The 288,358-nt window shown below is 44.5% G+C and overlaps 1 protein-coding gene across 6 annotated transcripts; it reads left to right on the plus strand.

Annotated features, from left to right (window-relative positions):
• The first annotated feature begins 7,219 nt into the window (after positions 1 to 7,219).
• phf2 (PHD finger protein 2) lies at positions 7,220 to 139,721 on the plus strand. Of its 6 annotated transcripts, none has more exons than XM_090206527.1 (22): positions 7,220 to 9,367; positions 37,736 to 37,821; positions 38,705 to 38,816; positions 55,307 to 55,467; positions 69,401 to 69,542; positions 69,789 to 69,975; positions 73,443 to 73,605; positions 76,357 to 76,444; positions 76,764 to 76,870; positions 84,517 to 84,608; positions 84,961 to 85,050; positions 87,188 to 87,544; positions 88,287 to 88,397; positions 103,257 to 103,375; positions 107,892 to 108,055; positions 109,172 to 109,239; positions 119,821 to 119,999; positions 125,489 to 125,793; positions 135,467 to 135,559; positions 138,071 to 138,180; positions 138,659 to 139,190; positions 139,452 to 139,721. In XM_090206527.1, exons 1-22 carry the CDS (start codon positions 9,270 to 9,272, stop codon positions 139,538 to 139,540), a joined length of 3,453 nt encoding a protein of 1,150 aa, XP_090062653.1. In that variant the 5' UTR covers positions 7,220 to 9,269; the 3' UTR covers positions 139,541 to 139,721. The 6 variants fall into 6 exon arrangements, with proteins under 6 accessions (XP_090062653.1, XP_090062650.1, XP_090062652.1 ...); XM_090206524.1 differs by having other exon boundaries at positions 8,332 to 9,367; positions 125,468 to 125,793; XM_090206526.1 differs by having other exon boundaries at positions 8,332 to 9,367; positions 119,824 to 119,999; positions 125,468 to 125,793.
• The last annotated feature ends 148,637 nt before the right edge of the window (positions 139,722 to 288,358 follow it).

The raw sequence follows: 288,358 nt of genomic DNA on the forward strand, positions 1-288,358 counted from the left end.
AAGAGAGGTTGTATCTCTGGACATGCTGGTTATAATGGGTGAGGTCACCGCATGTGTGGGAGGTGGGACAAAGGAGGTATCAGGGGTATGAAGAGTGGAACTAGGGCCTCCATTGTAAACTAAAACAATGCTAACTAACCTGAACAACAGTATACAAGGCATATTGATATTTGAGAGAGACATACAGCAAAGCATAAAGTAATCGCAGGTGAGACAACAACAGCTAGTCAGCTAACACAACAACAGCAGGTAAAATGGCGATGACTAGGCAGAGAGGGTCGGATTAACTACACACAGAGCCTGAGTTTGCGGCTGGGGCCGACAGATAAAACATAAAAATACAGAATGGAGTACCGTGATTAATGAACAGTCCAGCAGGCATCAGCTAAGTAGCCATGTGATCAGAGTGATGAACACTGAACAGGTGTAATGAATACTGAATAGGTGTAATGAACACTGAACAGGTGTAATGAACAGGTGTAATGAACAGGTGTAATGAACACTGAACAGGTGTAATGAACAGGTGTAGGGAACACTGAACAGGTGTAATGAACAGGTGTAATGAACATTGAACAGGTGTAATGAACAGGTGTATCGAACACTGAACAGGTGTAATGAACAGGTGTAATGAACACTGAACAGGTGTAATGAACAGGTGTAATGAACACTGAACAGGTGTAATGAACAGGTGTAATGAACACTGAACAGGTGTAATGAACAGCTGTAATGAACACTGAACAGGTGTAATGAACAGGTGTAATGAACACTGAACAGGTGTAATGAACAGGTGTAATGAACAGGTGCAGTGAACAGGTGTAATGAACATGTGTAATGAACAGCTGTAATGAACACTGAACAGGTGTAATGAACACTGAACAGGTGTAATGAACAGGTGTAATGAATAGGTGTAATGAACAGGTGTAATGAACAGGTGTAATAAACAGGTGTAATGAACATTGAACAGGTGTAATGAACAGGTGCACTGAACAGGTGTAATGAACATGTGTAATGAACAGCTGTAATGAACACTGAACAGGTGTAATGAGCAGGTGTAATGAACACTGAACAGGTGTAATGAACAGGTGTAATGAATAGGTGTAATGAACACTGAACAGGTGTAGTGAACAGGTTTAATGAATAGGTGTAATGAACAGGTGTAATGAACATTGAACAGGTGTAATGAACACTGAACAGGTGTAATGAACAGGTGTAATGAACACTGAACAGGTGTAGTGAACAGGTGTAATGAACACTGAACAGGTGTAATGAACAGGTGTAGTGAACATGTGTAATGAACAGGTGTAGTGAACACTGAACAGGTGTAATGAACAGGTGTAATGAACGCGGCAGGTGTAATGTCGCGGCTGGGGCCGACAGATAAAACATAAAAATACAGAATGGAGTACCGTGATTAATGAACAGTCCAGCAGGCATCAGCTAAGTAGCCATGTGATCAGAGTGATGAACACTGAACAGGTGTAATGAATACTGAATAGGTGTAATGAACACTGAACAGGTGTAATGAACAGGTGTAATGAACAGGTGTAATGAACACTGAACAGGTGTAATGAACAGGTGTAGGGAACACTGAACAGGTGTAATGAACAGGTGTAATGAACACTGAACAGGTGTAATGAACAGGTGTATCGAACACTGAACAGGTGTAATGAACAGGTGTAATGAACACTGAACAGGTGTAATGAACAGGTGTAATGAACACTGAACAGGTGTAATGAACAGGTGTAATGAACACTGAACAGGTGTAATGAACAGGTGTAATGAACACTGAACAGGTGTAATGAACAGCTGTAATGAACACTGAACAGGTGTAATGAACAGGTGTAATGAACACTGAACAGGTGTAATGAACAGGTGTAATGAACAGGTGCAGTGAACAGGTGTAATGAACATGTGTAATGAACAGCTGTAATGAACACTGAACAGGTGTAATGAACACTGAACAGGTGTAATGAACAGGTGTAATGAATAGGTGTAATGAACAGGTGTAATGAACAGGTGTAATAAACAGGTGTAATGAACATTGAACAGGTGTAATGAACAGGTGCACTGAACAGGTGTAATGAACATGTGTAATGAACAGCTGTAATGAACACTGAACAGGTGTAATGAGCAGGTGTAATGAACACTGAACAGGTGTAATGAACAGGTGTAATGAATAGGTGTAATGAACACTGAACAGGTGTAGTGAACAGGTTTAATGAATAGGTGTAATGAACAGGTGTAATGAACATTGAACAGGTGTAATGAACACTGAACAGGTGTAATGAACTGGTGTAATGAACACTGAACAGGTGTAGTGAACAGGTGTAATGAACACTGAACAGGTGTAATGAACAGGTGTAGTGAACATGTGTAATGAACAGGTGTAGTGAACACTGAACAGGTGTAATGAACAGGTGTAATGAACACTGAACAGGTGTAATGAACACTGAACAGGTGTAATGAACAGGTGTAATGAACACTGAACAGGTGTAATGGACAGGTGTAATGAACACTGAACAGGTGTAATGAACAGGTGTAAGTAACAGGTGTAGTGAACACTGAACAGGTGTAATGAACAGGTGTAATGAACACTGAACAGGTGTAAATAACACTGAACAGGTGTAATGAACAGGTGTAGTGAACAGGTGTAATGAACAGGTGTAATGAACACTGAACAGGTGTAATGAACAGGTGTAATGAACAGGTGTAATGAACACTGAACAGGTGTAATGAACAGGTGTAATGAACACTGAACAGGTGTAATGAACAGGTGTAATGAACACTGAACAGGTGTAATGGACAGGTGTAATGAACACTGAACAGGTGTAATGAACAGGTGTAAGGAACAGGTGTAGTGAACACTGAACAGGTGTAATGAACAGGTGTAATGAACACTGGACAGGTGTAATGAACACTGAACACGTGTAATGAACACTGAACAGGTGTAATGAACACTGAACAGGTGTAATGAACAGGTGTAATGAACACTGAACAGGTGTAATGAACAGGTGTAATGAACACTGAACAGGTGTAATGAACAGGTGTAATGAACACTGAACAGGTGTAATGAACACTGAACAGGTGTAATGAACACTGAACAGGTGTAATGAACAGGTGTAATGAACACTGAACAGGTGTAATGAACACTGAACAGGTGTAATGAACACTGAACAGGTGTAGTGAACAGGTGTAATGAACAGGTGTAATGAACACTGAACAGGTGTAATGAACAGGTGTAATGAACACTGAACAGTTGTAATGAACACTGAACAGGTGTAATGAACACTGAACAGGTGTAATGAACAGGTGTAATGAACACTGAACAGGTGTAATGAACACTGAACAGGTGTAGTGAACAGGTGTAATGAACAGGTGTAATGAACACTGAACAGGTGTAATGAACAGGTGTAATGAACAGGTGAAATGAGCAGGTGTAATGAACACTGAACAGGTGTAATGAGCACTCAACAGGTGTAATGAGCAGGTGTAATGAACACTGAACAGGTGTAATGAGCACTGAACAGGTGTAATGAACAGGTGTAATGAACAGGTGTAGTGAACAGGTGTAATGAACAGGTGTAATGAACACTGAACAGGTGTAATGGACAGGTGTAATGAACAGGTGTAGTGAACAGGTGTAATGAACAGGTGTAGTGAACACTGAACAGGTGTAGTGAACAGGTGTAATGAACAGGTGTAGTGAACACTGAACAGGTGTAGTGAACAGGTGTAGTGAACAGGTGTAATGAACAGGTGTAGTGAACAGGTGTAATGAACAGGTGTAATGAACACTGAACAGGTGTAATGAACAGGTATAATGAACAGGTGTAGTGAACAGGTGTAATGAACAGGTGTAGTGAACAGGTGTAATGAACAGGTGTAATGAGCACTGAACAGGTGTAATGAGCACTGAACAGGTGTAATGAACAGGTGTAGTGAACCGGTGTAGTGAACAGGTGTAATGAACAGGTGTAATGAACAGGTGTAATGAACAGGTGTGGTGAACAGGTGTAATGAACAGGTGTAGTGAACAGGTGTAATGAACAGGTGTAGTGAACAGGTGTAATGAACAGGTGTAGTGAACAGGTGTAATGAACACTGAACAGGTGTAATGAACAGGTGTAATGAACAGGTGTAATGAGCACTGAACAGGTGTAATGAGCACTGAACAGGTGTAATGAACAGGTGTAATGAACAGGTGTAATGAACAGGTGTAATGAACACTGAACAGGTGTAATGAACAGGTGTAGTGAACAGGTGTAATGAACAGGTGTAATGAGCACTGAACAGGTGTAATGAACAGGTGTAATGAACAGGTGTAATGAACACTGAACAGGTGTAATGAACAGGTGTAGTGAACAGGTGTAATAAACAGGTGTAATGAGCAATGAACAGGTGTAATGAACAGGTGTAATGAACAGGTGTAATGAACAGGTGTAATGAACACTGAACAGGTGTAATGAACAGGTGTAGTGAACAGGTGTAATGAACAGGTGTAATGAACAGGTGTAATGAGCAGGTGTAATGAACACTGAACAGGTGTAATGAACATTGAACAGGTGTAATGAACAGGTGTAATGAACACTGAACAGGTGTAATGAACAGGTGTAATGAACAGGTGTAATGAGCAGGTGTAATGAACACTGAACAGGTGTAATGAGCACTGAACAGGTGTAATGAACGTGTTTAAAAATGACCATAACAAGCGTTCTAATCACCTGTAAACACACTGGACAGTTGAAAAAAGCACATGTACAACAAATGTAATTTCACACTTGAAAAAAGCAAGTGAAAAATTATAATTTCAAGTGTTAATAAGACGTGTCTGGGTAAGACGATTTGAACCTCTTGGCCTTCCATACAAACGCGCATCACTCGTTCCCTTACAGCCAGTATTGATCCCTCCCAAACTTTTCTCATCGGATCGACACGAATCACGTAATTCACCTATTTTGCATTCAAAACGGCGAACTTCGCCGAAAGGTGACTAGTTTGTAACCCTGGTATTCCTATATTTCTCTGCATACTTCATCTGGAAGTGTCGAGACAAGTTGTAGTCTTTCAAGACAGCGATGCTCTCTTTGCACACAGCTTTTCATGATACCTCAATAAATAAATATTTAATGTCCACTCTGTTGTAACACCCTACATTCATTGTCTAATTAAATTTTCTTAGAAATCTTTGATATTTTTTATTTTTTGCGCAAACCTAGCTTTATGTGATCTGAGCATGATTCCGCGGGCCGTATTGAATCAGGTCGCGGGCCGGGCCGCATACGCCCCCGGGCCTGTTCTATAGCATTAAGTTATCAAATCAAATTGTATTTGTTACATGCGCAGAATACAACAGGTGTAGGTAGACTTTACCGTGAAATGCTTACTTACAAGCCGTTAACCTACAACGCAGTTCTAGAAAAAGAGTTAAGAAAATATGACAAAAAATAAATATAATACACACAAGAAAATAACAAAAACAAGGCTATATACATATGGTACCGAGTCAATGGGGGTACAGGTTAGTTGAGGTAATTTGTAAAGTGACTGTGCATAGATAATATACAGAGAGTAGCAACAGTGTAAAAACAACGCAAATAGTACAGGTGGCCATTTTATTAATTGTTCAGCGGTCTTATGGCTTGTAGGTAGAAGCTGTTAAAGGAGTCTTTTTGGACCTAGACATGGCACCCCGGTACCGCTTGCTTTGCGGTAGCAAAGAGAACAGTCTATGACGTGGGTGACTGGAGTCTTCGACAATTTATTTGAGTCTTCCTCTGACACCGCCTTCCTCTGACACCGCGCTTCCTGGATGTCAGGAAGCTTGGCCACAGCTTGGCCCCACTGGGCTGTATGCACTACCCTCTGTAGCACCTTACGTCGGATACTGAGCATTTGCCGTCGGATACCGAGCATTTGCCGTATCAGGCAGTGATGGAACCGGTCAGGATGCTCTCGATGGTGCAGCTGTTGTACTTTCTGAGGATCTGAGGACCCATGCCAAATCTTTTCAGTCTCCTGAGGGGGAAAAGGTGTTGTTGTGCACTCTTCACGACTGTCTTGGTGTGTTTGGACCATGATAGTTTGTTGGTGATATGGACACCAAGGCACTTGAAGCTCTCAACCCCCTCCACTACAGCCCCGTCAATGTTAATGGGAGCCTGTTCGGCCCTCCTTTTCCTGTTGTCCACGATCATCTCCTTTGTCTTGCTCACGTTGAGGGAGAGGTGTTGTCCTGGCACCACGTGGCCAGGTCTCTGACCTCCCTATAGGCTGTCTCATCATTGTCGGTGATCAGGCCTACCACCTTTGTGGCGTCAGCAAACTTAAAGTAAGTAAACAATATATTTTTTTAAGTCTGTGCAATGTGTGTCCCTCCCCTTTGGATAACATAAAGTTGGTTTGAGGTGCCTAGGTCATGTGATCAAAGAGCTATTGAATTGTAAGGGATTTTTATAAATGTATATAAATGTTGGAATTATTTTGAGAAAACCAAAGTGTGTGCAACACGCCTCTCTATGTGACATGCTGACCACACCGCTCACGTCGCAAAAATACATTTACACATGTTATTCAATAATTGCACCCACTCTGCTCGCGCACGTCTGCGTGGCCAGGTGTTAAAATAGAACTTGGTTCTATTTGTGATGCTCAACGTGCCGCAAGTCCTGCCTCTCCCATCTCATTGGTTTTTAGAAGCATATTCAATCACATAGGTGATTGAAAGATGAGCTGAGGTCCACACTCAGTTCATCTTTGTGGTAATACACCGTAAAGTTGGTTGCCAACTGCCATATAAAGTCCAAAGAAGAAAAAGAAGCCGGAAGGTAGCAGGAGAGATGACGAGAAACAAATTTGTTTTATTGTTTTATCTGTGGATTAATTGTTGGAGTCGTTGACCTTGTGCATTTCAGGTAAAATAACAACCCAATGTTTATATCCCAGGACAAATTAGCTTGCAATAGCAAGCTAGCTAGCTAAATTGACATACATGTTTAATGTTTTTGACCTGTCCCCAAATTAATATAATTGATTCAGAGTTTGTTTTGATATTTCAACCTACATGTCCTGATAATGTCTGGTGTGGGTGAACAAAATCAACTTGTACACGTGCGTCAGCAAGTAAGGAATAATGGACAATTGAAATGAGGTTGCTAAGTCATGTGGTTGAAGAGCTATTGAAGTTTGCATATTGTGATCATGCACTTTGTGGACAGTCCCTAAATAGTTGAGTTGACGGTCCGCCAGGCTGCCTAAATCGTTGCTGTGTGATTATGAAACTCGGTTCGGAATTGGGAAAATACTTTTTTTCCTTCATAGGGAGCCTAACCTGAGACATGTAGATCAAATTGTTCGTGAGCTATTGAAGTTTGAAGGTTTGAATATTGAAACTTTAATTTAACACGGTTTTAATTTTTAGAGTAATTGCGTACCAGCTCCTCTATAAAGGAAAGTAGCCTATCACCGTCACAGATTCACAAACGGAGGCAAAAAAAGGTTGATCAAAGCAGAATGAAGGCGGGATCTGCATTGAATAGCAATGTAGTTTCCTGATTCCGTTTTGTTCACATTTATTTGCAGCTAGTCAGTCTGTGAATCTATGCGTGACAGTAGACTGTTCCAGATTGCGCAGATTGAAAATGCGCCAGCATGAATGTGCAAGATACGCTGTTCTGAGGTCATGAAAAGTAAAAAATAATTGTTTATGTCATTCATAAAGGCACACTTTAAAATATTATCAATCACTTAAAAATATACATACCAGCCATTATCGTGGTGACCCTTCAGTGCGTGTCTGTTTGTGTGTCATTATCGGAGGAGAGGGAGCGCTAGTTATCCATAGCCAATTACGCTTTAATGTCGTTGTCGCCTTTCCACAGCCTAAATAAATCTGTACCGTTGGAAAGCCCTCTATTAAACAGTAGCCATGTAACTGTGACAACATTAAAACACATTCTAAGAATAGTCTAATTGACAAATATCTTGCTGTGCATAGATTTCCCCTAAAACATGAATATTTGAACCTGATACTGCATAAACATGTCTAGTTAGATAACCTGCTTTGAAGTAGCCTGCCTTCTCCATTTGATCCCTGGTCATTAAATGAGGGAATCATTTTAGAAGACAGAAGTATTTGGTTGTGTTGTTGTAATACTTTATATCAAGGGTGGCAACCATCCTCCAGGATAGCTACTGGGTGTGCAGGCTTTTGTTCCTGCCCTGCTCTAACCACATTGTAGCCTAAACATCAACTGCTCAACAGGACCTTGATAAGCAGAATTGGGTGTTTCAGCGCTGGATCAAAAGCCAAGCCTGCACAGCCAGCAGCTCTTCAGATGGAGGGTTGACCACATGTGACTAACAGTTCAGTTCTACTTTGTGGGGGGTGAAGTGCCTTGATTAAGGGCACAACGACAGGAGATGGTAGGTCTGCATGGGATCAGACACAGCAGCCTTCCAGTGTCAATAATGCCTAGTTTTAGGCTATAACAATAGTCATGAAAATGTGTATAAACCCTTAATTAAGAGTAAATAATCAGGAGATCTCTATAGCATAATGTCATTTGTGGATTTGGGGGAACATAGCTTAATTGACCGACTTGGAAAAAGACAGCTTCTGCTCTTCTTTAATCCGAAATCAAGAGTAGATGTGATATTAATATTTATTCATTCCTAAGTTATTAATAAATCAAACAGATTGATATGATAAAAGACACATGTAGGTTATAGGAGGATTGTAATCAGAACTGTTGGCATTTCATCTCCATCATCATGTCTCGCGGTGATACGGAAACGATCTGTATTTGATCAGGTAAAGAATCGGTAAATTGTTCGATTCCGGTTGCTCGATTTCTACCAAGCTCGAGCTTGTCGGTTTGAGAGGTCCCGGGATGCCCGCTGAAACGGTTGCTCCGTTAATGACATTCATTCATCTGATGCGAGCCATCGAGGACGAACGCTGACGTAACAGATATTACAATGCAACGAGGATACATTTTATGTTGGTTTATGAGTGGCTGGATACTACAGGCACCAGGGGGCAGGAAAACAATGATGCACTTCAGGAACATTATCGACCTCTGTGCTAAATCAGGACGATAACCAACTTAATGCAAGATCAGTGGATGATGGACTTGTGGATGTAATTTAATGTCCAGCGGAACTGGCTTGCTTCGGCTTGTGGAAGATCTTCATATTGCATTTTGTTGCAGTAGAGTTGCTGCTGCCCCGTCTCTCTCCCTCCTATCCGACGTTGTTGTCAATGATCTAACATGGCGACTGTACCAGTATATTGCATCTGCAGATTACCGTACGACGTTACCCAGTTTATGATCGAATGTGACGCATGCAAGGACTGGTTTCACGGAAGGTAATTGCTTGAATATATTGTGGATGTTTTTTTGTCCGTCCACGTTGTGTTTTGTAGGATCATTTGACCATTTGACAGTATGTTGCACATTCTTTGTCGACATCTGAATTGCCAGAAGCGCGAGGCCGCTTGAAGAAGGCGGAGTTAAAAATAGACGAGTCGGTTGTGACATTTTTGTGAATAGCACCAAAACATTTAGTGAACAATATAGTCATGTAAATATGAAGGTGTGTTTGTATGATCTCGTAGTATTTTCAGAGTGTGTTTCCAGCTCTATCTCATGTGGGTGGCTACAGTAACATTGTAGGACAGAGCAGAACAGTGGGTGTCTCGATCGGACAGTAACGAGGCTACACATTTCAATCTACATCATGTTTAGCTTGTCCCGCCGTTAAACCGGGCAGTACTATGGTTTTTTATGTCTATTGTTTTATTGTTTGTCGACGTTATAAAAGCCCTGAGAAAAGAGGAGTCGTAGCTGACAATAGCCCGCTGCCCTCCAGCCAGACACTTTGAATAACTGCCCATTGATAGACGTTGCAGTGCGGGGTTGCTGTCTACATTTTCTCTGTAAAACGATCGAAATGCTTGAAGATTTTCACACCATGTATTTGAAACCAATTCTATTTTCTCAAGTGTATCAGCGAGCCAGGTTCATCAGTTTAGCCCGCCGATAATAATGGAAGTCTGCCACGTCTTTTGCTTTATTTGAAATGTTTTTACGATGTCCTTTGTACGTTTAATTGCCCAATGCAGGACAATCATCCGTCACTGATCGATCACTTTCTTTTTCGATCACTTATTGCCAACAGGCGTTTTCAAATCAGAAGAAGATATTTACGCGCGTTAACATTAACCCTTTGGTGCAAGACTACAATGTGTCATTCAGTACTACGCTGCCTGCTACAATGTCTCATCGGCTGAACGCGGGTAACACATCTTATCTTCAATCATCCATGTCAGTTGAGCGATGCGTTATTATTCGTGTGAATATCACGAAACCTGGCCGATACGAGAAATATTCAAAGTAATTAAGGTCTAGCAGTAATCTTGGCTTTGACGTTGTGTTTATGGAGGCTGTCTGTCGTAGCCTGATGGTGGCTCATTTGAAATTGTCCCTGGGTTGACACTGCTGAATCCAGGAGCCTAATAACCCAAACGGTCTCCATTATTCCCGCTTCATTATAGGGGTTTGCCATTACACTACTTTATTACTGTATTAGAAACTATGCATCAAGCCGACATACTGTACATGGCCAGCTCCTGGTCGAACTTCTCATTACAAAATCATGGCCATTAATATGGAGTTGGTCCCCCTTTGCTGCTATAACAGCCTCCACTCTTATAGGAAGGCTTTCCACTAGATGTTGGAACATTGCTGCTATAACAGCCTCCACTCTTCTGGGAAGGCTTTAATATGGAGTTGGTCCCCCTTTGCTGCTATAACAGCCTCCACTCTTCTAGGAAGGCTTTCCACTAGATGTTGGAACATTGCTGCTATAACAGCCTCCACTCTTCTGGGAAGGCTTTAATATGGAGTTGGTCCCCCTTTGCTGCTATAACAGCCTCCACTCTTCTAGGAAGGCTTTCCACTAGATGTTGGAACATTGCTGCTATAACAACCTCCACTCTTATAGGAAGGCTTTCCACTAGATGTTGGAACATTGCTGCTATAACAGCCTCCACTCTTCTGGGAAGGCTTTAATATGGAGTTGGTCCCCCTTTGCTGCTATAACAGCCTCCACTCTTCTAGGAAGGCTTTCCACTAGATGTTGGAACATTGCTGCTATAACAACCTCCACTCTTATAGGAAGGCTTTCCACTAGATGTTGGAACATTGCTGCTATTACAGCCTTCACTCTTCTGGGAAGGTTTTCCACTAGATGTTGGAACATTGCTGCTATAACAGCCTCCACTCTTCTGGGAAGGCTTTAATATGGAGTTGGTCCCCTTTTGCTGCTATAACAGCCTCCACTCTTCTGGGAAGGCATTAATATGGAGTTGGTCCCCCCTTTGCTGCTATAACAGCCTCCACTCTTCTGGGAAGGCTTTAATATGGAGTTGGTCCCCCCTCCCCTTTGCTGCTATAACAGCCTCCACTCTTCTGGGAAGGCTTTAATATGGAGTTGGTCCCCCCATTGCTGCTAAAACAGCCTCCACTCTTCTGGGAAGGCTTTCCATTAGATGTTGGAACATTGCTGCTATAACAGCCTCCACTCTTCTGGGAAGGCTTTCCATTAGATGTTGGAACATTGCTGCTATAACAGCCTCCACTCTTCTGGGAAGGCTTTCCACTAGATGTTGGGATATTGCTGCAGGGACTTGCTTCCATTCTGCCACGAGCATTAGTGAGGTCGAGCACTGATGTTGGGTGATTAGGCCTGGCACGCAGTCGGCTTTCAAATTCATCCCAAAGGTGTTCGATGGGGTTGAGGTCAGGGCTCTGTGCAGGTCAGTCCATTTCTGTATGGACCTCGCTTTGTGCAGAGGGGCATTGTCATGCTGAAACAGGAAAGGGCCTTCCCCAAACTGTTGCCACAAAGTTGGAAGCACAGAATCGTCTAGAATGTCATTGTATGCTGTAGCGTTAAGATTTCCCTTCACTGGAACTAAGAGGCCTGAACCATGAAAAACAGCTCCAGACAATTATTCCTCCACCAAACTTTACAGTTTGCACTATGCATTCAGGCAGGTAGTGTTCTCCTGGCATCTGCCAAACCCAGATTCATTTTTCGGACTGCCAGATGGTGAAGCGTAATTCATCACTCCAGCCGATGCTTGGCATTGCGCATGGTGATCTTAGGCTTGTGTGCGGCTGCTCGGCCTTGAAAAACCAATTTCATGAAGCTCCCGACAAACAGTTATTGTGCTGACGTTGCTTCCAGAGGCAGTTCGGTAGTGAGTGCTGCAACTGAGGACAGACAATTTTTACGTGCTACGGCACTCGGCGGTCTCGTTCTGTGAGCTTGTGTGGCCTACCACTTTGTGGCTGAGCCGTTGTTGCTCCTAGTCGTTTTCACTTCACAATGACAGCACTTACAGTTGACGGGGAGGCTCTAAATCTGACGAACTGACTTGTTGGAAAGGTGGCATCATATGACGGTGCATGTTGAAAGTCCCTGAGCTCTTCCGTAAGGCCATTCTACTGCCAATGTTTGTCTATGGAGATTGCATGGCGGTGTGCTCAATTTTATACACCTGTCAGCAACGGATATCGCTGAAATAGCCAAATCCACTAATTTGAAGGGGTGTCCACATACTTTTGTATATATAGTGTACCAGCCTGGAAGGGTGCATACTTATAACTGTATATATAGTGTACCTGCCTGGTAGGATGCATACTTATAGCTGTATATATAGTGTACCTGCCTGGTAGGATGCATACTTATAGCTGTATATATAGTGTACCTACCTGTCCCTCTCCCATGCTTTCCCTATCCACAGCTGTCCCTCTCCCCTGCTGTCCCTCTCACCATGCTGTCCCTCTCCCCTGCTGGCCCTCTCCCCCTGCTGTCCCTCTCACCATGCTGTCCCTCTCCACAGCTGTCCCTCTCCCCTGCTGTCCCTCTCCCCTGCTGTCCCTCTCCCCCTGCTGTCCCTCACACCATGCTTTCCCTCTCCCCTGCTGTCCCTCTCACCATGCTGTCCCTCTCCCCTGCTGTCCCTCCCCCCCTGCTGTCCCTCACACCATGCTTTCCCTCTCCCCTGCTGTCCCTCTCACCATGCTGTCCCTCTCCCCTGCTGTCCCTCTTCCCATGCTGTCCCTATCCAGAGCTGTCCCTATCCACAGCTGTCCCTCTCCCCTGCTATCCCTTTCCCCTGCTGTCCCTCTCCCCATGCTGTCCCTCTTCCCCTGCTGTCCCTCTCCCCTGCTGTCCCTCTTCCCAAGCTGTCCCTATTCACAGCTGTCCCTCTCCCCATGTTGTCCCTCTCCCCTGCTGTCCCTATCCTCTGCTGTCCCTCTTCCCATGCTGTCCCTCTCCCCTGCTGTCCCTCTCCCCTGCTGTCCCTCTCCCCATGCTGTCCTTCTCCCTTGCTGTCCCTCTCCCTTGCTGTCCCTCTCCCCATGCTGTCCCTCTCCCCCTGCTGTCCCTCTCCCCTGCTGTCCCTATCTCCTGCTGTTCCTATCCACAGCTGTGACTCTCCCCTGCTGTCCCTCTCCCCTGCTGTCCCTCTCCCCTTCTGTCCCTATCCACAGCTGTCCCTCTCCCCTGCTGGCCCTATCCACAGCTGTCCCTCTCCCCATGCTGTCCCTCTCCCCATGCTGTCCCTCTCCCCTGCTGTCCCTATCCCATGCTGTCCCTCTCCCCTGCTGTCCCTCTTCCCAAGCTGTCCCTGTTCACAGCTGTCCCTCTTCCTCTCCCCTGCTGTTCCTCTCCCCCTGCTGTCCCTCTCCCCCTGCTGTCCCTCTCCCCTGCTGTCCCTATCAACAGCTGTCCCTCTCCCCATGCTGTCCCTCTCCCCTGCTGTCCCTCTCCCCTGCTGTCCCTATCCCATGCTGTCCCTCTCCCCTGCTGTCCCTCTTCCCAAGCTGTCCCTATTCACAGCTGTCCCTCTCTCCATGTTGTCTCTCTCCCCTGCTGTCCCTCTCCCCTGCTGTCTGTCTCCTCTGCTGTCCCTCTTCTCATGCTGTCCCTATCCACAGCTGTTCCTCTCTCCTGCTGTCCCTCTCCCCATGCTGTCCCTCTCCCCTTGCTGTCCCTCTCCCCATGCTGTCCATATCCCTTGCTGTCCCTCTCCCCTGCTGTCCCTCTCCCCCTGCTGTCCCTCTCCCCTACTGTCCCTATCCCCTGCTGTTCCTATCCACAGCTGTCCCTCTCCCCTGCTGTCCCTCTCCCCTTCTGTCCCTATCCACAGCTGTCCCTCTCCCCTGATGTCCCTATCCACAGCTGTCCCTCTCCCCATGCTGTCCCTCTCCCCTTGCTGTCCCTCTCCCTTGCTGTTCCTCTCCCTTGCTGTCCCTCTCCCCTGCTGTCCCTCTCCCCATGCTGTCCCTCTCCCCTGCTGTCCCTCTCCCATGCTGTACCTTTACCCATGCTGTCCCTCTCCCCATGCTGTCCCTATCCACATCTGTCCCTTTCCCCTGCTGTCCCTCTCCCGCTCCCTGCTGTCCCTCTCCCGCTCCCTGCTGTCCCTCTCCCCATGCTGTCCCTATCCACAGCTGTCCCTCTCCCTCTCCCCATGCTGTCCCTATCTACAGCTCTCCCTCTCCCTCTCCCCATGCTGTCCCTAACCACAGCTGTCCCTCTCCCTCTCCCCATGCTGTCCCTATCCACAGCTGTCCCTCTCCCTCTACCCATGCTGTCCCTATTCACAGCTGGGTCTCTCCCCCTGCTGTCCCTGTCCCCATGTTGTCCCTCTCCCCTGCTGTCCCTCTCCCCTGCTGTCCCTCTACCCTGCTGTCCCTCTTCCCATGCTGTCCCTATCCACAGCTGTCCCTCTCCCCTGCTGTCCCTCTCCCCTTGCTGTCCCTCTCCACCTGCTCTCCCTCTCCCCCTGCTGTCCCTCTCCCCCTGCTGTCCCTCTCCCCTGCTGTCCCTATCCCCTGCTTTCCCTATCCACATCTGTCCCTCTCCCCCTGCTGTCCCTCTCCCGTGCTGTCCCTATCCCCATGCTGTCCCCCTCCCCTGCTGTCCCTCTTCCCATGCTGTACCTCTCCCCTGCTGTCCCTATCCCCTGCTGTCCCTCTCCCCTGCTGTCCCTCTCCCCTGCTGTCCCTCTCCCCTGCTGTCCCTCTCCCCTGCTGTCCCTCTCCCCTGCTGTTCCTATCCACAGCTGTCTCTCTCCCCTGCTGTCCCTATCCACAGCTGTCCCACTCCCTTGCTGTCCCTCTCCCCTGCTGTCCCTCTCCCCTGCTGTCCCTCTTCCCTTGCTGTCCCTATTCACAGCTGTCCCTCTCCCCATGTTGTCCCTGTCCCCATGTTGTCCCTCTCCCCTGCTGTCCCTCTCCCCTGCTGTCCCTCTACCCTGCTGTCCCTCTTCCCATGCTGTCCCTATCCACAGCTGTCCCTCTCCCCTGCTGTCCCTCTCCCCTTGCTGTCCCTCTCCACCTGCTCTCCCTCTCCCCCTGCTGTCCCTCTCCCCCTGCTGTCCCTCTCCCCTGCTGTCCCTATCCCCTGCTTTCCCTATCCACATCTGTCCCTCTCCCCCTGCTGTCCCTCTCCCGTGCTGTCCCTATCCCCATGCTGTCCCCCTCCCCTGCTGTCCCTCTTCCCATGCTGTACCTCTCCCCTGCTGTCCCTATCCCCTGCTGTCCCTCTCCCCTGCTGTCCCTCTCCCCTGCTGTCCCTCTCCCCTGCTGTCCCTCTCCCCTGCTGTCCCTCTCCCCTGCTGTTCCTATCCACAGCTGTCTCTCTCCCCTGCTGTCCCTATCCACAGCTGTCCCACTCCCTTGCTGTCCCTCTCCCCTGCTGTCCCTCTCCCCTGCTGTCCCTCTTCCCTTGCTGTCCCTATTCACAGCTGTCCCTCTCCCCATGTTGTCCCTCTCCCCTGCTGTCACTCTCCCCTGCTGTCCCTCTCCCCTGCTGTCCCTCTCCCCTGCTGTCCCTCTTCCCATGCTGTCCCTCTCCCCCTGCTGTCCCTCTCCCCCTGCTGTCCCTCTCCCCTACTTTCCCTATCCCCTGCTGTTCCTATCCACAACTGTCCCTCTCCCCTGCTGTCCCTCTCCCCTGCTGTCCCTCTCCCCTTCTGTCCCTATCCACAGCTGTCCCTCTCCCCTGCTGTCCCTATCCACAGCTGTCCCTCTCCCCATGCTGTCCCTCTCCCCTGCTGTCCCTATCCCATGCTGTCTCTCTACCCTGCTGTCCCTCTCCCCATGCTGTCCCTATCCACAGCTGTCCCACTCCCTCTCCCCCTGCTGTCCCTATCCACATCTGTCCCTCTCCCCTGCTGTCCCTCTCCCCTTGTTGTCTCCCTCCCCTGCTTGCCCTCTCCCCTGTTGTCCCTCTCCCCATGCTGTCCCTCTCCCCTGCTTGCCCTCTCCCCTGTTGTCCCTGTCCCCTGCTGTCCCTCTCCCCTGCTGTCGCTATCCCCTGCTGTCCCTATCCACAGCTGTCCCTCTCCCCTGTTGTCCCTCTCCCCTGCTTTCCCTCTCCCCTGCTGTCCCTCTCCCCATGCTGTCCCTCTCCCCTGCTGTCCCTATCCCATGCTGTCCCTCTACCCTGCTGTCCCTATCCACAGCTGTCCCACTCCCTCTCCCCCTGCTGTCCCTATCCACATCTGTCCCTCTCCCCTGCTGTCCCTCTCCCCCTGCTGTCCCTCTCCCTCTCCCCTGCTGTCTCTCTCCCTCTCCCCATGCTGTCCCTATCCAGAGCTGTCCCTCTCCCTCTCCCCATGCTGTCCCTATCCACAGCTGTCCCTCTCCCCATGCTGTCCCTATCCACAGCTGTCCCTCTCCGTCTCCCCATGCTGTCCCTATCCACAGCTGTCTCTCTCTCTCTCCCCTGCTGTCCCTCTCCCCTGCTGTCCCTCTCCCCTGCTTTCCCTCTCCCCTGCTGTTCCTATCCACAGCTGTCCCTCTCCCCTGCTGTCCCTCTCCCCTGCTATCCCTCTTCCCATGCTGTCCCTATTCACAGCTGTCCCTCTCCCCCTGCTGTCCCTCTCCCCATGTTGTCCCTCTCCCCTGCTGTCCCTCTCCCCTGCTGTCCCTCTCCCCTGCTGTCCCTCTTCCCATGCTGTCCCTATTCACAGCTGTCCCTCTCCCCCTGCTGTTCCTCTCCCCATGTTGTCCCTCTCCCCTGCTGTCCCTCTCCCTTGCTGTCCCTCTCCCCTGCTGTCCCTCTTCCCATGCTGTCCCTCTCCCCCTGCTGTCCCTATCCCCCTGCTGTCCCTCTCCCCTACTGTCCCTATCCCCTGCTGTTCCTATCCACAGCTGTCCCTCTCCCCTGCTGTCCCTCTCCCCTTCTGTCCCTATCCACAGCTGTCCCTCTCCCCTGCTGTCCCTATCCACAGCTGTCCCTCTCCCCATGCTGTCCCTCTCCCCATGCTGTCCCTCTCCCTTGCTGTTCCCCTCCCTTGCTGTCCCTCTCCCCTGCTGTCCCTCTCCCCATGCTGTCCCTCTCCCCTGCTGTCGCTATCCCATGCTGTCCCTCTACCCTGCTGTCCCTCTCCCCATGCTGTCCCTATCCACAGCTGTCCCACTCCCTCTCCCCCTGCTGTCCCTATCCACATCTGTCCCTCTCCCCTGCTGTCCCTCTCCCCCTGCTGTCCCTCTCCCGCTCCCCTGCTGTCCCTCTCCCCATGCTGTCCCTATCCACAGCTGTCCCTCTCCGTCTCCCCATGCTGTCCCTATCCACAGCTGTCCCTCTCCGTCTCCCCTTGCTGTCCCTCTCCCCTGCTGTCCCTCTTCCCATGCTGTCCCTCTCCCCCTGCTGTCCCTATCCCCCTGCTGTCCCTCTCCCCTACTGTCCCTATCCCCTGCTGTTCCTATCCACAGCTGTCCCTCTCCCCTGCTGTCCCTCTCCCCTTCTGTCCCTATCCACAGCTGTCCCTCTCCCCTGCTGTCCCTATCCACAGCTGTCCCTCTCCCCATGCTGTCCCTCTCCCCATGCTGTCCCTCTCCCTTGCTGTTCCCCTCCCTTGCTGTCCCTCTCCCCTGCTGTCCCTCTCCCCATGCTGTCCCTCTCCCCTGCTGTCGCTATCCCATGCTGTCCCTCTACCCTGCTGTCCCTCTCCCCATGCTGTCCCTATCCACAGCTGTCCCACTCCCTCTCCCCCTGCTGTCCCTATCCACATCTGTCCCTCTCCCCTGCTGTCCCTCTCCCCCTGCTGTCCCTCTCCCGCTCCCCTGCTGTCCCTCTCCCCATGCTGTCCCTATCCACAGCTGTCCCTCTCCGTCTCCCCATGCTGTCCCTATCCACAGCTGTCCCTCTCCGTCTCCCCATGCTGTCCCTATCCACAGCTGTCCCTCTCCGTCTCCCCATGCTGTCCCTATCCACAGCTGTCCCTCTCCCCATGCTGTCCCTATCCACAGCTGTCCCTCTCCCCATGCTGTCCCTATCCACAGCTGTCCCTCTCCCCATGCTGTCCCTATCCACAGCTGTCCCTCTCCCCATGCTGTCCCTATCCACAGCTGTCCCTCTCCCTCTCCCCATGCTGTCCCTATCCACAGCTGTCCCTCTCCCTCTCCCCATGCTGTCCCTATCCACAGCTGTCCCTCTCCCCATGCTGTCCCTATCCACAGCTGTCCCTCTCCGTCTCCCCATGCTGTCCCTATCCACAGCTGTCCCTCTCCGTCTCCCCATGCTGTCCCTATCCACAGCTGTCTCTCTCCTTCTCCCCATGCTGTCCCTATCCACAGCTGTCCCTCTCCCCATGCTGTCCCTATCCACAGCTGTCTCTCTCCGTCTCCCCATGCTGTCCCTATCCACAGCTGTCCCTCTCCCCATGCTGTCCCTATCCACAGCTGTCCCTCTCCGTCTCCCCATGCTGTCCCTATCCACAGCTGTCCCTCTCCCCATGCTGTCCCTATCCACAGCTGTCCCTCTCCGTCTCCCCATGCTGTCCCTATCCACAGCTGTCCCTCTCCGTCTCCCCATGCTGTTCCTATCCACAGCTGTCTCTCTCTCTCTCCGCTGCTGTTAAATCTAAGTTTATTTGTCACATGCGCCGAATACAACAGATGTAGACCTTACAGTGATATGCTTACTTACAAGCCCTCAACCAACAATGCATTTCAAGAAATAGAGTTAAGAAAATATTTACTAAATAAACTGAAGTAAATGATTAAATAAAAATTAACACAATAAAATAACAATGCAGTTTGAGAAATAGAGTTATAGGGGTATATACAGGGAGTACCGGTACTGAGTCAGTGTGCTGGTGAGGGTAGTCGAGGTAGTTTGTACATCTAGATAGGGGTAAAGTGACTATGCATCGATAAGAAACAGCGAATAGCAGCAGTGTAAAAACTCTGACTCCCGAGTGGCGCAGCGGTCTAAAGTAGAGGTTGACCGATTAATCGGAATGGCCAATTAATTAGGGCCATTTTCAAGTTTTCATAACAATCGGAAAACGTTATTGTTGGACACCGATTTTCAATGACGGCCTAGGAACGGTGGGTTCTGCTTTGTTCAGGGGAAGAGAACAAAACGTTTAGTATTTCAGTGAAATACGGAACCGTTCGGTATTTTATCTAACGGTTGGTAACCCTAAGTCTAAATATTCTTGTTACATTACACAACCTTCAATGTTATGTCATAATTACGTAAAATTCAGGCAAATTAGTTCGCAAGGAGCCAGGCAGCCCAAACTGTTGCATATACCCTGACTCTGCGTGCAATGAACGCAAGAGAAGTGACACAATTTCACCTGGCTAATATTGCCTGCTAACCTGGATTTCTTTTAACTAAATATGCAGGTTTAAAAATATATACTTCTGTGTATTGATTTTAAGAAAGGCATTGATGTTCATGGTTAGGTACACATTGGCGCAATGATATGCACCGCATCGATTATATGCAACGCAGGACACGCTAGATAAACTAGTAATATCATCAACCATGTGTAGTTAACTAGTGATTATGATTGATTGTTTTTTATAAGATAAGTTTAATGCTAGCTAGCAACTTACCTTGGCTTCTTACTGCATTCGCGTAACAGGCAGTCTCCTCGTGGAGTGCAATGTAATCAGGTGGTTAGAGCGTTGGACTAGTTAACAGTAAGGTTGCAAGATTGAATCCCCGAGCTGACAAGGTGAAACTCTGTCGTTCTGCCCCTGAACAAGGCACTTAACCCACCGTTCCTAGGCCGTCATTGAAAATAAGAACGTGTTCTTAACTGACTTGCCTCGTTAAATAAAGTTGTAAAAAAAAAACACAAAAAAACATCGGTGTCCAAAAATACCGATTTCCAATTGTTATGAAAACTTGAAATCGGCCCTAATTAATCGGCCATTCAGATTTAATCGGTTGACCTCTAAACAGCACATCATATAACATTATTACACCACTACATATCTACAATACAACATGTATAATACCACCATACAACAATATTACAATGTACAGAACCAGTCAAAAGTTTGAACACACCTAGGGATTTTCTTTCTTTATTTTAGAATGCCAAGAGTGTCATGGCAAAGGGTGGCTAATTTGAACAATCTCAAATTATATAATATAATTGGATTTGTTTACAACTTGTTTGGTTACTACATGATTCCATACGTGTTATTTCATAGCGTACCTTGTGTACGTGAGTGGAGAGTGCACAGTGCTAGCGCTTGTGTGCGTATGCGTGTGTCTGTACCGTTGTGTGTCTCTTCAAAGTCCCCGCTCTTCCATAAGGTGTATTTATTGATTTTTCTACATCTGATTTGACTGTTTGCATCAGTTGCCTGATGTAGAATAGACTTCCATGTAGTCATGGTTCTATGTAGAACTGTGTGCCTCCCATAGTATGTTCTGGACGTGGGGACTGTGAAGAGACCTCTGGTGGCATGTCTTGTGGGGTATACATGGGTGTCTGATCTGTGTGTTAGTAGTTTAAACAGACCTCTGGTGGCATGTCTTGTGGGGTATGCATGGGTGTCTGATCTGTGTGTTAGTAGTTTAAACAGACCTCTGGTGGCATGTCTTGTGGGGTATGCATGGGTGTCTGAGCTGTGTGCTAGTTGTTTAAACAGACCTCTGGTGGCATGTCTTGTGGGGTATGTATGGGTGTCTGAGCTGTGGGCCAGTAGTTCAAACAGGCAGATCGGTGCATTCAACATGTCAATACATCATTCTCTTCATGGTGATGTATCCTGAATAGGTTCATAAAGGTAGAGACATTTAATATGCGCTTTTGAATGTCTGAGTACTATTCTACACACTGGCTATTATTCTAATGAGCTCCGCCCCCAAACAAGACCACATTTGATTGGTCCAGACCGGACCAAATCTATAACAATCTATAACAATCATAGATGTCTATATTTCACAAGTTTGGACATTACAGCACATCACAGTATAATATTACAGTTCTGAGCTCTACTGAACTGCACTCTACTGTACTCTACTCTTTCAATGAGACAGACTGTCCAGGTGAAAGCTGTCACTTGTTAAATCCACTTCAATCAGTGTAGATGAAGGGAAGGAGACAGGTTAAAGAAGGATTTTATAAGCCTTGAGACATTTAACCTTTATTTAACTAGGCAAGTCAGTTAAGAACAAATTCTTATTTACAATGACGGCCTAGGAACAGTGGGTTAACTGCCTGTTCAGGGGCAGAACGACAGATTTTTTACCTTGTCAGCTCGTGGATTCGATCCAGCAACTTTCCGGTTACTGGCCCAACCACAAGGCTACCTGCCGCCCCAGACGTGGATAGTGTATGTGTGCCATTCAGATTGAAGTTCCTTTGAACGGGGTATGGTGCCAGGCGAACCAGTTTGACTATGTCAAGAACTGTAACGCTGCTGGGTTACATTATCCTGTGTGTATTAAGAATGGTCCACCACCCAAAGGACATCCAGCCAACTTGACACAACTGTGGAAAGAACTGGGGTCAACATGGACCAGCATCCCTGTGGAACGCTTTCCTCACCTTGTAGAGTCCATGTCCTGACGAATTGAGGCTGTTCTGAGGGCAAAAGGGGGGGGGGGGGGGGGGTGCAACTCAATAGTAGGAAGGTGTTCCTAATGTTTTGTACACTTAGTGTATAGTGTTGGTTTTAGTTGGCAGTGGTCTTTACGTCAACATTAATGTGTTTTGATGTATTTCTGATACGTTTTAAGACTTTTTCTGGTAGATGTTTTTCAATATCCCTTTTCCATTTGTTTATCTAGAAATCAAAGCCTTTAATTATTTCTCATTTTTAGGATGGAAAATTCTAGGTTCTTAGCTTTCATTTCACACCAAATAAAACTTCACATATTGGTACTCATGGGTCCTTTTACATGCAAATGACCTTATTTAACAAAGCAGACTGTATTGGCACATGGTTATTCATACTGCAGGCCAGGGAGAGTTCTGATGGGGGTCAGGTTATTGGTTATTATTGGAATCCAACAGGAAAATCTGCAGAGTTGGTGCAATAATACGGAGACATGTAGTCTGAGTTTCAGCTGTATCCATGTAGTCTGTGTTTCAGTTGTATCCATGTAGTCTGTGTTTCAGCCGTGTCCATGTAGTCTGTTTCAGCTGTATCCATGTGGTCTGTGTTTCAGCTGTATCCATGTAGTCTGTGTTTCAGTTGTGTCCATGTAGGCTGTGTTTCAGCCGTGTCCATGTAGTCTGTGTTTCAGCTGTATCCATGTAGGCTGTATTTCAGCTGTATCCATGTAGTCTGTGTTTCAGCTGTATCCATGTAGTCTGTTTCAGTTGTATCCATGTAGTCTGTGTTTCAGTTGTGTCCATGTGGTCTGTGTTTCAGCTGTGTCCATGTAGTCTGTGTTTCAGTTGTATCAGTTGTATCCATGTAGTCTGTGTTTCAGCTGTGTCCATGTAGTCTGTGTGTCAGTTGTATCCATGTAGTCTGTTTCAGTTGTATCCATGTAGTCTGTTTCAGCTGTATCCATGTAGTCTGTTTCAGCTGTGTCCATGTAGTCTGCCATGTAGTCTGTGTTTCAGTTGTATCCATGTAGTCTGAGTTTCAGCTGTATCCATGTAGTCTGTTTCAGCTGTGTCCATGTAGTCTGCCATGTAGTCTGTGTTTCAGCCGTATCCATGTAGTCTGTGTTTCAGTTGTATCCATGTAGTCTGTTTCAGCTGTATCCATGTAGGCTGTGTTTCAGCTGTGTCCATGTGGTCTGTGTTTCAGCCGTGTCCATGTAGTCTGTGTTTCAGTTGTATCCATGTAGTCTGTGTTTCAGCTGTATCCATGTAGTCTGTGTTTCAGCTGTATCCATGTAGTCTGTGTTTCAGCTGTGTCCATGTGGTCTGTGTTTCAGCTGTATCCATGTAGTCTGTGTTTCAGCTGTATCCATGTAGTCTGTGTTTCAGTTGTGTCCATGTGGTCTGTGTTTCAGCTGTATCCATGTAGTCTGTGTTTCAGCTGTATCCATGTAGTCTGTGTTTCAGCTGTATCAGTTGTATCCATGTAGGCTGTGTTTCAGCCGTGTCCATGTAGTCTGTGTTTCAGTTGTATCCATGTAGTCTGTGTTTCAGCTGTGTCCATGTAGTCTGTGTTTCAGCTGTATCCATGTAGTCTGTGTTTCAGCTGTGTCCATGTAGTCTGTGTTTCAGTTGTGTCCATGTGGTCTGTGTTTCAGCTGTATCCATGTAGTCTGTGTTTCAGCTGTGTCCATGTGGTCTGTGTTTCAGCTGTATCCATGTAGTCTGTGTTTCAGCTGTGTCCATGTAGTCTGTGTTTCTCTCTGTTTCAGCCGTGTTAATTGTTCCAGCTAGGGTTGGGCAATATTACGATTATCCGGATATCGATAAGTTATTCAAAAAAGTTATTTTAGAATAACCTAAAAACATGAGAGCCAGGCTTGATGTTATAATAAGAGAGGTAGAAGAAACAATAGCAAGATATGATTATTGATTACTCAAATTATTATTGATTTATTACTACCACTGCACTGCTGTTCAGTGATTATTGATTACCATTAGTATTTGATCTATTTCTCATGCTACTGGTCACTGCATTTGGAAAGTATTCAGACTCCTTCACTTTTTCCTCATACAGTTTTTCCCCCCTCATCAATCTACACACAATACCCTATAATGACAAAGCAAAAACAGGTTTTCAGAAATTTGTGCAAATATATATATATATTCTTGGGTATGATGCTACAAGCTTGGCACACCTGTATTTGGGGAGTTTCTCCCATTCTTCTCTGCAGATCCTCTCAAGCTCTGTCAGGTTGGATGGGGAGCGTCGCTGCACAGCTATTTTCAGGTCTCTCCAGAGATGTTCGATCGGGTTCAAGTCTGGGCTCTGGCAGGGCCACTCAAGGACATTCAGAGACTTGTCCCGAAGCCACTTCTGCATTGTCCCGGCTGTGTGCTTAGGGTCGTTGTCCTGTTGGAAGGTGAACCTTCACTCCAGTCTGAGGTCCTTAGTGCTCTGGAGCAGGTTTTCATCAAGGATCTCTCTGTACTTTCATCCGTTCATCTTTGCCTCGATCCTGACTAGTCTCCCAGTCACTGCCGCTGAAAAACATCCCCACAGCATGATGCTGCAACACCATGCTTTACCGTAGGGATGGTGCCAGGTTTCCTCCAGACGTAATGCCTGGCATTCAGGCCAAAGAGTTCAATCTTGGTTTCATCAGACCAGAGAATCTTGTTTCTCATGGTCTGAGAGTCTTTGGGTGTCTTTTAGCAAACTACAAGCAGGCTGTTATGTGCCTTTTACTGAGGAGTAGATTCCATTTGGCCACTACCATAAAGACCTGATTGGTGGAGTGCTGCAGAGATAGTTGTCCTTCTGGAAGATTCTTCTATCTCCACAGAGGAACACTGGTGCTCTGTCAGAGTGACCATTGGGTTCTTGGTCACCTCCCTGACCAAGGCCCGTCTCATGTTTGGCTGGGCGGCCGGCTCTAGGAAGAGTCTTGGTGGTTCCAAACTTCTTCCATTTAAGAATGATGGAGGCCACTGTGTTCTTGTGAACCTTCAATGCTGGATAAATGTTTTGGTATCCTTCCCCAGATCTGTGCCTCGACAAAATCCCCTCTCTGGGTTTAAGGACAATTCCTTCGACCTCATGGCTTGGTTTTTGCTCTGACATGCACTGTCAACTGTGGAACCTTATATAGACAGGTGTGTGCCTTTCCAAATCATGGCCAATCAATTGAATTTACCACAGGTGGACTCCAATCAAGTTGTAGAAACATCTCAATGTTGATCAATGGAAACAGGAGGCATCAGAGCTCAATTTCAAGTCTCATAGCAAAGGGTCTGAACACTTATGGAAATAAGGTAGTTCTATTTTTTTTATTATTAGTACATTTGCTAACCTTTCTAAAAACCTGTTTTCACTTCGTCATTATGGGGTGTTGTGTGTAGATTGATGAGGAAACAAATAAATGTTATCCTTTTTAGAATAAGGCTGTAAAGTAACAAAATGTGGAAAAAGTAAAGGGGTCTGAATACTTTCCGAAGGCACTGTATATTCTATCATTAGTATATTACCATTGTGTTTATATACAGTGCCTTGCGGAAGTATTCGGCCCCCTTGAACTTTGCGACCTTTTGCCACATTTCAGGCTTCAAACATAAAGATATAAAACTGTATTTCTTTGTGAAGAATCAACAACAAGTGGGACACAATCATGAAGTGGAACGACATTTATTGGATATTTCAAACTTTTTTAACAAATCAAAAACTGAAAAATTGGGCGTGCAAAATTATTCAGCCCCTTTACTTTCAGTGCAGCAAACTCTCTCCAGAAGTTCAGTGAGGATCTCTGAATGATCCAATGTTGACCTAAATGACTATTGATGATAAATACAATCCACCTGTGTGTAATCAAGTCTCCGTATAAATGCACCTGCACTGTGATAGTCTCAGAGGTCCGTTAAAAGCGCAGAGAGCATCATGAAGAACAAGGAACACACCAGGCACGTCCGAGATACTGTTGTGAAGAAGTTTAAAGCCGGATTTGGATACAAAAAGATTTCCCAAGCTTTAAACATCCCAAGGAGCACTGTGCAAGCGATAATATTGAAATGGAAGGAGTATCAGACCACTGCAAATCTACCAAGACCTGGCCGTCCCTCTAAACTTTCAGCTCATACAAGGAGAAGACTGATCAGAGATGCAGCCAAGAGGCCCATGATCACTCTGGATGAACTGCAGAGATCTACAGCTGAGGTGGGAGACTCTGTCCATAGGACAACAATCAGTCGTATATTGCACAAATCTTTATGGAAGAGTGGCAAGAAGAAAGCCATTTCTTAAAGATATCCATAAAAAGTGTCGTTTAAAGTTTGCCACAAGCCAACTGGGAGACACACCAAACATGTGGAAGAAGGTGCTCTGGTCAGATGAAACCAAAATTGAACTTTTTTGCAACAATGCAAGACGTTATGTTTGGCGTAAAAGCAACACAGCTCATCACCCTGAACACACCATCCCCACTGTCAAACATGGTGGTGGCAGCATCATGGTTTGGGCCTGCTTTTCTTCATCAGGGACAGGGAAGATGGTTAAAATTGATGGGAAGATGGATTGAACCAAATACAGGACCATTCTGGAAGAAAACCTGATGGAGTCTGCAAAAGACCTGAGACTGGGACGGAGATTTGTCTTCCAACAAGACAATGATCCAAAACATAAAGCAAAATCTACAATGGAATGGTTCAAAAATAAACATATCCAGGTGTTAGAATGGCCAAGTCAAAGTCCAGACCTGAATCCAATCGAGAATCTGTGGAAAGAACTGAAAACTGCTGTTCACAAATGCTCTCCATCCAACCTCACTGAGCTCGAGCTGTTTTGCAAGGAGGAATGGGAAAAAATTTCAGTCTCTCGATGTGCAAAACTGATAGAGACATACCCCAAGCGACTTACAGCTGTAATCGCAGCAAAAGGTGGCGCTACAAAGTATTAACTTAAGGGGGCTGAATAATTTTGCCAGTCACTTTCTCCTACTCCCTCCCTACATGTACAAATACTCCAGTATCCCTGCACATTGTATATTTACCCTGTATATAGCTTCCTGTTTTATTTCTTATTTCTACTGTTTTTTCAACATTATTTTCATATTAGTTATACTTTTTAATATTGAATACTGCACTAAAGCATTTTACTGTGCTGTTGGGTAGGACTTGAAATTAAAGCATTTTACTGTGCTGTTGGGTAGGACTTGAAATTAAAGCATTTTACTGTGCTGTTGGGTAGGACTGAAATTAAAGCATTTTACTGTGCTGTTGGGTAGGACTTGAAATTAAAGCATTTTACTGTGCTGTTGGGTAGGACTTGAAATTAAAGCATTTTACTGTGCTGTTGGGTAGGACTTGAAATTAAAGCATTTTACTGTGCTGTTGGGTAGGGCTTGAAATTAAAGCATTTTACTGTGCTGTTGGGTAGTACTTGAAATTAAAGCATTTTACTGTGCTGTTGGGTAGGACTTGAAATTAAAGCATTTTACTGTGCTGTTGGGTAGGACTGGAAATTAAAGCATTTTACTGTGCTGTTGGGTAGGACTGGAAATTAAAGCATTTTACTGTGCTGTTGGGTAGGACTTGAAATTAAAGCATTTTACTGTGCTGTTGGGTAGGACTTGAAATTAAAGCATTTTACTGTGCATGTGAAAAAATTAAAACTTCACTTGAAGATAGAAACATTGAACTGAACATTACAGTTGAGCAAAGCTTCGTCTGGTATAGAAATGATGCATGTGTAACGGAATTCTTTGTCCTCCTGACGAGGAGTATGAAATGTCGGACCAATGTGCAGCGTGGTATGTGTTCATGATGTTTATTGACTGAACACTGAAAATACAAAAAACACAAAATAACAGTCCTGAAAGGTGCAGAAAACACCTGACACACCTACTCATTCCAGGGTTTTTCTTTAGTTTCACTATTTTCTACATTGTTGAATAATAGCGAAGACATCAAAACTAGGAAATAACACATATGAAATCATGTAGTAACCAAAAAAGTGACACAAATGTGATATTCTTCAAAGTAGCCACCGTTTGCCTTGATGACAGCTTTGCACACTCTTGGCATTCTCTCAACCAGCTTCATGAGGTAGTCACCTGGAATGCATTTCAATGAAAAGGTGTGTCTTGTTAAAAGTACATTTGTGGAATTTCTTTCTTTCTTAATGCGTTTGAGCCAATCAGTTGTGTTGTGACAAGTTAGTGTTGGTATACAGATGATTTGGTAATAGACCAATTCCATATTGTGGCAAGAACAGCTCAAATAAGCAAAGAGAAATGACAGCCCATCATTACTTTAAGACTTGAAGGTCAGTCAAAATGGAAATTTCAAGGACTTGAAAGTTTTTTCAAGTGCCGTCACAAAAACCATCAAACGCTATGGTGAAACTGGCTCTCATGAGGACCACCACAGGAAATGAAGACCCAGAGTTACCTCTGCTGCAGAGGATGAAGAATTACCAGCCTCAGAAATTGCAGCCCAAATAAACACTTCACAGAGTTCAAGTAACAGACCCATCTCAACATCAACTGTTAAGAGGAGACTGCGTGAATCAGGTCTTCATGGTCGATAAGCTGAGGCTGGTAACTTCATAGACTGTTCTCTCTGCTACCGCACGGCAAGCAGTACCGGAGCGCCAAGTCTAGGACCAAAAGGCCTAGAGGGGGGTAGAAGACAACTTCTACCCCCAAGCCATAAGACTGCTAAACAATTAATCAAATGGCCACCGGACTATTTACATTGCCCCCCCCCTCTTTGTTTTTACTCTGTGGCTACACGCTGTTTATTATATTTATCTACTTTACAAATAACTTTGACTAACCTATACCCCCGCACATTGACTCGGGACTGGTACCCCCTGTATATAGTCTCATTACTAACCGTTATCCCCGCACATTGACTCGGGACTGGTACCCCCTGTATATAGTCTCATTACTAACCGTTACCCCCGCACATTGACTCGGGACTGGTACCCCCGGTATATAGTCTCATTACTAACCGTTACCCCCGCACATTGACTCGGGACTGGTACCCCCTGTATATAGTCTCATTACTAACCGTTACCCCCGCACATTGACTCGGGACTGGTACCCCCCTGTATATAGTCTCATTACTAACCGCTACCCCCGCACATTGACTCGGGACTGGTACCCCCTGTATATAGTCTCATTACTAACCTATACCCCAGCACATTGACTCGGGACTGGTACCCCCTGTATATAGTCTCATTACTAACCTATACCCCCGCACATTGACTCGGGACTGGTACCCCCTGTATATAGTCTCATTACTAACCGTTACCCCCGCACATTGACTCGGGACTGGTACCCCCTGTATATAGTCTCATTACTAACCTATACCCCCGCACATTGACTCGGGACTGGTACCCCCTGTATATAGTCTCATTACTAACCGTTACCCCCGCACATTGACTCGGGACCGGTACCCCCTGTATATAGTCTCATTACTAACCGTTACCCCTGCACATTGACTCGGGACTGGTACTCCCTGTATATAGTCTCATGACTAACCTGTACCCCCGCACATTGACTCGGGAACGGTACCCCTGTATATAGCCCTATTACTAACTGGTACACCCTGCACATAGTCTCATTACTAACCTGTACCCCCGCACATTGACTCTGTACCCCCTGTATATAGCCTCAATACTAACCGGGACCCCTTGTATTTAGCCTCATTACTAACCAGTACCCTTGCACATTGACTCGGGACCGGTACTCCCTGTATATAGTCTCATTACTAACCTGTACCCCCGCAAATTGACTCGGGACCGGTACCCCCTGTATATAGTCTCATGACTAACTGGTACCCCCTGTATATAGCCTTATGACTAACCTGTACCCCCTGTATATAGCCTCATTACTAATCTGTACCCCCGCACATTGACTCGGGACCGGTACCCCCTGCATACAGTCTCATTACTAACCGGTACCCCTGCACATTGACTCGGGAACGGTACCCCTGAATATAGCCTCATTACTGACAGGTACCCCCTGTATATAGCCTCATTACTAACCGGTACCCCCTGCATATAGTCTCATTACTAACCGTTACCCCCGCACATTGACTCTGTACCAGTACCCCCTGCATATAGTCTCATTACTAACCGGTACCCAGCACATTGACTCTGTACAGGTACCCCCTGCATATAGTCTCATTACTAACCGGTACCCCCTGCAAATAGTCTCATTACTAACCGGAATCCCCTTCATATAGTCTCATTACTAATTGGAACCCCCTTCATATAGTCTCATTACTAATCGGTACCCTCACACATTGACTCGGGACTGGTACCCCCTGTATATAGTCTCATTACTAACCAGTTCCCCCTGCATATGGTCTCATTACTAACCGGTGCCCCCGCACATTGTCTCGGGACCGGTACCCTCTGTATATAGTCTCATTACGAACCAGTACCCCCTGAATATAGTCTCATTACTAACCAGTACCCCCCTGAATATAGTCTCATTACTAACCGATACCCCCTGCATATAGTCTCATTACTACACAGTACCCCCTGCATATAGTCTCATTACTAACCTGTACCCCCGCACATTGACTCTGTACCAGTACCCCCTGCATATAGTCTCATTACTAACCTGTACCCCCGCACATTGACTCTGTACCAGTACCCCCTGCATATAGTCTCATTACTAACCTGTACCCCCGCACATTGACTCTGTACCAGTACCCCATGCATATAGTCTCATTACTAACCTGTACCCCCGCACATTGACTCTGTACCAGTACCCCTGCATATAGTCTCATTACTAACCTGTACCCCCGCACATTGACTCTGTACCAGTACCCTCTGCATATAGTCTCATTACTAACCTGTACCCCCGCACATTGACTCTGTACCAGTACCCTCTGCATATAGTCTCATTACTAACCGGTACCCAGCACATTGACTCTGTACCAGTACCCCCTGCATATAGTCTCATTACTAACCGGTACCCAGCACATTGACTCTGTACCAGTACCCCCTGCATATAGTCTCATTACTACCCAGTACCCCCTGCATATAGTCTCATTACTAACCTGTACCCCCGCACATTGACTCTGTACCAGTACCCCCTGCATATAGTCTCATTACTAACCTGTACCCCCGCACATTGACTCTGTACCAGTACCCCCTGCATATAGTCTCATTACTAACCTGTACCCCCGCACATTGACTCTGTACCAGTACCCCCTGCATATAGTCTCATTACTAACCGGTACCCAGCACATTGACTCTGTACCAGTACCCCCTGCATATAGTCTCATTACTAACCGGTACCCAGCACATTGACTCTGTACCAGTACCCCCTGTATATAGCCTCCACATTGACTCTGTACCAGTACCCCCTGTATATAGCTTCCTCATTGACTCTGTACCAGTACCCCCTGTATATAGCCTCTACATTGACTCTGTACCGGTACCCCCTGTATATAGCCTCCACATTGACTCTGTACCAGTACCCCCTGTATATAGCCTCCACATAGACTCTGTACCAGTACCCCCTGCATATAGTCTCATTACTAACCGGTACCCAGCACATTGACTCTGTACCAGTACCCCCTGCATATAGTCTCATTACTAACCGGTACCCAGCACATTGACTCTGTACCAGTACCCCTGCATATAGTCTCATTACTAACCTGTACCCCCGCACATTGACTCTGTACCAGTACCCCCTGCATATAGTCTCATTACTAACCGGTACCCAGCACATTGACTCTGTACCAGTACCCCCTGCATATAGTCTCATTACTAACCTGTACCCCCGCACATTGACTCTGTACCAGTACCCCCTGCATATAGTCTCATTACTAACCGGTACCCAGCACATTGACTCTGTACCAGTACCCCCTGCATATAGTCTCATTACTAACCGGTACCCAGCACATTGACTCTGTACCAGTACCCATGCATATAGTCTCATTACTAACCGGTACCCAGCACATTGACTCTGTACCAGTACCCCTGCATATAGTCTCATTACTAACCGGTACCCAGCACATTGACTCTGTACCAGTACCCCCTGCATATAGTCTCATTACTAACCTGTACCCCCGCACATTGACTCTGTACCAGTACCCCCTGCATATAGTCTCATTACTAACCGGTACCCAGCACATTGACTCTGTACCAGTACCCCCTGCATATAGTCTCATTACTAACCGGTACCCAGCACATTGACTCTGTACCAGTACCCCTGCATATAGTCTCATTACTAACCTGTACCCCCGCACATTGACTCTGTACCAGTACCCCCTGCATATAGTCTCATTACTAACCGGTACCCAGCACATTGACTCTGTACCAGTACCCCTGCATATAGTCTCATTACTAACCTGTACCCCCGCACATTGACTCTGTACCAGTACCCCCTGCATATAGTCTCATTACTAACCGGTACCCAGCACATTGACTCTGTACCATTACCCCCTGCATATAGTCTCATTACTAACCGGTACCCAGCACATTGACTCTGTACCAGTACCCCCTGCATATAGTCTCATTACTAACCGGTACCCAGCACATTGACTCTGTACCAGTACCCCCTGCATATAGTCTCATTACTAACCGGTACCCAGCACATTGACTCTGTACCAGTACCCCCTGCATATAGTCTCATTACTAACCGGTACCCAGCACATTGACTCTGTACCAGTACCCCCTGCATATAGTCTCATTACTAACCTGTACCCAGCACATTGACTCTGTACAGGTACCCCCTGCATATAGTCTCATTACTAACCGGTACCCAGCACATTGACTCTGTACAGGTACCCCCTGCATATAGTCTCATTACTAACCTGTACCCCAGCACATTGACTCTGTACCAGTACCCCCTGCATATAGTCTCATTACTAACCGATACCCAGCACATTGACTCTGTACCAGTACCCCCTGCATATAGTCTCATTACTAACCGGTACCCAGCACATTGACTCTGTACCAGTACCCCCTGCATATAGTCTCATTACTAACCTGTACCCAGCACATTGACTCTGTACCAGTACCCCCTGCATATAGTCTCATTACTAACCGGTACCCAGCACATTGACTCTGTACAGGTACCCCCTGCATATAGTCTCATTACTAACCGGTACCCAGCACATTGACTCTGTACAGGTACCCCCTGCATATAGTCTCATTACTAACCTGTACCCCAGCACATTGACTCTGTACCAGTACCCCCTGCATATAGTCTCATTACTAACCGATACCCCCTGCATATAGTCTCATTACTAACCTGTACCCCAGCACATTGACTCTGTACCAGTACCCCCTGCATATAGTCTCATTACTAACCGGTACCCAGCACATTGACTCTGTACCAGTACCCCCTGCATATAGTCTCATTACTAACCGGTACCCAGCACATTGACTCTGTACAGGTACCCCCTGCATATAGTCTCATTACTAACCGGTACCTAGCACATTGACTCTGTACCAGTACCCCTGCATATAGTCTCATTACTAACCGGTACCCAGCACATTGACTCTGTACCAGTACCCCTGCATATAGTCTCATTACTAACCGGTACCCAGCACATTGACTCTGTACAGGTACCCCCTGCATATAGTCTCATTACTAACCGGTACCCAGCACATTGACTCTGTACAGGTACCCCCTGCATATAGTCTCATTACTAACCGGTACCCAGCACATTGACTCTGTACAGGTACCCCCTGCATATAGTCTCATTACTAACCTGTACCCCAGCACATTGACTCTGTACCAGTACCCCCTGCATATAGTCTCATTACTAACCGATACCCCCTGCATATAGTCTCATTACTAACCTGTACCCCAGCACATTGACTCTGTACCAGTACCCCCTGCATATAGTCTCATTACTAACCGGTACCCAGCACATTGACTCTGTACCAGTACCCCCTGCATATAGTCTCATTACTAACCGGTACCCAGCACATTGACTCTGTACCAGTACCCCCTGCATATAGTCTCATTACTAACCGATACCCAGCACATTGACTCTGTACCAGTACCCCCTGCATATAGTCTCATTACTAACCGGTACCCAGCACATTGACTCTGTACCAGTACCCCCTGCATATAGTCTCATTACTAACCGGTACCCAGCACATTGACTCTGTACAGGTACCCCCTGCATATAGTCTCATTACTAACCTGTACCCCCGCACATTGACTCTGTACCAGTACCCCCTGCATATAGTCTCATTACTAACCTGTACCCCCGCACATTGACTCTGTACCAGTACCCCCTGCATATAGTCTCATTACTAACCTGTACCCCCGCACATTGACTCTGTACCAGTACCCCCTGCATATAGTCTCATTACTAACCGGTACCCAGCACATTGACTCTGTACAGGTACCCCCTGCATATAGTCTCATTACTAACCTGTACCCCCGCACATTGACTCTGTACCAGTACCCCCTGCATATAGTCTCATTACTAACCGGTACCCAGCACATTGACTCTGTACAGGTACCCCCTGCATATAGTCTCATTACTAACCGGTACCCAGCACATTGACTCTGTACCAGTACCCCCTGCATATAGTCTCATTACTAACCTGTACCCCCGCACATTGACTCTGTACCAGTACCCCCTGCATATAGTCTCATTACTAACCGGTACCCAGCACATTGACTCTGTACAGGTACCCCCTGCATATAGTCTCATTACTAACCGGTACCCAGCACATTGACTCTGTACCAGTACCCCCTGCATATAGTCTCATTACTAACCGGTACCCAGCACATTGACTCTGTACCGGTACCCCCTGCATATAGTCTCATTACTAACCGGTACCCAGCACATTGACTCTGTACAGGTACCCCCTGCATATAGTCTCATTACTAACCTGTACCCCAGCACATTGACTCTGTACCAGTACCCCCTGCATATAGTCTCATTACTAACCGGTACCCAGCACATTGACTCTGTACCGGTACCCCCTGCATATAGTCTCATTACTAACCGGTACCCAGCACATTGACTCTGTACCGGTACCCCCTGCATATAGTCTCATTACTAACCGGTACCCAGCACATTGACTCTGTACCAGTACCCCCTGCATATAGTCTCATTACTAACCGGTACCCAGCACATTGACTCTGTACCAGTACCCCCTGCATATAGTCTCATTACTAACCGGTACCCAGCACATTGACTCTGTACCAGTACCCCCTGCATATAGTCTCATTACTAACCGGTACCCAGCACATTGACTCTGTACAGGTACCCCCTGCATATAGTCTCATTACTAACCTGTACCCCAGCACATTGACTCTGTACCGGTACCCCCTGCATATAGTCTCATTACTAACCGGTACCCAGCACATTGACTCTGTACCGGTACCCCCTGCATATAGTCTCATTACTAACCTGTACCCCCGCACATTGACTCTGTACCAGTACCCCCTGCATATAGTCTCATTACTAACCGGTACCCAGCACATTGACTCTGTACCGGTACCCCCTGCTTATAGTCTCATTACTAACCGGTACCCAGCACATTGACTCTGTACCGGTACCCCCTGCATATAGTCTCATTACTAACCGGTACCCAGCACATTGACTCTGTACAGGTACCCCCTGCATATAGTCTCATTACTAACCGGTACCCAGCACATTGACTCTGTACCAGTACCCCCTGCATATAGTCTCATTACTAACCGGTACCCAGCACATTGACTCTCTACCAGTACCCCCTCCATATAGTCTCATTACTAACCTGTACCCCAGCACATTGACTCTGTACCAGTACCCCCTGCATATAGTCTCATTACTAACCGGTACCCAGCACATTGACTCTGTACCAGTACCCCCTGCATATAGTCTCATTACTAACCGGTACCCAGCACATTGACTCTGTACCGGTACCCCCTGCATATAGTCTCATTACTAACCGGTACCCAGCACATTGACTCTGTACCGGTACCCCCTGCATATAGCTTCCTCATTGTTATTTACATTTGTTGTGTTACTTTTTTATTCGATTTTTTAAAAACTTTAGTTTAAAATATTTTCTTATTCTTATTTTCTTGTTGGTTAAGGGCTTGTAAGTAAGCATTTCACTGTAAGGTCTACAGATGTTGTATTCGGGGCATGTGACAAATACAATTGATTTCAATTGCTGCAAAGTAACCACTTCTAAAGGACACCAATAATGAGAAGAGACTTGCTTGTGCCAAGAAACACGATTATAGGACATTAGACCGGTGGAAAAAAATCTGTCCTTTGGTCTGATGAGTCCAAATTTGAGATTTTTGGTTCCAACCGCTGTGTCTTTGTGAGATGCAGAGTAGGTGAACGGAGGATCTCTGAATGTGTGGGTCCCACCATGAAGCATGGAGGAGGAGGTGCGATGGTGTGGGGGTGTTTTGCTGGTGACACTGTCTGTGATTTATTTAGAATTCAAGGCACACTTAACCAGCATGGCTGCCACATCATTCTGCAGCGATATGCCATCCCATCTGGTCTCCGCTTAGTGGGACTATAATTTGTTTTTCAACAGGACAGTGACCCAACACAACTCTAGACTGTGTAAGGGCTATTTGACCAAGAAGGAGAGTGATGGAGTCTGCATCAAATGGCCTGGCCTCCACAATCACCTGACCTCAACCCAATTGAGTTGATTTGGGATGAGTTGGACCGCAGAGTGAAGGAAAAGCAGCCAACAATTGCTCAGCATATGTGGAATGTCCCTCAAAACTGTTGGAAAAGCATTCCAGGTGAAGCTGGTTGAGAGAATGCCAAGAGTGAGCAAAGCTGTCATCAAGGCAACGGGTGTCTACTTTGAAGAATCTCAAATATAACATATATTATTGATTTGTTTAACACTTTTTTGATTACTACATGATTCCATATGTGTTATTTTATAGTGTTGAAGTCTTCATTATTATTCTACAATGTAGAATATGAGTAGGTGAATGAATAGGTATCCAAACCTTTGACTGGCACTGTATATCACTCCCTGCTGTTCCAGCTGTGTTAATGTATATCTCTTTGCTGTTCCAGCTGTGTTAATGTATATCTCTCTACTGTTCCAGATTGTGTTGGTGTACATCTCTCTGCTGTTCCAGCTGTGTTAATGTATATCTCTTTGCTGTTCCAGCTGTGTTAATGTATATCTCTCTACTGTTCCAGATTGTGTTGGTGTACATCTCTCTGCTGTTCCAGCTGTGTTAATGTATATCTCTCTGCTGTTCCAGCTGTGTTAATGTATATCTCTGCTCTTCCAGCTGTGTTGGTGTATATCTCTCTGCTGTTCCAGCTGCGTTGGTGTATATATCTCTGCTGTTCCAGCTGTGTTAATGTATATCTCTCTGCTGTTCCAGCTGTGTTGGTGTACATCTCTCTGCTGTTCCAGCTGTGTTGGTGTATATCTCTCTGCTGTTCCAGCTGTGTTGGTGTATATCTCTCTGCTGTTCCAGCTGTGTTAATGTATATATCTCTGCTGTTCCAGCTGTGTTGGTGTACATCTCTCTGCTGTTCCAGCTGTGTTGGTGTACATCTCTCTGCTGTTCCAGCTGTGTTGGTGTATATCTCTCTACTGTTCCTAGCTGTGTTGGTGTACATCTCTCTGCTGTTCCAGCTGTGTTGGTGTACATCTCTCTGCTGTTCCAGCTGTGTTGGTGTATATCTCTCTGCTGTTCCAGCTGTGTTAATGTATATCTCTCTGCTGCTCCAGCTGTGTTGGTGTATATCTCTCTGCTGTTCCAGCTGTGTTAATGTATATATCTCTGCTGTTCCAGCTGTGTTGGTGTATATCTCTCTGCTGTTCCAGCTGTGTTAATGTATATCTCTCTGCTGTTCCAGCTGTGTTGGTGTGGATGAAGATGAGGCTCCAGACATTGACATCTACCACTGTCCCAACTGTGAGAAAACAGACGGAAAATCCACCAGTAAGTCTGTCTGTCTGACGTACCTACTGCAGTCTTGTACATGCAGTCCTGTACCTGCTGTCCTGTACATGCAGTCTTGTACCTGCTGTCCTGTACATGCAGTCCTGTACCTGCTGTCCTGTACATGCAGTCCTGTACCTGCTGTCCTGTACCTGCTGTCCTGTACCTGCTGTCCTGTACATGCAGTCCTGTACATGCAGTCCTGTACCTGCTGTCCTGTACCTGCTGTCCTGTACACACAGTCTTGTACCTGCAGTCTTGTACATGCAGTCCTGTACCTGCTGTCCTCTACATGCAGTCTTGTACCTGCTGTCCTGTACATGCAGTCCTGTACCTGCTGTCCTGTACATGCAGTCCTGTACCTGCTGTCCTGTACCTGCTGTCCTGTACATGTAGTCTTGTTCCTGCTGTCCTGTACATGTAGTCTTGTACCTGCTGTCCTGTACCTGCAGTCCTGTACATGCAGTCCTGTACCTATTGTCCTGTACCTGCTGTCCTGTACCTGCTGTCCTGTACATGCAGTCTTGTACATGCTGTCCTGTACCTGCTGTCCTGTACCTGCTGTCCTGTACATGCAGTCCTGTACATGCAGTCCTGTACCTGCTGTCCTGTACCTGCTGTCCTGTACATGCAGTCCTGTACCTGCTGTCCTGTACATGCAGTCTTGTACATGCAGTCTTGTACCTGCTGTCCTGTACATGCAGTCCTGTACATGCAGTTGTGTACGTGCAGTCCCACAGGCTGACACTGCACAGGGCTTTATTCATTAGTGTAAACCATAGCATTCCGCTCCGTTTTCTTCTGTTTGGTGTCTAGTGAATAGGACTGCACTGCTATAAGCATGTATGATGTCTTAATCTTGTTCTTGTCTTTGTGTGTTTAGTGAAAAACAAGAAAAGGAATAAACACGACACGGGACAGAGTGGAGACATCCGAGCTGTTCAGAACGGCAGTCAGGTGTTCATCAAGGAGCTACGCAGTCGCACCTTCCCCAGGTAAACAACAACTCAAATCAAATCAATTTTATTCGTCACATGCTTTGTAAAAAGGTGTAGAGTAACAATGCAAAGTTAAAGATATATATTTTTTTACAAAAAGTTGGAATAAATGCACAGCGAAAAACAGTAAAAAAAAATATAACGGGGAGTATCAGGTAATAACATGGTTATATACGGGGAGTATCAGGTAATAACATGGTTATATACAGGGAGTATCAGGTAATAACATGGTTATATACAGGGAGTATCAGGTAATAACATGGTTATATACAGGAAGTACCAGGTAATAACATGGTTATATACGGGGAGTATCAGGTAATAACATGGTTATATACAGGGAGTATCAGGTAATAACATGGTTATATACAGGGAGGTAATAACATGGCTATATACAGGAAGTACCAGGTAATAACATGGTTATATACGGGGAGTATCAGGTAATAACATGGTTATATACAGGAAGTATCAGGTAATAACATGGTTATATACAGGGAGTATCAGGTAATAACATGGTTATATACAGGGAGTATCAGGTAATAACATGGTTATATACAGGGAGTATCAGGTAATAACATGGTTATATACAGGGAGTATCAGGTAATAACATGGTTATATACAGGAAGTATCAGGTAATAACATGGTTATATACAGGAAGTACCAGGTAATAACATGGTTATATACAGGGAGTATCAGGTAATAACATGGTTATATACGGGGAGTATCAGGTAATAACATGGTTATATACAGGAAGTATCAGGTAATAACATGGTTATATACAGGGAGTATCAGGTAATAACATGGTTATATACGGGGAGTATCAGGTAATAACATGGTTATATACAGGAAGTATCAGGTAATACCATGGTTATATACAGGGAGGTAATAACACAACTATATACAGGGAGTATCAGGTAATAACATGGTTATAATCATGGAGTACCAGGTAATACCATGGTTATATACAGGGATTATCAGGTAATACCATGGTTATATACAGGGAGTACCAGGTAATACCATGGTTATATACAGGGAGTATCAGGTAATAACATGGTTATATACAGGGAGTACCAGGTAATAACATGGTTATATACAGGGAGTCCACCTGTGGTAAATTCAATTGATTGGACATGATTTGGAAAGGCACACATCTGTCTATATAAGGTCCCACAGTTGACAGTGTATGTCAGATCAAAAACCAAGCCATGAGGTGGATGGAATTGTGCGTAGAGCTCCGAGACAGCATGGTGTCGAGGCACAGATTTCTGCAGCATTGAAGGTCCCCAAGAACACAGTGGCACAGTGAACACAGTGAAATGGAAGAAGTTTGGAACCACCAAGACTCTTCCTAGAGCTGGCCGCCCAGCCAAACATGAGACGGGCCTTGGTCAGGGAGGTGACCGAGAATCCGATGGAGCTCCAGAGTTCTCCTGTGGAGATTGAGAACCTTCCAGAAGGTTCATCTCTGTAGCACTCCACCAATCAGGCCTTTATGGTAGTGGCCAGACGAAAGCAACTCCTCAGTAAAAGGCACATGACAGCCTGCTTGGAGTTAAAGACTCTCACTGTCACGGCCGTCGAAAGAAGTAGACCAAAGCGCAGTGTGGTGAGTGTACATGTTACTTTTATTTTAAAATGTCGCCAACAAACGGAAAACAACCGTGAAGCTTACAAGGGCTATAGTGCCCCTAACAAAGTTAACTACCCACACTGAAAGGAGGGAAAAAGGCCTACCTAGTATGATTCCCATTCAGAGACAACGATAGACAGCTGTCCCTGATTGAGAACCATACCCAGCCAAAACATAGAAATAAAGAAACATAGAAAAGAAAACATAGAATGCCCACCCCATATCACACCCTGACCTAACCAAATAGAGAAATAAAACGTCTCTCTAAGGTCAGGGCGTGAGACTCAAACCATATTTGGGGAGTTTCTCCCATTCTTCTCTGCAGATCCTCTCAAGCTCTGTCAGTTTGGATGGGGAGCCTCACTGCACAGCTATTTTCAGGTCGCTCCAGATATGTTAGATCAGGTTCAGGTCCGAGCTCTGGCTGGGCCACTCAAAGACATTCAGAGACTTGTCCCGAAGCCACTTCTGCATTGTTTTGGCTGTGTGCTTAGAGTCGTTGTCCTGTTGGAAGGTGAACCTTCACCCCAGTCTGAGGTCCTGAGCACTTTGGAGCGGTTTCCATCAAGGATCTCTCAGTACTTTGCTCCGTTCATCTTTGCCTCGATTCTGACTAGTCTCCCAGTCTCTGCTGCTGAAAAACATCCCCACAGTATGATGCTGCCACCACCATGCTTCACCGTAAGGATGGTGCCAAGTTCCTCCAGACGTGACGCTTGGCATTCAGGCCAAAGAGTTAAATCTTGTTTTCATCAGACCAGAGAATCTTGTTTCTCACGGTCTGAGTCCTTCCAGACAGTACTAATACATCTCAGATAGGATTATCAGACAGTACTAATACATCCCAGACAGGATTATCAGACAGTACTAATACATCTCAGACAGGATTATCAGACAGTACTAATACATCCCAGACAGGATTATCAGACAGTACTAATACATCCCAGACAGGTTTATCAGGCAGTACTAATACAGCTCAGATAGAATTATCAGGCAATACTAATACATCTCAGACAGGATTATCAGGCAATACTAATACATCTCAGACAGGATTATCAGACAGTACTAATACAGCTCAGACAGGCAGACATATCAGATTCAACAGCCTCTGATTGGATTGGAATTGTCATAGTGACATAGTGATATTACATGTATTGCAGTGTACCAGAGTGGACACTAGATGGAGCTCTCAGACCACTATCAAGGCTCCATAGTGTTCATCCCAAATGACACCCTATTCACTATAGTGCACTACTTTTGACCAGAGCCTTGATCAAAAATAGTGTACCGTATAGGAAATAGGGTGCCATTTGTGACGTTCACACTGTCTGCCTGGTCCTGGCCTGTTCCGTAATGTCTGGAACCCTTCTGTCAGGAGAAATCTACGGCTGTGTTCCAGGCTGACTACATTGTAGACGCCTGCCAGATCTCACAGCACATATGGATAGGTGTTTAACATATCAGCTAACCACATCATATGGGTTACCAGGCTTCATCTGGGTCTGGAAAGCTGGTCCTACATGTTACATATCCAGCCATCACCATGTCTTGAGACATCTTTAAAAAGTTTAGACATTTTAGACATAAAAATACGTTTTAAGATTGATTTCTGGTTGATTTAATTAAACAAATACTATTTCTGGTTGATTTATTTGACCATGTTTGTGTTGTGGTGATTTGGTGATCACTTAATGTACTTAATGTAAGTTTTGACAAACTTCACAAAACAACAGTTTAAAACAATTCAATATCTATTTTCAGAAAAATCATCAACACTTGTGTCACTCTGTGCTAGGGGAAGGCCATAAGAACACAACTAGCTAATTTTAGTATGCAATTATTTCTCAATAGATGTGAAATAAATGTGTAGATTAAAATATATGGGCAGTTACAACATGTATAGATTGTAGAATAGATGAGCACTAACTAAATGTCCAGATACAGGAGATGGGCTGATTGGAAGCTAAATGTTCAGACTGACGATAGAAATGGGCTGATCAGGGGTACTAAATAGTGGGGTAGGCCGCTGATCAGGGGTACTAAATAGTGGGGTAGGCCGTACCGAGAGAAGGGCTGATCAGGGGTACTAAATAGTGGGGTAGGCCGCGGATCAGGGGTACTAAATAGTGGGGTAGGTCGTACCGAGAGAAGGGCTGATCAGGGGTACTAAATAGTGGGGTAGGCCGCTGATCAGGGGTACTAAATAGTGGGGTAGGCCACTGATCAGGGGTACTAAATAGTGGGATAGGCCGTACCGAGAGAAGGGCTGATCAGGGGTACTAAATAGTGAGGTAGGCTGCTGATCAGGGGTACTAAATAGTGGGGTAGGCCGTTTTTTTTATTTATTTACCTTTATTTAACCAGGTAGGCAAGTTGAGAACAAGTTCTCATTTACAATTGCGACCTGGCCAAGATAAAGCAAAGCAGTTCGACAGATACAACAACACAGAGTTACACATGGAGTAAAACAAACATACAGTCAATAATAAAGTATAAACAAGTCTATATACAATGTGAGCAAATGAGGTGAGAAGGGAGGTAAAGGCAAAAAAAGGCCTTGGTGGCAAGGTAAATACAATATAGCAAGTAAAACACTGGAATGGTAGTTTTGCAATGGAAGAATGTGCAAAGTAGAAATAAAAATAATGGGGTGCAAAGGAGCAAAATAAATAAATAAATTAAATACAGTTGGGAAAGAGGTAGTTGATAGGGCTAAATTATATGTGGGCTATGTACAGGTGCAGTAATCTGTGAGCTGCTCTGACAGTTGGTGCTTAAAGCTAGTGAGGGAGATAAGTGTTTCCAGTTTCAGAGATTTTTGTAGTTCGTTCCAGTCATTGGCAGCAGAGAACTGGAAAGAGAGACGGCCAAAGAAAGAATTGGTTTTGGGGGTGACTAGAGAGATATACCTGCTGGAGCGTGTGCTACAGGTGGGAGATGCTATGGTGACCAGCGAGCTGAGATAAGGGGGGACTTTACCTAGCAGGGTCTTGTAGATGACATGGAGCCAGTGGGTTTGGCGACGAGTATGAAGCGAGGGCCAGCCAACGAGAGCGTACAGGTCGCAATGGTGGGTAGTATATGGGGCTTTGGTGACAAAACGGATTGCACTGTGATAGACTGCATCCAGTTTGTTGAGTAGGGTATTGGAGGCTATTTTGTAAATTACATCGCCAAAGTCGAGGATTGGTAGGATGGTCAGTTTTACCAGGGTATGTTTGGCAGCATGAGTGAAGGATGCTTTGTTGCGAAATAGGAAGCCAATTCTAGATTTAACTTTGGATTGGAGATGTTTGATATGGGTCTGGAAGGAGAGTTTACAGTCTAACCAGACACCTAAGTATTTGTAGTTGTCCACGTATTCTAAGTCAGAGCCGTCCAGAGTAGTGATGTTGGACAGGCGGGTAGGTGCAGGTAGTGATCGGTTGAAGAGCATGCATTTAGTTTTACTTGTATTTAAGAGCAGTTGGAGGCCACGGAAGGAGAGTTGTATGGCATTGAAGCTTGCCTGGAGGGTTGTTAACACAGTGTCCAAAGAAGGGCCGGAAGTATACAGAATGGTGTCGTCTGCGTAGAGGTGGATCAGAGACTCACCAGCAGCAAGAGCGACCTCATTGATGTATACAGAGAAGAGAGTCGGTCCAAGAATTGAACCCTGTGGCACCCCTATAGAGACTGCCAGAGGTCCGGACAACAGACCCTCAGATTTGACACACTGAACTCTATCAGAGAAGTAGTTGGTGAACCAGGCGAGGCAATCATTTGAGAAACCAAGGCTGTTGAGTCTGCCGATGAGGATGTGGTGATTGACAGAGTCGAAAGCCTTGGCCAGATCAATGAATACGGCTGCACAGTAATGTTTCTTATCGATGGCGGTTAAGATATCGTTTAGGACCTTGAGCGTGGCTGAGGTGCACCCATGACCAGCCGTACCGAGAGAAGGGCTGATCAAGGGTACTAAATAGTGGGGTAGGTCGTACCGAGAGAAGGGCTGATCAGGGGTACTAAATAGTCGGGTAGGCCGTTGATCTGGGGTACTAAATAGTGGGGTAGGCCACTGATCAGGGGTACTAAATAGTGGGGTAGGCCGTACCAAGAGAAGGGCTGATCAGGGGTACTAAATAGTGAGGTAGGCTGCTGATCAGGGGTACTAAATAGTGGGGTAGGCCGTACCGAGAGAAGGGCTGATCAAGGGTACTAAATGGTGGGGTAGGTCGTACCGAGAGAAGGGCTTATCAGGGGTACTAAATAGTGAGGTAGGCTGCTGATCAGGGGTACTAAATAGTGGGGTAGGCCGTACCGAGAGAAGGGCTGATCAAGGGTACTAAATGGTGGGGTAGGTCGTACCGAGAGAAGGGCTGATCAGGGGTACTAAATATAGTGTAAATAGTGTATCTAGAGTATCTGTTCATGAGAAACACCTTGTTCACATGTTGTTGAAGTGCCCCTGTTGACCTGTAGATCTCCTTCCAATTCCTAATGGAGGTTGGGTGGCCCAAAAACACTTGTCGGTGATGGAAACACACAAACACACAAACCTGGGCTTCTTGGGTGAACTCGTCACACCCCCAGGATCCTGTCTGTTGAGGGAGGGGTTTGAGAGCTTTCCCCGCCAGCTAAACCTCTATCGGAAATAGAAACACAGTTTCCTGTGCAGCATTATCTAATTACACTGCTGTTCAAAATCAGAGAGTGTCACCACTGTACCACCAGTACCACTGTACCACCATTACCACTGTACCACCAGTACCACCAGTACCACTGTAACACCAGTACCACCATTACCACCAGTACCACCAGTACCACTGTACCACCATTACCACTGTACCACCAGTACCACTGTACCACCAGTACCACCACTACCACCAGTACCACTGTACCACTGTACCACCATTACCACCAGTACCACCAGTACCACTGTACCACTGTACCACCATTACCACCAGTACCACCAGTACCACTGTACCACCAGTACCACCAGTACCACCAGTACCACTGTACCACTGTACCACCATTACCACTGTACCACCAGTACCACTGTACCACTGTACCACCAGTACCACTGTACCACTGTACCACCAGTACCACCAGTACCACTGTACCACCATTACCACTGTACCACCAGTACCACCAGTACCACCAGTACCACTGTACCACAGTACCACCATTACCACCAGTACCACTGTACCACCATTACCACTGTACCACCATTACCACTGTACCACCAGTACCACTGTACCACCAGTACCACCAGTACCACCAGTACCACTGTACCACCAGTACCACCAGTACCACCAGTACCACTGTACCACCAGTACCACCAGTACCACTGTACCACCAGTACCACCAGTACCACTGTACCACCAGTACCACCAGTACCACCAGTACCACCATTACCACTGTACCACCAGTACCACTGTACCACCAGTACCACCAGTACCACCAGTACCACTGTACCACCAGTACCACCAGTACCACTGTACCACCAGTACCACCAGTACCACTGTACCACCAGTACCACCAGTACCACTGTACCACCAGTACCACTGTACCACCAGTACCACTGTACCACCATTACCACTGTACCACCAGTACCACTGTACCACCATTACCACTGTACCACCAGTACCACCAGTACCACCAGTACCACTGTACCACCAGTACCACTGTACCACCAGTACCACCAGTACCACCAGTACCACTGTACCACCATTACCACCAGTACCACCAGTACCACTGTACCACCAGTACCACCAGTACCACCAGTACCACTGTACCACCAGTACCACTGTACCACCAGTACCACCAGTACCACCAGTACCACTGTACCACCAGTACCACCAGTACCACCAGTACCACTGTACCACCAGTACCACCAGTACCACTGTACCACCAGTACCACTGTACCACCAGTACCACCATTACCACCAGTACCACTGTACCACCAGTACCACCATTACCACCAGTACCACTGTACCACCAGTACCACCAGTACCACCAGTACCACTGTACCACCAGTACCACCAGTACCACCAGTACCACCAGTACCACTGTACCACCAGTACCACCAGTACCACTGTACCACCATTACCACTGTACCACCAGTACCACCATTACCACCAGTACCACTGTACCACCAGTACCACTGTAACACCAGTACCACCAGTACCACCAGTACCACTGTACCACCAGTACCACCAGTACCACCAGTACCACTGTACCACCAGTACCACCAGTACCACCAGTACCACCATTACCACTGTACCACCAGTACCACCAGTACCACCATTACCACTGTACCACCAGTACCACCAGTACCACCAGTACCACCAGTACCACTGTACCACCAGTACCACTGTACCACCATTACCACTGTACCTCCAGTACCACCATTACCACCATTACCACTGTACCACCAGTACCACCAGTACCACCAGTACCACTGTACCACCAGTACCACTGTAACACCAGTACCACTGTAACACCAGTACCACCAGTACCACTGTACCACCAGTACCACCAGTACCACCAGTACCACTGTACCACCATTACCACCAGTACCACCAGTACCACTGTACCACCATTACCACTGTACCACTAGTACCACTGTACCACCAGTACCACCAGTACCACTGTACCACTAGTACCACTGTACCACCAGTACCACTGTACCACCATTACCACTGTACCACTAGTACCACTGTACCACCAGTACCACTGTACCACCAGTACCACCATTACCACTAGTACCACTGTACCACCAGTACCACCAGTACCACCAGTACCACTGTACCACCAGTACCACTGTAACACCAGTACCACTGTAACACCAGTACCACCAGTACCACTGTACCACCAGTACCACCAGTACCACTGTACCACCATTACCACCAGTACCACCATTACCACTGTACCACCATTACCACTGTACCACCAGTACCACCAGTACCACCAGTACCACCAGTACCACTGTACCACCATTACCACTGTACCACCATTACCACTGTACCACCAGTACCACTGTACCACTAGTACCACTGTACCACCAGTACCACCAGTACCACTGTACCACTAGTACCACTGTACCACCAGTACCACTGTACCACCAGTACCACCAGTACCACTGTACCACCAGTACCACCAGTACCACTGTACCACCAGTACCACTGTACCACTAGTACCACTGTACCACCAGTACCACCAGTACCACTGTACCACTAGTACCACTGTACCACCAGTACCACCAGTACCACTGTACCACCAGTACCACTGTACCACTAGTACCACTGTACCACCAGTACCACCAGTACCACTGTACCACCAGTACCACCAATACCACTGTACCACCAGTACCACTGTACCACTAGTACCACTGTACCACCAGTACCACCAGTACCACTGTACCACCAGTACCACTGTACCACTAGTACCACTGTACCACCAGTACCACCAGTACCACTGTACCACCAGTACCACCAATACCACTGTACCACCAGTACCACTGTACCACTAGTACCACTGTACCACCAGTACCACCAGTACCACTGTACCACTAGTACCACTGTACCACCAGTACCACCAGTACCACCAGTACCACTGTACCACCAGTACCACTGTACCACAGTACCACCATTACCACCAGTACCACTGTACCACCATTACCACTGTGCCACCATTACCACTGTACCACCAGTACCACTGTACCACCAGTACCACCAGTACCACCAGTACCACTGTACCACCAGTACCACCAGTACCACCAGTACCACTGTACCACCAGTACCACCAGTACCACTGTACCACCAGTACCACCAGTACCACTGTACCACCAGTACCACCAGTACCACCAGTACCACCATTACCACTGTACCACCAGTACCACTGTACCACCAGTACCACCAGTACCACCAGTACCACTGTACCACCAGTACCACCAGTACCACTGTACCACCAGTACCACCAGTACCACTGTACCACCAGTACCACCAGTACCACTGTACCACCAGTACCACTGTACCACTAGTACCACTGTACCACCAGTACCACTGTACCACCAGTACCACTGTACCACCAGTACCACTGTACCACCATTACCACTGTACCACCAGTACCACCAGTACCACCAGTACCACTGTACCACCAGTACCACTGTACCACCAGTACCACCAGTACCACCAGTACCACTGTACCACCATTACCACCAGTACCACCAGTACCACTGTACCACCAGTACCACCAGTACCACCAGTACCACTGTACCACCAGTACCACTGTACCACCAGTACCACCAGTACCACCAGTACCACTGTACCACCAGTACCACCAGTACCACCAGTACCACTGTACCACCAGTACCACCAGTACCACTGTACCACCAGTACCACTGTACCACCAGTACCACCATTACCACCAGTACCACTGTACCACCAGTACCACCATTACCACCAGTACCACTGTACCACCAGTACCACCAGTACCACCAGTACCACTGTACCACCAGTACCACCAGTACCACCAGTACCACCAGTACCACTGTACCACCAGTACCACCAGTACCACTGTACCACCATTACCACTGTACCACCAGTACCACCATTACCACCAGTACCACTGTACCACCAGTACCACTGTAACACCAGTACCACCAGTACCACCAGTACCACTGTACCACCAGTACCACCAGTACCACCAGTACCACTGTACCACCAGTACCACCAGTACCACCAGTACCACCATTACCACTGTACCACCAGTACCACCAGTACCACCATTACCACTGTACCACCAGTACCACCAGTACCACCAGTACCACTGTACCACCAGTACCACTGTACCACCATTACCACTGTACCTCCAGTACCACCATTACCACCATTACCACTGTACCACCAGTACCACCAGTACCACCAGTACCACTGTACCACCAGTACCACTGTAACACCAGTACCACTGTAACACCAGTACCACCAGTACCACTGTACCACCAGTACCACCAGTACCACCAGTACCACTGTACCACCATTACCACCAGTACCACCAGTACCACTGTACCACCATTACCACTGTACCACTAGTACCACTGTACCACCAGTACCACCAGTACCACTGTACCACTAGTACCACTGTACCACCAGTACCACTGTACCACCATTACCACTGTACCACTAGTACCACTGTACCACCAGTACCACTGTACCACCAGTACCACCATTACCACTAGTACCACTGTACCACCAGTACCACCAGTACCACCAGTACCACTGTACCACCAGTACCACTGTAACACCAGTACCACTGTAACACCAGTACCACCAGTACCACTGTACCACCAGTACCACCAGTACCACTGTACCACCATTACCACCAGTACCACCATTACCACTGTACCACCATTACCACTGTACCACCAGTACCACCAGTACCACCAGTACCACCAGTACCACTGTACCACCATTACCACTGTACCACCATTACCACTGTACCACCAGTACCACTGTACCACTAGTACCACTGTACCACCAGTACCACCAGTACCACTGTACCACTAGTACCACTGTACCACCAGTACCACTGTACCACCAGTACCACCAGTACCACTGTACCACCAGTACCACCAGTACCACTGTACCACCAGTACCACTGTACCACTAGTACCACTGTACCACCAGTACCACCAGTACCACTGTACCACTAGTACCACTGTACCACCAGTACCACCAGTACCACTGTACCACCAGTACCACTGTACCACTAGTACCACTGTACCACCAGTACCACCAGTACCACTGTACCACCAGTACCACCAATACCACTGTACCACCAGTACCACTGTACCACTAGTACCACTGTACCACCAGTACCACCAGTACCACTGTACCACTAGTACCACTGTACCACCAGTACCACCAGTACCACCAGTACCACTGTACCACCAGTACCACTGTACCACTGTACCACCAGTACCACCAGTACCACTGTACCACCAGTACCACTGTAACACCAGTACCACTAGTACCACCAGTACCACTGTACCACCATTACCACCAGTACCACTGTACCACACTACCACCAGTACCACTGTACCACCAGTACCACCAGTACCACTGTACCACCAGTACCACTGTACCACCAGTACCACCAGTACCATGGGACCACTGTACCACCTGTACCACCATTACCACTGTACCACCAGTAACACCAGTACCACCAGTACCACTGTACCACCAGTACCACCAGTACCACCAGTACCACTGTACCACCAGTACCACCAGTACCACCAGTACCACTGTACCACCAGTAACACCAGTACCACCAGTACCACCAGTACCACTGTACCACCAGTACCACCAGTACCACCAGTACCACCAGTACCACTGTACCACCATTACCACTGTACCACCAGTACCACTGTACCACCAGTACCACCAGTACCACTGTACCACCAGTACCACTGCACCACCATTACCACTGTACCACCAGTACCACTGTACCACCAGTACCACCAGTACCACTGTACCACCAGTACTACTGTACCACCAGTACCACCAGTACCACTGTACCACCAGTACCACTGTACCACACAGCAGCATAGCTCACCTAAGGCAGAGACTGATATTGGGTATGTTGGTGGTGAGGTAGAACCCCATGTTTATGGTTGGGTATGGCTCAGTTTTGGTGGTGAGGTAGAACCCCATCTTTATGGTTGGGTATGGCTCAGTGTTGGTGGTGAGGTAGAACCCCATCTTTATGGTTGGGTATGTCTCAATGTTGGTGGTGAGGTAGAACCCCATCTTTATGGTTGGATATGTCTCAATGTTGGTAGTGAGGTAGAACCCCATCTTTATGGATGGGTCTGGTGTGGTATACAGTTAATTACCAAGCCATTGGATGGGTCTGCTCTAGTATACAGTTAATTGCCAAGCCATTGGATGGGTCTGGTGTGGTATACAGTTCATTACCAAGCCATTGGATGGGTCTGGTGTGGTATACAGTTCATTACCAAGCCATTGGATGGGTCTGGTGTGGTATACAGTTCATTGCCAAGCCATTGGATGGGTCTACTCTAGTATACAGTTCATTACCAAAGCCATTGGATGGGTCTGCTCTAGTATACAGTTCATTACCAAGCCATTGGATGGGTCTGGTGTGGTATACAGTTCATTACCAAGCCATTGGATGGGTCTGGTGTGGTATACAGTTAATTACCAAGCCATTGGATGGGTCTGGTGTGGTATACAGTTCATTACCAAGCCATTGGATGGGTCTGGTGTGGTATACAGTTCATTATCAAGCCATTGGATGGGTCTGGTGTGGTATACAGTTCGTTACCAAGCCATTGGATGGGTCTGGTGTGGTATACAGTTCATTACCGAGCCATTGGATGGGTCTGGTGTGGTATACAGTTCATTACCAAGCCATTGGATGGGTCTACTCTAGTATACAGTTCATTACCAAGCCATTGGATGGGTCTGGTGTGGTATACAGTTCATTACCAAGCAATTGGATGGGTCTGCTCTAGTATACAGTTCATTACCAAGCCATTGGATGGGTCTGGTGTGGTATACAGTTAATTACCAAGCCATTGGATGGGTCTGGTGTGGTATACAGTTCATTACCAAGCAATTGGATGGGTCTGCTCTAGTATACAGTTCATTGCCAAGCCATTGGATGGGTCTGGTGTGGTATACAGTTATTTACCAAGCCATTGGATGGGTCTGCTCTAGTATACAGTTCATTACCAAGCCATTGGATGGGTCTGGTGTGGTATACAGTTATTTACCAAGCCATTGTATGGGTCTGGTGTCATATACAGTTCATTACCAAGCCATTGGATGGGTCTGATGTGGTATACACTTCATTACCAAGCCATTGGATGGGTCTGGTGTGGTATACAGTTCATTGCCAAGCCATTGGATGTGTCTGCTCTAGTATACAGTTCATTACCAAGCCATTGGATGGGTCTGCTCTAGTATACAGTTCATTGCCAAGCCATTGGATGGGTCTGGTGTGGTATACAGTTATTTACCAAGCCATTGGATGGGTCTGGTGTGGTATACAGTTCATTACCAAGCCATTGGATGGGTCTGGTGTGGTATACAGTTAATTACCAAGCCATTGAATGGTTCTGGTGTGGTATACAGTTCATTACCAAGCCATTGGATGGGTCTGGTGTGGTATACAGTTCATTACCAAGCCATTGGATGGGTCTGGTGTGGTATACAGTTAATTACCAAGCCATTGGATGGGTCTGGTGTGGTATACAGTTCATTACCAAGCGATTGGATGGGTCTGGTGTGGTATACAGTTCATTACCAAGCCATTGGATGGGTCTGGTGTGGTATACAGTTCATTACCAAGCCATTGGATGGGTCTGCTCTAGTATACAGTTCATTACCAAGCCATTGGATGGGTCTGGTGTGGTATACAGTTCATTGCCAAGCCATTAGATGGGTCTGGTGTGGTATACAGTTATTTACCAAGCCATTGGATGGGTCTGGTGTGGTATACAGTTAATTACCAAGCCATTGGATGGGTCTGGTGTGGTATACAGTTAATTACCAAGCCATTGGATGGGTCTGGTGTGGTATACAGTTCATTGCCAAGCCATTGGATGGGTCTGCTCTAGTATACAGTTCATTACCAAGCCATTGGATGGGTCTGGTGTGGTATACAGTTAATTACCAAGCCATTGAATGGGTCTGGTGTGGTATACAGTTCATTACCAAGCCATTTGATGGGTCTGGTGTGGTATACAGTTCATTACCAAGCCATTAGATGGGTCTGGTGTGGTATACAGTTCATTACCAAGCCATTGGATGGGTCTGGTGTGGTATACAGTTAATTACCAAGCCATTGGATGGGTCTGCTCTAGTATACAGTTCATTGCCAAGCCATTGGATGGGTCTGGTGTGGTATACAGTTCATTACCAAGCCATTGGATGGGTCTGTTCAATCAATCCCTATACCAGTCTGCTGTTCCCACATGCTTCAAGAGGGCCACCATTGTTCCTGTTCCCAAGAAAGCTAAGGTAACTGAGCTAAACGACTACTGCCCCGTAGCACTCACTTCCGTCATCATGAAGTGCTTTGAGAGACTAGTCAAGGACCATATCATCTCCACCCTACCTGACACCCTAGACCCACTCCAATTTGCTTACCGCCCAAATAGGTCCACAGACGATGCAATCTCAACCACACTGCACACTGCCCTAACCCATCTGGACAAGTGGAATACCAGTGTGAGAATGCTGTTCATTGACTACAGCTCGGCATTCAACACCATAGTACCCTCCAAGCTCGTCATCAAGCTCGAGACCCTGGGTCTCGACCCCGCCCTGTGCAACTGGGTACTGGACTGAGCCATTGGATGGGTCTGGTGTGGTATATGTGGTTATGCACGTGAGTGAGGACCCAAAAGCGGTTTAACAAAAACAGAGTCCTTTAATGTCAAAACACAGGGAAGAGATAGATTCTCTTCGGATGTATATAATGGCAAAATAGACAACCCGCAGAGAGGGCGACAAATGAATCATAAAGTCCTTCTGATATTTACAGAAGAGTCCCCCTTCTTAGCAGCAGAGGAGAATAGCTGGGTTAGAGTCCCCTTCTTAGCAGCAGAGGAGAATAGCTGGGTTAGCGGCGACAGACTGCTGGTCTCTGTGGGTAGGCGCGGGTCGTAGAGGACAGAGGTACCTGATCACACGTAGCATCAGGTGAACAGGCAGATTCCGACAGGACAGGACAAGGGTGAAGCAAACAAGACGATAGTTTGGTTCTGGCATGAGAAACTCAAACAAGAATCTGACAAAGACAGAAGCAGGAACAGAGAGAGAAATAGAGACCTAATCAGAGGGAAAAAAGGAACAGGTGGGAAAAGGGTGAACGAGGTAGTTAGAGAAGATGAGGAACAGCTGGGGGAAGGAGAGGAAGAGAAGGTAACCTAATACGACCAGCAGAGGGAGACGGAGTGAAGAGAAAGAACAGGAACAAGACATAATATGACAATACATGACAGTGACAGGAACTAATGGGGATCCATAATAAACCCCAGGAAGAGTAGCTGCTGCTGTGACAGGAACTAATGGGGATCCATAATAAACCCCAGGAAGAGTAGCTGCTGCCTTGACAGGAACTAATGGGGATCCATAATAAACCCCAGGAAGAGTAGCTGCTGCCTTGACAGGAACTAATGGGGATCCATAATACACCCCAGGAAGAGTAGCTGCTGCCTTGACAGGAACTAATGGGGATCCATAATAAACCCCAGGAAGAGTAGCTGCTGCCTTGACAGGAACTAATGGGGATCCATAATAAACCCCAGGAAGAGTAGCTGCTGATTTGACAGGAACTAATGGGGATCCATAATAAACCCCAGGAAGAGTAGCTGCTGCCTTGGCAGGAACTAATGGGGATCCATAATAAACCCCAGGAAGAGTAGCTGCTGATTTGACAGGAACTAATGGGGATCTATAATAAATACAAATACAAATAAAATGGCTTTCTAGCAATGATCAACAACCAATTTGTGAGAGCTTGAAGAATAAAAAAATAAATAATGTGCAAATATTGTACAATCCAGGTGTGGAAAGCTCTTAGAGACTTACCCAGAAAGACACCTGTAATCCCTACCAAAGGTGATTCTAACATGTATTGACTCAGGGGTGTGAATAGTATTTCTGTATTTAATTTTCAATACATTTGCAAAAACATTTAAACATGTTTTCACTTTGTCATTATGTTTAGATGGGTGAGAAAAAAAACAATTTAATACATTTTGAATTCAGGCTGTAACACAATGTGTAATAAGTCAAGGGGTATGAATACTTTCTGAAGGCACTGTAATGTAATCTATGTCTTACAGCTCTGAGGACATTGTGGTGAAGCTGAACGGCAGTCAGCTGACGATGGACTACCTGGAAGAGGTTGGTTTTAACGAGCCGATCCTGGTTCTGAAGAAGGACGGTCTGGGGATGTCCATGCCCGCTCCTACCTTCTACATCAATGATGTGGAGAACCATGTTGGTACGTATAGTCCTGTCTCTGTCTACTGCTCTAACGGCTTTAGTAATACTTGGGGATGTCCACGTTCTACATTTCCGTCGGTAATGACTGAACCTATGTCTCTAAATAACTAATTGTTTTCCTACAGTAAGTTACGTAGGACTACTTTACTGATCTCCATCAGATGCTCCTCCCCTCTCTCTCTTTTTACAAAATGCTTTTGCTGGTGCCAGCGCACAGCTTTTCATATCACTCAATCCAGTGCGAGGTGCTACGTTGTCTAAATAACTCAAGTGGCTAGTTTGCCTGTCTGTAAAGAGAAGGGCGGGCTGTACGTTGATCATGCTGCTCTGATTGGATAGAGCGATACTGTATATTTCTCCATCCATTCGCTTCATAATTTCACACGATCACTTCTCTTGGCCTGATTCAGTCTGATTATTTATATTACTTCTGCCTCCTATTAGCCTGATCATTTAGATTACTTCTGCCTCCTATTAGCCTGATCATTTAGAGTACTTCTGCCTCCTATTAGCCTGATCATTTAGAGTACTTCTGCCTCCTATTAGCCTGATCATTTAGAGTACTTCTGCCTCCTATTAGCCTGATCATTTAGATTACTTCTGCCTCCTATTAGCCTGATCATTTAGAGTACTTCTGCCCCCTATTAGCCTGATCATTTAGATTACTTCTGCCTCCTATTAGCCTGATCATTTAGATAACTTTTGCCTCCTGGTAGCCTGATCATTTAAATGACTTTTGCCTCCTGGTAGCCTGATCATTTAAATGACTTTTGCCTCCTGGTAGCCTGATCATTTAAATGACTTTTGCCTCCTGGTAGCCTGATCATTTAGATGACTTGCCTCCCGTTAGCCTGATCATTTAGATTACTTCTGCCTCCTGGTAGCCTGATCATTTAGATTACTTTTGCCTCCTGTTAGCCTGCTACTATGAAACATCAATGGGTGAGGACATTTGCCAGCAAGCTATCAATGTGCATAATATCTAACAAGCTATCAATGTGCATCATATCTAACAAGCTCTCAATGTGCATAATATCTAACAAGCTCTCAATGTGCATAATATCTAACAAGCTATCAAAGTGCATAATATCTAATAAGCTATCAATGTGCACATTTTCTGACATAGGTAGCCTAGTTGTTAGAGCGTTGGACCAGTAACCGAAAGGTTGGAAGATCAAATCCCAGAGCTGACAAGGTAGAAATCTGTCGTTCTGCCACTGAACAAGGCAGCCACTGAAAATAAGAATTTGCTCTTAACTGACTTGCCTAGTTAAATAACAGATACAAATAAATAACAAGCGGGGCAAGGGTAGGTAAAAAATATGAAATGCTAATTAAGGTGACCATCACGTTGGCAACCAAACAATCATGTCCTGCATTTTATCAATACATTTCAGTCAGACATTCCAACCTGTTTCCATCAGACATACCAACCTGTCTCAGTCAGACGTTCCGACCTGTCTCAGTCAGACGTTCCGACCTGTCTCAGTCAGACGTTCCGACCTGTCTCAGTCAGGCGTTCCGACCTGTCTCAGTCAGGCGTTCCGACCTGTCTCAGTCAGGCGTTCCGACCTGTCTCAGTCAGACAATCCGACCTGTCTCAGTCAGACATTCCGACCTGTCTCTCTCAGACATTCCGACCTGTCTCTCTCAGACATTCCGACCTGTCTCTCTCAGACATTCCGACCTGTCTCAGTCAGACATTCCAACCTGTTTCAGTCAGACATACCGACCTGTCTCCGTCAGACATTCCAACCTGTCTGTGTCAGACATTCCACCCTGTTTTAGTCAGTCATTCCAACCTGTTTCAGTCAGACCTTCCAACCTGTCTCTCACTGACATTCCAACCTGTCTGTCATGTTGAAAAGATGTATCATCAGGATGTGGTAGTTTACTGGTGATGAACACTTCTCCAATCGTTGTTGAGATCTGATATTCCATGCAGCTCTAGAGGAGACATAGGCCAATGTCATAGTCCTATCATCAACCAATCACATATCTCATGTCCTTTTGGGCTAAATTCCATCTAAACTTGGAGAGGTAGTAATTACAAAAAGCGTGCTTCTGATGAAGAGCTACACATAGCTGTTTTAGACTGATAGATATCAGCTACACATAGCAGTATTAGACTGATAGATATCAGCTACACATAGCAGTATTAGACTGTAAGATATCAGCTACACATAGCCATATTAGACTGTAAGATATCAGGTCATTTTGTCAAATGTCTTAGGCTCTCCATCCTTATTAGTTGCTCAGTCACTATATTTGTTGCTACTCAGTCCTGTTTTATGTCCCTTCCTTTTTTTACATTCCCTGTCAACCGGAAATGTTTCCTTGGCCAAATTTTCCCAGATTTTCATAAAACAGCCACACATGTAGTCTCTCATTTCTGCATCACCAACTTTGCACTCGGCAAAAGATTATTCTACCTGCACCTCAATTATGTGTTGCCATAGCCCCCATTTCTCACAATGTTCTGAAAAATCATCCTGTTGTCCCACATTAGTGTATTTTAATTGTTGTCACCCTATTTCAACAGTCAATTTACAGATATGGTTACAAATACTCGTATCGCCAGGTTGGCCACCTATGGAGGTTACTACTTTGCTGACAGGAACCAGTAGTAATATGATTTGTCCACCAGAGAGCGCTGCTGTCAGCGGTTTTGATCTCTGCTGACACACTAATGCTTGTGACTGACACATCTGCTACTTCTCCTTTATACTGAGCAGCCTAGTTAGGAACACATCTGCTACTTCTACTGCTTTATACTGAGCAGCCTAGTTAGCAACACATCTGCTACTTCTACTGCTTTATACTGAGCAGCCTAGTTAGGAACACATCTGATACTTCTCCTTTATACTGAGCAGCCTAGTTAGCAACACATCTCCTACTTCTACTGCTTTATACTGAGCAGCCTAGTTAGCAACACATCTGCTACTTCTACTGCTTTATACTGAGCAGCCTAGTTAGGAACACATCTGCTACTTCTACTGCTTTATACTGAGCAGCCTAGTTAGGAACACATCTCCTACTTCTACTGCTTTATACTGAGCAGCCTAGTTAGGAACACATATGATACTTCTCCTTTATACTGAGCAGCCTAGTTAGGAACACATCTCCTACTTCTACTGCTTTCTACTGAGCAGCCTAGTTAGGAACACATCTGCTACTTCTACTGCTTTATACTGAGCAGCCTAGTTAGCATCACATTGCTACCTCTACTGCTTTATACTGAGCAGCCTAGTTAGGAACACATCTCCTACTTCTACTGCTTTATACTGAGCAGCCTAGTTAGGAACACATCTGCTACTTCTACTGCTTTATACTGAGCAGCCTAGTTAGGAACACATCTGCTACTTCTACTGCTTTATACTGAGCAGCCCAGTTAGGAACACATCTGATACTTCTACTGCTTTATACTGAGCAGCCTAGTTAGGAACACATCTGCTACGTCTCCTTTATACTGAGCAGCCTAGTTAGCAAGACATCTGCTACTTCTCCTTTATACCGAGCAGCCTAGTTAGCAACACATCTGCTACTTCTCCTTTATACTGAGCAGCCCAGTTAGCAACACATCTGATACTTCTCCTTTCTACTGAGCAGCCTAAATAGCAACACATCTGCTACCTCTCCTTTATACTGAGCAGCCCAGTTAGCAACACATCTGATACTGCTTTATACTGAGCAGCCTAGTTAGGAACACATCTGATACTTCTCCTTTATACTGAGCAGCCTAGTTAGCATCACATTGCTTGCTACTTCTACTGCTTTATACTGAGCAGCCTAGTTAGAAACACATCTGCTACTTCTTCTTTCTACTAAGCAGCCTAGTTAGGAAGACATCTGCTACCTCTACTGCTTTATACTGAGCAATCTAGTTAGCAACACATCTGCTACTTCTCCTTAATACTGAACAGCCTAGTTAGCATCACATCTGCTACTTCTGCGTTATACTGAGCAGCCTGCTTTATACTGAGCTGCCTTGTTAGGAACACATCTGCTACTTCTCCTTTACTAGGCAACACATATGCTACCTCTACTGCTTTATACTGAGCAGCCTAGTTAGCAACACATCTGCTACTTCTACTGCTTTATACTGAGCAGCCTAGTTAGCAACACATCTGCTACTTCTACTGCTTTATACTGAGCAGCCTAGTTAGCAACACGTCTTCTACCTCTACTGCTTTATACTGAGCAGCCTATTTTTATTTATTTTTTTATTTCACCTTTATTTAACCAGGTAGGCTAGTTGAGAACAAGTTCTCATTTGCAACTGCGACCTGGCCAAGATAAGGCATAGCAGTGTGAACAGACAACACAGAGTTACACATGGAGTAAACAATTAACAAGTCAATAACACAGTAGAAAAAAGGGGAGTCTATATATACATTGTGTGCAAAAGGCATGAGAAGGTAGGCAAATGAATTACAATTATGCAGATTAACACTGGAGTGATAAATGATCAGATGGTTATGTACAGGTTGGTGTGCAAAAGAGCAGAAAAATAAAAATAAATAAATAAAAACAGTATGGGGATGAGGTAGGTGAAAATGGGTGGGCTATTTACCAATAGACTATGTACAGCTGCAGCGATCGGTTAGCTGCTCGGATAGCAGATGTTTGAAGTTGGTGAGGGAGATAAAAGTCTCCAACTTCAGTGATTTTTGCAATTCGTTCCAGTCACAAGCAGCAGAGAACTGGAACGAAAGGCGGCCAAATGAGGTGTTGGCTTTAGGGATGATCAGTGAGATACACCTGCTGGAGCGCGTGCTACGGATGGGTGTTGCCATCGTAACCAGTGAACTGAGATAAGGCGGAGCTTTACCTAGCATGGACTTGTAGATGACCTGGAGCCAGTGGGTCTGGCGACGAATATGTAGCGAGGGCCAGCCGACTAGAGCATACAAGTCGCAGTGGTGGGTGGTATAAGATGCTTTAGTGACAAAACGGATGGCACTGTGATAAACTGCATCCAGTTTGCTGAGTAGAGTGTTGGAAGCAATTTTGTAGATGACGTCGCCGAAGTCGAGGATCGGTAGGATAGTCAGTTTTACTAGGGTAAGTTTGGCGGCGTGAGTGAAGGAGGCTTTGTTGCGGAATAGAAAGCCGACTCTTGATTTGATTTTCGATTGGAGATGTTTGATATGGGTCTGGAAGGAGAGTTTAGAGTCTAGCCAGACACCTAGGTACTTATAGATGTCCACATATTCAAGGTCGGAACCATCCAGGGTGGTGATGCTGGTCAGGCGTGCGGGTGCAGGCAGCGAACGGTTGAAAAGCATGCATTTGGTTTTACTAGCGTTTAAGAGCAGTTGGAGGCCACGGAAGGAGTGCTGTATGGCATTGAAGCTCGTTTGGAGGTTAGATAGCACAGTGTCCAAGGACGGGCCGGAAGTATATAGAATGGTGTCGTCTGCGTAGAGGTGGATCAGGGAATCGCCCGCAGCATGAGAAACATCATTGATATATACAGAGAAAAGAGTCGGCCCGAGAATTGAACCCTGTGGCACCCCCATAGAGACTGCCAGAGGACCGGACAGCATGCCCTCCGATTTGACACACTGAACTCTGTCTGCAAAGTAATTGGTGAACCAGGCAAGGCAGTCATCCGAAAAACCGAGGCTACTGAGTCTGCCGATAAGAATACGGTGATTGACAGAGTCGAAAGCCTTGGCAAGGTCTATGAAGACGGCTGCACAGTACTGTCTTTTATCGATGGCGGTTATGATATCGTTTAGTACCTTGAGCGTGGCTGAGGTACACCCGTGACCGGCTCGGAAACCAGATTGCACAGCGGAGAAGGTACGGTGGGATTCAAGATGGTCAGTGACCTGTTTGTTGACTTGGCTTTCGAAGACCTTAGATAGGCAGGGCAGGATGGATATAGGTCTGTAACAGTTTGGGTCCAGGGTGTCGCCCCCTTTGAAGAGGGGGATGACTGCGGCAGCTTTCCAATCCTTGGGGATCTCAGACGATATGAAAGAGAGGTTGAACAGGCTGGTAATAGGGGTTGCGACAATGGCGGCGGATAGTTTCAGGAATAGAGGGTCCAGATTGTCCAGCCCAGCTGATTTGTACGGGTCCAGGTTTTGCAGCTCTTTCAGGACATCTGCTATCTGGATTTGGGTAAAGGAGAACCTGGAGAGGCTTGGGCGAGTAGCTGCGGGGGGGGGGGGGGCTGTTGTCCGAGGTTGGAGTAGCCAGGCGGAAGGCATGGCCAGCCGTTGAGAAATGCTTGTTGAAGTTTTCGATAATCATGGATTTATCGGTGGTGACCATGTTACCTAGTCTCAGTGCAGTGGGCAGCTGGGAGGAGGTGCTCTTGTTCTCCATGGACTTCACAGTGTCCCAGAACTTTTTGGAGTTGGAGCTACAGGATGCAAACTTCTGCCTGAAGAAGTTGGCTTTAGCTTTCCTGACTGACTGTGTGTATTGGTTCCTGACTTCCCTGAACAGTTGCATATCGCGGGGACTATTCGATGTTAGCGCAGTCCGCCACAGGATGTTTTTGTGCTGGTCGAGGGCAGTCAGGTCTGGAGTGAACCAGGGGCTATATCTGTTCTTAGTTCTGCATTTTTTGAACGGAGCATGCTTATCTAAAATGGTGAGGAAGTTACTTTTAAAGAAAGACCAGGCATCCTCAACTGACGGGATGAGGTCAATGTCCTTCCAGGATACCCGGGCCAGGTCGATTAGAAAGGCCTGCTCACAGAAGTGTTTTAGGGAGCGTTTGACAGTGATGAGGGGTGGTCGTTTGACTGCGGCTCCGTAGCGGATACAGGCAATGAGGCAGTGATCGCTGAGATCCTGGTTGTAGACAGCGGAGGTGTATTTGGAGGGCCAGTTGGTCAGGATGACGTCAATGAGGGTGCCCTTGTTTACAGAGTTAGGGTTGTACCTGGTGGGTTCCTTGATGATTTGAGTGAGATTGAGGGCATCTAGCTTAGATTGTAGGACTGCCGGGGTGTTAAGCATATCCCAGTTTAGGGCACCTAACAGAACAAACTCTGAAGCTAGATGGGGGGCGATCAATTCACAAATGGTGTCCAGGGCACAGCTGGGAGCTGAGGGGGGTCGGTAGCAGGCGGCAACAGTGAGAGACTTATTTCTGGAGAGAGTAATTTTCAAAATTAGTAGTTCGAACTGTTTGGGTATGGACCTGGAGAGTATGACATTACTTTGCAGGCTATCTCTGCAGTAGACTGCAACTCCTCCCCCTTTGGCAGTTCTATCTTGACGGAAGATGTTATAGTTGGGTATGGAAATCTCAGAATTTTTGGTGGCCTTCCTGAGCCAGGATTCAGACACGGCAAGGACATCAGGGTTAGCAGAGTGTGCTAGAGCAGTGAGTAAGACACACTTAGGGAGGAGGCTTCTGATGTTGACATGCATGAAACCAAGGCTTTTTCGATCACAGAAGTCAACAAATGAGGGTGCCTGGGGACATGCAGGGCCTGGGTTTACCTCCACATCACCCGCGGAACAGAGAAGGAGTAGTATGAGGGTGCGGCTGAAGGCTATCAAAACTGGTCGCCTAGGGCGTTGGGGACAGAGAATAAGAGGAGCAGGTTTCTGGGCATGGTAGAATATATTCAGGGCATAATGCGCAAACAGGGGTATGGTGGGGTGCGGGTACAGCGGAGGTAAGCCCAGGCACTGGGTGATGATGAGAGAGGTTGTATCTCTGGACATGCTGGTTGTAATGGGTGAGGTCACCGCATGTGTGGGGGGTGGGACAAAGGAGGTATCAGGGGTATAAAGAGTGGAACTAGGGGCTCCATTGTAAACTAAAGCAATGATAACTAACCTGCACAACAGTATACAAGGCATATTGACATTTGAGAGAGACATACAGCAAGGCATACAGTAATCACAGGTGTTGAATTGGGAGAGCTAGCTAAAACAGTAGGTGAGACAACAACAGCCAATCAGCTAGCACAACAACAGCAGGTAGAATGGCGATTGATTAGGCAGAGAGGGTCGGCTTAACTACACACAGAGCCTAAGTGCGGCTGGGGCCGACAGATAAAACATAAACAAGCAGAATGGATTACCGTGAATTAATGGACAGTCCAGCCTGCATCAGCTATGTAGCCAAGTGATCAGTGTCCAAGGGGCAGCGGTGGATGGGGCAGGGAAGCTGGACTGGCGAGTGTTATCCAGGTTAGAAAACTAACAATGACTAAATAGCTTGTAGCCAGTTAGCTGGTTAGCTTCTGAAGGTTCTTGAGTGTGTTCTAAAAATGTAAAGATAATAGCGGTTCCGTATCACATTTGGTGAGGCAGGTTACCGGAAGGTATAAACAAATTAAAAATCGAAAAGGGATAGAAAGTAAATATGGGTTCAGTGAGTGTTTGGGACGCGGCGATTCAGATGGTTAGCAGGCCTGTGCTAACAAGCTAACAGTTAGTAGACGGTGCTAAACACGGTAGCAGTTAGCGGACCGGGCTAAACAAGCTAGCAGTTAGCAGGCCGAATTTGCAAGCAAGGAGATAGCAAGGGCTAGAGAGTTAGCCTTTGGGGACGTCGCGATGGGGGGAGTCTGTTTATTCCTCTTCATGCGGTGACATCAATGGACCGGTCGTGGGTCTGGATATTGTAGCCCAGGAGCTCAAAATGTTCCGTTTGCGATGGGAATCCGGGGGTAAAAATAAAAATAAAATAATAGATAGGTCCGTTATGCTCTGGTTAGAGTCGCGTTGTTCGAACTGGCGAGAGCTTTCCGAGCTAAAGGTTAGCTGATGACCGGTTAGCTGACCGGTTAGCTGAAGACCTCTAGCAATGTTTTGCTGAAGCTGGTAGTTAGTTGGCTAGTTGGCTAGCTTCAGTTGAGGGGTTCCAGATCCGAAGTAAATATAAATACTTTAGGAAAAAAAGCTACGTTGGGTGAGGTGGGTTGCAGGAGAGTATTTAGAAGAAGTTGAGGTTCAGCAAAAAGTTTTAAAGATATGTGAAGAAAAAAAACGAAAACGAAACGAAAACAAACGATATATACAAGGAACACGACAACACGTCCTACTGCTACGCCATCTTGGATCTCGTTATGATCTCGTTATGAGCCTAGTTAGGAACACATCTGATACTTCTACTGCTTTATACTGAGCAGCCTAGTTAGGAACACATCTGCTACCTCTACTGCTTTATACTGAGCAGCCCAGTTAGCAACACATCTGCTACTTCTACTGCTTTATACTGAGCAGCCTAGTTAGCAACACATCTTCTACCTCTACTGCTTTATACTGAGCAGCCTAGTTAGCAACACGTCTTCTACCTCTACTGCTTTATACTGAGCAGCCTAGTTAGGAACACATCTGCTACTTCTACTGCTTTATACTGAGCAGCCTAGTTAGGAACACATCTGCTACCTTTACTGCTTTATACTGAGCAGCCTAGTTAGCATCACATCTGATACTTCTACTGCTTTATACTGAGCAGCCTAGATAGCAACACATCTGCTACTTCTACTGCTTTATACTGAGCAGCCTAGTTAGCATCACATTGCTACCTCTACTGCTTTATACTGAGCAGCCTAGTTAGCATCATATTGCTACCTCTAGTGCTTTATAATGAGCAGACTAGTTAGCAACACATATGCTACTTCTACTGCTTTCTACTGAGCAGCCTAGTTAGCAACACATCTTCTATCTCTACTGCTTTATACTGAGCAGCCTAGTTAGGAACACATCTGATACTTCTACTGCTTTATACTGAGCAGCCTAGTTAGCAACACATCTGCTACTTCTACTGCTTTATACTGAGCAGCCTAGTTAGCATCACATTGCTACCTCTACTGCTTTATACTGAGCAGCCTGGTTAGCAACACATCTGATACTTCTCCTTTATACTGAGCAGCCTAGTTAGGAACACATCTGCTACTTCTACTGCTTTATACTGAGCAGCCTAGTTAGGAACACATCTGCTACGTCTCCTTTATACTGAGCAGCATAGTTAGCAAGACATCTGCTACTTCTCCTTTATACCGAGCAGCCTAGTTAGCAAGACATCTGCTACTTCTCCTTTATACCGAGCAGCCTAGTTAGCAACACATCTGCTACTTCTCCTTTATACTGAGCAGCCCAGTTAGCAACACATCTGATACTGCTTTATACTGAGCAGCCTAGTTAGGAACACATCTGATACTTCTCCTTTATACTGAGCAGCCTAGTTAGCATCACATTGCTTGCTACCTCTACTGCTTTATACTGAGCAGCCTAGTTAGCAACACATCCGCTACTTCTACTGCTTTATACTGAGCAGCCTAGTTAGAAACACATCTGCTACTTCTTCTTTCTACTAAGCAGCCTAGTTAGGAAGACATCTGCTACCTCTACTGCTTTATACTGAGCAATCTAGTTAGCAACACATCTGCTACTTCTCCTTAATACTGAACAGCCTAGTTAGCATCACATCTGCTACTTCTGCGTTATACTGAGCAGCCTGCATTATACTGAGCTGCCTTGTTAGGAACACATCTGCTACTTCTCCTTTACTAGGCAACACATATGCTACCTCTACTGCTTTATACTGAGCAGCCTAGTTAGCAACACATCTGCTACTTCTACTGCTTTATACTGAGCAGCCTAGTTAGCAACACGTCTTCTACCTCTACTGCTTTATACTGAGCAGCCTAGTTAGGAACACATCTGATACTTCTACTGCTTTATACTGAGCAGCCTAGATAGCAACACATCTGCTACTTCTACTGCTTTATACTGAGCAGCCTAGTTAGCATCACATTGCTACCTCTACTGCTTTATACTGAGCAGCCTAGTTAGCATCATATTGCTACCTCTAGTGCTTTATAATGAGCAGACTAGTTAGCAACACATATGCTACTTCTACTGCTTTCTACTGAGCAGCCTAGTTAGCAACACATCTGCTACTTCTACTGCTTTATACTGAGCAGCCTAGTTAGCATCACATTGCTACCTCTACTGCTTTATAATGAGCAGCCTAGTTAGGAACACATATGCTACTTCTACTGCTTTATACTGAGCAGCCTTGTTAGCATCACATTGCTACCTCTACTGCTTTATACTGAGCAGCCTAGTTAGCAACACATCTGCTACTTCTACTGCTTTATACTGAGCAGCCTAGTTAGCAACACATCTTCTACCTCTACTGCTTTCTACTGAGCAGCCTAGTTAGCATCATATTGCTACCTCTACTGCTTTATAATGAGCAGCCTAGTTAGCATCATATTGCTACCTCTACTGCTTTATAATGAGCAGCCTAGTTAGCATCACATTGCTACCTCTACTGCTTTATACTGAGCAGCCTAGTTAGCATCATATTGCTACCTCTACTGCTTTATAATGAGCAGCCTAGTTATTAACACATATGCTACTTCTACTGCTTTCTACTGAGCAGCCTAGTTAGCAACACATCTTCTACCTCTACTGCTTTATACTGAGCAGCCTAGTTAGGAACACATCTGATACTTCTACTGCTTTATACTGAGCAGCCTAGTTAGGAACACAGCTGATACTTCTACTGCTTTATACTGAGCAGCCTAGTTAGGAACACATCTGCTACCTCTACTGCTTTATACTGAGCAGCCTAGTTAGCAACACATCTGCTACTTCTACTGCTTTATACTGAGCAGCCTAGTTAGCAACACATCTTCTACTTCTACTGCTTTATACTGAGCAGCCTAGTTAGCAACACATCTTCTACTTCTACTGCTTTATACTGAGCAGCCTAGTTAGCATCACATTGCTACCTCTACTGCTTTATACTGAGCAGCCTAGTTAGCATCACATTGCTACCTCTACTGCTTTATACTGAGCAGCCTAGTTAGCAACACATCTGCTACTTCTACTGCTTTATACTGAGCAGCCTAGTTAGCAACACATCTGATACTTCTCCTTTGTACTGAGCAACCTAGTTAGCAACACATCTGCTACTGCTCCTTTCTACTGAGCAGCCTAGTTAGCAACACATCTGCTACCTCTACTGCTTTATACAGAGCAGCCTAGTTAGGAACACATCTGCTACCTCTCCTTTATACTGAGCAGCCTAGTTAGGAACACATCTGATACTTCTCCTTTATACTGAGCAGCCTAGTTAGGAACACATCTCCTACTTATACTGCTTTATACTGAGCAGCCTAGTTAGCATCACATTGCTACTTCTACTGCTTTATACTGAGCAGCCTAGTTAGCAACACATCTTCTACTTCTACTGCTTTATACTGAGCAGCCTAGTTAGCATCACATTGCTACTTCTACTGCTTTATACTGAGCAGCCTAGTTAGCAACACATCTTCTACTTCTACTGCTTTATACTGAGCAGCCTAGTTAGCATCACATCTGCTACTTCTACTGCTTTCTACTGAGCAGCCTAAATAGTAACACATCTGTTACCTCTCCTTTATACTGAGCAGCCTAGTTAGCAACACATCTGCTACTGCTTTATACTGAGCAGCCTAGTTAGCATCACATTGCTACCTCTACTGCTTTATAATGAGCAGACTAGTTAGCAACACATATGCTACTTCTACTGCTTTCTACTGAGCAGCCTAGTTAGCAACACATATTCTACCTCTACTGCTTTATACTGAGCAGCTTAGTTAGGAACACATCTGATACTTCTACTGCTTTATACTGAGCAGCCTAGTTAGCAACACATCTGCTACTTCTACTGCTTTATACTGAGCAGCCTAGTTAGCAACACATCTGCTACTTCTACTGCTTTATACTGAGCAGCCCAGTTAGCATCACATTGCTACCTCTACTGCTTTATAATGAGCAGCCTAGTTAGGAACACATCTGCTACTTCTACTGCTTTATACTGAGCAGCCTAGTTAGCATCACATTGCTACCTCTACTGCTTTATACTGAGCAGCCTAGTTAGCAACACATCTGCTACTTCTACTGCTTCATACTGAGCAGCCTAGTTAGGAACACATCTGCTACTTCTACTGCTTTATACTGAGCAGCCTAGTTAGCATCACATTGCTACCTCTACTGCTTAATACTGAGCAGCCTAGTTAGCATCATATTGCTACCTCTACTGCTTTATACTGAGCAGCCTAGTTAGCAACACATCCGCTACTTCTACTGCTTTATACTGAGCAGCCTAGTTAGCATCACATTGCTACCTCTACTGCTTTATACTGAGCAGCCTAGTTAGCATCATATTGCTACCTCTACTGCTTTATAATGAGCAGCCTAGTTAGCAACACATCTTCTACCTCTACTGCTTTATACTGAGCAGCCTAGTTAGGAACACAGCTGATACTTCTACTGCTTTATACTGAGCAGCCTAGTTAGGAACACATCTGCTACTTCTACTGCTTTATACTGAGCAGCCTAGTTAGCAACACATCTGCTACTTCTACTGCTTTATACTGAGCAGCCTAGTTAGCAACACATCTGCTACTTCTACTGCTTTATACTGAGCAGCCTAGTTAGCAACACATCTGCTACTTCTACTGCTTTATACTGTGATGCTACCTCTACTGCTTTATACTGAGCAGCCTAGTTAGCATCACATTGCTACCTCTACTGCTTTATACTGAGCAGCCTAGTTAGCATCACATTGCTACCTCTACTGCTTTATACTGAGCAGCCTAGTTAGCATCACATTGCTACCTCTACTGCTTTATACTGAGCAGCCTAGTTAGCAACACATCTTCTACTTCTACTGCTTTATACTGAGCAGCCTAGTTAGCATCACATTGCTACCTCCACTGCTTTATACTGAGCAGCCTAGTTAGCATCACATTGCTACCTCCTCTGCTTTATACTGAGCAGCCTAGTTAGCAACACATCCGCTACTTCTACTGCTTTATACTGAGCAGCCTAGTTAGGAACACATCTCATCAACTCACTGCCATTTAAAGACCTGCTCACTATTGATTTTCTCGTGTCTTTAATGTTTAATTAAGTTGCATTTAACTGTTTGTATTAATCACTCCCAGGTCCAGAAGTGGGTGTGGATGTGATAGATGTGACCAAGCAGACTGACAGTAAGATGAAGCTCAAGGACTTTGTAGATTACTACTACAGCACCAACAGGAAGAAAGTGTTAAACATTATCAACCTGGAGTTCTCTGACAAAAGGTAGGCACACACCTAAGAGGTATACAGACACGTGTTCTCATGATACACATTGTGCAGCACAACACTTCTCCTGACTTTCTCTGATTCATAAATACTAAACAGTATTTTAATGTCATTATTATTAAACACCATTAAGATGATAATGATATTATAATGTTAATATTAACCCCTATGTATTTTATGGTATGTTTTTTTATGGTATTGTAGTGGCATGATTTGAATAGTGTTTATTTCTTTGTCTCTCAGAATGGACAGTATAGTGGAGAGCCCTCAGATTGTGCGGAGGTTGTCGTGGGTAGAGAACTACTGGCCAGACGATGCTCTCCTGGGGAAACCTAAAGTCACTAAGTACTGTCTGATCGGTGTTAAAGACAGCTACACTGACTTCCACATCGAGTGTGGAGGGGCCTCCGTATGGTACCACGTACTCAAGGTATGACACAGTTAATAACCTTATTGATGAATGAACTTTATTAAGGTACTGTAATGTCTGGGGCAACATACTCAAGGTTTTAATGTGATTTATTAGGATCCCCCCATTAGCCGAGGCCAATGGTGACAGCTAGTTTTAGTTTTAGCTGGGGTCTGACACATAATAAAAAATACATTACAGTCTAAATACGTTACAATGGACATACATTAACATGTAGTGTGCATTAACATGTAGTGTGCATTAACATGTAGTGTGCATTAACATGTAGTGTACATTAACATGTAGTGTACATTAACATGTAGTGTGCATTAACATGTAGTGTGCATTAACATGTAGTGTGCATTAACATGTAGTGTACATTAACATGTAGTGTACATTAACATGTAGTGTGCATTAACATGTAGTGTGCATTAACATGTAGTGTGCATTAACATGTAGTGTACATTAACATGTAGTGTACATTAACATGTAGTGTGCATTAACATGTAGTGTGCATTAACATGTAGTGTACATTAACATGTAGTGTACATTAACATGTAGTGTACATTAACATGTAGTGTACATTAACATGTAGTGTACATTAACATGTAGTGTACATTAACATGTAGTGTGCATTAACATGTAGTGTGCATTAACATGTAGTGTGCATTAACATGTAGTGTACATTAACATGTAGTGTACATTAACATGTAGTGTGCATTAACATGTAGTGTGCATTAACATGTAGGGTGCATTAACATGTAGTGTACATTAACATGTAGTGTACATTAACATGTAGTGTACATTAACATGTAGTGTGCATTAACATGTAGTGTACATTAACATGTAGTGTACATTAACATGTAGGGTGCATTAACATGTAGTGTACATTAACATGTAGTGTACATTAACATGTAGTGTACATTAACATGTAGTGTGCATTAACATGTAGTGTGCATTAACATGTAGTGTGCATTAACATGTAGTGTACATTAACATGTAGTGTACATTAACATGTAGTGTGCATTAACATGTAGTGTGCATTAACATGTAGTGTGCATTAACATGTAGTGTACATTAACATGTAGTGTACATTAACATGTAGTGTGCATTAACATGTAGTGTGCATTAACATGTAGTGTGCATTAACATGTAGTGTACATTAACATGTAGTGTACATTAACATGTAGTGTGCATTAACATGTAGTGTGCATTAACATGTAGGGTGCATTAACATGTAGTGTACATTAACATGTAGTGTACATTAACATGTAGTGTACATTAACATGTAGTGTACATGAACATGTAGTGTACATTAACATGTAGTGTGCATTAACATGTAGTGTACATTAACATGTAGTGTACATTAACATGTAGTGTACATTAACATGTAGTGTGCATTAACATGTAGTGTGCATTAACATGTAGTGTGCATTAACATGTAGGGTGCATTAACATGTAGTGTACATTAACATGTAGTGTACATTAACATGTAGTGTGCATTAACATGTAGTGTGCATTAACATGTAGTGTACATTAACATGTAGTGTACATTAACATGTAGTGTACATTAACATGTAGTGTACATTAACATGTAGTGTACATTAACATGTAGTGTGCATTAACATGTAGTGTACATTAACATGTAGTGTACATTAACATGTAGTGTGCATTAACATGTAGTGTACATTAACATGTAGTGTGCATTAACATGTAGTGTGCATTAACATGTAGTGTACATTAACATGTAGTGTGCATTAACATGTAGTGTGCATTAACATGTAGTGTACATTAACATGTAGTGTGCATTAACATGTAGTGTGCATTAACATGTAGTGTACATTAACATGTAGTGTGCATTAACATGTAGTGTACATTAACATGTAGTGTACATTAACATGTAGTGTACATTAACATGTAGTGTGCATTAACATGTAGTGTACATTAACATGTAGTGTGCATTAACATGTAGTGTGCATTAACATGTAGTGTGCATTAACATGTAGTGTGCATTAACATGTAGTGTACATTAACATGTAGTGTACATTAACATGTAGTGTGCATTAACATGTAGTGTACATTAACATGTAGTGTGCATTAACATGTAGGGTGCATTAACATGTAGTGTACATTAACATGTAGTGTGCATTAACATGTAGGGTGCATTAACATGTAGTGTACATTAACATGTAGTGTGCATTAACATGTAGGGTGCATTAACATGTAGTGTACATTAACATGTAGTGTGCATTAACATGTAGTGTGCATTAACATGTAGTGTACATTAACATGTAGTGTACATTAACATGTAGTGTGTGTGTGTGTGTGTGTGTGTGTATTTCTCAGTTACACATACATGTCAGTACATACACACAACATACATGTCAGTACATACACACAACATACATGTCAGTACATACACACATATGTGTCAACATGTGTGTCAGTGCTGTGAGTAAGTTGACTATGCAAATAATTTGGAATTTCCAACACATTAAATGTTCTAATAAAAACAAGAAGTGTCACAGTCAGTCTTTCTTCAACTCTTAGCCAATGAGAGACTGGTATGCATAATATTTATATTAGTCCTCTGATTACAATGAAGAGCAAGACGTGGCGCTCTGTTCTGGGCCAGCTGCAGTCTTTCTTAGCAGAACTTGACCATATGACTGGACAATAATCAAGATAAGATAAAACTAGAGCTGGACTTGCTTTGTGGAGTGTGGTGTCGAAAAAGCAGAGCATCTCTTTATTATGGAGAGACCACTCCCCATCTTTACAACCATTGAATCTATAGTGCAAAACCAAGTTTTTAGACAAACTGAATTATCAAATTTACATAATTATTCAGACCCTTCTCTCAGTGCTTAGTTGAAGCACCTTTGGCAGTGATTACAGCCTTGTGTCTTCTTGGGTATGACGCTACAAGCTTGGCACACCTGTATTTGGGGAGTTTCTCCCATTCTTCTCTGCAGATCCTCTCAAGCTCTGTCAGGTTGGATGGGGAGCGTCACTGTTTGATCGGGTTCAAGTCCGGGCTCTGGCTGGACCACAACGGACATTCAGAGACTTGTCCCGAAGCCACTCCTCCGTTGTCTTGGCTGTGTGTTTAGGGTCATTGTCCTGTCATTGTCCTGTTGGACAATGGGGTCATTGTCCTCCCTCATTCCGCGTTCAACGGGAAATGTACACCTTTTCCAATGCACTTCTCAAGGAAGAATTCTCAAAGTGTATTAGAAAACATTGCTGCGTAGCAAGAATGAAATTAGCCGTAGAATGAATAGGAACGAGTCGTGGACATGTATTCACAAAATGTCTCCGAGTTGGGGTGCTGATCTAGGATCAGTGTTGCCTTTTAGATCACAATGAATAAGATTACATGAACAGGGTCCTAGATCAGCACTGCTACTCTGAAATGCTTTGTGAATACAGGCCTGCTGTTGTAAGGAGCTCTTGTTCTGTCTTAATGTTGTTGTTGTTGTTTCCAGGGAGAGAAGATCTTCTTCCTGATCAAGCCCACGTCAGCTAACCTATCGTTGTACGAGCGCTGGAGGTCCTCAGCCAATCACACAGAGATGTTCTTCGCTGACCAGGTGGACAAGTGTTACAAGTGTACTCTGAAGCAGGGACAGACCCTATTCATACCATCAGGTTAGTGCACTCTGAAGCAGGGACAGACCCTATTCATACCATCAGGTTAGTGCACTCTGAAGCAGGGACAGACCCTATTCATACCATCAGGTTAGTGCACTCTGAAGTAGGGACAGACCCTATTCATACCATCAGGTTAGTGCACTCTGAAGCAGGGACAGACCCTATTCATACCATCAGGTTAGTGCACTCTGAAGCAGGGACAGACCCTATTCATACCATCAGGTTAGTGTACTCTGAAGCAGGGACAGACCCTATTCATACCATCAGGTTAGTGTACTCTGAAGCAGGGACAGACCCTATTCATACCATCAGGTTAGTGCACTCTGAAGCAGGGACAGACCCTATTCATATCATCAGGTTAATGCACTCTGAAGCAGGGACAGACCCTATTCATACCATCAGGCTAGTGCACTCTGAAGTAGGGACAGACCCTATTCATACCATCAGGTTAGTGCACTCTGAAGCAGGGACAGACCCTATTCATACCATCAGGTTAGTGCACTCTGAAGCAGGGACAGACCCTATTCATACCATCAGGTTAGTGTACTCTGAAGCAGGGACAGACCCTATTCATACCATCAGGTTAGTGCACTCTGAAGCAGGGACAGACCCTATTCATATCATCAGGTTAATGCACTCTGAAGCAGGGACAGACCCTATTCATACCATCAGGCTAGTGCACTCTGAAGTAGGGACAGACCCTATTCATACCATCAGGCTAGTGCACTCTGAAGTAGGGACAGACCCTATTCATACCATCAGGTTAGTGCACTCTGAAGTAGGGACAGACCCTATTCATACCATCAGGTTAGTGCACTCTGAAGTAGGGACAGACCCTATTCATACCATCAGGTTAGTGCACTCTGAAGTAGGGACAGACCCTATTCATACCATCAGGTTAGTGCACTCTGAAGTAGGGACAGACCCTATTCATACCATCAGGTTAGTGCACTCTAAAGTAGGAACAGACCCTATTCATACCATCAGGTTAGTGCACTCTGAAGTAGTGTTCATACCATCAGGTTAGTGCGCTCTGAAGTAGGGACAGACCCTATTCATACCATCAGGTTAGTGCATTCTGAAGTAGGGACAGACCCTATTCATACCATCAGGTTAGTGCACTCTGAAGTAGGGACCATCAGGTTAGTGTACTCTGAAGTAGGGACAGACCCTATTCATACCATCAGGTTAGTGTACTCTGAAGCAGGGACAAGAAATCTTCAAACCATCACATCAGAATCAGAAATCTGTTCAGGGTTAGATTTAGTTATTCTCACAAATCACACCTATTATTATGTTGTCACCACAGTCACATTGGGACTAGAATCAGAACTGTTCTGATGTTGTCACATTGGGAATAGAATCAGACCTGTTGTCACATTGGGACTAGAATCAGACCTGTTCTGATGTTGTCACATTGGGAATAGAATCAGACCTATTGTCACATTGGGACTAGAATCAGACCTGTTCTGATGTTGTCACATTGGGACTAGAATTAGACCAATTCTGATGTTGTCACATTGGGACTAGAATCAGACCTGTTCTGATGTTGTCACATTGGGACTAGAATCAGACCTGTTCTGATGTTGTCACATTGGGAATAGAATCAGACCTGTTCTGATGTTGTCACATTGGGAATAGAATCAGACCTGTTGTCACATTGGGAATAGAATCAGACCTGTTCTGATGTTGTCACATTGGGAATAGAATCAGACCTGTTGTCACATTGGGAATAGAATCAGACCTGTTCTGATGTTGTCACATTGGGAATAGAATCAGACCTGTTGTCACATTGGGGATAGAATCAGACCTGTTCTGATGTTGTCACATTGGGACTAGAATCAGACCTGTTCTGATGTTGTCACATTGGGAATAATATCAGACCTGTCCTGATGTTGTCACATTGGAAATAGAATCAGACCTGTTCTGATGTCACATTGGGACTAGAATCAGACCAATTCTGATGTTGTCACATTGGGACTAGAATCAGACCTGTTCTGATGTTGTCACATTGGGACTACAATCAGACCTATTGTCACATTGGGACTAGAATCAGACCTATTGTCACATTGGGACTAGAATCAGACCTGTTCTGATGTTGTCACATTGGGAATAAAATCAGACTTGTCACATCGGGAATAGAATCAGACCTGTTCTTATGTTGTCACATTGGGAATGAAATCAGACCTGTTGTCACATTGGGAATAGAATCAGACCTGTTGTCACATTGGGAATGAAATCAGACCTGTTGTCACATTGGGAATAGAATCAGACCTGTTCTTATGTTGTCACATTGGGAATAGAATCAGACCTGTTCTGATGTTGTCACATTGGGAATAAAATCAGACCTGTTGTCACATTGGGAATAGAATCAGACCTGTTCTTATGTTGTCACATTGGGAATAGAATCAGACCTGTTCTTATGTTGTCACATTGGGAATAGAATCAGACCTGTTCTTATGTTGTCACATTGGGAATAGAATCAGACCTGTTCTTATGTTGTCACATTGGGAATAAAATCAGACCTGTTGTCACATTGGGAATAGAATCAGACCTGTTCGGATGTTGTCACATTGGGAATAGAATCAGACCTGTTCTTATGTTGTCACATTGGGAATAAAATCAGACCTGTTGTCACATTGGGAATAGAATCAGACCTGTTCTTATGTTGTCACATTGGGAATAAAATCAGACCTGTTCTTATGTTGTCACATTGAGAATAGAAGTGTATACTGTGTCTGTTTCCAGGTTGGATCAACGCAGTTCTGACTCCAGTGGACACTCTGGCCTTTTCTGGACACTTTGTCCACAACCTGAGTGTTGAGATGCAGATGAGGTGAGCACGTCATTAGTATCAATGAGGACCTCCTGTAGCTTAGACTGTAGCTTTTAAGGTCAACTCCACTTCCTGATTTGGCCTAGTTTTTAATTAATGCTCATGAAGAAATGCTCATATTGGTCCCATGACTTGCATGGGATTTGTGCTACAAATGCTAAAATGTTAGCATGTGGAAACCGTGCCAGAGAACCTAAACCAAATCTAGGATTGCTGTCATATCTTGTCCATAGACTGCTTACAGGGTAAGGAAACCAATATGTAATTTTAGGTGAACTAACCCTTTAAAAAATAATTAAAAGTGTGTTTTCCTCCGCAGAGCATATGAGGTGGAGAGGCGTCTGAAGGTCAACTGTCTGACTCCGTTCCCCAACTTTGAGACGGCCTGCTGGTACGTGGGACGCCACCTGCTGGAGAGGTTCAAAGGTACATCACATTTTTTCTTTCTACAACTCTTAGGCTTTCAGGTTTGGTTTCAGTCTTCCTCTGCGTTCCTTTTCCTGTGCTTGTGATGCGTTTCCTGTTCCCCTCGTGGTGCTGGTCCGTTTCCTGTTCCTCTAGTGGTGTATAGCGTGTGTCCTTCCTACGGTCTGCTCAACAGATGAGGAGATGGATACTCTAATATTATTACTGTCATTAAACGTCTGCTTGGCGTCGTTCACAGATGATTATGTTCAAAAGGCCTGGCACAGTTACAATCACTAGTTCTCTGCTTTCTCTCTGTGTTTGAACTCTTCTCGGCTGGCCGGAAGACTCTGTTTACGTTTCTACGCTTTGTCTCTCTGTTGTAATATGGCCAGATTGCCTTCTACTGATCACATTGCCAACATACTGTATGGGCTCTGGTCAATAGTTGTGCACTATGTAGGGAATACAGGTATTATCTCTGTGTGTTAGTGAAATCGGGGATTTATCCCATTATTTTCTTATGGAGATGAAATGATCCCCAATTCTACACGACATTTCCGTTCTACACATTTGTATCATATCTGTTGTCTACGCAACCAGAAAGTTCAGTAATATTGCACCCCGATGAACAGACCTCAGGTAGAGCTGTGCTCCCTAACCTTTACCCCACCTACCCCATGCCTTACCCCTTCCCACCTGGCCAGGGTTCAATCTACTTTCTCTGCCTCTCTTTGCTTTGCGTTAAGCTACAGGACTGTTTGGCTAGCACAGACTGGAATATGTTCTGGGAATCATCCGATAACATTGAGGAGGGTACCACATCAATCACCGGATTCATTAATAAGTACTTAGACAACGCAGTCCCCAAAGTGACATAAACTCAGCAAAAAAAGAAACGTCCCTTTTTCAGGAGCATCTTTCAAAGAAAAATTCGTAAAAATCAAAATAACTTCACAGATCTTCATTGTAAAGGGTTTAAACATTGTTTCCCATACTTGTTCAATGTACCATAAACCATTAATGAACATGCACCTGTGGAACGGTCGTTAAGACACTAACAGCTTACAGACGGTAGGAAATTAAGGTCACAGTTATGAAAACTGTTATGAAGACACTAAAGAGGCATTTCTACTGATGCTGAAAAACACCAAAAGGAAGATGCCCAGGGTCCCTGCTCATCTGCGTGAACGTGCCTTAGGCATGCTGCAAGCGGTACCGGAGCCCCAAGTCTAGCACCAAAAGGCTCCTTAACAGCTTCTACGTCCCAAGCCATAAGACTGCTGAACAATTAATCAAATGGCCACCAGATTTTTTACATTCACCCCCTCCATTTTGTTTTTTACACTGCTGCTACTCACTGTTTATTATCTATGCATAGTCACTTCACTCCGACCTAGATGTAGTAATTACCTCTAACCTGCACCCCTGCACATTGACTCGGTACCGGTACCCCCTGTACATAGCCTCGTTATTGTTATTTTATGGTGTTACTTTTCATAATTTTTTTACTTTAGTTTATTTGGTAAATATTTTCTTAACTCTTCTTGAACTTCACTGTTGGTTAAGGGCTTGTAAGTAAACATTTCACGGTTAGGTTTATTCGGTGCATGTGACAAATACATCTTGATTTGATATGATAGAATGCCGGTACTGGGACGAGTTGCTTTACATTCTTAAAAGCCTCCTCCTGCACTGCATGTGCATGTAGAGTCACTCTTGAGCAGGTCGTTGAGGGGTTTGTTGACATTGGCTAGACCCAGTTGGTACCTGCCTAGGTAGTGAATCATACCCAGGATCCTCCTTAGATCAGACACATTTCTTGGAGGCTCCAGCTGGGTAATGGCCTGGATTTTGGCCTCATCAAGACAAATGCCATCCTCGTCAGTATAGTGTCCTAGGTAGTTAAGCCATTTCTGACGCAGTAGACATTTGTCTGGGTTGACCTTCAAACCTGCTTTCTCCAGTGTGTATAGGGTGTTCTGGAGTCTCACTTCCTGATCCGCTGGCGTGTCTGAGTAGAAGTATATCATCAAAAAATGACCACACCTTCTTGGTCCTTCAGGGGCTCTGTCATCTCGCCCCGGAAGATGTCTGGGGAACTAGTGATTCCAAATGGAAGTCTGTATAAATAGTATCTTCCAAAAGGCGTTATGAATGTGGTAAGCTTGGCACTCTCTTTGTCTAGTGGAATCTGCCAGAGGCCACTGGCTGCATCTGAAAGAGACAACACCTGGGCAGCAGCCAGCTTTGTCAGGATATCGTCTATGGTGGGTACAATGGATTTCTCCCTTTTCTCTGATTTGTTTAACCTTCTCAGGTTAGCACATACCCTCAGCTGGTCTTTGTTCTTCTTGGTTACCAGGACCATAGGAGCACACTGCTCTGTAGTCTCCCTGATCTCTGAGATCACACCACTCTGTAGGCTCCCTGATCTCTGAGATCACACCACTCTGTAGGCTCCCTGATCTCTGAGATCACACCACTCTGTAGGCTCCCTGATCTCTGAGATCACACCACTCTGTAGGCTCCCTGATCTCTATGATCACACCACTCTGTAGGCTCCCTGATCTCTGAGATCACACCACTCTGTAGGCTCCCTGATCTCTATGACCACACCACTCTGTAGGCTCCCTGATCTCTGAGATCACACTACTCTGTAGGCTCCCTGTAAAGTGACCCATACGGTTCAGTAGTATCTGTAAAGTGACCCATACAGTCCCTTAGTAGCTGTAAAGTGACCCATACGGTTCAGTAGTATCTGTAAAGTGACCCGTAGAGTTCAGTGGTATCTGTAAAGTGACCCATAGAGTTCAGTGGTATCTGTAAAGTGACCCATACAGTTCCTTAGTAGCTGTAAAGTGACCCATAGAGTGCAGTAGTATGTGTAAAGTGACCCATACAGTTCCTTAGTAGCTGTAAAGTGACCCATAGAGTTCAGTAGTATCTGTAAAGTGACCCATAGAGTCCAGTAGTATCTGTAAAGTGACCCGTAGAGTTCAGTAGTATCTGTAAAGTGACCCATAGAGTTCAGTAGTATCTGTAAAGTGACCCATAGAGTTCAGTAGTATCTGTAAAGTGACCCATAGAGTTCAGTAGTATGTGTAAAGTGACCCGTAGAGTTCAGTAGTATCTGTAAAGTGACCCATAGAGTTCAGTAGTATCTGTAAAGTGACCCATAGAGTTCAGTAGTATCTGTAAAGTGACCCATAGAGTTCAGTAGTATGTGTAAAGTGACCCATACAGTTCCTTAGTAGCTGTAAAGTGACCCATAGAGTCCAGTAGTATCTGTAAAGTGATCCATAGAGTTCCTTAGTAGCTGTAAAGTGACCCATAGAGTGCAGTAGTATGTGTAAAGTGACCCATACAGTTCCTTAGTAGCTGTAAAGTGACCCATAGAGTTCAGTAGTATCTGTAAAGTGACCCATAGAGTCCAGTAATATCTGTAAAGTGACCCGTAGAGTTCAGTAGTATCTGTAAAGTGACCCATAGAGTTCAGTAGTATCTGTAAAGTGACCCATAGAGTTCAGTAGTATCTGTAAAGTGACCCATAGAGTTCAGTAGTATGTGTAAAGTGACCCATACAGTTCCTTAGTAGCTGTAAAGTGACCCATAGAGTCCAGTAGTATCTGTAAAGTGACCCATATAGTCCAGTAGTATCTGTAAAGTTACCCATACGGTTCAGTAGTATCTGTAAAGTTACCCATACGGTTCAGTAGTATCTGTAAAGTGACCCATACAGTCCAGTAGTATCTGTAAAGTTACCCATACGGTTCAGTAGTATCTGTAAAGTGACCCATACTGTTCAGTAGTATCTGTAAAGTGACCCATACTGTTCAGTAGTATCTGTAAAGTGACCCATACGGCTCAGTAGTATCTGTAAAGTAACCCATACGGCTCAGTAGTATCTGTAAAGTGACCCATACGGCTCAGTAGTATCTGTAAAGTGACCCATACAGTCCAGTAGTGTCTGTAAAGTGACCCATACGGTTCAGTAGTACAGTGCCTTGTGAAAGTATTCGGCCCCCTTGAACTTTGCGACCTTTTGCCACATTTCAGGCTTCAAACATGAAGATATAAAACTGTATTTTTTTGTGAAGAATCAACAACAAGTGGGACACAATCATGAAGTGGAACGACATTTATTGGATATTTCAAACTTTTTTAACAAATCAAAAACTGAAAAATTGGGCGTGCAAAATTATTCAGCCCCTTTACTTTCAGTGCAGCAAACTCTCTCCAGAAGTTCAGTGAGGATCTCTGAATGATCCAATGTTGACCTAAATGACTAATGATGATAAATACAATCCACCTGTGTGTAATCAAGTCTCCGTATAAATGCACCTGCACTGTGATAGTCTCAGAGGTCCGTTAAAAGCGCAGAGAGCATCATGAAGAACAAGGAACACACCAGGCAGGTCCGAGATACTGTTGTGAAGAAGTTTAAAGCCGGATTTGGATACAAAAAGATTTCCCAAGCTTTAAACATCCCAAGGAGCACTGTGCAAGCGATAATATTGAAATGGAAGGAGTATCAGACCACTGCAAATCTACCAAGACCTGGCCGTCCCTCTAAACTTTCAGCTCATACAAGGAGAAGACTGATCAGAGATGCAGCCAAGAGGCCCATGATCACTCTGGATGAACTGCAGAGATCTACAGCTGAGGTGGGAGACTGTCCATAGGACAACAATCAGTCATATATTGCACAAATCTGGCCTTTATGGAAGAGTGGCAAGAAGAAAGACATTTCTTAAAGATATCCATAAAAGTGTCGTTTAAAGTTTGCCACAAGCCACCTGGGAGACACAGCAAACATGTGGAAGAAGGTGCTCTGGTCAGATGAAACCAAAATTGAACTTTTTGGCAACAATGCAAAACGTTATGTTTGGTGTAAAAGCAACACAGCTCATCACCCTAAACACACCATCCCCACTGTCAAACATGGTGGTGGCAGCATCATGATTTGGGCCTGCTTTTCTTCAGCAGGGACAGGGAAGGTAGTTAAAATTGATGGGAAGATGGATGGAGCCAAATACAGGACCATTCTGGAAGAAAACCTGATGGAGTCTGCAAAAGACCTGAGACTGGGACGGAGATTTGTCTTCCAACAAGACAATGATCCAAAACATAAAGCAAAATATACAATGGAATGGTTCAAAAATAAATATATCCAGGTGTTAGAATGGCCAAGTCAAAGTCCAGACCTGAATCCAATCGAGAATCTGTGGAAAGAACTGAAAACTGCTGTTCACAAATGCTCTCCATCCAACTTCACTGAGCTCGAGCTGTTTTGCAAGGAGGAATGGGAAAACATTTCAGTCTCTCGATGTGCAAAACTGATAGAGACATACCCCAAGCGACTTACAGCTGTAATCGCAGCAAAAGGTGGCGCTACAAAGTATTAACTTAAGGGGGCTGAATAATTTTGCACGCCCAATTTTTCAGTTTTTGATTTGTTAAAAAAAGTTTGAAATATCCAATAAATGTCGTTCCACTTCATGATTGTGTCCCACTTGTTGTTGATTCTTCACAAAAAAATACAGTTTTATATCTTTATGTTTGAAGCCTGAAATGTGGCAAAAGGTCGCAAAGTTCAAGGGGGCCGAAAACTTTCGCAAGGCACTGTGCTTTTCAGTGGTGGCATGTTTTTCAGTGTGCTCTAATTATTTTCCTGATATGACACTGCCCCTGTGTCAGTCTTAAAGTCTGCTGTTGTACCTTTTATTTGCAGTTTAACTGTCATCGTTTTAGTCATCAACATCTGTAACTCCCAGGAAATGGGAACTCACCCTCTCCTCCTCTCTCGTTGGGTGCTGTAACCTCTTTGACCACGCAGTAGCGACAAACGACTGTGAAATGCCCTAGCTTCCTACAGCTGCGACATTTTTTAGCATTACCACATCTGTCCTCTTTAGCATGTACCTTACCACATCTGAAGCATCCTGTTCACATTATGTCATTTTGTTTAATCCCCTTTGTTTTGTCCATTTCTGTGTCTGTTTGTCATTGTGCACCGCTCGTTTGTATGCTACTTCACTGAGCTGTCCCTTGACTTGCTCTGACTGCTTCACAAGCTCTACCGCTTTGTCGAGTGTCAAGTCAGGCGTTAGTTGACGCTTCTCTGACATCTCCCTATGACCAACCTGTCCTGGATATTTGAGTTCTTGGCAGTGTTGAAAGGCTTGTAACATCTATCTGGTTTAGGCTTCTGATGTATCCCTCTGGCGTTTCCGTGGGCTTGTGGGTGCGTTGATGAAAGCAGGCTCTTTCATGAATAGTGTTCCCTTTGGGCACTAACTAATTGTCCAGTTCACCCATAACAATCTCATAATCATTCTGATCCTCCTCCACAGAAGACCTGAATATCTTAAACTTGTTCAGCTTCTTTCCCCTGCGAATAGAGCAGTGTACAGACCTGTAACTCTTTTCTGGTGGGTGGGGGAGGCATATGTCTGGGAGAGATGGATGGAGGGAGGGAGGGAGGCAGGCTGGGAGGGTGAGAGGCAGGCAGGCTGGGAGAGAGGGAGGCAGGCAGGCTGGGAGGGAGGGGGAGGGAGAGGCATATGTCTGGGAGAGGTGGATGGAGGGAGGCAGGGAGGGAGGCAGGCAGGCAGGGAAGGAGAGGCATGTGTCTGGGAGAGATGGAGGGAGAGAGGGAGGGAGGGAGAGGCATATGTCTGGGAGGGAGGGAGGGAGGGAGAGAGGGAGGGAGGGAGGGAGGGAGAGGCATATGTCTGGGAGGGAGGGAGGGAGGGAGGGAGGGAGGGAGGGAGGGAGGGAGGGAGGGAGGGAGGGAGGGAGGCAGGCAGGCAGGCAGGCTGGGAGGGAGGGAGGCAGGCAGGCAGGCAGGGAAGGAGAGGCATGTGTCTGGGAGAGATGGAGGGAGAGAGGGAGGGAGGGAGAGGCATATGTCTGGGAGGGAGGGAGGGAGGGAGAGAGGGAGGGAGGGAGGGAGGGAGAGGCATATGTCTGGGAGGAGGGAGGGAGGGAGGGAGGGAGGGAGGGAGGGAGGGAGGGAGGGAGGGAGGCAGGCAGGCAGGCAGCCAGGCAGGCAGGGAAGGAGAGGCATGTGTCTGGGAGAGATGGAGGGAGAGGCATATGTCTGGGAGAGATGGAGGGAGAGAGGGAGGGAGGGAGAGGCATATGTCCGGGAGGGAGGGAGGGAGGGAGGGAGTCAGGCTGGGAGGGAGGGAGGCAGGCAGGCAGGGAAGGAGAGGCATGTGTCTGGGAGAGATGGGGGAGGCTTAGGAGGGGGGGGGGTGGGAGAGCGCATGTGTCTGATTTAAACGGCCTTCAGCTTGCAGTAACATCTTCCAGGAGTTTACTGGTCTAATCAGATGTTTTCTGTCAACCAGATTCAGTTTCAACAGAGATTTATATTTCCCTGCTGTCTGTGTACGAAATGTATGGTGACCGGGCTCTGAAACGTGATGTGTTTTGATTGGTTAATTAGTTTACTGACAGCAGTTAGGCTAGAGGGAGCCGCTGTCTTACAGTAGAAAGAGGCATTTCTGAAAAAATGAGTCTACAACTCAATCAATGTTCTCAAAGTGAATGAACAGAATCCAGTTAATTGAACCTTTATTTGAACAGTTTGTCCCTTTGAGGTCAAATGACCTGTTTACCAAGAGAGAGCTGTCTAACAATATTCTCTCTTGTTGCAGGTTTACACAAGTCCAACAAGCAACCAGCTGCCTACCTGGTCCACGGAGCTAAGATCATCAACGGAGCTTTTAGAGCTTGGACCAAGAAACAGGTAACGTTTGTTACCTCACCCATCAGTTCCACCTGTACTCCCTAAATCCCACCTTTATAATGGACAATATGTCCCGTTGTCCTTTTTTCTTTCCACAGTCTTGTGATGTCCTGTCTACCAATGTCAGCTGCTACTACAGCTACTATCGCTCTGTTGACTGTGTTTCATGTACTGGGTCTCTCCTCCAGGCTCTGTTGACTGTGTTTCATGTACCGGGTCTCTCCTCCAGGCTCTGTTGACTGTGTTTCATGTACCGGGTCTCTCCTCCAGGCTCTGTTGACTGTGTTTCATGTACTGGGTCTCTCCTCCAGGCTCTGTTGACTGTGTTTCATGTACTGGGTCTCTCCTCCAGGCTCTGTTAGAACACGAGGATGAGCTTCCAGAGAACATGAAGCCCACTCAGCTCATCAAGGACCTGGCCAAGGAGATCAGGATCTCAGAGGTATGACCCTACCCTGCTCAATGCCACCTTGCCCTGTCCTTACCTGCTCTGTACTCATCTATTCTACTGGTCAGGTATCCAATGGCCTGTTGTAGTTGAGAGATACGTAGAGAAAATCTGACATTAACAGTACAGACATAACCTATACAGTTGGAAGTCGGAAGTTTACATACACTTAGGTTGGAGTCATTAAAACTTGTTTTTCAACCACTCCACAAATTTCTTGTTAACAAACTATAGTTTTGGCAAGTCGGTTAGGACATCTACTTTGTGCATGACACAAGTCATTTTTCCAACAATTGTTTACAGACAGATTATTTCACTTATAATTCACTGTATCACAATTCCAGTGAGTCAGAAGTTTACATACACTAAGTTGACTGTGCCTTTAAACAGCTTGGAAAATTGCAGAACATGATGTCATGGCTTTAGAAGCTTCTGATGTCTTAATTTGAGTCAATTAGAGGTGTACCTGTGGATGTATTTCAAGCACTACCTTCAAACTCAGTGCCTCTTTGCTTGACATCATGGGAAAATCTAAAGAAATCTGCCAAGACCTCAGAATTTTTTTTATAGATCTCCGTAAGTCTGGTTCATCCTTGGGAGCAATTTCCAAACGCCTGAAAGCACTACGTTCATCTGTACAAACTATAGTACGTAGTAAGTATAAACACCATGGGACCACGCAGCCATCATACCTCTCAGGAAGGAGACACATTCTGTCTCCTAGAGACTAATGTACTTTGGTGCGAAAAGTGCAAAAATGAATCCCAGAACAGCAGCAAAGTACCTTGTGAAGATGCTGGAGGAAACAGGTACAAAAGTATCTATATCCACAGTAAAACGAGTCCTATATCGACATAACCTGAAAGAAGCCACTGCTCCAAAACCGCCATAAAAAGCCAGACTACGGTTTGCAGCTGCACATGGGGACAAAGATCATACTTTTTGGAGAAATGTCCTCTGGTCTGATGAAACAAAAATAGAACTGTTTGGCCATAATGACCATCGTTATGTTTGGAGGAAAAGGGGGGAGTCTTGCTAGCCAAAGAACACCATCCCAACCGTGAAGTACGGGGGTGGCAGCATCATGTTGTGGGGGTGCTTTGCTGCAGGAGGGACTGGTGCACTTCACAAAATAGATGGTATCATGAGGACGGAAAATTATGTGGTTATATTGAAGCAACATCTCAAGAAATCAGTCAGGAAGTTAAAGCTTGGTCGCAAATGGGTCTTCCAAATGGACAATGACCCCAAGCATACTTCCAAAGTTGTGGCAAAATTGCTTAAGGACAACAAAGTCAAGGTATTGGAGTGACCATCACAAGCCCTGACCTCAATCCTATAGAAAATGTGTGGGCAGAACTGAAAAAGCGTGTGCGAGCAAGGAGGCCTTACAAACCTGATTCAGTTACACCAGCTCTGTCCGGAGGAATGGGACAGAATTCACCCAACTTATTGTGGGAAGCTTGTGGAAGGCTACCTGAAACATTTGACCCAAGTTAAACAATGTAAAAGCAATGCTACCAAATACTAATTGAGTGTATGTAAACTTCTGACCCACTGGGAATGTGATGAAATAAATAAAAGCTGAAATAAATCATTCTCTCTACTATTATTCTGTCATTTCACATTCTTCAAATAAAGTAGTGATCCTAACTGACCTAAGACAGGGAATATTTACTAGGATTAAATGTCAGGAATTGTGAAAAACGGAGTTTAAATGTATTTGACTAAGGTGTATATATATTTCCGACTTCAACTGTTTCAACTGCATCATGGGTGTTGTAGTGAACTAGGTTATCTGAACTATGTTACTAACTGTCCTATGAACTCATAGCTCATGCTTCTACACCTGAATTGCTTGCTGTTTGGGGTTTTAGGCTGGGTTTCTGTACAGCACTTTGAGATATCAGCTGATGTACGAAGCGCTATATAAATACATTTGATTTGATAGCTCAGACTGTGGTCATGGTTCAGAGTGACACCTCAGACTGTTGTCATGGTTCAGAGTGACACCTCAGACTGTGGTCATGGTTCAGAGTGACAGCTCAGACTGTGGTCATGGTTCAGAGTGACATTAGAAAAGTGAGTATTTTTGGATAAATTACCATGTCATTGTGTTGATGTTGTTCAGAATGCGGCTAAAGCCATTAAGAGTCCAGTGGAGGAACCCCCTGCTGCCCCATCAGAGCCTGAGGACCCTGCTTCCCCCTCCAGCGTCCCCTCTCCCTCCCCTCCCCTCCGGGAAAAACCAGCTAGGAAGAAGGCCTCCAAGCCACCCAAGCCGCCCAAGATGCCCAAGGCCCCCAAACCTCCCAAGGTCCCCAAAGTGAAGGAGGGAGGGAACAAGAAAGGAAAGAAAGAGAAGGAGGTCCCCCCTCCCCCTCCTCCTCCTCCATCGAAGCCCTCCAGCCTGGCAGCTCTGGAGTCTCACGCCAAGGACATCCTCAGCAAGATGGACCAACCCAAGAAGGGCAAGATGGGGGGCAAGGTGAGAGCAATAACAACCACAACTTATTCACTTCTAATACCCTGTTTAAAGGGAAACTTAAACATTTTTCAACTTCATCATCTCCAGCACCACTCCAATATTAACATATGTGAAAATATAGTCTGTTTCTATGTTTTCTAGTGAAAAGAAGATAAATGTCTAGTAATTGTTTTAGTAATTGTTTAGTATTCGTCCGATTATGTAATTTAAAAACACTTATCTTTCTTTATATTTTTTACTATAAAACATTTTCACATACACTACCGGTCAAAAGTTTCATAACATCTACTCATTCAAGGGTTTTTCTTTATTTTTACTATTTTTCTACATCGTAGAATAATAGTGAAGACCTCAAAACTATGGAATAACACATATGGAATCATGTTGTAACCAAACAATTGTTAAACGAATCAAAATGTATTTTAGATTCTTCAAATAGCCACCCTTTGCATTGATGACAGCTTTGCTTTCTACAATGTAGAAAATAGTACAAATAAATAAAAACCCTGTATGTTGATGTTGGGGTGGTGCTAGAGATGAAGTTGAACATTTTTAGAAATGTCCCTTTAACCATTATTTACGTGTCGGTCAAGATGGATCAGCCCAAGAGGGGCAAGGCAACCTTGACCATGAATAACATGACTGGACCAGTCGTGCTCTACACCTCTACATCAGGGGTGGTCAACCCTCCTCTTGGAGGGTGTGCAGGCATTTCTCCAACTGCTGCTCCCTGCTCCCCCAGGTGGCTAACAACATCCTGAGTATGTCGGGGACCTGTAAGCAGAACGATTTGGAGAAGATTGAGATCCGAGAACAGAACAAGAAACAGGCGGAGGCCAAGTGGAAATATAAGGTACAGTGCAAAACAGTTTCAGTTAGGTAAGGTACAGAACAGTTTCAGTTAGGTACAGGACAGTTTCAGTTAGGTAAGGTACAGTACATAACAGTTTCAGTTAGGTAAGGTACAGTACAGAACCGTTTCAGTTAGGTAAGGAACAGAACAGTTTCAGTTTGGTAAGGTACAGAACAGTTTCAGTTAGGTAAGGTACAGAAGAGTTTCAGTTAGGTAAGGTACAGTACAGAACAGTTTCAGTTAGGTAACGAACAGAACAGTTTCAGTAAGGTACAGTACAGAACAGTTTCAGTTAGGAAAGGTACAGTACAGAACAGTTTCAGTTAGGTAAGGAACATAACAGTTTCAGTTTGGTAAGGAACAGAACAGTTTCAGTTTGGTAAGGTACAGAACAGTTTCAGTTTGGTAAGGTACAGAACAGTTTCCGTTTGGTAAGGTACAGAACAGTTTCAGTTTGGTAAGGTACAGAACAGTTTCAGGTAGGTAAGGTAGAGAACAGTTTCAGTTTGGTAAGGTACAGTACAGAACAGTTTCAGTTAGGTAAGGAACAGTTTCAGTTAGGTAAGGAACAGTACAGTTTCAGTTAGGTAACGAACAGAACAGTTTCAGTTAGGTAAGCAACAGTTTCAGTTAGGTAACGTACAGAACAGTTTCAGTTAGGTAAGGTACAGTACAGAACAGTTTCAGTTAGGCAAGGCACAGAACAGTTTCAGTTAGGTAATGTACAGAACAGTTTCAGTTAGGTGAGGAACAGTACAGAACAGTTTCAGTTAGGTAACGTACAGAACAGTTTCAGTTAGGTAAGGTACAGTACAGAACAGTTTCAGTTAGGTAAGGTACAGTACAGAACAGTTTCAGTTAGGTAAGGTACAGTACAGAACAGTTTCAGTTAGGTAACGTACAGAACAGTTTCAGTTAGGTAAGGTACAGTACAGAACAGTTTCAGTTAGGTAAGGTACAGTACAGAACAGTTTCAGTTAGGTACAGTACAGAACAGTTTCAGTTTGGTAAGGTACAGTACAGAACAGTTTCAGTTAGGTAAGGTACAGAACAGTTTCAGTTAGGTAACGTACAGAACAGTTTCAGTTTGGTAAGGTACAGTACAGTTTCAGTTAGGTAAGGTACAGTACAGAACAGTTTCAGTTAGGTAAGGAACAGAACAGTTTCAGTTTGGTAAGGTACAGAACAGTTTCATGTAAGTAACGAACAGAACAGTTTCAGTTAGGTAAGGTACAGTACAGAACAGTTTCAGTTAGGTAAGTAACAGTTTCAGTTAGGTAATGTACAGAACAGTTTCAGTTAGGCAAGGTACAGTACAGAACAGTTTCAGTTAGTTAAGGAACAGAACAGTTTCAGTTAGGTAAGGTACAGTACAGAACAGTTTCAGTTAGGTAACGTACAGAACAGTTTCAGTTATGTAACGTACAGAACAGTTTAAGTTAGGTAACGTACAGAACAGTTTCAGTTTGGTAAGGTACAGTACAGAACAGTTTCAGTTAGGTAAGGAACAGAACAGTTTCAGTTAGGTAAGGTACAGTACAGAACAGTTTCAGTTAGGTAAGGTACAGTACAGAACAGTTTCAGTTAGGTACAGAACAGTTTCAGTTAGATCCGGAAGAAGATTGGGAGAATGTCATATGGTCAGATGAAACCAAAATATAACTTTTTGGTAAAAACTCAACTCGTCGTGTTTGGAGGACAAAGAATGCTGAGTTGCATGCAAAGAACACCATACCTACTGTGATGCATGGGGGTAGAAACATCATGCTTTGGGGCTGTTTTTCTGCAAAGGGACCAGGACGACTGATCCTCTCTGATCTACCCATCCCGGATCCGGGATTGTGAATACAGACTCAAGCTCATTACCATAACGCAATGTTAACTATTCATGAAAATCGCAAATGAAATGAAATAAATATGCTAGCTCTCAAGCTTAGCCTTTTGTTAACAACACTGTCATCTCAGATTTTCAAAATATGCTTCTCAACCATAGGAAAACAATCATTTGTGTAACAGTAGCTAGCTAGCGTAGCATTTAGCGTTAGCATTTAGCAGGCAACATTTTCACAAAAACCAGAAAAGCATTCAAATAAAATAATTTCCCTTTGAAGAACTTCAGATGTTTTCAATGAGGAGACTCTGTTAGATAGCAAATGTTCAGTTTTTCCTGAAAGATTATTTGTTTAGGAGAAATCGCTCCATTTGGTGCGTCACGTTTGGCTACCAAAAAAAAACGAAAATCTAGTCCTCAATACGCCAAACTTTTTTCCAAATTAACTCCATAATATCGACTGAAACATGGCAAACGTTGTTTAGAACCAATCCTCAAGGTGTTTTTCACATATCTCTTCGATGATATATCCTTCGTGGAAGTGTGCTTTCTGTTCTGAATCCCAGGAGAAAATGACCGCAACTGAAAATGACGCACCAATTTAGACAAAGGACACCGGGCGGACCCGTGGAAAATGTAGTCTCTTATGGCCAATCTTCCAATGATATGCCTACAAATATGTCACAATGCTGCAGACATCTTGAAGAAACGACAGAAAGCGCAGGCTCGTTCCTGCTGCATTCACAGCCATATAAGGAGACATTTGAAAACAGAGCTTCAGAGATTCTGCTCATTTCCTGTTTGAAGTTTCATCTTGGTTTCGCCTGTAGAATGAGTTCTGTGGCACTCACAGGTAATATCTTTGCAGTTTTTGGAAACGTTAGACTGTTTTCTTTCCAAAGCTGTCAATTATATGCATAGTCGAGCATCTTTTCGTGACAAAATATTGCGCTTAAAACGGGCACTTTTTTTATCCAATAATGAAATAGCGCCCCGATAGACTTAACAGGTTACTATGACAGACAAAATTAGATTTTTTTTCCTCCAGAAAATCACATTGTAGGATTTTTAATGAATTTATTTGCAAATTATGGTGGAAAATAAGTATTTGGTCACCTACAAACAAGCAAGATTTCTGGCTCTCACAGACCTGTAACTTCTTCTTTAAGAGGCTCCTCTGTCCTCCACTCGTTACCTGTATTAATAGCACCTGTTTGAACTTGTTATCAGTATAAAATACATCTGTCCACAACCTCAAACAGTCACACTCCAAACTCCACTATGGCCAAGACCAAAGAGCTGTCAAAGGACACCAGAAACAAAATTGTAGACCTGCACCAGGCTGGGAAGACTGCATCTGCAATAGGTAAGCAGCTTGGTTTGAAGAAATCAACTGTGGGAGCAATTATTAGGAAATGGAAGACATACAAGACCACTGATAATCTCCCTCGATCTGGGGCTCCACGCAAGATCTCACCCCGTGGGGTCAAAATGAGCACAAGAACGGTGAGCAAAAATCCCAGAACCACACGGGGGGACCTAGTGAATGACCTGCAAAGAGCTGGGACCAAAGTAACAAAGCCTACCATCAGTAACACACTACGCCGCCAGGGACTCAAATCCTGCAGTGCCAGACGTGTCCCCCTGCTTAAGCCAGTACATGTCCAGGCCCGTCTGAAGTTTGCTAGAGAGCATTTGGATGATCCAGAAGAAGATTGGGAGAATGTCATATGGTCAGATGAAACCAAAATATAACTTTTTGGTAAAAACGCAACTCGTCGTGTTTGGGAGACAAAGAATGCTATATTATTTTCCACCATAATTTGCAAATAAATTCATTAAAAAAATCCTACGTGATTTTCTGGATTTTTTTTTTTTTTTCATTTTGTCTGTCATATTTGAAGTGTGATGATGAAAATTACAGGCCTCTCATATTTTTAAGTGGGAGAACTTGCACAATTGGTGGCTGACTAAATACTTTTTTGCCCAACTATATTACCCAGATTGCTCTTTCTATTTCATGCATTACCCATTCTAGTCCCTGTGTCTACATTGAAGATGTTGGATAAGCTTCTTTCTAAATTCATGTGGCTAAACAAGAGACCTAGAGTGAGACTCAAAGTTCTATTTTTACCCAAAGCTAAAGATGGCCTGGGCTTACCCAATTAAAATATATACTTTTGGGCCAAGCAATTAAGCTTTGGTGGCTTGGATTAAACAAGATTTTGGGTCTATACAAATTGAGCAACGTTCATGTCCAGAAATATACTGCTTCCTTTTAGGCCAATTGCATTGGAAGAAAGTTAGATGGAAGAATGAATGGATAAGATATACTCTGAAGGTATGGACAGCAGTAAGAAAAACAGGAAATGCCAACTTCGCTCTCAAGGGCCATGAAAATGACTAGCGATGCCGACCTTAAGCCATCCATAATGGACAGAGGCTTTAGAAGATGGGCAGAAAAAGGAATAAACGAGTCAGGAGAAGGTTTTCTTGATTGAACACAGTTCTCTATTGAGGGAATTTGGTCAATACAAACACTCCAACATAATCAATGAATATCTCCCAAGGAAAAACATACATCTTCTTCTCTAGATGAAACAGGAACACAATACAATTATCTTTAAACTACAACAAAAGTCACGGGTTTGTCACCGTCTTAATCCTTCTTCATCGATAGCTCCCCTCTCTTGGTGGCCATCCTCCAGAGATAGCTTTCCCCCCTATCTGCTGGTTCCATTCTCTCTCTTATAGGGGAAAGAGAATATGTCATTAGTACCGTCAGCCGTGCTTAATTGCCTCTGGTTATCTTGTCTCACATGCCTTGTTGGGCTGCTATCCGTGAGCCCAGCCTGCCCTCTGGTGGTCCTTCCACATACCTCCCCCCTCAGGACCGAACCAGAGGGTCGGGCGCCAGACGCGCAGTCTTGGTCGCGTCGGGACAGCCCGTCTGCATTCCCGTTCTTCGATCCGGCTCTGTGGATGACATGGAAAGAGAACGGTTGTAAAGCCAGAAAACATCTGGCTATTCTGTTATTGTTTCTCTTACCAGCCATCCACGTGAGGTGCGCATGGTCAGTAACTAATGCAACCGCCGACCCAGTAGGTAGTACCGGAGATAACCGAGGGCCGGGATCTGTTTGTCCTGGGAATGGAGGGAATACCCAACCGAAATTCATAATCAGCTTGTCTAGCTGTCTTGACTGCCACGGTAGGAGAGTTTGGCCCCGGCGCACCTGTGGTAGAGCCTCCTCTTTTCCTTTGCCCTCCAGGGCCATCAAAGCCACCTCCTCTCTTCCATGGTACGTCTTCAACAGGTTTATGTGATAGAGTTGGATTTTCTTCCTCCTGTCAGGTTGCTTGAGGTAATTGACCGGTGAGACCCTTTTCATTACCTCGTAGGGGCCCCTCCATTGTGCCAGCAAGCGGTGTTCGGCCGTGGGCACGAGCACCATCACTTTCTCTCCCACGGTGAACTCACGGGTGTCGCAGACTTATCATAGGCCCGGCCTTGGGTCCTTTGTTCCTTCGCCATATGCTATTTTACTATTGGCCACACTGCTGACAGGCGGTCTCTCATTAGGGTAACATGTTCTATTGTGGATCGAAAGGGGCATGGTTGGGTCTTCCAGGTCTTCTTGGCTAAGTCGAGGATCCCTCGACAGGGTCTGCCATAGAACAATTGAAACGGAGAGAATCCAGTGGATGCCTGGGGTACTTCTCGCAGGGCAAACATTAAGTGTGGGAAAAGCATGTCCCAGTTTTTCCCGTCTCGGGACACCACTCTTCTCAACATGCTTTTAATCGTTTTGTTCAAGTGTTCACACAACCCGTCTGTTTGAGGGTGGAATATGCTTGTACGCATCTGTTGAACCTGATATAACCGACACAAGTCCTTCATCAACCGGGACATGAACGGGGTTTCCTGATCGGTTAAGATCGTCTTGGGAAGGCCCACCCGAGACAACATCATGAACAATTCCTTGGCAATTCCCTTTGACGACATGTTACGCAGGGGTATGACCTCTGGGAACTTGGTAGCGTAATCTACGGCCACTAGGATGACGCGTGTCCTCTGGCGGAGTTTGGGAGGGGTCCCACGAGGTCCATAGCTATGCATTCAAAGGGGGTCTCTATGATGGGTAGAGGAATCAAAGGGTTACGCAGGTGTGGCCATGGAGCTGTACGCTGACGTTGATCACACGTCCTACAATACCTGGCCACATCCCGGGTGACACTGGGCCAATAGAAGCTCTGCATGATTCTGTCGATAGTCTTGTCCCGTGCCAGGTGTCCTCCTAGGACGTGGGAATAGGCTAACTGTAGGACTGTATCCCCGTATGGTGTAGGCACCATTAGTAATTCCTGGTTTTCCCCCCTTTGTTACATGACCCAATATAAGAGACCCCGCCTGATTGCATAGTAAGGAAGAGGGAGCTCACCTGATCCATCGATCCATCGTTCCTCTCGTCGATCACCTTAAAACTTCCGCATGGCCTCCTTTAGGTCTGGGTCTCTATGCTGCGAGGTGCCGAACTGTCCCTTTAATTCCTGGGGCAGGTAGACCTCGGTAGAGGGGTGTGGAGGTTGTTCCCCATCCCCGCCAGGGGTCACCGAGGAGAATCCCTTCCAGGTTCCCTCCTCGGATGGAACTTCAAATATATCCCTTAGCGCCTTATTGCTCGTTCCTTCCTGCGTCGTGTATAACCCTTTGCAGGTGTCTTCGCTTGGGTACTTTCCCTGTACACCTTCCTTTCGGAGTGAGAATAGACAGATTCACGGTGGGGTAATAGTGGGTGTCTCCATGGATACAGGATACGGCTACTTTGTCTGATTTGATTTTGATTTGATTTGTTGCGGAGGTCACCATCCGTTCCTCTACTAACGTAACCATACTTCCCGAGTCGAGAATGGCTACCACATCTTGTCCTTCGACTCAAACCGGAATCTCTGGGGCTATCTCTGCTAACCAACAGTGTTGATCCTGCCCTCTCGAACCGGGGTGTGTGGGGATGGGCAGTGATGGATCATGGACTCGTGACCATGGACTCGTCCTTGCTAGGACATTGTGGGGCATAATGGTCGGGAGACTGACATTTATTACACCGACCCTGCTGTGTGGTGGCAGACTCCTCCCACCTCGAGGGATTGGACGTTTTGGTGAGGACGCGCCGGGGTGAGCTGTGGTACGGGATTGAGAATCCTTCTGTTCCTCCTTGTCACTTTTTAACAACTCCCCTGTAGACCGATATGTTTCCACCGCCTGGGCTATGTCGTCGGCTGACAACGGGTTGGCTTGCCCCACAACCCTTTAAGTCACTGGGTAATTCCCTCAATATCTTGTCCACTACGAGAGTCTCTATCACATGTCCTACTCCCTTTCCAGGTTCTAGCCACTGTTTCGTCAGTCGTAGTAGTGCGAAGATCTGGGCACGCATGGGTTGGTCAGCCGTATAGGTCCATTGATGGAACTTTACGGCTCTATCTCTGGCAGTCAGCTGGCACCGGGACAGAATCTCGTTTTTTAGTCGCCCATCGTCCGCAGCTTTGCGGGAATCCAGGTCAAAATAGGCTTCCTGGGCCACCCCGGTCAAAAGAGAGGCTAATGCGCTCGCCCATTCTGTGGGCAGCCACTCTTCCAAGGTGGCCGTCCTTTCGAAGGTCATGAGGAAGGCCTCTATCATCCTCCTTGGAGAGACGAGGTAAGATGGCGTGAGCAGCTGCGCTTGGCTTAACTCTAGGTTTCTTCTCGTCGGCTCAGCTGTTGTTGCAGGAGTTCTATGGTTGTCTGCTGTGCCGTGATAAACTGTTGTAGTAGGGCGTTGTCCATCGTTCTTGAATGGTTCCTCTGTGTCTACTGGAAGAATTTTGATTTACTCACTTATCCACCTAATGCCCGCATTCTACACCAATGTGAGCGGACCAAGTAATTTTGCGTCACTCTAAAGCGGAAAGGTGGAATAAACGAGTCAGGAGAAGGTTTTCTTGATTGAACACAGTTCTCTATTGAGGTAATTTGGTCAATACAAACACTCCAACATAATCAATGAAAATCTCCCAAGGAAAAACATACATCTTCTACAGATGAAACAGGAACACAATACAATTATCTTTAAACTACAACAAAAGTCACGGGTTTGTCATCTTCTTAATGGCTCTTCATGGATAGCTCCCCTCTCTTGGTGGCCATCTTCCAGAGATAGCTTTCCCCCCTATCTGCTGGTTCCATACTCTCTTTTGTAGGGGAAAGAGAATATGTCATTAGTACCGTCAGCTGTGCTTAATTGCCTTTGGTTACCTTGTTGGGCTGCCATCCATGAGCCCAGCCTGCCCTCTGGTGGTCCTTCTACAGTAAGGTGAAATAACATCCAAAAAGAGGTGGTTATCTAAAAGTTATCTAAAAGGATAGAGATGACCACATCTGAACACACGCAGGATGTTAAAGGAAAATGGGATCTAGAAATGAATGTGGTGATAGAAGATGAATCTGTCATGTATTGTCATGTTGTGTCTTGTTTCTGTCCTTTCCCTTCACCCTGTCTCCCTCTGCTGGTCGTTATTAGGTTACCTTTTCTCCCCCTCTTTCCCCCAGCTGTTCCTTGTCTCCTCCTAACTACCTCGTCACCCCTTTTCCCACCTGTTCCCTTTTTCCCTCTGATTAGTCCTCTATATCTCTCTCTGTTTTTGTTCCTGTCTTTGTCGGATTCTTGTTTGTGTTTTTCATGCCTGAACCAGACTATCGTCATGTTTGCTGCAACCTTGTCCTGTCCTGTCGGAATCTGCCGGTCCATCTGAGCCTACGTATGTTTTGTTATTAAAGAAGCTCTGTTTACGTTAATTCGCTTTTGGGTCCTCATTCACGCACCGTAACAGAAGAATCCGACCAAGAATGGACCCAGCGACTTCGGATCCTCTCCACTCAGCCGTCAAGATCCAGGGAGCGATGCTAGGCAGACACGAGCAGGAATTGTCTGCTGCTCGACATGCCGTTGAGACCCTGGCCACCCAAGTCTCCAACCTCACAGAACAGGTTCACCATCTCCGCCTCGATCCACCGGCCACTTCCAGGGCTTTCGAATCTCCGGAGCCCAGAATCAATAACCCGCCGTGTTACTCTGGGGAGCCCACTGAATGCCGCTCGTTCCTCACCCAGTGTGATATTGTGTTTTCTCTCCAGCCCAACACTTACTCCAGGAGCACTGCTCGTATCGCCTACGTCATATCTCTCCTTACTGGACGGGCTCGTGAGTGGGGCACGGCAATCTGGGAGGCAAGGGCTGAGTGTACTAACCAGTATCAGGACTTTAAGGAGGAGATGATACGGGTTTTTGATCGATCTGTTTTTGGGGAGGCTTCCAGGGCCCTGTCTTCCCTATGTCAAGGTAATCGATCCATAACAGACTACTCTATTGAGTTTCGCACTCTTGCTGCCTCCAGTGGCTGGAACGAGCCGGCTTTGCTCGCTCGTTTTCTGGAGGGTCTCCGCGCAGAGGTAAAGGATGAGATTCTCTCCCGGGAGGTTCCTTCCAGCGTGGATTCCTTGATTGAACTCGCTATTCGCATTGAGCGACGGGTTGATCTTCGTCACCGAGCTCGTGGAAAGGAGCTTGCGTTCTCCGTTGCCCCCCTCTCCGCATCACTACCATCTTCCTCTGCCGGCTCGGGTGCTGAGCCTATGCAGCTGGGAGGTATCCGCATCTCGACTAAAGAGAGGGAACGGAGAATCACCAACCGCCTCTGTCTCTATTGCGGTTCCGCTGGTCATTTTGTCACTTCATGTCCAGTAAAAGCCAGAGCTCATCAGTAAGCGGAGGGCTACTGGTGAGCGCTACTACTCCTGTCTCTCCTTCAAGATCCTGCACTACCTTGTCGGTCCATCTACGCTGGACCGGTTCGTCAGCTTCCTGCAGTGCCTTAATAGACTCTGGGGCGGAGGGCTGTTTTATGGACGAGACCTGGGCTCGGGAACATGACATTCCTCTCAGACAGTTAAGGGAGCCCACGGCCTTGTTCGCCTTGGATGGTAGTCCTCTCCCCAGGATTCAGCGTGAGACGCTACCTTTAACCCTCACTGTCTTTGGTAATCATAGCGAAACCATTTCTTTTTTTAATTTTTCGTTCACCTTTTACACCTGTTGTTTTGGGCCATCCCTGGCTAGTTTGTCATAATCCTTCTATTAATTGGTCTAGTAATTCTATCCTCTCCTGGAACGTCTCTTGTCATGTGAAATGTTTAATGTCTGCTATCCCTCCTGTTTCCTCTGTCTCTTCTTCAAAGGAGGAGCCTGGTGATTTGACAGGGGTGCCGGAGGAATATCACAATCTGCGCACGGTGTTCAGTCGGTCCAGGGCCACCTCTCTTCCTCCACACCGGTCGTATGATTGTAGTATTGATCTCCTTCCGGGAACCACTCTCCCCCGGGGTAGACTATACTCTCTGTCGGCTCCCGAACGTAAGGCTCTCGAAGATTATTTGTCTGTAGCTCTTGCCGCCGGTACCATAGTCCCCTCCTCCTCTCCCGCCGGAGCAGGGTTTTTTTTTGTTAAGAAGAAGGACGGGTCCCTGCGCCCCTGCATAGATTATCGAGGGCTGAATGACATAACAGTGAAGAATCGTTATCCGCTTCCTCTTATGTCTTCAGCCTTCGAGATCCTGCAGGGAGCCAGGTTTTTCACTAAGTTGGACCTTCGTAATGCTTACCATCTCGTGCGCATCAGGGAGGGGGACGAGTGGAAGACGGCGTTTAACACTCCGTTAGGGCACTTTGAATACCGGGTTCTTCCTTTCGGCCTCGCTAACGCTCCAGCTGTCTTTCAGGCATTAGTCAATGATGTCCTGAGAGACATGCTGAACATCTTTGTTTTCGTTTACCTTGACGATATCCTGATTTTTTCACCGTCACTCCAGATTCATGTTCAGCACGTTCGACGTGTCCTCCAGCGCCTTTTAGAGAATTGTCTTTTTGTGAAGGCTGAGAAGTGCACTTTTCATGCCTCCTCCGTCACATTTCTCGGTTCTGTTATTTCCGCTGAAGGCATTAAGATGGATCCCGCTAAGGTCCAGGCTGTCATTGATTGGCCCGTCCCTAAGTCACGCGTCGAGCTGCAGCGCTTTCTCGGCTTCGCGAACTTCTATCGTCGTTTCATCCGTAATTTCGGTCAGGTGGCAGCTCCTCTCACAGCCCTTACTTCTGTCAAGACGTGCTTTAAGTGGTCCGTTTCCGCCCAGGGAGCTTTTGATCTCCTCAAGAATCGTTTTACATCCGCTCCTATCCTTGTTACACCTGACGTCTCTAGACAGTTCGTGGTCGAGGTTGACGCGTCAGAGGTGGGCGTGGGAGCCATTCTTTCTCAGCGCTCCCTCTCTGACGACAAGGTCCACCCTTGCGCGTATTTTTCTCATCGCCTGTCGCCGTCGGAACGTAACTATGATGTGGGAAACCGCGAACTGCTCGCCATCCGCTTAGCCCTAGGCGAATGGCGACAGTGGTTGGAGGGGGCGACCGTTCCTTTTGTCGTTTGGACTGACCATAGGAACCTTGAGTACATCCGTTCTGCCAAACGACTTAATGCGCGTCAGGTGCGCTGGGCGCTGTTTTTCGCTCGTTTCGAGTTCGTGATTTCTTATCGTCCGGGCTCTAAGAACACCAAGCCTGATGCTTTATCTCGTCTCTTCAGTTCTTCAGTAGCCTCCACTGACCCCGAGGGGATTCTCCCTGAGGGGCGTGTTGTCGGGTTGACTGTCTGGGGAATTGAGAGGCAGGTAAAGCAAGCACTCACTCAAACTCCGTCGCCGCGCTCTTGTCCCAGGAACCTTCTTTTCGTTCCCGTTCCCACTCGTCTGGCCGTTCTTCAGTGGGCTCACTCTGCCAAGTTAGCCGGCCACCCTGGCGTTCGGGGTACGCTTGCTTCCATTCGCCAGCGTTTTTGGTGGCCCACCCGGGAGCATGACACGCGTCGCTTCGTGGCTGCTTGTTCGGTCTGCGCGCAGACTAAGTCCGGTAACTCCCCTCCTGCCGGCCGTCTCAGGCCGCTTCCCATTCCCTCTCGACCGTGGTCTCACATCGCCTTAGATTTTGTCACCGGACTGCCTTCGTCAGCGGGGAAGACTGTTATTCTTACGGTTGTCGACAGGTTCTCTAAGGCGGCTCATTTTATTCCCCTTGCTAAGCTTCCTTCTGCTAAAGAGACGGCACAAATCATCATCGAGAATGTTTTCAGAATTCATGGCCTTCCGTCAGACGTCGTTTCGGACAGAGGTCCGCAATTCACGTCTCAATTTTGGAGGGAGTTTTGCCGTTTGATTGGGGCTTCCGTCAGTCTCTCTTCTGGCTTTCACCCCCAGTCTAACGGTCAAGCAGAACGGGCCAATCAGACTATTGGTCGCATCTTACGCAGTCTTTCTTTTCGCAACCCTGCGTCTTGGTCAGAACAGCTCCCCTGGGCAGAATACGCCCACAACTCGCTTCCTTCGTCTGCGACCGGGCTATCTCCTTTTCAGAGTAGCCTCGGGTACCAGCCTCCGCTGTTCTCATCTCAGTTCGCCGAGTCCAGCGTCCCCTCCGCTCAGGCTTTTGTCCAACGTTGCGAGCGCACCTGGAAGAGGGTCAGGTCTGCACTTTGCCGTTATAGGGCGCAGACTGTGAGGGCTGCTAATAAGCGTAGAACTAAGAGTCCTAGATATTGTCGCGGTCAGAGAGTTTGGCTCTCCACTCAGAACCTTCCCCTTAAGACCGCTTCTCGCAAGTTGACCCCGCGGTTCATTGGTCCGTTCCGTATTTCCCAGATCATTAATCCTGTCGCAGTTCGACTTCTTCTTCCGCGATATCTTAGTCGCGTCCACACGGTCTTCCATGTCTCCTGTGTCAAGCCCGTTCTTCGCGCCCCCGCTCGTCTTCCCCCCCCCCCCCCATCCTTGTCGAGGGCGCACCCATCTACAGGGTCCGTAGGATTTTGGACATGCGTCCTCGGGGCCGTGGTCATCAGTACCTAGTGGATTGGGAGGGGTACGGTCCTGAGGAGAGGAGTTGGGTTCCCTCTCGGGACGTGCTGGACCGTGCGCTGATCGATGATTTCCTCCGTTGCCGCCAGGTTTCCTCCTCGAGTGCGCCAGGAGGCGCTCGGTGAGTGGGGGGGTACTGTCATGTATTGTCATGTTGTGTCTTGTTTCTGTCCTTTCCCTTCACCCTGTCTCCCTCTGCTGGTCGTTATTAGGTTACCTTTTCTCCCCCTCTTTCCCCCAGCTGTTCCTTGTCTCCTCCTAACTACCTCGTCACCCCTTTTCCCACCTGTTCCCTTTTTCCCTCTGATTAGTCCTCTATATCTCTCTCTGTTTTTGTTCCTGTCTTTGTCGGATTCTTGTTTGTGTTTTTCATGCCTGAACCAGACTATCGTCATGTTTGCTGCAACCTTGTCCTGTCCTGTCGGAATCTGCCGGTCCATCTGAGCCTACGTATGTTTTGTTATTAAAGAAGCTCTGTTTACGTTAATTCGCTTTTGGGTCCTCATTCACGCACCGTAACAGAATCATTGGAGAGAATATGTGAAAGTAGTCACAAATGCACTATCAGCCCAGTGTGTAGGGAGTTTGCCTGGAAAGGGAAGATTTCATACTTTAGAACAACTTTCTTGATATTGAAATTTGCTCCAAAAGCTTGAGCACTATGTTGGAGGGGTGGTTGACCAATAGGAGACCACACATATTTCTTCTGGGATAAAGTGACAGGGGTTCTGTAAGACAATCATAGACATTGAGTTACCACTGGAACCAATGCTCATTTTATTGAGGGTAATAACGTGTAACCTGGAAGGTGAAAAATAAATATGCATGTTAAGGGTACTGTTAGTGATCGCACAGAAAATGTTTACTGTCAATTGGCACAAACCACAGCTTCCAACTAATTCACTGGACTCAGGGACTGAAACATGTGTATGTAATGGAGAATATGACACCCAGGTTGCAACTAAAGATGGATACTTTTTTGTCAAGTGGACTCCCATCAGATTGTACGTTGCCTGATATAATGTGGCATAATTCCCTTAATTTAATGACTCTGAAGTAAACTCCTGTAATTATTAGTGCTATTACTTTTTGTGGTCCTTTTAAAGATGTTTTAGAATTCTTCTTTATTGTGTTTACTTCTATGGCTCTCTTCCAAAACATAGAGCACGATGCCAAGGATCGTTCACATGGTGTTCTGGAATGTATATATAACTATTTTTTTGTAACATAGCTTCAAAAAGTTTAACAGCAGTTCTTGACACAAACCGATGCACCTGGCACCTACTAGCATAACCTGTTCAAAGGCACTTAAATATTGTCTTGCCCATTCTCCCTCTGAATGGCACACACATACGCACTACACTGATTGAAGTGGATTGAACATGTGACATCAATAAGGAATCATAGATTTCACCTGCATTCACCTGGTCGGTCTGTCATGGAAAGAGCAGGTGTTCCTAATGTTTAACACACTCAGTGTATGCTAAGGTCATCACAGACCAGAAAACATATATACCAAGGTCCTCGCAGAGTAGATCGATACTCATCGGGGTCATCTCATCAAGGTTATCTCATCAGGGAAGGTCATCTCATCAGGGTCATATAATCAGGGTTATCTCATTAGGGTCACCTCATCAGGGTCATCTCATCAGGGTCATCTCATCAGGGTCACCTCCATCAGGGTCAACTCCATCAGGGTCATCTCATCAGGGTCATCTCAGAGTAGATCATCTTCATCAGCCTAACCAGGACCAACACTGGGGCTGACCCCAAATATTCCAATCATTCAGATTTGATTCCGTTTACTCTGATTTGATTAACCTTTTTGCTGATTTGAGTATTCGGTATATTATTTTAACAGGCCTCAAATATTCTAACAGGAAATGTTGTAATGCTTTAATTGTATGGTCCTGTTAAATTGTTCTACACCCTGTTCTACACCCTGTTCTACACATTGTTCTACACCTTGTTGTCCTTCTGCCAGTGTATGACATAAAGTGATCTTTGTTGTTCATGTCCATTACAGAACAGTAAACCAGATTCCTTATTGAAGATGGAAACTGAAGTGCACAAGTTTGAGAGAACGCCACTGTCGGGCAACAAAGACAAGTTTGCCTTTTCAATGACACACAAGAAGTTACTAGGGTAAGCACTGTATACTGGAGCAATGTGGTTCTCACCTGTGTGTGTGTGTGTGTGTGTGTGTGTGTGTGTGTGTGTGTGTGTGTGTGTGTGTGTGTGTGTGTGTGTGTGTGTGTGTGTGTGTGTGTGTGTGTGTGTGTGTGTGTGTGTGTGTGAGAGATGCATCTGTCCTTGGATAGAGTGAGACCTATCCATTGTTAATGTGAATTCACATCCTTACAATCCTGTAAAGTGTTTTACTCAAAATGGCAGATTATAAACACAGTGGAGTTATAGTAACATGCTATATATGACATCAGAGCTTAATAAACACAGTGAGACTCTTCTCTGAGTCATAAATAACCTTCTAGTTGGAGACTCTTCTCATGATTCATAAAGCACCTTCTAGTTGGAGACTCTTCGTTAGTCATAAAACATCTTCTAGTTGTAGACTCTTCGTTAGTCATAAAACATCTTCTAGTTGTAGACTCTTCGTTAGTCATAAAACATCTTCTAGTTGTAGACTCTTCGTTAGTCATAAAACATCTTCTAGTGGGAGACTTCTTTAAGTCATAAAGCACCTTCTTATTGAAGACTATTTTCTGAGTCATAAAGCACCTTCTAGTTGGAGACTCTCTGAGTCATAAAGCACATTCTTATTGAAGACTATTTTCTGAGTCATAAAGGACCTTCTAGTTGGTGTCTATTTCCTGAGTCTTTCAACACCTTCTAGTTGGAGACTCTTCTCTGAGTCATGAAGCACCTTCTAGTTGGAGACTCTTCTAATTCATGAAGCACCTTCTAGTTAAGACACTTCTCTGAGTCATAAAGCACCTTCTAGTAGGAGACTGCTCTGATTCATAAAGCACCTTCTAGTTGGTGACTCTTCTAATTCATGAAGCACCTTCTAGTTAAGACACTTCTCTGAGTCATAAAGCACCTTCTAGTTGGAGACTCTTCTAATTCATGAAGCACCTTCTAGTTAAGACACTTCTCTGAGTCATAAAGCACCTTCTAGTAGGAGACTGCTCTGATTCATAAAGCATCTTCTAGTAGGAGACTGCTCTTAGTCATAAAGCATCTTCTAGTTGTAGACTCTTCTCTGAGTCATGAAGCACCTTCTAGTTGTAGACTCTTCGTGAGTCATAAAACATCTTCTAGTGGGAGACTTCTTTAAGTCATAAAGCACCTTCTTATTGAAGACTATATTCTTAGTCATAAAGGACCTTCTAGTTGGTGACTGTTCTCTGAGTCATAAATCACCTTTTTGTTTAAGGAGTCATTAAGCACCTTCTTGATGGAGACTGCTCTGAGTCATAAAGCATCTTCTAGTTGGAGACTCTTCTCTGAGTCATAAATCACCTTCTAGATGGTGACTGTTCTCTGAGTCATAAATCACCTTTTTGTTTAAGGAGTCACAAAGCACCTTCTAGTTGGAGACTCTTCTCTGAGTCATAAAGCACCTTCTAGTTGGAGACTCTCTGAGTCATAAAGCACATTCTTATTGAAGACTATTTTCTGAGTCATAAAGGACCTTCTAGTTGGTGTCTATTTCCTGAGTCTTTCAACACCTTCTAGTTGGAGACTCTTCTCTGAGTCATGAAGCACCTTCTAGTTGGAGACTCTTCTAATTCATGAAGCACCTTCTAGTTAAGACACTTCTCTGAGTCATAAAGCACCTTCTAGTAGGAGACTGCTCTGATTTATAAAGCACCTTCTAGTTGGTGACTCTTCTAATTCATGAAGCACCTTCTAGTTAAGACACTTCTCTGAGTCATAAAGCACCTTCTAGTTGGAGACTCTTCTAATTCATGAAGCACCTTCTAGTTAAGACACTTCTCTGAGTCATAAAGCACCTTCTAGTAGGAGACTGCTCTGATTCATAAAGCATCTTCTAGTAGGAGACTGCTCTTAGTCATAAAGCATCTTCTAGTTGTAGACTCTTCTCTGAGTCATGAAGCACCTTCTAGTTGTAGACTCTTCGTGAGTCATAAAACATCTTCTAGTGGGAGACTTCTTTAAGTCATAAAGCACCTTCTTATTGAAGACTATATTCTTAGTCATAAAGGACCTTCTAGTTGGTGACTGTTCTCTGAGTCATAAATCACCTTTTTGTTTAAGGAGTCATTAAGCACCTTCTTGATGGAGACTGCTCTGAGTCATAAAGCATCTTCTAGTTGGAGACTCTTCTCTGAGTCATAAATCACCTTCTAGATGGTGACTGTTCTCTGAGTCATAAATCACCTTTTTGTTTAAGGAGTCACAAAGCACCTTCTAGTTGGAGACTCTTCTCTGAGTCATAAAGAACCTTCTAGTTGGAGACTCTTCTGAGTCATAAAGAACCTTCTAGTTGGAGACTCTTCTCATGATTCATAAAGCGTCTACTAGTTTGAGACTGTTCTAAGTCATAAAGCACCTCCTAATTGTAGACTGTTCTGAGTCATAAATCACCTTTTTGTTTAAGAGTCATAAAGCACCTTCTAGTTGGAGACTCTTCTCTGAGTCATAAAGAACCTTCTAGTTGGAGACTCTTCTGAGTCATTAAGAACCTTCTAGTTGGAGACTCTTCTGAGTCATAAATCATCTTCTAGATGAAGACTTATCTGAGTCATAAAGAACCTTCTAGTTGGATATTCTTCTCTGAGTCATAAAGCACATTCTAGATGGAGAACCTTCTCTGAGTCAAAATGCACCTTCTAGTTGGAGACTCTTCTAATTCATGAAGCACCTTTTAGTTGGAGACTCTTCTCTGAGTCATGAAGCCCCTTCTAGTTGGAGACTCTTCTGACTAATTACGCAATTCTAGTTGGAAAACCTTCTCTGAGTCATAAAGCATCTTCTAGATGAAGACTCTTCTCTGAGTCATAAAGAACCTTCTGGTTGGAGTCTCTTCTCTGAATCATAAAGCACCTTCTAGTTGGAGTCTCTTCTTCTCTGATTCATAAGAACCTTTTAGTTGGAGACTCTTCTCTGAGTCATAAAGCATCTTCTAGATGAAGACTCTTCTCTGAGTCATAAAGAACCTTCTGGTTGGAGTCTCTTCTCTGAATCATAAAGCACCTTCTAGTTGGAGTCTCTTCTTCTCTGATTCATAAGAACCTTTTAGTTGGAGACTCTTCTCTGAGTCATGAATCACCTTTTTGTTTAAGGAGTCATAAAGCACCTTCTAGTTGGAGACTCTTCTGAGTCATAAAGCACCTTCTAGTTGGAGACACTTCTCATGATTCATAAAGCACCTTCTAGTTTGAGACCCTTTTCTGAGTCATAAAGAACCTTCTAGTTGGAGACTCTTCTGATTCATAAAGCATCTTCTAGTAGGAGACTGCTCTGAGTCGTAAAGAACCTTCTGGTTGGAGACTGCTCTGAGTCATAAAGCATCTTCTAGTAGGAGACTGCTCTGAGTCGTAAAGAACCTTCTGGTTGGAGACTGCTCTGATTCATAAAGCATCTTCTAGTAGGAGACTGCTCTGAGTCGTAAAGAACCTTCTGGTTGGAGTCTGCTCTGAGTCATAAAGCAACTTCTAGTAGGAGACTGCTCTGATTCATAAAGCACCTTCTAGTTGAAGACTCTTCTCTGAGTCATAAAGCATCATCTACTAGAGACTGCTTTAAGTCATAAATCACCTTCTAGTTGAAGACTGCTGTAAATCATAAAGCACCTTGTTGAAGGAGTCATAAAGCACCTTCTAGTTTGAGACCCTTCTGATTCATAAAGCACCTTCTAGTAGGAGACTCTTCTCTGAGTCATAAAGCACCTTCTAGTAGGAGACTGTTCTCTGAGTCATAAAGCACCTTCTAGTAGGAGACTCTTCTCTGAGTCATTAAGCACCTTCTAGTAGGAGACTGTTCCCTGAGTCATAAAGCATCTTCTAGTTAGAGACTCTTCTCTGAGTCATAAAGCACCTTCTAGTAGGAGACTGTTCTCTGAGTCATAAAGCCCCTTCTAGTAGGAGACTGTTCTCTGAGTCATAAAGCACCTTCTAGTAGGAGACTGTTCCCTGAGTCATAAAGCACCTTCTAGTTGGAGACTGTTCTCTGAGTCATAAAGCACATTCTAGTAGGAGACTGTTCTCTGAGTCATAAAGAACCTTCTAGTCGGAGAATCTTCATTCATAATGCATTTTCTAGTAGGAGACTGCTCTGTGTCGTAAAGTATGTTTCCAATTGTAGACACTAGTGCGCCTGTCTGCTCACTCAAACCCTTGTCATTTTCTTGTCTTATGTTGCACCTTCTCCACATTTTCCAGGAATATTCTTATGATGTATCCAGAGTATTTTCAGATTTCGTTATAAACGAATGTGGAGAAAAGTACAGTAAATGTAAAATGCACATAAAATCCACAGTGTAATGTTTTGTATTCAGTCTTGGGCCATTGAATAGTTGTGTCCTCAACTTTGGTCTAATCATTTTCCCATTATCTTGAAACTGTTCCCTTTTAATTGCTTCCATGGTTATGCTTTTCATATTTATTCTGGCAGGAAATGTCCAAGTTCCCACCAGTGTAAAGGGTTATTCTGTGTATGTTTCTCTCTCTCTCAGTTCTAAGCTGAAGCCCCAGACTAACTCCAGTGTGTTCAGCTCGTTACAAAACCTAAAAGAGGACAAGGCCAAGCCGGTGAGAGACGAGTATGAGTATGTGTCAGACGAAGGAGAGCTGAAGATTGATGAGTTCCCCATCAGGAGGAAAAAGAGAGACTTATCCTGTGAGTTTTCTGTTTGAAAGTAAATATTACCGTCAGGTAAAATGCCCCACAATTGGCAGCTCAGTGGCTCCAAATACTGCGAATGTTGGCAATTGTTTACCTGAGTGCCCTGGAACATTACCTCAGAACTTGGTGACACACTACCCCCTATTGTTTATCACCTGTCCCTGGTCAATCTAGTCCTAGAGAATATCTACTTTCTATTTGAAAGTCAATACTTCCTTCAGGTAGAATTTACTACGATTGGGCAGCTAAAATGCGCCAAGTTATGCTAATTTATATATTGGCAAAAGATTATATCACACCACTACATACTTCAGCCAAGAAAAGCTATATCACAGTTTCTAGCTTTGTATTACATACTTTTTCCACATTCCACAAATCCTCAGCAATCTACACACAATACCCCATAATGACAAAGCGAAAACAGAAATACCTTATTTACATAAGTATTCAGAGCTTTTGCTATGAGACTCAAAATTGAGCTCAGGTGCATCCTGTTTCCATTGATCCTCCTTCACACAGCCAAGACAACACAGGGGTGGCTTCGGGACAAGTCTCTGAATGTCCTTGGTCCTTGAGTGGCCCAGCCAGAGTCTGGACTTGAACCCGATCTAACATCTCTGGAGAGACTTGAAAATAACTTTGCAGCGACGCTCCCCATCCAACCTGACAGAGCTTGAGAGGATCTCCACAAAGGAAAGGGAGAAACTCCCCAAATACAGGTGTGCCAAGCTTGTATGGTCATACCCAAGAAGACTCAAGGCTGTAATCACTGCCAAAGGTGCTTCAACAAAGTACTGAGTAAAGGGTCTGAATATTTATGTAAATGTTGATATTTCAGTTCTCATTTAAATTAGAAAACAGTTTAATCCATTTCAGAATAAGGCTGTAACATAACAAAATGTGGAAAAAGTCAAGGGGTCTGAATACTTTCCAAAGGCACTGTATATATTTCTTTGTCACAATACTGCAGTAAATAAATCTATTAAAGTTCACCTTAGGTTTATTGAGATTGTGAAAGAGTAGTCCTGTCTTCTGATTGGCAAGTTGTTGATTAGACACTCTCTTGTGATTGGATAGTTGTTGATTGACTCTCTCTTCTCTCCCTGCCAGTCCTGTCAAACATCAAAGAAGCAATCCAGCCATCCAAGAAGCCAAAGCTTATCCCCTCTGATGTCAAGGTATGTAAGCTCCTCCCCCAAGGTATGACCAATAATATCCTTCTATACTCAAAGTAAAGACCAGTAATAGAATGTCTAACATTCTGTTCACTCAGACCCTTTTCACACTAAATCAAATAAAATCAAATGTTATTGGTCACATACACATATTTAGCAGATGTTATTGCATGTGTAGCAAAATGCAGTAATACCTAACAATTCACAACAATACACACAGCTAAAAGTAAAATAATGGAATTAAGAAATATATACATATTAAGACGAGCAATGCAATGCATCGACCGCATTATCTACCAAGGGAATTCTCTTCGATTATAATCACAGCCGTATATATTCCTCCCCAAGCAGACACATCGATGGCTCTGAACAAACTTTATTTGACTCTTTGCAAACTGGAATCCACATATCCTGAGGCTGCATTCATTGTAGCTGGGGATTTTAACAAGGCTAATCTGAAAACAAGACTCCCTAAATTGTATCAGCATATCGATTGCGCAACCAGGGCTGGCAAAACCTTGGATCACTGCTATTCTAACTTCCGCAACGCATATATATTCGGTCATGTTTCCGGTCACCTTGCCCTGGTTAAAAGCAGTGGTTCGCGCTTTCAGTTTTACGCGAATGCTGCCATCAATCCACAGTTTCTGGTTTGGGAATGTTTTAATCGTTGCTATGGGAACAACATCTTCAACGCACGTTCTAATGAACTCGCTCACCGAATCAGCGTATTCGTCAATGTTGTTGTTTGACGCAATACGAAACATATCCCAGTCCACGTGGACCAGCGTTGCTCCGCTCTCCTTTCGGAAAAGCTGACCACGACTCAATTTTGTTGCTCCCTGCCTACAGACAGAAACTAAAACAAGAAGCTCCCGCGCTGAGGTCTGTTCAACGCTGGTCCGACCAATCTGATTCCACACTCCAAGACTGCTTCCATCACGTGGACTGGGATATGGTTCGTATTGCGTCAAACAACAACATTGACGAATACGCTGATTCGGTGAGCGAGTTCATTAGAACGTGCGTTGAAGATGTCGTTCCCATAGCAACGATTAAAACATTCCCAAACCAGAAACTGTGGATTGATGGCAGCATTCGCGTAAAACTGAAAGCGCGAACCACTGCTTTTAACCAGGGCAAGGTGACCGGAAACATGACCGAATACAAACAGTGTAGCTATTCCCTCCGCAAGACAATCAAACAAGCTAAGCGTCAGTATAGAGACAAAGTAGAATCTCAATTCAATGGCTCAGACACAAGAGGTATGTGGCAGGGTCTACAGTCAATCACGGATTACAAAAGGAAAACCAGCCCAGTCACGGACCAGGATGTCCTGCTCCCAGGCAGACTAAATAACTTTTTTGCCCGCTTTGAGGACAATACAGTGCCACTGACACGGCCCGCAACCAAAACATGCGGACTCTCCTTCACTGCAGCCGAGGTGAGTAAAACATTTAAACGTGTTAACCCTCGCAAGGCTGCAGGCCCAGACGGCAGCCCCAGCCGCACCCTCAAAGCATGCGCAGACCAGCTGGCTGGTGTGTTTACGGACATATTCAATCCATCCCTATCCCAGTCTGCTGTTCCCACATGCTTCAAGAGGGCCACCATTGTTCCTGTTCCCAAGAAAGCTAAGGTAACTGAGCTAAACGACTACCGCCCCGTAGCACTCACTTCCGTCATCATGAAGTGCTTTGAGAGAGTAGTCAAGGACCATTTCACCTCCACCCTACCTGACCACGACCCTTTCTTCTTTCTGGAGAGTTCTTTATTCCTGTCTGTGTGATGTCCTGAGAACCCAGCTGGCTGTATGGACGGAGACAGTACATCCAGAGAGAGCCATGACTCCGTGAAACAGAGTATGTTACAATCCCTGATGTCTCTCTGGAAGGAGATCCTCGCCCTGAGCTCGTCTACGTTATTGTCCAGAGTTGGAAGGGGTGGATATTGTGCATGCCTCCTGAGTCGGACTAGAGGTCCACTCTGAATACCTCTTCTCTGCCGGCAGCGTCTTGGAACAGCCTCTGGGATAAGTTCAATTGCACTGTGGGGTAAGAACTAATTATCCAATTTGGAATGTCATATTCCTGCTCGTAATGGTGAGTTTTCGTCGCACTCAAATCCAAAAGTTATTTCCGGCTGTATGTAATAACACAAAAAAACGAAATACTGCAAAATTACTTAGGAGCTAGAAGCAGAGCTGCCATGTCTGTCAGCGCCATCTACCACTACTGAGCTGAGCAGAGCAGTGCTGGACTGGCCTGGTTACACATCCACCATAGTGTCTGGAACTGTGCTGGAAAAGACGATGTGAAAGGAAACTATCCGAGCCAGCACAGTACGGTTCAGTTCAGGTCAGCAGGATAGTGTTATCAGGTTCATAGTGTTCATAATAGGTTCATAGGGGCGGCAGGGTAGCCTAGTGGTTAGAGTGTTGGACTAGTAACCAGAAGGTTGCAAGTTCAAACCCCCGAGCTGACAAGGTACAAATCTGTCGTTCTGCCCCTGAACAGGCAGTTAACCCACTGTTCCTAGGCCGTCATTGAAAATAAGAATTTGTTCTTAACTGAGGTAAAATATATTTTTTTGTTAATATCAGGTTCATAGTGTTCATAACAGGTTCATAGTGTTAATATCAGGTTCATAGTGTTCATAACAGGTTCATAGTGTTAATATCAGGTTCATAGTGTTAATATCAGGTTCATAGTGTTCATAACAGGTTCATAGTGTTAATATCAGGTTCATAGTGTTCATAACAGGTTCATAGTGTTAATATCAGGTTCATAGTGTTAATATCAGGTTCATAGTGTTCATAACAGGTTCATAGTGTTAATATCAGGTTCATAGTGTTAATATCAGGTTCATAGTGTTAACAGGTTCATAGTGTTAATATCAGGTCCATAGTGTTAATATTAGGTCCATAGTGTTATCATGTTCATAGTTTAATACCAGGTCCATAGTGTTAATATAAGGTTCATAGTGTTAATATTAGGTTCATAGTGTTCATAACAGGTTCATAGTGTTAATATCAGGTTCATATTGTTAATATCAGGTTCATAGTGTTCATAACAGGTTCATAGTGTTAATATCATGTTCATAGTTTAATACCAGGTCCATAGTGTTAATATAAGGTTCATAGTGTTAATATCAGGTTCATAGTGTTAATATCAGGTTTATAGTGTTAACAGGTTCATGGTGTTAATATTAGGTTCATAGTGTTAATATCAGGTCCATAGTGTTATCATGATCATAGTGTTAATATCAGGTTCAAATTGTTAACAGGTTCATAGTGTTAATATCAGGTTCATAGTGTTAATATCAGGTTCATAGTGTTAATATCAGGTCCATAGTGTTGACATGTCCATAGTGTTAACAGGTCCATAGTGTTAACAGGTTCATAGTGTTATCATGTTCATAGTGTTAACAGGTTCATAGTGTTAATATCAGGTCCATAGTGTTAATATCAGGTCCATAGTGTTGACAGGTCCATAGTGTTAACAGGTTCATAGTGTTATCAGGTTCATAGTGTTAACAGGTTCAAAGTGTTAATATCAGGTCCATAGTGTTAATACCAGGGTCATAGTGTTAATATCAGGCTCATAGTGTTAACACGTCCATAGTGTTAATATCAGGTCCATAGTGTTGACAGGTCCATAGTGTTAACAGGTTCATAGTGTTATCAGGTTCATAGTGTTAACAGGTTCATAGTGTTAATATCAGGTCCATAGTGTTTTCATGTTCATAGTGTTAATATCAGGTTCATCGTGTTAATATCAGGTTCATCGTGTTAATATCAGGTTCATAGTGTTAATATCAGGTTCAGTGTTATCAGGTTCATAGTGTTATCAGGTTCATAGTGTTAATATCAGGTTCATAGTGTTAATATCAGGTTCATAGTGTTCATATCAGGTTCATAGTGTTAATAACAGGTTCATAGTGTTATCAGGTTCATAGTGTTAACAGGTTAATGTCTAGAGATTCTCTAACATCCAGAAGGACTCTGATATCTACAGTTAGACGTCCATTAAGACAACGGCCTAATGACTGCTTCTAAGATCCCAACAGTCAGAGGAAAACATTCTGGAATATTTTCTCCGTCCACGTGGTCATTAATGAATTCCGTGTGATCCTCTATGTTGCAATGGAAATCACATGTGTGTGAGTGAAGCGTGTGTGAATCAAAGGCAGCGCTGTGCAGCGCCGGGCCAAAGGACACCACACATTGAGAGAGAGAGAAAGAGAGCAGAGTACCTCTCCCACCCAGATGCAGAGGCCTCTTTGGCCCCCTGCTCCATGGCTTCCCTCCACCACAGTACAGTACCCCTTGGATATAAAAAATGACAAGGCACGGAAAGAGTGCAAACAGAAGCTCCTCATGGACAATCTAGAGACACTTTGCTGACTGCTACAAAAATGGGAACGTAATCAACTTAATCTTCCACACAGACCATCCCTGGGCATGGCACAGTGCTATATTAATACAGACCATCCCTGGGCATGGCACAGTGCTATATTAATACAGACCATCCCTGGGCATGGCACAGTGCTATATTAATACAGACCATCCCTGGGCATGGCACAGTGCTATATTAATACAGACCATCCCTGGGCATGGCACAGTGCTATATTAATACAGACCATCCCTGGGCATGGCACAGTGCTATATTAATACAGACCATCCCTGGGCATGGCACAGTGCTATATTAATACAGACCATCCCTGGGCATGGCACAGTGCTATATTAATACAGACCATCCCTGGGCATGGCACAGTGCTATATTAATACAGACCATCCCTGGGCATGGCACAGTGCTATATTAATACAGACCATCCCTGGGCATGGCACACTAAGAGCACACTACCCCTGTATTGGCGGAGGGTGGAAAATCAGAATAGTGTAAAACGAGAACCCTGAGACAGACACTAGAGGTCGACCGATTAATTAGGGCCGATTTCAAGTTTTCATTAACAATCGGAAATCTGTATTTTTGGACACCGATTTGGACGATTATTTTTTTTTTTTACACCTTTATTTAATATTTATTTAACTAGGCAAGTCAGTTAAGAACACATTCTTATTTTCAATGACGGCCTAGGACGGGTGGGCCTCGTTTAGGGCAGAACGACAGATTTTTACCTTGTCAGCTCGGGGGATCCAATCTTGCAACCGTACAGTTAACTAGTTCAACGCTCTAACCACCTGCCTTACATTGCACTTCACGAGGAGACTGCCTGTTACGCGAATGCAGTAAGAAGCCAAAGTAAGTTGCTAGCTAGCATTAAACTTATAAAAAACAATCAATCAATCATAATCACTAGTTAACTACACATGGTTGATGATATTACTAGTTTATCTAGCGTGTCCTGCGTTGCATATAATCGATGCGGTGCATATCATTGCGCCAATGTGTACCTAACCCTAAACATCAATGCCTTTCTTAAAATCAGTACACAGATGTATATATTTTTAAACCTGCATATTTAGCTAAAAGAAATCCAGGTTAGCAGGCAATATTAACCAGGTGAAATTGTGTCACTTCTCTTGCGTTCATTGAACGCAGAGTCAGTGTATATGCAACAGTTTGGGCCGCCTAATTTGCCAGAATTATACATAATTATGACATAACATTGAAGACTTATGGATGCCACCCGTTAGATAAAATACGGAACGGTTCCCTGAAATAATAAATGTCTTGTTTTCGAGATGATAGTTTCCGGATACGACCATATTAATGAAATGAGGCTCGTATTTCTGTGTGTTATTATATTACAATTAAGTCTATGATTTGATAGAACAGTCTGACTGAGCGGTGGTAGGCAGCAGCAGGGTCGTAAGCATTCATTCAAACATGACTTTCATGTGTTTTGCCAGCAGCTCTGCTGTTTATGACTTCAAGCCTATCAACTCCCGAGATTAGGCTGGTGTAACCCTTGTCACGAACCGACTCAAAGCCCGTAACAAAAGGGAGACAACGTGGAGATAAGGAGTAACAAAACATATATTTATTAAATAAAGTAACTAAGTATACTGTACAATGGTGTGTGTAATCAGTAGTGTAAGTGAGTGTTTTGCATGCATGAATGTCATAATGCAGGGTGTTGAAAGGTGCCAAAGCAAACAACCAAAAGGCAAACAAGATACACAACAAAATCTGTAAAGGTGTCTGCATGGAGAGAGTCTCCTCCATGAATGGGGAAGTGGTGTGTTTATCCTGGGACACACCGGGCCCAGGTGTTTCCCATGTAGCTGACGACCCTCCGAACTCTGCCCACCGGCATCCTAATAAGGAAACAAGAACAAAGAGAGAATACGGCAGACAGAGTGGGAGGGTCGTCACACCGATGTGAAATGACTAGCTAGTTAGCGGGGTGCGCGCTAATAGCGTTTCAAACGTCACTCGCTCTGAGACTTGGAGTAATTGTTCCCCTTGCTCTGAATACGTCCATAAACACTCCAGCCAGCTGGTCTGCGCATGCTCTGAGGACACGGTTAGGTATTTCGTCTGGGCTGTCAGCCTTGCGACGGTTAACACGTTTAAATGTTTTACTCACATCGGCCACGGAGAAGGACAGCCCACAGTCCTTGGTAGCGGGCCCTGTCAATGTCAGTGTGTTATCCTCAAAGCTTGCGAAGAATGTGTTTAGCCTGCCCGGAAGCAAGACGTCGGTCTTGGCGGCGTGGCTGGTTTTCCTTTTATAGTCCGTGATTGTCTGTAGTCCCTGCCACATACGTCTCATGTCTGAGCCATTGAATTGCGACTCCTCTTTATCTCTACACTGACGTTTAGCTTGTCGGTGTCTGCCCTTCGTACATCAGCTGATATCTCAAAGTGCTATACAGAAACGCTAAACAGCAAGCAATGCAGGTGTTGAAGCACGTTGGCTAAGAAAAACTCCCAAGAAAGGCCAAAACCTAGGAAGAAACCTAGAGAGGAACCAGGCTATGAGGGGAGGCCAGTCCTGTGGCTGTGCCGGGTGGAGTTTATAACAGAACATGGCCAAGATGTTCCAATGTTCATAAATGACCAGCATGGTCAAATAAGAGGTCTGGGACAGGTAGCACGTCTGGTGAACAGGTAAGGATTCCATAGCCGCAAGCAGAACAGTTGAAACTGGAGCAGCAGCACGGCCAGGTGGACTGGGGACAGCAAGGAGTCATCATGCCAGGTAGTCCTAGGCATGGTCCTAAGGCTCAGGCCCTCCGAGAGAGAGAAAGAAAGAGAGAATTAGAGAGAGCATACTTAAATTCACACAGGACGCCGGATAAGACAGGAGAAGTACTCCAGATATAACAAACTGACCCTAGCCCCCTGACACATTAACTACTGCAGCATAAATACTGGAGGCTGAGACAGGAGGGGTCAGGAGACACTGTGGCCCCATCCGAAGATACCCCCGGACAGGGCCAAACAGGAAGGATATATCCACACCCACTTTGCCAAAGCACAACCCCCACACCACTAGAGGGATATCTTCAACCACCAACTTACCATCCTGAAACAAGGCCGAGTATAGCCCACAAAGATCTCCGCCACGGCACAACCCAAGGGGGGGCAACCCAGACAGGAAGATCACATCAGTGACTCAACCCACTCTAGTGACGCACCCCTCCCAGGGACGGCATGGAAGAGTGACTCAGCCCCTGTAATAGGGTTAGAGGCTGAGAATCCCAGTGGAAAGAGGGGAACCGGCCAGGCAGAGACAGCAAGGGCGGTTCATTGCTCCAGAGCCTTTCCGTTCACCTTCACACTCCTGGGCCAGACTACACTCAACCAAAGGACCTACTGAAGAGATGAGTCTTCAGTAAAGACTTAAAGGTTGAGACCGAGTCTGCGTCTCTCGCAGGGTAAGTAGGCAGACCATTCCATAGAAATGGAGCTCTATAGGAGAAAGCCCTGCCTCCAGGTGTTTGCTTAGAAATTCTAGGGACAATTAGGAGGCCTGCGTCTTGTGACCGTAGCGTATGTGTAGGTATGTACGGCAGGACCAAATCGGAAAGATAGGTAGGAGCAAGCCCATGTAATGCTTTGTAGTTTGGAAGTAAAACCTTGAAATCATCCCTTGCCTTAACAGGAAGCCAGTGTAGGAAGTCTAGAACTGGAGTAATATGATCAAATTTTTGGGTTCTAGTCAGGATTCTAGCAGCCGTATTTAGCACTAACTGAAGTTTATTTAGTGCTTTATCCGGGTAGCCGGAAAGTAGAGCATTGCAGTAGTCTAACCTAGAAGTAACAAAAGCATGGATGAATTTTTCTGCATCATTTTTGGGCAGAAAGTTTCTGATTTTTGCAATGTTACGTAGATGGAAAACAGTCTGATATGTTCGTCAAAAGAGAGATCAGGGTCCAGAGTAACGCCGAGGTCCTTCACAGTTTTATTTGAGACGACTGTACAACCATCAAGATTAATTGTCAGCAGGGATATCCTAATTGGCCGGTAGGGACATCCTCCTCTCATCGCGCACTAGTGACTCCTGTGGCGGGCCAGGCGCAGTGCACGCTAACCAGGTCGCCAGGTGGACGGTGTTTCCTCCGACACATTCGTGTGACTGGCTTCCAGGTTGGATGAGCGCTGTGTTAAGACGCAGTGCAGCTTGGTTGGGTTGTGTTTCGGAGGACGCATGGCTTTCGACCTTCGTCTCTCCCTGTCAGACCTGGTCCCTGTCAGACCTGGTCCCTATCAGACCTGGTCCCTATCAGACCTGGTCCCTGTCAGACCTGGTCCCTGTCAGACCTGGTCCCTATCAGACCTGGTCCCTATCAGACCTGGTCCCTGTCAGACCTGGTCCCTGTCAGACCTGGTCCCTGTCAGACCTGGCCCCTATCAGACCTGGTCCCTGTCAGACCTGGTCCCTATCAGACCTGGTCCCTGTCAGACCTGGTCCCTGACAGTAAATCTTAGTAAGTAACAAATGGTGTTCCAACAAAGGTCCAGTCTCCAGGGCCAGAAATACAAATTCCATTAGACACCGTTGCCCTAGAGCACACAAAAAACTAGACATACCTCGGCCTAAACATCAGTACCACAGGTAACTTCCACAAAGCTGTGAACGATCTGACAGACAAGGCAAGAAGGGCCTTCTATGCCATCAAAAGGAACATAACATTTGAAATACCAATTAGGATCTGTCTAAAAATACTTGAATCAGTTATAGGATCCATTGCCCTTCATGGTTGTGAGGTCTTGGGTCCACTCAACAACCATTTGAAAGGAAACACTTTGAAGTTTGTGGAATTAATGTAGCAGAATATAACATATTAGATCCGGTAAAATATAATTCTAACAGCAGTGTGTTTGCAAAGTTTCAGACTCATCCAGTGGAGAATTATTTTACTGCACAATATTTTGTTCCAAGTCTGCCTCGAGTTTGCCCACATTGATACATTTTCAACTACATAACTACAGAGAGCATACAAAAATCCTATGGTGATACAACATTTAAGTTTACACACTCCCAGGAATGTCATACATGATGGATCATTACCTTCCCTACAGAAAAGACACTAACCTTCACACATCTAGATGGCCAGGCAGGGTGGGTGTGGAGCCAGACACAGCTGTGGGTTCAAACTGTAGATCCCAGTGACACAGATCCACAAAGAATTAGAAAACAAACTACATTTTTGACAAACTCTCATATCTACTGGGTGAAATACCACAGTGTGCCATCACAGCAGCAAGACGTCGTGTTGCCACAAGAAAAGGGCAACCAGTGAAGAACTTTAACTATTTGCACATCGTTACAACACTGTACAAAAAAAGATACTTATTTTCCACCATCATTTGCAAATAAATTCATTAAAAATCCTACAATGTGATTTTCAGGATTTTTTTTCTCATTTTGTTTGTCATATTTGAAGTGTACCTACAGGCCTCTCTCATCTTTTTAGTGGGAGAACTTCCACAATTGGTGGCTGACTAAATACTTTTTTGCCCCACTGTATATAGACATAATATGACCCTTGAGAGAGAGAGAGAGAGAGAGAGAGAGAGAGAGAGAGAGAGAGAGAGAGAGAGAGAGAGAGAGAGAGAGACCTAGAGACCTAGATCCAGCTGTTACAGGCCTCCATCACTATTGTCATGAGGATCAGTAGTACTGGGTGTGTTTAAGTAGGGGAGGTGTTGTACTGTATATCCCACTCCTGGGGCGGCAGGGTAGCCTAGTGGTTAGAGCGTTGGACGAGTAACCGGATTTTGCAAGTTCAAACCCCCAAGCTGACAAGGTACAAAACTGTCGTTCTGCCCCTGAACAGGCAGTTAACCCACTGTTCCTAGGCCGTCATTGAAAATAAGAATTTGTTCTTAACTGACTTGCCTAGTTAAATAAAGGTAAAATAAATTTTAAAAACTCCTACTGCCCCATTCAACCAGGTCATAGTTATAATAGTAGTAGGAATGTATCCTAACTGACGGGTCATGTCTGGGATCACCTGTGTGACGTAGATCAGGTGTACGTCTGGCTGTCAGGCGTCATTGTGTGCCTGTGGTGTGTTTCCGTTTCACAGTGAATTATAAAGTTATATGCTCTTCTTGTGTTCAGTGTGTTGTACAATAAAACGTGTTGCTCTATTCCATTCTCAGAAGACTGACTCATCAGATGAAGAGTCGCTCCACATCGACACAGAAGTCAAGCCAGAGGTCAAGCGGGAGTTGAAAGGTCGTAACTTGAAGGTAAAGAAGAAGGCGGGAAGCACGGCAGGCATCCTGGACCTACTACAGGCCAGCAAAGCAGTGGGCGGCATCGACTACAGCGTCAACAGGTACATCATTTTTTTTATACCTTCATTTAATTAGGCAAGCCAGTTAAGAACAAATTCTTATTTATGGCCTACCACAAGGCAAAAGGCCTCCTGCGAGGATGGGGGCTGGGATTAAAAATACAAAATAAAAATATATGACAAAACACACATCACGATAAGAGAGATACCATTACATAACGAGTGACCTAAGACGACAACACAGCATGGTGACAACACAACATGACAACAACATGACAACACAGCATGGTAGCAACACAACATGACAACACAGCATGGTAGCAACACAACATGACAACAACATGGTAGCAACACAACATGACAACACAGCATGGTAGCAACACAACATGACAACACAGCATGGTAGCAACACAACATGACAACACAGCATGGTAGCAGCACAACATGACAACACAACATGGTAGCAACACAACATGACAACATGACAGCACAGCATGGTAGCAACACAACATGACAACACAGCATGGTTGCAAAACAACATGACATCACAGCATGGTACACTACAGTCGAGGAACAATGGGGAAAGTTATTCTGTTTTGAAAGTTGATAAACTTGTAAACCCACTTTTGAGAAAATGTCTTTTAAATATTTTGGTACACCAACTGGAGAGCTCTTTGTCTACACCCATTCAGCATCATTCACACCCTGTTAAGCTTTAGCCCCACCCATCTCTTTAAGAGTTGATCCGAGCCATTCTGTCCTAACAACAGCAGTGAAGCAACCAAGCTAACTAGCTGCTTCCAGACACAAATGAGAGAACACCTCACTCTGACCATTTTACTCATCCGAGCAGAGCTGGTTAGGCTGTTTTTATGTTATCCAGAGCGTTGGTAACTGCAAATGTGCTGCTGGCAACAATTTAATTTTTGCCAATGTTTACTGACACCGGCTATATTCAACTGGTGTTGAGCATTCGTAAATTCATAAGTTATTCTGCACTCTGGCACACTCAGAAGAGAGAAATCGTAGTAGATAGCGAATTTACCAGCTATGTCTATCAACAGTTTTCGCAGTGACATCATGAACATTCTATTGAAATGGTTACTTTCATAGTGGAGTCTTTTCTTTAGACATTTAGCTAGCTAGCTAGCTAGCTAAACAATGAACCATAATCCTGACTCGTGAAGTTGCTACCCTGCATGAATCTGCAGGTAGCTAACCAACCGGGTACAATGTTAGCTAGCTAATATTAGGATATAACTAGCAAAGCAAATGGCTCTGAGATACAAATAATATTACTACACAGATCATACACATAATGTGAAGTAGTGAACCAGCCAGCTAACTTTGGCTAGCTAGCTAACAGTACACTTAACTTGAAATGAAAATGACTTTCTGACAAAAATTAGAAACGTGTAATATCTGAAAATGTAGCTACCTAGACTATCTTACCCGTATACATGGATGGATGCTTCTCCTTCTCTGTCCCGGATGCCATGGTTGCCCTTAGTTTTAAAATGTAATCCGGAGACAAGTGTTTTATACAACAGCCTTCTGGGTGTTCTCTTTTTGACTCCTTCTGCATATTTGCAATCAAATGCCAGAGATTTCTCCATCTCCTTAACTATCAGACTCTATTTCCACTGATTTCAAAACTCGGTCCTCCAGAAAGTGGAGAACACTTATGCAGTTTTTGTACTTGATATCTTTCAAAAAATCCACATTAGAAATGATTTCCTACACGTACTGACCAACTCAAATAGACAGAAGCTACATGGCAGACCAGTACAGCAACTGCCCGGAATCCGACTGTAAGGCGCTACAGAGGGTAGTGCGTACTGCCCAGTACATCACTGGGGCCAAGCTTCCTAACATCCAGGACCTATATACTAGGCGGTGTCAGAGGGAGGCCCAAAAAATTGTCAAAGACTCCAGTCACCCAACTCATAGACAGTTCTCTCTGCTACCGCGCGGCAAGCGGTACCAGAGTGCCAAGTCTAGGTCCAAAAGGCTCCTTTTGAGTTGATTTACACAACATGCCTACCACTTTGAAGATACAAAATACCTTTTTTAGTGAAACAAACAAGAAATAAGACAAAAAAAAATGAAACATTGAGTGTGCATAACTATTCATCCCCCACAAACTCAATACTTTGTAGAACCACCTTTTGCAGCAATTACAGCTGCAAGTCTCTTGGGGTATGTCTCTATAAGCTTGGCACATCTAGCCACTGGGATGTTTGCCCATTCTTCAAGGAAAAACTACTCCAGCTCCTTCAAGTTGGATGAGTTCCACTGGTGTACAGCAATCTTTAAGTCATACCACAGATTCTCAATTTGATTGAGGTCTGGGCTTTGACTAGGCCATTCCAAGACATTTAAATGTTTCCTCTTAAACCACTCGAGTGTTGCTTTAGCAGTATGCTTAGGGTTATTGTCCTGCTGGATGGTGAACCTCCGCCCCAGTCTCGAATCTCTGGAAGACTGAAACAGGTTTCCCTTAAGAATTTCCCTGTATTTAGCGCCATCCATCATTCCTTCAATTCTGACCAGTTTCCCAGTCCCTGCCGATGAAAAATACTGTGGGGATGTTGTTCTCGGGGTGATGAGAGGTGTTGGGTTTGCGCCAGACATAACGTTTTTCTTCATGGCCAAAAAACACATTTTTTGTCTTATCTGACCAGAGTACCTTCTTCCATATGTTTGGGGAGTCTCCCACATGCCTTTTGATGAACACCAAAAGTGTTTGCTTATTTTTTTCTTTAATAAATGGCTTTTTTCTTGACACTCTTCCGTAAAGCACAGCTCTGTGGAGTGTACGGCTTAAAGTGGTCCTATGGACAGATACTCAAATCTCCGCTGTAGAGCTTTGCAGCTCCTTCAGAGATATCTTTAGTCTCTTTGTTGCCTCTCTGATTAATGCCCTCCTTGCCTGGTCCGTGAGTTTTGGTGGACAGCCCTCTCTTGGCAGGTTTGTTGTGGTGCCATATTCTTTCCATTTTTTAATAATGGATTTAATGGTGCCCCGTGGGATGTTCAAAGTGTCTGATGTTTTTTTTAAACCCTGATCTGTACTTCTCCACAACTTTGTCCCTCACCTGTTTGGAGAGCTCCTTGGTCTTGCTTGGTGGTGCCTCTTGCTTGGTGGTGCCCCTTTCTTAGTGCTGTTACACACTCTCAGGCCTTTCAGAATAGGTGTATACAGTTGAAATCAGAAGTTTATATACACTTAGGTTGGAGTCATTAAAACTTGTTTTTCAACCACTCCACAAATGTCTTGTTAACAAACTATAGTTTTGGCAAGTCGGTTAGGACATCTACTTTGTGCATGACACAAGTAATTTTTCCATCAATTGTTTACAGACAGATTATTTAACTTATAATTCACTGTATCACAATTCCAGTGGGTCAGAAATTTACATACACTAAGTTGACTGTGCCTTTAAACAACTTGGACAATTCCAGAAAATTATGTCATGGCTTTAGCAGCATCTGATAGGCTAATTGACATCATTTGAGTCAATTGGAGGTGTACCTGTGGATGCATTTCAAGGCCTAGCTTCAAACTCAGTGCCTCTTTGCTTGACATGGGAAAATCAAAGTAAATCAGCCATGACCTCATAAAAAAACGGTAGACCTACACAAGTTGGGTTCATCCTTGAGAGCAATTTCCAAACACCTGAAGGTACCACGTTCATCTGTACAAACAAGAGTACGCAAGTATAAACACTTTGTGACCACGCAGCCATCATACCGCTCAGGAAGGAGACGCGTTCTGTCTCCTAGAGATGAACATACTTTGGTGCGAAAAGTGCAAATCAATCCCAGAACAACAGCAAAGAACCTTGTGAAGATGCTGTAGGAAACAGGTACAAAAGCATCTATATCCACAGTAAAAGGAGTCCTACATCGACAACCTGAATAGCCGCTCAGCAAGGTTGAAGCCACTGCTCCAAAACCGCCATAAAAAAAGCCAGACTGCGGTTTGCAACTGCACATGAGGACAAAGATGGTACTTTTTGGAGAAATGTCCTCTGGTCTGATGAAACAAAAATAGAACTGTTTGGCCATAATGACCATCGTTATGTTTTGGAGGAAAAAGGGGAGGCTTGCAAGCTTAAGAACACCATCCCAACCGTGAAGCAAGGGGGTGGCAGCATCATGTTGTGGGGGTGCTTTGCTGCAGGAGGGACTGGTGCACTTCACAAAATAGATGACATCATGAGGTCAGAAAATTATGTGGATATATTGAAGCAACATCTCAAGACATCAGTCTGGAAGTTAAAGCTTGGTCACAAATGGGTCTTCTAAATGGACAATGACCCCAAGCATAATTCCAAAGTTGTGGCAAAATGGCTTAAGGACAACAAAGTCAAGGTATTGGAGTGGCCATCACAAAGCCCTGACCTCAATCCTTTAGAACATTTGTGGGTTGAACAGAAAAAGTGTGTGCGAGCAAGGAGGCCTACAAACCTGACTCAGTTACACCAGCTCTGTCAGGAGGAATGGGCCAAAATTCAAGTTAAACAATTTAAAGGCAATGCTACCAAATACTAATTGAGTGTATGTAAACTTCTGACCCACTGGGAATGTGATGAAAGAAATAAAACCTGAAATAAATAATTCTCTCTACTATTATTCTGACATTTCACATTCTTGAAGTAAAGTGGTGATCCTAACTTTTACTCGGATTAAATGTCAGGAATTGTGAAAAATTGAGTTTAAATGTATTTGGCTAAGGTGTATGTAAACTTCTGACTTCAAATGTATGGGTCTCTAATATGGTCATACATTTGTCAGGAGGTAAGGAAGTGCAGCTCAGTTTCCACCTCATTTTGTGGGCGGTGTGCACATAGCCTGTCTTCTCTTGAGCGTCAGAGCTTCCTAAGGTGTTCTTTCTCAGTAGCAAGGCTATGCTTACTGAGTCTGTACATAGTCAAAGCTTTCCTTAAGTTTGGATCAGTTACAGTAGTCAGGTATTCTGCCACTGTGTACTCTGTTTAGGGCCAAATAGCATTTTAGTTGCTCTGTTTTTTTGTTAATTCTTTCCAATGTGTCAAGTAATTGTTTGTTTTCTCATGATTTGGTTGGGTATAATTGTGTTGCTGTCCTGGGGCTCTGTAGGACGAGCTTGGTTAGGGGACTCTTCTCCAGGTTCATCTCTCTGTAGGTGATGGCTTTCTTATGGAAGGTTGCTCTGCATGCAATATTTGGTGTTTTACGTTGTACACAGATTATACTTTTGCAGAAGTCTGCATGCAGTCTCAATTTGAATTTTGTGAATGTTTGGTTGATGAGCGGACCCCAGACCTCACAACGATAAAGGGCAATGGGTTCTATAACTTTCTCCCTCTCTCTCTCTCTCTCTCTCTCTATCTCTCTCTCTCTCTCTCTCTCCCTCTCTCTCTCTCTCTCTCTCTCTCTCGATCTGTCTCTTTCTCCGGCGGGTACACCTTCCAGCAGTGTAATGTGTTATTGTGTTGTGTTATTTCTTATTGACGTACTTACAGTCAGCCACCTGCATCTCCCAGCACACAGGAGGCCATTCAGGGGATGTTGTCTATGGCCAACCTGTCCTCCGGGGCTACCGCTGGGGCCACGGCCATCTCCTCCGACACCCCTGGGGCCTGGGGCTGTGACCGGCCCGGCAGAAACCACTCCAACACCACCACCGCTGGACGGAAGGGAAGAGCAGCAAGCGGAGCGGGAGGAGGAGTAAGTAAGCGGCCAGCCAAACGACCCCCCAAAAAGACGAAGAAGAGCAGCAGCATCGACAGTGCCGAGTTCGATGATGATCAGGATCACATGGACGCCTGCTTCAAGGACTCAGATTATGGTAACTAGAGATATCTAGTGGAGTTTCCACTAGAGTCATGATACGTTTTCTACTAGAGATATGATAGTTTCCACTAGACATATAATAAATGTTCTACTAGAGATAGAGTAAAGTTTCCAGTAGACATATGATACATGTTCTACTATAGATATATAGTAGAGATTCCACTAGAGATATGATGCATGTTTTACTCAAGCTATAGAGTAGTTTCTACTCGAGATATAGTAGAGTTTCCACTAGAGATGTAATACTTGTTCTACTAGAGATATAGTAAAGTTTCTACTACAGATATAGTAGAGTTTCCACTAGAGATATAATACTTGTTCTACTAGAGATATAATACTTGTTCTACTAGAGATATAATACTTGTTCTACTAGAGATATATTAGAGTTTCTACTGGAGATATCATACATGTTCTAGATATGTGATACATGTTCCACTGGAGATATAGTTTCCACTAGAGATATAGTAGAGTTTCCATTTGTCATTATATGTTTTCTACTAGAGTTATAGCAGAGTTTCCACTAGAGATGTGATACGTTTTCTATTAAAGATATAGTAGTTTCCACTAGAGACGTGATACATGTTCTACTGAAGATATAGTCAAGTTTTCACTAGAGATATGATACATGTTCTACTGAAAATATAGTAGAGTTTTCACTAGATCAGGTATTCCCAAACAGGGGGTACGCGCAAGGCCGTACGTCATATTTTTCTTCACGTGTTCAAAAAGTCCATTGATATTTTCCAACAGGGCTATACATCTGGGTGAGGTTTTTTTCTTGCCTGAGTAATTTTGTTTCACTGCCAAAAAAACAATTAAACCATCTAGTGTTCAGCGTGTTCAACAACACAATGTCAAATACAGGTAACTTAGTCAAATAATTAACATCCAATCACATTAACCGTTACTCATCCAGTCACATTAACCGTTACTCATCCAATCACATTAACCGTTACTCATCCAATCACATTAACCGTTACTCATCCAATCACATTAACCGTTACTCATCCAATCACATTAACCGTTACTCTCTCACGGTAAACCTTCCCTCTTCCACAGACATTTAGAAACGAAACATGACCATTTAAAAAATAAGACTCCACTAACGGGTCCGAATTCCACTAACGGGTCCGTATGTAGCCAGACGTAGTTGCTGCTCATATTGGTTTCTGTACTAATGGCGCAAAAGCCATGACAGGGAGACCTAGTGGAGTGGTAACGTGCAAGCAGTTGCTCCCGACGCCACTTGGGTCACTGCAGCATCCACCGAGAGGTTCTTGGGTACACTGCAGCATCCACCGAGAGGCTCTTGGGTACACTGCAGCATCCACCGAGAGGTTCTTGGGTACACTGCAGCATCCACCGAGAGGCTCTTGGGTACACTGCAGCATCCACCGGGAGGCTCTTGGGTACACTGCAGCATCCACCGAGAGGCTCTTGGGTACACTGCAGCATCCACCGAGAGGCTCTTGCTGCCAAGGAAATGCCTGACAGCTTGAAAGACGTTTTGGACACTACAGTCAAAATGGTTAACTATGTTAAAGCAAGGCTCCTGAACTCTCATGTATTTTCTGCACTATGCAATGTAATGGGAAGCCACCATGTAATGCTTTTACAACATACAGAAGTGCGCTGGTTATCAAGGGGAAAAATATTGACACATATTTTAATTGAGAGACGAGCTTAAAGTTCTCTTAAACCTCTTGAAACTAGGGGGCACTATTTTTATTTTGGGAAAAATAACGTTCCCAAAGTAAACCGCCTATTTCTCAGGACCAGATGCTAGAATATGCATATAATTGACAGCTTAGGATAGAAAACACTCTAAAATTTCCAAAACTGTCAAAATATTGTCTGTGAGTATAACAGAACTCATATTGCAGGCGAAAGCCTAAGAAAAATCCAATCAGGAAGTGACTCATGTTTTGAAACCGTTGTGTTCCTATGCACCCCTATTGGTCACTGAAAGAGATATCAACCAGATTCCTTTTTATACGTATTCCCTAAGGTGTCTACAGCATTGTGATGTAGTTTCACGCCTTTATGTTGAAGAATGAGCGTAAACGACTACATTGCATAAGTGGCCAGCTGAGGGCTCTCAGAGTGATTCTTGCGTAAAAGACAGAGGTAGTCAACACCTTGAGGTTTGATTATAAAAAACGTTTGCCATGTTTCTGTCGATATTATGGATATAATTTGAAAAAAAATTCCGCCGTTGTCATGACCGCTATTTCCGGTGGATTTCTGAACATAACGTGACAAGCAAACGGAGGAATTTTGGGTATAAAAATAATCTTTATGGAACAAAAGGAACATTTGCTGTCTAACTGGGAGTCTCGTCAGTGAAAACATCCGAAGATCATCCATGGTAAACGATTAATTTGATTGCTTTTCTGATTTTCGTGACCAAGCTTCCTGCTGCTAGCTGGACATAATGCTATACTAGGCTATCGATAAACTTACACAAACGCTTGTCTTGCTTTGGCTGTAAAGCATAATTTCAAAATCTGAGATGACAGGGTGATTAACAAAAGGCTAAGCTGTGTTTCACTATATTTCACTTGTGATTTCATGAATATGAATATTTTCTAGTAATATTTTTTGACCGTTGCGCTATGCTAATTAGTGTAGTTGATGACAATTCTCCAGGATCCGGGATGGGTAGTTCCAAGAGTTAACTGACCATGATTTTCACTTGTCTGACCGCTTGCATGATGCCGAGCTTCTCACACAACTGGCCTATCTGGGTGATGTTTTTTCTCACCTGAATAATCTGAATCTAGGATTACAGGGACTCTATTCAATGTGCCGGACAAAATTGAGGCTATGATTAAGAAGTTGGAGCTCTTCTCTGTCTTCATTAACAAGGACAACACACAGGTCTTTCCATCATCATTGTACAGATTAACTCAAGCTTACGGACAATGTCAAATGTGATTTTGCAAGGCACCTGAGTGAGTTCAAATCAACTCAAAGTTTATTTGTCACGTGCGCCGAATACAATAGGTGTTCACCTTACAGTGAAATACTTACTTACAAGCTCTAACCAATAGTGCAAAAAAGGTGTTCGGTGAACAATAGGTAATTAAAGAAATAAAACAACAGTAAAAAGACAGGGTATATACAGTAGCGAGGCTATAAAAGTAGCGAGGCTACATACAGACACCGGTTGTCAGGCTCATTGAGGTAGTATGTACATGTAGATATGGTTAAAGTGACTATGCATATATGATGAACAGAGAGTAGCAGTAGCGTAAAAGAGGAGGTGGTGGGACACAATGCAGATAGCCCGGTTAGCCAATGTGCGGGAGCACTGGTTGGTCAGCCCAATTGAGGTAGTATGTACATATGTATTTGAATGTATAGTTAAAGTGACTATGCATATATGATAAACAGAGAGTAGTAGCAGTGTAAAAAGAGGGGTCGGTGGGGGGGCACACAATGTAAATAGACCGGGTAGCCATTTGATTACCTGTTCAGGAGTCTTATGGCTTGGGGGTAAAAACTGTTGAGAAGCCTTTTTGTCCTAGACTTGGCACTCCGGTACCGCTTGCCTTGAGGTAGTAGAGAGAACAGTCTATGACTGGGGTGGCTGGGGTCTTTGACAATTTTTAGGGCCTTCCTCTGACACCGCCTGGTGTAGATGTCCTGGATGGCAGGCAGCTTTGCCCCAGTGATGTACTGGGCCGTATGCACTACCCTCTGTAGTTCCTTGCGGTCGGGGGCCGAGCAATTGCCATACCAGGCAGTGATGCAACCAGTCAGGATGCTCTCAATGTTGCAGCTGTAGAACATTTGAGGATCTCAGGACCCATGCCAAATATTTTCAGTTTCCTGTGGGGGAATAGGCTTTGTCGTGCCCTCTTCACGACCTTCTTGGTGTGTTTGGACCATTCTAGTTTGTTGGTGATGTGGACACCAAGGAACTTGAAGCTCTCAACCTTCTCCGCTACAGCCCCGTCAATGAGAATGGGGGCGTGCTCGGTCCTCCTTTTCCTGTAGTCCACAATCATCTCCTTAGTCTTGGTTACGTTGAGGGACAGGATGGTATTCCGGCACCACTTGGCCAGGTCTCTGACCTCCTCCCTATTGGCTCTCTCATCGTTGTCAGTGATCAGGCCTACCGCTGTTGTGTTGTCTGAAAACTTAATGATGGTGTTGGAGTCGTGCCTGGTCATGCAGTCGTGGGTGAACAGGGAGTACAGGAGGGGACTGAGCACGCACCCCTGGGGAGCTCCAGTGTTGAGGATCAGTGTGACAGTTGTGTTGCTACCTACCTGGGGGTGGCCTGTCAGGAAGTCCAGGATCCAGTTGCAGAGGGAGGTGTTTAGTACAAGGATCCTTAACTTAGTGATGAGCTTTGAGGGCACTATGGTGTTGAACGCTGAGCTGTAGTCAATGAATAGCATTCTCACATAAGTGTTCCTTTTGTCCAGGTGGGAAAGGGCATTGTGGAGGGCAATAGAGATTGCATCATCTGTGGATCTGTTTAGGCGGTATGAAAATTGTAGTGGGTCTAGTGTTTTTGGGTAATGGTGTTGATGTGAGCCATTACTAGCCTTTTAACCTCTCTGGGATATGTGGGACACTAACTTCCCACCTGGCCAAAAGCCAGTAAAAATGCAGGGCGCCAAATTCAAATAAATTATTATAAAAATCAAACTTTCATGAAATCACACATGCAAGATAGCAAATTAAAGCTACACTTGTTGTGAATCCAGCCATGTCAGATTTCAAAAAGGCTTTTCGGCGAAAGCAAACAATGCTATTATCTGAGGATGGCACCCCAGTAAACAAAGAGAGAGAAGCATATTTCAACCCTGCAGGCGTGACAAAACGCAGAAATAAAAATATAATTCATGCCTTACCTTTGACAAGCTTCTTTTGTTAGCACTCTAATATGTCCCATAAACATCACAAATGGTCCTTTTGTTCGATTAATTCCATCGATATATATCCAACATGTCCATTTATTTGGCCCGTTTGATCCAGAAAAGCACCGCTTCCAACTTACGCAACGTCGCTACAAAATATCTCAAAAGTTAACCTGTAAACTTTGCCAAAACATTTCAAACTACTTTTGTAATACAACTTTAGGTATTTCTAAACGTATATATTATCGATCAAATTGAAGATGGGATGATCTGTGTTCAATACAGGAGCAAAACAAACTGACACTACTTTTCTGGTTACGCGCCTCTATCAAAAGGTTCACATGAAATGACGTTCGTTCTGAGCTATGGTACTTCTTCATTACACAAAGGAAAAACCTCAACCAATTTCTACAAACTGGTGACATCCAGTGGAATCGGTAGGAAAAAATCTGAATGGTTTGTCCTCGCCTGCTAAATAAGTTCATTTATACTCACAGACATGATTCAAAAAGTTTTAGAAACTTCAGAGTTTTCTATGCAATACCAATAATAATATGCATATATTAGGATCTGGGACAGAGTAGGAGGCAGTTCAGTTTGGGCACGCTATTTATCCAAAATATTTATCCAAAAGTGAAAATGCTGCCCCCTACCCCAAACAGGTTTTAACAGACTTGCCTAGTTAAATGAAGATTACATTTTCTAAAATGGATTTCACATGACTGGTCAGGGGTGCAGCCATCGGTGGGCCTGGGAGGGCATAGGCTCACCCACTTGGGAGCCAGGCCAACCCACTGGGGAGCCAGGCCCAGGCAATCAGAATGAATTTCTCCCACAAAAGTGCTTTATTACAGACCAAAATACTCCTCAGTTTCATCAGCTGTCCGGTGGCTGGTCTCAGACGATCCGGCAGGTAAAGAAGCCGGATGTGGAAGTCCTGGGCTGGCGTGGTTACACGTGGTCTGCGGAGTTCTACTAGAGAACGAAGTTGAGCCGGCTTATTGTAGAGAAATTAATATTAAATTATCTGGCAACAGTTCTGGTGGACATTCCTGCAGTCAGCATGCCAATTGCACAATCCCTCAACTTGAGACATTGTGTTGTGTTTCAAAACTGCACATTTAAGTTGCCTTATATTGTCACCAGAACAAGGTGCCACACCTGTCAGGTGGATGGATTATCTTGGCAAAGGAGAAATGCCCACTGAACAGGATGTAAACAAATTTGTCCACAGAATTTGAGAGAAATAAGATTTTTGTGTGTATGGAACATTGCTGGGATCTGTTATTTCAGCTCATGAAACATAAGACCAACACTTTACATGTTTATATTTTTGTTCAGTAGAGTTTTCACTACATTAGAGATATGATGCATGTTCCATTACAGATATGATACATGTTCCATTAGAGATGTGATGCATGTTCCATTAGAGATATGATACATGTTCCATTAGAGATATGATATATGTTCCATTAGAGATATAATACATGTTCCATTAGAGATATAATACATGTTCCATTAGAGATGTGATATGTGATACATGTTCCATTAGAGATATGATACATGTTCCATTAGAGATATGATACATGTTCCATTAGAGATATGATACATGTTCCATTAGAGATATAATACATGTTCCATTAGAGATATGATACATGTTCCATTAGAGATATGATACATGTTCCATTAGAGATATGATACATGTTCCATTAGAGATATGATACATGTTCCATTAGAGATATAATACATGTTCCATTAGAGATATGATACATGTTCCATTAGAGATATGATACATGTTCCATTAGAGATATGATATATGTTCCATTAGAGATATAATACATGTTCCATTAGAGATATAATACATGTTCCATTAGAGATGTGATATGTGATACATGTTCCATTAGAGATATGATACATGTTCCATTAGATATATGATACATGTTCCATTAGAGATATGATGCATGTTCCATTAGAGATATGATACATGTTCCATTAGAGATATGATGCATGTTCCATTAGAGATATGATACATGTTCCATTAGAGATGTGATGCATGTTCCATTAGAGATATGATACATGTTCCATTAGAGATATGATACATGTTCCATTAGAGATATAATACATGTTCCATTAGAGATATAATACATGTTCCATTAGAGATGTGATATGTGATACATGTTCCATTAGAGATATGATACATGTTCCATTAGAGATATGATACATGTTCCATTAGAGATATGATACATGTTCCATTAGAGATATAATACATGTTCCATTAGAGATATGATGCATGTTCCATTAGAGATATGTGACATGTTCCATTAGAGATATGATACATGTTTTACTACAGATACAACAGATGTTCCTAACTGATGGCTGTCAGTTCTAGAGACAGGGTCTATGAGAGTAAGTCTTTTGCTTTGTTCTTAGCTGAGACGGTGGTTATACAGCCTGTGTTTGTAGAGTGGCCTCTACCCTTCACTCTACTCTGCGCTGCTAGTGGGAGAGAGGTATGGATGGAAGGAGAGAGGATGCAGCTGCCGCACAGCTGGAGAAAGAGGGGGAGAGAAATCATGTTAATGGAGGGGAAACCAAATACTGCAGCAATGCGCATCATCATCATCAACACATGGAGCAATTTGATTGGTTGGCCTCTGAAATGTGTCATCGCTCGATAGAAATATGCAATTTTCAGGAATGTTACCTTCTAGAAGATTGAGGAGAGAGTGAATAAAAGAGGATGTGATTGAAGGAACTGTGGAAGAAGACAGTGTTGATCTGTGGAAGAAGACAGTGTTGAGCTGTGGAAGAAGACAGTGTTGAGCTGTGGAAGAAGACAGTGTTGAGCTGTGGAAGAAGACAGTGTTGAGCTGGGGAAGAAGACAGTGAGGCGCTGTGGAAGAAGACAGTGTTGAGCTGTGGAAGAAGACAGTGTTGAGATGTGGAAGAAGGCAGTGTTGAGATGTGGAAGAAGACAGTGTTGAGCTGGGGAAGAAGACAGTGAGGCGCTGTGGAAGAAGACAGTGTTGAGCTGTGGAAGAAGACAGTGTTGAGATGTGGAAGAAGGCAGTGTTGAGATGTGGAAGAAGACAGTGTTGAGCTGGGGAAGAAGACAGTGAGGAGCTGTGGAAGAAGGCAGTGTTGAGCTGTGGAAGAAGACAGTGTTGAGCTGGGGAAGAAGACAGTGAGGAGCTGTGGAAGAAGACAGTGTTGAGCTGGGGAAGAAGACAGTGAGGAGCTGTGGAAGAAGACAGTGTTGAGCTGTGGATCATGAGGAGCTGTGGAAGACGACAGTGTTGAGCTGTGGAAGACGACAGTGTTGAGCTGGGGAAGAAGACAGTGTTGAGCTGTGGAAGAAGACAGTGAGGAGCTGTGGAAGAAGACAGTGTTGATCTGTGGAAGAAGACAGTGTTGAGCTGTGGAAGAAGACAGCGTTGAGCTGTGGAAGAAGACAGTGTTGAGCTGGGGAAGAAGACAGTGAGGAGCTGTGGAAGAAGACAGTGTTAAGCTGGGGAAGAAGACAGTGAGGAGCTGTGGAAGAAGACAGTGTTGAGCTGTGGATCATGAGGAGCTGTGGAAGACGACAGTGTTGAGCTGTGGAAGAAGACAGTGAGGAGCTGTGGAAGAAGACAGTGTTGAGCTGGGGAAGAAGACAGTGTTGAGCTGTGGAAGAAGACAGTGTTGAGATGTGGAAGAAGACAGTGAGGAGCTGTGGAAGAAGACAGTGAGGAGCTGTGGAAGAAGACAGTGAGGAGCTGTGGAAGAAGACAGTGAGGAGCTGTGGAAGAAGACAGTGTTGAGCTGGGGAAGAAGACAGTGAGGAGCTGTGGAAGAAGTCAGTGTTAAGCTGGGGAAGAAGACAGTGAGGAGCTGTGGAAGAAGACAGTGGTGAGCTGTGGATCATGAGGAGCTGTGGAAGACGACATTGTTGAGCTGTGGAAGAAGACAGTGAGGAGCTGTGGAAGAAGACAGTGTTGAGCTGTGGAAGAAGACAGTGTTGAGCTGTGGAAGAATACAGTGCGGAGCTGTGGAAGAAGACAGTGAGGAGCTGTGGAAGAAGACAGTGTTGAGCTGTGGAAGATTACAGTGCGGAGCTGTGGAAGAAGACAGTGAGGAGCTGTGGAAGAAGACAGTGTTGAGCTGTGGAAGAAGACAGTGTTGAGATGTGGAAGAAGACAGTGAGGAGCTGTGGAAGAAGACAGTGAGGAGCTGGGGAAGAAGACAGTGAGGAGCTGTGGAAGAAGACAGTGAGGAGCTGTGGATCATGAGGAGCTGTGGAAGACGACAGTGTTGAGCTGTGGAAGAAGACAGTGAGAAGCTGTGGATCATGAGGAGCTGTGGAAGAAGACATTGTTGAGATGTGGAAGAAGACAGTGAGGAGCTGTGGAAGAAGACAGTGTTGAGCTGTGGAAGAAGACAGTGTTGAGCTGTGGATCATGAGGAGCTGTGGAAGAAGACAGTGTTGAGCTGTGGAAGAAGACAGTGTTGAGCTGTGGAAGAAGACACTGTTGAGCTGTGGAAGAAGACCGTGTTGAGCTGTGGATCATATATGATCAGGGATGGAACTTCAGGATTTGTTTACTAGCCCGGGTTGAAATTCTAGGCCATGCGATATTTGAAAAGACAAAATTAATCTCGCCGGCGGGCTAGTTCGGTACGTTTTCTACTAGTCTGGTCTGAAAAGTACTTGCCTTGAGTTAGCAGGCTAGCTTAATATCCATCCCTGTATATGAGTGTTATATATGAGTGCTATATATGAGTACTAACTAACCAGAGGGTGTGTGTTTGTTCCAGTTTACCCTTCTCTGGAGTCTGAAGAGGATAACCCTGTCTTCAAATCCAGATCCAAGAAGAGGAAAGGTTCAGACACTCCATACAGCCCCACAGGTACTGTACACCTGTCTCTAATACTGTATAGATGAAAGGTTCAGACACTCCATACTGCCCCACAGGTACACTACACCTGTCTCTAATACTGTATAGATGAAAGGTTCAGACACTCCATACTGCCCCACAGGTACACTACACCTGTTTCTAATACTGTATAGATGAAAGGTTCAGACACTCCATACTGCCCCACAGGTACACTACACCTGTCTCTAATACTGTATAGATGAAAGGTTCAGACACTCTACAGCCCCACAGGTACACTACACCTGTCTCTAATACTGTATAGATGAAAGGTTCAGACACTCCATACTGCCCCACAGGTACACTACACCTGTCTCTAATACTGTATAGATGAAAGGTTCAGACACTCTACAGCCCCACAGGTACACTACACATGTCTCTAATACTGTATAGATGAAAGGTTCAGACACTCCATACTGCCCCACAGGTACACTACACCTGTCTCTAATACTGTATAGATGAAAGGTTCAGACACTCCATACAGCCCCACAGGTACACTACACCTGTCACAACTATGGACTCTAGACCTGCCACAACATACAGTGCATTCAGAAAGTATTCAGACCCCTTGACTTTATTCAAATTTTGTTACGTTACAGCCTTATTCTAAAATCAATTCAATATTTTTTTTCATCAATCTACACAGAATACCTCAATGACAAAGCAAAAACTGTTTTTTTACATTTTTGCAAATTTATATATATAATAAAAAAAAACTGAAATTTCAACATTTACATAAGCTTTCAGACCCTTCACTCAGTACTTTGTTGAAGCACATTTGGCAGCGATAACAGCCTCCAGTCTTCTTGGGTATGATGCTACAAGCTTGGCATACCTGTATTTGGGGAGTTTCTCCCATTCTTCTCTGCAGATCCTCTCAAGCTCTGTCAGGTTGGATGGGGAGCATCACTGTACAGCTATTTTCAGGTCTCTCCAGAGATGTTCAATTGGGTTCAAGTCCGGGCTCTGGCTGGGCCACTCAAGGACCAAGGACATTCAGAGACTTGTCCCATAGCCCCCACTGTGTTGTCTTGGCTGTGAGCTTAGGGTCGTTGTGCTGTTGGAAAGTGAACCTTCACCCCAGTCTGAGGTCCTGAGCGCTCTGGAGCAGGTTTCCATCAAGGATCTCTCTGTACTTTGCTCCGTTCATCTTTGCCTCAATCCTGTCTAGTCTCCCAGTCCCTGCCGTTGAACAACATCCCCACAGCACGATGCTGCCACCACCATGCTTCACCGTAGGGAATGGTAAGAGGTTTCCTCCAGACGTGACGCTTGGCATTCAGGCCAAAGAGTTCAATCTTGGTTTCATCAGACCAGAGAATCTTGTTTCTCATGGTCAGAGTCTTTTAGGTGCCTTTTGGCAAATTCCAAGCGGCCTGTTGTGTGCCTTTTACTGAGAATTGGCTTCCGTCTGGCCAGTCTACAATAAAGGCCTGATTGGTGGAATGCTGCAGAGATGGTTGTCCTTCTAGAGGTTCTCCCATCTCTTTTGGTGATTCCGAACTTCTTCCATTTAAGAATGATGTAGGCCACTTTGTTCTTGGGGACCTTCAATGCTGCAGACATTTTTTGGGACCTTTCCCCAGATCTGTGCCTCGACACAATCTTGTCTCGGAGCTCTATGGACAATTCCTTCGACCTCATGGCATGGTTTTTGCTCTGTCATGCACTGTCAACTGTTGAACCTTATATAGACAGGTTTGTGCCTTTCCAAATCATGTCCAATCAATTGAATTTACCTCAGGTGGACTCCAAACCAGTTTTAGAAACCTCTCAAGGATGATCATTGGAAACAGGGTGCACCTGAGCTAAATTTTGAGTCTCATTGCGAAGGGTCTGAATACTTATGTAAATAAGCTATTTCTGTTTTTATTTTTAATACATTTCTAAAAACCTGTTTTTGCTTTGTCATTATGAGGCTGTAACGTAACAAACTGTGGAAAAGGGGAAGGGGTCTGAATACTTTCCGAATGTACTGTGACTGATTTAATTAAACAGTTGAAAGGGAAAGGGAAAGGTGATACTTAGTCGGTTGTCCAACTGAATGTATTCAACTCTAATGTGCCTTCAGCATTTAACCCAACCACTCTGAATGAGATGATGTGAGTGTGTTCTGAGCTGTGAGGTTTCTGTGATTGTAGCGCATGTGGGTCCCCAGTAGTTCTATTCAGTTTTAAGTTGTAGCATGTGGGCCCCAGTAGTTCTATTCAGTTTTAAGTTGTAGCATGTGGGCCCCTGTAGTTCTATTCAGTTTTAAGTTGTAGCATGTGGGTCCCAGTAGTTCTATTCCGTTTTAAGTTGTTGCATGTGGGCCCCAGTAGTTCTATTCAGTTTTAAGTTGTAGCATGTGGGCCCCAGTAGTTCTATTCAGTTTTAAGTTGTAGCATGTGGGCCCCAGTAGTTCTATTCCGTTTTAAGTTGTAGCATGTGGGTCCCAGTAAGTTCTATTCAGTTTTAAGTTGTATTGATCAATGTGTCTGTCTGTAGCACGTGTCGGTCCCTCTGTGCTTCGTCAGGCGAGGCCGGCCAGAGAAGGAGCAAGAGTGGCGTCCATAGAGACAGGACTGGCGGCTGCTGCAGCCAAACTCTCTCACCAGGTCAGTTGGACTAACTAACTGTTGCCACGCAACTACCCACTTGGACTCAATTGAATTGAACCCACTTGGTGGTTTGAGCTCTTACCAACTGAGACTCGGCCCCAGAACACTACATGCATAGCCTGTAGAAGTTGTAAAAATAAGTAATTTGACTGAAAAACATTTTCACATGTTGCCATGATAACTAGCTAGCTAATTAGCTAGGCTTGCCTGTCGTCTGTTAACTCACTAGCTGGCTACCAAAGAGCTCAGAAAGTAATTGAATAAAACAATTTTCTCTCCACTTGTAGTAAACTTTCTTGCCACCAGTGATATGTTCCTGTAATCATAATCTGTGTCCCAAACTACCCCCTATTCCCTTATATGGCTCTCATAGGGCCCTGGTATGGCTCCCATTATTCCCTAGTCAAAAATAGTGCACTATTTAGGGCATACGGTGTCATTTGGGATGCAGTATTCCTTTCTTCTTCTTTCCCAGGAGGAACAGCAGAAGACCAAGAAAAAGAAGAAAAGCACCAAAAAGAAGCCCCCTGCTGCCGTGAGGGAGGAGGAAGAGGAGGAGCCAGTGAGGAAGCTGAGCAGGTACAGCAGCTCTCCAGAACCAGGCGTGGGCCAGGACACTAAGCCGGGGCAGACCAACCACGAGTACTCCTCTGGGGCAGGAGGGAGTCAGGCTGGAGGGCTCCAGCCCATGGCCCCCGGAGTCTTCCTCACACAGAGACGACCCTCCACATCTTCATTGTCTCAGAACAACAACACAGCCAAAGGGGAGCGAGGAGCAGGAGGAGGAGCAGGAGGAGAAGCAGCAGGAGGAGGAGGAGCATCAGCAGGAGGTGGAGGAGCAGCAGGAGCATCAGCAGAAGGTGGAGGAGCAGCAGGAGGAGGAGGAGGAGCAGCAGCATCAGGAGGAGGAGGAGCAGCAGGTGCAGGAGGAGAAGGAGCAGCAGGAGGAGGAGGAGCATCAGCAGCAGGAGGAGCAGCATCAGGAGGAGCAGCAGCAAAGGGTGAAGGTAAGTAATCTACCTTACCCAAACCAGAAGCCTAGCTCAATTAATCCATTACTACACACTGGTCCTCGGAGCCAGATAGACCTGTGGTGATTCAACTATTCACACTACCACCTATAGGTCTAGGTTAGTCCCCTACTTTTCACATATGCTTAAAACAACAGTCTATTAATCAATTGGAAAGATAGTTGCTGTTGAATTCATTATTTATTTTTTAGAAGGTTTATAAAAGTCTTGACTCTTTCTGTGTCTCTCTCCTCACAGCGAAGCGGCTAAAGAAAGGCATGGCGACGGCTAAACAGAGACTGGGAAAGATCCTCAAGATCCAACGCAATGGGAAACTCCTCCTTTAACAGGAAGTGACTCACTGAGAACTGCCATTGGTTCCTGATGCAGTACTATTGGCCAATGAACTGACCGCTTCTCCAACTCCTCTCTTCTGATAGGTCCAGGGCCAACAGAGACAAACTGCTTTATAACTTTCAGATATTAAAGTGTACAGAATACCTGCTAGAAATATTTTTTAAAGAAAAATGTGTGTCATTTTACTACAGTCAGTTTATCAGGGGGTCACTACACTAGAGATAAATTAGGGCTGCTGTCCAACTGGCACTCTATTCCCGTTATAATGCACTGGTCACCCATAGGGCTCTGGTCAAAAGTAGTGCACTATATTGGGAATAGGGTGCCATTTGGGAAGACAGCCTAGAAATACATTGCAGTCATTCCATTCTAGGGTTGGGTGGGGTATAGGTGAGGGTGGGGTGGGGTGGGGTATAGGTGAGGGTAGGGTGGGGTATAGGTGGGGTGGGGTTAGGGTGGGGTATAGGTTGAACTACAGGTTATTCATAGGGAATTCATTCCTGCTATTTGGATGCGGCTTATCATTACCTTGCAATGTTGTTGATGATTTTAGGAAATACATGTTTTCCTCTGTCCTCCTCAGACCAGACATAGCCTGAAATCCAGTCTGTTTGTTCCAACATTCCACTCCAAACATATTTGACAAGGAGTGGGATGTTAGCACAAACAATGTTGATTTCAGTCTAGACCCAGACCTTCACTAGAAACATTCACCTCCACGCTATTTATTTATTTCCTAAGCACTATCAGTTATGATATTTAATGTCCTAATATAATGTCATAGATAAGAAAGGAAAGCCAAAAAGGCACTTATGAAACAACTATTAAGCACAAAATATGAAGAGATTTTCAGAGTAATCTCAGAGGTCAAATATGATGATGGTTACAAACATATCAGCATCTTCTCACAATCTACCATTAGTTCGATTTGAAGACTATTGTAAGTTAAATATTGTGATTATAGACCGTTGTCTTCCCTCAGATGGCGTAATTCTAATGCGACAAGCGCGTCCCGGAGATATCTGTTTAGCAAGTCGTGGAAGTCATCTCTGAAAACATAGTCTTTGCTCATCTGCCTAACACTATTGGCAAGTGGCTACTAACCATCAGACTGACCCACTGGCTAGGGACTACTACTGTAAACCATCAGACTGACCCACTGGCTAGGGACTACTATAGTAAACCATCAGACTGACCCACTGGCTAGGGACTACTACAGTAAACCATCTGACTGACCCACTGGCTAGGGACTACTACAGTAAACCATCAGACTGACCCACTGGCTAGTAACTACTACTGGAAACCATCAGACTGACCCACTGACTAGGGACTCCTACTGTAAACCCAGAGACTGACCCACTGGCTAGGGACTCCTACTGTAAACCAAGAGACTGACCCACTGGCTAGGGACTCCTACTGTAAACCATCAGACTGACCCACTGGCTAGGGACTACTACTGTAAACCATCAGACTGACCCACTGGCTAGGGACTACTACGGTAAGCCATCAGACTGACCCACTGGCTAGGGACTACTACAGTAAACCAAGAGACTGACCCACTGGCTAGGGACTCCTACTGTAAACCAAGAGACTGACCCACTGGCTAGGGACTCCTACTGTAAACCATCAGACTGACCCACTGGCTACGGACTACTACAGTAAACCATCAGACTGACCCAATGGCTACGGACTACTACAGTAAACCATCAGACCGACCCACTGGCTAGGGACTACTACTGTCAACCATCAGACTGACCCACTGGCTAGGGACTACTACAGTAAACCATCTGACTGACCCACTGGCTAGGTACTACTACAGTAAACCATCAGACTGACCCACTGGCTAGGGACTACTACAGTAAACCAAGAGACTGACCCACTGGCTAGAATCTACTACTGTAAACCATCAGACTGACCCACTGGCTAGGGACTACTACAGTAAACCATCTGACTGACCCACTGGCTAGGTACTACTACAGTAAACCATCAGACTGACCCACTGGCTAGGGACTACTACGGTAAACCATCTGACTGACCCACTGGCTAGGTACTACTACAGTAAACCAAGAGACTGACCCACTGGCTAGGTACTACTACAGTAAACCATCAGACCGACCCAATGGCTAGGGACTACTACAGTAAACCATCAGACTGACCCACTGGCTAGGGACTACTACTGTAAACCATCAGACTGACCAACCTGCTTTGGACTACTATGGTAAACCATCAGACTTACCCACTGGCAAACCAGCAGACTGACCCACTGGCTAGGGTCTCCTACGGTAAACCAAGAGTCTGACCCACTGGCTAGGGAATACTACAGTAAACCAAGAGACTGACCCACTGGCTAGGTACTACTACAGTAAGCCATGAGACTGATTCACTGGCTAGGGACTACTACTGTAAACCAAGAGTCTGACCCACAGGCTAGGGACTAGTATGGAAAAACCATCAGACTGACCCACTGGCTAGGACTACTACAGGTAACCATCAGACTGACCTACTGGCTAGGGACTACTACTGGAAACCATCAGACTGACCAACCTGCTTTGGACTACTTTGGCAAACCCTCAGACTGACCCACTGGCTAGGGACTTTGGCAAACCATCAGACTTACCCACTGGCTAGGGACTAGTACGGAAAAACCATCAGACTGACCCACTGGCTAGGGACTACTACAGTAAACCAAGAGTCTGATCCACTGGCTAGGGACTATTACGGTAAACCATCAGACTGACCCACTGGCTAGGGACTATTACGGTAAACCATCAGACTGACCCACTGGCTAGGGACTACTACGGTAAACCATCAGATTGACCCACTGGCTAGGGACTATTACGGTAAACCATCAGACTGACCCACTGGCTAGGACTACTACAGGTAACCATCAGACTGACCTACTGGCTAGGGACTACTACTGCAAACCCTCAGACTGACCCACTGGCTAGGGCCTACTATGGCAAACCGTCAGACTGACCCACTGGCTAGGGACTTTGGCAAACCATCAGACTTACCCACTGGCTAGGGACTATGGCAAACCAGCAGACTGACCCACTGGCTAGGGACTCCTACTGTAAACCCAGAGACTGACCCACTGGCTAGGGACTCCTACTGTAAACCATCAGACTGACCCACTGGCTAGGGACTACTACTGTAAACCAAGAGACTGACCCACTGGCTAGAAACTACTACAGTAAACCATCAGACCGACCCAATGGCTAGGGACTACTACAGTAAACCATCAGACTGACTCACTGGCTTGGGACAACTACTGTAAACCATCAGACTAACCCACTGGCTAGGGACTTCTACTGTAAACCAAGAGACTGACCCACTGGCTGGGGAATACTACGATAAACCATCAGACTGACCCACTGGCTAGGGACTACTACAGTAATCCATCAGACTGACCCGCTGGCTAGGGACTACTATTGTAAACCATCAGACTGACCAACCTGCTAGGGACTACTATGGCAAACCCTCAGACTGACCCACTGGCTAGGGACTATGGCAAACCATCAGACTGACCCACTGTCTAGGGACTACTACTGTAAAGCATCAGACTGACCCACAGGCTAGGGACTGCTACAGTAAACCATCAGACTGACCCACAGGCTAGGGACTACTACTGTAAACCATCAGACTGACCCACAGGCTAGGGACTACTACAGTAAACCATCAGACTGACCTACTGGCTAGGGACTACTACTGTAAACCATCAGACTGACCCACAGGCTAGGGACTACTACAGTAAACCATCAGACTGACCTACTGGCTAGGGACTGCTACTGTAAACCATCAGACTGACCCACAGCTTAGGGACTACTACAGTAAACCATCAGACTGACCTACTGGCTAGGGACTACTACTGTAAACCATCAGACTGACCCACAGGCTAGGGACTACTACAGTAAACCATCAGACTGACCTACTGGCTAGGGACTGCTACTGTAAACCATCAGACTGACCCACAGCTTAGGGACTACTACAGTAAACCATCAGACTGACCTACTGGCTAGGGACTACTACTGTAAACCATCAGACTGACCTACTGGCTAGGGACTACTACTGTAAACCATCAGACTGACCTACTGGCTAGGGACTACTACTGTAAACCATCAGACTGACCCACAGGCTAGGGACTACTACAGTAAACCATCAGACTGACCTACTGGCTAGGGACTGCTACTGTAAACCATCAGACTGACCCACAGGCTAGGGACTACTACAGTAAACCATCAGACCGACCCACTGGCTAGGGACTACTACAGTAAACCATCAGACCGACCCACTGGCTAGGGACTACTACAGTAAACCATCAGACCGACCCACTGGCTAGGGACTACTACTGTAAACCATCAGACTGACCCACTGTCTAGGGACTACTACAGTAAACCATCAGACTGACCCACTGGCTAGGGACTACTACAGTAAACCATCAGACTGACCCACTGGCTAGGGACTACTTCAGTAAACCATCAGACCGACCCACTGGCTAGGGACTACTACTGTAAACCATCAGACTGACCCACTGTCTAGGGACTACTACAGTAAACCATCAGACTGACCCACTGGCTAGGGACTACTACAGTAAACCATCAGACTGACCCACAGGCTAGGGACTACTACAGTAAACCATCAGACTGACCCACTGGCTAGGGACTACTACAGTAAACCATCAGACTGACCCACAGGCTAGGGACTACTACAGTAAACCATCTGACTGACCCACTGGCTAGGGACTACTACAGTAAACCATCAGACTGACCCACAGGCTAGGGACTGCTACAGTAAACCATCAGACTGACCCACAGGCTAGGGACTGCTACAGTAAACCATCAGACTGACCCACAGGCTAGGGACTGCTACAGTAAACCATCAGACTGACCCACTGGCTAGGGACTACTACTGTAAAGCATCAGACTGACCCACAGGCTAGGGACTGCTACAGTAAACCATCAGACTGACCCACAGGCTAGGGACTACTACTGTAAACCATCAGACTGACCCACAGGCTAGGGACTGCTACAGTAAACCATCAGACTGACCCACAGGCTAGGGACTGCTACAGTAAACCATCAGACTGACCTACTGGCTAGGGACTGCTACTGTAAACCATCAGACTGACCCACAGGCTAGGGACTACTACAGTAAACCATCAGACCGACCCACTGGCTAGGGACTACTACAGTAAACCATCAGACCGACCCACTGGCTAGGGACTACTACAGTAAACCATCAGACCGACCCACTGGCTAGGGACTACTACTGTAAACCATCAGACTGACCCACTGTCTAGGGACTACTACAGTAAACCATCAGACTGACCCACTGGCTAGGGACTACTACAGTAAACCATCAGACTGACCCACTGGCTAGGGACTACTACAGTAAACCATCAGACCGACCCACTGGCTAGGGACTACTACTGTAAACCATCAGACTGACCCACTGTCTAGGGACTACTACAGTAAACCATCAGACTGACCCACTGGCTAGGGACTACTACAGTAAACCATCAGACTGACCCACTGGCTAGGGACTACTACAGTAAACCATCAGACTGACCCACAGGCTAGGGACTACTACAGTAAACCATCTGACTGACCCACTGGCTAGGGACTACTACAGTAAACCATCAGACTGACCCACAGGCTAGGGACTGCTACAGTAAACCATCAGACTGACCCACAGGCTAGGGACTGCTACAGTAAACCATCAGACTGACCCACAGGCTAGGGACTGCTACAGTAAACCATCAGACTGACCCACTGGCTAGGGACTACTACTGTAAAGCATCAGACTGACCCACAGGCTAGGGACTGCTACAGTAAACCATCAGACTGACCCACAGGCTAGGGACTACTACTGTAAACCATCAGACTGACCCACAGGCTAGGGACTGCTACAGTAAACCATCAGACTGACCCACAGGCTAGGGACTGCTACAGTAAACCATCAGACTGACCCACAGGCTAGGGACTGCTACAGTAAACCATCAGACTGACCCACAGGCTAGGGACTACTACTGTAAACCATCAGACTGACCCACTGGCTAGGGACTGCTACAGTAAACCATCAGACTGACCCACAGGCTAGGGACTGCTACAGTAAACCATCAGACTGACCCACTGGCTAGGGACTACTACTGTAAACCATCAGACTGACCCACTGGCTAGGGACTACTACAGTAAACCATCAGACTGACCCACAGGCTAGGGACTGCTACAGTAAACCATCAGACTGACCCACAGGCTAGGGACTGCTACAGTAAACCATCAGACTGACCCACAGGCTAGGGACTGCTACAGTAAACCATCAGACTGAACACAGGCTAGGGACTACTACAGTAAACCATCAGACTGACCCACTGGCTAGGGACTTCTACTTCTACTCTACCCATAGGGCGACGGACAATTGGCTCAGCGTCTTTAGGGTTTGGCTAGGGTAGACCGTCATTGTAAATAAGAATTTGTTCTTAACTGACTTGCCTAGTTAAATAAAGTTTAAATTTAAACAATTTAATAAATACAAATTCATATATATATAGATTGGAGATCGGCTTAGCTAGCAGTCAAGCTAGCTAGCTAATTTTCATGCGCATTTTAAATGTAATGATACGGATTCTAAAACGACAGTAGTCCTTAGCTACACAGTACCATTCAAAGATTGGACACACCTACTCATTCCAGGGTTTTTCTTTATTTTTTACTTTTTTCTACATTGTATAATAATAGTGAAGACATCAAAACTATGAAACAACACATATGGAATCATGTTGTACCAAAAAAGTTTTAAATCAAAACATAGAGATTCTTTAAAGTAGCCACCCTTTGCCTTGATGACAGCTTTGCACACTTTTGGCATTCTTTCAGTCAGCTTCATGAGTCACCTGGAATGCATTTCAATTAAATTGTGGAATTTCTTTCCTTCTTAATGTTTTGGAGCCAATTAGTTGTGTTCTGACATGTTAGGGGTGGTATACAGAAGATAGCCCTATTTGGTAAAAGACCAAGTCCATATTATGTCAAGAACAGCTCAAATAAGCAAAGAGAAATGACAGTCCATCATTACTTTAAGATATGAAAGTCAGTCATTTAAAGTTTATTCAAGTGCAGTTACAAAAACCATCAAGAACTATGATGAAACTGGCTCTCATGAGGACCTCCACAGGAAAGGAAGACCCAGAGTTACATCTGCTGCAGAGGATAGGTTCATTAGAGTTACAGCCTCAGAAATTGCACCCCAAATAAATGTTTCACATCGTTCAAGTAACAGACACATCTCAACATCAACTGTTCAGAAGAGATTGCGCGAATCAGGCCGTCATGGTCGAATTGCTGCAAAGATACCTCTACTAAAGGATATCAATAAACACAAGCAATGGACGTTAGACCAGTGGAAATCTGTCTGATTGCAAATTTGAGATTTTTGGTTCCAATATTAGTGTCTGTGAGACTCAGAGTAGGTGAACAGAATCTCTGCATGTGTGGCTCCCACTGTGAAACATGGAGGAGGAGGTGTGATGGTGTGGGAGTGCTTTGCTGGTGACACTGTCTGTGATTTATTTAGAATTCAAGGCCCACTTAACCAGCATGGATTCCACAGCATTCTGCAGCAAAACGCCATCCCATCTGGTTCGCGATTAGTTGGCCTATCATTTGTTTTTCAACAAGACGATGACCCAACATATCTCCAGGCTGTTTAAGGGCTATTTGGCCAAGAAGGAGAGTGATGGAGTGCTGCATCAGATGACTTGGCCTCGAAAATCACAAGACCTCAACCCAATTGAGATGTTTTGGGATGAGTTGGACTGCAGACTGTTGGAAAAGCATTCTAGGTGAAGCTGATTGAGAGAATGCCAAGCGTGTGTTAAGCTGTCATCAAGGCAAAGGGTGGCTACTTTGAAGAATCTATAATATATAATATATTTTGATTTGTTTAACACTTTTTTGGTTACTACATGATTCCATATGTGTTATTTCATAGTTTTGATGTCTTCACTATTATTCTACAATGTAGAAAATAGTAAAAATAAAGTAAAACCCTTGAATGAGTAGGTGTGTCCAAACATTTGACTGGTACTGTATAGAATTAGGTAGTTATAACTTGCTGATGTCAAAATTAGCTACAGATTTGTAACATTTTCTAATCTCATGACAGTGTATTGTAGCACAACTCCTTTTTTTATCAATCCCACTAAGGTTTGCGTGTTATCGAACAGATCAGTGCAGACAGCCGTAATCTGACGTTAAGACAACGGATAATAGACCAGATGAATGGCTACTTAGAAACAGAACGCCAACTCTCTTCTGATGCTCTAAATAAGCACATACTTTACCACAGCTGGCAGTTACACTGAACAAGCCTTAAAATAGTAGTGTGTGCTATTATTATCATTGTGCATTATTTAATAAAGATTACTTTGGTGTTTACACAATAATAATCCCAAATCTAACAATGACTGTATTGCCAGTTAATTAACACTCTTAACTGTATTCCAAATGGCACTCTATTCCTTATTTAGTGGACTCCTTTTGACCAGGGCCCATAGCACTCTCTATCTCACTCACTGAAGGAGGATTGTTATTAAAACACTAATCATGGCACCTGGAGACCCAATGATAATGATATCCATGTATTCTTATTGTTATGGGGATTATAATGATAGGCCTCATCCATCTCTTTCACTGTGGCTATATGGGGATACTTTCACTCCTCTGTTGGGTTTAAGGCAGCACCATAACCTACACCTCTGAAATATGCATCATTTCTATGGCTTGTTATTCACAGTACAGTATGTAGAATGTAGCTTGTACATAGCCTTTTACAGGAATGCTTTTTGTATTCTTTTTTTCTCCCTTAATACTTCATTATTATACATTTTTACTAGTTTTTTGCTAATTATTTTAAACAAATATATATGAATATATAGATATTAGTCGTTCCTTTTTTATTTGATTGGACACATGCTAGTTGAATGTTTGTTTTTAACCATTGTTTATTTGTTATGAGACTAAGGTGTTGCCTGGGAAACAACTGAAGAACAACAACATGTCATATGTCCTTACATGACATTACTTCACACATCTAACTGTATTGTGATTTTGTTCAAAACAAGAGAGTAAGCTTTGATAAAAAAAATATATATATATAATTTCAAAGACCAGACTCTTGTTTATGTTCCAGTACCGGTTCCAGTACCGGTTCCAGCCGGTTCCAGATTATTTGATTAGCACCTTGTGAAGTGTTCTCAATGTCTGTGATGTAATTTATTAATGTTTTTATACTTGTACAATTCTTAAGAGTTTTGTTTTTGGATATTTTATCAGCGTGTGAATTAAATACCCCCCCCCCCCCCACGTAGCGAGTTAGTTCCACTACGTTGTTTATGACATCAGTACGTTTTCAGACACTGTGTGGTCATTACACTTAGTGTTGTTAAAATAATGTTTTTGTTTGTTTTTTCATATTATTATTTTATATGGTTTCTAACATCTCACTCTGTCCTCATCAGTCAAGATGTTACATATGTTATTGTTATTATTATTATTGTTATTATTAAGAAGCTATGTCCAATAACCATCATGCCATTGATTTTATTTTTCTATAAAACATGATAATTATTCTGTTCATTTTTCCATAAGGTTAATGTGCTGATTGATAGCAGTCTTTTTGTCTATCTGATGTAAATGATGTCACAATACGACACTCAGATCAAACTGTCTTTCAACGGAACTTGTTTTATTTCTACATGAATACAGTATCTTTGTTGTGTGTTTTTGTATGTCCAACCTATTAAATGTATACACTGTTGTCAAATGACTACAACCTTTATCCTTGTTGACTTTGCAATACAATATTGTCTAAACCAGTATTTTGTCTATGTAGTAATGTGTCCTGCTGGGATGGTTCACCTCTATAGAACATACTGTAGTAATGTATCCTGTTGGGATGGTTCACCTCCATAGAACATACTGTAGTAATGTATCCTGTTGGGATGGTTCACCTCCATAGAACATACTGTAGTAATGTATCCTGTTGGGATGGTTCACCTCCATAGAACATACTGTAGTAATGTATCCTGTTGGGATGGTTCACCTCTATAGAACATACTGTAGTAATGTAGTAATGTATCCTGTTGGGATGGTTCACCTCTATAGAACATACTGTAGTAATGTAGTAATGTATCCTGTTGGGATGGTTCACCTCTATAGAACATACTGTAGTAATGTATCCTGTTGTGATGGTTCACCTCTATAGAACATACTGTAGTAATGTATCCTGTTGGGATGGTTCACCTCCATAGAACATACTGTAGTAATGTATCCTGTTGGGATGGTTCACCTCTATAGAACATACTGTAGTAATGTAGTAATGTATCCTGTTGGGATGGTTCACCTCTATAGAACATACTGTAGTAATGTAGTAATGTATGCTGTTGGGATGGTTCACCTCAATAGAACATACTGTAGTAATGTAGTAATGTATCCTGTTGGGATGGTTCACCTCTATAGAACATACTGTAGTAATGTAGTAATGTATCCTGTTGGGATGGTTCACCTCTATAGAACATACTGTAGTAATGTAGTAATGTATGCTGTTGGGATGGTTCACCTCTATAGAACATACTGTAGTAATGTAGTAATGTATCCTGTTGGGATGGTTCACCTCTATAGAACATACTGTAGTAATGTATCCTGTTGGGATGGTTCACCTCTATAGAACATACTGTAGTAATGTAGTAATGTATGCTGTTGGGATGATTCACCTCTATAGAACATACTGTAGTAATGTAGTAATGTATCCTGTTGGGATGGTTCACCTCCATAGAACATACTGTAGTAATGTATCCTGTTGGGATGGTTCACCTCTATAGAACATACTGTAGTAATGTGGTAATGTATCCTGTTGGGATGGTTCACCTCTATAGAACATACTGTAGTAATGTAGTAATGTATGCTGTTGGGATGGTTCACCTCTATAGAACATACTGTAGTAATGTATCCTGTTGTGATGGTTCACCTCTATAGAACATACTGTAGTAATGTAGTAATGTATCCTGTTGGGATGGTTCACCTCTATAGAACATTGGTATGTTCTATATATATCTTTACCCTGCTGTGTGCTTCTATTTATGCAGTTGAAGTCAGAAGTTTACATATACCTTAGCCAAATACATTTAAACTCAGTTTTTCACAATTCCGGACATTTCATCCTAGTAAACATTCCCTATCTTAGGTCAATTAGGATCACCACTTCATTTTAAGAATGTGAAATGTCAGAATAATAGTAGAGAGAATGATTTATTTCAGCTTTTATTTCTTTCATCACATTCCCAGTGGGTCAGAAGTTTACATACACTCAAGTATTATTTGGTAGCATTGCCTTTAAATTGTTTAACTTGGGTCAATCATTTCGGCTAGCCTTCCACAACCTTCCCACAATAAGTTGGGTCAATTTTGGCCCATTGCTCCTGAAAGAGCTGGTGTAACTGAGTAATCCTCCTTGCTCACTTGCACTTTTCAGTTCTGCCCACACATTTTCTATGGGATTGAGGTCAGGGCTTTGTGATGGCCACTCCAATACCTTGACTTTGTTGTCCTTAAGCCATTTTGCCACAACTTTGGAAGTATGTTTGGGGTCAATATCCATAAGTAAAACCCATTTGTGACCAAGCTTTAACTTCCTGACTGATGTCTTGAGATGTTGCTTTAATATATCCACGTAATAAGGTTGAAGAGGCTCTTTTGCACCTTCTTCACCACACTGTCTGTGTGGGTGGACCGTTTCAGTTTGTCCGTGATGTGTACGTCAAGGAACTTGAAGCTATCCACCTTCTCCACTACTGTCCCGTCGATGTGGATAGGGGGCTGCTCCCTCCACTGTTTTCTGAAGTCCACAATCATCTCCTTCGTTTTGTTGACGTTGAGTGAGAAGTTTGTTTTCCAGGCACCTCACTCCCAGAGCCCTAACCTCCTCCCTGCAGGCTGTCTCGTCATCGTTGGTAATCAAGCCTGCAATCAATCAGTCAAATGTATTTATAAAGCCCTGTTTACATCAGCCAATGTCATAAGTGCTATACAGAAACCCAGCCTAAATCCCCAAACAGCAAGCAATGCAGATGTAGAAGCACGGTGGCAAGGAAAAACTCCCTAGAAATGCAGGAACCTAGGAAGAAACCTAGAGAGGAACCAGGCTTTGAGGGGTGGCCAGTCCTCTTCTGGCTGTGCCGGGTGGCGATTATAACAGTACCTGGTCAAGATGTTCAAATGTTCACGGATGACTATCAGGGTCAAATAATAATAATCACAGTGGTTGTCGAGGGCGCAACAGGTCAGCACCTCAGGAGTAAATGTCAGTTGGCTTTTCATAGCATATCATTCAGAGTTAGAGGCAGCAGGTGCGGTAGAGAGAGAGAGTCAAAAACAGCAGGCCTAGGACAGGGTAGCCCATCCGGGGAACAGGTCAGGGTTCCATAGACGCATGCAGAACAGTTGAAACTGGAGCAGCAGCACGGCCAGGTGGACTGAGGACAGCAAGGAGTCATCAGGCCAGGTAGTCCTGAGGCATGGTCCTAGGACTCAGGTCCTCCGAGAGAAGAGAGAAAGGGAGTTAGAGAGAAAGATAGAGAGAGAGAAGGAGAGAGTGAGAATTAGAGGGAACATTTTTAAATTCACACAGGACACCGGATAAGACAGGAGAAATTCTCCAGATATAACAGACTGACCCTAGCCCCTCGACACAACTATTGCAGCATACTACTTTTGTGTCGTCTGCAAACTTGATGATTGAGTTGGAGGCGTGCTTGGCCACGCAGTCATGGGGGAACAGGGAGTACAGGAGAGGGCTGAGAACGCACCCATGTGGGACCCCAGTGTTGAGGATCAGCGGAGTGAAGATGTTGTTTCCTACCTTCAACACCTGAGGGCGGCCCGTCAGGAAGTCCAGGACCCAGTTGCACAGGGCGAGGTTCAGACTCAGGGCCTCGAGCTTAATAATGAGCTTGGAGGGTACTATGGTGTTGAGTGCTGAGCTATAGTCAATAAACAACATTCTTACATAGGTATTCCTCTTGTCCAGATGGCGTAGGGCAGTGTGCAGTGTGGTTGAGATTGCATCATCTGTGGATCTATTGGGGCGGTAAGCTAATTGAAGTGGGTCTAGGGTGGCAGGTAAGTTAGGGGTGATATGATCCTTGACTAGTCTCTCAAAGCACTTTATGATGACAGTGGTGAGTGCTACGGGGCGATAGTTACCTTTGCCTTCTTGGGTAAACAAACAATGGTGGCTGTCTTGAAGCATATGGGGACTGCAGATTGGGGTAGGGAGAGATTGAATATGCCCGTAAACACACCAGCCAGCTGGTCTGCGCATGCGCTGAGGACACGGTTAGGTATTTCGTCTGGGCTGTCAGCCTTGCAACGGTTAACACATTTAAATGTTTTACTCACATCAGCCACGGAGAAGGACAGCCCACAGTCCTTGGTAGCGGGCCCTGTCAATGTCAGTGTGTTATCCTCAAAGCGTGCGAAGAATGTGTTTAGCCTGCCCGGAAGCAAGATGTCGGTCTTGGCGGCGTGGCTGGGTTTCCTTTTGTAGTCCGTGATTGTCTGTAGTCCCTGCCACATACGTCTCATGTCTGAGCCATTGAATTGCGACTCCACTTTATCTCTATACTGACGTTTAGCTTGTTTGATTGCCTTGCGGAGTGAATAACCACACTGTTTATATTCCGCCATATTACCAGTTGCCTTGCAATGGTTTTAATAGTCACAGTGGGTACTACATCTCCAGTACACTTCTTTATAAACTCAGTCACCGTATCCATGTATGCGTCTAGATTATTTTCGCAAGCTACCTGGAACATTGGGGCGGCAGGGTAGCCTATTGGTTAGAGCGTTGGACTAGTAACCGGAAGGTTGCAAGTTCCAACCCCCAAGCTGACAAGGTACAAATCTGTCGTTCTGCCCCTGAACAGGCAGTTAACCCACTGTTCCTAGGCCGTCATTGAAAATAAGAATTTGTTCTTAACTGACTTGCCTAGTTAAATAAAGGTAAAATAAAAATATCCCAGTCCATGTGATCAAAACAATCCTGAAGCGTGGATTCCGATTGGTCAGACCAGTATTGAATAGTACGAAGCACGGGCACTTCCTGTTTGAGTTTCCGCCTGTAGGACGGGAGGATCAAAATGACGTCGTGGTCAGATTTGCCGAAAGGAGGACGGGGGAGGGCCTTGTAAGCATTCTGGAGGTTTGAATAGCAATGGTTGAGAGTCTTAGCAGCGCAAGTAGTACAGTCTATATGTTGATAGAACTTCAGCAGCCTAGTCCTCAGATTTGTTTTGTTAAAATCCCCAGCTACAATAAATGCATCCTCAGGATATGTGGTTTCCAGTTTGCATAAAGTCCAGTGAAGTTCTTTGAGGGCCGTCGATGTTTCGGTTTGAGGTGGGTTGTAAACGGCCATGGCGATGATGGAGGAGAGTTCTCTTGGCAGATAATACGATTGGCATTTTATTGTGAGGTATTCTAGGTCGGTTGAACAAAAGGACTTGAGTTTCTTGTATGTTCCTAGAATTACACAATGAGTCGTTAATCATTAAACATACCCCTTGGCCCTTCTGATATTCAGAGAGATATTTATTCCTGTCTGCGCGATGTACTAAGAATCCTACTGGCTTTACCGACTCCGACAGAGTATCCCGAGAGAGCAATGTTTCCGTGAAACAAAGTATGTTACAGGCCCCGATGTCACTCTGGAAAGAAATTCTTGCTCTAAGCTCATCAACTTTGTTTTCCAAAGACTCAACATTAGCGAGTAATATACTTGGAAGCGGTGGGTGGTGTGCGTGCCTCCTAAGTCAAACCTGCAGGCCGCCTCGAGTGCCTCTCCTCCGCCGCCGATGTTTTGGGTCGGCTTCTGGAATAAGTTCAATTGCTCTGGGGAGAGTGAACAAAGGATCTGCGACCAGTCTTATTCCTGGTCGTAATTCTGGTAGTTCTGGTGAGTTACCGCCGCTCTAATATCCAATAGTTCTTCCCGGCTGTATGTAATGACACAAAACATTTCCTGAGCTGATAATGTAAAAAATAGTACATAAAAAAACGAAATACTGCAAAGTTTCCTAAGAGCTGGTCACGATGCTGCCATCTCTGCCATAATGCACCATATTTTTACCCTGTGGTGTGCTTCTTTGAAGACGTACCATTATTGTCATTACAGTGTAATACTCATCTAGTTTAATTCCATACTTTTATAAGGTCACCTTGAGTTGTTAGGGTAAAAGAACCACATTAAATGCATCCTCATCATTATCTTAAGACAGTTAATACGTCAGACATTGATTTATTTCAGTCATGTAGTTTGTTTACTCCACTACTATTATGTGTGTCTTCTCTGTCCCCCTGAAAGGGCAAGTGGGATTACAATTTAACCATCACTGTTCTGAACACTGTGTCTGCTGAGTGTTAGACTTAAACTGCCTTCATGGTCATTGTGTGTTGAATAGTGATTACAGATGTGAGTGGCCAGCAGCAGGCCTCTTTTGCTGTGTCCCAAATGGCATCCTATTCCTTATATAGTGCACTACTGTTGATCAGAGCCCTATGAACCATATATAGTGCACTATGGGCTTTGGCCCATTGACTAGGTTTCCAATTGGGACACGTCCTATACCAGTGCTCTGTTGCCCCCCCCCCCCCCCCCCCCCCCGGTGTTCCTGGCTGGTCCCCTTTGGTCTAGAGGAACGTGCTGTAAGAGAGATGGCTTAATTACACAAGAATGTCAGGTTAGCTTTGTCTCTGTGTGGCCGCCGTGTGTGTGTGTGCATTACTGTTGCTGAAGGAATGTTTCGATATCATTGCTCTGGCCTCCACAAACTTTTATTCCCTCCATTCTGCAGGTTCAAGGCTGTCAGTGTTAATAAGCCAGCCTGATTCAGCTAAGGAGTGATTTAGAGGGTTATAATGGGGTGTTGGCCCCCATATTCAGTCACTTCACTTTTTAGCTGCCTGCTTCTGTTTGTGATGAAAACATTGTGACTCAGTCGTTTATTCCTGCAGAGAGGATCAGGGATTGTCATGGTGTTGGAGGAAACTACAGGTTAGTTTCTGGAGCAGTAGTCATGGTGTTGGAGGAAACTACAGGTTCGTTTCTGGAGCAGTAGTCATGGTGTTGGAGGAAACTACAGGTTAGTTTCTGGAGCAGTAGTCATGGGGTTGGAGGAAACTATAGGTTAGTCTCTGGAGCAGTAGTCATGGTGATGGAGGAAACTACAGGTTAGTCTCTGGAGCAGTAGTCATGATGTTGGAGGAAACTACAGGTTAGTTTCTGGAGCAGTAGTCATGGTGTTGGTGGAAACTACAGGTTAGTCTCTGGAGCAGTAGTCATGGTGTTGGAGGAAACTACAGGTTAGTCTCTGGAGCAGTAGTCATGGTGATGGAGGAAACTACAGGTTAGTCTCTGGAGCAGTAGTCATGGTGATGGAGGAAACTACAGGTTAGTCTCTGGAGCAGTAGTCATGGTGTTGGAGGAAACTACAGGTTAGTCTCTGGAGCAGTAGTCATGGTGATGGAGGAAACTACAGGTTAGTCTCTGGAGCAGTAGTCATGGTGATGAAGGAAACTACAGGTTAGTCTCTGGAGCAGTAGTCATGGTGTTGGAGGAAACTACAGGTTAGTCTCTGGAGCAGTAGTCATGGTGATGGAGGAAACTACAGGTTAGTCTCTGGAGCAGTAGTCATGGTGATGGAGGAAACTACAGGTTAGTCTCTGGAGCAGTAGTCATGGTGATGGAGGAAACTACAGGTTAGTCTCTGGAGCAGTAGTCATGGTGATGGAGGAAACTACAGGTTAGTTTCTGGAGCAGTAGTCATGGTGATGGAGGAAACTACAGGTTAGTCTCTGGAGCAGTAGTCATGGTGATGGAGGAAACTACAGGTTAGTCTCTGGAGCAGTAGTCATGGTGTTGGAGGAAACTACAGGTTAGTCTCTGGAGCAGTAGTCATGGTGTTGGAGGAAACTACAGGTTAGTCTCTGGAGCAGTAGTCATGGTGTTGGAGGAAACTACAGGTTAGTCTCTGGAGCAGTAGTCATGGTGTTAGAGGAAACTACAGGTTAGTTTCTGGAGCAGTAGTCATGGTGATGGAGGAAACCAGAGGTTAGTTTCTGGAGCAGTAGTCATGGTGATGGAGGAAACTACAGGTTAGTCTCTGGAGCAGTAGTCATGGTGTTGGAGGAAACTACAGGTTAGTCTCTGGAGCAGTAGTCATGGTGTTAGAGGAAACTACAGGTTAGTCTCTGGAGCAGTAGTCATGGTGTTGGAGGAAACTACAGGTTAGTCTCTGGAGCAGTAGTCATGGTGTTGGAGGAAACTACAGGTTAGTCTCTGGAGCAGTAGTCATGGTGTTAGAGGAAACTACAGGTTAGTCTCTGGAGCAGTAGTCATGGTGATGGAGGAAACTACAGGTTAGTTTCTGGAGCAGTAGTCATGGTGATGGAGGAAACTACAGGTTAGTCTCTGGAGCAGTAGTCATGGTGATGGAGGAAACTACAGGTTAGTTTCTGGAGCAGTAGTCATGGGGTTGGAGGAAACTATAGGTTAGTCTCTGGAGCAGTAGTCATGGTGATGGAGGAAACTACAGTTTTAGTCTCTGGAGCAGTAGTCATGGGGTTGGAGGAAACTACAGGTTAGTTTCTGGAGCAGTAGTCATGGTGATGGAGGAAACTACAGGTTAGTCTCTGGAGCAGTAGTCATGGTGATGGAGGAATCTACAGGTTCGTTTCTAGAGCAGTAGTCATGGTGATGGAGGAAACTACAGGTTAGTCTCTGGAGCAGTAGTCATGGTGATGGAGGAAACTACAGTTTTAGTCTCTGGAGCAGTAGTCATGGTGTTGGAGGAAACTACAGGTTAGTCTCTGGAGCAGTAGTCATGGTGTTGGAGGAAACTACAGGTTAGTCTCTGGAGCAGTAGTCATGGTGATGGAGGAAACTACAGTTTTAGTCTCTGGAGCAGTAGTCATGGTGTTGGAGGAAACTACAGGTTAGTCTCTGGAGCAGTAGTCATGGTGTTGGAGGAAACTACAGGTTAGTTTCTGGAGCAGTAGTCATGGGGTTGGAGGAAACTACAGGTTAGTCTCTGGAGCAGTAGTCATTTTGATGGAGGAAACTACAGGTTAGTCTCTGGAGCAGTAGTCATGGTGTTGGAGGAAACTACAGGTTAGTCTCTGGAGCAGTAGTCATGGTGATGGAGGAAACTACAGGTTAGTCTCTGGATCATTAGTCGTGGTGATGGAGGAAACTACAGGTTAGTCTCTTAAGCAGTAGTCATGGTGATGGAGGAAACTACAGGTTAGTCTCTGGAGCAGTAGTCATGGTGTTGGAGGAAACTACAGGTTAGTTTCTGGAGCAGTAGTCATGGTGATGGAGGAAACTACAGGTTAGTCTCTGGAGCAGTAGTCATGGTGATGGATGAAACTACAGGTTAGTCTCTGGAGCAGTAGTCATGGTGATGGAGGAAACTACAGGTTAGTTTCTGGAGCAGTAGTCATGGTGTTGGTGGAAACTACAGGTTAGTCTCTGGAGCAGTAGTCATGGTGATGGAGGAAACTACAGGTTAGTCTCTGTCCCTAACCCCAACATAGAGACAGTGTTTTAGTTTTTTCATGGTGGCATGTTTCCTTAACCTTTGACGGGCCTGAGAAACTCAACTGGAAAACACAACTTCATCCTTAATTTCTCACACCCATCAAGGAGAGGCCTGTCGTGACAGCAGAGGGCGAGCCCACCCATCAAGGAGAGGCCTGTCGTGACAGCAGAGGACGACCCCACCCATCAAGGAGAGGCCTGTCGTGACAGCAGAGGACGAGCCCACCCATCAAGGAGAGGCCTGTCGTGACAGCAGAGGGCGAGCCCACCCATCAAGGAGAGGCCTGTCGTGACAGCAGAGGACGAGCCCACCCATCAAGGAGAAGCCTATCGTGACAGCAGAGGGCGAGCCCACCCATCAAGGAGAAGCCTGTCGTCACAGCAGAGGACGAGCCCACCCATCAAGGAGAAGCCTGTCGTGACAGCAGAGGGCGAGCCCACCCATCAAGGAGAGGCCTGTCGTGACAGCAGAGGACGAGCCCACCCATCAAGGAGAGGCCTGTCGTGACAGCAGAGGGCGAGCCCACCCATCAAGGAGAGGCCTGTCGTGACAGCAGAGGACGAGCCCACCCATCAAGGAGAGGCCTGTCGTGACAGCAGAGGGCGAGCCCACCCATCAAGGAGAGGCCTGTCGTGACAGCAGAGGACGAGCCCACCCATCAAGGAGAAGCCTATCGTGACAGCAGAGGGCGAGCCCACCCATCAAGGAGAAGCCTGTCGTGACAGCAGAGGACGAGCCCACCCATCAAGGAGAAGCCTGTCGTGACATCAGAGGGCGAGCCCACCCATCAAGGAGAGGCCTGTCGTGACGGCAGAGCACGAGCCCACCCATCAAGGAGAGGCCTGTTGTGACAGCAGAGGGCGAGCCCACCCATCAAGGAGAGGCCTGTCGTGACAGCAGAGGACGAGCCCACCCATCAAGGAGAAGCCTGTCGTGACAGCAGAAGGCGAGCCCACCCATCAAGGAGAGGCCTGTCGTGACAGCAGAGGGCGAGCCCACCCATCAAGGAGAGGCCTGTCGTGACAGCAGAGGACGAGCCCACCCATCAAGGAGAAGCCTATCGTGACAGCAGAGGGCGAGCCCACCCATCAAGGAGAAGCCTGTCGTGACAGCAGAGGACGAGCCCACCCATCAAGGAGAAGCCTGTCGTGACAGCAGAGGGCGAGCCCACCCATCAAGGAGAGGCCTGTCGTGACAGCAGAGGATGAGCCAACCCATCAAGGAGAGGCCTGTTGTGACAGCAGAGGACGAGCCCACCCATCAAGGAGAAGCCTGTCGTGACAGCAGAGGACGAGCCCACCCATCAAGGAGAGGCCTGTCGTGACAGCAGAGAACGAGCCCACCCATCAAGGAGAAGCCTGTCGTGACAGCAGAGGACGAGCCCACCCATCAAGGAGAGGCCTGTCGTGACAGCAGAGGACGAGCCCACCCATCAAGGAGAAGCCTGTCGTGACAGCAGAGGACGAGCCCACCCATCAAGGAGAAGCCTGTCGTGACAGCAGAGGACGAGCCCACCCATCAAGGAGAAGCCTGTCGTGACAGCAGAGGACGAGCCCACCCATCAAGGAGAGGCCTGTCGTGACAGCAGAGTACGAGCCCACCCATCAAGGAGAGAGGCCTGTCGTGACAGCAGAGGACGAGCCCACCCATCAAGGAGAGGCCTGTCGTGACAGCAGAGGACGAGTCCACCCATCAAGGAGAGGCCTGTCGTGACAGCAGAGGACGAGCCCACCCATCAAGGAGAGGCCTGTCGTGACAGCAGAAGGCGAGCCCACCCAAATTTGAGCGTTTTGAACCCTCAGTCGCCTGGGTTCATTACTCACTACACATACACTCATACACACACATATGCGCATGTGGCAGCACCGCATGCCCACACACACATGTATCAGTATAGATGAGAAGTTGATATTTGCAGGTATAATCAAATATGAATTTATCAATCCTAAAAAAATATTTTAAATGGAAATACTACATTTGTCCAAAACAAAGAAATACACAAGTTGTGAAAATATATAAATATTTGACTATATCCTATTTTGGACAGTTGGTATATATGTGTGTGTGTATGTATGTACAGTGCCTTGCGAAAGTATTCAGCCCCCTTGAACTTTGCGACCTTTTGCCACATTTCAGGCTTCAAACATAAAGATATGAAACTGTATTTTTTTGTGAAGAATCAACAACAAGTGGGACACAATCATGAAGTGGAACGACATTTATTGGCTATTTCAAACTTTTTTAACAAATCAAAAACTGAAAAATTGGGCGTGCAAAATTATTCAGCCCCTTTACTTTCAGTGCAGCAAACTCTCTCCAGAAGTTCAGTGAGGATCTCTGAATTATCCAATGTTGACCTAAATGACTAATGATGATAAATACAATCCACCTGTGTGTAATCAAGTCTCCGTATAAATGCACCTGCACTGTGATAGTCTCAGAGGTCCGTTAAAAGCGCAGAGAGCATCATGAAGAACAAGGAACACACCAGGCAGGTCCGAGATACTGTTGTGAAGAAGTTTAATGCCGGATTTGGATACAAAAAGATTTCCCAAGCTTTAAACATCCCAAGGAGCACTGTGCAAGCGATAATATTGAAATGGAAGGAGTATCAGACCACTGCAAATCTACCAAGACCTGGCCGTCCCTCTAAACTTTCAGCTCATACAAGGAGAAGACTGATCAGAGATGCAGCCAAGAGGCCCATGATCACTCTGGATGAACTGCAGAGATCTACAGCTGAGGTGGGAGACTCTGTCCATAGGACAACAATCAGTCGTATATTGCACAAATCTGGCCTTTATGGAAGAGTGGCAAGAAGAAAGCCATTTCTTAAAGATATCCATAAAAAGTGTCGTTTAAAGTTTGCCACAAGCCACCTGGGAGACACACCAAACATGTGGAAGAAGGTGCTCTGGTCAGATGAAACCAAAATTGAACTTTTTGGCAACAATGCAAAACGTTATGTTTGGCGTAAAAGCAACACAGCTGAACACACCATCCCCACTGTCAAACATGGTGGTGGCAGCATCATGGTTTGGGCCTGCTTTTCTTCAGCAGGGACAGGGAAGATGGTTAAAATTGATGGGAAGATGGATGGAGCCAAATACAGGACCATTCTGGAAGAATGATGGAGTCTGCAAAAGACCTGAGACTGGGACGGAGATTTGTCTTCCAACAAGACAATGATCCAAAACATAAAGCAAAATCTACAATGGAATGGTTCAAAAATAAACATATCCAGGTGTTAGAATGGCTAAGTCAACGTCCAGACCTGAATCCAATCGAGAATCTGTGGAAAGAACTGAAAACTGCTGTTCACAAATGCTCTCCATCCAACCTCACTGAGCTCGAGCTGTTTTGCAAGGAGGAATGGGAAAAAATTTCAGTCTCTCGATGTGCAAAACTGATAGAGACATACCCCAAGCGACTTACAGCTGTAATCGCAGCAAAAGGTGCCGCTACAAAGTATTAACTTAAGGGGGCTGAATAATTTTGCACGCCCAATTTTTCAGTTTTTGATTTGTTAAAAAAGTTAGAAATATCCAATAAATGTCGTTCCACTTCATGATTGTGTCCCACTTGTTGTTGATTCTTCACAAAAAAATACAGTTTTATATCTTTATGTTTGAAGCCTGAAATGTGGCAAAAGGTCGCAAAGTTCAAGGGGGCCAAATACTTTCGCAAGGCACTGTATATACAGTACCCGTCAAAGGTTTGGACACACCTACCCATTCCAGGGTTTTTCTTTTTTTTCTTTTTTTCAGAACTATGAAATTACACATATGGAATAATGTATTGTAGTAACCAAAGAAGTGTTAAACAAATCAAAATATATTTTATATTTGAGATTCTTCAAAGTAGCCGCCCTTTGCCTTGATGTAGCTTTGCACACTCTTGGCATTATCTCAACCAGCTTCATGAGGTAGTCACCTGGAATGCATTTCAATTAACAGGTGTGCCTTGTTAAAAGTTAATTTGTGGAATTTCTTTCCCTCTTAATGCACTATCAGTTGTGTTGTGACAATGTCGTGGTGGAATACAGAAGATACCCCTATTTGGTAAAAAAAACTATTCCATATTATGACAAGAACAGCTCAATTAATCAAAGAGAAACGGACAGTCCATAAATATTTTAAGACATGAAGGTCAGTCAATCCGGAAAATTTCAAGCACTTTGAACGTTTCTTCAAGTACAGTCACAAAAACCATCAAACACAATGATGAAACTGGCTCTCATGAGGACCGCCACAGGAAAGGAAGACCCAGAGTTACCTCTGCATAACTTCATTAGAGTTAACTGCACCTCAAATTGCAGCCCAAATAAATGGTTCAAAGAGTTCTAGTAACAGACACATCTCAACATCAACTGTTCAGAGGAGACTGAGTGAATCAGGCCTTCATGGTCGAATTGCTGCAAATAAACCACTACTAAAGGACACCACTAAGAAGAAGAGACTTGCTTGAGCCAAGAAACATGAGCAATGGACATTAGACCAGTGGAACTCTGTCCTTTGGTCTGATGAGTCCAAATGTGCGATTTTTGGTTCCAACCGCTATGTCTTTGTGAGACGCAGAGTAGGTGTACGGATGATATCCACGTGTGGTTCCCACCGTAAAGCATTAATAGCATCCTATATCTATGGGCCCTGATCTTAGGAAGTGAACTATATTGAGAATATGGCGCCATTTGGGAAGCGTCCTGAGACCAGCTACGTATTGAAGCTGGAAACACGCAGAAACAATCATCTGTTCTGTTGGTCTACTTCATCTGCTACATATTGAAGCTGGAAACACGCAGAAACAACCATCTCTTCTGTTGGTCTACTTCATCTGCTACATATTGAAGCTGGAAACACGCAGAAACAACCATCTGTTCTGTTGGTCTACTTAATCTCTATTTTCAGTGTTGCACCTTCCAGAAGGAACCAAGTCACCAGTGGGTTTAGGGCTCAACGAAAAGTTGGGAGAATCTCTCGAAATAACCTTTACATCTTTTGAAACAAAATAATATGAAGATTGGTTGAAATATATATATTTTTAAATTTACAGGGTCATAAAATTCCAACAATTTAAGTTTGCTATATAATTAATTATGTGTATTAATTTCATAGGACATAGTTAAAATGTGTTGTTTATTTGGTCTATTTTTTTATGAACCAAAGTAAAGATATCCTAACTTTATTTATATGAATTAAAATAAAGCTATATCAAATAATGACTACATTAAATAATACATATCCGTTTCAATATAACTGATTTAGCTAGCTCAAGAGGAAGTATATGTGAGGTGTATAAATTGTGTTCAGCTGGAACTGAGAGTCTCCCAAGGACAATTACTCTCTTTACATGCAGTAGGATGGGAGGGAGGTTGCTTTTCAGTGCTCTCTTTAAGGTCAGGGCTTTGTTGGCCAATGTTTATTGGAGTATTTAAGGGCAATTGTATGCCACACCAAGCAGCAACATGTGTCTTAGACTCAGGGGCAAAATGATCATTTCTGGGAGCGCTAAATCGAACTCTAAAATAAAATGAGAGATTATTGGAATAATACATTTATATTGTTACCCTTGTACATGTACTGTATTTATCAACAAACATCGACTATATCTATAAACTATTACATTTATAGATGTATTTATCAACTTCACATCGATATACTTTATGAATTATATGTACATCACACTATATCTATAAACTATTACATGTATAGGTCTGTAATGTCTGTATGAACAGACAAAACTCATTTAGTTAACTCGAATAAACTATAACCTTTCTAGATATATCAACCATCTCTCCAGATGTAGGAACCTCATGGTTATCTATCAACCATCTCTCCACATGAAGGAAACTCATGGTTATCTATCAACCATCTCTCCACATGTAGAACCTCATGGTTATCCATCAACCATCTCTCCACATGAAGGAACCTCATGGTTATCCATCAACCATCTCTCCACATGTAGAACCTCATGGTTATCTATCAACCATCTCTCCACATGTAGGAACCTCATGGTTATCCATTAACCATCTCTCCACATGTAGGAACCTCATGGTTATCTATCAACCATCTCTCCACATGAAGGAAACTCATGGTTATCTATCAACCATCACTCCACATGTAGAACCTCATGGTTATCCATCAACTTTCTCTCCACATGTAGAACCTCATGGTTATCCATCAACCATCTCTCCACATGAAGGAACCTCATGGTTATCCATCAACCATCTCTCCACATGTAGAACCTCATGGTTATCTATCAACCATCTCTCCACATGTAGGAACCTCATGGTTATCCATCAACCATCTCTCCACAAATTACTCTCTCCAGAAATAAGTCTCTCACTGTTGCCGCCTGCTACCGGCCTCCCTCAGCTCCCAGCTGTGCCCTGGACACCATTTGTGAATTGATCGCCCCCCATCTAGCTTCAGAGTTTGTTCTGTTAGGTGACCTAAACTGGGATATGCTTAACACCCCGGCAGTCCTACAATCTAAGCTAGATGCCCTCAATCTCACACAAATCATCAAGGAACCCACCAGGTACAACCCTAACTCTGTAAACAAGGGCACCCTCATAGACGTCATCCTGACCAACTGGCCCTCCAAATACACCTCCGCTGTCTTCAACCAGGATCTCAGCGATCACTGCCTCATTGCCTGTATCCGCTACGGAGCCGCAGTCAAACGACCACCCCTCATCACTGTCAAACGCTCCCTAAAACACTTCTGTGAGCAGGCCTTTCTAATCGACCTGGCCCGGGTATCCTGGAAGGACATTGACCTCATCCCGTCAGTTGAGGATGCCTGGTCATTCTTTAAAAGTAACTTCCTCACCATTTTAGATAAGCATGCTCCGTTCAAAAAATGCAGAACTAAGAACAGATACAGCCCTTGGTTCACCCCAGACCTGACTGCCCTCGACCAGCACAAAAACATCCTGTGGCGGACTGCAATAGCATCGAATAGTCCCCGTGATATGCAACTGTTCAGGGAAGTCCGGAACCAATACACGCAGTCAGTCAGGAAAGCTAAGGCCAGCTTCTTCAGGCAGAAGTTTGCATCCTGTAGCTCCAACTCCAAAAAGTTCTGGGACACTGTGAAGTCAATGGAGAACAAGAGCACCTCCTCCCAGCTGCCCACTGCACTGAGGCTAGGTAACACGGTCACCACCGATAAATCCATGATTATCGAAAACTTCAATGAGCATTTCTCAACGGCTGGCCATGCCTTCCGCCTGGCTACTTCAACCTCGGCCAACAGCCCCGCCTCCCCCGCTGCTCCTCGCCCAAGCCTAACCAGGTTCTCCTTTACCCAAATCCAGATAGCAGATGTTCTGAAAGAGCTGCAAAACCTGGACCCGTACAAATCAGCTGGGCTTGACAATCTGGACCCTCTATTTCTGAAACTATCCGCCACCATTGTCGCAACCCCTATTACCAGCCTGTTCAACCTCTCTTTCATATCGTCTGAGATCCCCAAGGATTGGAAAGCTGCCGCAGTCATCCCCCTCTTCAAAGGGGGAGACACCCTGGACCCAAACTGTTACAGACCTATATCCATCCTGCCCTGCCTATCTAAGGTCTTCGAAAGCCAAGTCAACAAACAGGTCACTGACCATCTCGAATCCCACTGTACCTTCTCCGCTGTGCAATCTGGTTTCCGAGCCGGTCACGGGTGCACCTCAGCCACACTCAAGGTACTAAACGATATCATAACCGCCATCGATAAAAGACAGTACTGTGCAGCCGTCTTCATCGACCTTGCCAAGGCTTTCGACTCTGTCAATCACCATATTCTTATCGGCAGACTCAGTAGCCTCGGTTTTTCGGATGACTGCCTTGCCTGGTTCACCAATTACTTTGCAGACAGAGTTCAGTGTGTCAAATCGGAGGGCATGCTGTCCGGTCCTCTGGCAGTCTCTATGGGGGTGCCACAGGGTTCAATTCTCGGGCCTCCTCTTTTCTCTGTATACATCAATGATGTTGCTCTTGCTGCGGGCGATTCCCTGATCCACCTCTACGCAGACGACACCATTCTATATACTTTCGGCCCGTCATTGGACACTGTGCTATCTAACCTCCAAACAAGCTTCAATGCCATACAACACTCCTTCCGTGGCCTCCGACTGCTCTTAAACGCTAGTAAAACCAAATGCATGCTTTTCAACCGATCGCTGCCTGCACCCGCATGCCCGCCTAGCATCACCACCCTGGATGGTTCCGACCTAGAATATGTGGACATCTATAAGTACCTAGGTGTCTGGCTAGACTGCAAACTCTCCTTCCAGACTCATATCAAACATCTCCAATCGAAAATCAAATCAAGAGTCGGCTTTCTATTCCGCAACAAAGCCTCCTTCACTCACGCCGCCAAGCTTACCCTAGTAAAACTGACTATCCTACCGATCCTCGACTTCGGCGATGTCATCTACAAAATGGCTTCCAACACTCTACTCAGCAAACTGGATGCAGTCTATCACAGTGCCATCCGCTTTGTCACTAAAGCACCTTATACCACCCACCACTACTGCGACTTGTATGCGCTAGTCGGCTGGCCCTCGCTACATATTCGTCGCCAGACCCACTGGCTCCAGGTCATCTACAAGTCCATGCTAGGTAAAGCTCCGCCTTATCCCAGCTCACTGGTCACGATGGCAACACCCATCCGTAGCACGCGCTCCAGCAGGTGTATCTCACTGATCATCCCTAAAGCCAACACCTCATTTGGCCGCCTTTCGTTCCAGTACTCTGCTGCCTGTGACTGGAACGAATTGCAAAAATCGCTGAAGTTGGAGACTTTTATCTCCCTCACCAACTTCAAACATCAGCTATCTGAGCAGCTAACCGATCGCTGCAGCTGTACATAGTCTATTGGTAAACAGCCCACCCATTTTCACCTACCTCATCCCCATACTGTTTTTATTTATTTATTTTTCTGCTCTTTTGCACACCAATATCTCTACCTGTACATGACCATCTGATCATTTATCACTCCAGTGTTAATCTGCAAAATTGTAATTATTCGCCTACCTCATGCCTTTTGCACACATTGTATATAGACTCCCCCTTTGTTTTCTACTGTGTTATTGACTTGTTAATTGTTTACTCCATGTGTAACTCTGTGTTGTCTGCTCATACTGCTATGCTTTATCTTGGCCAGGTCGCAGTTGCAAATGAGAACTTGTTCTCAACTAGCCTACCTGGTTAAATAAAGGTAAAATAAAATAAAATAAATAAACATGTAGAACCTCATGGTTATCCATCAACCATCTCTCCACATGAAGGAACCTCATGGTTATCCATCAACCATCTCTCCACATGTAGAACCTCATGGTTATCTATCAACCATCTCTCCACATGTAGGAACCTCATGGTTATCCATTAACCATCTCTCCACATGTAGGAACCTCATGGTTATCTATCAACCATCTCTCCACATGTAGGAACCTCATGGTTATTCATCAACCATCTCTCCAGATGTAGGAACCTCATGGTTATCTATCAACCGTCTCTCCAGTTATAGGAATTTCATGCTCATCTGGAGTTAATTATTCCTTATTATACCAATGACTATTGATGGAACCAGGATGATGTGTGGCAGCAGACCTGTCCTTACCAACACATCAGTTTATTTTAGCACGCGGTGTGTGTGTGTGTGTGTGTGTGTGTGTGTGTGTGTGTGTGTGTGTGTGTGTGTGTGTGTGTGTGTGTGTGTGTGTGTGTGTGTGTGTGTGTGTGTGTGTGTGTGTGTGTGTGTGTGTATTTAGCAGGCTGTGTGTAACAGATGTCATCTAAATCATTAAACCTCATTCAGGTCCATGTGGCAGCCCAGGGCTCAGCTTGCTGTGACCTCTAGGGTCACCAGGCAGAGCGCTCCTGACCTTCAATACTTCCTGTCAGTATTCAGGGTGGTTATGTGGTCAAGGGCCTGGTATAGAGCATTGATTCATTTAGATAACAACCAATCAGGAGGAGGAGTGGAGCGATCACAGCCTGATGGCAGAGCCTTTATATGGCTTACTGAGAGGATAATGACACACACACACAACACACAAGCAGGCATACACACACACACACACGGCGCACATTATGACAGAGGACAGAGGAAACCTAGGCCTCTCGTGGTAATTATGTGGTCAGGTTGCCGCTGGCTGTAATGCTTTCCTCGAAACAGCTTGAGCTGAGCTGCCTCCTACTTTTGGGCCAAGGCCCAAAATGCACCCTATAAGGTCCAGTACTGTTGACCAGGGCCCTATAGGGAATAGGGTGTAGTACTACTTTTGACCAGGGCCCTATAGGGAATAGGGTGTAGTACTACTGTTGACCAGGGCCCTATAGGGTGTAGTACTACTGTTGACCAGGGCCCTATAGGGAATAGGGTGTAGTACTACTGTTGACCAGGGCCCTATAGGGAATAGGGTTATGTGTGGTTATTCTGACCACAGAGCAGGGTTACTCTGACCACAGATCAGTCACGGTAATTAGGCTTCTCCATGCACTGATGCTGCTGATGTTCGTTAGTAGCCTTCCAAACGTTCTAACTGCCTGGAATTCAGCACTCTATTGTCCCTCTAATCACTCTGACATCAATGCAAATGTAATGGAAAATCTAATCAAACACTTCATGAGAGCAGATGACCGCATGTTGCTCAACATTTCTATAGGCTGTGCAATTGTACGAGAAAATAGAGTGATGGCCTGTATTAAAAAGAGGAGGATCCCGTCAGCTTTCTATAGGTAGGCCTACTATATTTATTTCTCAACTTTCCTAATGTTTCACATTGCTTCTCTTTACAACAGGAGCATAGCCTACCTGCCTGGCATGAAAATGAACCATGGAAAAAGCGTCCTTCATTCGCTATAGATTTCCCCTGCGCTTATTCCTACAGGTGCATGACATTGGTCCATTCTAAATCAAAACTAATTTCACACATACAGTACCAGTCAAAACATTTGGACACACCTACTCATTGATATGTTATCTCCTTGAGAGGTGAGGGTCTGAGAGTCTACAACCCCCCTCCAGGTCTCTGATCACTACTTTGTTTCCTTTCCTGTCTCCCTTTCTGCCAGCCCCTACCCAGATGGTCATGCGCCATCGCAATCTTCACTCTCTGTCTCCCACTACTTTCTCCTCTTCTATCCTATAATCTCTCCCTTCTGCTAAATCCTTCTCCCTACTGTCTCCTGATTCTGCATCTTTAACCCTACTCTCCTCCCTTTACGTATCCTATGACTCACGCTGTCTCCAGTCCTCCCGGCCTGCTCAAGCCCTCCCTTCACGCTCAATGACTGAGTGACTCATTGCGAGCTCACAGAACAGGGCTGCAGGCATCTGAGCAAAAATGGTAGAAAACTAAACTTCCGGAGGACCTATCATCCTTTCACTCCCTCCTCTTTACCTTATCCTCCTCTGTATCTACTGCTAAAGCCATTTTCTACAACTTTAAATTTCCACCATCTTCCTCTAACCCAAGGAAACTCTTTTCCATCTTCTCCTCTCTCCTAATTCTCCACCTCTCCCTCCTCCCTCTCTGTGGGCAAGTTGTAAACCCCTTTGAAAAGAAGGTTGACGACATCCGCTCCTCATTCACTCAGCCTATTGAGTCCACTTGTGTCACTTACACAGAACGACCCTACGCCTTGACCTCTTTCTCCCCTCTCTCTCCAGATGAAATCCTGCAACGTGGTCCGCTGCCCGACAACCTGCCAGCTCGACCCCATCCCTCCTCCCTTCTCCAGACAGCTCTGAATAACTTTTTCAATTCCTCACTTCCCTCATCAGCTCGTCCCTGACCACTGGGTGCATCCCCTCTGGCTTCAAAATGGCCCGAGTCAGTCAAGAAACCAACACGCGACTCACCTGATGCCAAAAACTACAGACTAGCATCCCTTCTTTATTTTTCTTTCCAAAACACTTGAGCGTGCTGTCTCTGATCAACTCTCTCGTTATCTCTCTCAGAACCATCTTCTTGATCCTAACCTTCAAGACGGGTCACTCAACCGAGCCGCTCTTCTCTGTGTCACATAGTCTCTCTCCTCTGTTCTCATCCTCCTAGATCTATCCGCTGCCTTGGAAACCGTGAACCATCAGATCCTCCTCTCCGTCCACTGAGGGCTGGGCATCTCAGGCTTTGCATCCTATCATGCAGGCCACTTCTACCAGGTGTCGTGGACAACTTTATCCAGAACTCAGCTATCAAACCTGGTGTTCAACCTTCCCAAGTTCTCCCATGTCACCCAGCTCCTCCGCACACTCCACTGGCTTCCAGTCGAAGCTCGCATCCACTACAAGACCATGGTGCTTGCCTACGGAGCAGCAAGAGAAACTGTCTCTCCCTACCTTCAGGCTATGCTCAAACACTACACCCCAACTCGAGCACTCCATTCTGCCACCTCTGGTCTCTTGGCCTTCCCACTCCTAAGGGAGGGAAGCTCCAACTCAGCCCAGTCATAGCTCTTCTCTGTCCTGGCACCACAATGGTGGAACCAGCTTCCCCCTGAAGCTAGGACAGCAGAGTCCCTGCCCATCTGCCAAAAACATCTGAAACCCTACCTCTTCAAACTGTATCTTTAATAATCCCACAGCACCCCCCTTTGCACCACCTCCTACAGTGGTTCTTCCTTTAAAAGTTTTGAGTTTATGCCGCGACCGTTAGTGGTAGTTGGTGGCATTCTGTCTCTGCACCACAATATCAAACAGGGGAGTTATAACGCTGATCTAGCGGTAATCTAAACTGTGGAACAAATGTACAATCTTTTCGTAAATTATTGTGGGTGTTTTCAGTCTGAGAGTCTCTCTTCTCTGGCACTAGAGTCCTGCATCAATTCAAAAAAATAAAGGTCCTGGAGTTGAGAGAGAGCTTGGGTAAATACAATGGCGCAATTACACTTGACATGTAGACTGACACATTTTTTTTAAATAGTCATGGTGGGCTTACCACAGTGTGAAATAATTAGACCCTCTATATGAAGTGACTTTCTGAAACACGGAGTCCTTCTTTACTGATGTGAAGTAGAAACGGAATGGAAGAGAGTCCAGCAAGGATATGAAGGGGAAAAAGGATGCCCAAAATTTCAATAACTGAGCTACTTCATTTATTTATGAAATGTAACATTTTATTTAGGCAATTTAATATATCCATTTAGGCATGGCCTATTTCGTTGACTATTTTGAAGCATAAATCTATATTTGTCAGCATAAAGCTGAGTGACTCACTCATTCATTGCTTTGGATCAAATCAAATCAAATGTATTTATATAGCCCTTCGTACATCAGCTGATATCTCAAAGTGCTGTACAGAAACCCAGCCTAAAACCCCAAACAGCAAGCAATGCAGGTGCAGAAGCACGGTGGCTAGGAAAAACTCCCTAGAAAGGCCAAAACCTAGGAAGAAACCTAGAGAGGAACCAGGCTATGTGGGGTGGCCAGTCATATTCTGGCTGTGCCGGGTGGAGATTATAACAGAACATGGCCAAGATGTTCAAATGTTCATAAATGACCAGCATGGTCAAATAATAGGTCTGGGACAGGTAGCACGTCCGGTGAACAGGTCAGGATTCCATAGCCGCAGGCAGAACAGTTGAAACTGGATCAAAAGACAAGTATCAACATTCTTTCTGATAGTCTTTAAGAAATAAATGTTTGGACAAAGTTAATCTGCTCATATTGTGTGTGTTCAATTATTTGTGACATTGTGGTTACAATGAAGAATGTAAACAAAACAAATCAAATATATCCTTTTCATAATGAATATTCAGATGCGTGATGCAGCTTGTCATTTTTCCTTATTACATTTTTTTGTATGATTTTATTTTATCTTTATAGATAATACAAAACATACACATACAAACGACAGCTACATCACACCTGGCCAGACCCACCTGCTCACACCCCCATCTCCAGCATCACTCTGCCTCAGGGCCTCAAACGGCACCATTTTGTTTCTCTCTGTCCACACGCATTAAACATTTGGATAATAAAGCATTTAAAGGCTGACATTGGTTGAGTTTAATACTTCTGACAGCCAAATTACTAACTTTTGGACTTCATAACATTCCCAGAAGAAATGGATTATTATAACCAAATGAAAAAGTAACCTGGTAATTTAACCTAATGTAATTGACTTGCAGGCCTAAAAACCTTTTGGTTTAACCTTCTGAATGAAGATAGAAGCGGCAGCTTAATGAGTTCCTAGAGCCGACCCGTGACCCAACAAAATTACATCAATGTATTTAACCTAATTGTTTTTATGACTACAGACAGTAGGCTATTCTTCCTCTTTCCTGCACAAACTAATTTGTATGCATGTCTAATCAACATTTGGCTAAAAGAAACCACGCCATGAATTAAAAAACCTTTTTTTTTATCACAATGCAATGTGGCACATTGGCAACTCAAAACGCTTTAAAGAGAATTCTAAAATTAGACAACAAATAAATAGACTAATACACTAACTTCAAAAACATCACTGGATTTATTCAAATTGCTGTGCAGGAAAAGGATGTTATCACCTTGCCTGGTCGCAGGCTGGCTTCTATCTGAAAACACACATCCATCTGAAGGTGATGCTTTATCCAACGTGCCTGGTCCCAGGCTCACAGCTGGCTTCTAACCTGAATCCACACATCCATCTGTAGGTGACTCTTTATCCACCGTGTCTGGTCCCAGGATGGGTTCTCCCTGAATCCACACATCCATCTTTAGGTGACTCTTTATCCACCGTGTCTGGTCCCAGGATGGGTTCTCCCTGAAACCACACATCCATCTGAAGGTGAGTCTTTATCCACTGTGTCTGGTCGCAGACTGACAGCTGGTTTCTCCCTGAATCCACACATCCATCTGAAGGTAACTCTTTATCCACCATGCCTGGTCGCAGGCTCACAACTGGCTTCTCCCTGAAACCACACATCAATCTGTAGGTTACTCTTCATCCACCGTGCCTGGTCGCAGGCTGGCAGCTGGCTTCTCACTGAATCCCCACATCCTTCTGAAGGTAACTCTTTATCGACCGTGTCTGGTCGCACGCTGACAGCTGGCTTCTCCCTGAAACCACACATATATCTGTAGGTGACTGTTTATCCACCGTGTCTGGTCATAGACTGGCTTCTCCCGGAATCCACACATCCATCTGTAGGTGACTCTTTATCCACCGTGTCTGGTCCCAGGCTCCCAGCTGGTTTCTCCCTGAATCCACACATCCATCTGTAGGTGACTCTTTATCCACCGTGCCTGGTCGCAGGCTCCCAGCTGGCTTCTCTCTGAATCCACACATCCATCTGTAGGTGACTCTTTATCCACCGTGTCTGGTCCCAGGCTCCCAGCTGGTTTCTCCCTGAATCCACACATCCATCTGTAGGTGACTCTTTATCCACCGTGCCTGGTCCCAGGCTCACAGCTGGCTTCTCTCTGAAACCACACATCCATCTGTAGGTGACTCTTTATCCACCGTGTCTGGTCCCAGGCTCCCAGCTGGCTTCTCTCTGAATCCACACATCCATCTGTAGGTGACTCTTTATCCACCGTGTCTGGTCCCAGGCTCCCAGCTGGCTTCTCTCTGAATCCACACATCCATCTGTAGGTGACTCTTTATCCACCGTGCCTGGTCGCAGGCTCACAGCTGGCTTCTCCCTGAAACCACACATCCATCTGTAGGTGACTCTTTATCCACCGTGCCTGGTCGCAGGCTGGCTGTCTGGTCGCAGGCTGGCTTCTCCCTGAATCCACACATCCATCTGTAGGTGACTCTTTATCCACCGTGACTGGTCGCAGGCTGGCAGCTGGTTTCTCTCTGAAACCACACATCCATCTGTAGGTGATGCTTTATCCACCGTGTCTGGTCCCAGGCTGGCAGCTGGCTTCTCTCTGAAACCACACAGCCATCTGTAGGTGACTCTTTATCCACCTTGCCTGGTCCCAGGCTCCCAGCTGGCTTCTCTCTGAATCCAAACATCCATCTGTAGGTGACTCTTTATCCACCGTGTCTGGTCGCAGGCTCCCAGCTGGCTTCTCTCTGAATCCACACATCCATCTGTAGGTGACTCTTTATCCACCGTGTCTGGTCCCAGGCTCCCAGCTGGCTTCTCTCTGAATCCACACATCCATCTGTAGGTGACTCTTTATCCACCGTGCCTGGTCCCAGGCTCCCAGCTGGTTTCTCCCTGAATCCATACATCCATCTGTAGGTGACTCTTTATCCACCGTGCCTGGTCGCAGGCTCACAGCTGGCTTCTCCCTGAAACCACACATCCATCTGTAGGTGATGCTTTATCCACTGTGCCTGGTCGCAGGCTGGCTTCTCAATGATTCCTCACATCCATCTGTAGGTGACTCTTTATCCACTGTGCCTGGTCGCAGGCTGGCTTCTCAATGATTCCTCACATCCATCTGTAGGTGATGCTTTATCCACTGTGCCTGGTCGCAGGCTGGCTTCTCAATGATTCCTCACATCCATCTGTAGGTGACTCTTTATCCACTGTGCCTGGTCGCAGGCTGGCTTCTCCCTGAAACCACACATCCATCTGTAGGTAACTCTTTATATACCGTTTCTGGTCCCAGGTTGGCTTCTCCCTGAATCCACACATCCATCTGTAGGTGATGCTTTATCCACTGAGCCTGGTCGCAGGCTGGCAGCTGGCTTTTCCCTGAAACCACACATCCATCTGTAGGTGACTCTTTATCCACCGTGTCTGGTCCCAGGCTGGCTTCTCCCTGATTCCACACATCCATCTTTAGGTTACTCTTCATCCACCGTGTCTGTTCCCAGGCTGACAGCTGGTTTCTCCCTGAAACCACACATCCATCTGAAGGTGAGTCTTTATCCACTGTGTCTGTTCCCAGACTGACAGCTGTTTTCTCCCTGAAACCACACATCCATCTGTAGGTGACTCTTTATCCACCGTGTCTGGTACGAGGCTCACAGCTTTTTTCTCCCTGAAACCACACATCCATCTGTAGGTGAGTCTTTATCCACCGTGCCTGGTCGCAGGCTGGCAGCTGGCTTCTCTCTGAAACCACACATCCATCTGTAGGTGAGTCTTTATCCACTGTGTCTGGTCCCAGGTTGGCTTCTCACTGAATCCACACATCCTTCTGAAGGTAACTCTTTATCGACCGTGTCTGGTCGCAGGCTGACAGCTGGCTTCTCCCTGAAACCACACATCCATCTGTAGGTGACTCTTTATCCACCGTGTCTGGTCATAGACTGGCTTCTCCCTGAATCCACACATCCATCTGTAGGTGACTCTTTATCCACCGTGCCTGGTCGCAGGCTGGCTGTCTGGTCGCAGGCTGGCTTCTCCCTGAATCCACACATCCATCTGTAGGTGACTGTTTATCTACCGTGCCTGGTCGCAGGCTGACAGCTGGCTCTCCTTGAATCCACACATCCATCTGTAGGTGACTCTTTATCCACCGTGTCTGGTCCCAGGCTGGCTTCTCCCTGAATCTACACATCCATCTTTAGGTTACTCTTCATCCACCGTGTCTGTTCCCAGGCTGACAGCTGGTTTCTCCCTGAAACCACACATCCATCTGAAGATGAGTCTTTATCCACTGTGTCTGGTCCCAGACTGACAGCTGTTTTCTCCCTGAAACCACACATCCATCTGTAGGTGAGTCTTTATCCACTGTGTCTGGTCCCAGGTTGGCTTCTCACTGAATCCACACATCCTTCTGAAGGTAACTCTTTATCGACCGTGTCTGGTCGCAGGCTGACAGCTGGCTTCTCCCTGAAACCACACATCCATCTGTAGGTGACTCTTTATCCACCGTGTCTGGTCATAGACTGGCTTCTCCCTGAATCCACACATCCATCTGTAGGTGACTCTTTATCCACCGTGCCTGGTCGCAGGCTGGCTGTCTGGTCGCAGGCTGGCTTCTCCCTGAATCCACACATCCATCTGTAGGTGACTGTTTATCTACCGTGCCTGGTCGCAGGCTGACAGCTGGCTCTCCTTGAATCCACACATCCATCTGTAGGTGACTCTTTATCCACCGTGTCTGGTCCCAGGCTGGCTTCTCCCTGAATCCACACATCCATCTTTAGGTTACTCTTCATCCACCGTGTCTGTTCCCAGGCTGACAGCTGGTTTCTCCCTGAAACCACACATCCATCTGAAGATGAGTCTTTATCCACTGTGTCTGGTCCCAGACTGACAGCTGTTTTCTCCCTGAAACCACACATCCATCTGTAGGTGACTCTTTATCCACCGTGATTGGTACGAGGCTCACAGCTGGTTTCTCCCTGAAACCACACATCCATCTGTAGGTGAGTCTTTATCCACCGTGTCTGGTCGCACGCTGACAGCTGGCTTCTCCCTGAAACCACACATATATCTGTAGGTGACTGTTTATCCACCGTGTCTGGTCATAGACTGGCTTCTCCCGGAATCCACACATCCATCTGTAGGTGACTCTTTATCCACCGTGCCTGGTCGCAGGCTGGCTGTCTGGTCGCAGGCTGGCTTCTCCCTGAATCCACACATCCATCTGTAGGTTACTCTTTATACACCGTTTCAGGTCCCAGGCTGGCTTCTCCCTGAATCCACACATCCATTTGTAGGTTACTCTTCATCCACCGTGTCTGTTCCCAGGCTGACAGCTGGTTTCTCCCTGAAACCATACATCCATCTGAAGGTGAGTCTTTATCCACCATGTCTGGTCCCAGGCTCACAGCTGGTTTCTCCCTGAAACCACACATCCATCTGTAGGTGACTCTTTATCCACCGTGCCTGGTCGCAGGCTGGCTGTCTGGTCGCAGGCTGGCTTCTCCCTGAATCCACACATCCATCTGTAGGTGACTCTTTATCCACCGTGACTGGTCGCAGGCTGGCAGCTGGTTTCTCTCTGAAACCACACATCCATCTGTAGGTTACTCTTTATACACCGTTTCAGGTCCCAGGCTGGCTTCTCCCTGAATCCACACATCCATTTGTAGGTTACTCTTCATCCACCGTGTCTGTTCCCAGGCTGACAGCTGGTTTCTCCCTGAAACCATACATCCATCTGAAGGTGAGTCTTTATCCACCATGTCTGGTCCCAGGCTCACAGCTGGTTTCTCCCTGAAACCACACATCCATCTGTAGGTGACTCTTTATCCACCGTGCCTGGTCGCAGGCTGGCTGTCTGGTCGCAGGCTGGCTTCTCCCTGAATCCACACATCCATCTGTAGGTGACTCTTTATCCACCGTGACTGGTCGCAGGCTGGCAGCTGGTTTCTCTCTGAAACCACACATCCATCTGTAGGTTACTCTTTATACACCGTTTCAGGTCCCAGGCTGGCTTCTCCCTGAATCCACACATCCATTTGTAGGTTACTCTTCATCCACCGTGTCTGTTCCCAGGCTGACAGCTGGTTTCTCCCTGAAACCATACATCCATCTGAAGGTGAGTCTTTATCCACCATGTCTGGTCCCAGGCTCACAGCTGGTTTCTCCCTGAAACCACACATCCATCTGTAGGTGACTCTTTATCCACCGTGCCTGGTCGCAGGCTGGCTGTCTGGTCGCAGGCTGGCTTCTCCCTGAATCCACACATCCATCTGTAGGTGACTCTTTATCCACCGTGACTGGTCGCAGGCTGGCAGCTGGTTTCTCTCTGAAACCACACATCCATCTGTAGGTTACTCTTTATACACCGTTTCAGGTCCCAGGCTGGCTTCTCCCTGAATCCACACATCCATTTGTAGGTTACTCTTCATCCACCGTGTCTGTTCCCAGGCTGACAGCTGGTTTCTCCCTGAAACCATACATCCATCTGAAGGTGAGTCTTTATCCACCATGTCTGGTCCCAGGCTCACAGCTGGTTTCTCCCTGAAACCACACATCCATCTGTAGGTGACTCTTTATCCACCATGTCTGGTCCCAGGCTCACAGCTGGTTTCTCCATGAAACCACACATCCATCTGTAGGTGACTCTTTATCCACCGTGTCTGGTCCCAGGCTCCCAGCTGGTTTCTCCCTGAAACCACACATCCATCTGTAGGTGACTCTTTATACATTGTTTCTGGTCCCAGGCTGGCTTCTCCCTGAATCCACACATCCATCTGTAGTGGACTCTTTATCCACCGTGTCTGGTACGAGGCTCACAGCTGGTTTCTCCCTGAAACAACACATCCATCTGTAGGTGACTCTTTATCCACCGTGTCTGGTACGAGGCTCACAGCTGGTTTCTCCCTGAAACAACACATCCATCTGTAGGTGACTCTTTATCCACCGTGTCTGGTACGAGGCTCACAGCTGGTTTCTCCTTGAAACCACACATCCATCTGTAGGTGACTCTTTATACACCGTTTCTGGTCCCAGGCTGGCTTCTCCCTGAATACACACATCCATCTGTAGTGGACTCTTTATCCACCGTGCCTGGTCGCAGGCTGGCAGCTGGTTTCTCCCTGAAACCACACATCCATCTGTAGGTGATTCTTTATCCACTGTGTCTGGTCCCAGGTTGGTTTCTCCCTGAAACCACAAATCCATCTGTAGGTGACTCTTTATCCACCGTGTCTGGTCCCAGGCTCACAGCTGGCTTCTCTCTGAATCCACAAATCCATCTGTAGGTGACTCTTTATCCACCGTGTCTGGTCCCAGGCTCACAGCTGGTTTCTCCCTGAAACCACACATCCATCTGTAGGTGACTCTTTATCCACCGTGCCTGGTCCCAGACTCACAGCTGGTTTCTCCCTGAATCCATACATTCATCTGTAGGTGACTCTTTATCCACCGTACCTGGTCGCAGGTTCCCAGCTGGTTTCTCCCTGAAACCACACATCCATCTGTAGGTGACTCTTTATCCACCGTGCCTGGTCCCAGGCTCACAGCTGGTTTCTCCCTGAAACCACACATCCATCTGTAGGTGACTCTTTATCCACCGTGCCTGGTCCCAGACTCACAGCTGGTTTCTCCCTGAATCCATACATTCATCTATAGGTGACTCTTTATCCACCGTGCCTGGTCGCAGGCTGACAGCTGGCTTCTCCCTGAAACCACACATCCATCTGTAGGTGACTCTTTATCCACTGTGCTTGGTCGCAGGCTGGCTTCTCCCTGATTCCACACATCCATCTGTAGGTGACTCTTTATCTACCATGCCTGGTCGCAGGCTGACAGCTGGCTTCTCCTTGAATCCACACATCCATCTGTAGGTGACTCTTTATCCACCGTGTCTGGTCCCAGGCTGGCTTCTCCCTGAATCCACACATCCATCTGTAGGTTACTCTTCATCCACCGTGTCTGTTCCCAGGCTGACAGCTGGTTTCTCCCTGAAACCACACATCCATCTGAAGGTGAGTCTTTATCCACTGTGTCTGTTCCCAGACTGACAGCTGTTTCCTCCCTGAAACCACACATCCATCTGTAGGTGACTCTTTATCCACTGTGTCTGTTCCCAGACTGACAGCTGTTTCCTCCCTGAAACCACACATCCATCTGAAGGTGAGTCTTTATCCACTGTGTCTGGTCGCAGACTGACAGCTGGTTTCTCCCTGAAACCACACATCCATCTGAAGGTGAGTCTTTATCCACCATGTCTGGTCGCAGGCTGACAGCTGGCTTCTCCCTGAAACCACACATCCATCTGTAGGTGACTCTTTATCCACTGTGTCTGTTCCCAGACTGACAGCTGTTTCCTCCCTGAAACCACACATCCATCTGAAGGTGAGTCTTTATCCACTGTGTCTGGTCGCAGACTGACAGCTGGCTTCTCCCTGAAACCACACATCCATCTGTAGGTGACTCTTTATCCACTGTGCCTGGTCGCAGGCTGGCTTCTCCTTGAATCCACACATCCATCTGTAGGTGACTCTTTATCCACCGTGTCTGGTCCCAGGCTGGCTTCTCTCTGAATCCACAAATCCATCTGTAGGTGACTCTTTATCCACCGTGCCTGGTCGCAGGCTCACAGCTGGCTTCTCCCTGAAACCAAACATCCATCTGTAGGTGATGCTTTATCCACTGAGCCTGGTCGTAGGCTGACAGCTGGCTTCTCCCTGAAACCACACATCCATCTGTAGGTGACTCTTTATCCACTGTGCAGTCTCAATTGGGTGTTTGTCCCATTTTGTGAATTATTGTTGAATATGTGAAAATGTGCAGCATACGATAAAGACCAGCAGTCGATTTATTTAAGCATTATTTTTAGCATTATTAACCTGTTAGATCTACCCCCCCCTTTTTTGAAAATTCTGTTAAAAATCGCGCAACTTTTCAGCGTCCTGCTACTCATGCCAGGAATATAGTATATGCATATGATTAGTATGTGTGGATAGAAAACACTCTGAAGTTTATAAAACTGGTTAAATCACGGCTGTGACTATAACAGAGCGTGTGTTTCATTGAAAAACGCAAGAAAAACTGCTCTCTGAAAGCAAAAAATAATTTCCATAAGTCACTTCCACCAGTTGTTAAAGGACAACAGAATTTAATGGAAATTTGCCTGCACTTCATACAAATTCCGCACGATGGCGCCATTGTACTAATTTTCAATCGAATTAATTGTTGGAAAATCCATCTGTCTGACCCCAAGTTTTCAAGTCTTCACCCGGATGCAGTTCAAGGAGAGATCAGATTGCATTGTTTTTGAAGTGAGGACCTATTGAAGAGACATCGCCCTGTAATCGTTTTGATAGATTATAAACGTTTACTAATACCTAAAGTTGGATTACAAAAGGATTTCGAAGTGTTTTGTGAAAGTTTATCGTCGACTTTTTTAATTTTAAAAAATTACGCAGCGTTTAAAAACGATGAATTTTTCTGAATGACACTACTTCAATACAAAGCTATTTTGGGTATATATGGACCGATTTAAACGAAAAAAAGACCCAATAGTGATGTTTATGGGGCATATAGGAGTGCCAAGAAAGAAGCTCGTCTAAGGTAATGAATGTTTTATATTTTATTTCTGCGTTTTGGGTAGCGCCGTCTATCGCAAAATCTGTTGTTTACGTGTCGAGCTGGCATTTTGGGGGGTGCATGCTATCAGATAATAGCTTCTGATGCTTTCGCCGAAAAGCATTTTAAAAATCTGACTTGCTGGCTAGGTTCACAACGAGTGTAGCTTTAATTTAATACCCTGCTTGTGAATTTTGATCAAGGTTTGAGTTTTAACGAGTACATTTAGCATTTAGCGTAGCGCATTTGCATTTCCAGGTGCCTACTTGGGACATGTGCGTCTCAAGTAGATTCAAGAAGTTAAGCCTACTTTACAGTATTGTTGCCTACTGTACCTGTTCATTTTCCTGGGCTTTCGAGTTCGGCGTAAAACAAGCATCTGATGAAGTGTTTGCGAATAGCACTGTCCGTGACCGAAATCCCCAAGTCTACCAGTATTTTTGAAATGTCTCCAGTAGATTTTATGTTCCTCCTGGAAGCCCAAATCTGCTCAAATGAATAGAGATCCTGGTCATGATGCTACAGTATAATCAAAGTGAGGACAATCGGCAATCTGCTGTATACTTATAGCCTATTGTAACCTGAAAGTCACGCCTTTCCTCACCCTGCCCAAAACTCCACCCTTACCATTCAAAAACTAGCTGTTAATGAAAAATAATCACATTGCGACCAAAGAGAACAGATGAAATAGACGTTGTTTTCATCAAGCCAGCTTCTTTCTATGGCGCTACCTGTTCCAGGGTTAGGACTGTAACCACCAGTTTCTTTCTATGGCGCTACCTGTTCCAGGGTTAGGACTTTAACCACCTGCTTCTATCTATGGTGCTACCTGTTCCAGGGTTAGGACTTTAACCACCAGCTTCTATCTATGGTGCTACCTGTTCCAGGTTTAGGACTGTAACCACCAGCTTCTGTCTATGGTGCTACCTGTTCCAGGGTTAGGACTGTAACCACCTGCTTCTATCTATGGTGCTACCTGTTCCAGGGTTAGGACTGTAACCACCTGATTCTATCTATGGTGCTACCTGTTCCAGGGTTAGGACTTTAACCACCTGCTTCTATCTATGGCGCTACCTGTTCCAGGGTTAGGACTGTAACCACCAGCTTCTATCTATGGTGCTAGCTGTTCCAGGGTTAGGACTGTAACCATCAGCTTCTGTCTATGGTGCTACCTGTTCCAGGGTTAGGACTGTAACCACCAGCTTCTATCTATGGTGCTACCTGTTCCAGGGTTAGGACTGTAACCACCTGCTTCTATCTATGGTGCTACCTGTTCCAGGGTTAGGACTGTAACCACCTGCTTCTATCTATGGTGCTACCTGTTCCAGGGTTAAGACTGTAACCACATGCTTCTATCTATGGTGCTACCTGTTCCAGGTTTAGGACTGTAACCAACAGCTTCTGTCTATGGTGCTATCTGTTCCAGGGTTAGGACTGTAACCACCTGCTTCTAACTATGGCGCTACCTGTTCCAGGGTTAGGACTGTAACCACCTGCTTCTATCTATGGTGCTACCTGTTCCAGGGTTAGGACTGTAACCACCTGCTTCTATCTATGGTGCTACCTGTTCCAGGGTTAAGACTGTAACCACCTGCTTCTATCTATGGTGCTACCTGTTCCAGGGTTAGGACTCATAACCACCAGCTTCAATCTATGGTGCTACCTGTTCCAGGGTTAGGACTGTAACCACCAGCTTCTATATATGGTGCTACCTGTTCCAGGGTTAGGACTGTAACCACCAGCTTCTGTCTATGGTGCTACCTGTTCCAGGGTTAGGACTGTAACCGCGAGAGGACTTGAAAATGAGCTGGAGCTGAGAGGATCACCAAAACTAAAGATATTTGATTTCAAAGCCTTTTATATTAAAAAAAAGAAGGTACGTATATAGCCTATGAATGTGTAGGCATACTGTAGAATTAAATAAAAGCCCCTTAGATATTATTAGATATTATCACAGATCCTAACGGAAATTAATTTAGAGTCCTCCAATCCTCTAAATGTGATTATTGGCGGAGAGCCACGTCATTGAATTTGTTCTTCTTCTATGTACTGCAGGCGAAAAGGTCTCAAAAGGTGTTGAGCAATGTTGTAATGAAGGCAAACAATTTAGAATCATCCAATCCTGTTACTACCGACCGTCACGTTGTACTGGCTCTATTTACAAATTAGTGAGAATGTCTCACCCCATATTCAAGAATTGCCTTTTTCTCGCTCACTCTAGGTTAAATGAAAATGAACAAGGATTTGAAACCCAGTCTCCCACTTGCCTTGCATTCTGTAGTAGACATCACAAGTATGTTGTGAAGACATCACAACTATAAAACATATGGAGTAAATTGACTTCTTCAGGATAGGGTCTATTTTTCTCAATTTCCGCCTGACTGACGTGCCCAAAGTAAACTGCCTGTTGCTCAGGCCCTGATGCCAGGATATGCATATAATTGGTACCTTTGGAAATAAAACACTCTGACGTTTGTAGAAATGTTCAAATAATGTAGGAGACTATAACACAATAGAGTAGGTAGGAGAAAATCTAAAGAAAAACCAACTGGAATTGTTTTGTTCCTAGTCTCTTATAATGGAAAGCTATGGGTCCTATGCAGTTCTAGCTCCTAGATTGCAATTCCTGTGGCTTCCACTAGATGTCAACAGTCTTTGTTCAAGGTTTCAGGCTTATTTCTTCCAAAACGAGTAAGAATTTGGAGTTTTGTTACAAAGTCTCAGTGGAAAATCAGTTTGTTTGCGCGCTAATTTTACTTACTGTATCTTAAAAGTCTAAGTCATTGGGGGGTTCTAAGGTGACATATGGAATTGTTTTATACTATGGATCACTTAACGTTTTGATTTAAAATTTTAGAACACCTTCAGGTATCAAAAAAGAAAGAAAACAATTATTTGATCAAATATTAAATTTGTCCATCACTACTAAAGCACTGTAGCAGAAACACATTAAATAACATATTCATCAATGGCAAAGAAGACCGTCAAAAAATAAATCAAAAGAAACAAAGTTTTGAAGATGTTGTCCTGAATCTAGGAGATATAAGAAATATATATATAAAGTGGTGATCCTAACTGACCTAAAACAGGGAATGTTTCCTAGGATTAAATATCAGGAATTGTGAAAAACTGAGTTTACATGTATTTAGCAAAGGTGTATGTAAACTTCTGAATTCAACTGTATATATATACAGTATATATAAAGTGGTGAACTGTAAACTTCCGACTTCGACTGTATTTATATCGTGTTTATACTTGCATACTATTGTTTGTACAGATGAACGCGGTACATTCAGGCATTTGAAAATTGCTCCCAAGGATGAACCATACTTGTGGAGGTCTATCATTTTTTTCTGAGGTCTTTGCTGATTTCTTTTGATTTTCCCATGATGTCAAGCAAAGAGGTTTGAAGGAAGGCCTTGAAATACATCCACAGGTACACTTCCAATTGACTCAAATCATGTCAATTAGCCTATCAGAAGCTTCTATAGCCATGACATCATTTTCTGTAATTTTCCAAGCTGTTTAAAGGCACAGTCAATGTAGTGTATGTAAACTTCTGACCCACTGGAATTGTGATACAGTGAATTATAAGTGAAATATTCTGTCTGTAAACCATTGATGTAAAAATGACTTGTGTCATGCACAAAGTAGATGTCCTAACCGACTTGCCAAAACTATAGTTTGTTAACAAGAAATTAGTTGAAAAACAAGTTTTAGTGACTCCAACCTAAGTGTATGTAAACTTCCAACTTCCACTGTATAGACTAAGAACCTGTTAAATCATGTCAGTTCTCTCTTCATAACTATAGTGTTAGAAATATGCTAACAACCTGTTGGTTATGTTTCCCTCAGTGTTACAGCAAACAAACAATATGAAGATTAGTTTGAACATGTGCCTGCATCCCAAATGTAACACTTTTCCCTATATAGTGCACTACTTTTTACCAGGTTCTATAGGACTAACCCTAACCAATAGGGCCCTGGTCAAAACTAGCACAATATAGGGAATAGAGTCCCGTTTGGGGTTCCGCCTGAGGCAGATACTGTAAATGTAATGGATATAATGTCAGCATCATTTACCCTGAAGGCTTCTGAGTTCCTCCCAATAATCTCTCATTATCCTGAAGTCTGCACTTGTTCCCTACTCCCCAGATACTTACAAGCATTGGGGTAGGCTAAACATGAGTTTCCATGTACCAGTAATTTCCTTTCATGTCCATGAAGGGAAGTGAACAAGTACACACTTTGGGACAAAGGAGAAATGATTGGGTCACAATCAAATCCTTTTCTATTATGTTTGGCAACATGCAGACTAGGCAGTATATAATCTAGTTGGATGAAGTGGTTCCATTAAAGCATTATGAAGAACCATGCGAATCAATGTTACTCACAAAGTAGTAGGATCTGTTAAATAGAACATTACAATGTTGATACATTGCCACAGGAAGATGGACTTTTACTTAGAAGTTTCTATAAAAAAACATCAGTTAAATATCTTTCTATTCATCAGAGCAATGTTGGCGAAACCCTTCTCATCTATGGGTTTGAACTGTGTGTGTGTGGGAGGGGGGGGGGGGGCAGAGCAGCAATGACACGGTCGTGAGCGGCTGATTGCAGCCATCTTGAACAGATCTGGCCTCACCACAGGTCTCCTTTCACTGGGCCGTCATTACTGCGGAGGTAAGCGCTCTAACACACACTCACGTGCCTGTTGGCACGGGATGAATGAGTGCAGTGAGGCCTGGACCTGATCAAGCACTGGGCGACTGGTGGTTCTGGAGGAGAGGGGGGAGAGGGGATTGTGTAATGCAATCCTCTGGTGGGACTGTCAGAGCACATTAACCAGACACACACTACCCTGTTCCATCCTCCGGGTAGGCCCATTAACCAGACACACACTACCCTGTTCCATCCTCCGGGTAGGCCCATTAACCAGACACACACTACCCTGTTCCATCCTCTGGGTAGGCCCATTAACCAGACACACACTACCCTGTTCCATCCTCCGTGTAGGTCTATTAACCAGACACACACTACCCTGCTCCATTTTCCGGGTAGGCCCGCTTCCTTACAGGAACTAAAGGCAGGAATATTAGCTCTACACTGAACACTTCATAGTGACTCTTACGCTGATAACAATTACTCAACATACTGAAATACTGAACATAAACATTATGACAGAAGTGGAATAGAATAGGAATTCTTTCCCTCAATGAATCTCAGTTTTTGCGTACTTGGCCAAGAATGTGTATTGAGCTGATAATTGCCTGTTGAGTGGTAGGACTTTTAAGGCTGTGGGTGTGGGTGTGGTGTTGGCGTGTCCAACCCACAGGTGTCATCTTGAATTAGACCTGTGGGCCCATGATTTGAGAAAGAGCCTAGCATTGTTCTGCATGACGTTTTTGATATAATTTTTTAAAGGGGTTTTCTTTGGATTGTTGGATTATATCTTCCTTGGATCGTTGGTTCATCCATACAAGGAATCAAACCAGAGGTTATTGCTTTCTAGACTGTTGTCTCTAACTGGAAATCGAACCATTGTGATAGCTCACTTAGTCTAGGTGAAAAAGAGATCCACCTGGTGGTCGGTGAACTTTGAGAAGTGCTGGTTTAATATAGAGAAAATCGCCCCGGACCCCTGGTCAGAGGGATAATGACTCAGCAGGAGACATACTAAAGTCATTTTTTTGTGGCAAACACACGGCATTGAATTGTAGTACTAGGGTTGATAATGGTGGAAGGGATAGTGGTACTGGGGTTGATAATGGTGGAAGGGATTGTAGTACTAGGGTTGGTAATGGTGGAAGGGATTGTAGTACTAGGGTTGATAGTGGTACTAGGGTTGATAATGGTGGAAGGGATTGTAGTACTAGGGTTGATAATGGTGGAAGGTATTGTAGTACTAGGGTTGATAATAGTGGAAGGGATTGTAGTACTGGGGTTGATAATGGTGGAAGGGATTGTAGTACTAGGGTTGATAATGGTGGAAGGGATTGTAGTACTGGGGTTGATAATGGTGGAAGGGATTGTAGTACTGGGGTTGATAATGGTGGAAGGGATTGTAGTACTAGGGTTGATAATAGTGGAAGGGATTGTAGTACTGGGGTTGATAATGGTGGAAGGGATTGTAGTACTGGGGTTGATAATGGTGGAAGGGATTGTAGTACTAGGGTTGATAATAGTGGAAGGGATTGTAGTACTGGGGTTGATAATGGTGGAAGGGATTGTAGTACTAGGGTTGATAATGGTGGAAGGGATAGTGGTACTGGGGTTGATAATGGTGGAAGGGATAGTGGTACTGGTGTTCTATGAATAAGAAACAGAAAGAAACATGACAAGGCTGTAATTATTTATTACTATACAATAGCAATGTACGCTACTATGCCAATGTATTAGAAGTGATGTACATAAGGTGCTAGCAGGGGCAGTGCATTGGAATATCGCAGCAAAGGTAAACGCCGAAAAAACTAATCAGCATAGCATGACCAGTGGATACAGATAGCTAAATTAGCAATGGAATTAGTAGTGCAATATTAGCAATAATCAAATCAAATGTTATTGGTCACATACACGTGATTAGCAGATGTTATTGCTGGTGTAGCGAAATGCTTGTGCTTCTTGCTCTGACAGTGCAGAAATATCTTAATATCTAACAATCCCTTCCACCCACGACGACCGTTACAGTTTAACAATCAAATTCAATCAAATGAATGGCATCAGACCGAGGCTCTGCATCTGTCCTCGTGCTCCTAGACCTTAGTGCTGCTTTTGATACCATCGATCACCACATTCTTTTGGAGAGATTGGAAACCCAAATTGGTCTACACGGACAAGTTCTGGCCTGGTTTAGATCTTATCTGTCGGAAAAATATCAGTTTGTCTCTGTGAATGGTTTGTCCTCTGACAAATCAACTGTAAATTTCGGTGTTCCTCAAGGTTCCACTTTAGGACCACTATTGTTTTCACTATATATTTTACCTCTTGGGGATGTCACTCGAAAACATAATGTTAACTTTCACTGCTATGCGGATGACACGCAGCTGTACATTTCAATGAAACATGGTGAAGCCCCAAAATTGCCCTCGCTAGAAGCATGTGTTTCAGACATAAGGAAGTGGATGGCTGCAAACTTTCTACTTTTAAACTCGGACAAAACAGAGATGCTTGTTCTAGGTCCCAAGAAACAAGGAGATCTTCTGTTGAATCTGACAATTAATCTTAATGGTTGTACAGTCGTCTCAAATAAAACTGTGAGGGACCTCGGCGTTACTCTGGACCCTGATCTCTCTTTTGAAGAACCTATCAAGACCATTTCAAGGACAGCTTTTTTCCATCTACATAACATTGCAAAAATCAGAAACTTTCTGTCCAAAAATGATGCAGAAAATGTATCCATGCTTTTGTCACTTCTAGGTTAAACTACTGCAATGCTCTACTTTCCCCGGAAAAAGCACTAAATAAACTTCAGTTAGTGCTAAATATGGCTGCTAGAATCCTAACTAGAACCAAAAATGTGTATCATATTACTCCAGTGCTAGCCTCCCTACACTGGCTTCCTGTCAAGGCAAGGGTTTACTGCTAACCTACAAAGCATTACATGGGCTTGCTCCTACCTATCTCTCTGATTTGGTCCTGCCGCACATACATACACGTACGCTACGGTCACAAGACGCAGGCCTCCTAATTGTCCCTAGAATTTCTAAGCAAACAGCTGGAGGCAGGGCTTTCTCCTGTAGAGCTCAATTTTCATGGAATGGTCTGCCTACCCATGTAAGAGACGCAAACTCGGTCTCAACCTTTAAGTCTTTACTGAAGACTCATCTCTTCAGTGGGTCATATGATTGAGTGTAGTCTGGCCCAGGAGTGGGAAGATGAATGGAAAGGCTCTGGAGCAACGAACCGCCCTTGCTGTCTCTGCCTGGCCGGTTCCCCTCTTTCCACTGGGATTCTCTGCCTCTAACCCTGTTACAGGGGCTGAGTCACAGGCTTACTGGGGCTCTTTCATGCCGTCCCTGGGAGGGGTGCGTCACTTGAGTGGGTTGAGTCACTGATGTGGTCTTCCTGTCTGGGTTGGCGCCCCCCCTTGGGTAGTGCAGAGTGGCAGAGATCTTTGTGGGCTATACTCGGCCTTGTCTCAGGATGGTAAGTTGGTGGTTGAAGATATCCCTCTAGTGGTGTGGGGGCTGTGCTTTGGAAAAGTGGGTGGGGTTATATCCTTCCTGTTTGGCCCTGTCCGGGGGTGTCCTCGGATGGGGCCACAGTGTCTCCTGACCCCTCCTGTCTCAGCCTCCAGTATTTATGCTGCAGTAGTTTATGTGTCGGGGGGCTAGGGTCAGTTTGCTATATCTGGAGTACTTCTCCTGTCCTATTCGGTGTCCTGTGTGAATTTAAGTGTGCTCTCTCTTATTCTCTCTTTCTCTCTCTCGGAGGACCTGAGCCCTAGCACCAACTACACTTATATTACGCCACATTACCAGTTGCCTTGCAATGGTTAAATGGGCTGGTTCGCACTTTCAGTTTCGCGTGAATGCTACCATCTAGCCACAGTTTCTGGTTAGGCTAGGTTTTAATAATCACAGTGGGTACTACATCTCCTATACACGTCCTTATAAAGTCAGTCTGCTTCATTAAATAGTACCCGCAAAACACCAGTCTCAACATCAACAGTGAAGAGGCGACTACGGGATGCTGGCCTTCTAGGCAGAGTTCCTCTGTCCAGTGTCTGTGTTCTTTTGCCCATCTTAATCTTTTATTTTTATTGGCCAGTCTGAGATATGTATTTTTCTTTGGCCAACATCCCTGAGTCGCCTCTTTACTGTTGACGTTGATACTGGTGTTTTGCGGGTACCATTTAATGAAGCTGCCAGTTGAGGACTTGTGAGGCGCCTGTTTCTCAAACTAGACACTCTAATGTACTTGTCCTCTTGCTCAGTTGTGCACCGGGACCTTACACTACCTCTTTCTATTCTGATAGAGCTAGATTGCACTGTTCTGTGAGGGGAGTAGTACACAGTGTTGTACGAGATTTCTCGCATGGAATAGCCTTCATTTCTCAGAACAAGAATAGACTGACGAGTTTCAGAAGAAAGGTCCTTGTTTCCGGACATTTTGCGCTTGTAATCGAAACCACAAATGCTGATGTTCCAGATAGTCAAGTAGTCTAAAGAAGTCCAGTTGTATTGCTTCTTTAATCAGAACAACAGTATTCAGCTGTGCTATCGTAACTGCAAAATGGTTTTCTAATGATCAATTAGCCTTTTAAAATTATAAACTTGGATTAGCTAACACAACGTGCCATTGGAACACAGGATTGATGTTTGCTGATAATGGGCCTCTGTTAGATATTCCATAAAAAATCAGCCGTTTCCAGCTATAGTCATTTACAACATTAACAATGTCTACACTGTATTTCTGATCCATTTGATGTTTAACGGACATAAAATGTGCTTGACTTTCAAAAACAAGGACATTTCTAAGTGACCCCAAATTTTTGAACGGTAGTGTATGTATATACTGTATATATATTAAAACTGAAATATCATAATTACATAAGTATGCAGGCCCTTTGCTCATTACTTTGTTGAAGCACCTTTGGCAGTGATTACAGACTTGAGTCTTCTTGGGTATGATGCTACACTACTACAAGTTTCTCCCATTCTTCTCTGCAGATCCTCTCAAGCTCTGTCAGGTTGGATTGAGAGCGTTGCTGCAAAGCCATTTCCATTTTCACAGCCATAACCCTTTGAAATGCAAGAGAAAGGCATAACGCATTATTCCCGCCCAGGTGGAATTTAGATTTTGGCCACTAGATGGCAGCAGTGTATGTGCAAAGTGTTTGACTGATCCAATGAACCATTGTATTTCAAATCAAATCAAATTTATTTGTCACATACACATGGTTAGCAGATGTTAATGCGAGTGTAGCGAAATGCTTGTGGTTCTAGTTCCAACAATGCAGTAATAGCCAACGAGTAATCTAACCTAACAATTCCAAAATTACTACCTTATACACACAAGTGTAAAGGGATAAAGAATATATAAAGATATATGAATGAGTGATGGTACAGAACGGCATAGGCAAGATGCAGTAGATGGTAACGAGTACAGTATATTAAACATATGAGATGAGTAATGTAGGGTATGTAAACATTATATTAAGTAGCATTATTTCTGTCCAAAATGTTGTATAAAGACTGCCCAAATGTGCCTAATTTGTTTATTGATAACTTTCATGTTCAAAATTGTGCTCTTTGCACAAACAATAGAATGGTATTATTTCACTGTAATAGCTACTGTAAATTGGACAGTGCAGTTAGATTAACAAGAATTTAAGCTGTCTGCCAATATCAGATATGTTCACATCCTGGGAAATGTTATTGTTACTTACAGCCTCATGCTAATTTCATTAGCTCAACCGTCCCGTGGAAGGGATACCAATCCCAAAGAAGTTTAAAATATTTTTATTTAAAAAAAGTTACATTTAAAAAAGGAGAAATGTTACATTTCAATAGGAGCTGGGTTGGAGAGACCTATGCTGCCACCTACTGTAGTAACAGCAGTGGTGCAGGCATCCTGATAAATAAGAATACACCATTTCCCAGCAAATGGACAAAGAAGGCCATTTTTTATTGATGAATTGTAACTTACATGGTGAAAATGTACATTGATTTCATGGTACAAACCCACCAGTGGCAAATTCAGACAGAAACTACGATTTTAGCAGATTACCTAAATTACACATTCAATAAGATTGTCAGAAAGGCTGAAAAATGTCATCTCTAAAAATAATTCACCGGACAGCTGGAGATTCCTTGGTGTCCACATCACCAATAAACTATCATGGTCCAAACACACTAAGGCAGTCGTGAAGAGGACACGACAAAACGTATTCCCCCCCAGGAGACTGAAAAGATTTGGCATGGATCCTGACTGAGAACACACTCTCATTTATAGCAATGGGCTAGAGAATAGTTACAGGGATGAATGAGCCAATTGTAAGCTGGGGATGATTAGGTGGCCATGATGTACAATATGAAGACCAGATTGGGAATTTAGTCAGGAAATTGGGGTGTTAACCCCTACGATAAGTGCCATGGAATCTTTAGTGACCACAGAGAGTCAGGTCACCTGTTTAACATCTCATCCAAATGACAGCATCCTACACAGGGCAATGTCCCAAATCACTGCCCTGGGGAATTGAGATGTATATTTTTTAGACCAGAGGAAAGAGTGCCTCCTACTGGCCCTCCAACACCTTTTCCAGCAGCATCTGGTCTCTCATCCAGGGACTGACTAGGACTTTTTCTTTATTTTTACTATTTTCTACATTGTAGAATAATAGTGAATACATCAAAAACCAATATCACTACCTTAAAACACAACCTTATGGAACAATACTTGGATAGATTTACAGAATTCACGGAAAAATTGGTCCACATGGAAAATACAGGCATGGAAACAATAAATGATTTGGTAACAGGACATACATTTATTTCCATGAAAGAATTAAAAAGTTATTTGGACTGACCAATTTAGATAGTTTTCAATACATTGAACTTAAAAGTTCCATATCACAACATTTCAATCTGAAATCTTTTGGTCATCAAGGCAAAGAGTGTCTAGAATCTCAAATATAAAATATATTTTAATTTGTTTAACTTTTTTGGTTACTACATGATTCCATATGTGTTGTTTCATAGTTTTGATGTCTTCACTATTATTCTACATTGTAGAAAATAGTAAAAATAAAGAAAAACCCTGGAATGAGTAGGAGTGTCCAAACATTTGACTGGTACTGTACAGTAAAGGGATGATTCATTTGGTTCATGTTTATTTTTCATGGATGATTCATTTGGTTCACATTTGTGTGGATTATGATTCATTGTGCTGTGTGTAACCGAACAGATTGGTCAGGGGACGGTTAAGGCTGGTTTGTTCCAGAAATCCCTGTTGAGATTATTTTCATTACTGGCATCATCTACCGTTTGCACAGAGAGAAACAATTGTAAAGTAGAATGAAACATTGGTTACATCTCAAATGGCACCATATTCCCTATATTGTGCACTACTTTAGACCAGAACCCTATAGAACCATATTCCCTACATAGTGCACTACTTTAGACCAGAACCCTATAGAACCATATTCCCTATATTGTGCACTACTTTAGACCAGAACCCTATAGAACCATATTCCCTACATAGTGCACTACTTTAGACCAGAACCCTATAGAACCATATTCCCTATATTGTGCACTACTTTAGACCAGAACCCTATAGAACCATATTCCCTACATAGTGCACTACTTTATACCAGAACCCTATAGAACCATATTCCCTACATAGTGCACTACTTTAGACCAGAACCCTATAGAACCATATTCCCTACATAGTGCACTACTTTAGACCAGAACCCTATAGAACCATATTCCCTACATAGTGCACTACTTTAGACCAGAACCCTATAGAACCATATTCCCTACATAGTGCACTACTTTAGACCAGAACCCTATAGAACCATATTCCCTATATAGTGCACTACTTTAGACCAGAACCCTATAGAACCATATTCCCTATATTGTGCACTACTTTAGACCAGAACCCTATAGAACCATATTCCCTACATAGTGCACTACTTTAGACCAGAACCCTATAGAACCATATTCCCTATATTGTGCACTACTTTAGACCAGAACCCTATAGAACCATATTCCCTACATAGTGCACTACTTTAGACCAGAACCCTATAGAACCATATTCCCTATATAGTGCACTACTTTAGACCAGAACCCTATAGAACCATATTCCCTACATAGTGCACTACTTTAGACCAGAACCCTATAGAACCATATTCCCTATATAGTGCACTACTTCAGACCAGAACCCTATAGAACCATAATCCCTACATAGTGCACTACTTTAGACCAGAACCCTATAGAACCATATTCCCTACATAGTGCACTACTTTAGACCAGAACCCTATAGAACCATATTCCCTACATAGTGCACTACTTTAGACCAGAACCCTATAGAACCATATTCCCTACATAGTGCACTACTTTAGACCAGAACCCTATAGATCCATATTCCCTACATAGTGCACTACTTTAGACCAGAACCCTATAGATCCATATTCCCTACATAGTGCACTACTTTAGACCAGAACCCTATAGAACCATATTCCCTACATAGTGCACTACTTTTGACTATGGGCCCTATGCCATTTTAGACACATTCAAATATAATAGAAGAATATAATGAGGGTTTTATTCTCCTTTGTTAAACTTAATAGGATATTTTACAGTTGGCTTCTTGCATACTAGTATGATGTCAGCGGTGGACTCTGACTGGACTTGAATTAGGAAAATCACAATGTATTTAGTTTCACTGGTGAATCTCTAGACTGATGAATCTCAAGACTGGTGAATCTCTAGACTGGTGAATCTCTAGACTTGTGAATCTCTAGACTGGTGAATCTCTAGACTGGTGAATCAAGACTGGTGATTCTCTAGACTGGTGAATCAAGACTGGTGATTCTCTAGACTGGTGAATCTAGACTGGTGAATCTCCAGACTGGTGATTCTCTAGACTGGTGAATAAAGACTGGTGAATCTAGACTGGTGAATCTCAAGACTGGTGAATCTAGACTGGGGAATCTCTAGACTGGTGAATCAAGACTGGTGATTCTCTAGACTGGTGAATCAAGACTGGTGATTCTCTAGACTGGTGAATCTAGACTGGTGAATGTCTAGACTGGTGAATATAGACTGGTGAATATAGACTGGTGAATATAGACTGGTGAAAATAGACTGGTGAATATAGACTGGTGAATATAGACTGGTGAATGTCTAGACTGGTGAATATAGACTGGTGAATGTCTAGACTGGTGAATATAGACTGGTGAATCTAGACTGGTGAATGTCTAGACTGGTGAATATAGACTGGTAATTCTCTAGACTGGTGAATATAGACTGGTGAATATAGACTGGTGAATATAGACTGGTGAATGTCTAGACTGGTGAATCTCTAGACTGGTGAATCTCTAGACTGGTGATTCTCTAGACTGGTGAATCTAGACGGGTGAATCTAGACTGGTGAATGTCTAGACTGGTGAATATAGACTGGTGAATATAGACTGGTGAATACTTTTTGGGACAAGTCCTACATAAACACACCCATTATGTCTAACTCTCATGTTGAATGTTTTGCCTTGCAGACACTAATGGAGGGATTTGTCTGAGAGGTTTGTGTGATGATTGTGTTAACGGACATGGCGGGAAGTGTGTGTGTGTGTGTGTGTGTGTGAATTTATCAAATGGCTAAACCCAAGTAGAAAGGTAATGACCAGACAATCAGTCTTTTCCTCTTGACTAAACAAGACCGTTTGTTTCCTAAAGTTTAACTGAGCCTGCTAACAAAGAGAACTGATTCCTCATGCTGCCAGGTGACACACACACACACACACACACACACACACACACACACACACACACACACACACACACACACACACACACACACACACACACACACACACACTTCTGGTAGACACGTCCATGCTGGCTGACTCTGTCTCCTAAGGGGTGGTCCCCCAGAGAACTAACACTAACCCTGTGTGCACGTGTGTGTGTTCACTGGCTGTTAGCTGGTGGTGATGAATTGGCTGCTTGAACCCAAAGGTTGGCAAATGAACAGTTAATTAGTGTGTGATAGATGTCAGGGCAGCTCTCTCCCAATGTGTTGTGTTGTGGGGCAGCCCTCTCCCAGTGTGTTGTGTTGTGAGCCCTCTCCAGTCTGTTGTGTTGTGGGGCAGCCCTCTCCCAGTGTGTTATGTTGTGTTGTGGGGCAGCCCTCTCCCAGTCTGTTGTGTTGTGGGGCAGCCCTCTCCCAGTGTGTTATGTTGTGTTGTGGGGCAGCCCTCTCCCAGTCTGTTGTGTTGTGGGGCAGCCCTCTCCCAGTGTGTTATGTTGTGTTGTGGGGCAGCCCTCTCCCAGTCTGTTGTGTTGTGGGGCAGCCCACTCAAAGTCTGTTGCGTTTTGGGGCAGCTCTCTCCCAGTGTGTTGTGTTGTGAGCCCTCTCCCAGTGTGTTGTGTTGTGAGCCCTCTCCCAGTCTGTTGTGTTGTGGGGCAGCCCTCTCCCAGTGTGTTATGTTGTGTTGTGGGGCAGCCCTCTCCCAGTGTGTTATGTTGTGTTGTGGGGCAGCCTTCTCCCAGTCTGTTGTGTTGTGGGGCAGCCCTCTCCCAGTGTGTTATGTTGTGTTGTGGGGCAGCCCTCTCCCAGCGTGTTGTGTTGTGGGGCAGCCCTCTCCCAGTCTGTTGTGTTGTGGGGCAGCCCTCTCCCAGTCTCATGTGTTGTGGGGCAGCCCTCTCCCAGTCTGTTGTGTTGTGGGGCAGCCCTCTCCCAGTCTGTTGTGTTGTTTTGTGGGGCAGCCCTCTCCCAGTGTGTTGTGTTGTGGGGCAGCCCTCTCCCAGTGTGTTATGTTGTGTTGTGGGGCAGCCCTCTCCCAGTAGGTTGTGTTGTGGGGCAGCCCTCTCCCAGTGTGTTATGTTGTGTTGTGGGGCAGCCCTCTCCCAGTCTGTTGTGTTGTGGGGCAGCCCACTCAAAGTCTGTTGCGTTTTGGGGCAGCTCTCTCCCAGTGTGTTGTGTTGTGAGCCCTCTCCCAGTGTGTTGTGTTGTGAGCCCTCTCCCAGTCTGTTGTGTTGTGTGGCAGCCCTCTCCCAGTGTGTTATGTTGTGTTGTGGGGCAGCCCTCTCCCAGTCTGTTGTGTTGTGGGGCAGCCCTCTCCCAGTGTGTTATGTTGTGTTGTGGGGCAGCCCTCTCCCAGCGTGTTGTGTTGTGGGGCAGCCCTCTGCCAGTCTCATGTGTTGTGGGGCAGCCCTCTCCCAGTCTGTTGTGTTGTGGGGCAGCCCTCTCCCAGTCTGTTGTGTTGTTTTGTGGGGCAGCCCTCTCCCAGTGTGTTGTGTTGGGGGCAGCCCTCTCCCAGTCTGTTGTGTTGTGGGGCAGCCTACTCCCTACCTACACAGGTTCTAACTTGGTTAGTGTTTATGTATTGGAACAGTCCGCTATGTCTGTGTTCTGTCACAACGCAGCCCACCTCTCTCCTGCCCCACCACCTGTGAACTGCCCCTCCCTCCTGCCCCACCCCCTATGACCTGCCCCTCCCTCCTGCCCCACCCCCATGACATGCCCCTCTTCCCTCCTGCCCCACCCCCTATGAACTGCCCCTCTTCCCTCCTGCCCCACCCCCTATGACCTGCCCCTCCCTCTTGCCCCACCCCCATGACATGCCCCTCTTCCCTCCTGCCCCATCCCCTATGACCTGCCCCTCCCTCCCTCCTGCCCCACCCCCTATGACCTGCCCCTCCCTCCTGCCCCACCCCCATGACATGTCCCTCTTCCCTCCTGCCCCACCCCCTATGAACTGCCCTCTTCCCTCCTGCCCCCACCCCCTATGAACTGCCCCTCTTCCCTCCTGCCCCGCCCCCTATGGTCTGCTCTTCGCTGGAATTGTCCACCCACACAGACAGCGTGGTAAAGAAGGCACAACAGCAGCTCCTCCCCTCAGAACAATTAACACTAATGAATTAAGCAATTACCTCATCAAACCTACATTTTCCATTTAACTAAACATACTAAAGTATATACGTTGCAACATGTTTATGAAACAATATCACAACATAACATTTACAAAATGACATCACTACTGACAGTGTCTTTTAATATGCACATTTACATTAATGAGCCATTTGGGACAGGCACTACAAAGTCAGCCCAGTTCCCTTTGCTCGGGACCTTATCCAGCATACCCGGAAGCTACAGAGATGGAGAGAGAGAGGAACAGAACAAACAAACACGCTCATCCATAACATCAATAAGTAAAATACATATTGCGTATATTAAATGTGAACATTGACATAAGTGTGAAATGTATGTATTAATTAAGACAGAGAAGTTAACTTTGTTAATGTTTAAAAACATGTTGCAATGTATATACTTTAGTATGTTTAGTTAAATGGAAAATGTAAGTTTGTATAGGTAATTGCTTAATTAATTAGTGTTAATTGTTCTGAGGGGCTAGCCCTACAAAAGGAGCCTCTCTTTCAGTTCATGGGGAGGCATTTTTGGATTGAGCTTTGAATGGGGCGGCATTGTTTTTAGCTGTCCCATAAGGTATATGTTTGATGGCAGTACTGTTGTTTTTGTTAATTTGAAAATAATGTCTGAGTGTTGGAGTGTGCCCCTGGCTATCCGTATATTAAAAAAACAAGAAAATGGTGCCGTCTGGTTTGCTTAATATAAGGAATTTGAAATGATTTACACATTTACTTTTGATACCTAACCAAATACTTTTAGACTTTTACTCAATTAATATTTTACTGAGTGACTTTCACTTTTACTTCAGTCATTTTCTATTACTGTATCTTTACTTTTACTCAAGTAAGCCAAATGTAAGCCGAATGTTCCCGGTTTGCTGGGGAGCAGGCCAGACAGAGCAGCAGCTGTGTCTATTAGAGATGACCAGTCTAAACAACACGGCAGTAAGCCGCCTTGTTCCATTCACTCACATGACAACTATTCAGGTTAATCTACTGTGTTGAAAGCTGCCCTGGGATCAGCTAAACAAACCTCTGCAAGGAGGGAGAAGCCTGGGAGGAGAGCATGATGCTACGCTAGGCTAGATCCACCTCAGGAGGAGGGATAACTATGCTATGCTAGGCTACACCCACCTAAGAGGAGAGGCGGAAGCACTAAGCTCACTTGGGAAAAGAGGAAGGAATGCTAGCTATTCTATGTTAGGATAGGATCCATCCATATGAGAGGGGTGGAAGGTATGCTAACTATACTCCATCCATACAGTATGTGGTAGAAATACTAGGTAGAGAAAGGTTAACTATGCTATGCAAGGCTAGCCTAGTCTGCACCTACCACTGGCTGTATGCTCTAATAGTAAAGACAACAATAATGATTGTTCTGACTCATCAAATATGTAACTAGGGAAATCCGAGAGAGAGAGAGAGAGAGCTGTGTATAGTTGAGGAAAAATAATCCTGATTGCTGAAATGATTTCAAAGTATCTGGGGGATAGGAAAAAGAGACAATTAGTTAATGCATTCCTTAACTGGTCCCAGTGGTCAGTCAGTAGACAGTGGTCAGTCAGTAGACAGTGGTCAGTCAGTAGACAGCGGTTCCGGTAGACAGCGGTTCTGGTAGACAGTGGTCCCAATAGATAGCGATCCCAGTGAACAGTGGTCCCAGTAGACAGTGTTCCTACTAGGTTTCAAACTGTAGACAGTGGTCCCAATAGACAGTGGTCCCATTAGTCAGTGGTCCCTGTAAACAGTGATCCCAGTAGACAGTGGACAGTCTGTAGACAGTGGTCAAAGTATAGACTGGTCCCAGTAGGTCTCAAACTGTAGACAGTGGTCCCATTAGAATAGTGGTCCCAGTAGACAGTGGTCCCAGTAGTCAGTGGTCCCAGTATACAGTGGTTCAAGTAGGTCTCATACTGTAGACAGTGGTAAGTCAGTAGACAGTGATCCCAGTAGTCAGTAGTCCCAGTAGACATTGGTCCCAGTAGACATTGGTCCCAGTAAACATTGTTAATTTCCGGCGCCGACAGAGATGGCCGCCTCGCTTCGCGTTCCTAGGAAACTATGCAGTTTTTTGTTTTTTTACGTGTTATTTCTTACATTGGTACCCCAGGTCATCTTAGGTTTCATTACATACAGTCGAGAAGAACTACTGAACATAAGAGCAGCGTCAACTCACCATCAGTACGACCAAGAATATGACTTTCGCGAAGCGGATCCTGTGTTCTGCCTTTCACCCAGGACAACGGAATGGATCCCAGCCGGCGACCCAAAAAAACGACATCGTAAAAGGGGGAATCGAAGCGGTCTTCTGGTCAGACTCCGGAGACGGGCACATCGTGCACCACTCCCTAGCATTCTCCTCGCCAATGTCCAGTCTCTTGACAACAAGGTTGATGAAATCCGAGCAAGGGTAGCATTCCAGAGGGACATCAGAGACTAACGTTCTTTGCTTCACGGAAACATGGCTCACTGGAGAGACGCTATCGGAGTCAGTGCAGCCAGCTGGTTTCTCCACGCATCGCGCCGACAGAAACAAACATCTTTCTGGTAAGAAGAGGGGCGGGGGCGTATGCTTCATGGTTAACGTGATGTGGTGTGGCCACAACAACATACAGGAACTCAAGTCCTTCTGTTCACCTGATTATCTACCAAGGGAATTCTCTTCGATTATAAGCACAGCCGTATATATTCCCCCCCAAGCAGACACATCGATGGCTCTGAACAAACTTTATTTGACTCTTTGCAAACTGGAATCCATATATCCGGAGGCTGCATTCACTGTAGCTGGGGATTTTAACAAGGCTAATCTGAAAACAAGACTCCCTAAATTTTATCAGCATATCGATTGGGCAACCAGGGCTGGTAAAACCTTGGATCACTGCTATTCCAACTTCCGCGACGTATATAAGGCCCTGCCCCGCTCTCCTTTCGGAAAAGCTGACCACGACTCCATTTTGTTGCTCCCTGCCTACAGACAGAAACTAAAACAAGAAGCTCCCGCGCTGAGGTCTGTTCAACGCTGGTCCGACCAATCTGACTCCACACTCCAAGACTGCTTCCATCACGTAGACTGGGATATGTTTCGTATTGCGTCAGACAACAACATTGATGAATACGCTGATTCGGTGAGCGAGTTCATTAGAACGTGCGTTGAAGATGTCGTTCCCATAGCAACGATTAAAACATTCCCAAACCAGAAACCGTGGATTGCAAAATCACGGATTACAAAAAGAAAACCAGCCCCGTCACGGACCAGGATGTCTTGCTCCCAGGCAGACTAAATAACTTTTTTGCCCGCTTTGAGGACAATACCGCAACTAAAACAACTAATACAGACAATACCGCAACTAATACAGACAATACCGCAACTAATACAGACAATACCGCAACTAAAACATGCGGACTCTCCTTCACTGCAGCCGACGTGAGGAAAACATTTAAACGTGTCAACCCTCGCAAGGCTGCAGGCCCAGACGGCATCCCCAGCCGCGCCCTCAGAGCATGCCCTCAGACCAGCTGGCTGGTGTGTTTATGGACATATTCAATCAATCCCTATCCCAGTCTGTTGTTCCCACATGCTTCAAGAGGGCCACCATTGTTCCTGTTCCCAAGAAAGCTAAGGTAACTGAGCTAAACGACTACCGCCCCGTAGCACTCACTTCCGTCATCATGAAGTGCTTTGAGAGACTAGTCAAGGACCATATCACCTCCACCCTACCTGACACCCTAGACCCACTCCAATTTTCTTACCGCCCAAATAGGTCCACAGACGATGCAATCTCAACCACACTGCACACTGCCCTAACCCATCTGGACAAGAGGAATGTGACCTATGTGAGAATGCTGTTCATCGACTACAGCTCGGCATTTAACACCATAGTGCCCTCCAAGCTCGTCATCAAGCTCGAGACCCTGGGTCGCCCTGTGCAACTGGGTACTGGACTTCCTGACGGGCCGCCCCCAGGTGGTGAGGGTAGGCAACAACATCTCCACCCCGCTGATCCTCAACACTGGGGCCCCACAAGGGTGCGTTCTGAGCCCTCTCCTGTACTCCCTGTTCACCCACGACTGCGTGGCCACGCACGCCTCCAACTCAATCATCAAGTTTGCGGACGACACAACAGTGGTATGCTTGATTACCAACAACGACGAGACGGCCTACAGGGAGGAGGTGAGGGCCCTCGGAGTGTGGTGTCAGGAAAATAACCTCACACTCAACGTCAACAAAACTAAGGAGATGATTGTGGACTTCAGGAAACAGCAGAGAGAACACCCCCCTATCCACATCGATGGAACAGTAGTGGAGAGGGTTGTAAGTTTTAAGTTCCTCGGCGTACACATCACAGACAAACTGAATTGGTCCACCCACACAGACAGCATTGTGAAGAAGGCGCAGCAGCGCCTCTTCAACCTGAAGAAATTTGCCTTGTCACCAAAAGCACTCACAAACTTCTACAGATGCACAATCGAGAGCATCCTGTCGGGCTGTATCACCGTCTGGTACGGCAACTGCTCCGCCCACAACCGTAAGGCTCTCCAGAGGGTAGTGAGGTCTGCACAACGCATCACCGGGGGCAAACTACCTGCCCTCCAGGACACCTACACCACCCGATGTCACAGGAAGGCCATAAAGATCATCAAGGACATCAACCACCCGAGCCACTGCCTGTTCACCCCGCTATCATCCAGAAGGCGTGGTCAGTACAGGTGCATCAAAGCTGGGACCGAGAGACTGAAAAACAGCTTCTATCTCAAGGCCATCAGACTGTTAAACAGCCACCACTAACATTGAGTGGCTGCTGCCAACACACTGACTCAACTCCAGCCACTTTAATAATGGGAATTGATGGGAAATGATGTAAAATATATCACTAGCCACTTTAAACAATGCTACCTAATATAATGTTTACATACCCTACATTATTAATCTCATTTGTCTACGTATATACTGTACTCTATATCATCTACTGCATCTTTATGTAATACATGTATCACTAGCCACTTTAACTATGCCACTTTGTTTACATACTCATCTCATATGTAAATACTGCACTCAATACCATCTACTGTATCTTGCCTATGCCGTCCCAGTAGACAGTGATCCCAGTAGTCAGTGGACAGTCTTTAGACAGTGGTCCCAGTATACAGTGGTGCCAATATACAAATGTCCCTGTAAACAGTGGTTCCAGTAGACACAAGTCCCTGTAGACAGTGGTCCCAGTAGGTCTCAAACTGTAGACAGTGGACCCAGCAGACAGTGGTGCCAGTAGTCAGTGGTCCCAGTAGTCAGTGGTTCCTGTAGACATTGGTCCCAGTAGACATTGGTCCCAGTAGACATTGGTCCCAGTAAACATTGGTCCCAGTAGACAGTGGTCCCAGCAGACAGTGGTCCCTGTAGATAGTGGTCCCAGTATACAGTGGTCCAAATAGGTCTCATACTGTAGACAGTGGTAAGTCAGTAGACAGTGGCCCCAGTAGACAGTGGCCCCAGTAGACAGTGGTCCCAGTAGACAGTGGTCCCAGTAGTCAGTAGTCCCAGTAGATAGAGGTCCCAGTATATAGTGGTCCCAGTAGACAGTTGTCCCAGTAGTCAGTGGTTCCTGTAGACAGTGGTCCCAGTATACAGTGGTCCAAGTAGGTCTCATACTGTAGACAGTGGTAAGTCAGTAGACAGTGGTCCCAGTAAACAGTGTTACCAGTAGTCAGTGGTCTCAGTAGTCAGTTGTCCTAGTAATCAATGGTACCAGTGGTCCCAGTATACATTGCTCCCAGTAGACAGTGGTTCCAGTAGTCAGTGGTCCCAGTAGTCAGTGGTCCCAGTAGACAGTGGTTCCTGTAAACAGTAGTTCCAGTAGTCAGTGGTCCCAGCAGACAGTGGACCCAGCAGACAGTGGTCCCAGTAGTCAGTGGTTCCTGTAGACATTGGTCCCAGTAGACATTGGTCTCAGTAGACATTGGTCCCAGTAAACATTGGTCCCAGTAGACAGTGGTCCCAGCAGACAGTGGTCCCTGTAGATAGTGGTCCCAGTATACAGTGGTCCAAGTAGGTCTCATACTGTAGACAGTGGTAAGTCAGTAGACAGTGGCCCCAGTAGACAGTGGCCCCAGTAGACAGTGGCCCCAGTAGACAGTGGTCCCAGTAGACAGTGGTCCCAGTAGTCAGTAGTCCCAGTAGATAGTGGTCCCAGTAGACAGTTGTCCCAGTAGTCAGTGGTTCCTGTAGACAGTGGTCCCAGTATACAGTGGTCCAAGTAGGTCTCATACTGTAGACAGTGGTAAGTCAGTAGACAGTGGTCCCAGTAAACAGTGTTACCAGTAGTCAGTGGTCTCAGTAGTCAGTTGTCCCAGTAATCAATGGTACCAGTGGTCCCAGTATACATTGCTCCCAGTAGACAGTGGTCCCAGTAGACAGTGGTTCCAGTAGACAGTAGTTCCAGTAGACATTGGTCCCAGTAGACATTGGTCCCAGTAGACATTGGTCCCAGTAGACATTGGTCCCAGTAGACAGTGGTCCCAGTAGACAGTTGTCCCAGTAGTCAGTGGTTCCTGTAGTCAGTAGTCCCAGTAGATAGTGGTCCCAGTAGACAGTTGTCCCAGTAGTCAGTGGTTCCTGTAGACAGTAGTCCCAGTATACAGTGGTCCAAGTAGGTCTCATACTGTAGACAGTGGTAAGTCAGTAGACAGTGGTCCCAGTAAACAGTGTTACCAGTAGTCAGTGGTCTCAGTAGTCAGTTCTCCCAGTAATCAATGGTACCAGTGGTCCCAGTATACATTGCTCCCAGTAGACAGTGGTCCCAGTAGACAGTGGTCCCAGTAGACAGTAGTTCCAGTAGACAGTAGTTCCAGTAGACATTGGTCCCAGTAGACATTGGTCCCAGTAGACATTGGTCCTGGTAGACAGTGGTTCCAGTAGACAGTGGTCACAGTACACGGTGGTGCCAATATACAGATGTCCCAGTAGAAAGTGGTCCCAGTAGACAGTGGTCACAGCAAACAGGGGTCCCAGTAGAAAATGGTCCCAGTTGACATTGGTCCCAGAAGACAATGGTTCCCAGTTAAGTGGTCCCAAGAGGCAATGGTTCCCAGACAACAGTGGTCCCAGAAGACAGTGGTCATAGGAGAAAGGGGTCCCAGTAGACAAAACAGTCTGGTCCAAAACTATCTCATCTAAACCCTGTCTGCTCCAACACAGTCTGCTCCAACACAGTCTGGCCAACACAGTCTCTTCTAAACACAGTCTGGTCCAACAGTCTGGTCCAACACAGTCTGGCCAACACAGTCTCTCCTAAACACAGTCTCTTCCAAACACAGTCTGGTCCAACACAATCTCTTCGATACACAGTCTGGTCCAACACAGTGTCTTCTTTACACAGTTTCTCCTAAACCCAGTCTGCTCCAACAAAGTCTGGTCCAACACAGTCTGGCAAACTGTCTCTTCTAAACACAGTCTGGTAAAACACAGTCTGGTCCAACACAGTCTGGTCCAACATTGTCTGGTCCAACACAGTCTGGCCCAACACAGTCTCTTCTAAACAAAGGCTGGTCCAACATAGTCTGTTCCATCACAGTCTCTTCTAAACCCAGTCTGGTCCAACACATTCTCATCTTAACACAGTCTGGTCCAACACAGTATGGTCCAACACTGTCAGGTCCAACACACTCTCATCTTAACACAGTCTGGTCCAACACAGTCTGTCCAGAGCTGCCAGAGCCGCCCGTCTGTCCTGACCTGCCACAGCCGCCGGTCAGCCAGGAGCTGCCAGAGCCGCCGGTCAGCCAGGAGCTGCCAGAGCCGCCCGTCAGCCAGGAACTGCCAGAACCGCCAGTCAGCCAGGAGCTGCCAGAGCCGCCAGTCAGCCAGGAGCTGCCAGAGCCGTCCGTCAGCCAGGAGCTGCCAGAATCGCCCTTCACTCCGGAGCTGCCGGAGTCTCCCGCCTGTCCGGTGCTGCCGGAATCTCCCGTATCAACCGTTGTTATGGTGATACTATGTATCAACCTTTCTACCTGTTGTTATGGTGATACTATGTATCAACCTTTCTACCTGTTGTTATGGTGATACTATTTATCAACCTTTCTACCTGTTGTTATGGTGATACTATTTATCAACCTTTCTACCTGTTGTTATGCCTTCTGAGAAGGCATCACTATACATGAATAAACTAACAAAACAAGAAATGTGAAAAACCAAAACAGCCCTATCTGGTGCAAATACAGAGACAGGAATAATCACCCACAAAACCCAACACCAAACAGGCTACCTAAATATGGTTCCCAATCAGAGACAATGACTAACACCTAACTCTGATTGAGAACCATATCAGGCCGAACATAGAACTAGACAAACTAGACATCTAACATAGAATGTCCACTCAGATCACACCCTGACCAACCAAAACATAGAAACATACAAAGCAACTATGGTCAGGGTGTGACAGTACCCCCCCCCCCCCCCCAAGGTGCGGACTCCGGCCGCAAAACCTGAACCTATTGGGGAGGGTCTGGGTGGGCATCTATCCGCGGTGGCGGCTCTGGTGCTGGACGTGGCCCCCACTTCACCATAGTCTTAGTCCCCCACCTTGTCCGCTTCCGTGGCCTCCTAACGACGGCGACCCTACTTAATGACCCCACTGGACTGAGGGGCAGCTAGGGACAGAGGGGCAGCTCGGGACAGAGGTGCAGCTGCTCGGGACAGAGGTGCAGCTGCTCGGGACAGAGGGGCAGCTGCTCGGGACAGAGGGGCAGCTGCACGGGACAGAGGGGCAGCTGCTCGGGACAGAGGGGCAGCTGCTCGGGACAGAGGGGTTCTGGCGCCTCTGGGCTGAGGGGCTCTGGCGCCTCTGGGCTGAGGGGCTCTGGCGCCTCTGGGCAGAGGGGCTCTGGCAGCTCTGGGCAGAGGGGCTCTGGCAGCTCTGGGCAGAGGGGCTCTGGCAGCTCTGAGCAGAGGGGCTCTGGCAGCTCTGAGCAGAGGGGCTCTGGCAGCTCTGGGCAGAGGGGCTCTGGCAGCTCTGGGCAGAGGGGCTCTTCAGACTCCGGCAGCGCCGGACAGGCGGGAGACTCCGGCAGTGCCGGACAGGCGGGAGCACCTGTAAGGATGAGCCGGAGAGACAGCCTGGTGCGGGGGGCTGCCACCGGAGGGCTGGTGCGTGGAGGTGGTGACGGATAGACCGGACCGTGCAGGCGCCCTGGAGCTCTTGAGCACCGAGCCTGCCCAACCCTACCTGGTTGCATGCTCCCGGTCGCCCTGCCAGTGCGGCGAGGTGAAATAGCCCGCACTGGGTTATGCAGGCGAACCGGGGACACCATGCGCAAGGCTGGTGCCATGTAAGCCGGCTCAAGGAGACGCACTGGAGACCAGATGCATAGAGCCGGCTTCATGGCACTTGGCTCGATGCCCACTCTAGCCCGGCCGATACGCGGAGCTGGTGTGTACCGCACCGGACTATGCACCCGCACTGGGGACACCGTGCGCTTCACAGCGTAACACGGTGCCTGCCCGGTCTCTCCAGCCCCCCGGTAAGCACAGGAAGTTGGCGCAGGTCTCCTACCTGGCTTCGCCACACTTCCTGTGTGCCCCCTCCAATACATTTTTGGGGCTGACTCTCGGGCTTCCATCCACGCCGCCGTGCTGCCTCCTCATACCAGCGCCTCTCCGCCTTCGCCGCCTTATCCGACGATATTCTCCAGGCTGTGCCCAGGGTCCTTTATTATCCAACTCATCCTCCCATGTCCAGTACTCCTCGCACTGCTCCTGCTGCCTTTCACCACACCGCTTGTTCCTGTTGTGGTGGGATCACTCAGATCACACCCTGACCAACCAAAACATAGAAACATACAAAGCAAACTATGGTCAGGGTGTGACACTAGAATGCCAGGGACTTTAATGCAGGGAAACTTGAATACATTTTACCAAATTTCTATCAGAATGTTAAATGTGCAACCAAAGAGGAAAAACTCTGAACCACCTTTACTCCACACAGAGACATATACAAAGCTCTCCCTCGCCCTCCATTTTGCAAATCTGACCATAATTCTATCCTCCTGATTTCTGCTTACAAGCAAAAATGAAAGCAGGAAGCACCAGTGACTAGATCAATAAAAAAAGTGGTCAGATAAAGCAGATGCTAAGCTACAGGTCTGTTTTGCTAGCACAGGCTGGAATATGTTCCGGGATCCCTCTGAGGGCATTGAGGAGTACACCACATCAGTCAATGGCTTCATCAATAAGTGCATCAATGACGTCGTCCCCACTGTGACCATACGTACATACCTCAAAGAGAAACCATGGATTACAGGCAACATCGAACACTGAGCTAAAGGCTAGAACTGCTGCTTTCAAGGTGCGGGACTCTAGCCCGGAAGCTTATAAGAAATCCCACTATGCCCTCCGACGAACTATCAAACAGGCAAAGCTTCAATACAGGACTAAGATTGAATCGTACTACACCGGCTCTGACGCTCATCGGATGTAGCAGTGCTTGCAAACCATTATAGACTATGAAGGGAAGCACAGGCGAGAGCTAGCCAGTGACACAAGCCTACCAGATGAGCTAAACCACTTCTATGCTCGCTTCGAGGCAAATAACACTGAAACATGCATGAAGAGTTCCAGATGTTCCAGAAGACTCTGTGATCACGCTCTCCGCAGCTGATGAGAGTAAGACCTTTAAACAGGGCCGCAGAGCTAGACAGATTACCAGGATGTGCACTGCGAGCATGTGCTTACCATGGGGCAAGTGTCTTCATTGACATTTTCAAATTCTCCCTGTCAAGCAGACCACCATAGGGCCTGTGCCCAAGAACACTAAGGTAACCTGCCTAAATGAGTACCGACCCATAGCATTCACGTCAGTAGCCATGAAAGGCTGGTCATGGCTCACATCAACACCATTATCCCAGAAACCCTAGACCCACTCCAATTATCATACCACCCCAACAGTTCCACAGATGATGCAATCTCTATTGCACTCCACACTGCCCTTTCACACTTGGACAAAAGGAACACCTATGCTGGAATGCTATTCATTGACTACAGCTCAGTGTTTAAACCCATAGTGCCCTCAAAGCTCATCAATAAGCTAAGGACCCTGGGACTAAACACCTCCCTCTGCAATTGGATCCTGGACTTCCTGACTGGACACCCAAGGTGATAAGAGTAGGCAACACATCTGCCACACTGATTCTCAACACAGGGGCCCCTCAGGGGTGCGTGCTCAGTCCCCTCCTGTACTCCCTGTTCACCCACAACTGCATGGCCAGGGATGACTCCAACACCATCATTAAGTTTGCTGATGACACAACAGTGGTAGGCCGGATCACTGACAATGATGAGACAGCCTATAGGGAGGAGGTCAGAGACCTGACCGTGTGGTGCAAGGACAACAACCTCTCCCTCAATGTGATCAAGACAAAGGAGATGATTGTGGACTACAGGAAAAGGAGGGCCGAGCACGCCCCCATTCTCATCGGCGGGGCTGTAGTGGAGATGTTTGAGAGCTTCAAGTTCCTTGGTGTCCACATCTCCAACAAGCTATCATGTTCCAAACACACCAAGACAGTCGTGAAGAGGGCACGACAAAGCCTATACCCCCTCAGGATACTGAAAAGATTTGGAATGAGAGCATAAAATATCTGAAAAGTTGCATCACCGCTTGGTATGGCAACCGCTCGGGCTCCTGAACAGCTTCTACCCCCAAGCGATAAGTCTGCTGTACAGGTAATCAAATGGCTACAACGACTATCTGCATTTACCCCACCTCCCCCCATCGCCTTTTGTTACACTGCTGCTACTCACTGTTTTTTTTAATCTATTATCTATTTATCTATTATCTATGCATAAGTCACTGGCTTACTGGGGCTCTTTCATACCGTCCCTGGGGGGGGGGGGGTGCGTCACACTGATGTGATCTTCCTGTCTGGGTTGGCGCCCCCCCCCCCCTTGGGTTGTGCCGTGGCAGAGATCTTTGTGGGCTATACTCGGCCTTGTCTCAGGATGGTAAGTTGGTGGTTGAAGATATCACTCTAGTGGTGTGGGGGTTATATCCTTCCTGTTTGGCCCTGTCCGGGGGTGTCCTCGGATGGGGCCACAGTGTCTCCTGACCCCTCCTGTCTCAGCCTCCAGTATTTATGCTGCAGTAGTTTATGTGTCGGGGGGCTAGGGTCAGTTTGTTATATCTGGAGTACTTCTCCTGTCCTATTCGGTGTCCTGCGTGAATCTAAGTGTGCTCTCTCTAATTCTCTCTTTCTTTCTCTCTCTCAGAGGACCTGAGCCCTAGGACCATGCCTCAGGACTACCTGACATGATGACTCCTTGCTGTCCCCAGTCCACCTGGCGTGCTGCTGCTCCAGTTTCAACTGTTCTGCCTTATTATTATTGGGCCATGCTGGTCATTTATCAACATTTGAACATCTTGGCCATGTTCTGTTATAATCTCCACCCGGTACAGCCAGAAGAGGACTCGCCACCCCACATAGCCTGGTTCCTCTCTAGGTTTCTTCCTAGGTTTTGGCCTTTCTAGGGAGTTTTTCCTAGCCACCGTGCTTCTACACATGCATTGCTGGCTGTTTGGGGTTTTAGGCTGGGTTTCTGTACAGCACTTTGAGATATCAGCTGATGTACGAAGGGCTATATAAATACATTTGATTTGATTTGATTTGCACTTTATCCCTACCTACATGCACATAATACTTAAATTACCTCAACTAACCTGTAGCCCTGCACACTCGGTATCGGTACCCCCTGCATATAATTTCTTATTGTTATTTTATTGTTGCTCTTCACACAACTGTGTTGTTGTCTGTCTCTCGTTGAATTTGAAGAGTGAGACAGAAGCGAAGGGGGGCAGGTGATGGCTGGGTCGTTTGTCAGTGGCAGATGGCTGTTCCTTGCTACGCACCGGCCCGGCTGTTTGGTGTAGCCTCTGTCGTGTCTTTACTATCATTAAATGAAGACTTTTCGTTTTTATCAAAGATTCTCTGTAATTAGCATTTCGTGATTAACTAATTAATCATGTAACTGTAATTAAGTAGGAAGTTGGGGCACCAAGGAAAATATTTAGATTACAAAATTATAATTTTCCTAATATAACTTTTCAGATATGTTATATCTGATCAATAGTCTTCTGATTAATGAATAATTTATTTTACCTCACTTTAGTCTCATTCCAAATGTCATAAATTGTTGGTTATCTGCACGAACCCAGTCTTCACTATGAGTCATACATCAATTGTCTTAAAATCATTTATTTACTAACTAAGTAATTCACAGAAATGCATAAACAAACAGTTGATAGTTACAAGGAAATGATAACGGAGTTTCCCTAGTGGGAAAAACCGGCATCGCGGCTTGGTGTTCAAAAGGGTAGTGGGGGTCGACTGAGATAAGACAACACACAGTTGATAATTATAACAATTGAAATGCTAATCCTTTGCACATAAACACTCACTCATTCGGGGACAATTGCAATCAATATATATATTTACGCTCAGTGTGTCGTCGGGATCTCTGTTGAAAAGTTTGTTTCTGTTGGAGAGTTTGTACGCCCACTCTGACGTGGTTAGAATGGATAGTTCAGAGTGACATTCATTCATGTTGTTATGGATGTATGTTTCGGCGGTTGTCGTTCTTCGCGTTCAATGATACCGAATTCCTAGCTGCAGACTAGTAATTCATATCAAATACTTGTTCTTATTCTGTTAGTATCGATAGTCTAAGAGTTTAACCACGTGGTATGGTTAAAAGATTCAAACATCTACTCAAACCTTGGCCCTCTCGTTATCGAGGTAAGCTGGTCTGCAACCTTTGTCCTCTCGTAATTGAGGGAAACATGGTCTGTTGAGAAATTCTCAAAGTGGGTTTTTTATTCGGAACATCGAAAAGGGCTGTCTCATGACGCCCGGGCCTGTCTGTACCCCTGGGGGCATCCCAAGGACTTAGTGAAACTTTTTAGGGAATTGGAGTTTCCTTCATTAAACAGTCAAAAAATCACATTACACAATTTTACAAACAGTATCATCCTCATTCATCTTATACAACAATTAAATGTAAACCTCATATCTGAGGCTATTATATAAACAGCGTTATGGTAATGTGGCCACCCCGTCTCCCATGAGTTTCACCAAGTTGCAACAAACGGACCAGTTCGTAGCTGGATTCTTCACCGATCTTTTATGCTTTCTCCGGAACATATATGTTGTTCGGACCTCAAGTTCTGTGAGATGGAAGAAATTCCTTTGTTCTCTACGAAAATTCACTCTGTCTCTATACTGTGGCCATGAGGAGATCATCTCCTCAGGAATTTACGACCTCTCTGACCACAGCAGCCTGTGTGTAGGAGGCAGGGAGAGGGGGATGGGGCTTGCTGTGCCCAAAGAGGGCAACGTCATGACACCTCTCACAGCCGTGTCGGGCGTGTCCCCAGTGTCTTTAGTCGTGGGGGACACAAAACATACAATTACAGCATGTACTGGCCAGAAATTGTAGTCACACTCACTATTCTTTAGTAGTTATACAGTGAGTGTTGTATGAGTTGAGTTCTTGGTAGCCTGGCTCAGTTGATGGTGGGTGTATGGCTTCTCTCCAAGTTTTATACATTAATACAGTTATCTGTTGGTACATTAATACAGTAATATGTTGGTACATTAACACAGTAATATGTTGATACATTAACACAGTAATATGTTGATACATTAATACAGTAATCTGTTGATACATTAATACAGTAATCTGTTGATACATTAATACAGTAATCTGTTGATATATTAATACAGTAACATGTTGGTACATCAATACACTAATCTGTTGATACACTAATACAGTACTCTGCTGGTACATTAATACAGTACTCTGCTGGTACATTAATACAGTAATCTGTTGATACATTAATACAGTATTATGTTGGTACATTAATACAGTACTCTGTTGATACAATAATATGTTGATATATGAATACAGTAATATGCTGGTACATTAATACAGTATTCTGTTGATACATTAATACAGTACTCTGTTGATACATTAATACAGTACTCTGTTGGTACATTAATACAGTAATATGTTGATACATTAACACAGTACTCTGTTGGTACATTAATACAGTAATATGGTAATACATTAATACAGTAATATGTTGGTACATTAATACAGTAATCTGTTGATACATTAATACAGTACTCTGTTGGTACATTAATACAGTACTCTGCTGGTACATTAATACAGTAATCTGTTGATGAAGTAATACAGTAATCTGTTGATACATTAATACAGTACTCTGTTGATACATTAATACAGTACTCTGTTGATACATTAATACAGTACTCTGTTGGTACATTAATACAGTAATCTGTTGGTACAATAATACAGTCATCTGTTGGTACATTAATACAGTATTCTGTTGATACATTAATACAGTACTCTGTTGGTACATTAATACAGTATTATGTTGATACATTAATACAGTATTCTGTTGATACATTAATACAGTACTCTGTTGATACATTAATACAGTATTATGTTGATACATTAATACAGTATTCTGTTGATACATTAATACAGTACTCTGTTGATACATTAATACAGTACTCTGTTGATACATTAATAATACTCTGTTGGTACACAGTCAGGTGGTGTGAGAGAGGTTTGCCGTCTTTCCTCTGCGGTTGTTGCTAACTGTTTGATAAACCACCACAGAGAACTACAAGTACAGTATCTTTACCAGGCCTGGACAGTGTAGTGGTGTCCAGAGACTAAGGATGACACCCAAATGGTACTCTAATCCCCTATTTGACCAGGACCCATAATGCTCTGGTTAATAGTAGTGTACTATATAAGAGGAGGGTGCCATTTGGGATGCACCCTGAGAGCTTTCATGTCTTCCCCTGTGTGCTGTTATACATCCATTGCAGGACTACAATCCTGTAGGACCCTGTGTTATACTGTGTCCCTGTAGGACCCTGTGTTATACTGTGTCCCTGTAGGACCTTGTGTTATACTGTGTCCCTGTAGGACCCTGTGCTATACTGTGTCCCTGTAGGACCCTGTGTTATACTGTGTCCCTGTAGGACCCTGTGTATTACTGTGTCCCTGTAGGACCCTGTGTATTACTGTGTCCCTGTAGGACCTTGTGTTATACTGTGTCCCTGTAGGACCCTGTGTATTACTGTGTCCCTGTAGGACCCTGTGCTATACTGTGTCCCTGTAGGACCCTGTGTTATACTGTGTCCCTGTAGGACCCTGTGTTATACTGTGTCCCTGTAGGACCTTGTGTTATACTGTGTCCCTGTAGGACCCTGTGCTATACTGTGTCCCTTTTAGGACCCTGTGTTATACTGTGTCCCTGTAGGACCTTGTGTTATACTGTGTCCCTGTAGGACCCTGTGTTATCCTGTGTCCCTGTAGGACCCTGTGTTATACTGTGCCCCTGTAGGACCCTGTGTATTACTGTGTCCCTGTAGGACCCTGTGTTATACTGTGTCCCTGTAGGACCCTGTGTTTTACTGTGTCCCTGTAGGACCCTGTGATATTAGGCTCTATAGTCAATATGTCAGAGCTGCATTTAGTCCTGCTTTTACAGTTTATTTCCTCTTGTTTTTTTAGGTAATGTCGATTGTTCATGGTCTGTGTGTACAAGTGATGTTTGCTGTTAGTGGTTGACATAGTGTGTCCATGTGGCAGTCGAATAGGTGAGGGGGGGGGGGGGTGAATCATCCTCCCATCTGGAATTGGTCAGTAGTGTTTGTGGTCTCTGGAGAGGCTGTGATCTCCCTGATTGGTTGAGACAGCCTTTGACCAGCCCTTAGGCCACTGTGACTCTCAGCTGACATGGAAGAGTGAAGCTTATCGATGCAGAAAAGTCCTAATGCAGTGTACAGGGTTAGCAAGCCACTCTTCTAAAGATGAGAGGTTAAAACAGACAGGGGATGAGTCGCAAATGCCACCCTGTTCCCTATTGGGCTCTAGTCAAAAGTTGTACACTACAGTGGATGCTGCTGAAGGAAGGACTTAATAATGGCTGGAACAGAGCGAATGGAATGGCAACCATGTGTTTGATACCATTCCACTCATTTCTCTCTAGACATTACAATGAGCCCATCCTCCCCAATTAAGGTGCCACCAACCTCATGTGGTGCATTATGATATGATATGTATAACACTGAGTGGACAAAACATTATGGATACCTGCTCTTCCCATGACATAGACTGACCCGGTGAATGCTATGATCCCTTATTGATGTCACTTGTAAATCCACTTCAAACAGTGTAGATGAAGGGGAGGAGACAGGTTAAAGAACCTGTTTGGGCTAGGAATCCCGCTTCCGGTGAAACTGGAGGGTGCGCAATTCAAATAAATAATCATACAAATTATGGATATTAAACATTTAGGTACATATAAGTGTTTTATATCGGTTGAAAGCTTAAACTCTTGTTAATCTAACTGCACTGTCTGATTTACAGTAGCCATTACAGCGAAAACATGCCCTGCGATTGTTTGAGGACGGCACCCCACGTCAAAATATTTTTCCACCGGCACAGGTTTCATAAATTCACTAATAGGGATTAAATATTGACTTACTTTTTGAAAATCTTCCTCTGATTTGTCATCCAAAAGGGTCCTAGCTATAGCATGTAGTGTCGTTTTGTTAGATAAAATCCTTATTCATATCCCAAAAAGTCTGTTTAGTTGGCGCCATTGATTTGAGTAATCCAATCGTTCAACATGCAGAAAAAGGAATCCGAAAATGTATCCCTAAACTTTGTTTCAACATGTTAAAATGCATTTCTATCTACTCCTCAGATACCCTAAAATGTAATCAAACTATAATATTTCTTACGGAAAGAAGTTAAGATGTTTATAGGAAACCGATTTTAGCAGGTGCGTCCTGTCTTCATCGCGCACGCTAACACAAATTTCCAAGACTGTGTCCCTGTACTGAAACTGATATTTCTTATTCGTTTTTGAAGTTACAAGCCTGAAACCTTGAACATAGCCTGCGGACACCCTGTGGAAGCCATAGGAATTGCATCCAGGGAGATAATTTTCAGTATGACCTTATACTTGCCATAAAGAGGATGGTCTCTCTCAAATCATTCTGGTTGATTTATTTGGATTTTTTCCTACCATATCTATTGTGTTATATTCTCCTACATTTTTGTAACATTTCTACAAACTTCAAAGGGTTTTCTTTCCAATGATACCAATTATATTCATCTCATGGCTTCAGGGTCTGAGTAACAAGCAGTTTACTTTGGGCACGTCATTCAGGCGGAAATTGAGATAAAAGGGGCTTTTAAGCCTTGAGATAATTGAGACATGGATTGTGTGTGTGTGCCATTCAGAGGGTGGATGGGCAAGACAAAATACTTAAGTGACTTTGAACGGGGTATGGTAGCAGGTGCCAGGCACACCGGTGTAGAATACAGTAGAGTGTATTAGAGTACAGTAGAATGTAGTATACAGTGGAGTGCACTAAAATACAGTAGAGTTTATTAGAGTACATTAGAGTACAGTAGTGTAGTAGAGTACAGTAGAGTGTAGTATAGTACAGTAGAGTGTAGTAGAGTACAGTAGTGTAGTAGAGTAGAGTGGAGTGTAGTAGAGACAGTAGAGTGTAGTAGAGTACAGTAGAGTGTAGTGGCATGTCCTCGGGTACAGTAGAGTGTAGTGGAGTAAAGTAGAGTGTAGTGGAGTTTAGTATACTACAGTGGAGTACAGTATAGTAGAGTACAGTGTAGTGTAGTAGAGTACATTATAGTGTAGTAGAGTACAGTATAGTTTAGTAGCGTACAGTGTAGCATGGTAGAGTACAGTATAGTGTAGTAGAGTACAGTAGAGTGTAGTAGAATGTAGTAGAGCAAGGTAGAGTACAGTATAGTGTAGTACAGTATAGTAGAGTACAGTATAGTGTAGTAGAGTACAGTATAGAGTGGTAGAGCACAGTATAGTGTAGTAGAGGACAGTAGAGTGTAGTAGAATGTAGTAGAGTACAGTATAGTGTAATACAGTACACTATAGTATAGTACAGTATGGTGTAGAGGAGTTCAGTGTAGTAGTGTAGAAGTAAAGAAGTGTAGAGTATGGTACAGTAGAGTGTAGCAGAGTACAAAAGAGTGTAGTGGAGTACAGTAGAGCGTAGTAGTGTACAATAGTGTAGTAGATTACAGTAGTGTGTAGTAGAGTGCAATAGTGTAGTAGAGTACAGTAGTGTAATAAAGTACAATGAAGTGCAGTAGAGTATAGTAGTGTAAAAGTGCAGAAGTGTAGAGTACAGTAGAGTGTACTACAGTCAAGTGTAGTAGTGTCAAAGAGTGTAGTAGAGTACAGCAGAGTGTAGCAGAGTGTTGTGGAGTGTAGTAGAGTACAGTACTATACAGTAGAGTGTAGTAGAGTACAGTAGAGTGTAGTAGAGTACAGTACAGTGTAGTAGAGTACAGTAGAGTGTAGTAGAGCACAGTAGAGTGTAGAAGTGTAGCGTACTGTCAGCTGGGCTAGACAATCTGGACCCTCTCTTTCTAAAATGATCCGCTGCAATTGTTACAAGCCCTATTACTAGCCTGTTCAACCTCTATTTCGTATCGTCTGAGATCCCCAAAGATTGGAAAGCTGCCACGGTCATCCCCCTCTTCCAAGGGGGAGACACTCTAGACCCAAACTGTTACAGACCTATATCTATATCTGCCTTTCTAAGGTCTTCGAAAGCCAAGTTAACAAACAGATCACCAACCATTTCAAATCCCACCCACTGAGCTGGTCATGGGCGCACCTCAGGCAACTACTTCTCAGATAGAGTTCAGTGTGTCAAATCGGAGGGCCTGTTGTCCAGACCTCTGGCAGTCTCTATGGGGTTACCACAGGATTAAATTCTTGGGATTACTCTTTTCTCTGTATACATCAATGATGTCGCTCTTGCTGCTAGTGATTCTCTGATCCACCTCTACGCAGACAACACCATTCTGTATACGTCTGGCCCTTCTTTGGACACTGTGGTAACAAACCTCCAGACGAGCTTCAATGCCATACAACACTCATTCCGTGGCCTCCAACTGCTCTTAAATGCAAGTAAAACTAAATGCATGTTATTCAACTGATTGCTGCCCGCACCTGCCTGCCCGTCTAGCATCACTACTCTGGGCGGTTCTGACTTAGAATATGTGGGCAATTATAAATACCTAGGTGTCTGGTTAGACTGTAAACTCTCCTTCCAGACTCACATTAAGCATCTCCAATCAAACGTGCACTAACCCTAACCCTAACGCACGTTGGATTGGACGTGCGTCTCCAATCCACGTGCGCGGAATACAATTGTTGCAGACCTTACAGTGAAATGCTTACTTACAGTCTCTAACCAATCGGGCAAAAAACGTATTAGGTGAACAGAAGGTAAAATCAACATAGCACTCGCTCCAGCAGATATATTTCACTGGTAATCCCCAAAGCCAATTCCTCCTTTGGCCGCCTTTCCTTCCAGTTCTCTGCTGCCAATGACTGGAACGAATTGCAAAAATCACTGAAGTTGGAGACATATCTCACTCACTAACTTTAAACATCAGCTATCTGAGCAGCTAACCAATCATTGTACCTGTACACAGCCCATCTGTAAATAGCCCACTCATCTACCTCATCCCCATATTATGATTGTTTTGCTCCTTTGCACCCCAGTATCTCTACTTGCACATTCATCTTCTGCACATCTACAATTCCAGTGTTTAATTGCTAAATTGTAATTATTTCTCCACTACTGTAACGGTTCTCTTGTGGTGAAGTAGAGGCGGACCAAAAAGCAGCGTGGTGGTTATTCATGTTCTTTAATTTATAGACACTACACATGAAATAACTAACAAAAACAACAAACGTGAGAAAACCTAAAACAGTCCTATCTGGTGCAAACACAGAGACAGGAACAATCACCCACGAAACACTCAAAGAATATGGCTGCCTAAATATGGTTCCCAATCAGAGACAACGATAAACACCTGCCTCTGATTGAGAACCACTCAAGACAGCCATAGACTATGCTAGAAACCCCTACTGTAATACAAACCCAATACCTAACAAAAACCCCAAGACAAAACACACCACACACACAAAACCCATGTCACACCCTGGCCTGACCAAATTAATAAAGAAAACACAAAATACTAAGACCAGGGCGTAACAACTACGGCCTATTTATAGCCTTTACCTCCCGTAACTTACATTTCCACACACTGTAAATATACTTTTTCTATTGTATTATTGACTGTATGTTTGTTTATTCCATGTGTAACTCTGTGTTGTTGTTTGTGCCACACTGCTTTGCTTTATCTTGGCCAGGTCGCAGTTGTAAATGAGAACTTGTTCTCAACTGGCCAACCTGGTTAAATAAAGGTGATATAAAAATAATAATAATAAAATAATAAACAGTAGAGTGCAGTAGAGTGTACTACAGTGCAGAAGAGTTTAGTAGAGTACAGTACATTGCAGTAGAGTTTAGTAGAGTACAGTAGAGTGTAGTACAGTGCAATAGAGTACAGTAATGTGTAGTAGAGTACAGTAACGTAGTAGAGCACAGTAGAGTACACTAAAGTGTAGTAGAGTACAACAGAGTGTAGTAGAGTTTAGTAGAGTATAGTGTAGTAGAGTGTAGTAGAGTACAGTAGAGTGTAGTACAGTGCAATAGATTACACTAATGTGTAGTAGAGTACAGTAACGTAGTAGAGCACAGTAGAGTACACTAAAGTGTAGTAGAGTACAACAGAGTTTAGTAGAGTATAGTAGAGTGTAGTATAGTGTAGTAGAGGAGTGTAGTAGAGTACAGTAGAGTGTAGTAGAGTACAGTAGAGTACAGTAACGTATTTGAGTACAGTAGAGTGTAGTAGAGTACAGTCGAGTTTACTAGAGTACAGTAGAGAGTAGTATAGTGTAGTAGAGTACAGTAGAGTTTACTAGAGTACGGTAGAAACTAGTATAGTACAGTAGAGTGTAGTGGAGTAGGGTGTAGTAGATTACAGTATAGTACAGTAATGTAGTAGAGCACAGTAGAGCGCAGTAGAGCACAGTAGAGTGTAGTAGAGCACAGTAGAGCACAGTAGAGTGCAGTAGAGTGCAGTAGAGTACATTAACGTAGTTGAGTGTAGTAGAGTGTTGTAGAGTACAGTAGAGTGTAGTAGAGTGTTGTAGAGTACAGTAGAGTGTAGTCGAGTACTGTAGTGTAAAATAGTAGTGATATAGTCGAGCACAGTAGAGTACAGTATAATGTAGTTGAGTGTTGCAGAGTACAGTAGTGTATAGTATAGTACAGTAGAGTGTAGTTGAGTGTAGTTGAGTAACGGAGTTGAGCACAATAGAGCACAGTAGAGTGTTGTACAGTATTTTAGAGTACAGCAGAGTGTAGTAGGGCACCGTCGAGTGTAGTAGAGTACAGTAGAGTGTAGTAGAGTACAGTAGAGTGGAGTGGAGTACTGTAGAGTGTAGTAGAGTACAGTAGAGTGTAGTAGAGGGTAGTAGAGTACGTTAGAGCACAGTATAGTGTAGTAGAGTACAGTAATGTAGTTGAGCACAGTAGAGTACAGTATAGTGTAGTAGAGTGCAGTCGAGTGCAGTAGAGTGCAGTCGAGTGTAGTAGAGCACAGTCGAGTGTAGTAGAGTGCAGTAGAGTGCAGTAGAGTACAGTCGAGTAAAATAGTACAGTAATGTAGTTGAGCACAGTAGAGTACAGTATAATGTAGTTGAGTGTTGTTTAGTAGAGTATAGTATGGTGTGATACAGTACAGCAGAGTACAGTAGAGTAGTTGTGTGTTGTGGAGTACAGTTGAGTATAGTATCGTGTGGTACAGTAGAGTACAGTGATGTAGTTGAGTACAGTAGTGTGTAGTATAGTGTAGTAGAGAACAGTATGGTGTAGTCGAGTGTTGTAGGGTAAAGTAGAGTATAGTGCAGTGTGGCACAGTACAGTAGAGTATAGTAGAGTGTAGTAGAGCACATTAGAGTGTAGTAGAACACAGTAGAGTGTAGTAGAGTACAGTAGAGTGTAATAGATTGTAGCAGAGTGTAGCAGTGTAGTGTATAAATGTAGTGTACAGTACAGTTTAGTGTAGTACAGTACAGTGTAGTAGACTGCAATATAGTGATTCCAAGAACACAGGATGAGATGTTACTATCCTTTGTGCAAGCACTTCCAAGAGTTAGTGAACAGTGAGCCTGGTGAAATTTGGGGAGCGCATCGTCAGTAGTGTACCTTTGGTTCCTAGGGTGTTTCGGCCTTTCACACTATACACCCTCCCCAAAGGCGGCCAGCGACAGGGTGATCAATCCTACGCTTGCGTCCCATTACCAATTAGTCATAGGAGTTGCCTTGTTGATGATAGCCAACATAGCCACTATGCATGGCAGGGGCATCCTCCTCCCTGAGTCAAGCATTGTTGACCGCATACCTCCTGGCCCTCTCACTTCGGGGCCCAGCTGGGGTCTTTCCTCTTCATCCAGAGCCACTGACTGCTGCCTTCTGCCGCCTCCGATACAGCTTTGATTGCCGAACGCTGGCTCTGGCCCTTAATTCCAAGGTCTCTAAGAAGTCTGGTTGTAGATGTTGCCACAAAACCTCTGCAGCCCACCTCCACTGGTCGGACTTCTGTGTTCCAGCCAAAGATGCCGTGCTTCGGCAGCTAGATCGGCATAGCGCAGATGCTTTCGCTCATAAGCCTCATCTACTGAGTCCTCCCAGGGTACTGTGAGCTCAATGATGAAGACCTTCTTGAGCGAACGGGACCAGAGCACCATGTCAGGTCTTAGGGTGGTGGTTGCGATCTCTGGAGGAAACACAAGTTTCCGGCCAATGTCAGCTAGCATTTTCCAGTCGCGGGCCAAGCGCAGCTGGTCTCGCTCTAATGGTGTCGAGCCGCGCTTCGGTGGTTTAGCCCCTTCGCGGACAAAGTTTGTCCGTAAGGGGTGTGATGCTGCTGGGGGTGGTAGGGAGTTGGTGGCAGCTCGCTTGTCCTCCAGGGCGGACGCAAGGTTTTTAAGGACTTGGTTGTGACGCCAAGTGTAGCGTCCTTGGGTGAGGCTTGTTTTACACCCTGTGAGAATGTGCCTGAGGTTGGCTGGCATGGAACAGAGGGCACAGTCCGGATCTTCACCATACCATTGGTGAAGATTAACTGGAGTTGGAAGGACATCATATGTTGCTCTGATGGAGAAGCTCAACCGCCTCGCTTCCATGGCCCACAGATCCTTCCAGCTGATCTTCCTCTTCTCCACACTATCCCATCGAGTCCACTGTCCCTGTTTGGAAAGAGAGACTGCCTTGGCCCACCTTGCAGCCTCCTCCTGATGGCGTACTTCCTGCACTACCATCTTCCGCCACTCTGGTGCAGTGGCCTTACTCCAAGCAGCACGGTTAGTTAGCCCAAGGCCTCCTCTCCCTTGCTGAACATGACCCACAATGTCAGCATGTCTGAGGTCTGCTGTTGCCTCCTGGACTGCTTTTCCTGGCCTCCATTTGCACCCAGTTGCCAAGGTCGGCGCGTTGTTGCTCACCACTGGGTCTCGAGATTCATTCAGTGTCATCTGGAGCCTGGTTTTTGAACACTTGAATTCCTCTGTTAGACTGGTGAGGGGCAGCTTGAGGACACCATCTCCATAGAGGCCTATGGTGGTAAGGCATCGTGGAACTCCGAGCCACTTCTTTAAGTAGCCTGTGACTCCTCTTTCCATCTTCTCCACTGTTGAGATTGGAACCTCATACACTGCTAAGGGCCACAACACCCGGGGTAGGAGACCAAACTGCAGACACCAGGCCTTTAACTTTCCAGGTAGCTGGGTGTTGTCGATGAACTGTAGGCTACTACTGATGTATTTGCGCAGCTGTTGCACCTGGTCTTTGTCCTTCAGGCTTGCATCATACCACCTTCCAAGGCTTTTTACCGGCTGCTCAGACACTGTTGGGATTTGGTCATCTCCGATGAAGAATTTCAGGTCAGAGAGTACTCCCTTCACAATCGAGATGCTGCGTGACTTGGATGGTTTAATCTTCATACGGGCCCAGCTGATGTTCTCCTCAAGTTTTCTGAGCAGTCTCCTGGTGCATGGGACAGTGGTGGTCAATGTTGTAATGTCGTCCATGTAGGCTCTGAGTGGAGGGAGTCGGAAACCAGAGTCGACTCGCTGTCCACCAGCAACCAATTTGGGGATCTGATGATAACCTCCATTGCCATTATGAATGCCAATGGAGAAATGGCAACATCCCGCCATTATACCTACATTCAGGCACTGCCATGAGGTGGTGAACTCTGAGGTGGTGAAGCAGAACTGCAGATCCTGGAAGTACGACTTCACCAGGGTTGTGATGGTGTCCGGTATATGGAAAAATCTGAAGGCAGACCACAGGAGTTCATTGGGCACAGAGCCAAATGCATTGGCGAGGTCGAGAAAGACTACATGGAGGTCCCTTTTCTCCACCTTGGCCATTTGGATCTGGTGCCAGATCATGCTGGAATGTTCCAAGCAGCCAGAGAACCCTGATATTCCTGCCTTCTGTACAGATGTATCGACGTACGCATTCCTTTGCAGGTACTCGGCCATCCTCTGGGCAATGACCCTAACGAAGATTTTACCCTCGACATTCAGTAAGGAGATTGGGCGGAATTGGCTGATGTTCACTGCACCCTTCTCCTTAGGGGTCAGGACCCCACCTGCCCTACGCCACACTTTGGGTATTATCTTATTTTTCCAAGCTGTTCTCATAAGCCTCCAGAGGAACCTCAGGACGTCTGGTGCGTTCTTATACACTTTGTACGGGACTCCATTTGGCCCCGGGGCTAATGCTGTTCTTGCCCTTCGAACTGTGTTTTCCACCTCTTTCCATGTTGGAGGGCTGGTCTCAATATGATGTTCCGGGGGTTCAATGGGTGGGATATCTGATGGGATGGCCAGATGTTCATGTCGCTTTGAGTCAAAGTTTGTTGTTCTCAGGTGCTCCTCTAGGTCTTTCTTTGTTGTTTTTAGAGCTCCACTTTTTTCCTTCGTGAAGAGACTTTTAAGGAACTTGAAGGGATCTTTATAGAATCGAGTTCTAGTTTGTTCTTTCTTCCTTCTGCGTTTCCGTAGGTTCTCTGCTCTGCGGAGGGATGCCAACCGGGTTTTGATATCAGCCTGAAGTGCCTCTATGCCCTCCTTTTCCACTTCCGAGGCCTTCTTCCACTGTTTCTTAAGCTGTCGCCTTTCTTGAACGAGGCGCTTGATTTCTTGTTGCCTCCTGGAAACTGGTGGGGTTGGAACCTTTCTCCCGCCTTTTGCCTCTTCCACTCCAAATCTTTCTGTCCCGTACTCATAGATAATGTCCCCCATCCTCTCCAACTTCTTCTCCACTGTGCCTCGAAGTTTCTCGAGGGTCAAGGTAAGGTCAGTATTCACTGTTTCCCACAACTTCTTGTCACTGGCGCCAGGCCACTTCACATACGGCCTGTGCCCTGGTAGTCTCCTCTCGACTGCAGGTCTGGGAGGCTCGGTGAGTTCCACTCCTGTTATTGGTTCCACCTCAGTTGTTACTTCGGTGCTTGAGTTTACGTCCTCCATGACAGTGGTACTGATGCACTGCAAACTATGGTTTGCGTCCAGTTGCTGTGCTTCATTCGACTGATTTGATCGCTTTCGCAGAAAGTAATCAATGCGAGGCCTCTGTCTCTCTTTACCCAAACACCCCTTCTTCCCCTGGTGGATCCTCAACCCATGGTGTGATGTAACTTTCCTCCAACCACAGACACATACCTGCATCTGTTTGTGGCCCGCTGTTGCAGCAGAACTTGTGACAGTTGCTGTGGTGTTCTCTTGTGCTGTGCTCTCATTACTCGTAGTCGTTTCCGGTCCAGTCGTTACCATGTTGTCAGCCGATGAGTCATCTTCCGCCCCCGCTCTCGCAGACTCTAGGGGTATTCTCGTATGTTGACTTTCTGTAGCTGAAGTGGGTGTTTCCAACATACTGCGAAGCATGGGAAACTACAGAAATGGGAAGCTACCCCATGACTGTCCCAGTGGGGTCTATTCCCTCCTGTCAGCCGTCTCTCCGTGCCGCCACAAGGACTTTCCCCTGTTGTCAGCTGATCTTTCTCAGCAGTCACTGGACAAGTCCAGATATTCAGATTCCAAGAACACAGGATGAGATGTTACTATCCTTTGTGCAAGCACTTCCAAGAGTTAATGAACAGTGAGCCTAGTGAAATTTGGGGAGCGCATCGTCAGTAGTGTACCTTTGGTTCCTAGGGTGTTTCGGCCTTTCACACTATACACCCTCCCCAAAGGCGGCCAGCGACAGGGTGATCAATCCTACGCTTGCGTCCCATTCCCAATTAGTCATAGGAGTTGCCTTGTTGATGATAGCCAACATCCCATGGGACTATGCATGGCAGGGGCATCCTCCTCCCTGAGTCAAGCATTGTTGACCGCATACCTCCTGGCCCTCGCACTTCGGGGCCCAGCTGGGGTCTTTTTGTAGAGTACAGTAGAGTGTAGTAGAGGGTAGTAGAGTATGGTAGAGTACAGTTAAGTGTAGTAGAGTACAGTAATGTAGTTGAGCACAGTAGAGTACAGTAGAGTGTAGTAGAGTACAGTAGAGTGTAGTAGAGTGCAGTAGGGTGTAGTAGAACACCGTTGAGTGTAGTAGAGTGTTGTAGAGTACCGTCGAGTGTAGTAGAGTACAGTAGAGTGTGGTAGAGTACAGTAGAGTGTAGTAGAGTACAGTAGAGTGTAGTAGATTGTAGCAGAGTGTAGCAGTTTGGTAGAGTACAGTACAGTGTATAAATGTAGTGTACAGTACAGTTTGGTGTAGTACAGTACAGTGTAGTAGACTGCAATATAGTGTAGTAGAGTACAGTAGAGTGTAGTAGAGGGTAGTAGAGTATGGTAGAGTACAGTTAAGTGTAGTAGAGTACAGTCATGTAGTTGAGCACAGTAGAGTACAGTATAATATAGTTGAGTGTTGCAGAGTACAGGAGAGTATGGTGTTGTGGTACAGTACAGCAGAGTATAGTAGAGTGTAGGTGAGTGTTGTGGAGTACAGTATAGTATAGCGCTGTAGAGTACAGCAGAGTACAATAGAGCATATTTGAGTGTTGTAGAGTACAGTGGAGTATAGTATAGTGCGGTGCAGTAGTGTAGTAGAGTACAGTAATGTAGTTGAGCACAGTGGAGTTTAGTAGAGTACAGTAGAGTGTAGTAATGTGGTAGAGTACATTGGAGTGTAGTGTGGTGTAGTAGAGTACAGTAGAGTGTAGTAGAGTAGCGTCGAGTGTAGTAGAGTACAGTGAATACGTTGAGCACAGTAGAGTGCTGTGGAGTACAGTAGAGTGTAGTAGAGTATAGTAGAGTGTAGTGGATTGTAGCAGAGTGTAGCAGTTTGGTAGAGTAGAGTACAGTGTAGAAATGTAGTGTACAGTGTAGTACAGTGTAGTAGACTACAATATAGTGTAGTAGAGTACAGTAGAGTGTAGTAAAGTGCAGTAGAGTACAGTAATGTAGTTGAGCACAGTAGAGCACAGCAGAGCACAGTAGAGGTCAGTAGAGTGTAGTCGAGTACAGTAGAGTAAAGTAGTGCAGTAATGCAGTTGAGCACATTAAAGTACAGTATAGTGTAGTAGAGTAGAGTACAGTATTGCATATTAGAGTACAGTAGAGTGTATTTGAGTGATGTAGAGCACAGTAGAGTATAGTGTAGTGTGGTACAGCAGAGTATAGTAGAGTGTAGTAGAGTGAGGGTAGCGATGTAGTATAAAAAACAGTAGAGTGTAGTATAGTACAGTAGAGTACAGTAGAGTGTAGTAGAATACAGTGATGTAGTTGAGCACAGTAGAGTGTAGTAGAGTACAGTAGAACAAAGTAGTACAGTAATGAAGTTGAGCTCAGCAGAGTATAGTAGAGTGTAGTAGAGTACAGTATGGTGTAGTCAAGTGTTGTAGGGCACAGTAGAGTATAGTACAGTGTGGTACTGTAGAGTATAGCAGTGTAGTAGAGTACAGTAGAGTGTAGTAGATTGTAGCAGTTTGGTAGAGTACAGTGCAGTGTAGAAATTTAGTGTACAGTAGAGTACAGTGTAGTAGACTACAATATAGTGTAGTAGAGTACAGTAGAGTGTAGTAAAGTGCAGTAGAGTACAGTAATGTAGTTGAGCACAGTAGAGTGTTGTAGAGTACAGTAGAGTGTAGTCGAGTACAGTAGATTAAAGTAGTGCAGTAATGCAGTTGAGAACATTAAAGTACAGTATAGTGTAGTAGAGTACAGTATAGCGTATTAGAGTATAGTAGAGTGTATTTGAGTGTTGTAGAGTATAGTATAGTGTGGTACAGCAGAGTACAGTAGAGTGTAGCAGTGTAGTAGAATACAGTAGAGTATAGTATAGTACAGTAGAGTGCAGTAGAGTGTAGTAGAATACAGTGATGTAGTTGAGCACAGTAGTGTTGTAGAGTACAGTAGAGTGTAGTAGAGTACAGTAGAGTAAAGCAGTACAGTAATGAAGTTGAGCACAGTAGAGTATAGTAGAGTGTAGTAGAGTACAGTATGGTGCAGTCGAGTGTTTTAGGGCACATCAGAGTATAGTATAGTGTGTTACAGTATAGTAGATTGTAGCAGAGTGTAGCAGTTTGGTAGAGTACAGTACAGTGTAGAAATGTAGTGTACAGTAGAGTACAGTGTAGTACAGTACAGTGTAGTAGACTACAATATAGTGTAGTAGAGTACAGCAGAGAGTAGTAGAGGGTAGTAGAGTATGGTAGAGTACAGTATAGTGTAGTACAGTACATTAGAGTGTAATAGAGTGTATAGAGTACAGTAGAGTGTAGTAGAGTACAGTAATGTAGTTGAGCACAGTAGAGTACAGTAGTGTGCAGTAGTGTACAGTAGAGTGTAGCATAGTACCGTAGAGTGTAGTAGACTACAGTAGAGTGTAGTAGAGTACAGTAGAGTGTAGTAGACTACAGTAGATTGTAGTAAAGTGCAGCAGAGTACAGTAATGTAGTTGAGCACTGTAGAGTGTAGTAGACTACAGTAGAGTGTAGTATAGTACAGTAGAATGTAGTAGACTACAGTAGAGTGTAGTATAGTACAGTAGAGTATAGTAAAGTGCAGCAGAGTACAGTAATGTAGTTGAGCACAGTAGAGTGTAGTAGCGTTGTCGAGTACAGTAGAGTGTAGTTGAGCACAGTAGAGTACAGTAGAGTGTAGTAGACTACATTAGAGTGTAGTAAAGCACAGTAGAGAATAGTAGTTTGCAGTAGAGTACAGTAATGTAGGTGAGCACAGTAGAGCACAGTAGAGTGTTGTAGAGTGTAGTAGAGTACAGTAGAGTGTAATATAGTGTTGTAGAGTACAGTCAAGTGTAGTATAGTTTGGTACAGCAGAGTATAGTTGAGTGTAGTAGAGCACTGTAGAGTGTAGTAGAGTACAGTATAGTCTATTTGAGTGTTGTAGAGTACATTAGTGTATACATTTGAGTGTAGTTGATTTTTGCAGATTGTAGTAGAGTACATGATGGTGTAGCAGGATGTAGTAGAGTACAGTAGAGTGTAGAAATGTAGAGTACAGTAGAGTACTTTACAGCTTGGTCCCAACTATCGACAGGATCTCCAGGAGCTGATCAGACATCACCCGGATGTCTTCTCAGAGATACCAGGTTGAACCACAGTGGCCCAGCGTGACATTGTCACAGAACCTGGAAAAAAGGTGAGATTAAGGCCCGTACCGCATCCCAGAGACTACGAGAGAGACCATCCCAGAGGCTACGAGAGAGACCATCCCAGAGACTACGAGAGAGACCGTCCCAGTGACTAAAAGAGAGACCATCCCAGAGACTAAAAGAGAGACCATCCCAGAGGCTACGAGAGAGACCATCCCAGAGACTACGAGAGTGAGACCATCCCAGAGGCTACGAGAGAGACCGTCCCAGAGGCTACGAGAGAGACCGTCCCAGAGGCTACGAGAGAGACCATCCCAGAGGCAACAAGAGAGACCACCCCAGAGACTACGAGAGAGACGGTCCCAGAGGCTACGAGAGAGACCATCCCAGAGACTACGAGAGAGATTGACCTTTAGCCATGTCTTCATGTTTTTTGTGAAAGTGTGATATGTGGTGCAGTTATGTGTGTCTGATGGCAGTGTATTCCAGACATGGGAAGCTCTCACAGAGAAAACGGATTTACTAAAGGTGCTTTTCCTTAAGGGAACTATACAGTCACCTCTCATGGCAGACCTTGTGGATCTGCTGCCATTTGTTTGGGTTTTCTGTTTCACAGAAATACTGAGTGGAGGGGGAGCCAGGCCATTTAGGATCTTGAATACAAGACATGCGTCTGTGATTTGCACAAGATTTTCCCAACTCAAGAGCTCAAGAGCTTTCTGAGGATGTAACAGTGACTAAATTGTTTGACTACAGAGGTAGCAAAACTGTACTTCAAATCTATGATACTCCCCCACTTAACATACTGCATGACTAGTTCTGCCCAAGCTTGCTGTACTACATTAAAACCTATTCAGTCTGTCAAAAACAGGCTCTCACAGTGCTTGATAGGAAGCCCAATATCATCAGTATATACATTTTGTGATGATACCATGTGGGCGGTTGGGCAGACAGGCAGAGGGAATGCCTAGACCACGCGGGCAGTTGGGCAGAGGGAATGCCTGGACCACGCAGGCAGTTGGGCAGACAGGCAGAGGGAATGCCTAGACCACGCGGGCGGTTGGGCAGACAGGCAGAGGGAATGCCTAGACCACGCGGGCGGTTGGGCAGACAGGCAGAGGGAATGCCTAGACATTGGAAGAACCAGAGTGAGTATGATAAGCACCTCGATCTGACGCCAAAGAAGATACTAGGCAATGTTTGACTCACCTGTCTCTCTCTCTTCCTGTTCTTTGCCCCAAAGGAAGGGGACCCATTCCCGGGCAGCACTCCACCGTGCGCAAGTTGAGAATAAAGATTGAAACCACGGACTCATCGCTCTCTCTCTCACTTTTGTGCATTAACACAGGTGGTCCAAGGAGCTGCCACACCGGACACAGGTTGACCCACCCTGAGAGGCCTTTCAGGTGTATTTCTCCCCACCCCATTCCCCCCAACCTTATAGAACAACTTCTTTGAGCACCATAAAACGGTCTCCTGCTGTCTTATTTTATTTTGTTTCACCTCTGACTCCCCTGGGCTGACACAATGACCACATATAATGTAGTCCAGTTGAACTGACTGATACCACAGATAATGTAGTCCAGTTGAACTAACTGATGCCCATTAATAATGTAGTCCAGTTGAACTGACTCATACCACATATAATGTAGTCCAGTTGAACTGACTGATACCACAGATAATGTAGTCCAGTTGAACTAACTGATGCCCATTAATAATGTAGTCCAGTTGAACTAACTGATGCCCATTAATAATGTAGTCCAGTTGAATTAACTGATACCACATATAATGTAGTCCAGTTGAACTGACTCATACCACATATAATGTAGTCCAGTTGAACTAACTGATGCCCATTAATAATGTAGTCCAGTTGAATTAACTGATACCACATATAATGTAGTCCAGTTGAACTGACTCAAACCACATATAATGTAGTCCAGTTGAACTAACTGATGCCCATTAATAATGTAGTCCAGTTGAATTAACTGATACCACATATAATGTAGTCCAGTTGAACTGACTCATACCACATATAATGTAGTCCAGTTGAACTAACTGATGCCCATTAATAATGTAGTCCAGTTGAATTAACTGATACCACATATAATGTAGTCCAGTTGAACTGACTCATACCACATATAATGTAGTCCAGTTGAACTAACTGATGCCCATTAATAATGTAGTCCAGTTGAATTAACTGATACCACATATAATGTAGTCCAGTTGAATTAACTGATACCACATATAATGTAGTCCAGTTGAACTGACTCATACCACATATAATGTAGTCCAGTTGAACTGACTCATACCACATATAATGTAGTCCAGTTGAATTAACTGATACCACATATAATGTAGTCCAGTTGAACTAACTGATGCCCATTAATAATGTAGTCCAGTTGAACTGACTCATACCACATATAATGTAGTCCAGTTGAACTGACTCATACCACATATAATGTAGTCCAGTTGAACTGACTCATACCACATATAATGTAGTCCAGTTGAACTAACTGATGCCCATTAATAATGTAGTCCAGTTGAACTGACTCATACCACATATAATGTAGTCCAGTTGAACTGACTCATACCACATATAATGTAGTCCAGTTGAACTAACTGATGCCCATTAATAATGTAGTCCAGTTGAATTAACTGATACCCATACTGTATATAATGTAGTCCAGTTGAACTGACTCATACCACATATAATGTAGTCCAGTTGAACTGACTCATACCACATATAATGTAGTCCAGTTGAACTGACTCATACCACATATAATGTAGTCCAGTTGAACTGACTCATACCACATATAATGTAGTCCAGTTGAACTGACTCATACCACATATAATGTAGTCCAGTTGAACTGACTCATACCACATATAATGTAGTCCAGTTGAATTAACTGAGTAAGCCATGTTTTTAATGCCTTCACCCAGTGTTAGTTGAAACCAAGCTGGCTGACGGTAATAGAGATTCACCTGCTCTTTGTGGTCATTACAAACATTATATAAACATGATCCAAATGATAAACATTAAGGACATTCTAAACACTAAGGGGGAACTTACATTAGTGTCTGTGTAGAACAGAGATGAGCGGAAAAGGCTTTGCCTCCCAATTGACACACTATTCCCTATAGGCTCTGGTCAACAGTAGTGCTACACCCTATTCCCTACAATTAATAGGGTGCCATTTGGGATGCACACCTGGTCTGACTGATGGAGTAATAAAATGTTCTTCTGTATACAGAATGTATTTCATCACTCTGAGCTGGTTAAAAGCTATTCCATCCATCTTCACTCAGAGGAAGAAAAGAGCATGATGACTTCTAAACAGAGAAGAAGAGAGAGCAGAGAGAGAGAGAAGGGGAGAGGGAGAAGGGGAGAGAGAGAGAGAGAGGAGAGAGAGAAGGGGAGAGAGAGAGAGAGAAAAGGAGAGAGAAGGAGAGAGAAGGAGAGAGAGAGAGAAGGAGAGAGAGAGAGAGAGAGAGAGAGAGGAGAGAGTGAGAGAAGGAGAGAGAGAGAAGGGGAGAGAGAGAGAGAGAGACAGAGAGAGAGGAGAGAGAGAGAGAAGGAGAGAGAGAGAAGGGGAGAGAGAGAGAGAGAGAGAGAGAGAGAGAGAGAGAGAGAGAGAGAGAGAGAGGAGAGAGAGAGAGAGAGAAGGAGAGAGAGAGAAGGGGAGAGAGAGAGAGAGAGAGAGAGAAGGAGAGAGAGCCTGGGATGCGTAAGAGAGCTTCAGGGGCAGTAGCTTCAGTCCAACATCACATATACACACTCATACACCAACTGACACTCACAAGAGCCTGGTTGACTGACTATTAGCTACAATTATTTGTATTGTATTTTTCATCACTTTATGCCTATCTGATAAGCTACCCATGAAAGGGCTGAAAATAGCCCATGTTAACATAGAGTGTGTCATGCCCTGACCTTAGAGAGCCGTTTTATTTCACTATTATGTTTGGTCAGGGTGTGATAGACGCTCAAGTGTTTTAGTACTATATCTCTTGACACAATGATGAAAATAATCATGGCCTCTAAACCTTCAAGCTGCATACTGGACCCTATTCCAACTAAACTACTGAAAGAGCTGCTTCCTGTGCTTGGCCCTCCTATGTTGAACATAATAAACGGCTCTCTATCCACCGGATGTGTACGAAACTCACTAAAAGTGGCAGTAATAAAGCCTCTCTTGAAAAAGCCAAACCTTGACCAAGAAAATATAAAAAACGATCGGCCTATATCGAATCTTCCATTCCTCTCAACATTTTTAGAAAAGGCTGTTGCGCAGCAACTCACTGCCTTCCTGAAGACAAACAAAGTATACGAAATGCTTCAGTCTGGTTTTAGACCCCATCATAGCACTGAGACGGCACTTGTGAAGGTGGTAAATGACATTTTAATGGCATCGGAAAGAGGCTCTGCATCTGTCCTCGTGCTCCTAGACCTTAGTGCTGCTTTTGATACCATCGATCACCACATTCTTTTGGAGAGATTGGAAACCCAAATTGGTCTACACGGACAAGTTCTGGCCTGGTTTAGATCTTATCTGTCGGAAAGATATCAGTTTGTCTCTGTGAATGGTTTGTCCTCTGACAAATCAACTGTAAATTTTGGTGTTCCTCAAGGTTCCGTTTTAGGACCACTATTGTTTTCACTATATATTTTACCTCTTGGGGATGTTATTCGAAAACATAATGTTAACTTTAACTGCTATGCGGATGACACACAGCTGTACATTTCAATGAAACATGGTGAAGCCCCAAAATTGCCCTTGCTAGAAGCATGTGTTTCAGACATAAGGAAGTGGATGGCTGCAAACTTTCTACTTTTAAACTCGGACAAAACAGAGATGCTTGTTCTAGGTCCCAAGAAACAAAGAGATCTTCTGTTGAATCTGACAATTAATCTTAATGGTTGTACAGTCGTCTCAAATAAAACTGTGAAGGACCTCGGCGTTACTCTGGACCCTGATCTCTCTTTTGAAGAACATATCAAGACCATTTCAAGGACAGCTTTTTTCCATCTACGTAACATTGCAAAAATCAGAAACTTTCTGTCCAAAAATGATGCAGAAAAATTAATCCATGCTTTTGTCACTTCTAGGTTAGACTACTGCAATTCTCTACTTTTCGACTACCCGGATAAAGCACGAAATAAACTTCAGTTAGTGCTAAATACGGCTGCGAGAATCCTGACTAGAACCAAAAATTTGATCATATTACTCCAGTGCTAGCCTCCCTACACTGGCGTCCTGTCAAAGAAAGGGCTGATTTCAAGGTTTTACTGCTAACCTACAAAGCTTTATATGGGCTTGCTCCTACCTAACTCTCTAATTTGGTCCTGCCGTACATACCTACACGTACGCTATGGTCACAAGACGCAGGCCTCCTAATTGTCCCTAGAATTTCTAAGCAAACAGCTGGAGAGAGGGCTTTCTCCTATAGAGCTCCATTTTTATGGAACGGTCTGCCTACCCATGTCAGAGACGCAAACTTGGTCTCAACCTTTAAGTCTTTACTGAAGACTCATCTCTTCAGTGGGTCATATGATTGAGTGTAGTCTGGCCCAGAAGTGGGAAGGTGAACGGAAAGGCTCTGGAGCAACGAACCGACCTTGCTGTCTCTGCCTGGCCGGTTCCCCTCTTTCCACTGGGATTCTCTGCCTCTAACCCTATTACAGGGGCTGAGTCACTGGCTTACTGGGGCTCTCTCATGCCGTCCCCGGAAGGGGTGCGTCACCTGAGTGGGTTGATTCACTGATGTGGTCATCCTGTCTGGGTTGGCGCTCCCCCCCTTGGGTTGTGCCGTGGCGGAGGTCTTTGTGGGCTATACTCAGCCTTGTCTCAGGATGGTAAGTTGGTGGTTGAAGATATCCCTCTAGTGGTGTGGGGGCTGTGCTTTGGCAAAGTGGGTGGGGTTATATCCTTCCTGTTTGGCCCTGTCCGGGGGTGTCCTCGGATGGGGCCACAGTGTCTCCTGACCCCTCCTGTCTCAGCCTCCAGTATTTATGCTGCAGTAGTTTATGTGTCGGGGGGCTGGGTCAGTTTGTTATATCTGGAGTACTTCTCCTGTCCTATTCGGTGTCCTGTGTGAATCTAAGTGTGCGTTCTCGAATTCTCTTTCTCTCTTTCTTTCTGTCTCTCGGAGAACCTGAGCCCTAGGACCATGCCCCAGGACTACCTGACATGATGACTCCTTGCTGTCCCCAGTCCACCTGACCGTGCTGCTGCTTCAGTTTCAACTGTTCTGCCTTATTATTATTTGACCATGCTGGTCATTTATGAACATTTGAACATCTTGGCCATGTTCTGTTATAATCTCCACCCGGCACAGCCAGAAGAGGACTGGCCACCCCACATAGCCTGGTTCCTCTCTAGGTTTCTTCCTAGGTTTTGGCCTTTCTAGGGAGTTTTTCCTAGCCACCGTGCTTCTACACCTGCATTGCTTGCTGTTTGGGGTTTTAGGCTGGGTTTCTGTACAGCACTTTGAGATATCAGTTGATGTACGAAGGGCTATATAAATACATTTGATTTGATTTGATTTGTGATGTGGGGTGGGCATTCTATGTTTTGTTTTCTATGTTTCTTTATTTCTATGTTTTGGCCGGGTATGGTTCTCAATCAGGGACAGCTGTCTAACGTTGTCTCTGATTGGGGGCCATACTTAGGTAGCCCTTTTTTTTCCCCTATTTTCAGTGTGGGTAGTTGACTTTGTTAGAGGCATTATAGCCGAAGTTAAGCGGCACGGTGGAGTCCTTGTTTTGTTGGCTGCATTTCTCTAAATAAAAGGAATAGGTACGCTCACTACGCTGCACTTTGGTCCACTTCTGCAGACGCCCGTGACACAGTGAGCTCCAAAAGTATTGGGACATTGATACATGTTTTGTTGTTTTGGCTCTGTACTCCAGCATTTGGATTTGGATTTGAAATGGATTATTTTGTGCCCAGTATAAATTAATGGTAAATAATGTAGTGTGTCATTTTGGAATAGAATCAATCAAATGTCACATACAGGAGTTTAGAAGATGTTGTTGCAGGTGTAGCTAAATGCTTGTGTTTCTAGCTCCAACAGTGCAGTAATATCTAACAAGTAATATATATCAATATACACAATCTAAAGTAAAGGAATGGAATTAAGAATATATAAATATTTGGACGAGCATTGTCAGAGCGGCAGATACTAAGAACCAGTAGAATAGGATAGAATACCGTGTGTACACATGAGATGAGTAATGCAAAATATGTAAACATTATTAAAGTGACTAGTGTTCCAATTATTAAAGAGGCCAGTGATTTCTAGTCTATGTATATAAGGCAGCATCTAATGTGCTAGTGATGGATGTTTAACAGTCTGATGGCCTTGAGAGAGAAGCTGTTTTTCAGTCTCTCTGCCCCAGCTTTGATGCACCTGTACTGACTTCGCCTTCTGGATGATAGCGGGGTGAACAAGCAGTGGCTCGGGGGGTTGTTGTCCTTGATGATCTTTTTGACATTCCTGTCACATCAGGTGCTGTAGGTGTCCTGGAGGGCAGGTAGTTTGCCCTTGGTGATGCGTTGTGCAGATCGCACTACCCTCTGGAGAGACCTGCGGGTGGGGTAGTACAAGGTGGTGATATAGCCCGACAGAATGCTCTCAATTGTGCATCTACAAAAGTTTGAGTGTTTTCGGTTCCAAACCAAATTTCTTCAGCCTCCTGTGGTTGAAGAGGCGCTGTTGTGGCTTCTTCACCACACTGTCTGTGTGTGGACCATTTCAGAATGTCAGTGAGGTGTACACCGAGGAACTTGAAGCTTTCCACATTCTCCACTGCGGTCCCTCTGCTGTTTCCTGAAGTCCACAATCAGCTCCTTTGTTTTGTTGACATTGGGTGAGAGGTTATTTTCCTGGCACCACACTCCCAGGACCCTCACCTCCTCGTCATTGTTGGTATTCAAGCCCACTACTGTCTTGTCGTCCGCAAACTTGATGATTGAGTTGGAGGCGTGCGTAGCCATGCAGTCATGGGTGAACAGGGAATACAGGAGGGGATTGATTGTGGGCCTCAAGCTTAATGATGAGTTTGGAGGGTACTATGGTGGTGAATGCTGAGCTATAGTCAATGAACAGCACTCTTACGTAGGTATTCCTCTTGTCCAGATGGGATAGGACAGTGTGCAGAGTGATGGCGATTGCATCATCTGTGGATCTATTGGGGCTGTAAGGAAATCTAAACCCAAATCTATTGGGGCGGTACCAGTCAACTTACCTGGTAAAGTAAGGGTTACGTTTTTAAAAATTGAAGTAGGTCTAGGGTGGCAGGTAAGGTAGAGATGATATGATCCTTGACTAGTCTCTCAAAGCAATTCTTGATGGCAGAAGTGAGTGCTACGGGGCAATAGTCATTTAGTTCAGTTACCTTTGCTTTCTTGTACAGGAACAATAGTGGACATCTTGAAACATGTGGGGACAACATACTGGGATAGGGTGAGATTGAAAATGTCTGTAAACACTCTAGCCAGCTGGTCTGCGCATGCTCTGAGGACGTGGCTAGGGATGCCGTCTGGGCCGGCAACCTTGCGAGGGTTAACACGCTTAAATGTCTTACTCCTGTTGGTCACGGAGGAGAGCCAACGTGGCTGGTTTTCCCTTTGTAGTCTGTGATTGTGTGTAGACCCTGCCGAATACGTGTCTGAGCCGTTGAATTGCGACTCCACTTCGTCTCTATTTTGACGTTTTGCCTGTTTGATTGCCTTATGGAGGGAATAACTACACTGCTTGTATTCAGCCATATACCCAGTCACCTTGCCATCGTTAAATGCGATGGTTCGTGCTTTCAGTTTTGGGCGAATACTGCCATCTATCCACAGTTTCTGGTTAGGATAGGTTTAAATAGCCATAGTGGCTACAACATCTCCTATACACTTCCTGATAAACTCAGTCAATACATCAGTCTGTTGTTCCCAGAGGCTACCTGGAACATATCCCAGTCCGCGTGATCAAAACCATCTTGAAGCGTGGATTCCGATTGGTCAGACCAGTGTTGAGTAGTCCTTGGCACAGGTACTTCCTGTTTGATTTTCTGTCTATAGGAAGGGAGGAGCAAGATGGCGAAGTGGTCAGATATGCCAAAGGGATGGTGGGGGAGTGCCTTGCAGGCATCCCGGAAGTTGAAGGAGAAGTGGTCAGATATGCCAAAGGGATGGCGGGGGAGTGCCTCGCAGGCATCCTGGATGTTGAAGTAGCAGTGGTCAAGAGTTTTAGCAGCGCGAGTTTAAAAAGAAAACATGCACCCCCACCCTTCCTCCCAGAGAGAGATGTATTCCTGTTTAGGTGATGAACTGAGAACCCAACTGGCTGTACAGACTCAGACAGTATATCCCAAATTCTGTCAAATGCCTAACTTATTCCTCAAGCAGTAAGTGATTTTCTCCAAAGGGATACAACTATTAACTTCTGATAGCCACATTGCAACTGGCAGGGAGGAATCCAATTCCCATTTCAAGGCAATACATTTCTTGGCAATCGCTAGCTATATTTCTGTTAGCTTTATAGTATGGCTTTGCCTAAGATTGGTGTTAGTAAAGTTACCCAGTAGACAGACCTCTGGGTCTAAAGGGGAATGCAACCCTGTGAATTGAGGATATGGTATCACATAACCCCTGCCAGAAACCGTGTAGTTTTGAACACTGCCAAGTGGAATGGAGGAATGTTCCTTCATCTGAGCCACATCTAAAACATAGGGAGGAGATATCTGGGTTGAACTTGTGCAGTCTAGATTGGGTGATATAGAGCTGATGGAGGAAATTAAACTGGATCAGTCTGTATCTGGAGTTCAATGTGTATGTAACACCATCCCTGCATAGGTCACTCCATAGATCCTCATCAAGATCAATACCCAGATATTTTTCCCATCTAAGTCGGGGTTTATCTAGCCCAGGCAGTGTTAGTCCTGACATAAGAGCATCGTATACACAGGAAATGGTCTTGAACAGTGGTTGGTCTGCGTGGCAGAGTTGTTCAATAGGTGACATCTTAAGTAGGTTCCATTGTCCCTTGAGTCACCCTAATAACGTTTTGTAGTTGTAAGTAGCTAAAGAAGTCCCTGTTAGGCAAGTGGTATTTCTGTTTCAGCTGATCAAAAGACATAAGAACTCCCTCTTCGTAACAATGTTCCAGAAGAGTGATCGGCTTATCAGACCATGGTCTAAAGTTACTATTCTGGAAAAACATAGGGATCAATCTATTGTTCCATAAAGGGGTTTTAGGGGAAAGGAATCCCTCTCATCCGAACAGCACATGCAGTTTGCACCATGCCAGGACAGAATGTATGATTAAAGGGTTGTCTGTGATGGGACAGAAAATCTATAAAAAACATTTGTAAAACAATTCTGCCCCAGTGTCATCATTTACCTCAAGCTTTTGAATGTTCAACCATGAGGGAGAGGGACCATTGTCAAACCTCTGAGCCAGAAACCTAGACTGTGCAGCCCAGTAGTACATTCTAAAATTGGGGAGGTTTAAGCCCCCTTGACTGTAATCAAGGGTCAGTTTATCCAGGCCAACCCTAGGGGTTTTGTCGTACCAGATAAACCATCTGGTCAGCTTGTCGAGAGAGGGAAAAAAATGCTGCGGGAACAGGGATAGGGAGAGATTGAAACAGATATAGAAATCTGGGCAGGACATTCATTTTAATTACATTGATTCTACCCAGTAGAGTGAGAGGTAAGTCCATCCATTTACAAAGGTCAACCTCCACCTTTTGCAACAGACTGGCCAGATTGAGTTTATAGAGGTTGTTCAGATTACCATCCACCATTATGCCCAAATACGTGAAGCCCATAGGCGACCATCTAAAAGGAAACTTGTGCTTGATGGTATGATGGTCAAAGACAGACAACGGTAAGATTTCGCTTTTATCAAAATTGACCTTATATCCAGAGAAAGAACTCTAACACTGTAGTAGGATCTGCAAGTGAGAGAGGGAGTGTTCTGGGTTTGTTAGAAATAAGATATGGTCGTCCGCAAAGAGTGATAATTTATGGGTATGGGGGCCCACCTCAAAGCCATGTATGTCAGGGCACGTTCTAATAGCCTCAGCCAACGGTTCAATGGCGAGGACAAAGAGGTGGGGGCTGATTGGGCAACCTTGTCTGTTCCCCCTATAAATAGGGAACGAGGAGGAAGTAATCCCATTGGTAGCAATCCTAGTTTTAGGAGATTTGTAGAGTGATTTTTATCAAATTTACAAACACGGTACCTAAACCGAACTTTTCCGAGACACGAAAGAGGTATGGCCATTCAACCCTATCAAAGGCCTTTTCAGCGTCGAGGGAGACTGCAACACTAGGTATTTTGTTTTTGTTAGCAAAGTGAACTATATCAAAGAACCTTCTGAGATTGTCCTCCAATAATCTATTAATTATGAAGCCAGTCTGATCTGGGTTGACCAACAGGGGAAGACATGACTCCAGTCTCTTAGATAGCATCTTGGTGACCAGTTTACAATCTGTGTTAAGGAGAGAGATTGGTCTATAGGAGGCGCACTTTAGCGGGTGTTTCCCTTTCTTGTGGATTACAGTAATCACTGCTTGAGAGAAGGACTCTGGAAAGCAATTGTCCTCTCTGGCTTTTTTAAGTACCTCCATAAGGTAGGGGACCAACAGCTCCCTAAATTCTTTATAGAACTCTTGAGGGAAGGCATCCTCCCAGGGAGATTTATTAGAAGGTAAGGATTTAATGGCCTCCAACAATTCAGGAACTGAGAAGTGTTCACTTAGGCGCTCGCTGTCTTCCCCTGACTGGCATGGGAGGTTGAGAGAGGAGAGAAAGGAGTCGATCTCTGATAGATCATCGCTTGATTGGGAAGTGTAGAGGTCTTCATAGTATTTCTTAAAAGTATTATTAATTTCAGTAGGATCGAAAGATATCTCATTAGTAAGAGTTTCTATGGCATTAATTGTCCTCTTACTTTCCTCTGCTTCCAGTTGCCATGCCAATACTTTGATCTTTCTCTCCAAACTCGTAATAACGCTGTTTTGATTTAGTGATGGCCCTCTCAGCTTGATATGTGTTCAGAATATTATATTTAAGTTTTTTATTTACCAAAAGCCTGTATAGATCTTTAGTCGGGCCTCTTTGGTAGGTTTTCTCTAGCTCAGAGATTTCAGATTCAAGGGCACTCAGTTCCGCACCGTGCTTTCTCTTCAGCCCTTTAGTATAGGAAATCATCTGTCCCCTCAGATAGGCCTTCAATGTGTCCCAAAGAATGAAGCTGTCAGGAGCATTGGGTTTGTTTGTCAAAGTAAAAATATTGATCTGCTCTTTGATGAATGCACAAAATTCAGGTTGCTTTAGGAGTGTAGAATTTAGTCTCCATCTATATGCTCCATTTACCTTGCTAGAAATGGAGATTGATAATACCAGAGGAGAATGGTCACTAAGCAATCTGGGGAGATACTCGTCATCTAACACTATGAAACAGTTGTGTCGAAAGTAAAAAGTAATCTATGCGTGTGTGTGTCTTGTGTGGGTGTGAATAAAAAGAGTAGTCCCTATCCTGTGGGTGCAACTGTCTCCAGATGTCTAGTAAATTGAGATATTTCATGAATGACATGGTGAGCTTGCCGGCTTTGGTAAGAAGTGAGGGCTTATCAAAAGACCTATCAAGAACTGTATCTAAGCAAAAATGTAAATCTCCTCCAACCAGTAGCCATCCTGGTGGTGCTTGAGCAACCTGAAGGAAGACATTCTGAATAAACATATGGTCATCGAAGTTAGGAGCATAAATATCCAATAGGGTCCAAGACTCTGAAAACATATGTCCCTGCACCAAAACAAACCTGCCCGAGGGATCAGAGATGGTGTTGTTGACTCTGAAAACATAATCCCCTGCACCAAAACAAACCTGCCAGAGGGATCAGAGATGGTGTTGTTGACGCAGAAGGGGATGTGTCGACTTATCAAAATTGCAGTTCATCTTGCTTTGGAGTTAAAAGAGGATGCAAAAAGTTGTCCTACCCATTCCCTCTTCAATTTCTTGTGTTCACTGGCTGTAAGATGTGTTTCTTGTAAAAACACAATGTCAGCCTTTAATTTCTGAAGGTATGTATAGACTCTTTTCCTTTTAATCGGGCTGTTAAGGCCTTTTACGTTGAATGTGACATTTTAGTGGATTAAGCATATGTTGGGTTTCAAATATGTAACTGAATAGAAATCTATCATATGCAGATAATTAGGAAATGTTTCAACTTTGGTTTGAGCACAAAAGTGACCTATGTGTCTCTTTAGGAAGGAAACAAACATAGAAAAAAATAATAAAAATCCCACCCACCCCAATTGTCAGACTAAAACAACAATCCCAACAATCAAACATGAATACACTTGTAAAGATACGTTGCTGCTCGCTTTCCATCTTGCTCTTACTAGCTAAACCTTGGTGTAAACTTAAACCTGCGAGCTCTCTAAGTTGAAAACAAACGTTGTGAATAGATATTTATGGCTGAATATTTACTGCCAACGGTAAGGGCTGCTTGAGTCTTTTTTCGAAAGATTAACATAAATGAGGGGGAAAGCAGTGGGCCTAAGCCCACTTATTGCTTCGCCCAGTAGATATGGACTAAACCAAAATATACTCTCCTGTAAATGTAATAGAACTCACCCCGGAAAGATACGGTTAGTTAAATGTACAAATCAATTATAGTGACCGGGAGATACCAGCAGTTCAGTCCGGATAAGTGAAAACAAACAAACTACATTTTATCCCCCAGAGAGACCGTCCTGGCTCAGACGTTGCTCAGTTCTTTGAGAAAAGTGTGCACTTCTCCCGGTGTGTTGAAGAGATGGCTTCGGCCTTTGTACTGAAATTTCATCCGCGCAGGGTGGATGAGGTAGCCGGTGATGTTCTTCTCCTTCAGTGCTTGCGACGTCTGGCGAGATCCGCGCTCATATCTGGAAAAGGCTGACCCTCTTTCCATCGATGGAGATGTCCCCTTTGGCTCTTGCGAGTTGCAGTATCTTCTCTCTGTCTTGGAAACGGAGGAACCTGATCAGGAACTGCTCGTGGGGGCTCATCTGGCCAGGGTTTCGGCGCTGATGTTCTGTGGGCGCGTTCGATTTCCAGCGGCTTGGTGAAGTTGATTATGCCTAGGACCTCCGGGATCCATTGAGTGAAGAAACGGACCGGGTCAAGGCCCTCGCTGTCCTCTTTCAATCCCACCACACGGATATTACTACGTCTACTCTGGTACTCCATCTGATCTACCTTGTTTTTGAGGTAGGCATTGTCCTTTTGCAGTTGTATCAAGACCTGGTCATGTCTAGCGATGGTATCTTCAACTGTGCTAATGCGCAACTCTGCCTCGTTCTCAAAAGGAGAACATTCATGGAGGATTTCAGGTCGTCAATGGAAGAATGGAGTTCAGCCGATTTCTTATCAATTTTCATAGAAAGACCTCTGTTACCATCCTGAATTTCCCTGAGGAGAGTAGCCAGCATGTCGGCAGGCTCGCATAGAATATGTTTTTAAACACTTCTACATGAATGTGGATGCTACCATGATTACAGATAATCCTGAATGAATCGTGAGTAATGTGTGCAAAAGTCATAGACCCACATCATGCCTCCCTAAAAATGCTAACCTCCCTTGTTATTGTAATGGTGAGATGTTAGCATGTCTTGGGGGTATGATATTTGTGCGTCTAACTTTCTCACATATTTGTGCTGTAATTTCTAAACGATTCACCCGATATGAAATTACCTGACATTCTGCATTTTACCATCATAGTATCATTTAAAAATCCAAGAGTACATGGCTACGTGGAAGAATATAAAATCTATTTTGATTTGTTTAACACTATTTGGTTACCACATGATTCCATATGTGTCATTTCATAGTTCTGATGTATTCACTAATATTCTACAAGTTAGTTAATTGTAGAAATAAAGAAAAACCCTTGAATGAGTTGGTGTGTCCAAAGTTTTGACTGGTACTGTATGTGTTATGGCTTTTCAACCTCTGCCATGGAATCAGAGATATCTGTCTAATAGAACACAAAGGGTTTGCTTTCAATTGAAACTTCTCTAATGTTAACCATGTAAAGTGTGGTGTACCGGAGGGCAGCTCTCTAGTCCCTCTACTCTCTTTTTTACCAATGAACTGCCACTGGCATTAAACAAAGCATGTGTCGATGTTTTCTGATGATTAAACCATATACCCATCAGCAACCACAGCTAGTGAAGTCACTGAAACCCTTAACAAAGAGTTGCAGTCTGTTTTAGAATGGATGGCCAGTAATAAACTGGTCCTGAACATCTCTAAAACTAAGAGCGTTGTATTTGGTACAAATCATTCCCTAAGGTCTAGACCTACACTGAATCTGGTAATGAATGGTGTGGCTGTTGAACAAGTTGAGGAGACAAAATTACTTGGTGTTAGCTTAGTTTGTAAACTGTCATCAAAAAAGATAGATTCGGTGGTTGTAAAGATGGAGAGAGGTTTGTCCGTAATAAAGAGTTGCTATGCTTTTTTGACACCACACTCCACAGTCTTGCAGGCTCTAGTTTAATCTTATCTTGATTATTGCCCAGTCACATGGCCAAGTGCTGCAAAGAAATACCTAGTTAAGCTGCAGCTGGCACAGAACAGACCGGCACGTGTTGCTTCTCATTGTAATCAGAGGGCTAATATTAATACTGCATGCCAGTCTTCTCTTGGCTAAGAGTTGAGGAAAGACTGACTGCATCACTTCTTTTAATAAGAAACGATGTGTTGGATATTCCAAATGATTTGCATAGTCATCTTACACACAACGCTGACACACACACTTACGCCACCAGGGGCCTTTTCACAGTCCCCAGGTCCAGAAAGAATTCAGGGAGGCGTACAGTATTACAGTGCCTTGCGAAAGTATTCGGCCCCCTTGAACTTTGCAACCTTTTGCCACATTTCAGGCTTCAAACATAAAGATATAAAACTGTATTTTTTTGTGAAGAAGCAACAACAAGTGGGACACAATCATGAAGTGGAACGACATTTATTGGATATTTTTTTAACAAATTTTAACAAATCAAAAACTGAAAAATGGGGCGTGCAAAATTATTCAGCCCCTTTACTTTCAGTGCAGCAAACTCTCTCCAGAAGTTCAGTGAGGATCTCTGAATGATCCAATGTTGACCTAAATGACTAATAATGATAAATACAATCCAACTGTGTGTAATCAAGTCTCCGTATAAATGCACCTGCACTGTGATAGTCTCAGAGGTCCGTTAAAAGCGCAGAGAGCATCATGAAGAACAAGGAACACACCAGGCAGGTCCGAGATACTGTTGTGAAGAAGTTTAAAGCCGGATTTGGATACAAAAAGATTTCCCAAGCTTTAAACATCCCAAGGAGCACTGTGCAAACGATAATATTGAAATGGAAGGAGTATCAGACCACTGCAAATCTACCAAGACCTGGCCGTCCCTCTAAACTTTCAGCTCATACAAGGAGAAGACTGATCAGAGATGCAGCCAAGAGGCCCATGATCACTCTGGATGAACTGCAGAGATCTACAGCTGAGGTGGGAGACTCTGTCCATAGGACAACAATCAGTCGTATATTGCACAAATCTGGCCTTTATGGAAGAGTGGCAAGAAGAAAGCCATTTCTTAAAGATATCCATAAAAAGTGTTGTTTAAAGTTTGCCACAAGCCACCTGGGAGACACACCAAACATGTGGAAGAAGGTGCTCTTGTCAGATGAAACTAAAATTGAACTTTTTGGCAACAATGCAAAACATTATGTTTGGCGTAAAAGCAACACAGGTCATCACCCTCAACACACCATACCCACTGTCAAACATGGTGGTGGCAGCATCTTGGTTTGGGCCTGCTTTTCTTCAGCAGGGACAGGGAAGATGGTTAAAATTGATGGGAAGATGGATGGAGCCAAATACAGGACCATTCTGGAAGAAGACCTGAGACTGGGACGGAGATTTGTCTTCCAACAAGACAATGATCCAAAACATAAAGCAACATCTACAATGGAATGGTTCAAAAATAAACATATCCAGGTGTTAGAATGGCCAAGTCAAAGTCCAGACCTGAATCCAATCGAGAATCTGTGTAAAGAACTGAAAACTGCTGTTCACAAATGCTCTCCATCCAACCTCACTGAGCTCGAGCTGTTTTGCAAGGAGGAATGGGAAAAAATGTCAGTCTCTCGATGTGCAAAACTGATAGACATACCCCAAGCGACTTACAGCTGTAATCGCAGCAAAAGGTGGCACTACAAAGTATTAACTTAAGGGGGCTGAATAATTTTGCACGCCCAATTTTTCAGTTTTTGATTTGTTAAAAAAGTTTGAAATATCCAATAAATGTCGTTCCACTTCATGATTGTGTCCCACTTGTTGTTGATTCTTCACAAAAAAAATACAGTTTTATATCTTTATGTTTGAAGCCTGAAATATGGCAAAATGTCGCAAAGTTCAAGGGGGCCGAATACTTTCGCAAGGCACTGTATACAGAGCCACGAGTGAATGGAACTCCCTTCCATCTCATATTGTGCAAGTGAACAGCAAACCTGGTTTCAAGAAACAAATAAAGAAACATGGCACCATGCCTCTCCCCCATGTGACCTACATGTTGTGTGTATGTACTGACATGGACAGTATGTGTAAGTGACAGACACACACACGTTACATGTTAATGTTTTTATATGTATGTAAATTGTGAAATCTTCTGTCTGGAATGCCTTTTTTGCTAATATTGAAAGAGAAGGTTTGAGGTGGGAAAAAATGATTTGCCTCTGGTCTTACACAAAACTAGATAGACTGTGTATGTGGATGATTCTTCTCTACAAGTCAGCACCCAAAACCAGTGAGCTCACTGATTGATATTCTAAATAAAGAGTTAGTCAGTATCAGAATGGGTGATCAATAATAAACTGGTCTTGAACACATCTACAACTAAAAGCAGTGTCTTTGGTTCAAAACATTCCCTAAGACCTAAACCTCTGTTGGAGTTGTACATAAAGGGTGTGAGCAAGTTGAACTCCTAGGTATAACATTGGATGGTCAATTATCATGGGCAAGTCATATTGACAAAGTTGTTATAAAAATATGTTCTGTGTTTATTACACAAAGTTCAACTGTACTAGTTGTCCCCGCTCTGATCTTGTCCCATCTTCATTACTGTCTGGTAATATGGCCAGCTAGCTCAAAACAGAGCAGCCCACCTTGCCTTTAACTGCCCATAGAGAACTAACATCAACAACATGACAGCCTTTCCTGGTTGAGGGTTGATGAGAGATTAAGTGCTTTTCTTATCATTTTTATGAGAAATATTAATATGATGAAGATAATCAATGCATAATCAATGAACACTCAGCTCAGACACCCATACATATCCCACAAGACATGCCACCAGAGGTCTCTTCACAGTCCCCAAGTGCAAAACGAATACACACAGTATTATACAGTGCCATGATCGCACACACACACACACACTTCATCACAGTCTAACACACACACACACAAATCAAATCATCAAATCAAATGTATTTATATAGCCCTTCGTACATCAGCTGATATCTCAAAGTGCTGTACAGAAACCCAGCCTAAAACCCCAAACAGCAAGCAATGCAGGTGTAGATGCACGGTGGCTAGGAAAAACTCCCTAGAAAGGCCAAAACCTAGGAAGAAACCTAGAGAGGAACCAGGCTATGTGGGGTGGCCAGTCCTCTTCTGGCTGTGCCGGATGGAGATTATAACAGAACATGGCCAAGATGTTCAAATGTTCATAAATGACCAGCATGGTCGAATAATAATAAGGCAGAACAGTTGAAACTGGAGCAGCAGCACGGTCAGGTGGACTGGGGACAGCAAGGAGTCATCATGTCAGGTAGTCCTGGGGCATGGTCCTAGGGCTCAGGTCCTCCGAGAGAGAGAAAGAAAGAGAGAATTAGAGCATATGTGGGGTGGCCAGTCCTCTTCTGGCTGTGCCGGGTGGAGATCATAACAGAACATGGCCAAGATGTTCAAATGTTCATAAATGACCAGCATGGTTGAATAATAATAAGGCAGAACAGTTGAAACTGGAGCAGCAGCACGGCCAGGTGTACTGGGGACAGCAAGGAGTCGTCATGTCAGGTAGTCCTGGGGCATGGTCCTAGGGCTCAGGTCCTCCGAGAGAGAAAGAAAGCGAGAAGGAGAGAATTAGAGAACGCACACTTAGATTCACACAGGACACCGAATAGGACAGGATAAGTACTCCAGATATAACAAACTGACCTTAGCCCCCCGACACATAAACTACTGCAGCATAAATACTGGAGGCTGAGACAGGAGGGGTCAGGAGACACTGTGGCCCCATCCGAGGACACCCCCGGACAGGGCCAAACAGGAAGGATATAACCCCACCCACTTTGCCAAAGCACAGCCCCCACACCACTAGAGGGATATCTTCAACCACCAACTTACCATCCTGAGACAAGGCTGAGTATAGCCCACAAAGACCTCCGCCACGGCACAACCCAAGGGGGGGGGGGGCGCCAACCCAGACAGGATGACCACATCAGTGAATCAACCCATTCAGGTGACGCACCCCTTCCGGGGACGGCATGAGAGAGCCCCAGTAAGCCAGTGACTCAGCCCCTGTAATAGGGTTAGAGGCAGAGAATCCCAGTGGAAAGAGGGGAACCGGCCAGGCAGAGACAGCAAGGTCGGTTCGTTGCTCCAGAGCCTTTCCGTTCACCTTCCCACTCCTGGGCCAGACTACACTCAATCATATGACCCACTGAAGAGATGAGTCTTCAGTAAAGACTTAAAGGTTGAGACCGAGTGTGCGTCTCTGACATGGGTAGGCAGACCGTTCCATAAAAATGGAGCTCTATAGGAGAAAGCCCTGCCTACAGCTGTTTGCTTAGAAATTCTAGGGACAATTAGGAGGCCTGCGTCTTGTGCCCGTAGCGTACGTGTAGGTATGTACGGCAGGACCAAATCAGAGAGATAGGTAGGAGCAAGCCCATGTAATGCTTTGTAGGTTAGCAGTAAAACCTTGAAATCAGCCCTTGCTTTGACAGGAAGCCAGTGTAGAGAGGCTAGCACTGGAGTAATATGATCAATTTTTTTGGTTCTAGTCAGGATTCTAGCAGCTGTATTTAGCACTAACTGAAGTTTATTTAGTGCTTTATCCAGGTAGCCGGAAAGTAGAGCATTGCAGTAGTCTAACCTAGAAGTGACAAAAGCATGGATTAATTTTTCTGCATCAAGTTTCTGATTTTTGCAATGTTACGTAGATGGAAAAAAGCTGTCCTTGAAATGGTCTTGATATGTTCTTCAAAAGAGAGATCAGGGTCCAGAGTAACGCCGAGGTCCTTCACAGTTTTATTTGAGACGACTGTACAACCATTAAGATTAATTGTCAGATTCAACAGAAGATCTCTTTGTTTCTTGGGACCTAGAACAAGCATCTCTGTTTTGTCCGAGTTTAAAAGTAGAAAGTTTGCAGCCATCCACTTCCTTATGTCTGAAACACATGCTTCTAGCAAGGGCAATTTTGGGGCTTCACCATGTTTCATTGAAATGTACAGCTGTGTGTCATCCGCATAGCAGTGAAATTTAACATTATGTTTTCGAATAACATCCCCAAGAGGTAAAATATATAGTGAAAACAATAGTGGTCCTAAAACGGAACCTTGAGGAACACTGAAATTTAGTTGATTTGTCAGAGGACAAACCATTCACAGAGACAAACATATCTTTCCGACAGATAAGATCTAAACCAGACACACACATACACATTCTATCACAGTCTAACACACACACACACACACACACACATCCTACCACAGTCTAACACACACACACAGTCTAACACACACACACACGTACACATTCTATCACAGTCTCACACACACACACACATTCTATCACAGTCTAACACACACACACTCTCAGTCTAACACACATTCTAACACACACACACTTTCTATCACAGTCTAACACACACACCCACACTATCACAGTCTAACACACACTATCAGTCTAACACACACACACACTATCACAGTCTAACTCACGTACACACACACACATTCTACCACAGTCTAACACACTCACACACACTATCAGTCTAACACACTCACACACACACACACACACTTTATCACAGTCTCACACACACACACACACACACACATTCTATCAGTCTCACACACACACACACACATTCTATCACAGTCTAACACACACACACACACTATCACAGTCTAACACACACACACACACACACATTCTATCACAGTCTAACACACTCACACACACTATCAGTCTAACACACACACACACACACACACTTTATCACAGTCTCTCTCACACACACACACACACACACACACATTCTATCACAGTCTAACACACACACACACTATCACAGTCTAACACACACACACACACACACACACACACACACTATCACAGTCTAACACACACACACACACACACATTCTATCACAGTCTAACACACTCACACACACTATCAGTCTAACACACACACACACACACACACTTTATCACAGTCTCTCTCACACACACACACACACACACACACATTCTATCACAGTCTAACACACACACACACTATCACAGTCTAACACACACACACACACACACACACACACACACTATCACAGTCTAACACACACACACACACTATCACAGTCTAACACACACACACACGCACACACACGTACACAATCACACACACATTCTATCACAGTTAACACATACACTACCGCTCAAATATTTCTGAAAGAAAAGCACATCTTTTTGTCCATTAAAATAACATCAAATTGATCAGAAATACAATGTAGACATTGTTCATGTTGTAAAAAATGACTATTGTAGCTGGAAAAGGCATATTTTTTATGGAATATCTACATAGGCATACAGAGGCCCATTACCAGCAACAATCACTCCTGTGCTCCAATGGCACTTTGTGTTAGCTAAGTTTATGATTTTAAAAGGCTAATTGATCATTAGAAACCCCTTTTGCAATTATGTTAGCACAGCTGAAAATTAAAGAAGCAAAAAACTGTCTTTTAGACTAGTTAAGTATCGGGAGCATCAGCATTTGTGGGTTCGATTACAGGCTCAAAATGGCCAGAAACAAATATCTTTCTTCTGAAACTCGTCAGTCTATTCTTGTTCTCAGAAATGAAGGCTATTCTATGGGAGAAATTGCCAAGAAACTGAAGCGTTCAATGCTGTGTACTACTCCCTTCACAGAACAGCGCAAACTGGCTCAAACCAGTTATAAAATTAAAAACTTGGATTAGCTAACACAGGGTGCCAATTGAACACAGGAGTGATGGTTGTTGATAATGGGCCTCTGTAGATATTCCATTAAAGATCAGCCGTTTCCAGCTACAATAGTCATTTACAACATTTACAATGTCTACACTGTATTTCTGATCAATTTGATGTTATTTTCATGGAATTTTTTTGGGGCTTTTCTATCAAAAACAAGGACATTTCTAAGTGACCCAAAACTTTTGAACGGTAGTGTACATTGTATCACAGTCTAACACACACACACACACACAAACACACCTAAAGCAATAAACTAATAAACCAGTGATGAGAGGAAGATCACTTCTTAACAGTTAGAATGCAACTAATGTGAAAGACAGACACAATGTCACTGGCCAACAGACAGACACAATGTCACTGGCCAACAGACAGACACAATGTCACTGGCCAACAGACAGACACAATGTCACTGGCCTACAGACAGACACAATGTCACTGGCCTACACACAGACACAATGTCACTGGCCTACACACAGACACAATGTCACTGGCCTACAGACAGACACAATGTCACTGGCCTACAGACAGACACAATGTCACTGACCTACAGACAGACACAATGTCACTGGCCAACAGACAGACACAATGTCACTGGCCAACAGACAGACACAATGTCACTGGCCAACAGACAGACACATTGTCACTGGTCAACAGACAGACACAATGTCACTGGCCAACAGACAGACACAATGTCACTGGCCAACAGACAGACACAATGTCACTGGCCTACAGACAGACACAATGTCAATGGCCAACAGAGAGACACAATGTCACTGGCCCGATAATTTTCTTCCTGAGTGTGTTTCTCGATTATGGCCCCTCCCTCTCCTCCCAGTCAGGTGTTAGACGTCATCATTATATCACTAACAGAACACTTAGAGAGCAAGGTGTCAACAGAGGGACCTTGTATCGTCTAATGGGATAACCAAGTTGAAGCTTGTCTGTCTGCCTGATAGTCTGTCTGCCTGTCTGTCTACATCTGTTTGCCTCGGTCTGTCTGTCTGTCTGCTTGCCTGCCTGTCTGTGCCTTCCTGTCTGTCTGTGCCTTCCTGTCTGTCTGTGCCTTCCTGTCTGTCAGTCTGCCTTCCTGCCTGCATCTGTCTGTCTGTACAGAACAGTAAGGTGCAGACAATGATGGTGTTCTTGACTGGATCAGGACAGTCCCAAATGGCACCCTATTCCTTATGGGTCCTGGTCAAACGATGTGCACTATATAGGGAATAGGGTATGATTTAGGACACATCCAGATCTAGAATTTACCCTACTTGCCAGTGACTCTCACTCAAAAGCCTCAGACTAGCTCAGATGTTTAAATCCACACCCCTGTCAGTTTAAGTGCACTTGAGGCTTCATATATTAGCAGCACTTGTAAACTTTCCCAGAAAAACCCAAGTGAACTTCTCGATGAGGATGGTAAGTGCAGTTCTCCATTCATCACAGACTGGGCCTGAGCCAGGCAGATGGTCTCTGGAACACAGTCTGCATCATCACTGCAGAGAAAGAGAGACAGAGAGAGAGACAGAGAGAGAGAGACAGACAGACAGAGACAGACAGACAGAGACAGAGAAGAGAGAGAGAACACTCATCCTAAAGAAATTCATTGACGCAATGAATTGCTAACCTGATTAGTATCTTAACGGATACCACATTCAATGGCCTATCTGACAAAAGAACATGAGTGTGTAATATATACTATGTCCCAAATTACTCGCTATTCCCAGATGTATTCCCAGATGTATTCCCAGATGTATCCCAGATGTATACCCAGATGTATCCCCAAATGTACCACTAGATGTACCCTAGATGTACCCCTAGATGTACCCCTAGATGTAACCCTAGATGTACCCTTAGATGTATCTCTAGATGTATTCAAGAAGACACAGCTGTTTTCCAGCTCTGGAATACATCCCGAACAGACATTACCAACATCACTAACAACATCACTGACACATTATATAGGCTGCTACCAACATCTAACACATTATATAGGCTGCTACCAACCTCACTAACACATTATCTAGGCTGCTACCAACATCACTAGCACATTATATAGGCTGCTACCAACATCACTGACACATTATATAGGCTGCTACTAACCTCACTGACACATTATATAGGCTGGTACCAACCTCACTGACACATTATATAGGCTGCTACCAACCTCACTGACACATTATATTGGCTGCTACCAACATCACTACCAAAATCACTGACACATTATATAGGCTGCTACCAACCTCACTGACACATTATATAGGCTGCTACCAACATCACTGACACAGTATATAGGCTGCTACCAACATCACTGACACATTATATAGGCTGCTACCAACCTCACTACCAACATCACTGACACATTATATAGGCTGCTACCAACATCACTGACACATTATATAGGCTGCTACCAACATCACTGACACATTATATAGGCTGCTACCAACCTCACTGACACATTATATAGGCTGCTACCAACATCACTGACACATTATATAGGCTGCTACCAACATCACTGACACATTATATAGGCTGCTACCAACATCACTGACACATTATATAGGCTGCTACCAACCTCACTGACACACTATATAGGCTTCTACCAACATCACTGACACATTATATAGGCTGCTACCAACATCACTGACACATGATATAGGCTGCTACCAACATCACTGACACATTATATAGGCTGCTACCAAAATCACTAACACATTATATAGGCTGCTACCAACATCACTGACACATTATATAGGCTGCTACAAACATTACTAACAACATCACTGACACATTATATAGGCTGCTACCAACCTCACTGACACATTATATAGGCTGCTACTAACATCACTGACACATTATATAGGCTGCTACCAACATCACTGACACATTATATAGGCTGCTACCAACATCACTGACACATTATATAGGCTGCTACCAACCTCGCTGACACATTATATAGGCTGCTACCAACATCACTGACACATTATATAGGCTGCTACCAACATCACTGACACATTATATAGGCTGCTACCAACCTCACTGACACATTATATAGGCAACTACCAACATCTAACACATTATATAGGCTGCTACCAACCTCACTAACACATTATCTAGGCTGCTACCAACCTCACTGACACATTATATAGGCTGCTACCAACATCACTGACACATTATATAGGCTGCTACTAACCTCACTGACACATTATATAGGCTGTTACCAACCTCACTGACACATTATATAGGCTGCTACCAACCTCACTGACACATTATATTGGCTGCTACCAACATCACTACCAAAATCACTGACACATTATATAGGCTGCTACCAACCTCACTGACACATTATATAGGCTGCTACCAACATCACTGACACAGTATATAGGCTGCTACCAACATCACTGACACATTATATAGGCTGCTACCAACCTCACTACCAACATCACTGACACATTATATAGGCTGCTACCAACATCACTGACACATTATATAGGCTGCTACCAACATCACTGACACATTATATAGGCTGCTACCAACATCACTGACACATTATATAGGCTGCTACCAACATCACTGACACATTATATAGACTGCTACCAACATCACTGACACATTATATAGGCTGCTACCAACCTCACTGACACATTATATAGGCTGCTACCAACCTCACTGACACATTATATAGGCTGCTACCAACATCACTGACACATTATATAGGCTGCTACCAACCTCACTGACACATTATATAGGCTGCTACCAACCTCACTGACACATTATATAGGCTGCTACCAACATCACTGACACATTATATAGGCTGCTACCAACATCACTGACACATTATATAGGCTGCTACCAACCTCACTGACACATTATATAGGCTGCTACCAACATCACTGATACATTATATAGGCTGCTACTAACCTCACTGACACATTATATAGGCTGCTACCAACATCACTGACACGTTATATAGGCTGCTACCAACCTCACTAACACGTTATATAGGCTGCTACCAACCTCACTGACACATTATATAGGCTGCTACCAACATCACTGACACATTATATAGGCTGCTACCAATCTCACTGACACATTATATAGGCTGCTACCAACCTCACTGACACATTATATAGGCTGCTACCAACATCACTAACACATGATATAGGCTGCTACCAACATCACTGACACATTATATAGGCTGCTACCAACCTCACTGACACATTATATAGGCTGCTACCAACCTCACTGACACATTATATAGGCTGCTACCAACATCACTGACACATATAGGCTGCTACCAACCTCACTGACACATTATATAGGCTGCTACCAACATTACTAACAACATCACTGACACATTATATAGACTGCTACCAACCTCACTGACACATTATATAGGCTGCTACCAACATCACTGACACATTATATAGGCTGCTACCAACATCACTGACACATTATATAGGCTGCTACCAACCTCACTGACACATTATATAGGCTGCTACCAACCTCACTGACACATTATATAGGCTGCTACCAACATCACTGACACATTATATAGGCTGCTACCAACATCACTGACACATTATATAGGCTGCTACCAACCTCACTGACACATTATATAGGCTGCTACCAACATCACTGACACATTATATAGGCTGCTACCAACCTCACTGACACATTATATAGGCTGCTACCAACCTCACTGACACATTATATTGGCTGCTACCAACATCACTGACACATTATATAGGCTGCTACCAACATTACTAACAACATCACTGACACATTATATAGACTGCTACCAACCTCACTGACACATTATATAGGCTGCTACCAACATCACTGACACATTATATAGGCTGCTACCAACATCACTGACACATTATATAGGCTGCTACCAACCTCACTGACACATTATATAGGCTGCTACCAACCTCACTGACACATTATATAGGCTGCTACCAACATCACTGACACATTATATAGGCTGCTACCAACATCACTGACACATTATATAGGCTGCTACCAACCTCACTGACACATTATATAGGCTGCTACCAACATCACTGACACATTATATAGGCTGCTATCAACCTCACTGACACATTATATAGGCTGCTACCAACCTCACTGACACATTATATTGGCTGCTACCAACATCACTGACACATTATATAGGCTGCTACCAACATCACTGACACATTATATAGCCTGCTACCAACATCACTGACACATTATATAGGCTGCTACCAACCTCACTGACACATTATATAGGCTGCTACCAACATCACTGACACATTATATAGGCTGCTACCAACCTCACTGACACATTATATAGGCTGCTACCAACCTCACTGACACATTATATTGGCTGCTACCAACATCACTGACACATTATATAGGCTGCTACCAACATTACTAACAACATCACTGACACATTATATAGACTGCTACCAACCTCACTGACACATTATATAGGCTGCTACCAACATCACTGACACATTATATAGGCTGCTACCAACATCACTGACACATTATATAGGCTGCTACCAACCTCACTGACACATTATATAGGCTGCTACCAACCTCACTGACACATTATATAGGCTGCTACCAACATCACTGACACATTATATAGGCTGCTACCAACATCACTGACACATTATATAGGCTGCTACCAACCTCACTGACACATTATATAGGCTGCTACCAACATCACTGACACATTATATAGGCTGCTATCAACCTCACTGACACATTATATAGGCTGCTACCAACCTCACTGACACATTATATTGGCTGCTACCAACATCACTGACACATTATATAGGCTGCTACCAACATCACTGACACATTATATAGCCTGCTACCAACATCACTGACACATTATATAGGCTGCTACCAACCTCACTGACACATTATATAGGCTGCTACCAACATCACTGACACATTATATAGGCTGCTACCAACATCACTGACACATGATATAGGCTGCTACCAACCTCACTGACACATTATATTGGCTGCTACCAACCTCACTGACACATTATATTGGCTGCTACCAACCTCACTGACACATTATATAGGCTGCTACCAACCTCACTGACACATTATATAGGCTGCTACCAACCTCACTGACACATTATATAGGCTGCTACCAACCTCACTGACACATTATATAGGCTGCTACCAACCTCACTGACACATTATATAGGCTGCTACCAACATCACTAACACATTATATAGGCTGCTACCAACATCACTGACACATTATGTAGGCTGCTACCAACCTCACTGACACATTATATAGGCTGCTACCAACATTACTGACACATTATATAGGCTGCTACCAACATCACTGACACATTATATAGGCTGCTACCAACCTCACTGACACATTATATAGGCTGCTACCAACATCACTAACACATTATATAGGCTGCTACCAACATCACTGACACATTATATAGGCTGCTACCAACCTCACTGACACATTATATAGGCTGCTACCAACATCACTGACACATTATATAGGCTGCTACCAATCTCACTGACACATTATATAGGCTGCTACCAACCTCACTGACACATTATATAGGCTGCTACCAACCTCACTAACACATTATATAGGCTGCTACCAACATCACTGACACATTATATAGGCTGCTACCAACCTCACTGACACATTATATAGGCTGCTACCAACCTCACTGACACATTATATAGGCTGCTACCAACATCACTGACACAGATAGGCTGCTACCAACCTCACTGACACATTATATAGGCTGCTACCAACATTACTAACAACATCACTGACACATTATATAGACTGCTACCAACCTCACTGACACATTATATAGGCTGCTACCAACATCACTGATGCATTATATAGGCTGCTACCAACATCACTGACACATTATATAGGCTGCTACCAACCTCACTGACACATTATATAGGCTGCTACCAACATCACTGACACATTATATAGGCTGCTACCAACATCACTGACACATTATATAGGCTGCTACCAACCTCACTGACACATTATATAGGCTGCTACCAACCTCACTGACACATTATATAGGCTGCTACCAACATCACTGATACATTATATAGGCTGCTACTAACCTCACTGACACATTATATAGGCTGCTACCAACATCACTGACACGTTATATAGGCTGCTACCAACCTCACTAACACATTATATAGGCTGCTACCAACATCACTGACACATTATATAGGCTGCTACAAACATTACTAACAACATCACTGACACATTATATAGGCTGCTACCAACCTCACTGACACATTATATAGGCTGCTACCAATATCACTGACACATTATATAGGCTGCTACCAACATCACTGACACATTATATAGGCTGCTACCAACCTCACTGACACATTATATTGGCTGCTACCAACATCACTGACACATTATATAGGCTGCTACCAACATCACTGACACATTATATAGGCTGCTACCAACATCACTGACACATTATATAGGCTGCTACCAACCTCACTGACACATTATATAGGCTGCTACCAACATCACTGACACATTATATAGGCTGCTACCAACCTCACTGACACATTATATAGGCTGCTACCAACATCACTAACACATTATATAGGCTGCTACCAACATCACTGACACTTGATATAGGCTGCTACCAACCTCACTGACACATTATATTGGCTGCTACCAACCTCACTGACACATTATATTGGCTGCTACCAACCTCACTGACACATTATATAGGCTGCTACCAACCTCACTGACACATTATATAGGCTGCTACCAACCTCACTGACACATTATATAGGCTGCTACCAACATCACTAACACATTATATAGGCTGCTACCAACATCACTGACACATTATATAGGCTGCTACCAACATCACTGACACATTATATAGGCTGCTACCAACATCACTGACACATTATATAGGCTGCTACCAACATCACTGACACATTATATAGGCTGCTACCAACATCACTGACACATTATATAGGCTGCTACCAACATCACTGACACATTATATAGGCTGCTACCAACATCACTGACACATTATATAGGCTGCTACCAACCTCACTGACACATTATAAAGGCTGCTACCAACATCACTGACACATTATATAGGCTGCTACCAACCTCCCTGACACATTATATAGGCTGCTACCAACATCACTGACACATTATATAGGCTGCTACCAACATCACTGACACTTGATATAGGCTGCTACCAACCTCACTGACACATTATATTGGCTGCTACCAACCTCACTGACACATTATATTGGCTGCTACCAACCTCACTGACACATTATATAGGCTGCTACCAACCTCACTGACACATTATATAGGCTGCTACCAACATCACTAACACATTATATAGGCTGCTACCAACATCACTGACACATTATATAGGCTGCTACCAACCTCACTGACACATTATATAGGCTGCTACCAACATCACTGACACATTATATAGGCTGCTACCAACATCACTGACACATTATATAGGCTGCTACCAACCTCACTGACACATTATATAGGCTGCTACCAACCTCCCTGACACATTATATAGGCTGCTACCAACATCACTAACACATTATATAGGCTGCTACCAACCTCACTGACACATTATATAGGCTGCTACCAACCTCACTGACACATTATATAGGCTGCTACCAACATCACTGACACATTATATAGGCTGCTACCAACCTCACTGACACATTATATAGGCTGCTACCAACCTCACTGACACATTATATAGGCTGCTACCAACATCACTAACACATTATATAGGCTGCTACCAACATCACTGACACATTATATATGCTGCTACCAACCTCACTGACACATTATATAGGCTGCTACCAACCTCACTGACACATTATATAGGCTGCTACCAACATCACTGACACATATAGGCTGCTACCAACCTCACTGACACATTATATAGGCTGCTACCAACATTACTTTACAACATCACTGACACATTATATAGACTGCTACCAACCTCACTGACACATTATATAGGCTGCTACCAACATCACTGACACATTATATAGGCTGCTACCAACATCACTGACACATTATATAGGCTGCTACCAACCTCACTGACACATTATATAGGCTGCTACCAACATCACTGACACATTATATAGGCTGCTACCAACATCACTGACACATTATATAGGCTGCTACCATCCTCACTGACACATTATATAGGCTGCTACCAACCTCACTGACACATTATATAGGCTGCTACCAACATCACTGACACATTATATAGGCTGCTACCAACATCACTGACACATTATATAGGCTGCTACCAACCTCACTGACACATTATATAGGCTGCTACCAACATCACTGATACATTATATAGGCTGCTACTAACCTCACTGACACATTATGTAGGCTGCTACCAACATCACTGACACGTTATATAGGCTGCTACCAACCTCACTAACACGTTATATAGGCTGCTACCAACATCACTGACACATTATATAGGCTGCTACAAACATTACTAACAACATCACTGACACATTATATAGGCTGCTACCAACCTCACTGACACATTATATAGGCTGCTACCAACATCACTGACACATTATATAGGCTGCTACCAACATCACTGACACATTATATAGGCTGCTACCAACCTCACTGACACATTATATTGGCTGCTACCAACATCACTGACACATTATATAGGCTGCTACCAACCTCACTAACACATTATATAGGCTGCTACCAACATCACTGACACATTATATAGGCTGCTACAAACATTACTAACAACATCACTGACACATTATATAGGCTGCTACCAACCTCACTGACACATTATATAGGCTGCTACCAACATCACTGACACATTATATAGGCTGCTACCAACATCACTGACACATTATATAGGCTGCTACCAACCTCACTGACACATTATATTGGCTGCTACCAACATCACTGACACATTATATAGGCTGCTACCAACATCACTGACACATTATATAGGCTGCTACCAACATCACTGACACATTATATAGGCTGCTACCAACCTCACTGACACATTATATAGGCTGCTACCAACATCACTGACACATTATATAGGCTGCTACCAACCTCCCTGACACATTATATAGGCTGCTACCAACATCACTGACACATTATATAGGCTGCTACCAACATCACTGACACTTGATATAGGCTGCGACCAACCTCACTGACACATTATATTGGCTGCTACCAACCTCACTGACACATTATATTGGCTGCTACCAACCTCACTGACACATTATATAGGCTGCTACCAACCTCACTGACACATTATATAGGCTGCTACCAACCTCACTGACACATTATATAGGCTGCTACCAACATCACTAACACATTATATAGGCTGCTACCAACATCACTGACACATTATATAGGCTGCTACCAACCTCACTGACACATTATATAGGCTGCTACCAACATCACTGACACATTATATAGGCTGCTACCAACATCACTGACACATTATATAGGCTGCTACCAACCTCACTGACACATTATATAGGCTGCTACCAACCTCCCTGACACATTATATAGGCTGCTACCAACATCACTAACACATTATATAGGCTGCTACCAACCTCACTGACACATTATATAGGCTGCTACCAACCTCACTGACACATTATATAGGCTGCTACCAACATCACTGACACATTATATAGGCTGCTACCAACCTCACTGACACATTATATAGGCTGCTACCAACCTCACTGACACATTATATAGGCTGCTACCAACATCACTAACACATTATATAGGCTGCTACCAACATCACTGACACATTATATAGGCTGCTACCAACCTCACTGACACATTATATAGGCTGCTACCAACCTCACTGACACATTATATAGGCTGCTACCAACATCACTGACACATATAGGCTGCTACCAACCTCACTGACACATTATATAGGCTGCTACCAACATTACTTTACAACATCACTGACACATTATATAGACTGCTACCAACCTCACTGACACATTATATAGGCTGCTACCAACATCACTGACACATTATATAGGCTGCTACCAACATCACTGACACATTATATAGGCTGCTACCAACCTCACTGACACATTATATAGGCTGCTACCAACATCACTGACACATTATATAGGCTGCTACCAACATCACTGACACATTATATAGGCTGCTACCAACCTCACTGACACATTATATAGGCTGCTACCAACCTCACTGACACATTATATAGGCTGCTACCAACATCACTGACACATTATATAGGCTGCTACCAACATCACTGACACATTATATAGGCTGCTACCAACCTCACTGACACATTATATAGGCTGCTACCAACATCACTGATACATTATATAGGCTGCTACTAACCTCACTGACACATTATATAGGCTGCTACCAACATCACTGACACGTTATATAGGCTGCTACCAACCTCACTAACACGTTATATAGGCTGCTACCAACATCACTGACACATTATATAGGCTGCTACCAACATCACTGACACATTATATAGGCTGCTACCAACCTCACTGACACATTATATTGGCTGCTACCAACATCACTGACACATTATATAGGCTGCTACCAACATCACTGACACATTATATAGGCTGCTACCAACATCACTGACACATTATATAGGCTGCTACCAACATCACTGACACATGATATAGGCTGCTACCAACCTCACTGACACATTATATTGGCTGCTACCAACCTCACTGACACATTATATTGGCTGCTACCAACCTCACTGACACATTATATAGGCTGCTACCAACCTCACTGACACATTATATAGGCTGCTACCAACCTCACTGACACATTATATAGGCTGCTACCAACATCACTGACACATTATATAGGCTGCTATTAACATCACTGACACATTATATAGGCTGCTACCAACATCACTGACACATGATATAGGCTGCTACCAACCTCACTGACACATTATATTGGCTGCTACCAACCTCACTGACACATTATATTGGCTGCTACCAACCTCACTGACACATTATATAGGCTGCTACCAACCTCCCTGACACATTATATAGGCTGCTACCAACATCACTGACACATTATATAGGCTGCTACCAACCTCACTGACACATTATATAGGCTGCTACCAACCTCACTGACACATTATATAGGCTGCTACCAACATCACTAACACATTATATAGGCTGCTACCAACATCACTGACACATTATATAGGCTGCTACCAACCTCACTGACACATTATATAGGCTGCTACCAACATCACTGACACATTATATAGGCTGCTACCAACATCACTGACACATTATATAGGCTGCTACCAACCTCACTGACACATTATATAGGCTGCTACCAACCTCCCTGACACATTATATAGGCTGCTACCAACATCACTAACACATTATATAGGCTGCTACCAACCTCACTGACACATTATATAGGCTGCTACCAACCGCACTGACACATTATATAGGCTGCTACCAACATCACTGACACATTATATAGGCTGCTACCAACCTCACTGACACATTATATAGGCTGCTACCAACCTCACTGACACATTATATAGGCTGCTACCAACATCACTAACACATTATATAGGCTGCTACCAACATCACTGACACATTATATAGGCTGCTACCAACCTCACTGACACATTATATAGGCTGCTACCAACCTCACTGACACATTATATAGGCTGCTACCAACATCACTGACACATATAGGCTGCTACCAACCTCACTGACACATTATATAGGCTGCTACCAACATCACTGACACATTATATAGGCTGCTACCAACATCACTGACACATTATATAGGCTGCTACTAACCTCACTGACACATTATATAGGCTGCTACCAACATCACTGATACATTATATAGGCTGCTACTAACCTCACTGACACATTATATAGGCTGCTACCAACATCACTGACACGTTATATAGGCTGCTACCAACCTCACTAACACGTTATATAGGCTGCTACCAACATCACTGACACATTATATAGGCTGCTACCAACCTCACTGACACATTATATAGGCTGCTACCAACATCACTGACACATATAGGCTGCTACCAACCTCACTGACACATTATATAGGCTGCTACCAACATTACTTTACAACATCACTGACACATTATATAGACTGCTACCAACCTCACTGACACATTATATAGGCTGCTACCAACATCACTGACACATTATATAGGCTGCTACCAACATCACTGACACATTATATAGGCTGCTACCAACCTCACTGACACATTATATAGGCTGCTACCAACATCACTGACACATTATATAGGCTGCTACCAACATCACTGACACATTATATAGGCTGCTACCAACCTCACTGACACATTATATAGGCTGCTACCAACCTCACTGACACATTATATAGGCTGCTACCAACATCACTGACACATTATATAGGCTGCTACCAACATCACTGACACATTATATAGGCTGCTACCAACCTCACTGACACATTATATAGGCTGCTACCAACATCACTGATACATTATATAGGCTGCTACTAACCTCACTGACACATTATATAGGCTGCTACCAACATCACTGACACGTTATATAGGCTGCTACCAACCTCACTAACACGTTATATAGGCTGCTACCAACATCACTGACACATTATATAGGCTGCTACAAACATTACTAACAACATCACTGACACATTATATAGGCTGCTACCAACCTCACTGACACATTATATAGGCTGCTACCAACATCACTGACACATTATATAGGCTGCTACCAACATCACTGACACATTATATAGGCTGCTACCAACCTCACTGACACATTATATTGGCTGCTACCAACATCACTGACACATTATATAGGCTGCTACCAACATCACTGACACATTATATAGGCTGCTACCAACATCACTGACACATTATATAGGCTGCTACCAACATCACTGACGCATGATATAGGCTGCTACCAACCTCACTGACACATTATATTGGCTGCTACCAACCTCACTGACACAATATATTGGCTGCTACCAACCTCACTGACACATTATATAGGCTGCTACCAACCTCACTGACACATTATATAGGCTGCTACCAACATCACTGACACATTATATAGGCTGCTATTAACATCACTGACACATTATATAGGCTGCTACCAACATCACTGACACATGATATAGGATGCTACCAACCTCACTGACACATTATATTGGCTGCTACCAACCTCACTGACACATTATATTGGCTGCTACCAACCACCAACCTCACTGACACATTATATAGGCTGCTACCAACCTCACTGACACATTATATAGGCTGCTACCAACCTCACTGACACATTATATAGGCTGCTACCAACCTCACTGACACATTATATAGGCTGCTACCAACATCACTGACACATTATATAGGCTGCTACCAACCTCCCTGACACATTATATAGGCTGCTACCAACATCACTGACACATTATATAGGCTGCTACCAACATCACTGACACTTGATATAGGCTGCTACCAACCTCACTGACACATTATATTGGCTGCTACCAACCTCACTGACACATTATATTGGCTGCTACCAACCTCACTGACACATTATATAGGCTGCTACCAACCTCACTGACACATTATATAGGCTGCTACCAACCTCACTGACACATTATATAGGCTGCTACCAACATCACTAACACATTATATAGGCTGCTACCAACATCACTGACGCATTATATAGGCTGCTACCAACCTCCCTGACACATTATATAGGCTGCTACCAACATCACTAACACATTATATAGGCTGCTACCAACCTCACTGACACATTATATAGGCTGCTACCAACCTCACTGACACATTATATAGGCTGCTACCAACATCACTGACACATTATATAGGCTGCTACCAACCTCACTGACACATTATATAGGCTGCTACCAACATCACTGACACATTATATAGGCTGCTACCAACCTCACTGACACATTATATAGGCTGCTACCAACCTCACTGACACATTATATAGGCTGCTACCAACATCACTAACACATTATATAGGCTGCTACCAACATCACTGACACATTATATAGGCTGCTACCAACCTCACTGACACATTATATAGGCTGCTACCAACCTCACTGACACATTATATAGGCTGCTACCAACATCACTGACACATATAGGCTGCTACCAACCTCACTGACACATTATATAGGCTGCTACCAACATTACTTTACAACATCACTGACACATTATATAGACTGCTACCAACCTCACTGACACATTATATAGGCTGCTACCAACATCACTGACACATTATATAGGCTGCTACCAACATCACTGACACATTATATAGGCTGCTACCAACCTCACTAACACATTATATAGGCTGCTACCAACATCACTGACACATTATATAGGCTGCTACCAACATCACTGACACATTATATAGGCTGCTACCAACCTCACTGACACATTATATAGGCTGCTACCAACCTCACTGACACATTATATAGGCTGCTACCAACATCACTGACACATTATATAGGCTGCTACCAACATCACTGACACATTATATAGGCTGCTACCAACCTCACTGACACATTATATAGGCTGCTACCAACATCACTGATACATTATATAGGCTGCTACTAACCTCACTGACACATTATATAGGCTGCTACCAACATCACTGACACGTTATATAGGCTGCTACCAACCTCACTAACACGTTATATAGGCTGCTACCAACATCACTGACACATTATATAGGCTGCTACAAACATTACTAACAACATCACTGACACATTATATAGGCTGCTACCAACCTCACTGACACATTATATAGGCTGCTACCAACATCACTGACACATTATATAGGCTGCTACCAACATCACTGACACATTATATTGGCTGCTACCAACATCACTGACACATTATATAGGCTGCTACCAACATCACTGACACATTATATAGGCTGCTACCAACATCACTGACGCATTATATAGGCTGCTACCAACCTCACTGACACATTATATAGGCTGCTACCAACCTCACTGACACATTATATAGGCTGCTACCAACATCACTAACACGTTATATAGGCTGCTACCAACATCACTGACACATTATATAGGCTGCTACCAACCTCACTGACACATTATATAGGCTGCTACCAACATCACTGACACATATAGGCTGCTATCAACCTCACTGACACATTATATAGGCTACTACCAACATTACTGACACATTATATTGGCTGCTACCAACATCACTGACACATTATATAGGCTGCTACCAACATCACTGACACATTATATAGGCTGCTACCAACATCACTGACACATTATATAGGCTGCTACCAACCTCACTGACACATTATATAGGTTGCTACCAACATCACTGACACATTATATAGGCTGCTACCAACATCACTGACACATGATATAGGCTGCTACCAACCTCACTGACACATTATATTGGCTGCTACCAACCTCACTGACACATTATATTGGGTGCTACAAACCTCACTGACACATTATATAGGCTGCTACCAACCTCACTGACACATTATATAGGCTGCTACCAACCTCACTGACACATTATATAGGCTGCTACCAACCTCACTGACACATTATATAGGCTGCTACCAACCTCACTGACACATTATATAGGCTGCTACCAACATCACTAACACATTATATAGGCTGCTACCAACATCACTGACACATTATATAGACTGCTACCAACCTCACTGACACATTATATAGGCTGCTACCAACATCACTGACACATTATATAGGCTGCTACCAACATCACTGACACATTATATAGGCTGCTACCAACCTCACTGACACATTATATAGGCTGCTACCAACCTCCCTGACACATTATATAGGCTGCTACCAACATCACTAACACATTATATAGGCTGCTACCAACATCACTGACACATTATATAGGCTGCTACCAACCTCACTGACACATTATATAGGCTGCTACCAACATCACTGACACATTATACAGGCTGCTACCAACCTCACTGACACATTATATAGGCTGCTACCAACCTCACTGACACATTATATAGGCTGCTACCAACCTCACTGACACATTATATAGGCTGCTACCAACCTCACTGACACATTATATAGGCTGCTACCAACCTCACTGACACATTATATAGGCTGCTACCAACCTCACTGACACATTATATAGGCTGCTACCAACATCACTAACACATTATATAGGCTGCTACCAACATCACTGACACATTATATAGGCTGCTACCAACCTCACTGACACATTATATAGGCTGCTACCAACATCACTGACACATTATATAGGCTGCTACCAACATCACTGACACATTATATAGGCTTCTACCAACCTCAATGACACATTATATAGGCTGCTACCAACCTCACTGACACATTATATAGGCTGCTACCACTGACACATTATATAGGCTGCTACCAACCTCACTGACACATTATATAGGCTGCTACCAACCTCACTGACACATTATATAGGCTGCTACCAACCTCACTGACACATTATATAGGCTGCTACCAACATCACTAACACATTATATAGGCTGCTACCAACATCACTGACACATTATATAGGCTGCTACCAACCTCACTGACACATTATATAGGCTGCTACCAACATCACTGACACATTATATAGGCTGCTACCAACATCACTGACACATTATATAGGCTTCTACCAACCTCAATGACACATTATATAGGCTGCTACCAACCTCACTGACACATTATATAGGCTGCTACCACTGACACATTATATAGGCTGCTACCAACCTCACTGACACATTATATAGGCTGCTACCAACCTCACTGACACATTATATAGGCTGCTACCAACATCACTAACACATTATATAGGCTGCTACCAACATCACTGACACATTATATAGGCTGCTACCAACCTCAGTGACACATTATATAGGCTGCTACCAACCTCACTGACACATTATATAGGCTGCTACCAACATCACTGACACATATAGGCTGCTACCAACCTCACTGACACATTATATAGGCTGCTACCAACATTACTAACAACATCACTGACACATTATATAGACTGCTACCAACCTCACTGACACATTATATAGGCTGCTACCAACATCACTGACACATTATATAGGCTGCTACCAACATCACTGACACATTATATAGGCTGCTACCAACATCACTGACACATTATATAGGCTGCTACCAACCTCACTGACACATTATATAGGCTGCTACCAACATCACTGACACATTATATAGGCTGCTACCAATCTCAATGACACATTATATAGGCTGCTACCAACCTCACTGACACATTATATAGGCTGCTACCAACATCACTAACACATTATGTAGGCTGCTACCAACATCACTGACACATTATATAGGCTGCTACCAACCTCACTGACACATTATATAGGCTGCTACCAACCTCACTGACACATTATATAGGCTGCTACCAACATCACTGACACATATAGGCTGCTACCAACCTCACTGACACATTATATAGGCTGCTACCAACATTACTAACAACATCACTGACACATTATATAGGCTGCTACCAACATCACTGACACATTATATAGGCTGCTACCAACCTCACTGACACATTATATAGGCTGCTACCAACCTCACTGACACATTATATAGGCTGCTACCAACATCACTGACACATTATATAGGCTGCTACCAACATCACTGACACATTATATAGGCTGCTACCAACCTCACTGACACATTATATAGGCTGCTACCAACATCACTGATATATTATATAGGCTGCTACTAACCTCACTGACACATTATATAGGCTGCTACCAACATCACTGACACGTTATATAGGCTGCTACCAACCTCACTAACACGTTATATGGGCTGCTACCAACATCACTGACACATTATATAGGCTGCTACAAACATTACTAACAACATCACTGACACATTATATAGGCTGCTACCAACCTCACTGACACATTATATAGGCTGCTACCAACATCACTGACACATTATATAGGCTGCTACCAACCTCACTGACACATTATATAGGCTGCTACCAACCTCACTGACACATTATATTGGCTGCTACCAACATCACTGACACATTATATAGGCTGCTACCAACATCACTGACACATTATATAGGCTGCTACCAACATCACTGACACATTATATAGGCTGCTACCAACCTCACTGACACATTATATAGGCTGCTACCAATCTCACTGACACATTATATAGGCTGCTACCAACCTCACTGACACATTATATAGGCTGCTACCAACATCACTAACACATTATATAGGCTGCTACCAACATCACTGACACATTATGTAGGCTGCTACCAACCTCACTGACACATTATATAGGCTGCTACCAACATTACTGACACATTATATAGGCTGCTACCAACCTCACTGACACATTATATTGGCTGCTACCAACCTCACTGACACATTATATAGGCTGCTACCAACATCACTGACACATTATATAGGCTGCTACCAACCTCACTGACACATTATATTGGCTGCTACCAACCTCACTGACACATTATATAGGCTGCTACCAACATCACTGACACATTATATAGGCTGCTACCAATCTCACTGACACATTATATAGGCTGCTACCAACCTCACTGACACATTATATAGGCTGCTACCAACCTCACTAACACATTATATAGGCTGCTACCAACATCACTGACACATTATATAGGCTGCTACCAACCTCACTGACACATTATATAGGCTGCTACCAACCTCACTGACACATTATATAGGCTGCTACCAACATCACTGACACGTATAGGCTGCTACCAACCTCACTGACACATTATATAGGCTGCTACCAACATTACTAACAACATCACTGACACATTATATAGACTGCTACCAACCTCACTGACACATTATATAGGCTGCTACCAACCTCACTGACACATTATATAGGCTGCTACCAACATCACTGACACATTATATAGGCTGCTACCCACATCACTGACACATATAGGCTGCTACCAACCTCACTGACACATTTTATAGGCTGCTACCAACATTACTAACAACATCACTGACACATTATATAGACTGCTACCAACCTCACTGACACATTATATAGGCTGCTACCAACCTCACTGACACATTATATAGGCTGCTACCAACATCACTGACACATTATATAGGCTGCTACCAACATCACTGACACATTATATAGGCTGCTACCAACCTCACTGACACATTATATAGGCTGCTACCAACATCACTGATATATTATATAGGCTGCTACCAACATCACTGACACATTATATAGGCTGCTACCAACATCACTGACACATTATATAGGCTGCTACCAACATCACTGACACATTATATAGGCTGCTACCAACATCACTGACACATTATATAGGCTGCTACCAACCTCACTGACACATTATATAGGCTGCTACCAACATCACTGACACATTATATAGGCTGCTACCAACATCACTGACACATTATATAGGCTGCTACCAACCTCACTGACACATTATATAGGCTGCTACCAACCTCACTGACACATTATATAGGCTGCTACCAACATCACTGACACATTATATAGGCTGCTACCAACATCACTGACACATTATATAGGCTGCTACCAACCTCACTGACACATTATATAGGCTGCTACCAACATCACTGATACATTATATAGGCTGCTACTAACCTCACTGACACATTATATAGGCTGCTACCAACATCACTGACACATTATATAGGCTGCTACAAACATTACTAACAACATCACTGACACATTATATAGGCTGCTACCAACCTCACTGACACATTATATAGGCTGCTACCAACATCACTGACACATTATATAGGCTGCTACCAACCTCACTGACACATTATATAGGCTGCTACCAACCTCACTGACACATTATATTGGCTGCTACCAACATCACTGACACATTATATAGGCTGCTACCAACATCACTGACACATTATATAGGCTGCTACCAACATCACTGACACATTATATAGGCTGCTACCAACCTCACTGACACATTATATAGGCTGCTACCAACATCACTGACACATTATATAGGCTGCTACCAACATCACTGACACATGATATAGGCTGCTACCAACCTCACTGACACATTATATTGGCTGCTACCAACCTCACTGACACATTATATTGGCTGCTACCAACCTCACTGACACATTATATAGGCTGCTACCAACCTCACTGACACATTATATAGGCTGCTACCAACATCACTAACACATTATATAGGCTGCTACCAACATCACTGACACATTATGTAGGCTGCTACCAACCTCACTGACACATTATATAGGCTGCTACCAACATCACTGACACGTTATATAGGCTGCTACCAACCTCACTAACACGTTATATGGGCTGCTACCAACATCACTGACACATTATATAGGCTGCTACAAACATTACTAACAACATCACTGACACATTATATAGGCTGCTACCAACCTCACTGACACATTATATAGGCTGCTACCAACATCACTGACACATTATATAGGCTGCTACCAACCTCACTGACACATTATATAGGCTGCTACCAACCTCACTGACACATTATATTGGCTGCTACCAACATCACTGACACATTATATAGGCTGCTACCAACATCACTGACACATTATATAGGCTGCTACCAACATCACTGACACATTATATAGGCTGCTACCAACCTCACTGACACATTATATAGGCTGCTACCAACATCACTGACACATTATATAGGCTGCTACCAACATCACTGACACATGATATAGGCTGCTACCAACCTCACTGACACATTATATAGGCTGCTACCAACATCACTGACACATTATGTAGGCTGCTACCAACCTCACTGACACATTATATAGGCTGCTACCAACATCACTGACACATTATATAGGCTGCTACCAACCTCACTGACACATTATATAGGCTGCTACCAACATCACTGATATATTATATAGGCTGCTACCAACATCACTGACACATTATATAGGCTGCTACCAACATCACTGACACATTATATAGGCTGCTACCAACATCACTGACACATTATATAGGCTGCTACCAACATCACTGACACATTATATAGGCTGCTACCAACCTCACTGACACATTATATAGGCTGCTACCAACATCACTGACACATTATATAGGCTGCTACCAACATCACTGACACATTATATAGGCTGCTACCAACCTCACTGACACATTATATAGGCTGCTACCAACCTCACTGACACATTATATAGGCTGCTACCAACATCACTGACACATTATATAGGCTGCTACCAACATCACTGACACATTATATAGGCTGCTACCAACCTCACTGACACATTATATAGGCTGCTACCAACATCACTGATACATTATATAGGCTGCTACTAACCTCACTGACACATTATATAGGCTGCTACCAACATCACTGACACGTTATATAGGCTGCTACCAACCTCACTAACACGTTATATGGGCTGCTACCAACATCACTGACACATTATATAGGCTGCTACAAACATTACTAACAACATCACTGACACATTATATAGGCTGCTACCAACCTCACTGACACATTATATAGGCTGCTACCAACATCACTGACACATTATATAGGCTGCTACCAACCTCACTGACACATTATATAGGCTGCTACCAACCTCACTGACACATTATATTGGCTGCTACCAACCTCACTGACACATTATATAGGCTGCTACCAACATCACTGACACATTATATAGGCTGCTACCAACATCACTGACACATGATATAGGCTGCTACCAACCTCACTGACACATTATATAGGCTGCTACCAACATCACTGACACATTATGTAGGCTGCTACCAACCTCACTGACACATTATATAGGCTGCTACCAACATCACTGACACATTATATAGGCTGCTACCAACCTCACTGACACATTATATAGGCTGCTACCAACATCACTGATATATTATATAGGCTGCTACCAACATCACTGACACATTATATAGGCTGCTACCAACATCACTGACACATTATATAGGCTGCTACCAACATCACTGACACATTATATAGGCTGCTACCAACATCACTGACACATTATATAGGCTGCTACCAACCTCACTGACACATTATATAGGCTGCTACCAACATCACTGACACATTATATAGGCTGCTACCAACATCACTGACACTTTATATAGGCTGCTACCAACCTCACTGACACATTATATAGGCTGCTACCAACCTCACTGACACATTATATAGGCTGCTACCAACATCACTGACACATTATATAGGCTGCTACCAACATCACTGACACATTATATAGGCTGCTACCAACCTCACTGACACATTATATAGGCTGCTACCAACATCACTGATACATTATATAGGCTGCTACTAACCTCACTGACACATTATATAGGCTGCTACCAACATCACTGACACGTTATATAGGCTGCTACCAACCTCACTAACACGTTATATGGGCTGCTACCAACATCACTGACACATTATATAGGCTGCTACAAACATTACTAACAACATCACTGACACATTATATAGGCTGCTACCAACCTCACTGACACATTATATAGGCTGCTACCAACATCACTGACACATTATATAGGCTGCTACCAACCTCACTGACACATTATATAGGCTGCTACCAACCTCACTGACACATTATATTGGCTGCTACCAACATCACTGACACATTATATAGGCTGCTACCAACATCACTGACACATTATATAGGCTGCTACCAACATCACTGACACATTATATAGGCTGCTACCAACCTCACTGACACATTATATAGGCTGCTACCAACATCCCTGACACATTATATAGGCTGCTACCAACATCACTGACACATGATATAGGCTGCTACCAACCTCACTGACACATTATATTGGCTGCTACCAACCTCACTGACACATTATATTGGCTGCTACCAACCTCACTGACACATTATATAGGCTGCTACCAACCTCACTGACACATTATATTGGCTGCTACCAACATCACTGACACATTATATAGGCTGCTACCAACATCACTGACACATTATATAGGCTGCTACCAACCTCACTGACACATTATATTGGCTGCTACCAACCTCACTGACACATTATATAGGCTGCTACCAACCTCACTGACACATTATATAGACTGCTACCAACATCACTAACACATTATATAGGCTGCTACCAACATCACTGACACATTATGTAGGCTGCTACCAACCTCACTGACACATTATATAGGCTGCTACCAACATTACTGACACATTATATAGGCTGCTACCAACATCACTGAGACATTATATAGGCTGCTACCAACCTCACTGACACATTATATAGGCTGCTACCAACATCACTGACACGTTATATAGGCTGCTACCAACCTCATTAACACGTTATATAGGCTGCTACCAACATCACTGACACATTATATAGGCTGCTACAAACATTACTAACAACATCACTGACACATTATATAGGCTGCTACCAACCTCACTGACACATTATATAGGCTGCTACCAACATCACTGACACATTATATAGGCTGCTACCAACATCACTGACACATTATATAGGCTGCTACCAACCTCACTGACACATTATATTGGCTGCTACCAACATCACTGACACATTATATAGGCTGCTACCAACCTCACTGACACATTATATAGGCTGCTACCAACATTACTGACACATTATATTGGCTGCTACCAACCTCACTGAAACATTATATAGGCTGCTACCAACATCACTGACACATTATATAGGCTGCTACCAACCTCAATGGCACATTATATAGGCTGCTACCAACATCACTGACACATTATATAGGCTGCTACCGACATCACTGACACATGATATAGGCTGCTACCAACCTCACTGACACATTATATTGGCTGCTACCAACCTCACTGACACATTATATTGGCTGCTACCAACCTCACTGACACATTATATAGGCTGCTACCAACCTCACTGACACATTATATAGGCTGCTACCAACCTCACTGACACATTATATAGGCTGCTACCAACCTCACTGACACATTATATAGGCTGCTACCAACCTCACTGACACATTATATAGGCTGCTACCAACATCACTAACACATTATATAGGCTGCTACCAACATCACTGACACATTATATAGGCTGCTACCAACCTCACTGACACATTATATAGGCTGCTACCAACATCACTGACACATTATATAGGCTGCTACCAACATCACTGACACATTATATAGGCTGCTACCAACCTCACTGACACATTATATAGGCTGCTACCAACCTCCCTGACACATTATATAGGCTGCTACCAACATCACTAACACATTATATAGGCTGCTACCAACATCACTGACACATTATATAGGCTGCTACCAACCTCACTGACACATTATATAGGCTGCTACCAACATCACTGACACATTATATAGGCTGCTACCAACCTCACTGACACATTATATAGGCTGCTACCAACCTCACTGACACATTATATAGGCTGCTACCAACATCACTAACACGTTATATAGGCTGCTACCAACATCACTGACACATTATATAGGCTGCTACCAACCTCACTGACACATTATATAGGCTGCTACCAACATCACTGACACATATAGGCTGCTACCAACCTCACTGACACATTATATAGGCTGCTACCAACATTACTGACACATTATATTGGCTGCTACCAACATCACTGACACATTATATAGGCTGCTACCAACATCACTGACACATTATATAGGCTGCTACCAACATCACTGACACATTATATAGGCTGCTACCAACCTCACTGACGCATTATATAGGCTGCTACCAACATCACTGACACATTATATAGGCTGCTACCAACATCACTGACACATGATATAGGCTGCTACCAACCTCACTGACACATTATATTGGCTGCTACCAACCTCACTGACACATTATATTGGCTGCTACAAACCTCACTGACACATTATATAGGCTTTTACCAACCTCACTGACACATTATATAGGCTGCTACCAACCTCACTGACACATTATATAGGCTGCTACCAACCTCACTGACACATTATATAGGCTGCTACCAACATCACTAACACATTATATAGGCTGCTACCAACATCACTGACACATTATATAGGCTGCTACCAACCTCACTGACACATTATATAGGCTGCTACCAACATCACTGACACATTATATAGGCTGCTACCAACATCACTGACACATTATATAGGCTGCTACCAACCTCACTGACACATTATATAGGCTGCTACCAACCTCCCTGACACATTATATTGGCTGCTACCAACATCACTAACACATTATATAGGCTGCTACCAACATCACTGACACATTATATAGGCTGCTACCAACCTCACTGACACATTATATAGGTTGCTACCAACATCACTGACACATTATACAGGCTGCTACCAACCTCACTGACACATTATATAGGCTGCTACCAACCTCACTGACACATTATATAGGCTGCTACCAACATCACTAACACATTATATAGGCTGCTACCAACCTCACTGACACATTATATAGGCTGCTACCAACCTCACTGACACATTATATAGGCTGCTACCAACCTCAATGACACATTATATAGGCTGCTACCAACCTCACTGACACATTATATAGGCTGCTACCAACATCACTAACACATTATATAGGCTGCTACCAACATCACTGACACATTATATAGGCTGCTACCAACATCACTGACACATTATATAGGCTGCTACCAACATCGCTGACACATTATATAGGCTGCTACCAACATCACTGACACATTATATAGGCTGCTACCAACCTCACTGACACATTATATAGGCTGCTACCAACCTCCCTGACACATTATATAGGCTGCTACCAACATCACTAACACATTATATAGGCTGCTACCAACCTCACTGACACATTATATAGGCTGCTACCAACCTCACTGACACATTATATAGGCTGCTACCAACATCACTGACACATTATATAGCCTGCTACCAACCTCACTGACACATTATATAGGCTGCTACCAATCTCACTGACACATTATATAGGCTGCTACCAACCTCACTGACACATTATATAGGCTGCTACCAACCTCACTGACACATTATATAGGCTGCTACCAACCTCACTGACACATTATATAGGCTGCTACCAACATCACTAACACATTATATAGGCTGCTACCAACATCACTGACACATTATATAGGCTGCTACCAACCTCACTGACACATTATATAGGCTGCTACCAACATCACTGACACATTATATAGGCTGCTACCAACATCACTGACACATTATATAGGCTGCTACCAACCTCACTGACACATTATATAGGCTGCTACCAACCTCCCTGACACATTATATTGGCTGCTACCAACATCACTAACACATTATATAGGCTGCTACCAACATCACTGACACATTATATAGGCTGCTACCAACCTCACTGACACATTATATAGGCTGCTACCAACCTCACTGACACATTATATAGGTTGCTACCAACATCACTGACACATTATACAGGCTGCTACCAACCTCACTGACACATTATATAGGCTGCTACCAACCTCACTGACACATTATATAGGCTGCTACCAACATCACTAACACATTATATAGGCTGCTACCAACCTCACTGACACATTATATAGGCTGCTACCAACCTCACTGACACATTATATAGGCTGCTACCAACCTCACTGACACATTATATAGGCTGCTACCAACCTCACTGACACATTATATAGGCTGCTACCAACATCACTAACACATTATATAGGCTGCTACCAACATCACTGACACATTATATAGGCTGCTACCAACATCACTGACACATTATATAGGCTGCTACCAACATCGCTGACACATTATATAGGCTGCTACCAACATCACTGACACATTATATAGGCTGCTACCAACCTCACTGACACATTATATAGGCTGCTACCAACCTCCCTGACACATTATATAGGCTGCTACCAACATCACTAACACATTATATAGGCTGCTACCAACCTCACTGACACATTATATAGGCTGCTACCAACCTCACTGACACATTATATAGGCTGCTACCAACATCACTGACACATTATATAGCCTGCTACCAACCTCACTGACACATTATATAGGCTGCTACCAATCTCACTGACACATTATATAGGCTGCTACCAACATCACTAACACATTATATAGGCTGCTACCAACATCACTGACACATTATATAGGCTGCTACCAACCTCACTGACACATTATATAGGCTGCTACCAACCTCACTGACACATTATATAGGCTGCTACCAACATCACTGACACATATAGGCTGCTACCAACCTCACTGACACATTATATAGGCTGCTACCAACATTACTAACAACATCACTGACACATTATATAGACTGCTACCAACCTCACTGACACATTATATAGGCTGCTACCAACATCACTGACACATTATATAGGCTGCTACCAACATCACTGACACATTATATAGGCTGCTACCAACATCACTGACACATTATATAGGCTGCTACCAACATCACTGACACATTATATAGGCTGCTACCAACCTCACTGACACATTATATAGGCTGCTACCAACCTCACTGACACATTATATAGGCTGCTACCAACATCACTGACACATTATATAGGCTGCTACCAACATCACTGACACATTATATAGGCTGCTACCAACCTCACTGACACATTATATAGGCTGCTACCAACCTCACTGACACATTATATAGGTTGCTACCAACATCACTGACACATTATACAGGCTGCTACCAACCTCACTGACACATTATATAGGCTGCTACCAACCTCACTGACACATTATATAGGCTGCTACCAACATCACTAACACATTATATAGGCTGCTACCAACCTCACTGACACATTATATAGGCTGCTACCAACCTCACTGACACATTATATAGGCTGCTACCAACCTCACTGACACATTATATAGGCTGCTACCAACCTCACTGACACATTATATAGGCTGCTACCAACATCACTAACACATTATATAGGCTGCTACCAACATCACTGACACATTATATAGGCTGCTACCAACATCACTGACACATTATATAGGCTGCTACCAACATCGCTGACACATTATATAGGCTGCTACCAACATCACTGACACATTATATAGGCTGCTACCAACCTCACTGACACATTATATAGGCTGCTACCAACCTCCCTGACACATTATATAGGCTGCTACCAACATCACTAACACATTATATAGGCTGCTACCAACCTCACTGACACATTATATAGGCTGCTACCAACCTCACTGACACATTATATAGGCTGCTACCAACATCACTGACACATTATATAGCCTGCTACCAACCTCACTGACACATTATATAGGCTGCTACCAATCTCACTGACACATTATATAGGCTGCTACCAACATCACTAACACATTATATAGGCTGCTACCAACATCACTGACACATTATATAGGCTGCTACCAACCTCACTGACACATTATATAGGCTGCTACCAACCTCACTGACACATTATATAGGCTGCTACCAACATCACTGACACATATAGGCTGCTACCAACCTCACTGACACATTATATAGGCTGCTACCAACATTACTAACAACATCACTGACACATTATATAGACTGCTACCAACCTCACTGACACATTATATAGGCTGCTACCAACATCACTGACACATTATATAGGCTGCTACCAACATCACTGACACATTATATAGGCTGCTACCAACCTCACTGACACATTATATAGGCTGCTACCAACATCACTGACACATTATATAGGCTGCTACCAACATCACTGACACATTATATAGGCTGCTACCAACCTCACTGACACATTATATAGGCTGCTACCAACCTCACTGACACATTATATAGGCTGCTACCAACATCACTGACACATTATATAGGCTGCTACCAACATCACTGACACATTATATAGGCTGCTACCAACCTCACTGACACATTATATAGGCTGCTACCAACATCACTGACACGTTATATAGGCTGCTACCAACCTCACTAACACGTTATATAGGCTGCTAGCAACATCACTGACACATTATATAGGCTGCTACAAACATTACTAACAACATCACTGACACATTATATAGGCTGCTACCAACCTCACTGACACATTATATAGCCTGCTACCAACATCACTGACACATTATATAGGCTGCTACCAACATCACTGACACATTATATAGGCTGCTACCAACCTCACTGACACATTATATTGGCTGCTACCAACATCACTGACACATTATATAGGCTGCTACCAACATCACTGACACATTATATAGGCTGCTACCAACATCACTGACACATTATATAGGCTGCTACCAACCTCACTGGCACATTATATAGGCTGCTACCAACATCACTGACACATTATATAGGCTGCTACCAACATCACTGACACATGATATAGGCTGCTACCAACCTCACTGACACATTATATTGGCTGCTACCAACCTCACTGACACATTATATTGGCTGCTACCAACCTCACTGACACATTATATAGGCTGCTACCAACCTCACTGACACATTATATAGGCTGCTACCAACCTCACTGACACATTATATAGGCTGCTACCAACCTCACTGACACATTATATAGGCTGCAACCAACATCACTAACACATTATATAGGCTGCTACCAACATCACTGACACATTATATAGGCTGCTACCAACCTCACTGACACATTATATAGGCTGCTACCAACATCACTGACACATTATATAGGCTGCTACCAACCTCACTGACACATTATATAGGCTGCTACCAACATCACTGACACATTATACAGGCTGCTACCAACCTCACTGACACATTATATAGGCTGCTACCAACCTCACTGACACATTATATAGGCTGCTACCAACATCACTAACACATTATATAGGCTGCTACCAACATCACTGACACATTATATAGGCTGCTACCAACCTCACTGACACATTATATAGGCTGCTACCAACATCACTGACACATTATACAGGCTGCTACCAACCTCACTGACACATTATATAGGCTGCTACCAACCTCACTGACACATTATATAGGCTGCTACCAACCTCACTGACACATTATATAGGCTGCTACCAACATCACTAACACATTTTATAGGCTGCTACCAACCTCACTGACACATTATATAGGCTGCTACCAACCTCACTGACACATTATATAGGCTGCTACCAACCTCACTGACACATTATATAGGCTGCTACCAACCTCACTGACACATTATATAGGCTGCTACCAACATCACTAACACATTATATAGGCTGCTACCAACATCACTGACACATTATATAGGCTGCTACCAACCTCACTGACACATTATATAGGCTGCTACCAACATCACTGACACATTATATAGGCTGCTACCAACATCACTGACACATTATATAGGCTGCTACCAACCTCACTGACACATTATATAGGCTGCTACCAACCTCCCTGACACATTATATAGGCTGCTACCAACCTCACTGACACATTATATAGGCTGCTACCAACATCACTGACACATTATATAGGCTGCTACCAACCTCACTGACACATTATATAGGCTGCTACCAACCTCACTGACACATTATATAGGCTGCTACCAACATCACTAACACATTATATAGGCTGCTACCAACATCACTGACACATTATATAGGCTGCTACCAACCTCACTGACACATTATATAGGCTGCTACCAACCTCACTGACACATTATATAGGCTGCTACCAACATCACTGACACATATAGGCTGCTACCAACCTCACTGACACATTATATAGGCTGCTACCAACATTACTAACAACATCACTGACACATTATATAGACTGCTACCAACCTCACTGACACATTATATAGGCTGCTACCAACATCACTGACACATTATATAGGCTGCTACCAACCTCACTGACACATTATATAGGCTGCTACCAACATCACTGACACATTATATAGGCTGCTACCAACATCACTGACACATTATATAGGCTGCTACCAACCTCACTGACACATTATATAGGCTGCTACCAACCTCACTGACACATTATATAGGCTGCTACCAACATCACTGACACATTATATAGGCTGCTACCAACATCACTGACACATTATATAGGCTGCTACCAACCTCACTGACACATTATATAGGCTGCTACCAACATCACTTATACATTATATAGGCTGCTACTAACCTCACTGACACATTATATAGGCTGCTACCAACATCACTGACACGTTATATAGGCTGCTACCAACCTCACTAACACGTTATATAGGCTGCTACCAACATCACTGACACATTATATAGGCTGCTACAAACATTACTAACAACATCACTGACACATTATATAGGCTGCTACCAACCTCACTGACACATTATATAGGCTGCTACCAACATCACTGACACATTATATAGGCTGCTACCAACATCACTGACACATTATATAGGCTGCTACCAACATCACTGACACATTATATAGGCTGCTACCAACATCACTGACACATTATATAGGCTGCTACCAACCTCACTGACACATTATATAGGCTGCTACCAACATCACTGACACATTATATAGGCTGCTACCAACATAACTGACACATTATATAGGCTGCTACCAACATCACTGACACATTATATAGGCTGCTACCAACCTCACTGGCACATTATATAGGCTGCTACCAACATCACTGACACATTATATAGGCTGCTACCAACATCACTGACACATTATATAGGCTGCTACCAACATCACTGACACATATAGGCTGCTACCAACCTCACTGACACATTATATAGGCTGCTACCAACATTACTAACAACATCACTGACACATTATATAGACTGCTACCAACCTCACTGACACATTATATAGACTGCTACCAACATCACTGACACATTATATAGGCTGCTACCAACCTCACTGACACATTATATAGGCTGCTACCAACATCACTGACACATTATATAGGCTGCTACCAACATCACTGACACATTATATAGGCTGCTACCAACCTCACTGACACATTATATAGGCTGCTACCAACCTCACTGACACATTATATAGGCTGCTACCAACATCACTGACACATTATATAGGCTGCTACCAACATCACTGACACATTATATAGGCTGCTACCAACCTCACTGACACATTATATAGGCTGCTACCAACATCACTTATACATTATATAGGCTGCTACTAACCTCACTGACACATTATATAGGCTGCTACCAACATCACTGACACGTTATATAGGCTGCTACCAACCTCACTAACACGTTATATAGGCTGCTACCAACATCACTGACACATTATATAGGCTGCTACAAACATTACTAACAACATCACTGACACATTATATAGGCTGCTACCAACCTCACTGACACATTATATAGGCTGCTACCAACATCACTGACACATTATATAGGCTGCTACCAACATCACTGACACATTATATAGGCTGCTACCAACCTCACTGACACATTATATAGGCTGCTACCAACATCACTGACACATTATATAGGCTGCTACCAACATAACTGACACATTATATAGGCTGCTACCAACATCACTGACACATTATATAGGCTGCTACCAACCTCACTGGCACATTATATAGGCTGCTACCAACATCACTGACACATTATATAGGCTGCTACCAACATCACTGACACATGATATAGGCTGCTACCAACCTCACTGACACATTATATTGGCTGCTACCAACCTTACTGACACATTATATTGGCTGCTACCAACCTCACTGACACATTATATAGGCTGCTACCAACCTCACTGACACATTATATAGGCTGCTACCAACCTCACTGACACATTATATAGGCTGCTACCAACCTCACTGACACATTATATAGGCTGCTACCAACATCACTGACACATTATATAGGCTGCTACCAACATAACTGACACATTATATAGGCTGCTACCAACATCACTGACACATTATATAGGCTGCTACCAACCTCACAGGCACATTATATAGGCTGCTACCAACATCACTGACACATTATATAGGCTGCTACCAACATCACTGACACATGATATAGGCTGCTACCAACCTCACTGACACATTATATTGGCTGCTACCAACCTCACTGACACATTATATTGGCTGCTACCAACCTCACTGACACATTATATAGGCTGCTACCAACCTCACTGACACATTATATAGGCTGCTACCAACCTCACTGACACATTATATAGGCTGCTACCAACCTCACTGACACATTATATAGGCTGCTACCAACCTCACTGACACATTATATAGGCTGCTACCAACATCACTAACACATTATATAGGCTGCTACCAACATCACTGACACATTATATAGGCTGCTACCAACCTCACTGACACATATAGGCTGCTACCAACCTCACTGACACATTATATAGGCTGCTACCAACATTACTAACAACATCACTGACACATTATATAGACTGCTACCAACCTCACTGACACATTATATAGGCTGCTACCAACATCACTGACACATTATATAGGCTGCTACCAACCTCACTGACACATTATATAGGCTGCTACCAACATCACTGACACATTATATAGGCTGCTACCAACATCACTGACACATTATATAGGCTGCTACCAACCTCACTGACACATTATATAGGCTGCTACCAACCTCACTGACACATTATATAGGCTGCTACCAACATCACTGACACATGATATAGGCTGCTACCAACATCACTGACACATTATATAGGCTGCTACCAACCTCACTGACACATTATATAGGCTGCTACCAACATCACTTATACATTATATAGGCTGCTACTAACCTCACTGACACATTATATAGGCTGCTACCAACATCACTGACACGTTATATAGGCTGCTACCAACCTCACTAACACGTTATATAGGCTGCTACCAACCTCACTGACACATTATATAGGCTGCTACCAACATCACTAACACATTATATAGGCTGCTACCAACATCACTGACACATTATATAGGCTGCTACCAACCTCACTGACACATTATATAGGCTGCTACCAACATCACTGACACATTATATAGGCTGCTACCAACATCACTGACACATTATATAGGCTGCTACCAACCTCACTGACACATTATATAGGCTGCTACCAACCTCCCTGACACATTATATAGGCTGCTACCAACCTCACTGACACATTATATAGGCTGCTACCAACATCACTGACACATTATATAGGCTGCTACCAACCTCACTGACACATTATATAGGCTGCTACCAACCTCACTGACACATTATATAGGCTGCTACCAACATCACTAACACATTATATAGGCTGCTACCAACATCACTGACACATTATATAGGCTGCTACCAACCTCACTGACACATTATATAGGCTGCTACCAACCTCACTGACACATATAGGCTGCTACCAACCTCACTGACACATTATATAGGCTGCTACCAACATTACTAACAACATCACTGACACATTATATAGACTGCTACCAACCTCACTGACACGTTATATAGGCTGCTACCAACATCACTGACACATTATATAGGCTGCTACCAACCTCACTGACACATTATATAGGCTGCTACCAACATCACTGACACATTATATAGGCTGCTACCAACATCACTGACACATTATATAGGCTGCTACCAACCTCACTGACACATTATATAGGCTGCTACCAACCTCACTGACACATTATATAGGCTGCTACCAACATCACTGACACATTATATAGGCTGCTACCAACATCACTGACACATTATATAGGCTGCTACCAACATCACTTATACATTATATAGGCTGCTACTAACCTCACTGACACATTATATAGGCTGCTACCAACATCACTGACACGTTATATAGGCTGCTACCAACCTCACTAACACGTTATATAGGCTGCTACCAACATCACTGACACATTATATAGGCTGCTACAAACATTACTAACAACATCACTGACACATTATATAGGCTGCTACCAACCTCACTGACACATTATATAGGCTGCTACCAACATCACTGACACATTATATAGGCTGCTACCAACATCACTGACACATTATATAGGCTGCTACCAACCTCACTGACACATTATATAGGCTGCTACCAACATCACTGACACATTATATAGGCTGCTACCAACATAACTGACACATTATATAGGCTGCTACCAACATCACTGACACATTATATAGGCTGCTACCAACCTCACTGGCACATTATATAGGCTGCTACCAACATCACTGACACATTATATAGGCTGCTACCAACATCACTGACACATGATATAGGCTGCTACCAACCTCACTGACACATTATATTGGCTGCTACCAACCTCACTGACACATTATATTGGCTGCTACCAACCTCACTGACACATTATATAGGCTGCTACCAACCTCACTGACACATTATATAGGCTGCTACCAACCTCACTGACACATTATATAGGCTGCTACCAACCTCACTGACACATTATATAGGCTGCTACCAACATCACTGACACATTATATAGGCTGCTACCATCATAACTGACACATTATATAGGCTGCTACCAACATCACTGACACATTATATAGGCTGCTACCAACCTCACAGGCACATTATATAGGCTGCTACCAACATCACTGACACATTATATAGGCTGCTACCAACATCACTGACACATGATATAGGCTGCTACCAACCTCACTGACACATTATATTGGCTGCTACCAACCTCACTGACACATTATATTGGCTGCTACCAACCTCACTGACACATTATATAGGCTGCTACCAACCTCACTGACACATTATATAGGCTGCTACCAACCTCACTGACACATTATATAGGCTGCTACCAACCTCACTGACACATTATATAGGCTGCTACCAACCTCACTGACACATTATATAGGCTGCTACCAACATCACTAACACATTATATAGGCTGCTACCAACATCACTGACACATTATATAGGCTGCTACCAACCTCACTGACACATATAGGCTGCTACCAACCTCACTGACACATTATATAGGCTGCTACCAACATTACTAACAACATCACTGACACATTATATAGACTGCTACCAACCTCACTGACACATTATATAGGCTGCTACCAACCTCACTGACACATTATATAGGCTGCTACCAACATCACTGACACATTATATAGGCTGCTACCAACATCACTGACACATTATATAGGCTGCTACCAACCTCACTGACACATTATATAGGCTGCTACCAACATCACTTATACATTATATAGGCTGCTACTAACCTCACTGACACATTATATAGGCTGCTACCAACATCACTGACACGTTATATAGGCTGCTACCAACCTCACTAACACGTTATATAGGCTGCTACCAACATCACTGACACATTATATAGGCTGCTACAAACATTACTAACAACATCACTGACACATTATATAGGCTGCTACCAACCTC

This window comes from Oncorhynchus mykiss, chromosome 17 (genome assembly GCF_057628025.1).
Source record: "Oncorhynchus mykiss isolate SJ-2025 chromosome 17, ASM5762802v1, whole genome shotgun sequence".
NCBI lineage: Eukaryota > Metazoa > Chordata > Actinopteri > Salmoniformes > Salmonidae > Oncorhynchus > Oncorhynchus mykiss.

What these genes read in the sequence shown, in the direction of transcription:
- phf2 (XM_090206524.1), top strand. Translation starts at nt 9,270, where the DNA reads ATGGCGACTGTACCAGTATATTGCATCTGCAGATTACCGTACGACGTT. An exon ending in GAGCTTGGACCAAGAAACAG is followed by an intron (nt 84,609 to 84,960) that starts GTAACGTTTGTT and finishes TCTCTCCTCCAG; the next exon opens with GCTCTGTTAGAACACGAGGA. An exon ending in TTATCCCCTCTGATGTCAAG is followed by an intron (nt 109,240 to 119,820) that starts GTATGTAAGCTC and finishes TTCCATTCTCAG; the next exon opens with AAGACTGACTCATCAGATGA.